The following is a 247,707-nucleotide window of genomic DNA, read 5'->3' on the forward strand; positions in this document are numbered from 1 at the left end:
CAGAAAGACTATCGACTTAAGAAAGATATAGGATATTAAAAAAAAAAAACGTTGAAGTCTGGCGAAGGTCTGGCGATGTCGGTCTTATACCGTAACCAAACAATAATCTTTCAAGCACTTCAGCTCGCCGACTTACTGGCGTTGTTACTTCCCGTCGTCTGCTTGCGCTTTTTCCCAGAGAGCGCTGCAGCTGTGTCGGCCACTTGACACGCTTGCTTTACAACCCCGTGACCCTCATCTCCTGGTAAACTCGGTCTATCGGCGCTGTCGCCTGGCGGCCAGCCTTTCCGGCGAAGAGCCCCGATTGGTGTGTCCATTCTTGTCGCGTCGGTCCATTCGTGGCCACTTGACGCCGGCCCCAGAGGCTCGCTTGAGCGCGATACGGGAGGACTTCGTACGGAGCGCCGTCTTTTATCGGTCCCAGAGGCAGGCGAAGTCTTGGGTAGCGGAAGGGGGGGGGGGGGGTGTCGAAATGAGAGTCAAGAGACTTGTTGCGCTACCGAGAATTCCGCCCCAGAAGACGCGGAGACAGAAGGGGCGCGTTCAGGGTCGGTTCTTGGGTTTCCTTCCGTCTTGCCCATAGTCGACGGCTTGGAGACAGACGAGAGAGAAGCCGATCAGCTCGTTGTCTGAGAAGTCGTTTCTCGTCATTCCGAGACTCAATAGCACTCGGCGAAACTTTTCATGGCGTGAAAGTTGCTGCGCCAGCACACATGGCACACCGGGAAGAAAAGACACAACACCCGCAATCGCTTTTGTGTGCCGTGCCTCTTTTTCAGGGGGTGTCTTGTGTGTTTTCGCTTTAAGTCTACCTCAGAAATGTCTTCAAACTAGGCCCATGTGTAGTTTTATTGCGACTTTCCGTGTGGGCAGCTAGATGAAAGCTTGTTGGCGCGAGGACCAGAATTCCTAACAAGCTTTCGTTTAGCAGCCCCACACGGAAAGTCGCAATAAAACTACAATTAATCAGCGGGAAAGTAGTTCGAAAGAGGCGAAGCTTTGAGGCTGCTACGCTTTCAAACTCTCATACACGTTAAAAAGGTATTCCAAAAATGTTGCTCAGTGTTTTCGAGAAACAGTTCAACAGTTTTTCGAGGCAGCAGAAACACTTCGATCAGCGTTGTCTTCAGTTGTGGTATACCACTCGTAAGATTTAAACGCGAGGCTTTCTTCGCGCCGTCTCCGGATCAATTTTGTGAGAGGGGATGGATTGAACCGAGCCCTTCAGGTCCTTGTTTACTCGGTGAACGAAACAGGTAACCAGGTGGCAGAGCATTCAAAATGTGTCTCGGCATATATGGGCGTCCATTAATATATGCTGACGCTTGGTCGTAGTATGATGTGATGACAGGTGTGAATGGTACTCGGACCAAGCCTCTAGAAAGATCCCCATCCACCCGTGATCTGTGGCAGTTGGCTGACGCAGCTTACCCGCGTATTCTGGAACATCCCTTCGCTCTAAGCTTCGCCTTCACTTGAGAAAGCCGATGGGAGCGCCATCTTTGTTCTTGCACACCAAGCAGAGTGGTCTGTGCGAATCTTTCCCAAGCACCGCACCCAGAAAAGCCGGACGCCTGGCCGGGGGGCTGCTTGTACCCTTCTTATAGACCGGTGGGTGTCCGGCGGTGGGGTTCGAACCACGCACCTCCCGCAGGCGAGCCGGACGTCCAACCCGTTAAGCCACGCCTGCGGTTTAGTCACTAGATCTCTAGGCACGGTAACTCACTACATACCAGCGATAGTCTCCTGCGATTCTTGAGTAGCGCAGCGTCATTTTCAGCCGAGTGGTGGCGCAGTGCTCAACTCTGTCAAGTGATGAGTGTTGAAAGGCGAGTCCAGGAGCGTTTGTGAATACGGGGGGGTTAGCTTCGTACAGGAGCTCCGGAGGTTTGTATTCGGGGGTAGCTCTCGGAACTGTTGAAATGGACCAGCTCTGCGAGTTCGGTCGCATCCGATGACGCGTTGGCGCTGTACGTTCGATGTTCGTGCCTTCGAGCTTTCCCGACACGGCGGCGCCTCGGTCACTCACTGGAACCGATACCCGAGCTGGCTGCAGACTCTCTCGCAACTGGAATGCAAGGCGATTCTGTCGTGTTCGCTAAGCGCCACTATAACCGAACAGCGCTGCTCGCATTCCTACTAGCAGCGCGCGGACGCGTTTATTTTCCCGCTCAGGGTCACCTGCTATCTTTCGTTGCGTGTGCTCGTTGACGAAAACCAGACCGCCGCGCCTTACTGGGAACCAGAAAAGCGTTGCCGATTTCGAGAAGGTCCTCAAAACCAATAACACTGGCTGGAAGTAAATAAACAGATTATGCTAGGGTTTCCCAGATCTTCAACTTGGCTGAAATTCTGCGAGTCCGCGCACCCCGATTGGAAGTGAGACGTGTGATACGCGTTACACCCGCAGTGTCCGTCGTGCCCATTGGTTATAAGATAAGTCTGACTGACAGGGTCGGGTCCGTCTGCCAGCAAGCTTTGCGCCGGCGGATAAAGCCTAGCGGACGCGAGTTTGGTGATAAATTAATCCGCACGTTCGCCTTCTGAGGAACTAGGGGGGCTGCTATTTTTCTTCTTATCCTTGAACTGCTAAGTCGGAGGGTGTGTTCTGTTACACGTTTGTTTTCCGAGAGCTGGACCCCTTAGGAAAGGCTTCCCAGAAGGAGTAGCTGATATCTTTCCGTTGACCGGAGTTGTTCACGCATTGCGCGCTTCCCAAAAGAAAGTGTAACATGACTGGGGCGATGTGGTTCAACTTTAGGAAAGCAGAGCAGAAGGATTTCTCCAAGGTTTCAATGTAGAGGGTATTTCGTAAAAGGTCGAGTGCGGCCCAGTCGAGTTGTACGCGGTTCACCGTTATGATATAGGCGTATGCGGTCACCTCGCCTTCTGTGCATACACTCTAAAAGCTGCGAGAGTGCTGGGCACTCTCTTCGGCGGAGTTCTATTCTGGCCCTTAAGTTCACCCTCTTTTCCAGAGTAAATCACCTCTCTTCGAGGCAGAGTATATCGATTCCCCCAGAAAGGGTCGAGGTACTTCCCCTCAACAGAGTAACATAACCCTACCAGAAGCAGAGTAGCATGACCACACCGAAGAGACTCGCCTCGCGAAAACATACGACACGTATGCACACCTCAAGAAAAAAACAAAAATAGTACTCGGGCGGGCAAAATACAGCTTTTTAATTATTTTTGATAGTTCATCGCGCGCAGACCTTAAGAATGACTAAATACGAGCACGACAAGAGAGAGAGAGAGAGAGAGAGAGAGAGAGAGAGAGAGAGAGATGACTGAGTGAGACTCGAACTTTTGACCTCTAGAGGTCGTACATCAGATTGCGAACCCGGCACGCTACCAGTACACCACGCTGGAACACGATACTTGAGCGTTCATTTCTTCATGTCATAAGTAATGTGTCTGATCTGTCTGCATTTGCTTTTTTTAGAAGCGCGGATTTGAGTGTCTCCGCGATTGTGACAACCAACCGGACTGTAGTTCATGCGTTAAATGTGTTTTCTGTACAGACGCTCCTAGGCCTCCCAATTCCATTGTAGCTCCAGGCTGTCCAGAACAGACTATGTATCTTGCCAAGTGCTGTAAGTGCTCATGGTTCCTAGACTTCAGCTACAGGGTCGTGGAAGAACTAAAACGACGGTGTGGATAGACGTGCAAGATGAGCAAAGAAACACAAGGTCGCTGGCAGAAGTGCTGCCGTAGCTCTCTGGTATATTCACGTCGAAGAGTTCTCAAAGCGTATCGGCACGCGAGGACAGGTTGTAACAGTAGCCAATTACGTGCGTGCATATTGATTTGAAGTCGGTTGAACATAAACGAACATCTCCGACACACCATCTTGGTGTACAGTTCATAAAATGAGGTCGTACATCAGCGTGTCGCCTGTTCACTACCAATACTACTTTATCCGTTGAACAATAGAAGCAAGGGTGATTCGGTCTACGTTTATGGTGAAGGTAATGTGCGCAGCAATCGTCTCAAAAGCCTGGATTTTATGTCGTGTTAGTACAGGATATTTGTGCTGAACCGCGGTCCCTGACCTGGTCTCTCCCCCAGTTTGCCCCATCCACTTTTATTTCCTCGGTATTTTCCACTTGGGATATCCAGCTGAGGTCTCGGCGTTCTTTATGGCGACGCCGGCGCCAGGGAGCGGTGGCAGCAGCTGTCTACACGCAGTCTTAGCAAACACTGCTCTATATGTTCTCGACCTCCGGGGGCGATGGCAGCGTCGTATGCTGAACGTTCGAACTGCCTTTGCTGATCGCAAGCCTGTAGGCTTGCGTGCTGGAGGGGGGGGGGGGTACAGGGAGAGCTCCAAGTCTGCCTTATACATTGACATAATAAGGGGGGGGGGAGGTGCTATGACTCGGGAGGGGGCGGGGGGCTAAGTCAGCCCCATGCATTGACACAATACGCAGTGGGGAAAGAAGGGGGTGCTGCCATGAACGCTGACTTGACTGAATGTATCGATCAAAGTAGCCCAAAAGATGCCGTTTTCGCATGCATCTGAAATTGCGTCGCCGTGGCTTGGATTGCAGTGTCTAAGCCAGCTGCTTTTTTAGGGACGAAGCTCCTTATGGCGTGGGTCTGTCGCTTCTCCTCCGTATGTATGTATGTATGTATGTATGTATGTATGTATGTATGTATGTATGTATGTATGTATGTATGTATGTATGCTGTGTTCGTGAGTTTCGGCTTCAGTGTTGTGCTCGAGTTTCGGTTTAGACATTACGAGATTCCACCGCCAGACGGCCGCACAGCAGCGCACGTGCCGAGGACGCGCTGCCCTCTCCCCCCAAAACAGAACCACTGTCTTCATGTACCAGCAGTGTGCTTCTAATAAACGAACCGAACAGACGCATGTATGTATGTATGTATGTATGTATGTATGTATGTATGTATGTATGTATGTATGTATGTATGTATGTATGTATGTATGTATGTATGTATGTATGTATATGTATGTATGTGTATGTATGTGTAGCCACCGGTGGCACATACCCGCTCTAGAGTAGGTATGTGCCGCAGGGGTTGCGAGAAGGGGGATTGCGGTACTTGGGAGTGTTCACTAGACGAACGAACGAACGAATAAACGAACGAACGCGCGGACAGGCTGACGGACGCTTCGCCCCTCTCATCATCATTCACTCCGTGGATATGCTGCGATTTTTTTTCTTCCTTCCAAGTGCTGTTCTCCTACGGGTTGCATGGCGAGAACAGCTAAGAAACATGCACGGTCCTGCTTAAAACGCGTACAGTAAGCTAGTTCCTCAGTAAAGGTAAACTCTTCCTTTCCACCGAACGTAATGTATTGTTTTCAAGGAATTTCCTGTGTATCCTCCGGTCCTTTTTCTCTGTATTTTTTTTCCAACCGTATACGTAGTTCCACCACGCGCTAATTTTCCTGGAAAGACCTGCACAGCCGGCTGGTTGCGCGCTGACGATCATGGGAACGCTCTTGGCTCCTGTACAGTTCTCCAAAAGCCGTGCTATAGAAGACAGAAGGCGATGCTGTTCGATTTGTTTAACCAAGTCCTCTTTCCCGTTCGCTGCTTCAAAAGCAACGCGCCGGACGTTTACGTTAGCGCAGCCCGCGGATCACGCGAGAAAACCGTCGTCCAAACCAGCCTTTGTTATTCCGCTTCCATCCCTTATACAAAGAGCAGAGGGGTTCTCTCGTGTTGTCTTTCCGTCGTCTTCCACGCAACCGCACCATGTCTTGGCGGCGGAGGCGTATAAGGCCACACTGTATGTTGTTTTAGCTTCCCCCTTCGTCTTCGAGCTCTTGTCTCTCCCTCCTACGCTGGCGTTCAAGACCTTTGGGATTTGAACCCCGACAGCGAGGCGGGTAAACGTCCGTCGAACCGATCACCATCCACCCCTCCGCCCTCTCTCTTACCCGCCGTTGTTTTAGCGCGGAGTCCGTTGCCTTCTTTCCACGGACCCTGGGCCGTAACCCGCCGGGAGCTGTGGGAGGCAGGGGGTTGTAAACCACGAGGGCATCTCCCTGTCATTCTCAGTCTTTCGCTCCCACGCGAATTCGCTGCGCACGTTCCACCAGCCTGCAAACGCTGCGCCGCTCGAGGCTTCCCATTCCAGGACGTCCCGTCTAGTGCTGCTCTTCTGGGATATGCGCCCGCCGTTCATCGCGATGCAACGAGGTGGTGCTTGCGTGGCCCTGAATAAAACAAGAAGAAAGTGAGAGAAAGAGAGTTGGGAAGGATGAGCGCCCTCCTAACCATAATAAACTGCCAGCCTCGCGTTCTGCGTTGTTTATCGCGTCACAGAAGAAGCGTCCGCCGCTTTCACGTCATCTTTGCTTCCTCAGCCTGTCTTTGTTATGGTTTCGCAGCGGCCAGCGGATGAACAGAGAGCATTCCTTCTTTCGGCGCTTGCGCCTCCAGCGTGTCGTCTTGCACTCGGGTGGATATTGCTCCGTGACGCGCGGAGCTTCTCCGAAGACGCCGATGGTGCAGAGTTAGCGCGTTGGAGAAAGATGCGCCGTGTTTGTTGTTTGGCGAAAAAAAAAAATGAAGTGTGGAGAGGAAATTGTTAACGTCGATCTGGCCCTTTGCTAGTCGCGGTTGTTTAGTTCGAGCGGTGCCCGCCTCCTCCTTGCGCGAGCAACGATCCCCGAGCTTCGCTCGATCGGTCTCGGGTTTCTTGGTTGGCCGGTTACCGTGGCTAGAACGTGTGCGTTCTTCACTCTCTCGCCAAGCGTTCTACGAAGAACGTGCCAACCGGCGTGCCATAAATGATCTTCGGTGGTTCCCACTGTTTCGTGAGCGTCCCCCTCTCTCTTTTGAGTCCTCTCATCGTGCATCCATAACCGAGCGACTGCCGATTGGTCTGAGCCTGAGCGTAGCTCTCGCCGTTCGCCCCCGCCGTGACTGTTACGTCCATCTCGGCGTCATCGGCGATTTCCTTTGCCGGTCCAATGCATCCTTCGTCGTGTACACACGCGCGTCAAACAACAGATGGACGCTAAGAACTGCGGTCTTGCATCGCCGGTCACGTCGACCGAACGCTGGCCCCCGCTGAGATTCGTGTGTTTACCACCATGGTTGGGAAGACCAGGCCTAGTTCGGCCCCGGGGTGCAAGTGGCTGTGGTCACGTGGCTTCTCGTTTTTCCTCTTAGCGAGAATCCCTTCGCTGGTTTCCCTTTCCTCAGCCCGTTTCCCCTAGGGTCTCCTTATTTCCACCCTCCTCATTTCGTCCTCCTCCCTACGCTGACCTTCTCGTCCGTGGTGTGGCTTGCCGGAAGAGTCGACAGCGCAATCTCCATCCTATAAAGAGGTTCGCCCTCAGGAGCAGCAGGCTACGATCCCTCCGGGCTGGTTCGTCGTCTCGCGCTGTTGTTCCGTTGGTGCGATACGTGTGGCGTCCGGTGGTGTTTCCTTGGAGTGCTGGTCACGAAGCCGGCGAGAGGTGCGCGTGGGGACAACCTACGCTGCTGTCCGGCTGTGCTTTCGTCGAGAGCTTCTGCTCCCTGCCCGTTCTTGGCTATCGCAGCGGGCCGGGGATTGTCGCTGCGCCGAGCACCGTAAGATTGTGGCGTGAGTTAAAGACCCCTGACTCTTTCACGCATGCTGCTATGGCATGGCCGTGGCGTTCTGCTGCATAGTAGAAGGCTGCACGGTAGACTTCCGAAGCGGCGGCAGTTTTCTCTCAATTGGGTTGTGCATGCTGCGTTGGAATGCATGTTAAAGAATCTCGGATTGCAAAAACTAATGCGTATCCCCCTGCTCTACCGCCTTCGTCTCTCATGACCCCAGTATCGATTTGGTACGATCGATCAGTTTAACAATAAGTCTGTTCATCGCTAGTTTCAATGACACATGCTGCTGTGTGGCTTTCGGATGAACGGGAAAATGGTAAAAGAAAGACCTCGAATAGGTCATGCAAAGCTTGCAGGGAAAAATCGTACTCACAAGGGCAGTGGACAGCGTAGAAAAGATATTTACACATCTACTAGATTACTCCATGTAAAACTTTTAGGCTAGTTGGTTCGATACATTCAATGAAGTCAGAGCGTTTAAAAGATGGAGCAAGGAAGAGTACAGAGTGTGCGCTTCTCCGTGTCTACGAAGTTCGACTTTGGGCGATATCCTCAGGAGTGTTTATCACCGGGTCCATTCCACTGTCACTATAATGCTTCTAATAATCACTTATTGAATTCCTTCTGATATTCTTACATTACCATCCCGATTCCAGCTATTCTAGCTCCCGGCACAAAGGGCGAACTCTCTTGCCGATTTGCCCCGCCGCGGTGGTCTAGTGGCTAAGGTACTCGGCTGCTGACCCGCAGGTCGCGGGTTCGAATCCCGGCTGCGGCGGCTGCATTTCCGATGGAGGCGGAAATGGTGTAGGCCCGTGTGCTCAGATTTGGGTGCACGTTAAAGAACCCCAGGTGGTCGAAATTTCCGGAGCCCTCTACTACGGCGTCTCTCATAATCATATGGTGGTTTTGGGACGTTAAACCCCACATATCAATCAATGAATCAATCTCTTGCCGATTTCAGAACCGTAGTTACGGCTCGCAGGAATGTGGTCAGTACGTTGCTGTGGCTTAGTAAACCGCGCCGAGATTAGCTATCTGCAGCTGCAGCGGAAAAAAAAAAGCTTTTACACACGCGATCGATGATTGGAAGAGTGAAATCGCGAGTGGCATTCAAAGTGTTGGCTTTGGTGGGGCCCATTTCCTTTTGGTGGGCATTTCCGCTTCGAAGGACGTGGATCGTGCCTGCCACACGTTATTTTCGCGCTCGAGACAACGCCTTCCATGAATGCTCAAGAACGGAAGCTCCGTGTGCCGTCATTTAGCCTTTCCGCTCATGGGTCAGTCGCGCTAACCCTTTCCCGCTGCAGCTGTGCAGTTACGGCGGCTATTCTCGTAGACTAGATACAGGCACTGCGCTGTGCTCCCGACTGGGTTGCAGAAATTAGGTGCCTTTTCTCATCTTCTAACCACTACCACCACCACTAGATAGCGCACATGTTTGTTTGTTCTACGTTTCCCTCGTCTTCAAAGGCGTCGCAGGCCACAACCGGCCGTCACACGCTCATCCGGGATACTCGTTTTCAACGCTGGGCACTCCGCGTCAAGGAGTGCGTGTCATGGCGCGCTCGCCCCTGAATCGTGTCCAGCGTGGCCTCCGAGACAGAGTGGCGCGCCTTATCTCGGAGGCAATGCGTCCACAGCCGGCATCCACCCTTTCTCGTCGTCATCCCCCTAGGGGCGCCTCTAAACGCCTCGCCGCCTGCCTGCCGAGTAGGTAGGTGTTCTGTGGGGGTGTAGAACGACGCCGTGGCAGGGATTGCCCGGGGTGGCTGCGCTTGAGGCGACGGGAAATGAACCGCCTAGCGCCCGCTGCGGATCCCCCGTGGTGCGTGTTGCCTCTCGGTGTAGTTGCGTGCAGTGATTGCGTGGCAGTGCGTTCCGCTTCCCCATGCTGTCGAGATGTACGGCTGGATGCTAATAAAACGGCCTCTTAGAAGTGTGTTGGTGGCCGTGTCCACCAAGCTGTTTTTGTCTTAATGTAACGGATGGATGGATGTATTAACTTTATTTGGTCCTTCGGAACGTGCTTTAACATGTTGCGGGCCGCTCCCACGTCGGAACAGAAAGACCAATTCTCTCTCTGCTGCGTCGCGGGCCCGGTGTTGTTCCAAGTCCGGAGCTTTGCAATAGCACCCTCCCATTCGGACGGTGTGATGACTTCCCCACAGCGTAATGTGGGGCACCGCCAAAGCAAATGTTGCAAAGTAGCTATATCGTAGCAGTAGGAACATGTATTAGTTGGCTGCATTTCGGGATAAGGTTTGTTCAATAGCGCGGGATTAGGGTACGCCCCGACCTGAAGAGGCGCGAGTGTCAGAGCCTGAGGTCGGCGTAGTTTTCTGTGCGGTGGAGAGTATTGCATCCGCGCCATGTTAAAATGTTTTGTCAATTCGTTATACGGGATAGGAGGGTCACGGTTCTCCCAAGACATCAGCGCCCCCCCCCCCCCCCCCCCGATAGCTACGCGGTTTACTAGTCCTCGCGCAGCTATGTGGGCTGACTCGTTGAGATTGGGTGGGGCTCCCTCAATGCGTCCCATATGAGCTGGGAGCCAAACGAGTGTGTGCGGCTCGATGTCTTTGTCCCGGAGAATTCGCGAAGCTAGTCCCGATATTGTTCCCTTGGCAAATGCTCGGACCGCTGATCTCGAGTCGCTGTAAATTGTGGACCTTCTGTTACCCGGCAAGGCCAACGCAATCGCCACTTGCTATTCTATTTCAAGCACCGTCGTCCGGACTGTTGTAGAGTTGGTGATACCCACCCTCGTGGTTGAGGCTCACTGCCGCGTACGCCTTTTCCCCTCGGGATATCGGGCCGCATCGACGAAGGAGCAGTCCCCGGCATGTTCTTGGGCCCTTTGTAGTAGAGCCTTTGCCCTGGTCCGACTTCTACCCTCGTTATGCTCGCGGTGGAAGACGTCATGGTGTCATGGAAGACGTTATGCTCGGGGTGCAGCGTCATGGCATCTCGCGGAATGGGGACAACGGTGATTTGTTCCTGTTGTTGACGAGGAATGCTGCAGAAGTGAGCCTTGATTCCCGCCGGTGGAATGCCTAGCTCCCGCAGGATGTTACTGTCTAATATCTTCTGGCACCTATACGATTTTGGCATTTTCTGTGGTGAATTGTCGCACGCGAAAAAATGGACTCGCCCTGTTTTATTTGCACCTCATAGTGTAAACGAAGACAGACGAGCATACCTATTAGCCTGCAGCTTTTGATACGTTGGGCCAAGAATAGCTTTCTGGGACCTTAGATTAAGTTCAGCTTGCGTAAGAAGCGGGAAAAATTGTACCCACAATTAGACGGTTCTAGTCGCAATCGATCATGAGTGGGTCGGTCGCCTCCTTCGCTAAATCTTGGAAGTCGAGAAAACACGGCTTGAATGTGATATTCCGAGATAGGGCTACAACACCGTCTTTTGTTATGGTCAACAAGGCCTACCTTGTAAGCACTGCCGCGTTCGGCACCCAAGTTGCCGATAACGCCTAGGGTGGCAGAAAAAGTAATGCCCATCTGTTCTCGTTTTCGATGGTGGCACCCGATATAAACTGGAACAAATTGGTCTGCACGGAACTGGCAAGGCGAAGATGAAGAAAGGGGGCGCCTTCTATGTCATTCTCTCTCGCCTTTGCAACCAGCTAGCGTCGGGCGAGGTGCCGGGAAGAGTGAGAGATGGGTAGGGGGAGATCAGGGGGGGGGGGGGGGGGGTAGCGTCATGGCTTCTTCGTTTCCGGACCCCTGGCCGAACCCCCCCGCCGTGATGGATGGTGACGCTGATAAGCAGACGGCGGCACACTTCACAGGCCGTCCTCTCTTCTAACCTTCTCGCCAGTTTGGCGCATGCCTCTTCTCGATCTAGCGAGGCTTTCGCTTTAGAGGCTTGGGCAAGTATTGGCTGTGGGAGAGAGGGGTCGTAGTGCTTTTTTGGCGGACGGGATTTTTACGCCCCCGCCCTCTGGTGGCCCTTCCGTCCTTCGTCGCGCACGCCCCTCGTCGTCTACTTTGCACCCCCCTTCCTCCCCACCTATCTCGCCTGCCTCTTCCACTCGCGCGTGTGTAGTATGCAGTATCAAGCGCCTAACTTTGCCCTTTTCTTTTTGAGTTGTAGCCTCTTTCCTGCTCAAGGTTCTGCATTTATCAGCCCTTCTGGAGCAAACGCAGATGCCTGAGGATGGCAGCTTCGAGAGGAGAGGGGAGACGTTGCTATCGGCTTCTCTCCGAGGGTGGGTTACTCGCGAGAAGTCGAGTGACGAGGGGCAAATTCGCACCCTTCATATATTGTTTTTCCTTGCTATTCATCTGGCCTGCTTTAGTGAAGACATTACAAGGGAATCACTATCCTGGGATTGCATATCAGGCAGTTTCTCATAACGATGCAAAATATTATATCAAATAGCGCGTGCTTATCAATTATACATTCTATAAATTACTTCAAAAAATGATTCAAGAATGCACTCCACGTGAAATTAGGGATGCGCTTTTCTTGTGAAAGTCTAGAAATGGCGGTTCAAACATTAATGAAACTGCGTAAATGCGTATTTATGTATGTATATAAATATATGTATGCATGCATTTGTATACAATTATTTATTTACGATCTTTATGCATAACGTTGTTATTACATATGTAGTATGTTGTAGTTCTGTCACATTTTGCATTGAACCTCCCAATTGGTGCGGTAAGAAACTACCTGCCTATATTAGTTTCTGTGCATATTATTACTGTAACTGCATCTTCTTTTTCTTTTGGACTGCATCAAACATTTGATAATATATGTTAATTTTCTGTGTTCATGGCCTATGTTCCATGCTCTGTTTACGCGTGTCCTCGTTGCTTGCCGTGTATTGGGGAGGCTCAGGCTCTCTCCTCAAGTGGCACACGCAACTTTTCTCCTGAGCCTGCCCTCCTCCTTGAGATGAAAATGAATTGAATATCAGAACAGCATTAACGCTTAGGCTGGGTAGGTAATCGCACTGCTACATTTCTGTCAAGCTCGGCAAAGGTCTCGAGAACTCAGGCAGTCTACTTACCCATGTATGTGCAAATGATTGGGCTGCATTCTGTGAAGATTGGCTTTCCAGTGGTCTTGCTTGCCAGCACACGATTGACCGATGCCATCGCCCAAACGCTTGGCATTGACTTCGCCAAATTGTTCGCTTACAAAATGAGCTCCATGGAAACCTAATTGTTAGAAAATATGGCCCTTGGATGTCAAATCAAGAAAGCATTTCGGGCACCCATTTGGCTCAAAACCACATCAAGAAATGAAGTGGCCACTTCTCGCCTGACAATTGGTTCGTAGTGACGCCCAGGGTTTAGACACACTTCTGTGTAAACGTGTAAATGCTTCATCTGTCGCACAATGTGCGGCTTTACGGCTCTCTTAAACAATCTATTAATTTGTTCCGTGGCTTTTGGTACTTCCTAAATATGTGCTGTCTTGTGCAACAAATCGTTCTTGTTTGTCATCATCGCTGCTGTAGCGTCGCGCCGGGATCAAATTATGCAAATAGGCATCCTGCATAACCAAAGGCTTTCAGCAGGCATCAGAGTGGTGTCCACTCGGCAACTCGAAACAGCGCCTGCTTCCTCTTGCTCAGATATGTGATGCTGGAGACTTCATGCTTCGCACAATGCTTTAAAGTTGGCAAGGGTGCACTTTTCTGTGATTGTTCATTTTTTTTTTCTTCTCATTTGCATTTTCGTTCTTACTCTGATAAATTGGTTAATGGTTTCATGTTGGCAGGACCAGCCTGCCTGCAGAGATGCAACATTTAGAACTCGGGGGCAGTGGAGTGAACAGAAATACCCCTGGGGAGATGTTTTCCTTGGCAATAACCAAAAGCACAGGCATCCACTCGCACGACAGAGATTTAGTACAGATGCACAACCTCTATGCAGCCAGTTCATGCAACGAGGCTGGGTCAAGTTATTCCAGGAAGATGGGCAGGTCATTGCATGGCGCACTATGCAAGGCGTGTTTGTTTGGTGCATCAGCTTGCCTGCTTCCATTGTGTGGCAAGCGAGGCCCGCTGTTTATTATTTAGGCTATCAGCCCAGGGTCCTCTCGCGGTGGCCCGTATTTACTTCGTAAGCATTCCTAAGGGCCCTGTCGCAGAAGCTCCTCCCCCGGGTAAGCATGCGAGTGAACCATCGCCGCCTCTTTGGGTCGGAGAGGGCTGAACTTATTTTGAGCTCATCAAGGCAGGCAGCAGGGCTGGCCCCTCATTCTCGCTCACACCCTCGCCTTTTGAACGCGGTGTTTGGCACCGGTTTTCGAAAGCCCCGTGGGTGTCAACAGGGTTGAATGTCCCCGTCCATGATGCTACTCACCACAAGGGAATTTCAAGTTGAAGGACTTTTCATTGTTCCAAATGCATCTATGGCTCGTAGTGAGGCTATGTGTGTACTTTGTATCACCGTGAGGAGAATCTGCAGTAGCTTGTTAATATGCGTACGTGAATCTTAAGGTGAGTACAAAACTGAGAAACAGCGTGGAGTGCAGCAAGAACTGTTGCCGCTGAACTATAAAATGCCATGAGGTGTGTAGGTGCCAAACGTAATCTCCTTCGCTTGCCTTCGAGATTCTCAGCTCCTGCATTGAGACCACCACCGCACATATGCTCTGGTTATTCGTTACTCAGTTACGCTAGTTGTGGTGTAAGTATGCTCCATCTTAGAAATGAATGCCTCTTCACACAAATTGAGACTATTAACTGTAGCCTCAGTGCTAAGTCTTTACCGTTAAGACTGCACAGTAATTAGAGTTGGGTGGTGTGTTATCGAGCCAACATTTTTTTGCTTTGTAGTCACTATATTGTGGTTAAATAGAGCGAATGTTAGTGTTGTTACAATGTGCTGACCACGCTACTGCAGGAAGCAGGACCAACTCTGTCTGGTCTTGTGCCCATGACCTGCACCTTCCCAAGGCTGTCATTTGCGTGCGCTGCATCTGCGAGGAAAAAATGGTTGGTTACAGAGTTGGTCAGGGCTACATTTTCCGGGTTGGTTACGCAATAGAAGGGGATCCGGCGGCGGGCCAGCTATCATTGCATAAATGCACTTCGGAGTCTGATTGCATGCAGTCACGGTTATGGAGAGAGGGAGGAAGAAAATGGTGGGAAAGGGAAATGCCATATGACGACCAGGAGCTACTACCTGTTCATCCTGGAGTTGCGTTGTGTTGCAGCGTCGGAAAGGGTGTAGAGCAAATGACCCTGCTACAGGAGAGGAAGGCTTGCTGCTGTTTGCATTTGTAGCCTAGCCAGGAGCGTTCGGTGGGCCATGGGCAGGTGGAACTGGTTTAGAGAGGAGGGTGTCATCATCAACGGAGGGGAGGGTGAGATGCGGAGAGCGGGGATGGGGCGTTTCTCCTTGGATTCGCAAGGCCACGGCCTTCCCCTTGGCAGGGCCCGGAGGGTGACGTTCGGGCGCGCGAAAGATGTCTCGGCTCTCTCTCTGCATTCCCTGCCATGTGGTTCACCCCCTGCTAGAGCAAATTGGCAGGTCCTGTTAGTCGACCTTGGCTTCGATGGAGTGCGGGCCACATGTGTTGGTGGATGTGTTGGGCACTGTACTCTCTTGGCAGCTGTTGTTTGTAAACAGGAAGCCACGGACTACACTTTTAAATTTTGGTCAATTATTTACTATTCCGAAATTGGTAAGTGTGAGTGTCTTATTTCCTGGACCTTTTTTTTTTTTTCAATGCCGCAATGGTTATGGGCTTTCTTTCTTGGAAGGTAACATTAGAACCACAGACTGATATTGAAAATACCTTTCACTTAGCTATTTGTTTTGGAATTCTGATTTGTATAGGTGACTTCTTGGCATGCGCCTTTTCCTTTTCTAAAGATTTTCCGTAACAACTTTTGTCAGCACTTGGTGCTTTATACACGGCAAAGTGTGAAATATTCTTTGAAATCTTGAATTATAGGCCTGGCTTAGCATTGCGTGTTAGTTTCATTTAGTCATAATTTTGCAGTGCTTTTAATAGGTTTGGTTGTGACCTACCGCACATGCAGACCTGGGATACCAAAAACAACAGAAATCAATACAAATTCTCTTTTTCTTGCAAAGCACTGAATGTGGGTTGCTGTTTTTTAACTCCTGGCTCTTTGAATTTTCTCGCAGAGCCCTGCGGAACAACCAAGTCTGCTGACTGAAAAGGGTAGTGCACAAGTTATTACGCCGGGTGCATGATTCGGCGGACTCCTCGATAGCACCACTTGTAACCAACGAAGGGGCAGCGTGTGCACCGCTTCTGTCATGGACGGGAGGCACTGGCGGCACCTGGCAAGTGGCGTCGGGCTTCTGCTCCTGCTGTACGTGTTTCCAGGCGCCCAGGCGTCCCTCTGCAAGTCTGTGTTCTCGCCCATTTCCGGAGGTAGGTTCTGCCCGTGTTTTCTCGCATTGTGCGTGTGGAGCCCGTTTCACGCTCGGACTACTGTGGGACGGCAAAGCTGTTAAGTGCATGCGTGTACGTAGTTGAATATCATTTTTTTTTATTAGCATACACAGATACTGCGACCACGCTGTGTCGCAAATCCGCTATTAGATTCGAAATATGCACGCTTACACATTTCAAGCATTATTATGAAACATGCTTATTTATTTTTCTGTGCACTCTCCCTTTTTGTCATATGACATGTGTGACTACCACCATCACTACTACTACTACTACTACTACTACTACTACTACTACTACTACTACTAATATTGTTAATAGGGCAGTGGCACTCAGTAGACCAAGATAGCTCTGCTATAAAAGCTTCTTGACATGACTGCCCACGTGTGTGTCAAGTGGCAAAGTAAAGCTTTCATTGGCAACAATCCTCAATGGCTGTCCTCCTTTGGCTGCTTATTAAACAGCTTTGGCTAAATCAATTACAAAACTGCGGAAGTTTTAGTGAACAAGGGCCATATGCTAAAAGATGGCATCTTCATCACCTGTGTTGATTTTGCACATGAAAGCTTTCTCTCCAGCTCCTAGTACTGTTGTAAACTTCAATAATCTCTTCGCAGGCATCCTGTAAACAGAGATGGGCAATGTAGAATCCTAAAGGAAAAAGCCCATTGCTGAACTTGACAGTCTGCTGCTCAAAGAGGCACACTAGTCCAAATGAGAAAAGTATAAAACTGTTGTGTCGCACTGACCTACCAGTGTTATGTTCTTGGTATGAATTTCAGAAAAGCAGAATTCTCCCCCCAATTTTCTCCTATGATAACTTACTAACATAAAATCTACAAACCCAGAGCTTTGTGATGGTACTAATCAGCTTAAGTGAGTGCAGTGAAGAATACATAACTAAAATCAGGGTGGCAGCAAAATATATTCAAAATAAAGGTTCTCATTGCTGTAGTTTTAATGCATATTTCTATTTTTCAGTGAAAATGGAACTTAAAAGTAAGTATAGGCACCACTATAAGGCTTGGATAAGTACTGGCTGTTAGCCAGTATTCTCGAGGACGAGTACCCAAAGTATGTCAATCAGCACTCAGGAGCAAGCCTAGATAATATTACAGATTGTAAAAGTGCAGATGTCCGCCCTGCAGCGAAAGTAATGGTGAACATAATTTTGAAAAGCATTGCATATTGCTCTGTCTGGGAACGTCATCCAGTCAAACATTCTTGCAGGCTATACAGTACCTCACTAAATTAGAAGCAACGAACAGAGCAGAAATTTCTTTACCGTGCAGCTCGCGACTGGTAAAGCTTTTCCGATGGCTGTCAGTGATAGTGGGCGTCTCAGTGTTAAACCTGACACACACCTTGTGTGCCAGTGTTAAACCTGACACACACACACACACATCTGTGTGTGTGTATTTAGAGATGTACTAATTGGGCACAAAAAAGTGGTTTCTCCTTGTAATGCGATGTTCATCAAGCTCCCAGCCTGTTGTCATGATGTAGTGATATGACAGACACATTCGCTATGCAATCGTTACTTGCAATCAAACGTACTACCTTCTGAGCTGCGCCCGCATTCCGATGGGGCAATAGTCAAGAACGTACACGGGCACACCTATCCATTTAGATTTGCATGCAGGTCCAAGATACCTCGGCGGTTTAAATTCATTAGGTGTCCGCCAGTACGGTGTCTGTCATAATCACACCTTGGTAGCTTTGTTAATCCTCTTATCAACAAAACGTCATTCAACTGTCTAAAGACTCTTAAACTGTTTTCTCTTTTGCATGCAGACATGCCCAAGGACTTCAGCTTGAAGGTGGGCGACCCGCTGGTGCTCAACTGCACGCTCGAGACTCCCGAGTTCACGATCTCGAGCAAGCGGTACTCGGTCAACGCCAGCCACCTGGAGATTAAGTTCAACGACACCAAGGTTCCCAGTGAGCTGCTGACAGCGGGCGACCTGTGGGTGGCGTTCCGCAAGGAGCGCTCGGAATATTCGGACACGGGCAACTACAACTGCAACATTCGCGCCCCCAGGGTGTTCCACGTCTGCGCCACGCAGGTCACCGTCGGAGGTGGGTGCTCCGTCCCCCCAGTGCATTTTTGTCTCTGTACTTTTGCTACAAGCAGACAATATCTCGACTTGGCAGCTCAGAACACCTAGAAGTCTTAATTTGAGCTACTCTTTTTCTTCAGTCTATAGGATGGGCACAGGCAGGATTTTGCCCACTTGCCTCTTTTGTGAGCCCCCACCCCTCCCGCTGATACCCATGGTCACTGGGTTATGGTGCCTAATCCGCTGTCATGAGAAGGATATGTAGACGAGTTGATAGCTTTGGTTTTGGCAGTGGTGGCTGCATTTCAATGGGTGAGATGTGCAAAGGCTGTTCTTGTGCCTAAATTTTGGGTGAACATTGTGAAGAAGATTTGGTGATATTGAGGAGTCCCCTAATGCAGTGCGCTTTGCGATCACATCTCCATTTTACAAGGTAAACGAGTGCGACTTGATTGATTCATTTAAGCACTATAGACATTAGCTGCATCTATATGGAATGGAGCCTTAGGATTTTGTTTTATTAGCGGACTATGAGAAGAAAAAAAAAAAACAAGGTTTGGGAAAATCTAGTGTTCACTAAATGTTGCTACAAATGAGTGTTATAACTGCCTTTTCAAATCGTAAATGTTGGGAAAACGCAAGGAACAGGAGGAGTACTAAGTCTACGAGATTTCACAGTGTGTTTCATGTGCTGGATAAGTGCGTTTCATGCTTTAAGGGGAGACGCTCCTCGAAAGCACTTTTTTTTTGTTATTCAACTTAGAGCTTCAGAAATTGGACCACTGATGCAGTTTTTCCTCCTGATTCCAAATCTGTAATCAGTTTTTACATAAGTGCAATAGTTTGGGAGTTGTGTTTCAAGTAATGGTGAAACTTGATAAGTTTTCCGGGAACTTTCGCGCATACTAAATGTTCATGCAGAGAGTTGTTCAATGGCTCCTTTTGCTCCCTATTAGCCATAGAGTGCCGATATCTAGCTAGAAATTGTGCTCCAACTTTGAAACTATGAAAAAAACATCTGTGTAGCAAACTACCCTTTTTTTTCCACTCGACCACCATTAAATTTATTAATAGATATTTACAGCTGATAGGTTGTGCTGATTCAAGTAGATATCGGCACCCTACGCACTCTCCTCAATGTGTGTGCCAAATTTCGTCGTCGTATGACCATTCTAAGTGCCCGAAACACTTCCCGCAAAAAATGCAAATTGGCCAAAATTGCGAAATGAGAAAAACGCGTTTGAAAGTTTGAAAGTCTGTATTTACAAAAATGAAAAACGCAGTAGCACGAAACTTGTGCTGAACACATACACACATGTCCAGAGGGAATATCAGTTGTCTAAAACTCTCCAGCACCGTAGGTTTTCCCTTCCCGGCTGGTGCGGCAGGACTCTTCCACCCGGGCCCTCTTGGCTGCACTGCGACGGTGTGCCCTCGCCTCAGCGGTCTGACGCACATTCATCTTGTGCATGCGCATGCTGTCTCGGCGGTCGCTGAGGGTAACCAGGGCCTCCGAAGGAAGCACCCCAAGCTCTTCCAGCACCTTTTCAAAGCTCGCGTGGCCCCGGTTGAACCACAGGACTGCAATGGCTGTGGCTGTTTCCACAGCAGTCCGGGAAGCAAACCGGGTCTTTGGACACAGCAGCCATATTTTGCTGTTCAGGGACTCGGCCGCGTTCTGTGTCTTGCCGTGGAGGCACCGGGCAAGCAGCTTCGCATCTGTGAGACGCTTGTAGATTGGGAGGACTGCCAAACCCTGGGCCTTGGTCAGGAGGGGGGTGTGGCACGGTGCAGGCTGGCCCTGCGCCTCAGCACGTCGGTGCTTGCACCACGAGTCTGGGCCTGCAGGACAGAACTTGTGACTTCCAGCACCGTCTGTTGAGCACGAGTGCAAACATGAGGCCCATATGGCAGTGTACATCTTGTGGACATTTCCCCGATTGTTCACAATGGCCACCTGAAAGTAAGTTTGAAGCTTCTGGATGGTGGTCTCCTTCAGCTTCTCCCCTCGTGGAAGTGGCGTTGGCAGCTTCCGCAGGCCGGTGCCCAGACGTTTCGCCACGTGGTTGGTGCACTCCTCTTTTTCAATTGGAGTGTCAGGGTACACGTTGGCATCACAGACCCCGTTGTAGGCCTTGCTGTCTCCATCGCTTAGGAAGATGGTGAACCGCAGGGGTGTCTCATAGTCCACAGTCCTCTGCCAAATGCGCACTGCAGCTTCGGCCTCCATGGCATGCGAAGAACAGTCGCAATTCTTCTCACAAACGGGATGATGAAACGCCTGCCATGTTTCTTCATCGCCTCCCATGTCGTTATGCAAACTGCACGCCAGGCAGATGTTGGAAAGCACTTCATAGTCCAGGCACAAACCAGTGTCCAAGGACACTACAGTTCCCACACCATTGTGGCTTTTGTGGCCTCTTTTTTGCCATGTGCCGTCAAACATGACTGGCACGTCACTGTTACCAGCCACCTCTTTGGTGACGCTGCGTGCCCTTTGCATGTTTTCACAGACAGCCTTCACTGCCGCACTGTGAATCTTTTTGCCGATAGCATGGAAGGTCTTATGGTGCATAGGGTTTGGCAATCCAACTACTGCACAAAATCGTGAAAGTTGCTCATGCCCGATACCGACGGCACGCGCTGCAAGCACCACTTTCAGGTTCACGGCAAAGGCGTCACGCGAACTCCCGCTGTCGTAGCTTCTGCTTGCACCGCGGCCGCCATCTGACGCGACCCGCTTCGACGAGTACGCGGACGAAAGGATGCTCTCCGAGCACTCCGCATTCTCGCAGTGTAGCTCCAGAAACGCCGAAAGGCCTTTCCGCTTTTTATTCGGTGCCCGAACTGCGAGTTTACTCTCGTGACAAACGGGGCATGCCGCGCCTGCGACGACGGCCGTCAATGCACCCAACTCGCACAGCACTACGCTTTCGGCACGATCGGCATTCGGCCTGACGTCGTTTTCGAATAACGCGATCTTTTTCTGCGATGCACTCACAAAATTCACTGCAGCGTTGATCTCGTCGTCGCAGTTGCCATGGTCGACGTTGCCGTGGTCGATGTTAGGCCTACCGGCCGCTGGCCCGTCGCGGACATTTTCGTTGGCGGTGGCTTTCTTGTACGTCCTCCGCCGCTTCCCTCTGAACTTGTTCTTACTTCTGTATTTCCGATGGTCGGCAACGGCCTTTTTCGGGCTTGCCATCGCACGAAAACAGCGAAAAATAACTCCGGAAAACAGTGAAGCGAACTACGGCAAGAAAACACGGGTGCTGTCAGCCAATGGCGGCCCTGCGTTAGTGGCGCGCGGTTTGAAACGGCGGGAAAAGACTGTTTTTGTTGCTTTTTTTTTAGATTTTTCGTGAACGTACGAGACTTCAAGAACCGGGATCGTGGAGAGTAAGGACAACTCTACACGAGCCAGCGGCCGCAATATGGCGGACAGCTCTCTTCGCGGCCCCGCGAGCACGCGAACAGCAGCCCGTTTTGTGTAAATTTCGTGATGCCGCGCGTCACTGCCGCTCACTCAGACGCGTTTTTCACTGACTTCTGATGCTTATTTCGCTGTGATATTTTCAGATGTCAAAATATAATGTATAAAGATGATAAAGCAACAAAAAACAGAAAAGGTGAAATTTGGAAAAAAAACGCGACTTTTCGACCCGCGTCTCCCCTTAAGTACTGGAAAAGCACCCGAAGCGTGTTGTTTACAGGGAATGAGAGGTTCGAGTTGTTACCCTATGCAGGTCGACACATGTTCAGTGCTTCATCAACGTTTTTATAGTTCATGGCTGTGGTTGCCTTGTGGTTATGGTGCCACACACAGGTCTTTGAATTGAATCCCACTGCATGTGATTAGGGCTCATAGTTTTGAAATATGATTCAAGTTGAAGCTGACTTTTTCTTCTTTTTGTTTGCAGATCCACCTCTTCCCGTTAAAAACTTCCAGTGCATCAGTTACTACTACAAGAACCTGACCTGCTATTGGGAACCACCGCCAAACAGTGTCAAGACCGAATACGCGCTCGGAGAGTGGTTTGCGATTTTACCGTGAGTATTGGCCATTACACGCATTTTTTTTTTTCTGTGCAGATACTAGGGAGTAGAGCACACGCAACGCTTTGCATTTGCCGTCGCTGCCACTACACATGCGTCGCAACGCTAACCGCAGTGTTTCGTTCCGCCCACGAAAAATCCAAAATAGCATGCAGCCCAAAAAGCTCCTTTGCGTCGCATTAGCATCTCAGGAGGACAAAAGCTGTTCTAAAACTCTCGGTGTCAGCTCTGCCAACTCCGCATGCATGCCAGACCTAGGCACCAAGTCGGCAATTGTCCTGGTAGTGAGATTCTTGGAAGCCTTTGTCCTGTTAATATCTGCATGCTTCTGAAGCTTTAGCTTTAACTGTTCATTGAAGCTTTAGCTTTAACTGTTGTTGGCATGAAATTCCCTGCTCGTCACAAAAAGAAACCTGCATCATATTCGTATTTGAGCCCAGAGGTTAGCATGCACACAGCACCATTCTTCAATGTGGTTGAACAGTGTTGCAGTCGCTTCCTCTAAAGATCCCTAAGCCACCCTATGTTCAAAGAAGACAGACGTTTCTTTCTCTGCTTCGCTAACCTTATTGCTAGCGCCATCTCCTCCTTGCCACTTATTTCTTCATAAAACGCATGGATTGTCGTCGCTAAGGGTTGAGCTAGTAAAGGTTCTGTGCTTTTAGACTACGTGCTGCTATGTCATCTTGCGCAGGCACGAATACGGAAAACAAGATAGAATAAGTTTATCATGCACAATATTATTGCGAGGCAAGGCCGAATGGGCATACGACTTCATGGTAAAGCAGTGTATGGGACAATTCACAAGAGAAATCTCTTCCACACCAACCAGTCGACGGCTTATTTCATCCCGTTGCCACTTGAACATACTACTCGCGTCCTTAACTGTGTCGCAGAGATGGGAAACCCAGACAGAATAATGCGCGTGTACTTCGTATTTGCAGAGGTTGTTCAAGGGCCCTTTAAGTGTTAAACTTAGTTTGTTGAGTCAGGCAGCTGCACTGCGGCAGAGGGATCATATGCCTGTCTACTTTTGACGCGGCATTCACCTGTGGGCATTTACGGTAGTATTTCTCTAAACTCCGCGATATTTGCTGGCCGGCACTCTCGTCATGAGAGCGGAAAAGTGAGAGATGGCTGTTCGGCTATTGTGGCTAAATCGGGCCAGTGTGAATGCCAAGATGAGTGACGTGCTTTCAAATTCCCCAAACAGGGCACACAAAGGCTGGTATCGGAGGTGCCCCATCGCAACCCACACAGGAAGTGAGTCGTCTTGTTCGTGGACTGTGGCATCCAAGCCGGCGCTTCGCAAGGAAACAAAGAAATTTCACCTAGTCATGAATGCAACGAATGCCCTGGGCTTCAAGAACTTTTCTTACTTTATAGAGCACATTAAAATAGGTGAGAATTGCCGAGAGCATTTCTGACTGTTTTACTATAGTTGACACAAATCTTAGTGTAAATCTTTGTATGCTATGCTTATCACTTGATGTGGTACTTTCTGGAACTCTTATAGGATTACTCACGTACGTTAAATGTATAATTTGTTGTTTTGCATAATCGTGCTGTAAATGTCATATGTGGCCAACGTAAGGGTCTATGGGGACCCAGTCAAGCTGCCTAGAGCAGCTTTTAGTCCTACAGTCCACCCAGATCTTGCTGAATAAATAAATATTTGTTTGTTTGATTGATTAATTGATCTAACTAGTAAAGTATTGTGGTGAAAGCTCGGTATAATGAATGTAGGGGCATAACAAGTTGCTGCACGTAGTTATATGCACTCAAAGCTTACTATAACAGTTGGTTGTTATGCAAAAGTGACTTCGTTATATCCGAAAATTTATTTTAAATGTTTATTCCTAGTATTATCTCTATTACAAGGCTATTCTTCATTCACTGTCTTCTAACCTATAGTTCGTTATTACCATGCTCGTTATATCGAGGTGTGATTGTATTCTATTTGCTCATTATGATTTTGCTGATGTGACTATGTATATATTTAAGGACCACCAAATATCACATAAACATTTTATTTGCTGGGTGACTTCACGAGAATATTTTAGTTTTAGAAATCTGGTGCTTGCAGCACTAATGCTATGGTTTGATTTTTCTTCTAGACAACAAGTAAGATGTGCTTTACATGAGCACCTTGTAAGCCTCAATCAGTCTAATGGGCATACATGTAATCATGTTCATCTGAAATACGTTGTCGATTTCAGTTGGCAATAAATGCATGAATATCGGAAAAATGTCTTTTTTGTTGAACCTGACATATAATCTCTTATAATCCTAATCTCATCTCAGTTTTCTATAAAAGTCACTACCACATGTATTAAGGAGAACCTGCTGGAATATTTTTGAAGTGAGATTCTTGTAAGACATACTGTATTAGAGAATAATATTTGGAACATTCTGTCTTGAGCATTATTTCCTGATTCTGCCTTGTATTGCTTGCAGTGAAAATTTCCGAGCCAACAGAGTTCAAGTGCAGTGCGGTATCGAAGAGGAGCATCACGCTTAGCTGGAACGCTAGCGTTGAGCAGACCGAGAACCCAAAACTGCTTATCGTCTATCAGATCCACTACCAGTCTCAGTATGAGGCCTCCTGGAAGGTACGTAAACTTTTTTTTTTCTCGTTATGCCGGGGTGCTACCATTGTGTCTGGATGCACTCGCCATAATTCATTGTTAATTTGAGCATTATTTTTTTTCGGTAAACTATCTTTAGCTTGCTACTTAAGACTCGACGAAAAGAGAAGTATTGAGGAGTCTGCCAGAGGACTTGCGTAGTAGAGGCTCCGTACCGCAAGTGTAGTAGCTTCCCTCGGCTTCCTCTCTTTTGACACTACTTATGAGCGTATCAACTGAAATCTTTTGAGAAGGTAGCAGCAAAAAAGAATTTTCCCAGTGTGAGACAAAAAACTCGCACGTATCGAAAAACAGCCGACTAGCAGAAAGTTCCTGAGACATGTATTTCTCGCAAACTAAAAATCGTTGCCGAACCAAACGAGCCAGCTGTAATGAAAAGTTGTTTGTGGCGCCCACACCCTATGAATTATTGTTTCCAACCCTAAGTCCTAACCCTAAGTGGAACCACATTGAAATGTCCCTGCACGTGTTGGAATTTCCGTTCGCAATACGGAGTTATGAATCGGAAATGATCATTTTCCAACAAAATGGTTGAGTGGTCTCTCAGGCCAAAAGGTGCACAATGCAACTTGACTCTGCCTGAAGACCCTCACATAGCAGCAGTAACGCTAAAACCATCATGCATACACATGCTCAACATGTATCCAAATATAATAGTACACAATTTCAGTGCAACTGAAAAAAAAATGAAACATGTTGAATAACACCTGCAAACACGTGGTATTTATAAAAAAAATTGTAATCTAACCTAAACCACGACAGATTGTCGTCCGATTTAGCACAGAGCAGTCTCTGGCGTGGTACAGGTGAATTCCTCCAGCACATCTCTCTATGCTGCGCTTAAGCGATGCAACACTGCCCCCTATGTTTCCCTCTGCAATTAACAAAAAAGTGCCTCTACCCATCTATGATATGCACTTCACTGTGTTTTGGGTCCCATGTTGCAGAGAACACAATTACAGTAAAACCTCGTTAATTCGAAGTCACTGGAGCCATGAGAGATCTTCGAAATTACGCGGGTTATCGAATTAACAGAACATATAAAAAAGTGGGATGCAAGGAGCTTGTAATTATTGGAAGTAACCAGGTCTGGTCATTTGTTGTGCCGGCGAGCTTGCAGCTCTAAGAGTTATGTTTGTCAACAATACATGGTTTGCCGCAAAGACACTGGAACAGCAGACCTCACTGCTAGGCGGGAGGGGGGGGGGCACTAGTGATCAGCTGAAATGTGCAGCTGTTTCACTGCAACACAGCAGTGTCACGCGGGCTGCACATGACCTGCTCCTGGCTGCGACAGCACGTTATGACAAGACCATTCGCCCCTTCTTGCTGGTAAAATAAAGAATTTTATAATGGCCAGTGAGACCAGATTCGCAATGTGTTATGGCTGGGAAACAGCATCATAGAAGCTTTCGAACTTAGTTTTCGAAGTAGGCGTTTCTGGCAAGGACCCGCCAATAGTACAAGTCCGCAAATTGCTAGGGGAACCGGCAATCGTAGGTTTGCATACATCGCGAATTCCACCAAACTGGTCTTTATTAATTTCTTCATAATGCCAGAAAGAAAGGGTAAATCATGACGCGCTGACATAGCGAGAAGCATGCATCATGTTGCCCCTCACATCAGTGCTGTGTTGCAGTGAAGCATATCTTTTGTGGGAGCAAATTTCAGTTGACCACAAGACTGTTTTTTTTTTTCTTCACTTTAAATAGCGAGGCTGGGATGCTTCAGCTGCCATTTATAAGCACTGTTACAGCACATTGCCCAGTGGCTCTTAAGGGTCGTCGTTTCCGCAGATTTGTGGCTAAATTGGGATTGGGAATTGCAGGCACATGGCACCCAATGTTTTCGAATTAACCAGACTGGTGCTGACCGCTGCGTGAACTTATCCGCTCAGACTTGCACTGCGAAATACGGGACTGCAGAAATATTTCGAATCAAGTGGGATTTCGAGATAAGAGTTCAAATTAATGATGTTCTACTGTATGTAAAATATATAAAGTAAACTCTGTAAAAAAACACAGCTGGAATCGCTTACAAGAAGGTAAGCTAAATGGTAAGCTAAATGCTCGATACATTGTGCACTCAAAAGGCAGATAAAAACCTGGAAGTTCTCTTTCGCCGTACTTGACGCTATCTTTCAAAGGTCAGCCTCCAAAGCAATACAGATTGCACTGCTAGCCTCACTTTTGCGCACAAGTACTACCTACCTTTCTATTCTCCGTCTAGAAAAAGCGCCAGAGATGCTCATGCCTTCTTGCGAGCCCATGCTGTGTAATTCAGCATATCATCGAATAGGAGTTAAACCTGGCCTTCCCAGTACTGCGTGTAATTAGTGGGAGAAAGCTCGCACCTTCTGCCTTAGAAGAGGCACATGGTGTTTTTCTTGTTTTCTACCGTTGCGGCTTTTTTTTTTTCCTTTTCAGCTACCTAGTCTTTATTGCCCTTTGTCCAGGCGCCCAGGGCAGAACAATGGTTGTTTGTCTCCATCAAAGTGGCGTCGGGAAGAGCTGTTTGAAGCAGCTAAATGTTTATCATTCTCAAACAGCCCTTGCTAACCTCCATACTTCCACAGCTGCTGGAAATGGTCTGGCTACGTCGAAGACTAGCCCGGTCCTCGAAGAAATGCAGCCTTCCTCACAGTGCCAATTTATTTGTTTAATGCACCATTTACGTATTAAGTGACCTCGACCTTTTCCTTCTTCGCTAGTCGGCAAGGTACTCTCATTCATAAGTGCATCTTAGGAATATAGAGTTATATATGTTTATGTAGGCTTGCGTAAGTACTGGCATTGAAACTTGATGTCGGAAAAAGTTTGTCCATGGTTTTTTATTCTAGTGTGCAGTTCTGATTTCTCGGACCCTCAAGGGGCTACGAAAATGTCCGGAAAACCAAATGCATGGGAAAATGTACCCTTTTTACAGGTATTTTTCGCGTAGGAAGAAGGTCGAGGCAGGAGTACAAGAGCCTTGTTGCAATCCTGCATTGTTTAGAAGGCTCAAAAAGAGCCGTTGATGTAAAAAAAAAAAATAAGACTAAAGAAAAAAACTCTGTGGCCGGTGCTACCTAATTGGTCATCAACTTGGCCCAAAAGTCCCTTATTTTCTTTTGCACGGCGTACCACTTGCCTGCGGTGATCTCTGCCTCAATTTCAGCTGAGGTCATGCTGCCGCTGTACAATGTTATCAGTGCTCGCGTCCACTCTGAGCTTGTTGGCGGTGCCAGCTCTACTTCTTCGATCCCGGTGTCGGAGTTGTCGGAATCTCCTGTAACTTAAATGATTTTGTCATCGGTCCATTCCCCACACAGCTTGAGGTCTTAGCCAGCATCGGCGAAGCCCTGAAAGGTTATTCTGGCTGGAATCAAAAGGCCGGCAGCTTGCAGATCGTTGAAGGCAACGTCCGCAGACAACTTTGTCACGCACTCAGTTCACTCCGGCTGAAACGACTGTCTCGGGGTGCATGCAGTGCCAAACAGCTAGAAACCCAGTGGTGTCTAATCGGGAAAGGCCAACGCTGAAGATAGCACGCAGCAGCACACCATTTACCGCAGTGCTTACAGAACGACACGTGAACGAACAAAGTGAGGATTGACCACAGTTTTGACTAAGCTACAGCTGGCAGTGAATAGTGTGCGCTAGATTGTGTCAATTGCAGTTTCCAGAGCATGGCAGCCGCGATGCACGCGTGGATGCAAGTATGGTAGGTTGCAGCGTACCAAAATAATGAAATGGCGTTGTTGATGGGGACTTAATCTGCAGTAAGCGGTAAAAGAATCCGGGAAATTGGGTGTCGAAGGCTATAAGTGTCTCGAATTTCGGATTTTTTAATACACTGACTGTTTGGGGAACTTGACGGTGCCGGAGATATGCCCAGAAAATTGGCATAACCAGAATTTTGGGCATCCTGGAAATTGGGTGTTGACTGTATGTATAAGCCTTTTAGAGACCAGCTGAATGCAGTTTTCTTTAACAGTATGTACCTCATGTTGTTAATCTAATTTAATATAACCTTTTTTGTGTCCTGTTGAAAAAAAATTCGCCTTGGAAACACGCTTTTCTTGATCATCCATGAATCGGAAATGATATTCTACGTTACTTACATGCTGTACCAGTTATGCTTGCGTTACATTTTTTCAGTTAACCTCCACAGCAATCAAGAGAAGAAAGAAATATCAGGATGTTTCAGTTTTTTGCATCTCTAGCTAATGAGGACCTTTTTATGCGCAGCTCTAAATAGGCGGCAGTCTTCTGTAAACTGGTCGCAAAATCTAAAGCGTCTAACTTTAAAATCTAGAACAAGGACGCAAAATCTAAAGCATAAAACTACCTTGTGGGTTACTAGCCAGCCCGAGTTGATGCATTGTTCAGTGTTCTGTGTTTTGTTCTGCTGGGTGTTAGCAATGCTGTGCACTATCTTAGTTATACCCTGTAAACTGTATTTTTCCCCTTGGTCAGTCATGAAAAATGTCAGCGAATTCACGCCCCGCCGCAGTGGTCTAGTGGCTAAGGTACTCGGCTGCTGACTCGCAGGTCGTGGGTTCAAATCCCGGCTGCGGCGGCTGCATTTCCGATGGAGGCGGAAATGTCGTAGGCCCGTGTGCTCAGATTTGCGTGCACGTTAAAGAACACCAGGTGGTCAAAATTTCCGGAGCCCTCCACTACGGCGTCTCTCATAATCATATGGTGGTTTTGGGACGTTAAACCCCACAAATCAAAATCAATCATCGTCAGCGAATTCACTACTCTGAAACGTCATTATAAAAAGTTGCTATTATTAATTTACTTCTTTGTAACAGATATTTCATTATTTCTAGGTTCGTTATGTTGAGGTCAGAGTGTGTTTTGTTGCACTTGCCTTGATTCTCAAATTGTCTTAGTTGTCTGACAGAGTGTTCTCTTGCCCTTTGGTTCCTTCTTTCGCCAGACTGTGGAGGTGTTCAACAAGACCTCGCACATGATACAGAACCTGAACCCGTACACTGCGTACACCTTTCGACTTCGTGGGAAGGCGTCCGAGACGGTGCAGGAATACTTCTGGACCGACGACGTGGTGCTTTCACAGACAACGCTGAAGGACGTGCCTGAAGGGCCGCCTCGAATATCGAGGAGCGGCTTCAAGGTGCAGAATTACCAGAGCCGGCGTACCGTCGTGCTCAACTTTGCGGTGAGTGCGACTCTCTTGTGCGTTGACACATTTGGCACTGGGTGCTTTCGTGTCACGTTCTCTTGAGTCTTGCGGTGATAGAAAATTGCGCAATGGTATTTGCGTGCGATACATGGTCTCCTTTACATGGAAACGTAATTCCAGCTGCAGTTGTTCCTATCAGGAGTTTTCATGTGACGTCACAGATGGCTTCTCTGCGCCTCAAGATGGTGGCAGATCTGACCTCTCTCTCTTTTTGTCTCATTGGAGAGTGTCGGTCAGGGGAGTACGCAGTCCTTCGGCTGCCGCATTTTTTTGTGCTCTCCCCGGGTTCTTCTACTTGCCTGTGTCGCCAAGGGGGGAGCACAAAGAAACTTAAGGGGGCACTGGCACTAATCTGATGGCACATTCTCATTCTCCGCGCTGCGTTGTAGCTGGTACCCTAAGATGATGGCCACAATGACGTCAATGCAAACTATACCAATGCATCTTGGGATAGCTAAATTCAAATAACAACAAAGGACACCTTTTGAAAACAAGAAACCAATCAAATGGTGCTGTGCTCGGACCTGATAATATGGATAGTATTACATATTATCGTTCATGACAAAGTTAATTAACCATTGTGTTGTCATAGATCCGGTAATACAAATATAAGCTTATAACTCTCTTTGGGATATAAATAATGGGAAGTTATTTTCTTGTCATTCGCAACTTTGCTGGAATGGCACTTAAATCTATTCATTTTCTCTGCAAACGAGACATAACGGTCACACTAAGCATAAAAGCTTAAGTTTTGTTATTGAAAGCATCGGCCAAAGCTGACATTGGGAATGCATCGTAGCTTTATGGTTTCAAATGTCTCCATTCGGGCCCGCATAACTCGGCCTTCAGTGGCACATTTCATTCGAAAGTATCTTGCGGATTAACGGCGAGCCGGAACCTGTGATGCTGTGTTCCGTTTGCCGGTTTTTATAAACCCTGTCTGCCAGCTCGCTTCTCGAGTGTGGATGAGTATTTCCTCATTACTGTATGGTTCACGATACGAACGCAGGCTCTCCCCGAAAAGAGGTGGGGCGGGGCCACGCTCCAGTACCTCATCACCTGCTGTGAGGAGGACGCACCCGAGGACAGCTGTGAGAACAAGACTGTCGAGATGCCCACCGCCGCGTTTGAAGACCTGCACCGTAACGCGCGTTACAACTTCCAGCTGTGGTCGGTGAACGAGATAGGGCCCTCTCGCGTTCACTCCAGCCTTCAAGTGGACAAGTACGATGAAAGTAAGTATATCTTACTTGTACTTGTGTTATGCGTGATGCTTAACACCTGCCCAAAGATAAAGATGTTGGAGGAATACTAAAGAGGGGAATAGATTTTTTTTTGTTTTTTTTTTTTTTCCCGCAGTCATCCCCTTAGTTGAGACACTGATGTAAGAGACAAATTGGCATAAGAGACACCGGTGTCCCTACATTAAAATACGGGTTAAGATGAGTGTGGTGCTCAGCTTATAAGAAACACCTCGTGTGAGAAACAAAAACTACTCCCATGTGCGTGTCTCTTATGAAGAGATTCAGCTGTATCAGCAACTTACTTTTTCATAATACCAAAAACACTTCGCTTACCAGAAAACACTTCGTGGCGGAAAAATTCGAATAAAAAAAAAAATGCGGGTGGCAGTGCCACTTCGAAGTTTCCGCACCAATTGCAATGTCATAGATTTCGACAGCACCTACGGAGGCCGACGTCGTTTCGTATCAGTACAAATTGTTCTTTGAGAGGGCCACGGAGAGAATACATCAAGTTTAAGAAAATATTTTGTTGGTCCAGTGTCGTCAAAATACGAAAAGTGCACTGTGAACTTCATTGCATTACGTGGGGAGATTTTGACGTGAAATCTGAAATTAACTTTGGCCTTGACTTTCGCTTCTATAATTTAACCCATTAATGTTAAAATAGTGCATTCAAGTTTTCAGGTTGAAATTTATCAATCTTAACCAATTCATTATTTTGCATCACTGTCCCTTTAAAGGGGCCCCGAAACACTTTTTTAAGTAACCATGAAATGGATTCACTAAATGAGATATAGCCTCACAAATTCAATGCCGCAAAAGTTTCAAGAAACCGTCCAGTGCAAACGAACTTCCGAAGATTTGTCGCCCGCTGCAACTGCATTCTCTCTTCTCTCGTCCCAACAAAAGTGCTGGAAGCTAAGCAGGGAAGGATGGCATGGGCAAAGAAAATATGTCACGTGCGCCTCGTGACCTTGAGAACTTCCTTCGACTCCCCCCCCCCCCCCTTTTTTTTCAAATGCTTTGCTCTCGCATGTCCTCAAGAGCCCTGACTACATTTTGTAGTCAGGGAAGCATTTTATGCCCATGGTCAGTGTTGCAGGACCCTTTCACGGGCCTGATGTTTGAAAAGAAGCCAGACTGGATTACGGTTTCCATAACTTGTACGGTAGAATCTCCAGCATGCATTTCTTTCTTGATACAGTGTGAGGTATCATTCTTTGTGTTTATTTTGTTGTAACATTCTACCATCTGTCAGCAATAAGACGAGTTGAATGTTCATCTTCGAGAGTGGCAATCGCTGCTCGAGAATCGCTCGTTTGCTTGCCACTTTTTTTTTCCACTGTGCCTGCATAAGTCTACGTTGATGTTGCATCCTCTTCATCCTTGAAAGTATCTTTCATCATTACGCATTGACCAACTGAAAAACTATAAACAAGCAGTGCATACTGTACATGATAGTGCAAGCATAGAATATCTGTTTGATATGGAATACTGGCTTGCTCCAAGAAAAAAACACAAAGAAATGGATAAACATTTCTTGTTTTCTTGCGTCATTACCGTTCAATCACGCTGGTGCGCCCAGGCGCTGCGATGAATGGTCGAAACTACGCACCAGGGCACTCCGGTTCGATGTAGACGCCATTAGTTTTTTTATATGGAGAGGGACTGGCTTGCTTTCGTGTTATTGATAAGCAAGTGATGATTTCGGGCTGTGCCACCCTTGCATTGTTTCTACCGGTATTCGCCGGTGCTCAGCGGCACTATTACGTTTAGTGCACTAGTTTTTGAACCCTGGCAGCGTAGCCTTCCAGTGATTCGGCAACTGCTAGGCTGTTCTCCTGGTGAAAACGGGTTGCACCGCATCTCGCAACATTACATTGCCTTGTCTTTTCCAGTGATAAACGCACCTCGGGACATAGAGGTCGTCGCCCACGGCTCCGGTAGTTACGTGGTTTCGTGGCACGCACCGTCCGCTCGCGTGCCCTACCAGGCCTCCTCATCTTCAATGTCAACTGAAGAGCAGGCGGCCAGCTTGGAACCGCTGGGACCCATGAGCTACACAGTGTTCTGGTGCCCACGGATGCTGCCGCGCTCTTACAGTTGCAACGAATCCGTCGAGTGGCGCAAGACGGAGATCAATGCATCTTCCATAGTGCTGAGCCTCGACCCAGACAACGTGTACCAGTTTGCAGTTGCGGCGCAGACTGTTGACAAGGCCTCGGAGAGTCACTGGACGACGTGCGTCCTTCCAGTGTCGAAAGGTGAGTGAAGCACCATAGATATTGTCGGTTGACATGAGTAAAGCACCAGCAAATTTTGTACTGGTTTTCCATTATCATTACTATTGTTGTTATGACTGTTTTATGAGCTTGGTAAAACTTCCGGGCTTTTGTGTCAGGTTGTATTCATGTGGATGTATGATCAAAGTTGTTTGGTTGAGTTCAAACATATTGAAAGAGATGCGGGTGCCTACACAAATAATTTTAATGTCATTTTGGTCATTGTATGGATAGATATAGAATGGATAGATAAGGTTACATGTGGGTTACCTGTGGGTGGGTGATATCTGATTAGAGGTAAAGATGAAGATAGAATTTGGCCAGTCACATAATGCTTTGAAAGGTGTATAAATAGTATAACAGGCCAGTGGGATTATTTTGAAAATGAGAGTTGTGGGGTACCATTTAAAGCATAGAGTTGAAACAATAGGGAGAGTAAGAAACTTGCAATCAGAGGAAAGTTGAATAGAGCATTAGTAATTGACATTCTCGCTAATTGTGCGTCTCTGCGACTGTAATAGTCATCATCACCAGCTGATATGCTGCATCAGGAAAGACAAGATGTTACATACTTATTGATGTCGTAATGCTCTTTCACGCTGGCGTCTCTTATTCCCGACAAGGGCTTGACGTTTTCCACTCCACAATTTTGCTACAGAATTGGAGAAGATCACGCAAGTGACGCTGGAGAAGAACGGTGGCCATTCCCTATTGATGCACTGGCAACTTGAGTGCAGCTCGCTGAAGTCTTATGTGAGCGGCTACCAGATCGAAGTTTGTGAGGTGTTGCCAAAGTACCAAAAGATGGCACTACACGACGCGACAGGTGAGACCCCTTTTCAGGCACTTGCCAGCACGAGCCGAAGGCAAGAAAGCTCGATATTTTCATAGTATTCTCAGGTAACATAGAAATGTGTTAAAATAGCTGCTCAAGTTGAACAACTGTCTATTATGTGATTGGCTTGCTCCTGAAATTTGGCGCCCTTGTTCATCTCTTGATAAATGGAACTTTCGTTAATGGATAGTGCTTAAAGCTTTCATGTACTGTACTTTTCTTTTTTTAATGACGATTGTGTTTCTTGGGGTACCTAGCATGGAAATTTTGGTCCGTCTTTGTGTCTGACACACGATTCAGCCGCCTGGCCAAATTTTAAGCACTTGCTGAACGCCCAGCCATCTTGAAGTGGTGGCTGCATTTATACTTGCGAACATTGTCAATGAAAAAGCAAATGTTATGCATATATCGGACAAAATCAATACGTGAGTACCGTATTTACTCGCGTAATCCTCACACTCGCATAATTCTCGCGCCCCCTACACCGCCCAACAAAAATACGATTTTTCTTTTTCCTCGAGTAATTATCGCACCAATGAAAACTGCCGTAATAGTGTCGTCTGCTAGTTTCAGCCACTGATGATAGCGCACACTATCTGGCGCCATCTCTTAAGCATCAAGCGTACTATTATTTCACGGAGATTCAATCCAATCTAAGCCAAAGTGGCAAGTGCGCGTTGCGGGGTGTTTTGTATGTTGTGTCGGTAATTTTGTCACGATATGGGGCGATACTGAAGCTACACGGCTGCTTTAAAGTTGAAAGTGATAGATCATGCACTAAACAATAGGGCTGCCAGTAGGCCCTTCAGAGTCTATGAGTTTTGCTTTGCTACTGGTGACAGCAGCTGAAAGCCACTAAAACGCGTTGCTCTGCCGTGGGCCTAAAACGGATTGATGGTAAAGTTTATTTGTTCAGAAGGAAACTGCAGACGATTCTGTTAAATAGCCATCAGCACAGTACTGACGTCCTAGGCTTACCTTATGAGGGCTCCTGTTGAGTGACAAACGCTACCACTAAGCCCGCAACGGCCACAAACTTTGCGTATGGTATTCAAATTCTCAACTATTTGCTTGCACTTTTTGTGTTTCAAATAAATTTTGCCTTGTGTTGAACCTGTGCTTTTATTGTTGAGGTATATTTTAAATAGTACTTCTCAAAGCTTGCTCGGCCACTCTCGTTTATTTTTCGCTTTTCGTGGAAAGTTTTCCCCGTGTGATTCTCGCACCCACCAACCTTGCATCAGTTTTCCGCCAAATGAAGTGCGAGGATTATGCGAGTAAATCGGCAGTACTCGTTTAGCACAGCCGACAGAAGATTGTGATCTTTCGACATTTGCAACGAAGCATGCAGATGTGTGGCCAGTTTGTTTTTTTTGCCTTTGTTTTAGACTGACGTAGGTTTCAATAATTTGCATATTTGCTTTTCTTTCATTGTCTCAGCATGTATGTACAGCAAGTATGATCCGAAGACTTGCAAGGTGTACAACGTTTCGGACCGGGATGCTGAGGAGGCCGAGCTGCGAGGGCTGTCGACCAAGGCAGTGTACCGGGCCGTAATAAGGGCCTCTTCCAATGGAAAGCTGACTGAAGACAGTCCGGCGCAGTGTGCCAGGACAGAACTGGGTACGTACGAGTCCTTCAAAAGTTTTTGAAATGGACGAAATATGTCTTCAATGCTCTTTGAAAGTCCTGGAACAGTTAGTTTGCCTTGAAATTTTCTTTAATATCTTGAACAACGCCTCATGAAAGCAGCGACAAGATTACGTAAAACCGCCTTCTGTAGTGAAACAGCGTGGGGCTCATCGGGCCGAAGTTGGGAAAGTTCGGGAACAATAACTCGATTGAGCCTGCACATGCATTCGCATGTGGGGATGATCACAATATAGTTTCATAGTCATTAGAGCTCTGCGAATATCAAAATTTTGGGTGTGAAACGAATTTGATTAATGAAGTTTGTGAATCGAGTAATCGTTGACAATTATTTGATTGGCAGACTGTAATTTTGAGAATGATTGCTGCTCAAGAGTTGCTTGTTTGCTTGCTTGCCACTTCCATTCCACTGTGCATATATCTCTCAAGATGTGTCGGGTACTTTAAAGCGAAATCACAGAAGAAAGGCTGGAGAGAATGGAAATTGGAAGTTCTGAAAATATCTGCCCTTGGGGAACGCATCGACTTTTCCAGACTGCTGTGGATGGAACCTGTAACTTTTTCTTGGAACACGAAAACGATCTAAAGTGTTTGTGTGAGAGAGAGGCATTACAACACGTCGCGCGCACGCACGCACGCACACATATCTCCATTTTACACCTTCGCCACGTCTGACATCTTGGTTCAGACAAGGTTTATTAGACAGCAGGTCTCGGCAACGAACCGGTAGTCCAAAGCAGAGTGCGCGCACACCTAAATTTAGTGATGAGAACCAGTGACAATGAGGACAGTGACAAACTGATCATGATAATGTACAGATGAGGTGGAAAAGCATTACAAATGTCCACAGTACCAACTCTGCCCGCATTGGCCTGTTCTCTTTTCTTTAAGGTGGGGCATGGTACCTGGAGCTATCTTTAACAAAATGCAATATAAGTGTGCGGGTGTATGTATTATTCTGCCAATCTCAACAATATAATTGTTTTTCTGTTACACATTTGGTTATCATATTAATTAGATGTTCATTATTAATTGGTGTGACAATAGGTAAAAATAAATCCATACATTGCTCCAACAGCAAGGCAGCACGGAACACAAGGGCATATATAAAGACCATACATTTACTTATTTATCTCTCCAGCATTGAAAAGGGTACGAGCAAGAAAAAAGGAACTTACAAATATCATAAATAGCCCTTTGTAGAAAAGGGGTAAGTCACGAGAAAAAAAAAAAAAAAAAGAATCGTACAATAAAAGAAGTACTTGGAGAAAGCTACACAGAATCTAAGGTGACACTGTGCGTTGAGATTTCAGCGATGAGTTCAAAAATGGAACCTTGAGTTTGGTTTTTTCCGCTGCTAGTAGACCTATGACTCTGAAGTCAACGACATCGCAGTGTGCAGGTTACAGTGTTCTTTAAAACGGCGCAACTTGCCTAAACAAGTCACCGCGGTATGCACATATACAGGCACAAAGAAGCTACAAAAGGACCTGACAAGTTTGTAATACTGCCTTGTAGAGATGTACAAGCACTTGAAGCCAAGGTAATTTAGTAGAAAGGAATGCGAAGATTTTGCAGTGTATCTTGCTCAAATCAGAACTTTTTAAATGTGATAAGGCTTTCATTATGTGAGAAATGCTGGTGGACTCTGGAGTGATATGAACGGTCAAGTAAAGGCAGGTCGAGGCTAGCTTTTATGAGTTATGCACTGCGTGAAGCTTGGCAAGTGGTTCTGCACGGCTTCGGGCTTTTTGGTGGTACATTTTTGCACTCTATGTTCGTTCGTATTATTGTAGCAAGAATGCTTTTTTCTGTCGCATTCTGTCGCTCGCGGCCACATTTGACCGGTCTCATCCGTCACTGCAGGGGTGGACGTCGGTCTCATCGTCGGATGTGCCGTGGGTGGAACCATCGTCATGTGTATCGTCGTCTGCGGAATCTACATGTTGGCACGATGGTGAGATATGCAGCCTGGTTCACTTTATTGAGTTCAGTCAGTAGAAAATCGCATGGTTGAAAAGAGCAATGCGAATTTATAAAAATGGCATTCCTGGGTAGCTTTGCACACCCGCAGACTGTAATTTCTTGATACGTATTTCCCCCTTTTTTTTTTTTTTTTTTTTCCTGTACGCTTACTTTTATGGGCACTGGACTCCATTACTCAAGCTCGAGGGGACCTCAGGACTTAAAATTTTTATTCTCAGTAGTTCTCATAATGTGCTGTTTATCATTTCTCAGTTCAGCAGCAGCGTCATGGACAGTTCTGCATGATTGGCAGTAATGTTTCTGTCAGCGATCTTACTGGTGCTAGCCATTGTTCTGTACATGCGTGCTTGTGTAATAAATATACAAAATCTGTTGTCCCATGACAGCTCGTAGCCCCTTCCTATTCTCGGGATGATTTTCCACATGGCAGCAGTGCGCTGCGGCGAAAGTGACATTGAAAAGCCTCGGGAAGTGTCAACTACTTCCAGTCTTTACTTCGTGTAAATCCTTTGCCGCGTTTAGTTCAGTTGGCCCCTCGATGTTCATGAATTCAAAAGGGGTATTCAGCAATATGAGTCGCCAGAAGAGTCACTATGATCGAAAAGAAACCAATCCTGTATGTTTGCTGCATCCAAAAGTGTTACTAGAGGATGTATGAATAGTTTCACACGCTATAGTCATAATGTAAATTGATATATGTGCTTTAGTCTTGCAACACTCTTATATCGCTAATTATCTGTTGTTTAGTGCCTTGCTATCTTTTTGTTTCTATTATTGTTTTGATTATAAGGTTCCTGTTAAGTGAAAATTGTATATTATTGCCACCGTCTTATGGTTTTTTCAGTACCTTAATTGCTTTTTGCTTGTAAACCACTTTCCTCCATAAATCTACCGAGAGTGTTCAGAATAAAACAATAATTAGTTAAGTAAGTAAGTAAACAAGATCACCATGAACTAATCAAGGTGGACGATTGGGCGAGTTGGTGATTCATGATCAACGTATGTAACTGCGCGGTAGTAAACACGGACGACAAGAAGATACAAGGACAAGCGCAGCAGTCCTTGTATCTCTGCGCTTGTCCTTGTATCTTCTTGTCGTCCGTGTTTACTACCGCGCAGTTACATACGTTGATCACCATGAAGTCACAGCTAGAGGTCACCGTTTTGATGAAGGCGACAAGAAGTAAAATTGCGGAAGAAATGTCATGTTATCGAATGCCAGCCTGTGCTCTCATGAGTGGTGCACACAGTTTTTGGTGAATGTGACGTAAAAAAGAAAAAACTAATAGGAGACAGAAAAAAAAAAGTTGCTTACAGAAAGATCGAAAAATGGTACTCTAGGTTCTGAAGTTCGGCCTTGCGTAGCTAAAGGCAGAGCGTTGGCACTAATTATCTTCCCTTATATCGTCTCTAGGGTCAAGAATAACGTGGACGACCTGAAAGAATTCAAGATTCAACTTCCCGATGGCTTGGATTCTTCAGATGCAGTGAGTTTGTAGTATTTCCGTCTGCTGATGTGTTGGTCGCATGAATTTTTTTCACCGAGACTCTCACAAAACATTGTTGTCTAGGATTCCCGTGATGAATGCGGGTTGAAACTGCGATACCAACGTGAATTTGTCGGTGATCAACTTCCGCTAGTGAATGGCTCTGCAGCTGTTGACCAAGTTAGATGGACAACAAAAATGACCATCTTGGGAGTAAAATAAGCTTCATCCCTGGCATGACATTCATGTTACAGCACAGAATATACTTGTGCTTTAATTATTGCGTAAATCTATTTTGGAGTAGTCTTTTTCCACATCACTCCCAGGTCTTCATGACTACTTTGTGTGTAAAGTCATTTTGTTTTGATGAGGCCAGTTATTTAGAGGTACAGAATGCAAGGGGTACAGAGTGAAAGTAGAGAACCAGTCACATTAAGGGGGGCGGTGGCTTTGAAAAAAAAACTTTTTTATTTGTTGACCTACAGCAATTAAATTTGGCATGCATACTCATAAGTGTCTAGAATAGGGAAATATGCAGTTTCATCATGATAGCTTCAGTAGTTCTCAAGTTACATAATGCTACACGATCCAATTACATGGTCTGCTCGTGGAAAGCCTAGCGCTGCAACAAAACATGCCAGGAAGCTGCGAATGATGTTGATCTTTACTCAAAAGAAAGCTACAGGGTATGACACTCTCGGAATTTTTTAATAAGTTCTCGTTTTTTTTTTAGAGATCATCATGGCTGCCGACACACATTGTCAGAAACAATGGCACGGACAAATCATCGTCTAGAAAAATAACAGGGCCACAAAACAGAAATTGAAGATTGCTGTACCCACAAGCAGTGTTCAGGGATTCAGGGAAAAAAAACAGAATCAAAATCGGTCCAGTCATTCTCGTGCTACTCTTTCCACGAGCAATGCACGATGTCCAAAACACACTTGTGAGAAAAAGCCTGTCGAAGTTTTCGACAGGCTATTTTTCAATGAACTTTTTTGTTTCTTGTTGGATATTGATGAAAATTGGCACAGACACTAAGAATAATTTCACAGTGCTTTCATAAAAATTTTGAAGCAATACCACAAATACTTTACGAGAAACAAATGATTTCTTCACTGAACCATGTGGAGGGGCTGAGCATAATGTCAAAAAAAAAAAAAACAGTATTGAGAAAGCTGCGTTTAAAGTTTCAACTTTTCTTTACGTCTCTAAGACACCTAAAAATTGTGATCTCAGGTTTGTCTTGTGATATTTGACTTCTTTTCATGATTTACTCCTTTTCATGAGTTACAAAGAACAAGTATCAATTTTAAACCAAGTTCTTTGTATGAAGGAGTGGTGTGATAAGTTATGACATAAAAGATTGTAATTGAATAAAACCATATACTGAAATTATTAAACATACTTTTTTGTGCTGAAGTTGTAATTAGTGTAATGAAGTACTTGATTACAAATATTCACTGAACTTTTTTTTATTTGGAGAGAAGTTTATTGCATCAGAAAAATGGATCACACCATGACGGCCTATGCCTTCTTTCCAAATAACAAAGTTATGGGCAGAAGACTGGTGGCACGGGAATTTCTAGCAGCATAATTAATGACATGAAACGGGCATATAAAAATTCGTGCCCCTGATTCACACAAGCTCTTTCGCCGCTCTAGCCGTGAAACGCATCATCATACAGCCGGTCGCGGAAATTCTAATCTACAGCAATTCATTAACCTCGGAACATTCATAGACGTTCGTGGAGATATCAAGCACGGCTCCAAGCACGTCTGAATCGCATCACAAAAGCTTACTGACGGCACTCCATATGACCGTGGGGTGCGCGGCCGCGTGGACAGTGCAGCCGGCGCGTAATGCACTTGCCGGCGGCGTTCGATGACGATCCGCGAAATGAGTAACTACGAAGACAAAAAATCGGCACGCACTGCACTTGGCATCGCTTTTTCGAATGACGACGCGCGAAACTGCTAGCCGCTGTTCCGAGCGATCCTTGGCAGTGAAGGGGGGGGGGGGGGGGTGACGAGCTTGACTGTGTTGTCCGCTGCCGATGCGTAAAATGCCCGTAGAATATTCGGAGGAGCTAGCGAGTGATGTGGTACATTCCTTGCGAAGAAGCACGTCACCAAGAGTGCGCTTGCGCGTCGTTCCTGCCTGCAGTCTCGCTGTCAGCGGAGTTAGGCCTAAAGCCGACTCCGATGACGCGCCGCACTCGTAGACCGCCATGCGCCCGCTCGTAGTAATCTGATCGTGCATCCGGTGCAGCCACTCGTAGTAATCAGATTGTGCCGCCGCTTACAGCTTCGTTGCTTGCGAAGAAACACGTCGCCACGAATGCGCTAGCGGGTCGTTCCTGCCCGCAGTCGGCGGAGTTAGGGCTAAAGACGACTTCAATGACGCGCAGCGCTCGTAGACCGCGCTGACGCTCGTAGTAACCTGATCGCGCATCCGCTTACTGCTCGTAACTAAAGCGTAGTTATATCTTAAGTGATTATCAAGCCGTGAACACGTCACGAAGTGGCGATTTTCGAGAGCCATGTCCTCGCGACGCACAAGCAGCAGACGATGATCTCCCGGAGCGAGCATCGGGCCATTGGTGAGGCGAGCTGAGGCAACATGGCGGCCACGGCCAATCAAGGGCCTCAAAACGACCTTCAAACATTTGCTTTTTGCTCGCTTGTTGTTGAAGGGAGGAGCCAGCTGAGGCGGGAAAGTTAAACACGGAAAAATGCTCTTTCCGATGAGCCCAAGAAGCCGGCTTCCGGCCCAAGCATAGCGAAGCTATTATTTTTTGAAAATCGCCGTTTTCTCGCCATTTCCAGAAATATTTTTGCTACCTAGGTGGGTGAAACGAATTTTCCGAAGCACTTCTGCGCGGTTTTCAGTGTAGATATTTTGGAACCAGATAGAAAAAGGGTTCCAGAAACTGAAAACTTGAGTTTCAAAAAATCGATTTTTTTGCCATTTTTCGCGATCCCAAAGCCGCGTCCCCCCTTAAGAGGCATTTGTCTCATTAAAGATGCAGTTTCGTTGATATTTTTGTTTACTGCGTGTTTTTTGGTGTGCATAGATTTGTTTACAATAAACCTATTCCTTCCTTCCATATTTTTACTTCGGAGATGAGAGTTCTAATCAACGAACGCCTCGCACAAGCACGCTTCTGTCTGTATATAGAAGCTTTGCGCTGCGTAACTACGCAATGTGTAGAGTGGCATCGATAGGTGCGAGACTATTCGTTGATTCAGAATTCAACCATACGTTCATTTTGCGTTTGCTTGCGTTGCAGAATCAGATGCACAGCTTCAAAAACGCCAAGAATGGTTCTGCTGGGAAGACGAGTGAAAGCAACCGGAGCCCGCACATCTCCTACGGCCGGATGGGCTGCTTCTCTGCCGCTGACAACGCTGGTCCTAAGAAACGCCACGACTCTGGGCGTTCTCAGGGCAGCAGCTCTTCGACAGAAGAGGTAAGCAATAGGTGTGCCTGAATAATGGAGTGCTTCAGATACTCGCACGTTTTAATGCATTTCAATGCAAATAAATGAAATCAAAGGAAAATTTATTGTGCTAAAACAGAAAAAATGCGGAAACAAATATTTATTCCCATTGCCTAAGCAGCTAGTGATGGGTCCAATAAGAAAAAAAAATGAAAGTTCTAGTGAAAATATCATAATAAGTGACAAATATTTACTGAGAGAACTATACTGAAAAAAAAAAAAACGAACACACTAAATATGACAGAGTTTAAGCAAAAATACAATAGTGAAGATATTATACATAAACAAATATCACACAGAACTTTAATTTGTTTCAGAACAAATGTGATAATTTCCAAAAAAATTTTGAAGTATTTGAAACAACAAATTGATGGATGTATTTTTTGCATACAACTTGCCTGAAAACTCAATATAATATTGTGGTGTGGGGCCACTGTGTTGTGAAAATGTCTGTCAGGGAAATCTACTCTCCTGTCAAGCCACACTTCAAGGTTGAGTGTGCAAATTACCTGCACCCTGATTGATATTTGTTTAAAGTTTCAAAACATATTATAGTGTTATCGAGCCCTACATAATGTAGAGGGTTAAATGGGCCCTATATGGCAATTTCTAAATTTTGCTTATTTTATCACTGATAATTTTCAGCCTAGTTTGTCTTCCCTGCTTATAATGTGTCCCCATTTTTTTGCATTCCTAATTGTTATTTAACATTGAATTTTCCAGCTTAGTGGTTTGCAGTTGTCATGAAAAGACTATGGGTTTACTGTAACAAGTTTTTCTCAAATTCCGGCGTGCCATGCTAAAATTTGCAAAAAATCAGAAAAACGATAGTTGGGGAAAATTTCATGGTTACTCAGTCAGTGAGAGCATTCCTTTTTTGACCATGCCTATTTGGAGCTACCAAGTTCAGGAGTGGGAGAAGCTCTGGAATTATTTCCGATATCTTTGTGCTAGGCATTGTGACAAATCACAGGGGGTTATGGCATCAGTTTATACCTGCGCTTTTTACAAGTTCCCTGCCAACCATTTCAGTTGCTGTACAAGAAGACACGGCGTGCAGACACCTTCGGCCGCAACCCCAGTGGTGACAGCAGCGGTGGCAGCACTAATGGCCAGGACAGTGTTGTGTCCACCAGCACGGCGCGCACGGGCGCCAATTCATCGTGCGACTCCGGTGCCGAGAGTGACCCCGCAGCACCCCCTTCCCCCGACTGTCTACTCCTCGCCGGAAACCACACCCCGCTCGCTCGTTGCCGGCCCAATCTTCCCAAGCTCGACGAAGACAGGGTCCGGGAGAGTCAAGACTCTGGGCTCGACACCGAAGTGACGCCCCCTATCGTGGTTCCCTCGTCAGACTCATCGCAACCGTCCTACAGCAAACTCGTGGTGACCCCAGACGTGCAGGCACCACTGCTTCACAGTCAGGCCCTGGCTACGAGCGAGCCATCGCTATTTGATGGAACAGAGAACGTTCCAGAACCCATCGAGCCCCTCGCACCGTACAGCAAGTTTGGTTTGGCAAGAAGCAGTGAGGACGTGTCCACGGCACCTTACACCATGTGCAGACTGTCTCCGGCCACGAGGAGGCTGGATGGGCCCCCGGCACTTCCCTACTCCCAGCTTGCACTTCGGCAACAGCCAGGCGTAAATGGCTTGCCGGCAAATGTGTTTCCAAACGCAGACGTCACTGTCGGGCTTGCGCTGGAACAGCCCAGGCTAATGCCGAACCTCAAGAACGAGCCCATGCCGTTGTTTTCAAAGCCGCAACCAAGCGCATATGTCACTGTGGGGCAAGCCATGAAGACCCAGCCGCCCATGACCGAGCCACAGTCGGGCCCAGCCTACTCCAAGTTTGGCATCCAGCCTTCGAAGCCACTTACCAGGCCGAACGTGGCGGCCTACGTGCCGCTTCAGGCCGTAGTCAATGTACGCCAAGCTGCCCTCCCAGCTACCAAAACCGTGCCTGCCGAAGAACCCGATCCCCGCGACAACCACATCCGCGACGCGGACTCCTCTTCAGATGACATGGCCATAGTTGGCGACGACAATAGTAACAATGCTTCGCTCGAGGACTTTTCATTTTCAAGTGCCTCTGGGCCTGGTGCGGACGAACTTGTGGAAACCTGTCAGTCGCCACAGAACATGTCGGAACAGACACCTGTGTCTGTTGACCCTGCAACAAAGCCACCCCCTCTAGATCTGACCAGGGAGCCACAGATTGCATCCAATGGCTACATGCGCCTGCCGTGCGAGTCTCCAAGTGAAACACAAAGTGTGACTCCCTACGTGACGCACGGGGCTGCCGTTCACTGGGGGCGTTCCGCACCCAGAGACAACGAGACAAATGTGGACAATAGTGCACTACCTCCGGCAACATCGGCACCGTATGTTGTGCTGCCCAATACAGCCGACCCCATCAATTCGAGGACTTCTGCGGTCAGCTTTGTGCCCGGCGTCAAGCCAGAGCGCGTGGACTGCTCGGTGTGACTCACGTGAGGGCCTATAGGAAGGTATGCTGTTTCTAACGCAGATACAGTGCCGCTGCTGGCAGCTTGCATATTTCGCGGCTGCTCTGTGCGAAGGGGTTTCTTGTTATGTGGCCGCAGCCGTCGAGATGTCTTGGGCGGGTCTGTAACTTGCCGTGTTGGATTATCACTTCTCTCTCTCTTGTTTTTACACCTGTCATATATTGTCCCCCCTTTGCGACAGTCTGGTAACCCTCTCAGGGGAAAACAAAAATAGTGGGGTGGTTTCTTTATATCTGACACTCTAGTCATGAGCGGGAGTGCTTTTTACCGTTGCAGGCTTGTCTCTCAGGACAGCAAAGACTTTCGGAAGGAACAGCCGCGAGCTGTAGTGTGGGAATAGATGCGAAGCATTTTTCGTTACTATTGTAGCTTATTCAGGGACAAGGACGTTTCCGTGAGGTGAGCGGAAGGACGAATCGCATCGAGGGCTCGTGCCTGCTCATTGTCATAGTCATTCACCCTCATAAACCAGCCTGGTGAGCTCATCTCAAGCACGTGTGAGTAGGTGTAAAAGGAGGCTTTTGTTCGCCTGTTTTGTTCAGGAGTCTGCGCCTGCCAATGTGTTGTGATGCAGCATTTTGCATTTCTGGAGGCAAACCCGGTAGTTGCTGAATCGTCTTCAAGCCTCTGCACTGCGGCTGACAGTTTCAAGCCTGTGCACTGCGGCTGACAGTTTGTTCAAAGTGTGCACCATGTGGCGTAGGCTTTAACGTTCTGGCAAAGAACAAGCATAACTTGGCAGTCATTCTTGTGGCTTGCCCAGTACAAGAGCATCTCTTTAGTTGTGCCAAATAAAAGCACGGCATATGTCCTTTCTTGTTTTTCGTTTTGCAGAGTTCGTTTTTATTTTATTCCATGCTGTCTGTGTAATGTCACAAGCTGTTGCAAATTGTAAAAAAGTTCTCTTCCCTGTTCTCTCTATTTTTTTTTTTTAATTTCACAAGAATTATGTACAGGCACGAAGCTTCTGAATCGTCTGTAGCATGTTTTCCGTTTTTGGCATAGTTTGAATTTTGTGCGATGTTCATTGTGATTGTGCAATATGTTTTGCTTCAGTGCATTTTCCAGCGATCCTTTCGGATTGTACAGTGTAGACCTCTTCAGATTTCAAAGGGGAAGCTTTCTGCACTCTTGCAGGGCAAATGCCTGTCTCTTTGCGTGAACTTGGAAAATTTTCACTGCGGCTAGATTTTGTCATCGTTCAGCAGGTGCAAGATTTCTTTTTTCTTTTTTGAAAGGTACGGCTTTTGTAGAATGAAGGCTTCTGCGATCGTGAAGGGTCATTTCAAACGATAGCTTTAGTGCACGAGCTGTCCTGGGACAAGCAAGAGCGACCGACCTCAAATTTGTTGGACTTATTCTTGACACAATAGCTATTTTCCAGTAAATGTGGAATGTTTGAACACTTGGTGTACTTAGGTGCAAGTGTTTATGAACAGGTCCATCTCCAATCGTTATGCTTTACCTTAACCTTTGAGGCCTTTGGGTGTACCTTCACTTCTTCCGTCAATCGTAAGTGATAACTGCGCTGTTCTAAATCGCGTATTCATGACCAGCGCCTTGGCCTACTGCATTGTTGTCATCACATCATTGCATTTCATCAAACAGGTCTCGGAGATGAGCATACCTTTTGATCAGACATTGAAGCACCCCTCTTCCATGATGTCTTGTTTCTGTCGTAACATTATTTGACAGTTTGTGCAATTCGCCATGGGAGCTCAACAAAATTGCCGTTTCAGTAATTAGGTGGCAAAATGATTGCATAATTGCTTGATATAAAAATTGAGGCAATCAATCAAATATATTCAAGATGGCATAGAAAGGCTGTCTAGAATGCGAACTACTAACGAGCTGTTTTGAAAACATTTTGGCTTAGTATGCATGCCCAAGCTAGTCGGGACAGTTGTGGTCACAGTAGATAAAATATCCTGGTAACCGGTCCTGTGGCCCAAGCAGCACATTATTCCCCACTCAATATTTCCATTGGTTTTTCAATTCATTGTGAAGCTGGTTAGACCTGTGCTTTATTCCCTTAAATATTTGCAGGTGATCCAAAATAATAGTACTGCACAGAAAATCGTTGCCAAGTAGAACTTGTTATCCAGTATACACAAAAATGCATTGGTTCAAGCGTTGTTCTTTCTACATTCTTTGTATTTATTGCACCCGTTACTATAATGCCTCAGTTCATGAATAGGCATTACAATGTAGACATGAAAGTGAATGTAATTAAGTGAATTTCACTGATGAGCAGTCCTATTGCTGATGACATGCAGAGTAATGTACAGTCCTGCTCAGCTTCACTTCTTTGTTGTATTTAACTCCTGTTTCTCGTACTATTGCGCAAGTGCTCCTCTATCGCCGTTCTCGTCTCATCAGTTCCATCTCGTACACATCTGTGAATAAACCCATTTGCATATCTGGTGCTCGGCTCATCAGCTGCGCTGCTGATCGCTGTAAAGAGGCATGCAGCGCCCACCTGCGTGTTTGGCCATTGGTGCTAAGTGTCACTGACGCCGGTGGCAGAATGGGGCACTCTTTGCAGAGTCCTTCGTGTGTTTGTGTGCTCTAGGCATTTGTGGTGAGGCATTGCGTCTTGCTGTACGCACAATCGTGGCCTTTTCACAGGCTAGAATAGTGGAAATGCTGTAGCATGGTGTCGCGCGTTGCATCCTCACTATTTTATTACATCACTTGCGGCAACCAGCTTTGAGGCCACGCGTCATGTTTGGCACTGCATGCAGGGGTGTCTCGTAATAGAGAAACAAAGAAATGAGAAAATTGACTCTAAATTTCTTTAACAGGAACTGTCTTGGCATGCAAAGCATGTCACGGAATGAGGCAGGAATGTATTATCTCATTACAGCCAGCTCTAACATCGGTCAGCGCTGTTGCTTTAGGTACTCGGGCCTCTCACTTTTCGCTTGAAAGTTTGTGACGGATTCTTGGTGGTTGCAAAGAGTTGACGCTTAGGCAAATTGGTAAGGATACATTTCTAAATGTTAACAGCTCATAGATGGTCGGGAAAGCCACAAGAGAAACGGAGGCAGAGAACGCTCCTTGCCTCCGTTTGTGGCATCACTTAAAGCACCTTCTACATGCTGCTAACATTTAGAAATAGTTTGCCTTGACATTTTTCTAAAACAAATTTTATAGTATTGTTTTTATTCTGACTAGTCTTTACATGGTTCATTACTGGAAACATTTCAGTGCGAACACAATAGAAGGCAAAACTCAAGGCGAGAAGACAAGCGAGCGCGAACTGGCAACTCTGTTTTCTCTGTTTATTAAAGGAAGTAAACGAAATATACACCGGGGTTGCTCAAGAGCGCATGTGCGCAAGAGCAAAAGAAACGAGCAAGAAATTGAAATGAAACAAGAACACAACATGAGTTATTTTTTACTCAAGCGGTATCTACAACGTACAACAGGTGGTAAAGGTCAAGTATGGCCTAATAGGGTGAACTTCTTGTCAGTGGAAACAATCTAAGGGCTGTTTACCAATTTATCTGCACACCTGATATTTTCGAAAGGCTTCTACTGTTTCCAGAGTTAGCTTGTGTTTGTGATAAAACAAAATGTTTGTGTCACGGCAAACAGGATAACATTGAAAACTGCTGCAATGCTCAGCCAGGTGGGAGTGACTGCTTTGGTTTAAAGATTTTATATGTCCATTTAGGCGAGTGTTAATGCACTAGCCAGTTAAGTGCAGTAAACCAACCACCTCTATCCTGCATCTCTCAAACTCTCCACTTTTTTTTTTTTTTTTTTTTGGTAGGCAAACATATTTTCGCCTAAATTCGTCAATTTTTTTTTTTTCGTCCACTGCACGTCCTTTGTTTTTTGTTTTTTCTTGCTTGTTTCTTTATTATACACATGCGCTCTTGAGCTACCCTGGGATACATATTTCGTGTACTTCCTTCAACGAACTGAGTTGCGTGTTTGCATACGTTTGTTTTCTTGCATTACGTTTTCACTACTATTATGTGCGCGCCGAAATGTTCCCAAGAATGTCCTCGAAACTGACTCGCCCAACTTCATACTGTTAGATTATTCATTAGTATCTACCTACTTCTGAGCCATGAAATTTTTTTTCTTTCATGGTTGAACCAAGAAACTGCTTCTGCTGCTCTAGTTTACTATCTGCTTAAGGATTTGAAAAGACAAATATCAATTGGTCAACCGCCACTGGAGAAGCACATATGCTACCAGCTCTAGTTGTAAATCCAACTCTTGGCCACGATGACTGCGTTGGGATGTAGGCGAAATGCTGTAACTGTTGCATGCTTAGATTTAGGTGCCAGTTAAAGAGAATCCCAGTTAGTCTGGTTTTATTCAGAGCCCCCTCCCAATCACTAAGCAGCACTTGACATGAGACGTGCGCTTCTAAAAAAAAATTGTGGCATCTGTTGTCGATCAACCATTTGGCATTTGCCAGCAAGCCAAGAGTTTCCATGTGGGCAACATTATATGTGTAAAAAATGGAATAACTGTTGACACATTTGTTTCTTTTTCCACTTTGGGAATGCCGTGGCTTTCATGCAGAGTGTGAGATATTTGCTATTGTGGCAGTGCAGTGTTAGGGCTTGTCCTCGCAGAGAGTCAGTTTCGTAGCCAGTACCTCTTACTGAAGCGAAAAAAAAAAAAAGTCTCGTGCAGTCACTTGTAACCTGGACCAAGCTTGCTTGTACTTGAGGCTGCCTTGAGAGAGATCCTTGAGACACAGGATCTGATTAACACTGCTACCACATTCATGGCACATTTTCCTGTTTTTTTTTTTTTATTTAGTCCGAGCATAGTTATCCTGCTTGGGCTGCGAAAATGGTATTACCACTTGCAGGCTAGTTTTGCTGCCTTTGTACTCGCAGCAAAGGTGCCATGCTCTGCAACGCGCTCGTTTTACTGCCCCACTTAGCGGTGGCGCGTGTTGAAACATCGTCAACGAAAGTACAAAACTACACGAGTCGAGGATGGCGGGGGTCTTCCCTTAGAGCTGTTATTGTTTTTTTTTTTCACCCTCAACCCCACACCCACCCCCTGTTCATTTTCTTCTATTATTCCCCAGAATCCTGTCTCACCATGCCAGATGATTTAACATATAACACTGGGCTTTTGTCGACGAGGGCCCACAAACATTTGAGGCGTCTTGTGTGTTTTGTTGTGTGTATGTAATATCATGTTGTGTATGCCATAATATAATGCTTGTGTGCCGATTGAGGCGGTTCACGGGAGCGCAAAAAAACGAGACAGGTGCCTGGTACATTTGCCTAGTGTTTGAGAAAAATTATAATAAAAGTCTGTTACATGCGTCCACATACCTGTTTTCTCTTGGGTTGGCCCATGGCTAGTTTTACCGAACACGTATCAGTCGACTTGCACATTGTGGTCTATTTTCAGCTGACTTCAATGTTCAAAGTGTGTTTCCGTGCTCATGCAGTTGGGCCCTCGGGCAGCCAGGCTGCTTTGCCGGACACTAAATATCTGCAATTTCTCTAATTTTGCATTCGCAGGGTTTTTAATCAACATACTTTGTGTCGAGGGTCACACTGGGCCTTGTTATGCACTAACCTTCAATGTACACTGAAACCTCTATATAATGAAATATACGAAAAATGGTCTTGCAATAGTGTTAGGAATAAACATAACAAATTGTTTGATATTACGAACTTATTTCGTGTAAGATGCACCTTTGTTATAATGAGGTTTGAGTGTACATGATGTTTTGCACGTGCCGTCATTGGTCTATCAATCACTCCTAGTGGGTATTAGTCACCGCCAAAGGAAATCGTCATCAAGAGTACAAGAAAATAACCAGGTAAGATTCGAGAACACTTCCTTCACATATAGGAGGCTGCTCACCACTTCTGCTGAACGGAGGGCCCTGGTACTACCTTGTGTGTACAGACAGGTCCACTGTTAAAGGGAACACAAATGTTTGGATTTCACTTTTTCGCAAATGCATCGGGGAATAGATTTGCATAGGACTGCAGGTGATTGAGAGTTCAGCCTCCTTTTGACAGACTGGTGTCATGGATAAACATCGTTTCCTTATCCACTTGCTGTTAGAATGCCGGTAATATGAACACTGATCATTATTGTGTTGCCTACAACAGTGGATCGTACTGTACATGGCATTATTACAAGTCATAATGAGGGCACAAGCCTCGTTCCTATGCTTAGACGTCTTATCTACTAAACACCCACATGTCTAAGCCTAGGTACTCCGCAGAACTTTGATGGCGTCTAACAGGCTGCACATCATATAAGAGACAGATGGAGAGTAGGGGTTCTTTCGCTTTAAAGGGCCCGTAAACCGCCCAGAGGTGTAAATTCAGTTGTGGAGGTGGAATGGTGCCCGAGTGTACGACAAACACTGAGCCGTGACAATTTTTCGAAACGGTGCAGTAATAGCGGAGTTAATTAGACGTGTTTGAGTTAAGAAACCGTGACGACCACACCTTTCGCTCTCTCCTGCGCTTTTTGCTGGTGTCCTCTACCACGCCGTCTTGCCCTCTCACCGAGCGCCCCTCCCAATCTCCTGTTCTCGGGTGCCATACGTCATCGCTGACGTGCTACTTGAAACACCGTCTATTTCCGGTTGCAGCGACCCCAACCGTCGACTCCGTCAGTTGCGTGCTTGTTGGCAAACCGTGGCTGCCGTAATCGTGCCGGTATGGAACCTGCGTGTCGCACATGCCTTCAAAGGATTCACAACGTGATGGACCCGTACGGGGAGACACCGTGCCCCGCACGTGTTACACGCACGCAGGCAACATGACGAACAACAAGCAGCGCGGACAGCTGCTTGCAGACTGGCCGCGAGTCGAGTCGTAGGCTCTTGCTCGACAGCATATATCGCATATTTGAGGCGGCGCGCCAGAGAGGTGGCACGGCGCGTCACGTGGAGGCCCGAAAGGCTCTAAAAGAAGGAGGGATTATTTCTTGGAATCGAAGGAGCGCCGGCTGGTTGTAGCACTGCCACGTGCAGAATCGTTAATCGCGACGGTATTCTGCACACAGTGCGCGCGGTTACTTGAAATGCTTGAAAAAATATCTGAGGTGGTTTACGGGTCCTTTAAGTCGATGTTGGTCTAGCCAAAGGAGCGCTTTGAAATACTTCTGTCGATTGCTTGTGTAGTGGTCTTGCAGCGGCATATATATATATATATATATATATATATATATATATATATATATATATATATATACACATGGAAGATGACAGGATAGGCATAAAATAATGAGCAGGATCAAATGAAACATCAAAACACTAGAAGAGATAGATCAGATAGCAAATGAAATACAAAAAATAACTTAGTGTCAGTCAACGTAGCCATGTACTTTAGAAGGCACAAGTACCGGTATTAGCGACGCATCATAAATACGTCTTGAAGCGCGTACCGAGTCCAACTTCGCGAGTGCGTAAACTACTTTTTATAAACACATGCATGGTTATTGGTTGTATTGCAGCAACACTCGGTATCTGTCTGTGCCGGGATGGCTACAGCTCTCTTATTAGTAGAGTACAATATACCCAAGGTAGTCAAACATTTTTAGGGGCGAAGCTCCTTATAGCGGCACCCGTTCGTCCCTTGAAGTTGCGTAAGTTTCACTTTATGCTCTAAAAGTGGCAAAAACGCTATCACCCAATTACGTGATCTTTGCCACAACCACGACCTACTGTAGTGCTGACCTGCCTAGATGGTGGGGCTCCTATGGGAGCGAGTGTCTCCATGTAGTTCTAGCACTCACCGTAGGTGGCGCTGGGTAGGGCCGCCAACTAGGTTGGTTGGATCGATGGATGTACCGGCAGCGACCTTAAGATCGGGTAGCGGCTGACGCCACCTAGCCACAATATTAAGTACTATCACTATGATATCAATGGCCGTTGTTGGCTGTAGGTGACGCCACCAACGTTGAGTGGTTCAACGAAGGCGGGGACACTCGCTCTTATCACAACCCTGCCTTATGGCTAGGTCAGCAGTACAGTAGGTCGTACTTATGGCAACGATTACGCACTTTGATGGACTCACTTTGCTAGAAAGAGAAGGAAAAATAGAACATAGATGTTTGTTTGCTTTAAGGTACTACGCTCGCTATGGCATTGATTAGCTACGCCAAGGCCGTTGAGGTACACCTTGTGTCTTTACTGGGTGAAACGTGAGTCCGCGAATGACCCCACCCGCACCGCTTGAAGGTCGCTTAGGCAGGGGTATATATAGGCGAGAGCTAGTATATTCTTTTTACTCATTTGTCCTGTGACGCTAAGCCTAACGCGTTTTTGCCACTTTCAGAGCATAAAGTGAAAAATGCTAAAAGGTGTATACATGTGATCGGCTATATATAACCCTCACAAAGCGACCTCCGAGTGGTGCTGGTTTAGGGACGTTGTAAGGGAAGATTGTGCAAAGAATATACAAGGTGTATGCTAATGTCCTCGCCGTAATTATTCTATATGGTTATGAGCACAGTACTTTTATGAAAGAAATCTCTACTTGCCTCTTATAATGATAAAGTTTTCTTTGTAAATCTCCGCAGAGCGGACATCGAAGCGGGACATTCAAACTTCACAACGCTCTCTTGTTCGTTTTTCGTCCAAAGGTGTGCCAAATGGGCCAAAAAAATTTCCCCACGGTCTGTATTGAGGGGAAGCCAACCACTTGCAGTGTGTTGCATTGTGGGTGCGGTGGCGGGAAATTTTTAAATACCTTACTATATATCCGCTATATATCGCACAAAGAAGCCGAACCAAGTGCGCAGTTAACTCCATCAATCCATGGTGTGCCGTCATACAAAACGCTGGTCTCGGCGGGACTCATAAAAGCATAAACTTTTTCGAGTTGTTTTCAACGTGCATTGCGGGGAAGCCAACCAACAAGTGGAATTTACACCTCAGTAACAGGGTGTTCATTGCCAAGACTTACTCCACTATTCACCTGGCCAGATGGCGATGTTTTTAATAGAGCGAGTAATTCCAGCTTTCGTTCAACTGCTCACTGTTCGTGGCGCTACCTATACCATGATTATGTGCTACTCTACGGCGGTTTGGACGGCGCCAGAGTAAGAACCACTGCATTTTGTGATGAACGGCCGGCTTACATGGGACAATTTCTTCCCTTTGGTGCCTGGTCAAGATGGCTGTTCAAAGCGGTTAAGTTTTTATTCCACACTTGTTGAAAAACGTGGTAACCCGTAGAATTACATAGTGTAGGTCCGCCTATGTGATGTCGCGTGTATTTCTCCGCAAAGAATTTTAAAATGACGTCAATGTACTTATATTCAACTTATTTTTTTATTCGTGCATATTAATTGCGCGATATAAGAGCTCCGTTGGCCGAAATATGCCCACGATCGCTGAATGAGACGTCAGCGAACAAGTGGTGTATATCCCCACGCTGCTGGTAGGTTGCGGCCCTAGCGGCAGAAGTTACAAACCAGATGTGGGCGCTTGGGAAGGGCTGGTTGGGCAGGTCAACAGTTGACTATAGGTCGTAGCCATGAACACCTGGCTTCCGCGCTGAAACATCTCCTGGTTTGTTACCTTCATCCCAATGGACGTTGAAAACAAGCCGAAAAAGTTTATGCTCTTATCAGCGCGATAAGCCGAAACTTTTGTCTTAGGGTACACCATGTGTAAATGGAGTTACCTGCGTACTTGTTTGGGCTTCTTGGTACGGTACGTACCTTAGAAGTGTAGGGTATTTTTCAAAATTCGCGCCCCGCACCATTAATTCATTGGAGTGCAAGTGGTTGGCTTCTCCTCAATACAGACCGTGGGAAAATTTTTTTGACCCTATTCGCACACCTTTGGACGAAAAACGAACAAGATAGGATCAGGCAGTTTAAATTTCGAGCTTACATGTCCGCTGTGAAAAGATTTACGCAGTTAAATTTAACAAATTAAGATACATGTAGAGGTTTGTGTGATTAAAGATACGGTGCTCATAATCAGATATAATAATTGCGGCTGGGTCATTAACATACACAATGTATATTTTTTGCGTAAGCTTCGTTTACAAGGGCTTAAAACCGGCACGACTCGGAGGTTGTTTTGTCCAGGCTATATATAGCCGAACGCAAGCATATGCCTTTTATCACTTTTCACTTTATGCTTAAAAAAGTGCCAAAAAAAACGCGTTATGCTTAACGTCGCAGGACAAACGAGTAAAAAGATAATTCTTGCTTTGCGGTATATATACTGCCGCCTGAGCAACCTCCAAGCGGCCCCGGCTGAGTCATTCGCTGACGGACACTTTACAAAGGAACGACACAAAGTATACGTCAACGGCTTCGGCGTAGCTACTCTATGCGACAACGAGCGTGGTACCTTAAATCAAACAAACCCCCATGTGTCCCGTTTTCTGTGTTTATATCAAATTGAGACTACCGAATTGCGTGATCTTTGCCGTAAAGACGACCTACTCTACTCCTGACCTGCCCAGATCGTGGGGCTCCCATGGGAGCGAGTGTCTCCGTTTAGTTCTATCTCTCACCGTTGGCGGCGCTAGGTAGGGCCGCCAACGTGGTGGGATGGATCGAAGGATGTATCGGCAGTGAGCTTAAGATCGGGCAGCGGCTAACGCCACCTAGCTCCAATATTAAGTACTATCACTAATAAATCAATGGCCGTTGGTGGCTGTAGGTGGCGCCTCCAACGGTGAGCGGTTGAACGAAGGCGGGGACACTCGCTCTTATCATAACCCTGCCTTATGGCTAGGTCAGCAGTACAGTAGGTCGTACTTATGGCACTGATTACGCACTTTGATGGACTCACTTTGCTAGAAAGACAAGGAAAAGTAGAACATAGAGGTTTGTTTGATTTAAGGTACTACGCTCGCTATGGCATTGATTAACTACGCCGAGGCCGTTGAGGTACACCTTGTGTCTTTACTGGGTGAAACGTGAGTCCGCGAATGACCCCACCCGCACCGCTTGAAGGTCGCTTAGGCAGGGGTATATATAGGCGAGAGCTAGTATATTCCTTTTACTCATTTGTCCTGTGACGCTAAGCCTAACGCGTTTTTGCCACTTTTAGAGCATAAATTGAAAAATGCTAAAAGGTGTATACATGCGATCGGCTATATATAACCCTCACAAAGCGACCTCCGAGTGGTGCTGGTTTAGGGACGTTGTAAGGGAAGATTTCACAAAGAATATACAAGGTGTATGCTAATGACCCCGCCGTAATTATTCTATATGGTTATGAGCACAGTACTTTTATGAAAGAAATCTCTACTTGCCTCTTATAATGATAAAGTTTTCTCTGTAAATCTCCGCAGAGCGGCCATCGAAGCGGGACAGTCAAACTTCACAACGCTCTCTTGTTCGTTTTTCGTCCAAAGGTGTGCAAAATGGGCCAAAAAAATTTTCCCACGGTCTGTATTGAGGGGAAGCCAACCACTTGCAGTGTTGTGATTATGGGTGCGGTGGCGGGAAATTTGAAATACTTTACAATTATCGGGTATACATCGCACAAAGAAGCCGAACCAAGTGCGCAGGTAACTCCATCAATCCATGGTGTGCCGTCATACAAAACGCTGGTCTCGGCGGGACTCATAAAAGCATAAAATTTTCGAGTTCTTTTCAACGTGAATTGTGGGGAAGCCAACCAACAAGTGGAATTTACACCTCAGTAACGGGGTGTTCATTGCCAAGACTTACTCCACTATTCACCTGGCCAGATGGCGAGGTTTTTAATAGAGCGAGTATTCCAGCTTTCGTTCAACTGCTCACTGTTCGTAGCGCTACCTATAACATGATTATGTGCTACTCTACGGCGGTTTGGACGGCGCCAGAGTAAGAACCGCTGCATTTTGTGATGAACGGCCGGCTTACATGGGACAATTACTTCCCTTAGATGCCTGGTCAAGTAGGCTGTTCAAAGCGGTTAATTTTTTATTCCACACTTGTTGAAAAACCTGGGAACAAGTAGAATTACATAGTGTAGGTCCGCCTAGGTGATGTCTCGTCTTTTTCTCCGCAAATAATTTTAAAATGACTTCAATATACTTATATTCAGCTTATTTTTCATTTGTGCATAATAATTACGCGAAATAAGAGCTCCATTGGCCGAAATATGCCCACGATCGCTGAATGAGACGTCAGCGAACAGGTGGTGTATATCCCCACGCTGCTGGTAGGTTGCGGCCCTAGCGGCAGAAGATACAAACTAGATGTGGGCGCTTGGGAAGGGCTGGTTGGGCAGGTCAACAGTTGACTATAGGTCGTAGCCATGAACACCTGGCTTCCGAGCTGAAACCTCTCCTGGTTTGTTTTGTTACTTTCATCCCAATGGACGTTGAAAACAAGCCGAAAAAGTTGATGCTCTTATCAGCGCGATAAGCCGAAACTTTTGTCTTAGGGTACACCATGTGTAAATAGAAATAACTGCGCACTTGTTTGGCTTCTTGGTACGGTACGTACCTTATAGGTGTAGGGTATTTTTCAAAATTCGCACCCCGCACCATTAATTCACTGGGGAGCAAGTGGTTGGCTTCTCCTCAATACCGACCGTGGGAAAATTTTTTTGACCCAATTCGCACACCTTTAGATGAAAAACGAACAAGATAGGATCAGGCAGTTTAAATTTCCCGCTTACATGTCCGCTGTGCGAAGATTTACGCAGTTAAATTTAACAAATTATGATCCCCGTAGAGGTTTGTGTGATTAAAGATACGGTGCTCTTAATCAGATATAATAATTACGGCTGGGTCATTAACATACACAATGTATATTTTTTGCGTAAGCTTCCTTTACAAGGGCTTAAAACCGGCACGACTCGGAGGTTGTTTTGTCCGGGCTATATATAGCCGAACGCAAGCATATGCATTTTATCAGTTTTCACTTTCTGCTTAAAAAAGTGCCAAAAAAACGCGTTATGCTTAACGTCGCAGGACAAACGAGTAAAAAGATAATTCTTGCTTTCCGGTATATATACTGCCGCCTGAGCGACCTCCAAGCGGCCCCGGCTGGGTTATTCGCTGACGGACACTTTACACAGGAACGACACAAAGTTAACGTCAACGGCTTCGGCGTAGCTATTCTATGCGACAACGAGCGTAGTACCTTGAATCAAACAAACCCCTATGTGTCCCGCTTTCTGTGTTTATATCAAATTGAGACTACCAAATTGCGTGATCTTTGCCATAAACACGACCTACTGTAGTCCTGACCTGCCCAGATGGTGGGGCTCCTATGGGAGCGAGTGTCTCCGTTTAGTTTTATCGCTCACCGTCGGTGGCGCTAGGTAGCGCCGCCAACGTGATTGGATGGATCGAAGGATGCACCGGCAGTGAGCTTAAGATCGGGCAGCGGCTAACGCCACCTAGCTCCAATATTAAGTACTATCATTATTAAATCAATGGCCGTTGGTGGCTGTAGGTGGCGCCTCCAACGGTGAGCGGTTGAACGAAGGCGGGGACACTCGCTCTTATCATAACCCTGCCTTATGGCTAGGTCAGCAGTACAGTAGGTCGATTGATTGATTGATTGATTGATTGATTGATTGATTGATTGATATGTGGGGTTTAACGTCCCAAAACCACTATGATTATGAGAGACGCCGTAGTGGAGGGCTCCAAAAATTTAGACCACTTGGGGTTCTTTAACGTGCACCCAAATCTGAGCACACGGGCCTACAACATTTCCGCCTCCATCGGAAATGCAGCCGCCGCAGCCGGGATTTGAACCCGCCCTGCGGGTCAGCAGCCGAGTACCTCAGCCACTAGACCACCGCGGCGGGGCAGCAGTACAGTAGGTCGTACTTATGGCACCGATTACGCACTTTGATGGACTCACTTTGCAAGAAAGACAAGGAAAAGTAGAACATAGAGGGTTGTTTGATTTAAGGTACTACGCTCGCTATGGCATTTATTAGCTACGCCGAAGCCGTTGAGGTACACCTTGTGTCTTTACTGGGTGAAACGTGAGTCCGCGAATGACCCCACCCGCACCGCTTGAAGGTCGCTTACGCAGGGGTATATATAGGCGAGATGATGATGATGATGAACAAACTTTATTTAATTAGCAGAAAGGTCCTCTTCCCCGTTCAGGTGCAAGAGGAGAAGGGAGGACCAAACCTAGACGACGGCCATGATCCCATGGGCCCTGGCGGCGTCTTCGGCCTGCCGTATTAAGTGGGCTTGTAATTGAGAGTTAGAGCTGAGGAGCGCGGCATCCCATCCACTCCGGTCTGGAAATTCGCCTCTCATGGGGGCCTGCGGGCATGCCCATAAAATGTGGCTCAAGTCCGCCCTGTTGTGGCAAAATTTACATTTGTCCGAATGAAGTTCCGGCACGCAGCGGTTCATTGTTACCGGACTAGGAAACGTGTGGGTCTGGAGTAGGCGCCACGCCACCGCCTGTCCTTTGTTCAATGACGAGTGTGCGGGAGGATAAATTTTCCTGCTTAGCCTGTAATACTGCGTAATATCTCTGTAAGTGGTCATCCGCTCAAATCTCTCATCGTCCTCTTCGTTCGACCAGGGCAATCCAGAGGCTCGGTCTGTAAGTCCTCGAGCTGTCTGGTGTGCAGCCTCATTGCCGGGCAAGGAGGAGTGAGCGGGTGCCCAGACTATTTCTATTGTTCGTTGGTCTTTGCATCCAACCAATATTCTTAAAGCTATTTGGGATATTCGCCCTCGTGCAAAGTTTCTTACAGCCGTCTGCGAGTCGCTAACAATGAGTGAAGTCGAGGTGGATGCTATGGCCATTGCAATAGCTGCTTCCTCCGCCTCTTCTGCAAAGCTCGTTCTCACCGAGCCGCTGACCTTATGATTTCCTTTGTAGTCCACTACTGCTATAGTCATGTTGTCATTTCCTTTGTATTTGGCCGCGTCTACATATGTTGTTTCCGGTAAATCTTTTACGTTGTTATGTATATTTTTCGCTCTTTCAGCTCTCCTTGCTTTGTGATGTTCGGGGTGCATGTTTTTTGGATTCGGTAAGATTACTAAACATTTCCTGATTTCATACGGGATATCTTTTTTGGCGCCAAATTGATTTGCGTAGTTTATACCCAGTTCCTCTAGTATGGCTCTACCTGTTTTACTCTGCGTTAGTCTTTCATATTGTGCGATTCTTTGAGCTTCTATAAGCTCTTCTGATGTGTTGTGAAGGCCTAATTGAAGTAATTTATCATTAGAGGTAGTAATTGGAAGTCCGATCGCCTGTTTGAAAACTCGTCTAATGATTCTGTCAATCTTTTCTCTCGGCCACTTGCAGTCTGAGGTACGGAATCACATATACAATACGACTGATGACAAAAGCCTGTACCAGTCTTATCATATTATTTTCCTTCATACCATAGTGCCGGTTTGCAATTCGTTTAAGTAGACGCATAGTTTGCTGCGCACTGGTTTCAAGTATTCTAATCGCCTCTCCGTAGTGCCCGTTTGAGCTGATTCGGAGTGCCAGAATTCTTATGCTTTCGACCGTAGGTATTTGCGTTTTTCCAACAAAGACTTTAATGTTAGGTTTTTCCTGGATGCTTTTCCGTCCCCTACATGTCGGGTTATAGAAGAGAAGTTCCGATTTTTCCGGTGAACATTGTAATCCTGTATGGATGGCATATTCTTCTACAACATTCACTGCTGTCTGTAAAGTTTCCTCTATGTATCCGTCACTACCCTCTGCTACCCATTAGGTAATGTCATCTGCATAGAGGCTATGGTGGACTCCTGGAATTTCTTTCAGTCTGGCAGGGAGACCTATCATGGACACGTTAAAAAGAAAGGGGGATAGGACTGAGCCTTGCGGCGTACCTCTGCTGCCCAGACTGAACTCTTGGGATTCTGCTTCGCCTAGTATTATTCTTGCAGTCCGGTCAGTTAAAAAGTCTTTTATATAATCGTATACTCTTTTTCCTACCCCTAACGCTTGAAGATTGGCAAATATAGCTTTATGGGATGTATTATCGAATGCCCTTTTAAGATCTAGGCCAACTATTGCCTTTGTGTCGTGTGTATTGAGACCCGAATAAATTATTTGGTGTTTAATCTTAAGCATAATGTCCTGTGTAGACAGTTTCGCTCTGAAGCCTACCATCGTATGAGGAAAGAGCTCATTGTCTTCCATATAATTTGACAGGCGAGTTAAGATGACATGCTCTAATAACTTTCCTATGCAGGACGTCTGGGAAATAGGCCTAAGATTATCAAGATCTAGTTTCTTGCCTGGCTAGGGAATCATTATGATTGTTGCCGTTTTCCATTGCTTGGGTATCTTACCCTTTTCCCAACACTTGTTCATATATTCGGTGAGGGCTGTGATAGATTTGTCGTCTAAGTTTCTGAGCGTTTTATTCGTGATCCCAACGGGGCCCGGGGCTGATGTTGTGCTCAGTTTCATTAGTTCCGATCGTACCTCGGCCTCTAATATGGGTCGGTCTAGGGAATCATTTTCTTTACCTTTGTACGAGCTTAATTGCTCTTTGGTTGTATCCCCAATGTATCTCTGTCTGATTTCTTCAATCAGTTCTTCCTCCGTGCCTTTGTATTTACGGACAAGTCTAATAAAGTTTTGTTGTTGTGCTGTCTTGCTCGCTTCCGAGTCTATCAGACATCTTAACAGGTTCCATGTTTTAGAGAGACTTATTTGTTTTTCCATCGCATCACACTTTTCCTCCCATTGTTGTCCGCCTAGTTGCTCCGCGTACTTCTCAATATCTTTACTGAGGGTGGCTATCCCTTTTCTAAGGCGTTTGTTGTGTTTTTTTGTTTTCCACCATTTTTCTAGGCTCTTTTTTGCCTCTCACATATGTAGGACCTTACTGTCTGTGCTTTCTAGTCCTTCTGTTTTTGGTATGGTCTTAGTTGCGATTTGAATATTTTGCTTAAGGTTCCCTAGCCATTCATCTAAGTCTTCGATGACATCGCATGCTTCCTTCTCTCTGATTTTTCTAAAGCTATCCCATTCAACCATCCTTAATTCTTTGCCTCCTCTTTTACGTGGACCTGCTTTAAATGTGGTCTCAATTATATAGTGGTCACTGCCCATATTTTCTTGTGTATTAAGCCAATAAGGTTCGATGATATTCTTAGTAAACGTGAGGTCAGGAGACGTGTCTTTGGATACGCTGTTTCCAATCCTAGTTGAGAAAAGGGGGTCGGTTATTAATGTAAGGCCCTCCTGATGGGCGTCGATCCAGAGATTTCTACCTTTGATGTTTTCTTTGTCATAACCCCATGCCGGATGCAACGCGTTGAAATCTCCTACTATAACCAATGCTTGATTTTTAGTAATGCTGATCGTTTTTCTCAAAAGTGATCTAAATTTGGTTTTTTGTCTAGGGTGGCTATAGACAATTAATATGAATAGACTTTCACCACTCTTCTGCGATGGAACTAACTCAACAAGAACATGATAGACATCGCAGATTTCTGTATCATGTTTTATCACCGTGAGATTTCTTCGCACGAGGGTTGTTACGGACGTTTTTTCATCAGTGGTACCATAAGATTTGTAATTCGACAATTTAGCCATTCCTCCAGTTTCCTGTAAGGCGATGATGTCTGGTGCTTCCTTTTCGTTTAGGAACTGTTGTAAGTTACCCCGTTTCCGGCGATACCCACGACAGTTCCACTGCCAAATTTTATACTGATTACGTCGTGCCATGTCTAGTCGTCCCCTGCGATTTAGATTACTTCGGTCGTAGTCGGCTGGTTGTAGGGTTTAGTAGTAGTTTTAACCGGGCCTGCTCCTATAGACCTCAAATCTGTTTGCGTGTTCTCCACCAGCGTTAGTCGATTTTTCCTATCTATTTTTTGTTTTATTTCTACGAGTTGCAGCTGCAATCCTGCGAATTGTTGTTGCATTACCTTAGTTAGTTCTCCGAGCATATTCTCGACTTTCTTTTCCAGGGGTTTTGAGAGGTATTCATTTTCTACAGGAGATATTTCCTCTGCTCTTCGTTTCGCTGCGTGCACTCCTGACACCCGTGCAGGCGCTGGAGATAAATTCGACTACACGATGCTATGGAGCTACTTGACTCGCGCAGCTGATTTTGCCTGAGTTTAGCGTTCTCTTCCTTTAGTTGTTTTATTTCGTCCCTCTGTTTTGCGTTTTCACGGGTGAGTTGCTCTAGCATTTTCTTAATATGGTTTAGCTCTTGACCTAGGGTGGACCCTTCTGCCACAACCTCAGACAAACTCCCAGACCGTAGAGACTCCCTTGATACCTCGCCCACCCAGCTCACCATTTGTTGACTGCCCCGACCGCCGCCAGGACCCTCGTGGGACTGTCCTTGAGGTGATGTCGTTGCCCTTGTCTTGGATTTGGCCCGTGACCTGGATCTGTGTTGACGAGTGGACCTTGATCTGGATGTGGATCTGAGTTCGTGTTGCGTCCCTTCTCTTCCCCCTTCGGCGAGTCGCGGGAAGGAGCTGGAACGATCTCTGCGTCGTCCCCCTCTGTCCTTGGTGGCGTTGCCATTCTCCTCCGTTGGATTTTCTGGTGAATACCCTTCCCTCCATACCTGTGTTGCTCTAGTGTTCGACAAAAATCTTCATTTCTCTTCGTTCATCGCCTTGTTGTTGTTCCTTTTCCCACCATCTTTTCTTCAAAAGGTACGGGGTCCTAAACCGTTCTTTGCATTTTTTGTCCCCTGTAAGATGACCTTTCCCGCAAAGGCTACACCTAGGGACGCACTGGTGGTTTTCAGTTGGATTGAGCACCCCACAACCACGGCATTTCTTGCTGTCAGGCTGTGGGCAGACATCCGCCCGATGTCCAATTCGACCACAAGTAGTGCATGTTTCATATCGCTTCTTGTATAGGAAGCACCTATATTCGGCACCATGGTAGTATACAAAATACGGCACAAACAACCCTTCGAAAACAATGACCACTGAGTCCGTAAGTCCCATACGTCGTGCATGTAGAATCGTCGGGTTCCTCTGATTAACCAAGCTTTTTTCTATGTCTTCTTGATTATCATACTTCGGTATTCCGTGGATAACCCCTTTGGATGTGTTTTCTGGTGCTGTTACATAAGCGGCTGTAGCATAGCTCTTGTCATTGATCATAATTTCCTTGATGTTGCTGTATTCCTTCGCATTGGCCAGTAGGTGTGCTCATGATCATGGTATTTTGTCGCATGTTGATTCTGAGAGTATCTTCCCCAGCGATGTCAGCCTGTACTTTTGCCGCTCGTAGAACACAGTCTCTTATGAGCGCTAGACTCTGTCGCGTCAAGTCCAGACCTCCTCCTGGGCGTATTACAACCTTGTAATCGTCTTCTGGTAGTTGTGGTTCTTTTGGCACTGGCCGGCGATGCAAAAAATCCTTCACTCTCCGAGACACCTCCATGGACGCACCTCCCGCGTTCCTGGCTGGTTCCGCGTTTCTCTTGTCTTTTGCCTTCTTGCGTTGTTCATGGGCCACAACCCATTCTTGAGTGTCGTTGTACTCTTCGGGAGACAGTGTCTCCCCCTCAATTTCCACAACATCCATTTCGCAGGCTTCGAACAAGCCGGGGGCCTGGCTTGTCGCCTAGTTGCCAGCGCGTCGATGGCACTGCGTCGGCACTGCGATGGCGTAGCTAGGGCCACGCCGATGTGGGAACTTAAAAGAAGTGTCATGGCTCAAAAAAAGTAGGCCCACCTGGTATATCCTGGCATCGGACGAATCGGGTGATCGTCTGGTGACAGCTGTGATGGTCTTGAATCCCGTGGTTGTCCTTATTCAGCCTCGAAAGAGAAAAACTGGCAGAGCCCATTCGAGAGGCGTCCGAGTGGCTCAGCCCCCTAGCGGCCAACCTAGGCGAGAGCTAGTATATTCTTTTTACTCATTTGTCTTGTGACGCTAAGCCTAACGCGTTTTTGCCACTTTTAGAGCATAAAGTGAAAAATGCTAAAAGGTGTATACATGCGATCGCCTATATATAACCCTCACAAAGCGACCTCCGAGTGGTGCTGGTTTAGGGACGTTGTAAGGGAAGATTTCACAAAGAATATACAAGGTGTATGCTAATGTCCTCGCTGTAATTATTTTATATGGTTATAAGCACAGTACTTTTTATGAAAAAAATCTCTATTTGCCTCTTATAATGATAAAGTTTTCTTTGTAAATCTCCGCAGAGCGGACATCGAAGCGGGACATTCAAACTTCACGAAGCTCTCTTGTTCGTTTTTCGTCCAAAGGTGTGCAAAATGGGCCAAAAAAATTTTCCCACGGTCTGTATTGAGGGGAAGCCAACCACTTGCAGTGTTGTCATTATGGGTGCGGTGGCGGGAAATTTTAAAATACTTTACAATTATCCGGTATACATCGCACAAAGAAGCCGAACCAAGTGCGCAGGTAACTCCATCAATCCATGGTGTGCCGTCATACAAAACGCTGGTCTCGGCGGGACTCATAAAAGCATAAACTTTTTCGAGTTGTTTTCAACGTGCATTGCGGGGAAGCCAACCAACAAGTGGAATTTACACCTCAGTAACGGGGTGCTCATTGCCAAGACTTACTCCACTCTTCACTTGGCCAGATGGCGAGGTTTTAATTAGAGCGAGTATTCCAGCTTTCGTTCAACTGCTCACTGTTCGTGGCGCTATCTATAACATGATCATGTGCTACTCTACGGCAGTTTGGACGGCGCCAGAGTAAGAAGCACTGCATTTTGTGATGAACGGCCGGCTTACATGGGACAATTACTTCCCTTTGGTGCCTGGTCAAGATGGCTGTTCAAAGCGGTTAAGTTTTTATTCCACACTTGTTGAAAAACGTGGTAACCCGTAGAATTACATAGTGTAGGTCTGCCTATGTGATGTCGCGTGTATTTCTCCGCAAAGAATTTTAAAATGACTTCAATGTACTTATATTCAACTTATTTTTAATTCGTGCATATCAATTGCGCGATATAGGAGCTCCGTTGTCCGAAATATGCCCACGATCGCTGAATGAGACGTCAGCAGAGAGGTGGTGTATATCCCCACGCTGCTGGTAGGTTGCGGCCCTAGCGGCAGAAGATACAAACTAGATGTGCGCGCTTGGGAAGGGCTGGTTGGGCAGGTCAACAGTTGACTATAGGTCGTAGCCATGAACACCTGGCTTCCGAGCTGCAACCTTTCCTGGTTTGTTACCTTCATCCCAATGGACGTTGAAAACAAGCCGAAAAAGTTTATGCTCTTATCAGCGTGATAAGCCGAAACTTTTGTCTCAGGGTACACCATGTGTAAATGGAGTTAACTGCGTACTTGTTTGGGCTTCTTGGTACGGTACGTACCTTATAAGTGTAAGGTATTTTTCAAAATTCGCGCCACACACCATTAATTCATTGGAGTGCAAGTGGTTGGCTTCTCCTCAATACAGACCGTGGAAAAGTTTTTTGACCCAATTCGCACACCTTTGGACGAAAAACGAACAAAATAGGATAAGGCAGTTTAAATGTCCCGCTTACATGTCCGCTGTGCGAAGATTTACGCAGTTAAATTCAACTAATTAAGATACATGTAGAGGTTTGTGTGATATAAATGCGGTGCTCTTAATCAGATAAAATAATTGCGGCTGGGTCATTAACATACACAATGTATATTTTTGGCGTAAGCTTCCTTTACAAGGGCTTAAAACCGGCACCAATCGGAGGTCGTTTTGTCCGGGCTCTATATAGCCGAACGCAAGCATATACCTTTTATCACTTTTCACTTTATGCTTCAAAATGTGCCAAAAAAACGCGTTATGCTTAACGTCGCAGGACAATCGAGTAAAAAGATAAATCTTGCTTTGCGGTATATATACTGCCGCCTGAGCGACCTCCAAGCGGCCCCGGCTGGGTCATTCACTGACGGACACTTTACACAGGAACGACACAAAGTATAGGTCAACGGCTTCAGCGTAGCTATTCTATGCGACAACGAGCGTAGTACCTTAAATCAAACAAACCCCTATGTATCCCGTTTTCTGTGTTTATATCAAATTGAGACCACCAAATTGCGTGATCTTTGCCATAAACACGACCTACTGTTGTCCTGAACTGCCGATATGATGGGGCTCCGATGTAAGCGAGTGTCTCCGTTTAGTTCTATGACTCCCCGTTGGTGGCGCTAGGTAGGGCTGCCAAAGTGGTTGGATGGATCGAAGGATGTACCGGGAGTGACCTTAAGATCGGGCAGCGGCTAACACCGCCTAGCTCCAATATTAGGTACTATCACTATTATATCAATAGCCGTTGGTGGATGTAGGTGGCGCCTCCAACGGTGAGCGGTTGAACGAAGGCGGGGACACTCGCTCTTATCATAACCCTGCCTTATGGCTAGGTCAGCAGTACAGTAGGTCGTATTATGGCACCGATTACGCACTTTGATGAACTCACCTTGCTAGAAAGAGAAGGAAAAGTAGAACATAGAGGGTTGTTTGATTTAAGGTACTACGCTCGCTATGGCATTGATTAGCTACGCCGAGGCCGTTGGGGTACACCTCGTGTCTTTACTAGCTGAAACGTCAGTCCGTGATTGACCCCACCCGCACCGCTTGAAGGTCGCTTAGGCGGGGGTATATATATAGGCGAGAGCTAGTATCTCCTTGTTACTCATTTGTCCTGTGACGCTAAGCCTAACGCGTTTTTGCCACATTAAGAGCGTAAAGTGAAAAATGCTAAAAGGTGTATACATGCGATCGGCTATATATAACACTCACAAAGCGACCTCCGAGTGGTGCTGGTATAGGGACGTTGCAAGGGAAGATTTCGCAAAAAATATACAAGGTGTATGCTAATGTCCTCGCCGTAATTATTCTATATGGTTATGAGCACAGTACTTTTATGAAAGAAATCTCTACTTGCCTCTTATTATGATAAAGTTTTCTTTGTAAATCTCCGCAGAGCGGACATCAAAGCGGGACATTCAAACTTCACGACGCTCTCTTGTTCGTTTTTCATCCAAAGGTGTGCAAAATTGGCCAAAAAAATTTTCCCACGGTCCGTATTGAGGGGAAGCGAACCACTTGCAGTGTTGTCATTATGGGTGCGGTGGCGGGAAATTTTAAAACACTTTACAATTATCCGGTATACATCGCACAAAGAAGCCGAACCAAGTGCGCAGGTAACTCCATCAATCCATGGTGTGCCGTCATACACAACGCTGGTCTCGGTGGGACTCATAAAAGAATAAACTTTTTCGAGTTGTTTTCAACGTGCGTTGCGGGGAAGCCAACCAACAAGTGGAATTTACACCTCAGTAACGCGGTGTTCATTGCCAAGACTTACTCCACTATTCACCTGGCCAGATGGCGAGGTTTTTAATAGAGCGAGTATTCCAGCTTTCGTTCAACTGCTCACTGTTCGTGGCGCTACCTATAACATGATCATGTGCTACTCTACGGCGGTTTGGACGGCGCCAGAGCGAGAACCACTGCATTTCGTGATGAACGGCCGGCTTACAGGGGACAATTACTTCCCTCAGGTGCCTGGTCAAGATGGCTGTTCAAAGCGGTTAAGTTTTTATTCCACACTTGTTGAAAAACGTGGTAACCCGTAGAATTACCTAGTGTTGGGCCGCCTACGTGATGTCGCGTGTATTTCTCCGCAAAGAATTTTGAAATGACTTCAATGTACTTATATTCAACTCATTTTTTTATTCGTGGATATTCATTGCGCGATGTAAAAGCTCCGTTGGCCGAAATATGCCCACGATCGTTGAATGAGACGTCAGCAGACAGGTGGTGTATATCCCCACGCTACTGGTAGGTTGTGGCCCTAGCGGCAGAAGATACAAACTAGATGTGGGCGCTTGGGAAGGGGTGGTTGGGCAGGTGAACAGTTGACTATAGGTCGTAGCCATGAACACCTGGCTTCCAAGCTGAAACCTCTCCTGGTTTATTACCTTCATCCCAATGGACGTTGAAAACAAGCCGAAAAAGTTGATGCTCTTATCAGCGCGATAAGCCGAAACTTTTGTCTTAGGGTACACCATGTGTAAATGGAGTTAACTGCGTACTTGTTTGGGCTTCTTGGTACGGTACGTACCTTATAAGTGTAGGGTATTTTTCAAAATTCGCGCCCCACACCATTAATTCATTGGAGTGCAAGTGGTTGGCTTCTCCTCAATACAGACCGTGGGAAAATTTTTTTGACCGAATTCGCACACCTCTGGACGAAAAACGAACAAGATAGGATCAGGCAGTTTAACTTTCCCGCTTACATGTCCGCTGTGAGAAGATTTACGCAGTTAAATTCAACAAATTAAGATACATGTAGAGGTTTGTGTGATAAAAATACGGTGCTCTTAATCAGATAGAATAATTGCGGCTGGGTCATTAACATACACAATGTATATTTTTGGCCTAAGCTTCCTTTACAAGGGCTTAAAACCGGCACCAATCGGAGGTCGTTTTGTCCGGGCTATATATAGCCGAACGCAAGCATATGCCTTTTATCACTTTTCACTTTATGCTTCAATATGTGCCAAAAAACACGCTATGCTTAACGTCGCAGGACAAACGAGTAAAAAGATAAATCTTGCTTTGCCGTATATATACTGCCGCCTGAGCGACCTCCAAGCGGCCCCGGCTGGGTCATTCACTGACGGACACTTCACACAGGAACGACACAAAGTATACGTCAACGGCTTCGGCTTAGCTATTCTATGCGACAACGAGCATAGTACCTTAAATCAAACAAACCCCTATGTATCCCGTTTTCTGTGTTTATATCAAATTGAGACCACCAAATTGCGTGATCTTTGCCATGACATACTGTTGTCCTGACCAGCCCAGATGAGGGGGCTCCTATGGGAGCGAGTGTCTCCGTTTAGTTCTATGACTCCTCGTTGGTGGCGCTAGGTAGGGCCGCCAAAGTGGTTGGATGGATCGAGGATGTACCGGGAGTGACCTTAAGATCGGGCAGCGGCTAACACCACCTAGCTCCAATATTAGGTACTATCACTATTATATCAATAGCCGTTGGTGGATGTAGGTGGCGCCTCCAACGGTGAGCGGTTGAACGAAGGCGGGGACACTCGCTTTTATCATAACCCTGCCTTATGGCTAGGTCAGCAGTACAGTAGGTCGTACTTATGGGACGATTGCGCACTTTGATGAACTCACTTTGCTAGAAAGAGAAGGAAAAGTAGAACATAGAGGGTTGTTTGATTTAAGGTACTACGCTCGCTATGGCATTTATTAGCTACGCCGAGGCCGTTGAGGTACACCTTGTGTCTTTACTGGCTGAAACGTGAGTCCGTGAATGACCCCACCTGCACCGCTTGAAGGTCGCTTAGGCAGGGGTATATATAGGCGAGAGCTAGTATAATCTTTTTTACTCATTTGTCTTTTGACGCTAAGCCTAACGCGTTTTTGCCACTTTTAGAGCATAAAGTGAAAAATGCTAAAAGGTGTATACATGCGATGGGCTATATATAACCCTCACAAAGCGACCTCCGAGTGGTGCTGGTTTAGGGACGTTGTAAGGGAAGATTTCGCAAAGAATATACAAGGTGTATGCTAATATCCTCGTCATAATTATTCTGTATGGTTACGAGCACAGTACTTTAATCAAAGAAATCTCTACTTGCCTCTTGTAATGATAAAGTTTTCTTTGTAAATCTCCGCAGAGCGGACATCGAAGCGGGACATTCAAACTTCACGAAGCTCTCTTGTTCGTTTTTCGCCCAAAGGTGTGCAAAATGGGCCAAAAAATTTTCCTACGGTCTGTATTGAGGGGAAGCCAACTACTTGCAGTGTTGTCATTATGGGTGCAGTGGCGGGAAATTTTAAAAAACTTTACAATTATCCGGTATACATCGCACAAAGAAGCCGTACCAAGTGCGCAGGTAACTCCATCAATCCATGGTGTGCCGTCATAGAAAACGCTGGTCTCGGTGGGACTCATAAAAGCATAAACTTTGTCGAGTTGTTTTCAACGTGCATTGCGGGGAAGCCAACCAACAAGTGGAATTTACACCTCAGTAACGGGGTGTTCATGGCCAAGACTTACTCCACTATTCACCTGGCCAGATGGCGTGGTTTTTAACAGAGCGAGTATTCCCGCTTTCGTTCAACTGCTCACTGTTCGTGGCGCTACCTATAACATGATTATGTGCTACTCTACGGCGGTTGGGACGGCGCCAGAATAAGAACCACTGCATTTTGTGATGAACGGCCGGCTTACATAGGACAATTATTTCCCTTAGATGCCTGGTCAAGATGGCTGTTCAGAGCGGTTAAGTTTTTATTCCACACTTGTTGAAAAATGTGGGAACCCGTAGAATTACATAGTGTAGGACCACCGATGTGACGGTCGCGTCGATTTCTTTGGAACGAAATTTTTAAATTACTTTCTTATAGTTATATTCGAATAATTTTATTTGTGCATAATATAAGCAATACGAGTGCCCTGTTGGCCGAAGTATGGCTACGAACGCTGAAAGAGACGTCAGCGAACAGGTGTTGACTAGCCGCACGCCACTAGTACACTATGTACTAGTGGCGTGGTGCTGTAGCACTTACGTCTCTAGCGCGCACGTCTAGTTCGTACCTTCTGCCTTAGCGGTAGAAGGTACAGACTAGACGTGAGCGCTAGAGAAAGGCTGTCTGGGCAGGTCAGCAGTTGACTATAGGTCGTAGCTATGAACCCCTCGCTTTCGAGCAGAGAATCTTCTTGGTGTTTTGGTTTCCCCGCAATGTACATTGAAAACAAGTGGAAAAAGTGATGCTTTTATGAGTGCCGACAAGAACACACTTTTGTCTGAAGGCACACCATGTGTTGATAGATTTAACTGGGTAATTAGTTCGGCATCTTGGTGCGGTATATACGAGATAACTGCACCCGTATAGCAACACACTGCAAATGGTTGGCTTTTCCTCATTACAGACCACAGAAAAATTTTTACCCGTTGCTAAGATGTTTAAGCGAAAAATGAACTAGATAAGTGTCGTGCAGTTTAAATAGCCTGCTTCCATGTTCCCTCTGCGGAGATCTACACAGAAATTTTCATCAATATAAGGGGTAATTAGAAGTCAGTTTAATAAAATGTACTGTGCTTATATCAGCATAAAATAATTACAGCTAGGCCATTAACATACACCTTGTAATTTTTTTTTGTGTAAGACTGCTGTACAATTGTTTAATATTGGCAGCCGGCCTTGATCAGAATTTTTGATGAAGGTTAATAATATATATATTCCTAGGTATATACGTAGGAATGTATGTACAGGGGTGGCACGAAGATTTTTGTATCGGGGGCATCCGCTAGAGTGCTCCTTCGGAGGGTTATTTATTCTGGAAACTTCGCTGTTTCAAATACGCACGTTTCCTCTTAGAGGGAACTAAAGAGGGCAGTAATGGGGCAGGGTGTCATACGGGGGCAACTAGTACGATGCTAGAGCCCCCGCCTCCCGTACTGCTAACGGCCAGTAACGGTAGACGGCGAAACTTACCTTTGTGAAAGCTTCCCCGTGAATTCCTTAATGTATTTGAGCGATTCCGTGCTTTCCAGGTACTGCTTACACCTGTAAATTGTCTTAATTAACATTACCCAAACCTTTTGTTATACCAGATCCTGCATCCACTCAACTCTCAAACCAAAGTTGCGCAGTTTGTCAATGATCAGAGCAGGTATGAAATAGCTGTACGAAACCAAACGTCACCTGCGAAATTGGATATTCAGGTACACCGAGTCCAAAAAGACAGTTGCTCTTTCACCGCTTACAAATGACCATGCATTGCGGCACACAAGACAGCATTGTGCAAAGCCTACTGTGAAACAGCAGAGATGTATATAGATAGTAGTGATGTCGCAACTGTAACTGCAGTTGTAGACTTACTCACGTAACATCAGTATCTGACAATTCACGGTTGGAACTTGAAGCAATAGGTAGAGAAATGGACACTTCCACATGAGGGGCTGCATAGGACAAGCAAAATGTTTTGCATAGGCCTCATGCATCTTTAAACACCAGCTTGCTTGCCAAATGGAACCAACCAGCATCCCGTTTTTAATATTGATCTCTTGAAGCCTTTACTTCCTGAAGTTTTGTTTGGATGTCAATGCCATTAATGTATTGTTTCATTGTGTAAGAAAGTATTGAATTACATTTATAAGGGGCGACACTGTTTATAAAGAGCCACACCATTATGGCAAGCCCCATTTTCAGAAAAGTGCTTCAACAGTTAAACAGCAGAGATCACTAATTTAGAAAAATGACAGTCTATATATTTTCCTTGAACAAATCTCGGCAACTACAATTTATTTTTGAACAATGAAACGATGAGAACCTTCACAACAGCAGGGGCCCTTTGAAAAGTGAGCTTGGCAAGCTGTAAGTATGGTCTGGAGAGAAATATGGTAGCTCTATTGGAATTCACACTTCACTGGGCAAAGAAGGCATAGGGAGCACTACGACTTAGAATGGACAAAAGGGCGATATTTGCATAATGATGCATACTCTCAATCGAACAGACTGTGAAGCGACAACAAGCATTAGCGAAAGGAAGGGTAAAAACACATAAGCAGTGGACTTAAGATACCTAATAAACCTGAAGCATTACTAAAAAGAAAAAAAAAATGTACAGTGCATATGTGCAGAGCACCAAATATAAGGCAATTTAACAGAAACATTTCTGCAGATTTTATTTACGTATGTCACACTAATAAAGTTCCAAATTAATCTCTGCACCCTACTAGATTGAAATATACAACTTCAGAAGACAGAAGCATTTCCTCCTCAAAGGCAGATACACACAAGCTTGCACCAATGTGTATGCACTATAGGAACACGTCAACAGATAAATGGCAGGTGACCTCACCTATTGGAGAACATTACCGAGTGCACGAACAAAACTATTTAATTATTCACTACGGCATAAATGCAGTTAAAAAAGACTAGGACAAGTAAGCGAACACCACACGCGTTTTGCTTCACTATTTCATTAGTCATCAATGCGACTTGCTGCTGTACTTCAGTTATCTTGGCAGACACTTGAAATTTCCCGATGTGAAACCTATTAACGTTTTAGAACTTAACGTCACAAAAAGCCTTCACCCTAAGAGCAAAAAAACCCAGCTTTTCTGCCTCACTGTACTTATTATTCCTTGGTCCCTGCATATATTTCCTACAAAATCATATAGATAAATATAGAAGGAACAGACAAAATAAAAGGTTACATTGTGAGTCAAACATTTGAAATGGGCTCCTATCAGACTGCAAGTTTTCGCCACAAATATGTCTCGCCCTTACATTCCCCTGCAGTCTCTGTGCGGCTTTTCCCATATTTGTGCTCTTACATGCTGAATGGCAGAGCGAATCATGCAGTTCTGATTGCCAAGTTATAAAGCATATACCAGCAGAAACATGAGGGAAATATGCAACGGGTAATTTGATGAAGTCGTAGACCATAAGCACGTGGCTAAGTGTTAACATTTGTCCATATACCAAAACTGCGGATGTCATCCAACCAGAATGCCCAAAACAATTGCACTATAAATAAGTGAAGTCTCTATAGCTCACATCCAACGACTGGCGATGGTTCAGCTGAACCACTTAATTGTAGAATAAACGCGCTAAGAGGTTCTGCGCAATAACCTCAAGACCACACCAAAGGAACATCGAGTAGAGCCTTGTATGGCTGGAATGCAAGAGTGGGTCCCAAGACACGCCAAATACACGTGTACACACAAAATGAAGCCCCCCTGCCTTACAGATGGATGAATTTGTATCAAGTTGCCAGGCTTTTCATGCAACGTTGATGTAAACCAGTATCGATATGTTACTACTTTGCACAGTGTGAATAGAAGCGTCTATCATATGATAGAAAAGTTTCGTATATGTCACAACAATAAATCTATACGTTACCATAAAGTTTTTACAAAGAACATTTGGATTCCATAAGCGAACAAAGGAAAATATTGGAATGGCTTATGAAAGATTAAGCTATATATAGGGCTTAATGGTGTTTCAATAGGGTTTAAGCCATATATTTGACTTGAAATGTGCACATGGTTCTATCAACCGCACTACGCAAATACGAACATGATGATGAAAAAACATTGTACAAGATGTTAAGCTTGTGTGATTAAATTCACAAGCTGTGTCACTTATATTTGACATAGTCGTTAAAAATTCTAGATTCACTGTACAGCCACTGAGCAGCATATCATTGTGAAGCACAATAGGTTCTGTAAACTTTGGGAGTATTCTTCAAACAGCTCTTTACAATAATAGGTTGTAGATCACCGATGTGGAGGTGTTGCACATCAGTTCAAAGGCAGCTCGTAGCCCAGGGTCGATTTAGAGATTGCTGGCATGTCTCAAGGAGGCAACATCAGATGCAGTCTGTCACTCAGTCTTCATCCACTGGTGGTCACAGCGGAGTGATGATTAACAGCAACCCTGAAGAGAGTCCTCACACGCAGTGAAGGCCAAAGGGAAGACCAAATCAGTGGGCTTTCTTTTACGATGCATTCACCAGAAGGCAAGCTCGAGGCAGGAACCAGGAGGCGAATCCTTGTGAACGCAGATACACCATGACCACAAAACAGGGCTACCTGGAGGACTGTTTTGCCCATTCAAGAGGCACAGGCCAAACATGGAAGACAATGCAGGTTTGGCAAGCAAGAGGTAGGAACCATGAGGGGAATCCTTGTGGACGCAGAAATGTCATGGCCGCAGTACAGGGGTATCTCGAGGATTGACTTACCCATCCAAGAGGCACTGGCCGGATGTGGAAGCCGACGCGCGTTTGGAACTAGCATCGATTGGATGGGATCGAAAGTAGAAAAGCTGCAAGAACAACAAGTTTTCATGATTAGATGTATTTCAGATATACAAGGTATGCATAGTAATGAAAGTTCATAATGGGACACACTATTTGACAACGCTGAATTATGGCTTGGTCTAAATATGGACAATAAAACGGGATTTCTTTTATCTGCAGTCACTAGACTATTGCCTGCAATATTTAAAAGTTGTGGGTTTTAATTGCACTGAAAGAAGTGGATTTTTCAGTCACTTTTATTTCATGTCAAAATTTACACTACAGGTAAACACTATGTTTCCTATGCTTTCCTTCGGCTAATTGATTTATTGGGTAGTGGCTAACAAGGAGATGACCCTCTGAAAAATTCCTTTCGCTCACAGTGAGGGCACCAGCTGGAAGAATTATTACCTTAGGCTAACATATGAGGATTTATTTCACAGCAGCAGCCTCACGCAAAGGTAACTGGCCACCCTCACTGGTGAGAAGTTTCCCACTCAACACTTTCACTACAAGTGGTGCCTGGCAATACTCCTAGAGACACAAGTACATAGACATTAAACATGGTGAACAGGGATGTGTCTATCATCACAGTTTTCAAGAAAAAACGCCAGAGGCGTAACTTGAAGGTTGCCGGTTCAGATCTCGCTGATGAAATGGTGTTTTTTGTCAACCACCTATTTTAATCTCATATTAAACTACAATTAGGAACATAATGTTTGAACTGAGAATATAATGTCCCCAAGTTACCACCTCAGAGTAACTTGGTGGAATGGGAACTATGGGCCTCAATGTCATAGGCCGCTGTAGTGTATGCCCCTATTTTTTGTTTCTTTTTAGACATTGTCCGTCCACTTGTTTCTTTCTTACCCTATATTTATAGAAACAAACCTTTTTCTTACGAAAAAAAAAAAACCTGGCCCGCCACAATTGAAGAAACTACAAGGCCTCCCGCAATGTTGTTGTCGTCATTACTTTTGTCTGGTTTCACAAAATATGTGACAGCACGCATGATCAAGTTTTGGTAGCAATCTCAGCTCCGTCATTCGAACCACCAACCTCTTGGTTATGACCGCCACCACCCCGTACGGAGTTCGTTCACATATGGAGTCCCACAGAAGAAAAAAAAAATTGGCAGCATAACCGCGGAGTGAATGATGGAGAGTGGGGCGAAGCATTCGTCCGTCCCTTCATTCTTGCTTCCGTCCGTCCATGCGTCCGTCTGTGTGACCGTCCATGCGCGCGTCTGTTCGTGCGTCCGTCCCTGCGTTCATCCATGCATCCGCCCCTGCGTCTGTTCATGTGTCCATCCATGCATCTGTCTGTGTGTCCATTCGTCCATCTATTCAACACTCCAAGTACCACAATCTCGCAACTTTTCATCATATATTACGAATATAGAAGCACCGCCATCCAGCGGACATTCCAAGGACTAAACGAGTGGTGGCACACGCACACTTTCTTACGGCTTGCGCTTCGTGTCTACTTCACACCTTTAAACACATCGAGTTCATGGTATATACTAGTTCACTGTATTGATGGCATTGTGGCCCAACGCTCGCTAAACAATTCTAAACTCAAGGAGGTTATGCCCAGCGAATATAACGTAGCAACATTTTATTGTGAGAGAGCTCAATGTACATGCCAATTGCTGCTAATGGGGAATGAGAGAAAGGAGAGTTCGGCTTTTATTTAACACGCACGCTGTGAATTATGATGGAGAGTGGGGCGAAGCATCCGTCCGTACATTCGTTCTTGCTTCCGTCCGTCCATGCGTCCGACTGCGTGACAGTCCGTGCGTCCATTCGCCCGTCCGTGCGTCTGTTCGTGCGCCCGCACGTCCATCCGTGCGTCCATTGCGTCCATCCCTGCGTTCGTCCATGCGTCCATCCATCCGCGCAGCCATCGGTGCGTCCGTCCATTTATCTGTCTGTGTGTCCGTTCGTCCATATAGTCAACGCTCCAAGTACTACCATCTCTCATCTTTTCGTCACATATTACGAATATAGAAGCACCGCCATCCAGCGGACATTCCAAGGACTAAACGAGTGGTGGCACACGCACACTTTCTTACGGCTTGCGCTTCGTGTCTACTTCCCACCTTTAACCACCTAGAGTTCATGGTATATACTGGTTCACTGTATTCATGGCACTGCGGCCCAACGCTCGCTAAACCTTTCTAAAACGAAGGAGGTTACGCCCAGCGAGTATAACGTAGCAACCTTTTCCTGTCAGATAGCGCTCAATGTACATGCCAATGGCTGCTATTGGGAAATAAGAGACAGGAGAATTCGGCCTTTAGTTAACCCGCACGCTGCGAATTTTTTATTGTTCAACAACGCACAGGAGAAATCTCCCACCAGCACCACCTTGCAGGTCAAAGTGTAAGACATGTTACGCACTACTACGAGGGACGAATCGGTTCCGCTTTAAGAAGCTTCGCCCCTAAAAACACGCGTTTCACTGATGCCGCGTGCTAATCGGACGAGCGGCGGTTTGCTATCGTTCTGATTAACACTGACAAAACGACCACGCACGCAGCTAGTATCAAGCCCGACACCTGCAGATAGCTGAATAAATGGCCATTGCTCTTGCCATAACTGACCCTGAAACTCGAACTGTGATCAGTGACTCACGCTCAGCAGTACGGAATTTCGCTAAGTGTCAGATTTTGATTGAAGCCCTTCACGTACTTGTGCATGCCAGCCAGATTTCCCAGGCTACCTTGATCTGGATCCCCGCCCATGTGGGCGAAGCCTGCCCGCCATTCCCCAACCTTAACGAGGTAGCGCTTTCCGCCGCACGCGACACAACAAACCGTGCAGGAGGCGATGGCCTTGTTGAAGAGTATGCGGACCGGGATCGACTTACGACATACAATGACCTCACCAAGGCGTTCTACTTGGCCCGCCAATGCTATCCTTTAACCTCATGACAATTTATGAAGAGCCTAAGCAGTTACCTCGCGACAGTTGCAAACGAGCACTTACCGCGATCGCCTGATATGTCACCGAATATACCCAGTGATCTATAGCACCAACATCTGTAAGGTCTGCCATACAGACACAGCTACGCTAACACACATGCTCTGGGAATGCGAGGCTAAAGCGAAGCGTATTATTCCCGATGTTCTTTCGCCGAGGTGCGAAGCCGCTCTGCGGAGCTCCAAGCTTGGCTGACCAACTCTGGGCAGTCCAGCAGGTCCGTGAAGCGGCGGAGAGGCAAGGCCTTGACGTCCCGACATAGGAGAGCTCAGCCCGGGCCACTACTTTGCCGGACAATAAATAAAGTTTTTTCACCAACACCATCGAGGAGCGTTGAGTATACAAGGTCGAGCAGCCGAGTAGGTACTTCTCCCAAGCCTCTCTAGTTGGTATCGGAAAAGGGGGCGAAAAAGGAAGGGGGTTGGTGGGAAACGAAGCGACGACGTGGCAGGTGCCGGCCAGGACTTGGCTGGTCAAGCAGGTGCCTCTGATATCCGGCAGAAATGCCTGGCGACTACCAGACTGATATAGGTGTTCGTCTGGAGACTGCGTGATATTCGCTCGTCCGCTTCCGCCAGACCACGGGTGGGGTGCGGGTAGAGGCGGCGCGAAGCCCAATAATAGGCAAGAATTTTGCGCGTCAGGTTCGTATTGCCAGATTCCCATTAGGGACATGGAGGGGGGACGGCTCGTATGAGAGAAGCACGGGCAGCGGCGTTCGCCGCCTCGTCACCGGGCAGGCCCAAGTTGGCTGGGGTCCATAGTATACAAAACGGCGAGCCCCGTCCTAAGTTTGTGTCCGTTTTGTCACTATTAGATACGAAGCAGCTCTTTGACTAGCCTGTGTGTCGCTGTCCCTCCATCCGCACAACTCCCTTCGCCGCAGATGTTAGAGCAGTGCCAAGTAGGTCACGCCCTCCTAGCAGTGCGCGGTGACGTCTCTCCCTCGCCTGCCACGCACTCGCCGCGTGTCAACTTTATTTCGCTTTACCCTCTCCACCGCTCGAGCCCACTCCTCACCGTGGGCATCATCTCACCCGCACCAACTGTCTCCATCTGTCGGCGAAAAGAAGTCGACAGCCTCGATAATCTCGCAGTGCCGACAATGTGTAACGCACCGCTGCTTGCCATGGGATCGCGCCGACAGGCGCGATCTCATGGCAAGCAGCGGTGCGTTATCCCGGTAGTGTGCTTGTACCTATCCCGGCTGTCGCTGACGTTGCGAGGGTTAGCGAAGCCGATAGCGTTCGCGCATGGCTACGTCAACACCGACGAGGCACGAGCCTTGGAAGCCGAACGCAAGCGTAGGCAGTGGAATACTAGCGACACCGACAATGTGCTAGTCAAGCACACCGATCGCACTCGAGAATACTGACGCTGCGGGGGTAACACCGGCGAGACGCGAGCCGAGGAAACCGAGCGCAAGCGTGTTCAATGCGTCCCGCCTCTCGTGTCTTTGCGTTGAAAACAAACGTTTACACTAGTAAGTGCTACACCAAGTTTTGCTTCAAATCACTCTTCCAGCACCCGCATCAACACCTGTATCAACTGGGTCAACGCCGTGCACACCGCTACTGCTTCGCATCCCATTAGGGTTCCCTTCGGGGATATGGTCATTAGCTTTAAGGGCGTAGTTCCTTACGCCGCGAGTCGTGCGTCCGTGATGTATGTAGTAGTAGTCGTCGTCATCGTCGTCGTCGTCGTCGTAGTAGTAGTAGTAGTAGTAGTAGTAGTAGTAGTAGTAGTAGTAGTAGTAGTAGTAGTAGTAGTAGTCAGTAGCCACCTCTCATTTAGTCCTTGGAATGTCCGCTTGATGGCGGTACTTTTATATGATGAATATATTGTTACACGACAATGTGATGAAAAGATGCGAGATAGCGGTACTTGGAGTGTTCACAGATGGACAGACGGACGGACGCATGGACGGACAAACAAGCAGGCGGACAGAGAGATAGATGGACGTGCGGGCGCCCGGATGGACAGACAGATGCGCGGACGGCCGCATGGACGGACAGACGCAAGGACGTGCGGATAGATGGAGAGACGCATGGACGGTAGCAAGAACGGACAGACGAATGGACAGAAGGGCGGACGAACCGACGGACGCTTCGCCCCACTCATCATCATTCAGTTCGTCGATATGCTGCGATTTTTTTTTTGCGCTGCAGTAGAATTTGATCTTGCAATTTTTTTTTTGCAGAGCAACGTAGCTCTCTGTTTAGTGGACGGTGCGTATGACTTCCGAACTGAGTTACGCCAATCAGTAGGCGTCACTAGAAATACTTGATTTCGCCATTGTTGAGGAGAGATCACTGTTCCTACAATACGACAGATGAGAAAGCGCGAATGTTTGGAAATGCTACTCGAGCGGGCGTCCACCATTCGCATGCAGTATGCGCGAATAATTTACAAGCTTTTACGCTTTTTTATCTGTCATATGGTAGCTATGGTACTGCAGCTTTACCGTGGCTAGAAATCTGTCCACAATCTAGCTGTCACATATTTATCCGCTCAAATCAGCTGTGGATGGCACGTACACCTATTTTTATCTATACCGACGGTGTAACACACTATACGTTCGTGACGTACGTGGCTACGACCGTGTACTCAAAAAGCTCATTCATGGCAAACGACGCCACGTAACGCAAGGCACTTGTGCGATGGGCACGTAGCACAATTTAGTAGCCTAATTTAGTAGCACTAGAACTCTCGAATATCAATAAAATTTCGTTTGGGTCTTGTTGGCACAAACCTCTGGATTAAAATTACCAGAGCAAACACAGAGCACGCCCCACAAAGAAGAGAAGATACGCACACGAGCGCTGACTATCGACTGCTCTATTCCTTCATATGCCAGTGCGTACTTATGTGCAAATCAGCCCTACCACGCATGCGTACACACCGAAAGTTTTGGACAAGTGAAACAGTGACGAAAAAGGTGGATCATACGCGACGACAAGAGACAGTGTTCAGCTGAATGCAGGAACACGAAAATATCACTGATAACGCGGACGATCTCAGGATAATGTGAATCGCTGCAAAGGACGTCGAAAGACGACAGTCTTCTGTTTGAAGGCGCTGCGTGAGATATGGCGCTATCGTGCACGACGATAGTTATAGCGCCAGAACAGAACGACGACAAAGGGACAAGAAGGACACGTCTCTTTGTGATCGTTCTGTTCTCGAGCTATAACTATCGTCATGTCATACCAATTAGCCCAAGCTGCCACACTTATATGCTATCATGCCGTATTGTGAAGAAACGATAATACGCAAAGCCACTAGTAGGTGGCAGCACCGTGTCACTTGAGCAAAGCGTAGAAAACATCCGATTTTTCGTTCCTAGCATCGATGTCAGCGCAGCGTGATAAACACTGTGGTCTTTAGAATTAGGTATCCACGTTTTTCTAAATAAAGGAACACATTACCTAATAATAATGTGTTGATGTCTCACCTCAAATATGCGTAACGCTTTTTTTTGAATTACAATGCTTACAAGTATGAACGCAACCATGAGATCAAGATGGGGGGGGGGGGGGGTTGAACAAAGGCCTAAACTTTTGCCGGTTGGCTGAATTGTTGAACAGACAGACAAATAGAAGAAAAGAAAGCAAGTAAGAAAAAGAAAGAAGGAAAGAAAGAACCAACATTTCATCGTTGAAGTATCCCAAGCAGGACTATATAGTCCTTGAAATTCACAGGGTCCTTTATGTAATGGCAAAAGACGACTGGAAGGAGAAATCCGCCTTTTAATTCTCAGTCAATGTATTGATCTCCCACCTCCTAAATTATTTTGCTCCTCATCAAGGTTCTTGCACTGCCTCTGTGATCGGTCCCCCTTTGACCAATCATCGATGTCGTGTGACGTGTTGCGGGTGCTCATATAAAGAGAAGGTGGCCTCTCCTTACCACTCCATTTCACGCTTTCTTCCCTCCTCGCTCACCACGACGACGCTGCGCCATCCGTCTTATGGGTTGCAGAAATAAGTCTAGCTTAACCTCAAACCATTTGAATGCTCCACCGAGTACTGGGTACTTTAACCGGATATGCCCGGTCGCGCACGCATTATCTCTATATAGATCAGCAGACGGCTCGTGTACCTTAGTACAAGCTGCGCTCTCATGGCTTCCGTTGAAGCGATAGGAAGAGCAATGGTCGTTTCGCTTGCTGCTGTGACCGCGTTTCCTTACGCCTGTGTTTAGTAGGTTTAAGCAAGATAAGACGCTAAAGAAGTTAGATGCTAGCCACTATATAGCATTCATATAGCATTACAGTTTGTTGATTTCGTATACCCTGCTTCGTCCATGACATGAAACTGACTTATTAGTTGCTAAGGCACAGTGACATTTTGTTACAGTTTGTTGGTTTCTTGGCCCAATTGATGCGTCATAATGCTCACTGTTATTTGGTTTTCGCAGAGACTCCGAAAACGCACTGTAGTCGCCTCCATGGGCTCGGTCTACAACGGCTGCGCCGAGCACTTCGCCACGCCCAAGACCCTGGACTCCGTCGCCACGAAGTGCTGCGTGCCCTCAACGTACGGCTAGAGACGTGGGTTAACTGGACCCTAGCCGGCTTGTTGCCTCGACTGGTTGAGTTCTCGCTTCTGTACAGGTTTAACTCCTTCTTTGCCCTGACTTTCAGTCCTCGCTCGACGTCATTGCATATGACCGTGGGAAAAGTGGTGCGCAACATATCGGTTGCCGTGTACAACCTGGACAAGTTCTATACTACTTCGAGACCATGCTGGCCCTATTCGACAAAGCCTCTGCAGATGCAGCCCACTACGAACATCTACGGAGCCTTGTAAAGCTCGACGGAGAGGTTCTCGATGTCACCAGGATAGCCACCGACGACGAAATTACATTGCCCCTGGAGCAACTTGACGTTGAAGAAATACCGCATGAAATGTTGGCGTCGCCCGTAAACCGCGCCCTGCCATTGGACAGCGAAGCATCTTCTGCAACTGAAATAGTTGTGAATGGTATAGACAGAGTTTGCAACGCCTTTTCTGTGGTGGCTCGAACGGATTCTTGGGTTTTGTCCATGTACCTCCCCGTCTTGGTGACGTCGCAAGCGATACGCTACGAATTCCACGAACGCTACGCCGAGGTGGAACAGAGGGTTGACTGGACGTACGTAGCTTGCAGAGAGATACTCAGTAGACTATTTCCCGGGCACTACTCGACGATGGAAGCGACTGCCTTGCGAGAGAACAAGCACAAGAAAGTTCCAGCCTCGGAACTATTAGAAGAGGCCAAGGCGCACCTAACGGTCAGTTTAAATGACAGTGTCTCAATAGATGACGCCGCAGAAGATGCAATGCGCCAACAACTTAGCGATATCGACATCATGTCTGTCAACGCGGTGAAAGCCAGTGACTTCCTCGCAGAGAGTGACGAGAAGTACACGCAAAGTTACACTAAAACATGCTCATCGCAACACGCCAGGGCGCAGTGGAATACGCCACGAACAAGTCCAGATGGACACCTGAGTGGCGCACGCTGGCCCGCGTCCAGTGGCGCGCCTCTTTCAGATACTTCGAGAGCCACCACGCCATTGTGATGGCCAGCCGGAGCTTCGTTTCTGTATCGAGATTTTCTTTAGATATATTCGGCAATGTCTTCAATGTCTTCAATGTCTGTCAACTACGCGGTTCTTCTCGCCCGCATCGTGCGGGAGCTACTCGTCGCTCCCGCACAGGTCCCTGCAGACACCCACGCTTGCTCACCGCTGACCCGCGACAGCGTGGATTCTGTTTCAAAGAGTCGAGCAGTCAAGATGTCGAGGCAGGCTAGGTCACTTCGTGTTGCCTACCAGGCTTACAAGAAACATCTTTGGGATGGCATCATGGAGTCGGGTGTGGACACGTTTGACCGGAAAGTTTTCCAGGCGTTCTGCGTTCAGCTACGCAGTCGTACCCTGCTAGAACCCACACCGTCCCTACCGCACATGCGTGAGAGGTGCGAGTTTTCGGTGCGGTCGACGCCAGAGTTTTGGGAAGCGTACAAGTGCCCGAAAGAGCCGATGAAGCAGTCGGCGATGCTGGATCCTCTGGTACCTCGTCAACGGCACTGATCATGTATAACAACAGAGATGTGAACTGAAAGACCGAATGAACTTCGGGATGGGAAACTGCTGCGTGTCGTGGCGTGTTACTCGCTGGCCTTGGTACTGCAAAGGAAAAGTCGTTATGGCTCAATCATAATAATCCTTGGTTGTTCTTCAATAGAGTTCTGGTTATGAAAACCATGAATTCGTTGAATCGGCATACTGCCAAAGCATACACGTGTAGTTGCCAGGGCCGACCCAGGAAAAGTTGATAAGGTCTCGCTCGTAATTGACCCTTTCGACATTGTGTGCACAAAGTATATATATACACACTGATAATTTTCTAGCACCGTTAGCCACAAAGTCCTGTGTGTCAGGAGGCGAATGGGCGTACACGCATATAGACGACTACTGGTTCACTGACTTCGGCTTTCATCCGCACTTCCTCCGCGCTAAGCGACCAGCTACACCATTGACCAGGACAGTGTCTCCATACGGGCACGTATGGAACAACCATTGACACCACCATTAGTCTGTCACACGGTAGAGAACTATAGCTTCCCGACAACACTTCTTTCACACAAATTCCACAGCTCTTCATTGTGCGGTTGTGTATGTGCCTGCGCCGTCGACGTCGGCGCAGCACAATTGTGTATATCGGTCAGAGAACGGATGCGGATCCGACGCGCGCGGATGGGCCGGCCAGCATCGCGCTGGACGTGCGGACGCGCCCAGCCGGATGTGACGTCCTGCCAGACGTCACGTCCTGGTGACGGTGCAAGTGCGGGCTGAGGGAGAAAGCTTTTAGCGGATGGTGGGGGGTAAATGCCGCGTCCTGACGCAAGAGCTCCACTTAATGTGAAACCCGTGGGGAAGGAATGCCATGACGGATCACCTCTCCACGAGTGTGGAATTCTGAGCCACGGGGGTTGCGAACGACAGCGTTCTGGACGCCGGCTGGTTTGCCTCTGGCACGCACACTGTTCTTCCTGCGAGTAGTCTCAGCTGCTGAGGTAAGTAGTGGAGTCTTTTTTTCTTTTTTTTTTCAGTCGGATCTAATAAAATCGGAGCAATGGGCAATCAATCGTACTGGAAAAGTCGCGCCTGTAGGAAAACGGCCGAGAGTGTACTGGTACATGTGGTCCACACATTGCCTTTCCTGTTCCAGAACACTTCAGTATACCGATCTTCGCACTTGAAGGCGCGTTAACGGCGACCTCCCGATATGTTCGCATTGGATTGGGAAATAGCTGCCGTACTTAAATAAAACGTGTGTGGTGCCCGTGTTTCAAAAAATAATTGGCATAAGAAAAACTGGATACAAAACGAGTTTCTTTGAATGACCATCGAACGTTAGTGGACCGCAGATATCTTCAAGAGTGCTTTTCACGAATCAATCACGAGCTGTCAAATTAGTGATGGCATAAAAAAATGGATGCTGCAGCTTGGTAAGCTTTCAAATAAAGTGTTCGCGTTTTCGCGGGGCCGTAAGTGAATGAAAGCAATAGTGTCTATGGGTTTAATTGTGATGCACGTCCACTCCCCATCATTCGTTGAGCCTGCAGAAGGAAACAAGCTTCGCAGTGGATGCAAAAATGAAAACTAAGCGATGACGTGCTTCTCACAACGACCTGCTATTGATTCATAAACTTTCTGTGATAAGGGTGCGAAGTTGGTTTTTCTTGAAATTCAAACATCAGCGGCCCTCAGCCATTACCGAAAAAGATTACGCGGTATCACCGCCATTCAGATTTAGCAACAGCGAGACAGACGCAACAGAGTGAACAGTATACGGCAGATTTCGCGCCTCTAATCGCACCTCCCCCCCCTCCCACCCTTCCTGAACCGCCCCTTCCCCTGACTTGCACATGCTGATATCGCCGCAAGTTCTCCCGTGGTGAACTCTCCGATGGCGCTTTGCTTTAGAAAAATGCGCGCGGACGCGCCGTCCTTTAATCTTGGCTTCCATTACCTCGCTACTCGCTACATAAAAGAAAGGAACACGACATGGACGTCAAGAGAAAGGTAGGCGATATGCGAAAGGTGTATCACCCAACTTTCTCTTCCCGTTTCGTCCTGTTTCTTTATTTTATGTGCCACGCTAGTACAAGCTAAGTCCATGGATCACCAGCTAGCCCAAGCTACAAGACTTCTGAACGTCCAGCAGGCTACCTCACTAGCGGTCGGCACCGCTCACGCAGCGGGAGACGCGACAACGCGATAGTCCGTGCCCCGGTATACGCGATGGTTCTCTTTCAAAAGTGGGTCACGCAGTTCACAGCCAAAAAAGCCCGGCTGTGCACTGCCCGGCGTGCCGCGAATCCCCCGCCCGTTTGAGCTCGAATAGAGAGCCTCGTCCTGCCGCAACGCTCGCGAGCGGTCACGCCGTCGACGCGACCATGGACGCGATGCGTGTGGTGGCGTGCGTGTCGATACAGTTCGGAAGCGTTCGAGGGGCACGCATTGTTGCGTGGCCAATGGAAATGTCGGCCGCCGTCGCGAACTGAGCATCGCTGCCATACACGTGTCACTCGTTACGCTCCTGCAGCTTCTTCAGCTGCCGCAAAAACATGCAGAGTGTATAGGCAAAGTGACATACAGGGTCGACCGCATTTAGGTGGAACACTTTATACTTCTTATTAAATATAATACATGAGGTTTTACGTCCCCAAACCGCCATGCGATTATAACAGAGGTCGTAGTGGATGGTTTCGAAGAATCTTGTGTTCTTTAACGCGCACTGAAATCGCACAGTACAGGAGCCCCTATCTCTTCGCCTCCATCGATATTCGACCGCATATGCCGGGATTCAACTCGAGAGCGTTGGGTTAGCAGCCAACCACTGTATATAGGTATATAGTTACTGTTCCACCGAGGCGGACTGATGTTCCTCATAGTCGATTACAACGGAAGCATGGATGAAAGCTGCGCCACTGGTATTTCAACGCGCCTGACGTTTACACGTGCCGAATACTCGTGCTCAGTGGCTTTCGTTCAAACCACACGTACTTTTTCGCCGTTAATGTATATACTACGCACAAGATGATTTAGCAGTTCATCATTCCTTGCTAAAATGTTGCGTTTGGCTGAACATTGATGTCGGAACTCGCTGATGTTTGCCAGGAAGCTCAAGTTTTTGACCGGGAAATAGCGACACGTAGATGCACAGTCGCGCTCAATACGTGTTTCAACGCACAGTCTGCACTCAAAATGGCGCTTACGCTGATAAGTAAGTGCCACGCACATAGAAAAAAAATATGGTGGATTAAAGTTTCTCAATTAGCGGTGCTTTCAAAAGCAATTTAACGCTGGTCAGTGTCATTGTTTATATTTGGGGTCAATCTAACCACAGTCGGCGTGTTTCAACTCATATTGATTGATACTGAACCCGAATGGAGAAACATCCTGATGCTTGACGTCACGTAATTAAGCTATTGCAATAGGATAGATTATGTATTCAAGTTCTCTCTGGTTGGGACAGCAATGGCTGTGGACAGAGTTAGCATTTGGTTTTCAGTTTCAACCGACCGTACTAATGCTTGAGTACAGCAATAAAGGACAAACTAATACTTCGACAGGGCATATGCGCGCTAAATCGCAGAGAAAATGATCGTGACACGGTATTTCCACTCATTGGGATTCTTATTTATTGATTGAAAATGACACGTTGAGGTTTTTGTTCATTCAATTATACCCGATGTGGTAACTTAACTGCGAAGCTTTAGGGCGTGGGCTCGATTCTTAGCCACGGCGGCCGCATTCCGATGGTGGAGAATGGAGTTGCTGATCACCAGCGGCATAAGTTTAGAAAAATGCCAGGGGAGGATACAAATCAGACAATGGTGGCCCAATTGTTTTTAAACATGGGCTGTATTTTTACCGACATGAGAAGTAAATGATGATTCGAAATAAAATGAAAAAAAAAAGCATCTGGTGCGAACTCGAGCGATTTCTTCGTTCTATTCAGTCTTTTCTGAACCGGTGGAGTGAATTTTGCGACTTCCATAGTCTCACACTGCTGAATAGTATTGAACATAGCTACACGTTAAAAGTAATCAATCTTTTAAAAAAAACTTGAACCAAGTTATTCGAATATATGTTGTTCTAAAGCTAAATCTGAAGAAGGGGCACCAGGAAGGAGTATTGCCCTTCGGCATGAACACAAGCGGGGTCCGGATCCATTGACTCTCCCACCCATGACTTAAGCCTACGTTGAACACAGTTAAGGATCAGTGCAGAATGCAAAAGACTCCTGTCTACACTGAATCGACACACTCCGAAAAAACCGAAGTGGTCAAAATGAATGTGCAACACTTTGGGCAATAAGGGTTGTTCTCAAATGCGAGCACTTTTAATTTTGGTGGCCGAGGTTTGTAATTACTTTTGTTATAGTAATGACGTTATATGAAGGAGCTGTTCTTGCTTAGATTGGTTAATAAGACATGAAAGAACAGTATAAAAGGACAGCTCTGGACAGTTTAGAATACCCCTTTTTTTATGCTTATTCACACTACACCATCTTTATATGGCATGCAAAGAAAAACCGCCTGGAAATGTACTTGGTGAAGTCTACAATACATTATTATTATACTTCATCAGTGCGCCTTTCTGCAGGTCTTAAAATTTTCTAAATATCTTTTTTTTTTTCGTTTAGCACACAGTGACGTCCTTTCTATTTTAAACCGCACACTACATATTTTAGTTTTCTCACTTGTCTTTAGAATAGCCTTCACTAGTTTCTACCAAATAAATAGTTCTGCTACATTCTATGAAATTCCTGCATTCGTGATAAACATATTCAAGTCCTAGAAGTGGAAAAGGTGCGCACAAATATGCGACGTGGACCATTGAAGTAAGTACTGAAGTAATTGATTGATATGTGGGGTTTAACGACCCAAAGCCACCATATGATTACGAGAGACGCCGTAGTGGAGGGCTCCGGAAATTTGAACCACCTGGGGTTCTTTAACGTGTACCCAAATCTGAGCACACGGGCCTACAACATTTTCGCCTCCATCGGAAATGCAGCCCTGCAGCCGGGATTCGATCCCGTGACCTGCGGGACAGCAGCCGAGTACCTTAGCCCCTAGATTACCACGGCGGGGTATATATACTGCGGTAATGAATTGCTCCGTAGCACCTCGTCACGACTACTCGGCTGTTGGCGCATCGACATTTGCCGGGTGCCGTTAACGGCAGACACATCGAATCTGCAACAAAAACTTCCGCAAGACGACGCGCGAAGTCGCATCGGGGCACCACCGAAGAAGAGCGATTGAAAATCAGTTACAAGAATTAACCAAACGAAATAACGACGGATTTAGATGCATTTGTACAATACGATGTCGAATTCACGTTCCAGAACACCAGTTCGTCAAAATTTCAAGAGCCTTCTAGATGCGACGCGCCCAAATCGTATCACAATTTCGGCACGTAAAACCTCAAATATGATTGCGATAGCAATTATATATCTTGGCTGATTTTTTGCCGCCGTCGCCATTTACGTATATGTATATATATGTATATATGTGTACGGGGAAGGCCGTGTGCTCAGATTTGGGTGCACGTTAAAGAACCCCAGGTGGTCTAAATGTCCGGAGCCCTCCACTACGGCGTCTCTCATAATCATATAGTGGTTTTGGGACGTTAAACCCCACATATCAATCAATCATGTGTACGGGGAAGGATGCGCTAGAGCCTCCGCTTTCTGTGGAGCGAACGTCTCCTTTCCGGCCGGCTTCGTCTGCGCGCGCGCGCTTATCTCGGGAGCGAACAAGGAAGGGGAGTGCTATTGGTTGCCACGCTATCTGGGCAACTATCAGCGCGCACCTTCTGCACCCACAGAAGGCAGGAGCTTCTACGGGCTGCGCTTTGAATACGGAAAAAGCGGTGGCAAGAGTGTACCTGGAGCGGCCGTGTTCTCTTACACCAGCATTTTGTAGGGTTACGTGAGACGGGATATAAATGAGTTGACTGACACCTTCAATTCGTATATCAATGCTGTCACTAAGCACAAGCTTTGATGTGGTCATCTGACGACGCCGCGGGAAACTGTTACTTAGCAAGCGCTTGTTTACTACAAATAATATTGCTCTTAACAATGCTAGCCTTGCTTTGTAAAACGTTCGAATATGTTGCTATTGCATTCATTGGTTCGCCCTTTTGACGAAACTGTGGCTTTTTTTTTTAATCTATGCTGAAGGACGATTAGACAAGAAGACTAAAGCATACTGGGCTGCTGTTGGCAATGCTGAATACGCCGAAAGAAATCTAGGTTTATTTAATAGCAAGCCAAATTGGATGTTGAGGACCACAAGGACCATTCAAATGTTCTGATTACCGCACACCAGGATAATGTTCAGAGTATTGCTGGAGAAAATACGCGGAGAAGGTGAAAACGTTCGACGAACTGTTGCCTGAACAACAGGGACGTAGCCAGGGGTGGCACACCGAGCCTGTGCCACCCTCCTCCCCCCCTTTCCGAAATGTTTCTGACCATTGCATAGAAAGCAAAAAATGCCCAATTAAAGGAAGCGGTCTCCCCATATTAAAAAGGAGCCCCCCCCCCACCCCCACTGAATAAATTTTCGGCTACAACCTTGCCGAACACGTGTCTCAAGGTTTGCTACAAATACAAACGATAGCGTGAAACGACAAATTAACTATAAGGTGCCATACCAGCAGCCGTTCTCATCTCATAAATCTTGAGAAACTTCGTTTTTACTCTGCGCGTGCAGGACTAAGCCTGAAAAAGTTTCATAAAAGAAACAGATATGGGAGGCGTATTCAGGCTTTATACTGATTTAAAGAAGGGCAATATATAGCATACGCGTCACCGATAACAGAAGTGTTAAGGTTGTAGTGGGACTCGAGTAGTTCTTGGATCTTATGCCTTTCAGGATAAATACATTTGAGCATGTCTTGCTACGCATTTAACAATGCGTACGCGTTCCGCATAGGAATGACTCACACTGCTGCATCATCCATTGCGGCAGTGACGAAACAGTATGGCACATTCTGTGTGAATGCCCACAATACTGCTCGCAGAGACAGTCACTGTGCAATGCAGTAGACAAACTGGACAACACGACTCTTTCGGAAGAATCCTGCGCTACCGACACGACTTCATGTCGCAGAAGAAGGCTGTGAAGGCGCTCCTTCGCTTCTTGCGTTCAACTGGCATGTTCAAACGACTGTGATCGGAACTCCCTCAATGTGTGCGCATGTGAATTTTTTTCTAATTTATTTTATATCTCCCTATACCTATCCTCTTTCTGACCCTTTTTTCCACCCCAACACAGTGTAGCAAACCAGTTATTCGTTAACCTCCCTGTCTCTTCCTTTTATTTATTTCTCTCTCTTGCTAAAGAGCGTTTGACATTCTGGAAATGTGCTGCGTAATAATTGCCGGGTTCTAAGAGTTCAAAACCACGAAAGGATTATCAAGCTCGCCGTATCTGGTGGGCGCCGTTAATTTTGACCACATTGGGCTCTTTAACGTGCACATAAAACAGACTACACGGGCTTTCAACCTTTTCGGCTCCGTCGAAAATGCGGCCGCCACGGGCGGGATTCGATCTCGCGACCTGCGGGTCAGCAGTAAAGAGCATCCTAAACACTAGACCAAAGTCATGGGTAGATATGTTGTGCAGTAAAGACTAATTGTTATAAAAGAAGCTAAAAGAAAGAAACAAAAAGATTAGGCAGCCAGACAGCTATACGGGTAGTCATTTATGTTATAAAGAAGCTAAAAGAAAGAAACAAAAAGATTAGGCAGTCAGCCAGCAATACGGGCAGTCATTTATTGGAAGTCGTTGCTTTAATTGTGGGAGCACCGTGACAGCACATGGGTGAAGTGAAAGGCTTCGATTCTGCAGTAATGGAAGAAGTCATCGAGAAACCTTCATATCTACTCCCTTCAAAATTAGGCTATGCTTTACTATTCGGAGTTTTACCTAAATGTATATCATATTTCCAAAAAGTTACTTCCTGTGAATACTATCCCAAGATTCTTGGCCCATCCTCAGTTTTGAACACGCGCCACGACTTAAAAAATAACATATTGTCGATATCACCATCTTATCAGCTCCGATTGGTGGAGAGCGTTGCTACTGCCTCTTCTAACTCTTCTAACTCTACACTTCTAACTCTTCTCACAATACGAAGTAATTCGACGACATCCAGAAAAGTGGGACCCTGGTACAAAACCGAAGAGGATGCAAGCATTTTAAAAGCTTTGTAAGAGATCTGGGCGACAGAAGCGCGCATGCTACGAGTGGGTTGAAATCATGTCATACCAAGCCCCAGGGATTCTCTCTCTCTCTCTCATATATATATATATATATATATATATATATATATATATATATATACTAGTGAAGCGAGAATCAGTGGCACACTGCCACTGATTCGAATACTAATTGAACTGGATACTGGCAGTTTTAAAATGCAGGTCTAAAACGAGGAGGGTAATAAAGCACCTGGAGAAGAAAATTGAGGATCACGGAGCCGAAAATACTCGCCGATCACTTTTTTTTTTTTTGCACTGAAGCGAAAGCTACAGGGCCAAATCACGTGCATTTTACCGGCAGGTGTTGTAGTTTCGTAATAGCGCCCGTATTTTGAACGTGAAATATAAAAGTTCCTCATTTATATTCTGCTTGAAGATGTTTGAGACAGGACGAAGCTCACACGGTAAAATATTTCTACTTTTTAAAAAAATGCATTTGTTGTGACATCACGTTCTGGAGCACGCAGGAAAGTCCCGCCTGTTTACGTGTACTTCAAACGCTAAGCGGCGTACACGTCTACATGAAATTCTGATGGTGCGCCCAGGTCACTTTCCGCAGCGTTACGAGACGCGCGCCAAATCGGACTACTTCGCGTAGGGCTACATGTGCAGACGCTCCGCCTTCTTAGCTTTCCCTTTAGTGCCAAGAAAAGTAGCCGCCGACTACAACATTATGAGATCGAAATCCCTGACCAATGTGTCACCTTCCGAATATTTCAGATGGGATCACGCGAAAGAGATGACTGGGTGACCACGTAGAGGGTAGGACATACGTAAGCGGACAGCAAGAGCAACATAGTATTTATCAAGGAATGGGGAAGGCAGGGAGTAGATAGAGCTAGAGAAATACGTTCGCAACGGACAAGCTCGCAGAGGATGGAGTGAACTGCATGGAGATCAACGGCAGATGACTTGACCGTGCAGTGCACTTAAGTCATCAGGCTGAGAATTATGATGATTGCGAGAGGAAATGCAGTCTGAAACGGCACAGAAAATTTATTCAGATTCTTTCCACTGCGTTGAACGTCGAATCTATACTCGGGGAGCAGAGCGCGCTGGAGGCGGGCGTTGGCGCACCGTTATCTAACGGGAGCAAAATCGTCACAAGCCGCATGGACGCGGAAGACGAAGAAGGCCAAACGGGACGAGTAATTCAAGGCTCCTGTCCAGTGTCCAAAGCCAAGCTCAACTCGCAAAATCAACGCCAGGGACATGCCCATAAGTGCCCCCCAAAAAATCACACTCTGCGCAAGTCACGTACACGTCCCAATTAGTGCGCCACCCTTCCAAGGTCATCATCTTGACGCACAACGGTCGACCACCCTTTGAGCACTAACCCTTCCGCCAGCGGAAGTTTGCTTTTTTTTTTTTAATTTTTGCGTTCGTGGCCAGTTCCACACATTTCAAAAGGGATCGCTTTTGTGTCGTGCGAATGATGTTCTCACGTGGACTTTCATATAGTGGCCGGTTTTTACAAAGAAGCGCGAGGTCATAGAGCTTTTTTACGTTTTTTTGGAGTCCACGTCTACAGGGCGGAGCCTCGAGCGCCGCGCAGGCGCAATGTATCCAGCCGTTCCTCAGAACAGCGAAGCGATGCGAGGGAGAGAAGTTTCGTACATGAATCCGCGGTGAAGGGGCCACGACTCTATGTGTTTTGTTGGGCGCTTGTTGGTCCGTTCTCTCCCGCTGCAGACGGTCGCAGCACGTTCCACAAGAGAAAGAGCTATGTGGGTCACCCGCGTTCTTCCATAATCAGGCGCTATCAAAACGCGCGCGCGAGAGAGAGCACGCTTATTCAAATGACCCCTTCGCGGCTCGTCAGCCTTGCGCGTTGAACACTGGCGGCGGCGCGGTTTTCACTTTGTGGCTACTGCTGCGCTTTGGCCGCGACTCTCTCTTTCTATATCGTCCGGTATCCCTCGCGTTCTTTCGTTGTCCCTAATGTGCGTTGCGCGGCAGCTAGCCTGGCAACCTTGTTTCGCACCGAAACGCGGCCCCTTCGTGACGGAAGTATGAAACGTTGACGCGTTAGCTCCGTCAAAAATGACTTTTTTTTTTTAAAGCGACCTAGTAACTAAACTATTCAACATGAATGAAGGACGTCTTTTTTCCCAGGGTTTTACTGAATTAAGTTACCCTTCACCAATTTCCGTCTATGGTGAAGGGCGGGCAAATTTCGTTTCAAAGGGGTGGGGGAGTATAGGTTAACAGATGCTGTTGCAACTGCCGTGACATATATAATGTAAATCTGAAGCGCTGCCCAGGACGGAAAGTAGTTACGTATAGCGTTAAAAGTATTAAAGCTATAGCGTTAACGAGCTCGTTTTGCATAAATTCCGACGTCGGCCTCGCCGTCGTTGATTGTGAGCGAAAAACCATAATATTGTGCGTGACCGAGAAATCAAACAAGATGCAAACACAATAAATTATAAAAAAAATTCTGGATTTAAGTGGTGATCGAGCCCGGGTATTTTGCGTGGCAAGTGGGTGTTCTACCCCACCGCCACGCCTCTTCTTGTGAACACAGTGGAAATAACTTCCTCTCCTTCGAAATATAGTGGAAGTAACTTTCATGCTTTCTAAACATACACGTCCTGTATGCATACTTCACAATAGTACATAGAATATCTTTTTTTCCGTTGCGCAACGCTCAGAAACGAAGAAAATTTCTAAGTTTTCTAATAGTGACTTGAGAGAAAGAATTTTTCATTACAAAAGTTGTAGCGCTTATCCAGAAGCGATAAGATTTTAAATATGCGGCAAGGTGACTATGCTGCCTTTTTTTTTCAGCCAAAGGTTGCTTGAACAGGATATCGGGGACTTCAATGGGCTTTAGGTGATGGTAGATGGTACCGTTAAAGAAAAAATGCAACAAAAAAGCAGCCGCCACGTGCGAATGCGATACGAGACAGGAGGCGGCATTCATTGAACGTAGTGCCGGCATATTTTTTGGTCTTTTATTTTCAAGGTAAATATAAACAGGATGTACGGAGACGGAGTGACAGGTTTATCGTTAGCACCCCTCCTCCCTAAAAAAAGAAAAAATACAACCTCATTTGATGCAAGTGCGTGCTCGGGGAAGGTTGGATTAAAATTGTGCTGTAGGATTACAATAATAGAGGGTAGCTACTTGAATGTACTCGTTATGAGATGTATGGAGTCACACCAGCAAGTTGTGTGTTCTTTCCCCCCTTCTTGAGGGGGCTATTAGCTCGATGCGATCACTTGCGGCCAGGAACTGTGCGAGGACCGGATGCTTACGCGATTCACTTGTCGGGCGACCTGTGAACCGATTTGATTGTACGAAGTCAACGTTCGATGTGTTCTTCTCGAGCCCTGATGCGAATGTGGGTGACTTGGAATTTTATCTCGAGTCTGTCGAAACGTGCTTGCCAATCTTCCGCCTTCGGATTGTTATGAGCCGGTACATTACCTTCGAGATCGCGCCCGCCATCTAGGAGGTTATGGCCGGTACCTTGCGTTTGTGTGCTGGTCCGCTGGAGGGTGCGACCCAAATGCTCTACCCAATTGATCCCAAATGTTCCTAGTAGTACATCAACAGGCTCAGATGGCATTCCAATTATGCTGATAAAGACAATCGGTCCGAAGTCTAAGCAGGGTTTGAGAGAGACAGTGAGCACAATAATAATCGATGGTGAAGTCCCCGATGGATGGAAACTTAGCAGGATGAGCATGATCTATAAAGGAAAGGGGGACAAAGCTGACATAAACAACTACCGTTCTATAACAGTGACATCGGTGGTCTATAGGCTGGCGATGCAGATTATAAAGGAAAGACTGCAGGCGTGGATAGAGGATGAGAGGGTGCTGGGGGAACTGCAGAATGGGTTTCGGAAACACAGGAGGTTGGAAGACAATCTGTTCTCACTGACGCAGTGCATCAAAATAGCAGAAAAGGAACACAGGCCCCTGTGGCTAGCATTTTTGGATATCAAGGGAGCGTACGATAGCGTGGTTCAAGAGGAATTGTGGGGAATATTGGACACACTAGGCGTGGAAGATGGATTCACTAATCTTTTAAAGGATATCTGTAAAGGTAGCAATGTTATAAAGTAGGAAAAACAGGTATCCAAGCCTGCATAGGTAAAACGGGGGCTTAGGCAGGGGTGTCCCCTGTCACCCTTATTACTCATGATGTACCTACAAGGATTATGAGGAGGAGGATTGAAAGAGGAAGGAAAGGGAGGTTATAGACCAAATTAGAGGGAAGTGGACTGGGCTTCAACCTTTTTCGTCAAACAAAGAAAACTCTGAACAGGCACTACCAGCATTGATGTACGCAGATGATATAGTGCTAATGGCCGACAACAAGGAAGATTTGCAGAGATTGGTGGACATCTGCGGTAATGAGGGAGATAGGTTAGATTTCAGACTCGTTAAGGAAAACTCAGCTGTCATGACTTTTAATGACAATGAAGGTAGGGAGCTTAGAATATAGGAGGTCACGCTAGAGATAACAGATAAATACAAATATCTGGGCGTATGGATAAGCAAAGGGGCCGAGTACCTAAGGGAACACGAAATATACGTGACGACTAAAGGTAACAGGAATGCAGCGGTGATGAAAAACAGGGCACTCTGGAATTACAATAGGTATGATGTTCTGAGAGGAATATGGAAAGTGGTCATGGTTCCTGGTCTTGCGTTCGGCAATGCGGTCTTGTGCATGAGATCAGAAGTTCAAGCAAGATTAGAAATTAAGCAACGTGGAATAGGCAGCTTTGCCTTAGGAGCTCATGGTAATACACCAAATCAGGGAGTACAAAATGATATGGGATGGACATCATTTGAGGGCAGGGAAGCTAGCAGCAAGATAAAATTTGAGAAGCGATTGAGAGAAATGGGGGAGGAGCGTTGGGCAAGGAAGGTTTTCAGCTACTTGTACATGAATAATGTCGATACAAAACGGAGGAAACGAACCAGAAAATTGACTGGTAAACACTTAAAAAAACACCAGAAGGCTAAACCAAAAAGAATTATCCGTTAAGAAGAAGGTGAAGGAAGCTGAGACCAACATGTGGAGAATTGGCATGATTAAGAAGTCCGCACTAGAGATCACTCAATCTTTTAAGCAGGAAATTGCCAAGGAAAGGATCTATGAGAATACTCGGGGTAGTTCTCTACTGTTTGAGGCCAGGACGGAGTATCGCGAAATAAGACATATCGGGTCAAATACGAAGGGGTAGACACGGTATGCAGTTCGTGTGGAGAGGAAGAGGAAAGTGGCGAACACTTGATAATGTTCTGTAAAGGGCTTCACCCTATAGTTCAGGATGATCGCGCAGAGTTTTTCAAAGCACTGGGGTTTACGGACAGGAAGTACAAAATAGACTAAGCGGGTAGAATTAACTAGAAGGAAGTTATCTGATCGGCGGCTAAAGTCAAGGCACGAGTGAAAATTTAACCCTTCACTGCAAAGTACGAATCCTCAACCTCACTACTTAAAGGAAAAAAAAATCTAGTTTTTGGTTCATTAAGTATGACAGCTTGGTGGCGCTAGCCACCACCCGATCTAAAGGGTACAGCCATATCCATCCATCCAACCATAGGTAGAGCATTTGGCTCCACTGCAGGAGTAGGCGGAGACGGGGTGCGTGGAGCTGTCCGATTTTCAGAGCCTCTATAGACGACAGCACACCTATCTCCCACCCAGGCGCCTTTGGCGGTATACCCTCGCTCCCAGAGACGCCGTAATTTGTTTGGAACGGCCAAGGCGTGCCTCGCTAGCATGGCATGCAGTGGCTCGGGGAGTTTGAAAAGCCAAAACGCACCTGTTCACGCTGCGCCCGCTGATAAAATGTCATCTGAGTACCACTGCGCTGTCATCTTATGCGACAACAACCAGCGCAAGACGAAGAGATTGCTGAGCACTGCCTGTGAAGTTCATAGCGCAGCGCGGAAATCGTTCCGGTGCGGTGTTTTGCGATTGCACAGATTTCCGTCCACAACAACAACAACAACAACAACAAGAAGAAAAAAAACTGAGCACGGTCGCCCTATAGGATATAATCGCAATCAGCAGGAAAACTACGAGCCCAGTAAACTGTACGAGTAAGTATACTTATTGCGTTTATTAAAGCGTGACCCCAGCTTTTCCACTTTACAGCAGCGATTTGCGTGCAGTATGCCTGCAGTGTACGGCACAAAACTATTTCCGTACTCTTTCGCAGGCCGCATGTCAATAATAAGATATACGTATTACAACCCACGCGTGCATGCACGCGCCACACATGTTTAGTACAACTGTAATGACCTAATATCGCGATGAAGAGAGATGTGAATGGCGCGGAAAGCATGATTTTCGATTCGGTCGAACTGCGACATGCCTCGACTGTCACTCGGCTAATCTACATGTGCTTTCGGCCGGCGTCACCATAGCATTTAAAAATCTTGTTCTGGCTGGCACTTTTCCACAGCGTGTGTGTTCCGAGCGCCCAGCAGGAGTGGCAATTGATACACATGTGGTGCATGAGCTAAAGTTGGAGCCATATTATAGCGCTACGTTTACGCCAGCTTACAGCACAAATTCTGCCTTGTCACAGCCAAGGCATGTAGCAGTTAACGCTGTTCGCGTTCCTTTCAGTCGGATAATACCCGATGAAGTTGTTTCCGCAACACAGTGATCTGTGTTTTGGAGGACCAAATAAAAGTTTATCCAATCCAATCCAAGTTGTTTCCGCAGTCTGAAGTGCACGTGCAGCAGACATTCCGGACTGTCGAGAAAGGTCTCCTCGGCGTTTCACACAGAATTAGCATAAAAATCCAGCACAGGAACAGCGCAAAACATTACAGTTGCACTCGGGTTGTGAAGTTTCGCGTTTGTTTTGCAGAGCGTCTGCTCGCGTGGCGGTTGAGGGTGTTGCTTCGCCGCGCTTGCAACAGATGGCGCCACGCGATTTTCGATATGGCAGCAAGCACTGGGCTCGCTGTGTTCAGGTGCGTACCCGGAGTATCAATTGCACGACTGCCGTCAGTTAAACAATCGCTGTCTGTATGTCTGGAGCAAGGAGGAATTAAAAAAAAAACATTGCTGGAGTGGAAATCTTTGCCTAGGAGTGAAGTCATGCCTCTGGCAAGATAGCGGCTGCGGCGGCCATCTTACTAGGGGCATGACATAGTATCACCGCAAAGCGATTAAGAACGGGGCGTATTCCTCTCACGCCCATCGAGTCAAATGTGTAAGCTTTTTCGGGTCACACAGTGCAGCAAGTGCGTTTTAGTGTTACTAGTTTTCCTTAATGAGCCTCTTATTGGAGGCAAAGTTCTTGGGAAGTTCAGTCACCCATACTCATTCCTGTGTGTTATTTCGTCGGAAACAACTATCTTTTAATATAGAACTAACGTATCATTTACACTAACATATCAAAGCCACTTGATCTCCAAGTGGGTACCATCAGAAAAGAGCATGTGTCCGCCATCTTAGCAGTGGCAAAAGCTGGCTTCGCTTCTGCTGGCAAGGCATTGCGGGAGCTTCCACTCCAGCAATTCTTTTTAATCCTCCTTGGTCTGGAGTACTGAGAGTCCCCCTCCTGCGTACTTACCATTCGTTGATGTTCTTGTTGGGCGGGCAAAGATGGCGGTGGCTCAGGATAATGCCACAGAGAAGAAGCTCTGGGTGTCCCCGCCGTGGTGGTCTAGTGGCCAAGGTACTCGGCTGCTGACCCGCAGGTCGCGGGTTCGAATCCCGGCTTCGGCGGCTGCATTTTCGATGGAGGCGGAAATGTTGTAGGTACGTGTGCTCAGATTTGGGTGCACGTTAAAGAACCCCAGGTGGTCAAAATTTCCGGAGCCCTCTAATACGGCGTCTCTCATAATCGAATGGTGGTTTTGGGACGTTAAACCCCACATATCTATCAAGAAGCTCGGGGTTGCTGGATACCTGCAAGTGACCCGTTTCTGTTCCGGCAGGAAGTCCCAGATCACCTCTTGTGGATTGTAGACTAGTGGTGGGAAGGAGATCGAGTGGTCCCGGTGCTGCTATAACGAACGGACGCTACCGAATGTACGGCCTGAACTGATTCATGTTAGACACTATAAACGGCGGCTTTCACTTATCTATTGCGTCAGTGTGCCTTATCAATAACTAAGATAAATCAGCTCTGCGTTTATTCCAAGCTTGAAACGAAATTGCTCGGAACATGGCGCGACAAGAACACACTGCGCATCAAGACTTGTTATCCCAACTGTATCCACAATTTGAATCAGGTGATTATCGCTCAATATCTACGCGATCCATCGCTCGTGTTCAGCTCACCAAGTAACATGCGATTCGCAGTACGGTGACCCTGTTATTACGACCACGTTGTCGGTGGCCCTGATAGTACGACCATATCGCCAACCGGTCATTGGCGATATGGAATCAGCCGCGAGATAGCAACCGCCTCCCCTTCAAGGCAATTGCCTGAGAGGTCATGCGTAATCGCCTTGAAGGGGGACGGGGCTGTGCACTTGCCGTCAGTTCCAAATCACCAATAACTGGTTCTTTTGGTCGCCACTAGATGACGGGACTAGAGGCGGTGGTTGCTATCGCTCGTGCTTGAACGCGCTACAAGCAGCCGCCGGAGCGCTCGGTCCCCACGTTCGCGTGTTCAATTTAATAAAAATTGACACTGTACCTTGTGCACATCGCTGGCTGCAATGTCGCCGCTGCGAGATTCAGCAGCACTCTTTTTTGCCGCTTCCATGGCAACCGCTCTCCACTGCTTTCTGAAACGTTAGCTTGCTATCCTCCGTGAAAAGAACTCGCTGATTGTCTTCTTGTAGGAGGCCACACACGACGCAGTCTCGATGGGACTCGTCAAGCACGTTTCCAAACTGGCATGTTTGCGACAAAGTCTACGAAGGTCGGCGTACGTTTTACATAAGGACTCTCCCTCCTTTTGTCACCTCTAGAGAAGCTTCGCCCGCTCTCCTATAAAGGGACGGCTTCGGGGACAGGCGGCCACTTGAAACTTTTTTGAGGACTTTGAAGCTTCTCGTAGACGGCAGTCCAGGAGCTGTTATTTACTTCAACAACACGTAAATATTGGAGACCGATGACCAAAAAAAGAATTGCACCTTGTCGCTGTCGGTCACACTGCGATAGTCAGGAACGATGTAAGCCACCCTTCGTACAAAGCCCAGTCGCTGGCGGACTCGTCGAAATGTTCCAGCTGGACTAGTCTACCAACGAAGTGTATGCCCGCAGCCTCGGCTTCAGTCATGACACAAAATCTTGTACACTGCAAAAAAAAAAAAAAAGACTTTCACTGAGCGAATTTCGCAAACTTTACCTGGCCAACTGACGACCGGCTTTAAATCCCATCGTCATCGCCAGTTGTGTCGGCGTGGGTTCTGTTGTGCCACAGACATGTTCCTCGTTCGGGAGCACGTCTCACGAGATCGAGCCCTGTTCCGACGAACTGTCTCCCCCCCTCCCAGCGCCGCCTTCCGTGCAGAAGAACCATGCAGTTCCGGGGATAACGTCGCTTCCTCCGCCGAACCACTTTGCAGTTCCGGGTATGGCTGCGTCTCCTCAGCCGAGCCACTGTGCCGTTCCGGGGAACTGGTCTCGCAGAAGAGTCCCAAAACGCTATTTAAGGTCGTGCCGGCCCCATGCTAGGTCGTGCCGGCCCCATGTTATTTAAGGTCGTGCCGGCCCCATGTTCAGCCGACGTTGTCGTGCTGGCCGGCTCTGTAAAAACGACAACCTGCTACAGTAAACGCTCCTTTTGTTGCTGTTTTCAAAACAGATTGCCTCGACGGCTCGCCGCTCTTCGCCACCGCTACCATCGCGACAGAGCAAATTCGTAACAGTTCACACGAAAAGGAGCAGACGAGTTGCCGAGGAGAGAGCGTCGTTTACTGTCACATGTTCATCGTTGCGTGGCCTGGTCCTGATAAGCCGCGGGCAGGATGCAGCACGCCCACTTTATCTGTTTCACTCACCTGCGCATTATCGACTTGTCGATCAACTGCGGTGCTCGGCCAGACACTACATTTGACGTATAGCATAAGAAGGTGCACACGCGCAATAAAACAAACAAACAAACAAAAAACAAAAGCCCTTGCCATATCGCCAAAATGGGGGGAGGGACGCAATAACCGAAGCTTGGCGTTTTTTTTTCTTTCTTTCTTGCGTTGCGCAGGGTACCTAACATTTTACTTCCTCCCTCCACGCCGAGAGCGGGACCTTCGTGCGAGTGCTTAATAGCACTACACTTCAGTTGATACAGGCCACAATGAAAAACGACACGCGTTTATATTTAGACCTCAATGAAATGCACGTGGCAACGTGAACACCCAACGATGCCAGGTTATAATACAGTATCTAGAAATATATAAAAGTATATTTCTAGACACTGTAGTAATACACTGCCGCATCAGATGCGGCTGATCGCCGACAAGCCCACAATCGAGAAATCCCCGATGAATTATTTGAAAACGGCGTCTACAATTGCGCATGCGGCTGATCGGCGCACTTTCGAGAGTAGCAATTGTGGGACGCGATTCTCGCGTCGTCCAGTTAGTGGGCATGTTCACATACCTGAGCGCATTCGGTTACGCAAAAAAAGATAAGAAAAACGGTGAGTCATGACGTCATGGCGCTCTCGACGCCGTCAGCACACCCAACCCGTCAGCACAACCCCAGCGTTAAAAAAAAAAGGGGGGGGGGGAGTGTACAGTAACAGGACTCTTAAACAAGCTTGGCAAATCTGAACGTGCGTATGAAGTTGTTGAGAAGTCGGAACATCGATGCAGAGAATGTGTAGCGACCTTCCAGATGCGTCAGGCCAACGCCTCCTCTAGAAAGATGCCTGCCGCATGAGAAGAAAAACAGCTGCCACACCCTTTCCCTCCTTCATTTTAAAATGTTCTTGGTCGCTAGCGTCACCTGTGGCGGACGGTGCAACAACGCAACACTTTGCATAGCCTACGAAACAGTGGTGCACAGTTGCAGGTCTCGAAGAACTCTCGACTGACGCGCCCCTATGAGCCGCAGATGAAAAACGCTTAGCTGGTACCGCCCCCCGCTGTGAGAATGGATGAATGGATGGATAGATATGGCTGTACCCTTTAGATCGGGCAGTGGCTAGCGCCACCAAGCCATAATACTTAATGAACCAAAAACTAGATTTCTTTTTTTTTTCCCTTTTAAAAAGTGAGGTTGAGGATTCGTACTTTGCAGTGAAGCGTTTAATTTTCACTCGTGCCTTGACTTTAGCCACCAATCATATAACCTTCGTCTAGTTAATTCTACCCGCTTAAAGTCTATTTTGCCCTTCCTGTCCGTAAACCCAACTGCTTTGAAAAACTCTGCGCCACTATCCTGAACTATAGGGCGAAGCCTTTTACAGAACATTATCAAGTGTTCGGCAGTTTCTTCTTCCTCTCCACACGCACTGCATACCGTGTATACCCCTTCGTATTTGGCCCGATAAGTCTTGGTTCGCAATACTCCCGTCCTGGCCTCAAACAGAAGAGAACTACCCCGACTATTATCATAGATCCTTTCCTTGGCAATTTCCTTCTTAAAAGTTCGATAGACCTCTAGTGCGGACTTCTTAATTATGCCAATTCTCCACATATCGGTCTCAGCTTCCTTCACCTTCTTCTTAACCGATAATTCTTTTTGGTTTGGCCCCCTGCTGTTTTCTAAGTATTTACCAGTCAATTTTCTGGTTCGCTCCTACATTTTGTACCGACAATCTTCATGTACAAGTAGCTGAATACCTTCCTAGCTCAACGCTCCTCCCCCATTTCTCTCAATCGCTTCTCAAAATTTATCTTGCTGCTAGCTTCCCTGCCCTCAAATGATGTCCATCCCATATCACCTTGTACTCCCTGATTTGGTGTACTCCCGTGAGCTCCCAAGGCAAGCCTACCTATTCCACGTTGCTTAATTTCTAATCCTGCTTGAACTTTTGATCTCATGCACAAGACCGCATTGCCGAACGTCAGACCAGGAACTATGACCCCTTTCCATATTCCTCTGACAAAATCATACCTATTGTAATTCTACAGTGCCTTGTTTTCCATTACCGCTGCATTCCTGTTACCTTTAGTCGTCACGTATATTTCGTGTTCCCTTAGGTACTCGGCCCCATTGCTTATCCATACGCCCAGATATTTGTATTTATCTGTTATCTCTAGCGTGACCTCCTGTATTCTAAGCTCACTACGTTCATTGTCATTAAAAATCATGACTGCTGATTTTTCCTTACTGAATCAGAAATCTAACCTATCTCCCTCATCACCGCAAATGTCCATCAATCTCTGCAAATCTTCCTTGTTGTTGGCCATCAGCACTATATCATCTGCGTACATTAATGCTGGTAGTGCCTGATCAATAAGTTTTCCTTGTTTGACTAAAGAAAGGTTGAAGCCCAGTCCACTTCCCTCTAATTTGGCCTCTAATCCTTGTAGGTACATCATGAATAATAAGGGTGACAGGGGACACCCCTGCCTAAGCCCCCGTTTGACCTCTGCAGGCTTGGATACCTGTTTTTACCACTTTATAACTACCTTGTTACCTTTATAGACATCCTTTAAAAGATTAGTGACTACATGTTTCACGCCTAGTGCGTCCAGTATTCCCCACAATTCCTCCCGAACCACGCTATCCTACGCTCCCTTGATATACAAAAATGCTAGCCACAGGGGCCTGTGTTCCTTTTCTGATATTTTTATGCACTGCGTCAGTGAGAACAGATTGTCTTACAACCTCCTGTGTTTCCGAAACCCATTCTGCAACTCCCCCAGCACCTCCTTATCCTCTATCCATGCCTGCAGTCTTTCCTTTATAATCTGCATCGCCAGCCTGTAGACCACTGATGTCACTGTTATAGGACGGTAGTTGTTTATGTCAGCTTTGTCCCCCTTTCCTTTATAGATCATGGTCATCCTGCAAAGTTTCCATCCATCGGGAACTTCACCATCGATTATTAGTTTGCTCACTGCCTCTCTCAAAGCCTGCTTAGACTTCGGACCTAATGTCTTTATCAGCATAATTGGAATGCCATCTGGGCCTGTTGATGCACTACTAGGAACCCTTTTCTCAGCCCTTTCCAACTCTCGTTGTGAAAATGGAGCCATTGCGCCACTTGATTCATCCTTGTCTATTGTGGTGCATAAAGCACATCTTTGTTGAAATTTTTCCGTCACCCTTGTTCTTATATATTCAATAGCTTCGTCCCCTTCTAGCCTAGCACCTTGGGCTGTAGCTATAAACCTCTGCTCTAGGCTCGTCTAATTTCTTAGGGAGTTTAGATGGTTCCAAAATTTCGCAGCTGCCTTTCTATCTTTCTTAGGTACTTCTGCCAGCCACTGAGCTCCCTTTCTTCTAATCTTTTGATATCAGACGGTATAATAGTGTTGGTCGCGAGCGCCACCGCGCGGAGCTTGTTTAAAACTGAAGGCAGGCCAACTCCGCTGGGAGCGCGAGCCATTCCTCAAGCATCTTTCTAGAGCCTCAGGTGGGCGGCCACGTTAAACCTAATTCAAGGGCTAACGTGATTATAGAGTTCATGTACGGCCTCAAAGAAGTGCATCCAAACGTGGATCTCTGGGGGCAGCATTCGTTGGGACAAAACGTACTCCGTATTTTTTTTTTTTGTCATATGTGTCGAGAGTTCTGAAAGTTGCGTGGCGTCAGAAAGACGTTGCGGAAGAAAGACAGGAAACAGGTGGTGCTCTGCTCTCCAGTTCCAGCCAACGAATGGAGGCTGAATAGGACATGCCCCATAAGTGGACACTTCGAGAATAGTTCCCTTGGGCACTGGTAGGCAGCGTGTTTTTCGCGCACAACGCCGCCACCTAAATATGCGACTCATAGCAAGCGTTGCTTGAAAAAAAAAAAAAATAACGCGCTACAGCCATGTACACAGTCGGCCACGTGTAGGGTGAACATGGCATTGGTATTGAAGCCTGTGAAACCTTAGAATGCCAATTATCTTCCATCAACTAAATGTCCGTTAAATGGCGCCTACGTCTGTTGTCGATAAACACAATATGCAATACCTTCAAATCAACTGTTTAACATCAGCTCCTTGAGGCCCATTCTAACGAGGTGTCCACTTTATATGTGGGTGATATAATGAAATGAAAAGGGGGGCAATGCTGAATTGAATACAAAAAGACGATATAACGACGAGACATCGCGTTGTAGTTACAACTGGAAACGTCCCTTACGTACGGCGAGCATCGTCCCACAAACGGTCAAAGAAGGTGCAAAGCGAACAAAATCAAGATAGCAGAGCGTACACAGCCTCTTGGAAACTTGATGTGATACGTCGCTATGCTATACACGTGGCGAGTAGGCAATCATTTTTTTTTTTTAGGTGAGAAGCTTATGTAGACCTGGCTGACACATTTGTTTTAATCTGGTGATGTGAAACGGTTCTATTTTGATTTATCTTGTTGCTATAGCATTATGTCGTGAAAGTATGGCTGTATCTATAAAATAGGAACTGCATCCACGAAATAATGGTTGGTCAGATGGTAGGAGGCGGGAGTAAATGTGAAGAAGGAGCGTCGGTACGACTGAATGCGTCGCAGAGGTCGCATCGAATCTGCGACCGCAACGCGACCAATCGTGGACGCGTCGACACGTTCGATATGGCCCACCATATGATTATGGGAGACACCGTGGGGGGGGGGGGGGGGGGGACTCCAGAAATTTCGTCCACCTTGGGTTCTTCAACGTGTACCCAAATCTGAGCACACGGGCCTACAAGTTTTTCGCCTCCATCGAAAATGGAGCCGCCACAGCCGGGATTTGATCCCGCGACCTGGACGGGTTTCCACGTTGTACACACACACAAAAAAAAAAAACGCAAAGGAGGAAGCACGGAGCTTGTTGCTGGCCGGCCTGACAACCGGACACCCGCCGCCGCTGTCGTTTTCACGTGGTAACTAGACGGAATGACGGACGTCGAGGAAAAGGGCTGCGCTGGAGAGGGGGCCTGCACATCGTGCAAGCGAGGCGTTGGTTTGAGTGTAGCGTTGGCGGTGCTACAGTTTGTGCTTCATACACAGACATGCAGGGGTGTGAGAACGTTGCTAACCGGAACCACCAGCGGCGTGCGCGCTTAATACGCGAGAGGATGAGTGAAATGAAAACGAATACGAGAAAAAAGGGAGGGCCTGCTGTTAAGGGATGGCCAGGGTGAGGGCAGAAATGAGAGGATTCTAGTCGTACGGAAAAAAAAACAAAGCGTACAAAAAAAAGGAAACAACGGTGAACTGGCATCGCCGTTGTCGCATGCGGTTACCGGCCAGCGACAGCGTGGACAGCTCTATTCTTATGCAGAGATGGACCCCGCCGGCGAATCACTGGACACAGCCAGCGCGCCCGGAGAGGACACAGTTCTTTTGCGGAGTGAAAGTACGTGTGCTGTGCGAGTGTACCTGTGCTCTGTCCGTTTGACATTTCGGTGTCTAAAAATGGCCCCCGTGACTTGGTCGTGAGCACGATAGCGATCACCGTACGACTTCCTACCCGTCGTTCCAAGCTCGTCATTTTTTTTTTATATCTGTGCTGCCGCAAAGGCAGTGTGTAAGTGGCTAAGTTAACGGCGGCTTAATAGCGCGTGCCAGAATAGAGCTGTGGTTGGAAAGAATGAAGCGGAGGGGGAGGGGAGCAGAGCCAGGAGTGCGTTTCATTCAAAAGTGTGCTTATAAGCATGGCAGCCGTGTCTGCTTACAATCATTCTTTTTCGTGTTCCTGTGCTGTCGTCTGCCGCTTTGATAGGGTTTTCGCAGAGGTTTGGAAAAACTGTATCGTCAGCAGGAAAGCCTCCAGTGATCAAAAGGCGTTTCGCGACTTTTCTGCTAAGCAAAGGGCGCATGCACCGTTGTGACGTGAAATAGGTGAATTAGAAAGCTATGAAAAGATATGAACGAAGAAAAGTGCTTCGTGTAACACGCTGGTTGAAGCGTGTGATTTGGAGCAGCAGGTATGCGTAATGATGAGGATGATGGATGGTAGAGAATAGCAGAACAAAATTGGAGAGGCCGATTATGTCCATAGTTAGCAGCGGGAGAAAATTAAAAAAAAGCAGATGAACCGTTCCTTATAGCTCGAGTCGTCGGCTCTGTCTTTTCCACCCTCCGCTCTCCTTTCTTCTTCGGGGGTACCGTGGTTACGACACTCGGCTGCCGACCCGAAGGTCACGGGTTCGATCCCAATCGTGGAAGTGTCATCTTCACAGAGGTGAAAAGGTAGACGCCCACGTACTGTGCGATGCCAGTCAACGTTAGAAGAACGCCACAAGGTCAAAACAACTTACGGAGCCCTGCACTACGATACGTCTCAAAATCATATCCTCGTTTTGGCCCGTAAAGTCCGGAGAATAATAATAATAATAATAATAATAATAATAATAATAATAATAATACTTGGTCTATTGTAACTATCGTTGCTGTAGTTTTGTCTCTTCGTTATTTCTCAACGGCTTCTCTTCGACTGTTGATAGTAAACGGAAAGATTAGTCGTGTTAACAGTATTCTATGAATAGTGATGGAAAAAATATGATAAAACTAATGAAGAAGTCGAGTACGAGAACAAACGCCAGAAATAGATTAATGAAGAAATAAGGTGACGAATAAATCGTGTTCTAACGTTATTCCTTCGCGTCTCTCATAATCATACAGTGGTTTTGGGACGTTAAACCCCACATATGTATCTAGGGTAATTCCTTCATCCGTTGTATTTTCCGGCCATCCTAGTTCGCCAGAAGGTGTTTCGAGAACGCTCAGCGCAATCAGGAAGGCTCAGCGCTAATTACGCCTCATTGTTCGGGAAAATTCGCGATCGTTGTAGATCGTTCTGTTAAGATTGCGCGCAATACGCGAACGCTCGAGATTGTTCCAGAGCTTATGCGACGACCAGTGATAAAGCTGGAATATTGGACATCACATGTATAAATGCCGAAGCGCTTCGCCGCTATCAGTGCTGCTGTGTTGCTGTTATCTGACTCTCCGTTGATTGATTGATATGTGGGGTTTAACGTCCCAAAACCACTGATGATTATGAGAAACGCCGTAGTGGAGGGCTCCGGAAATTTCGACCACCTGGGGTTCTTTAACGCGCACCCAAATCTGAGTACACGGGCCTACAACATTTTCGCCTCCATCGGAAATGCAGCCGCCGCAGCCGGGACTCGAACCCGCGACCTGCGGGTCAGCAGCCGAGTACCTTAGTCACTAGACCACCACGGCGGGGTTATCTGACTCTCCGTTTACAGGCCATAATATCAACCAAAATAAATAGTTTCTGGAACTATAGTCGAGACGAAACTATTGTATGCCACATGACGACGGTGTAAGGGCACTTGTCGAATCGTATGGCACCCACAACCCTATTGCATATCCAAACAAATAAGTAATTGAAATCTTAACGAGACTTGTACGCGAATTGAACAGCTTTGAATTTAAGAAAGGTACTCCTCGCGTAACACACATTTCGCTATAGGACATGCGTACTCTTTCTACACTAACATCTTCGCTGCGGTGCAGCCCTGCAAAGGGTGAAGCCAGTTCGAAGAGCAGCATTAGGGCGCTCGTTATGTGTTTTTACTTTTTCTTACGCCAAAAAAATCACCGAACATTTAGATATCCATTGTTTTTCTTAACTCATTTTGTATTTTTCATACTCTTTACACTCGGGAGCGCGGTTGCATGCGTCACTGGAATCCCGACAGACGGCGCCAGAAAGCAGTGACACCAGCGCCCACTCTGAAACCTTGAGGCAGGAAGTTTTTTGTGCGCGCATAATACAGAGGCGCTATTGCTTACGCTCTATCCGACTACCATTCTTTCGGCGAGAGCGTGCCAGCATGTTGCTCTTCTTCCTCTTGTGACGTCAGAGCACGACAAGCCGTGATTTCCGAGGTCAGTGGCGGCGCCTGGTGGCTCCAGGTCAACGCAGCCAGTACTGTGCCGCCACCTGTAGGAAAGTAGAGCAACCGTTATTATGGTGGCAGAACTAAAAACGAAGGAGTGGGTTGTAATCGGTGCATAATAGTGCGCCCACCTGTCCGGCGACTGGCGAAATGGACCCTTTTCATAATTAGCCAGTGCGCTTCTCTATGCTGCATATCTTAACAAGTAATGGCGGCATCTGATCATGCTGCAAGCGGAGACACGTCCCTAGTTGGACGTACTGGGGCTTGTCTAGTGTGAGTATTTTTATCTAAAGAGGCGATTCAACATTTTCCATGTCGTTGCGTAACTAAACCGCGCTTGAACAGGCTATTCGCGCTAAATAACAAACTGTCATTAGTTGTTCAAACTGCGTAGCAGTAAAGCTTACCTTACATTTGGAATCATGTACCGCACGAGGTGTGAAAATCTTGAAGATTAATGTGATGACTTTCAAACTCTATTGTTCGGCAGCGCTACCAGTTCAGCTGCATCTAGCCACATTGCTCGAGGTTATCAGCTTGCTTCAAGCACACCCAACTTCCGTAAAAGCCAGCCACGCAGTTCACGGCGGTGACTGATGGTTCTGGAAGCAGGTATAGAAATAATACTCCAATAAAGTAAAACTAGAACTACGACTTCAACAAAGTAAAGAAGGAACCTATACGTGTTTCATCTGTGAAATTATTTATTTTTCTTAGGGACCACACAATCTAGCAGGCCAAGGAAACTACTGAGAGACATGGTCTCTCGTTCGACTACTAGGCGGGAACACAGCTCGAGAACCTGCAGGAACTGAATGAAGTCACTCACTCACTGAATTACTTTGCATCATTAAACAAGTCACAGCTTTGCCGCAAAGGCGAAGCACTTAACACGATAACAACAAATTGGAAGGCCACGCACCGAATGGCAAGCAGATCGAAACGGGCCGCACGTTTCTCACGCACAAATAACGCACGAAACGTACTCACAGATACTGATGAACGCGAATAAGCGACTCAGTTGCTACGTCACTATGTCTGGAAAGCACGGTCTTTTCGCAAACGGCGACTGTGCAACGAATGCAGTGACCTTTGTGCGCCCGGTAACTGCAACAGAATCGTTCCGGCGAAAGCAAAAAGCCAACCGAGACGTACGATTTTTTTACAAAGGCTTTCAGAAAAGAAACAGTGCACTTGAAGTTCATTCCCTTAGAACAGGTAGTAACCGCGTAGGCGAACCACGAGACTGAAGTAATTAGAAGAATAAAAATGGGGTAGAGCACATTCGGCAAGCATTCTGAAATCATCACTGGTAGGCTGCCACTATCCCTCAAGAGGAATGTATATAACAGCTGCATCTTGCCGGTACTTAGCTACGGAGCAGACACCTGGAGACTTATAAAGAGGGTTCAGCTTAAGTTGAGGACGACGCAGCGAGCGACTGAAAGGAAAATGATAGGTGTAACCTTAAGAGACAAGAAGAGAACAGAGTGGGTCAGGATACAAACCTGGGTTAAGGAAATCGTAGTTGAAATCAAGAAAGAATGGACACGAGTACGTGGCGCGTACTGGTCATTAAGGGTAACAGGCTGGATTCCCAGAGGAGGCAAGCGGGTAGGGGGGGGGCAATGTTTGAGGTTTATTATTAACAAAGTAGCGATACATAAAATGAGGGAAACGTTTGAAAGCCAAGGTTTTACGGTTAAGTGGGCCGATGAGAATAGGAAGTCTGCAGGAATAAAGTGGCAGCAGCAACTACAGGAACGAGTTGACTGGCGGAACATGGGAGAAGCCGTTGTCCTGCAGTGGGCGTAGTCACGCTGCTGCTGCTGCTGATGATGATGACAAAGGCTAGAACCAGAATACCGTAGCGAGGTCACGGTCGCAGGGAAGCGTTGCCTGCCAACAGGTCTTGAAGGTCCAGTGCACCGACAATGGGCAACTTGCCTATGTAGCAGCTGAGAGTATTTGCATTTCGATAATCACGGCCAGTTCAGACGATGGCTGAGATACACTTCCTGCGAAATTATGGACAACGGTGATCCCGTATCAATGATAATTTTAAAATACACAACACCCTCCCCCAGCCCTCACAACGAATGACCCAATAACATCCCCGTAGCGGACGTTTGTCCCATGTCTCTTCCTCTGTGAAGATTATTGAAATGTCGCTTTCCTCAACTTCAGATGACACATTGTCATACTGAACAGTGTAAGCGGTGACATCATGCATTCGAGGAGTTTTGAATCTCGATTGAGAGCGGCATTTTCTTGCTAAATGACCCGTCTTACGGCAGCAAGAACATTGCCTTCGTTTGTGCGGACAATGAATTGCTTGGTGATGACAGCTTCCACAGCGGGTGCAATCAGTAAGACGTTGCTGCCCATCTTGGCAGGGGTCTGATATCGGCGAGATTCGCAAGCTAAACTGCACACCACTGCCTCATTATCAGGTTTGGTCATGACCCTAACTTCCTGTGCAGCGGCTTCTGCAGCCGTGGGAATTATTTCAGCTTCGGCCAGTGTAAGCTCTCTTTTTCAAGCACAGTGTGCTACACTACATGATTTCGGATGCCATAGACGATGAAGTCCTGCTACAAACGGTGAAGGCTGGTTCCAGAGTCACTTACTTGACAGCTTGCAGAGCACATCAACAGTCTCAGATATATTCAGTGGCCCTTTGGTCTTTATAGGGAATAATTTATCATTTGCGCCAACCTCATTACACTTCGGTGCATGCTGGGCCTTTAAAAAGGCAAGTGCTTCCTGGTGACTCAGCTGATTTACTTTACGGGGAGTGAAGTGTCCCGCGAAAACGCCTACCACCTTAACTGATAGCGTCAAAGTCAAAAGAACCCTTTTCTGATAATCTTAGTTAATATCATTCGCTTTAAAGGGTGCCTCTAGTTGGGTTAAGTAAATCTCCCACTAATCTTGATTTTCGTCCACACTTTAGAGGACCGAGTCTCGTAGCCATGGTCGTTACCATTGCCATTATGTGGCACTGGTCACATTCAGTGTCCAAAAATCGGAGTGCCAATCATTGTTGCCACCGTTTTTAGCGGGTGACAGAGCCGGGCCAAGAACAGATGCAGAATGGCTTTATTCGGCAGACAACGAAATATATATAGAGGCTGCTTGCCTCTGACGTAGCATAAGACAAAAGGCATATTTGACACGTATTGGCAGCGTACTTCTTTTCACCTACCTAATACAGCTACCTAATATACTCCCCCTTTCCATTCCCCCGGCGTAGGGTAGCAAACCGGGCATGTGCCTAGTTGACCTCCCTGCCTACTCTCTTGTTGTTCTTGTCCTCATCCTGTGTGGATAATCGCTTTACAACTGGCAAAATCAGTCTTTCTGCTTTGTATGTGTGTGTGTGCTGCGTGCATGTGTCACACACACACACACACACACACACACACACACACACACACACACACACACACACACACACACACACACACACAGTTGCTTCTTATAGCATAGCCTATAATCTGGTCACGTCGGTGAGTAGAAGTTTGAAACCACTAAGGGTTGACACTTCAGGTGATCATATATGTTAGGTGAATTAACGTTAGTGACAGATTAGGTGATGCTGTAAGTAGTGACGGTATTGAAACAATCAATTCTTAGGAAGTAGCTTCTGTGTGTTTGTATACGTGCGCCTTTTTTTTCAGCCACGTCTTTACGCTCTTTACGCTCTCCAAACTGAATCTCCAACATGTGCGAACTGTCGCATAGAAATGTGGACGCCGCAGAGGGGCTTCCACTCCATGACCGCCGCGTTCAACAGTCGAGTACACAATCACAAAACCACAGTGGCGTGTGGGTGTTTTACTCTGTCGAGGCAGGACGCCCGTGGTTCAGTGCACCCACGCCTGCAAGCGCACTTCTCCGTCGAGCTTTTCGCCACTAACGGAAAACCCTCCCCATCGCCGGCACTCTTCTTTGCCCTACTTCACTGCACTGTTGCCGGTGATCTTGTGGCGCCATCTGAGGTTATTTACATCAACAGCCGTGGCACGGAGGACTGGTCATCACTTCCGGCTTTCCCGGAGTCTGTAAAAGAGCGCTGCTGTTTTTAGACCACTCGTCAGAGGGCGCCACTTTTGCAAATGCATGGAGGGTTTTTTTCTTCTCCTCCAGGTACGAAGAATGACACAGAATAATGAAACAAGTTCACCCTGCCTTAAACGTAGACAGGCTGAATTTTTCGTGGTGCGTTTTCAGAATATATATATATATATATATATATATATATATATATATATATATATATATATATATATATATATATATATATATATATATATATATGTATATATATATATATATGTGTGTGTGTGTGTGTGTGTGTGTGTGTGTGTGTGTACTAAACGTTAATCATTAGCTGAACTGGAAGTTATGCTAAACTACTTACAGGCGACAGGTTTGTTACATGTTTATTTTTTATATGGCATACCTTACTGGGTCTAGTTAGAGCATAGGGTATGGCGTAGAAATGAACGTGAAAAGAACGAAAATAAAGACATTTCATTGAGAAAGTTAGATACTAACAACGACCATAGTAGTAACAGCAATAATAAAACATCGTATTTCCTCTGAAGACACGATTACCCAATAAATATACATCGGATTGTGAAAATGACGCTTGGTGTAGTGAAGGATTTATTGCAATGTATCGCTGTTAGGCACAGCAGCTATCTCGTAGGGAAGATCGTCCCACGGGGAGACGACGTGTGGCAAAGCACATAAACCTATTCAGTGTTTGTAAACAGCAGTAGGCGTCGTCGACATACTGGTGTACAGTATATTAGTACACTATAAGGGGGGGGGGGGTGGCTGGCAGCGAGCACCACCCCTTCGCGAGCGCCACCGCTTCATACGAGCTTCCCGATTTTGGTGTTCCAAAAATATCCATGTTGCTGTTGGCATCATTACGGAACTGGAAACAACTGGCTATATAAAACGCATTCGGCTCTTTAACGTGTGCCTGTGCGTCCATTTCTACAGATATTTATCACCACTTTCTAACGCTTGGCTCAATAAAACTATTACAACACAGTCGCTTTCCATCCGCACGCTTCACAAAACATCAATTCCCAAGATACGTGGGATCTGCCGAATTTTAACGAAAGAGCAGAATGTAGCTGTCTTTATGTGCGCGTACGCTTCAGCGCTGCTAAGCACGATAGTGCTTACAGAAAAAAAAGAGGAGGGGGTGGGGGTGAATTAGAGTACTCTAATGAATGTCCCTATAAACAGGAAGTGATCACGTTGATGGTGAACACACAACACGTTTACAGAAAACGATGTTGAGTTTACGGTGTTCGATATTAGGACCTATTGCATTCGAAAGCGATTCTCGATTTGAATGTTTACAAGAAAAAAAAATTATCAATTTAAAGTACTCGTAACATGACCATGTCAGAGCGGTAATGTGTCCCAAATCGTGCAAATATGCATTACCTTGTAGCGGGGGCCTTGGCATGATGCGCTAGAAATTGTGTTTACAAATGACTTAAAACTGTGCTACACTCTCAAGATCACTGTATACCTGTGGTTTTAGCGCACGAAGCAACACAAACGAACACAGGACAAGCGCTTACTCGCAGCTAAAAAAAATTGTTGAAAAGAGAATGTTATATATTTACGCAATAAAGATCAACGCATGCGTGTGAAGGCAGGAAGACAACCGTGGCAACTCGAGAACGGTCACGAGAAAAAAAGCAGAAATATTAACCAGAAACCTAATCTAGAAAGGCAATCTTCTTATCGTGAAGCGACATCAAAGGTTGACTGACGCACTGATCTGCTCTTTTTGTTTTATGAAAAGCTTCCGTCAACTCACGAGTTGATTGTTAGATCGAAAAACAACTTCAGTGTCGGGAAAAACGGGATAGCAGCTGCACTTTCTGCAATGTACCACCCCACCGCGGTGGTCTAGTGGCTAATGTACTCAACTGCTGACCCGCAGGTCGTGGGATCGAATCCCGGTTGCGGCGTCTGCATTTCCGATGGAGGCGGAAATGCTGTAGGCCCATGTGCTCAGATTTGGGCACACGGTAAAGAACCCCAGGTGGTCGAAATTTACGGAGTCCTACACTACGCCGACTCTCATAATCATATGGTGGTTTTGGGACGTTAAACCCCTTATATCAATCTATCAATACCACTGGTGATGGGCGTCTCGGAGGAGAACTATCGCATTTTAGGAATTGTCAGCAAGATGGCAGGCGTCCTTATCTACCACGTGTTCTTTGCCTCGCGGAGGGCAGTGGGTGGTCGTTAAGCCCCTGAATGCACACTCGCGCGCCCTAATCTCGTGGTTGGGAGCATCTTATGTCTTGGTTGTTCTTAAACTTTCACCGCAACGTTTCTGTTGTAGTTACCGGGCGAACAAAGGTCATTGCAATCGTGCACAATCTCCGTTTGCAAAAAAAGCGCGCTTTTTAGACGCTGCGAAGTAACAATTGAAACTCTTAGGCCCGTATTCCCAAACCAACGTCGGCCTTACCTCACGTTTTCCTCATTTTCCTGTACTCTCTACATGCGTTATAAAGGCACAAAAATGGTAACAGGGCGAAAGATAAGGACAAGACTGGTTTATGAATACTGGGCCAATTCGTTTGTCATGCGCCTTAAAAGTTTAAAACCGATAAGGAAAACTCGAGCAAAGGTTCAAAGTTGGTTTGTGAATACGGGCCTTATTCGCGTTCATCTGTACCTGTAAATACGTTTTTTCTTTAGTAAGCATCAAATTCAAGGGAAATTTCATTGGAGATGAAGTCACCGATACTCGTATTTGTAGGATATTTCATCAGAAAAGAAACTATGTTTTAATAATGATTAACGTACGCGGGTTTCCTCCTCAATTCAAAAACGTGTGTGCGTGCCGCTCTTTTAGTCCGGCCGCGGAGGTGGCTACCTACTACTGCTTCGACGACGACAACTGCTACTACTACTACATACATCACATACCCAGGACCCACGTTTTAAGGGACTTCACCCCTAAAAAGTTATAGAGTACTTGGTGCTCTACCATGGGAGAGCTGAAAGCCGTCCCTTGGGCCACACTAGAGAATACGGAGGTTATAAAAAAGTGGTTAACGATTTAGAGTACAGGGTACTCTACTATGGGAGAGCACAAATCCGTCCCCCGGGCCTCACAATTGATGAATGTTATGGCAATCGGAGCGGCTGATTGAGAAGGCAGGGGGGGGGGGGGGGTGTTAAAAAATGGCAGCAGATCCACGGAGTGAATGATGGAGAGTGGAGCGAAGCATCCGTCCGTCCATTCGTTCTTGCTTCCGTCCGTCCAGGCGTGCGTCTGTGTGGCCGTCCATGCGTCCATCCGCCCATCCGTGCGTGCGTCTGTTCGTGCGTCCGCACGTCCATCTGTGCGTCCGTCCCTGCGTTCGTCCATGCATCCGCTCCTACGTCCATCCATGAGTCCATCCGTCCGTGCAGCCATCCGTGCGTCCGCCCATGCATCTGTCTGTGTGTCCGTTCGTCCATCTATTCAACACTCCAAGTACCACCATCTCACATCTTTTCATCGTATATTCCTCATACAGAAGCGCCGCCATTCAGCGGACATTTTAAGGACTGAACGAGAGGAGGCACACGCACACTTTCTCATGGCTTGCGCTTCGTGTCTACTTCCCACCTTTAACCACCTCGAGTTCACGGTATATACCAGTTCACTGTATTCATGGCACTGTGGGCCAACGCTCGCTAAACCTTTTTAAAACCAAGGAGGTTACGCACAGCGAGTATAACGTAGCAACCTTTTCTTGTCAGACAGTGCTCAATGTACATGCCAATGGCTGCTAAGGGGGAATGAGAGACAGGACAATGCGGCTTTGAGTGAACGCGCATGCTGCGAATTTATGATTGTTCAACAACGCATGAGGACCGCCAGGTGGCGCCGAGGAGTGCACACGCGTTCACATCGGCTCCGTCAATCATCGTACCTAGCAGCGGTTAAAATCACGTGACTACCAGTGAAACTACGGGAATTGTGCAGGAAGACGTCAGGTACACGCTGCCACCACCATTTTGTACAAGCGATCCCGGTTTCCTCTGAGAAGTGAAGACCTTCGGCAGAGCATGCCAACCCGCCACGCTAAGCCTCGCGGCGAAGCGGAACGCGGAGTCCTGGCAGCCAGCTCTCGGCCCACGCGTCACGCTGCACCTGCCCGAACCCCAACGGACAACGACCCGGAACTAGCCCAGGCACTTATGGACATGGATGACCAAGACATCGAAACCCAAGTGAGCCCTGCGGTGGATGCCAACGAAGATTTCCTTTCACCTGACGAGGTGCTACAGGGGGAATCTACTAGCGACGCCGAAAACAAGGAAAAAGACTCTGCGGAGGAACGCGACGACGAAGCCAAGAATGGTCAGTGGCAGGTAGCAATGTCATCGCGACAGCGAAAACGCATCAGGAAACAAGAACGCGCAGCGAGTGATGACAGCGTTGCTCGAGGCGTAACTGAGAGCAACAGCTCCGGCGCTAGAACGCTTGCAGAAGAGCGACGCGGAAGAGCATCTGAAAGGGGCCGACGACGAACGCGCGCGGCGCCGCTGCCCAAAAACGATATGAAGATTATCATGCGGCCCAGACCAGGGTTAGTTGTGAAGGAACTTAAAGCATACCAGGTTGCGCGAGCGATAGAACATGCGAGTGGTGACTCGGATGCCTGTAACAGCCACAAATTTCTGCTTCGCCTTCGCAACGAATCAAATATAATTATTGCAAGCACTCCGTACGAAGATGTAGCAGAAAAGATCTTGAAGATAAAGACACTGGAGCTCAATGGCACCAACTATCCCGTAAACACCTATATACATATCCACTCCTGCTGGATACTTGAAAGGAGTGGTACACGGATTAGAACGCGAAACGCCAGAAGCTGAACACCTGAGCCATCTCCGAGTGCGCACTCAAGGAGTGACAATTGTTCAAGCCCGCATACTCGGACAGTCACAAACTGCAGTGATCACGTTCGACGGACCAATACTGCCGCGCTTCGTGCATTATTGCGGTGGCGAAATGCCGTGCTTGCCTTATCAACCCACACGGCAGTACTGTAAACTCTGCAAGAGCCAGGAACATAGGACGGATGTTTGTCCCACACCAATGACAAAGGCGTGCAGCAAATGTCGCCTAAGAGACCCACCTGAGGACCACACTTGCGATCCGGAATGTGCCCTGTGCGGCGGACGCCATCCCACGGCGGCATCGGAGTGCACCAAAAAACTCAAACGCGTCCCTCAAAAGGGCCGGTCGCTGCTGTCGTTTCAACACAGCACACCACAAACCGCTGGTATACTCAAGAGATGCTGGTTCAGCATGGGCTGCGAGGACTCTGCACCGCCAGACGGGGCCCGATCCAGGTCTCGATCTACATCCCGATCAAGGTCCAACTCTCGAGACTGCTCCAACTCCACGAATGGTGGCCACAAGCAGACCCAAGCAAAACAACAACAGCACAGGAGCAAGAAGGCGCAGAAAAAGGAAGCAAAGAACCAGGTCAGCTGGGCAGCAAAATCCTCCCTACACTCACACCAAACACCACAACTCACGCGCTTAGAACGTGAGTTAGAGATAATGCGGGTGAGAATAGGTGACCTAGAACGCGAAAATAGGGAACTAAAAAAGCAACAAACGCAGCACCCGCAACAAAACTCCATACCCGCCCAGAGTGGCCAGAAATTGCAGACGCAACCGAATGCAGGAGGCGACTCAATGATTACGTCGACGATGCTGAAAGAAACATTAAAGGAAGCTATACCGACAGTTATAAAGCAAGTATTGATAAATGTAGATAGAAAGCTCGAGATTCTGGACAAGAAAGTCCAGGCACAACACGTCGAATTCACGAAAGCCCTGCCAAAGCATGCCACAGGCATCAACATCAGAGAAAAAGCTGAGAAAATTTACAACAGGCCCGGATTGTCGGTCATGAACCAGGAGACGCATAATGGCTAATCATCAAACGCAGCGGTCAGAAAAGTGCGAAATATGGCCGTGGAGCTGCCGTGATTTTTGGCGGAAAAGAGGGCAACTGTTGCAGCTGGTGGCGTCTCAACAAAAGCCACCTGCTGTCATAGCAGTCCAGGAAGCCGGAACACAACCAAAATTACGGGGCTACGAAACTTATAGCACGGGGGACGCAGAATGGAAAGTTGCTACATTAGTCGATAACTCAATTACAGCAATATGTCATCAGCAAATTGAAAAGGTGGATGTCCCGCATATCATAACAGAAATAACCTACAAAGGGAGCCATGGAAAGAGCGCCTTCATACTTAATATTTATAGTCCTCCAAGACAAAAGAGAGCAACGTTCGACAAGATCTTTCAAGAGACAGCAAAACTGGCGAAAGGGAGTTCATTATTCATAGTTGGGGACTTCAATGCCAGGCATGCAAGCTGGGGATATAAGATGCAAGACACCAAAGGCAAGAATATCGCAAGACAAATAGAGAAACTGGAAATGACTCTGTTAACTGACCCTGCAATACCAACGAGGATAGGCAACAGCGTATCCATGGACACAAGTCCAGACTTGACGATAGTACAAAACTGCCACAGCGTGGACTGGTACAACACCCTTGAAAACCTGGGCAGTGATCATTACATAATAAGCACAACAATCCGCACCGGCCGAATCCGCAAACACATTGACACAGACAAAATTACAGACTGGCATGCATATAGAAAAGCGCTAAAAGCGCACGTGACCGCCATAGACGACTTGGACGAGTGGTGCAAAGTAATTCGAAATGAAAAACAAATGCACACCAAAACCGTCGCCAGAACAGATGATACCCCTGAAGTAGACGCTCACCTTCTCCACCTGTGGGAAGCAAGAAGAAACCTCACTAAATGATGGAAAAGGCAAAAGCGAAATAAGAAACTCAAAGCGAAAATTGAAGAAATAACGCAGCAAGCCGAACAGTACGCTAATCAACTTGCGACAGCCAACTGGGAACAATTTTGCGATTCACTAAATGGAACCCTAGGAACAGAAAAGACATGGAATATCCTAAGAGCCATGATTGACCCTCTGAAAACTAAACGCGAAGGACAAAAATCTCGAGAAAGATTATTGCACACATATCCAGGCACACGAGATGACCTCCTTCAGGACATCTATATTAAGTGTTTCGGCGCCCGAGCCATCACAGCCCCTTACCAGGCTAAATACACTGGGCTCCCAAACTCAAAACTGGATGCACCTTTCACGCATGCCGAGGTCAGAGCGGCAATGGTCAGCATGAAACGCAACACAGCGCCTGGGTCGGATCAAATCACCAATGTCATGATTCGCAACATGAATGACGAAGCCATTACAGCGCTTCTAAACTTCATTAACAAACACTGGGTGAATGGCACTATACCTCAGCAATGGAAGCATGCTGTAATAATTATGATACCCAAACCAGGAAAGAAATTGGCAATAGAAAACCTCAGGCCAATCTCTCTTACCTCGTGCTTAGGCAAAGTGTTTGAGAGATAATAAATACCAGACTTCAACAGCACCTTGAACAAAATAACTTGTTGCCAAACACCATGTTTGGTTTCCGCTCGAACCTTTTGGCACAGGACATCCTTATGCTTTTAAAGGAGGAAGTAATGACAAATGTTCCAAAAGCAGGAGAAAACATTGCCATGGCCATTGACATAAAAGGCGCTTTCGACAACGTAAGCCATAAGCCCATATTAGATGGGCTAGCAGCGACCAACTGCGGTCAAAGGACGTACAAATATGTACAGAACTTCCTTACTAAAAGAACCACTGTTATCAGATTAGGAGAAGACGAATCCAATGTCTTCCACCCACCGAGCAAAGGCACACCGCAATGCACTGTGATCTCGCCCACGCTTTTCAACATAGCCATGATGGGTCTAGCCAAAAAACTGGAAAGTATTCCCGACATCCGACACTGCTATGCAGATGACATCACTATATGAACAACCAAGGGTAGCTTGGCAGAAAAAGAAGAGCGGCTTCAACTGGCAGCTAAAACCATCGAATATTACACTAAAGAAAGGGGACTTCAATGCTCAGCAGACAAATCGGAACTCATTCGGTTCTCCAAGAGTAAAAAACAAAGGACAGACCCGAGCCTCCACCTTGAGGTCAAGCTAGACGGCAATATTATTCCAGAGAAAACAACCGTTCGAATCTTAGGGATGTGGTTACAGTCCAATCAGTGATGTCTCCACAAACTGAATATGCTTAAACGAACAGCTCAAGAAATTGTTCGTATGATAGTTAGAATGACGAACAATCGTGCTGGACTGAAAGAACAAAACGTGCTTCGTTTGGTAAAGAGCTTAGTCATCAGCAGACTAACATACTCGCTACCCTACCACAACATGAATAGAGAGGAGAAAGAAAAAGCAGACAAAATAATAAGAATGGCGTATAAAGCGGCTCTGCGACTACCACAAAGCACTTCAACTGCGAAGCTATTAGCGCTCGGACTTCACAATACATTTGATGAGTTGGCTGAAGCACAAGTAACCACCCAGATTAACCGCCTGCTACAGACGCCAACCGGCAGAAAACTTCTTCAGAGGATCGGCCTCGGTGAATGAGTACAGGCATATGGAAGAGCTAAGGAATTGTCGTGCTCAGTCAGAGCCTGGTACAAAATATGCCCCCTACCGAAGAACATGGACCCAGTTTTACATGCTGGAAGACGTAAAGCAAGAGCCGCTTACACAGATAAAAAGACAAAATATTTGAATACGGCGAGATTTACTGACGTTGCACCATATCAGGCAAATGCAAAGAACAAGGTGGCCGTGGTCACAGACTAAAAAGGAAACGTCACAAGTTGTGCCTCCATAGCGCAAGCCTCTATCACAGAAGCGGAGGAGATAGCGATCGCGCTGGCAATCAAGGAGGGCAGGGAGCGAAAAGCCCCAATGACAATAATCACAGATTCGAAGGCTGCATGTAGATATTACGAAAAAGGTAGAATATGTATGAAGGACTTCCGAATTCTAACCAAAGCTCGTAAGGACTTCCCAATTGAATACACCCAAACTATTATCTGGGCGCCAGGGCACGAGGGCGTCACCGGGAACCAGTTTGCGGATGAGGCGGCTCGAGGCTTCACAAATTACCGAGCTTCCTTGCACACTGCAATAGACGATCCAACACCCCTAGACCCTAACTTTGGTACAATTCTTCAGTATTACAGGGAAAATAGAAACGTGTATCCAGCACCGCATAAGAAACTAACAGCAATGGAATCGGTGGCATTACGCAGAATTCAAACAAACAAATACACGAACTTACACAGGCTGCATGTATTCTACCCCACAGCATACAAAGATATATGTCCGTGGTGTGGGGCCACACCAACTCTGTTTCACATCACGTGGGAGTGTACGCATCACAATGAAGAACACCACAACATGAACAACACAGAGTAACAATGGGAGGCGCTACTGTCCAGCTCGGCCATTGTTGATCAGTGCTGGCTAGTCCAACGGGTTGAGATGGTGGCTAGGGCCAGCGGAGCCCTGGAATAGGGTCCCGACCATTTGGAATGCTCCGCGTTACGCGCAAATAAAATTTTCTCTCTCTCAACAACGCACAGAAGAAATCTCCAACCAGCACCACCTTGGAGGTCAAAATGTAAGACTGGTTACACACTATACGACTCTTGCTACTACTACGAGGGACGAATGGGTGCCACTTATTTTATTTATTTACCTTTTATTTTATTTTTCATTTATTTTTATTGTATTTAGTAGATACTGCGAACCATAAATGGTCCAAGCAGGAAGAGCACATCACATAAAAACAGTAATAACATGCACCATACATAATGCAATTCACTCTACTTAATTCACAATGAATGGGGATCACATAATTTGTTCCAATCAGGCACTGTCCGTGGAAAGAAAGAATACATAAAGACATCAGTTCTCGTGAAATATGGGCAAGCAAATTGGGATGGTGATGTCGGGTTTGCCTAGTTGATAGGAAAGGTAGATACGGTGATGGATCAATGGCGAGTTCATTGTTAAGTAGCAAGAAAACGAAATCAAGCCATTGTCTGAGTCTGCGCGAAGCAAGTGGCTGAATGCCATTTGCAGTCATTAGTGCAGAGGGTGAATCAGATGGTAAGTATTTGTTGTATATAAAACGAACTGCCTTCCTTTGGACCCGCTCAATTTTATCAATAATAAACATAGTTTAAGGATCCCATACTGTGCTGGCGTATTCTAATTTGGGCCTTCGGAACTTCGTGCCTAAAAAGTGGTTAATGATTTAGAGAACTAGGTACATTACTATCACAATGGCTTACGAGGACAAATCACTAGACCACGTTTATTCAGGAAGATGGGGTGGGGGTGGGAGGTTAGAAAAAGTGGGTAACGATTAAGAGTGCAGGGTACTCTACTATGGGAGAGCACAAAGCCGTCCCCATAGGCCTCACATTTGATGAGAGTTATGGGGATCGGAGCCAAACATGTCTCTAAGCGGCTGATTGAGGAGGCGGGGGGGGGGGGAGTAGAGAAAGTGGTTAACGATTTAGACTACTAGGTACAGTACTATCACAATGGCTTACGAGGACTAACTGCTAGATCGCGTTATTCAGGAGGCTGGGGTGGGGGGTGGGTTTAGCAAAAGTGGGTAACGATTTAGAGTACATGGCACTCTACTATGGAGAGCTTAAAGCTATCCAGTGGGCCTTAATGTTTACTCATCAAATGCAAGATGTTTTAAAATTGTTTAAACAAATTTTATTGTCACAAACGTCAATAACACTCAACAGAACATTTCCTTCTTAGACGTACTCTAACGATGACGACACAACAGACATCATTTACATAAACATGGATATGTTGATTCAGTGCCACTCTTTCCATTGGACTGGATATCGGTTGGAGGCGTAGATATATCGGAGACACTAAACAAGACAGAAATGGTGCTCACAGAAAGCGCCAGTGCAGCGGTCTCTATTTGTAAGAATTAATATCCTCCTATTCTTTTTTTAGCTTTGTACTGTGCAGATCTTACATTGCTCTTCTTTAAACAGCAAACCTTAAATTCGGATTATAAAGCGATTGAAAAAATTATTACTTGTGCTGTGTGTTAACTTCTAGACGCACGAGACGCTTGAGTCGACGGCGGAGAGCCAGTGGCGGCACGCGGGCTCAGCCCGCCTGACGAAAGACTTACAGGGGCGGAAGTAGGAGAGGCAAAGAGAGAAAAGACTTCATTTCACGCAGTGGGCCCGTAGTTTGGTCTTGGTGGCTTCAGGTGGCGGCATCGAGTACATTTTCCCCTCTGAACTCAAGCTTGCACGCGTATGTCCTGTGCACAAAGGCGGTACTTTGAATGACATTTCAAATTATAGGCCAATCTCTGTTTTACCAGTGCTATCGAAGGTATTTGAGAGTGCCATAAATTGTAGACTAAGGAACGTTCTTTCAAAGTATCAAATAATATACACTACTCAGTATGGTTTCCAGAAAGGAAAGTCCACTGAATTAGCCCTATTAAACGTAAAAGAGGTGACACTAAACAATTTTGAAAAAAGACTATATACAGTTGGACTGTTCCTTGACCTGAGGAAGGCTTTCGATAGCATAAAACACGACATTATAGAAGGAAAATTATTTGACTACGGGTTGCGTGGCGCTGCTCCTAAACTAATTATGAATTACTTATCTGATAGAAAACAATATGTTAAACTCGGTAGCTTAGCGTCAGCAGCAACAGAACTTAAGCAAGGCGTTCCACAAGGTTCTATCTTAGGACCCTTGTTATTTATACTTTATGTAGGTGATATATGTGATATTCCTTACACAGAAAAACTAGTAGTGTACGCGGATGACACGAATGTCTTTTTCAGTGCTGATACAATGGCCGATCTTCAAGTTACTGTATCTAGTTATTTAAGACACGTGGAACTGTGGCTCCACGAAAACAAGCTTGACTTAAACGCAAGTAAAACAGATTGTTATATTTAGGCCTCCTAATAAGCCATGCATTAATCTGAAGTTCTCCTTTCAGGGCACTACGCTGGAATGTGTTAAAACGCAAAAAATTCTAGGAGTATGGTTTGAGGAAAACATGTCGTGGAATACGCATGTGTCATAACTGGTCTCTGAATTAGGCAAAACTGTAGGTTGCATGTATAAGCTATCAGACCTTGTACCATTATGGCTTAAAAAGGCTATATAATACGCCCATTGCTATTCTCGGTTATCTTACTGCGCCCTAGTATGGGCAAAAACGTCTGCTCAGAACCTCAACAAACTAGAGATGTTACAGAAAAAAGTTCTTAGAATATTCGAAAATTTTTATGGGCTTCCTAGTGAACTACGTACTCATCAGCTCTTTATAAATCATGATCTTATTTGAGCACGTGACCTTTACGCATATAAACTAATACTTTATACTCAGAAAAACAAACTTCATCGGCATTCAGATGACAGCTCATGCCGATACACTCTCCGAAATCAACTAAGACCAGTTCCCTTTTCTCGCACACGTTACGGAGAATGCCTTCTACACCACCAGATACCAACAGTATTGAACAAATTTTTAACTGGTATTGACTTCGAACTGCCTGAACGTAAATTCAAGAAACATGTGCGAAGTATGTTACTGCAGATATAGAAACTGCTCAAATAGCACTAGTTATCATATGTTATCATGTTTTTTCACGTGTTCTTCTTTTGTATAAAGATTGTTGATTTTGCGCATGTGCGTACAAGATTTGTGACCCATGTAAAATTGTGTGTTTATTTTGTTCACTAAAAGGAAAAAGAACTAAGCTTTTATTTCGCCTATGCATGTACAGTGAAATACGCGATATTTTTGTAAAATGCCTGCTGCTCTTGAAGGGTTCTTGGGCTCTCTCAAGATGTCTCCGACATCTTTTTGCCTAAGGACCTCCGACTTGATGTTGTTGGAAATAAACTTGACTTGACTGTTCACAAACATGGAATAGGCCTATAAGTTGAATGCGCGCGTTCTGCCGAAAATACGCATATAACTGTAAGGCTGTATAACTGTAAGGCATAAAACTGTAACAGTCCCGGCTGCGGCGGCTGCATTTCCGATGGAGGCGGAAATGCTGTAGGCCCGTGTGCTCAGATTTGGGTGCACGTTAAAGAACCCCAGGTGGTCGAAATTTCCGGAGTCCTCCACTACGGTGCCCCGCCACGGTGGTCTAGTGGCTAAGGTACTCGGCTGCTGACCCGCAGGTCGCGGGATCAAATCCCGGCTGTGGCGGCTGCATTTCCGATGGAGGCGGAAATGTTGTAGGCCCGTGTACTCAGATTTGGGTGCACGTTAAAGAACCCCAGGTGGTCAAAATTTCCGGAGCCCTCCACTACGGCGTCTCTCATAATCATATGGTGGTTTTGGGACGTTAAACACCACAAATCAATCAATCCTCCACTACGGTGTCTCTCGTAATCATATGGTGGTTTTACGACGTTAAACCCCACGTATCAATCTATCAATCTCTGCAATGTACCACGAGATGCGATGCCCCCTGAGGATTTCAAAAGTGAATCAGGCTCTCTAAGACAAACATTTATGCACTGTCCAGACTGATATATGCATACTTTACCACAGCTAAAAGGGATCAGGTGAACGACGCTCATTGCGCAGTCCACAAACCTCTTGCTGTGTTCTATACGACATTGCAGAAATTCTCTGCGCATGCGCGGGGAAATGAATTGCAGATTATTGTTTTTTTTTTTGCTGTGAAAAGCTAATCAACTTTGTACATATTACTGAGCTGTTCAAGCTCATGCGATGTCCTGTGAAAGTAAGGCAATAATGCTATCCTCTTACTTTTACTACCCCCACCACGAAATCCTAAGTGGTTCCCATGGGATTCTAGTTGCCTAATCATGTTGGTACAGACAGAAGTGATGACACTATTACGATACCCTCCTTTTTATAGTTTACTTACTTCATTGTCAAAACTCATTTTCATTCGGTGTTGGCAGTACTTTTTCTGAGCATTGATTGATATCTGGGGTTTAACGTCCCAAAACCACCCTATGATTATGAGAGACACCGTAGTGGAGAGCTGCGGAAGTTTCGACCACTTGGGGTTCTTTAACGTGCACGAAAATCTGAGCACACGGGTCTACAACATTTCCGCCTCCATCGGAAATGCAGCCGCCGCAGCCGGGAATCGATCCCGCGACCTGCGGGTCAGCAGCCGAGTACCTTAGCCACTAGTCCGCCGCGGCGGGGCACTTTTTCATAGCAAAACCCAAACTCGTGGTAAAGATACTGCTTTTCGCCAAGTTAGAGTGGCTAGACCTGCAATGAAGTATATGTTTTATCGATCTAGTACAATATTACTAGTAAATATGCTGGGATACGAAGACCATGTTACTACAATTGTAGTTTCTCACGAGCAATTACTCATAGAGACGGCCATCGTGCACGAAAAATTGCTCATAACAGTCGTTACACAAAATAAACACGTGCTGGTTATAACAATCCGTAAGTAACCGTACAACGAATTTCCCCTCTGCTCTTTGGCTTTCTGTATAGCGTTCACGCACCCACACCATCAAGCTACTGCCACATATAACCGAGAAAAAGAAAGGCCACTGCTATAAAGTCAGTGAGTGAGGGAAACAACTGGATTGGGTCAACAATAGGCGCGAATCAGTGGATATTCTTTCGAGTACACAATGTGCCGAGACAAGGTGGGGTTCAGATGAGTGCCATCGATAAGATGAGTGACAGATGAGTGACACCGACACAATAAGGAGGTGCACCTTAGTGGGGGGGGGGGGGGGGGGTTCCGGAAGTTTTTATGATCTGGCGTTCATCAACGTGCATCGCACAATACACGGACCTCTATACTAATTCGCCTCCATCGTAATGCCACCGCAGAGGCCGGGATCGAACACGTGACTTTCGGTCAGGCAGCCGAACACGCGCACGTCGAAGCGTCAGCGTTAGGCACAGAATGTTCGCGTCGGGTCCATCTCGGTGGACGAGTGGCTATATAGGGTGTTCGGCTGCTCACCCAAAGGTTGCGGCTTCAATTCTGGCCGCGTTTTGATGGAGGCGAAATGGTAGAGCTCCGTGTACTGCGCACTGTCAGTCCACGTCACCAGATGGCCTGAAGTTCTAAAGCCGTTCACTACGCCGTCTCTCATAATCTCATTTCGTCTGTTGGGACGTAAAACATCACATACTAATTGATTCGAAGTACACAATGATGCGCACTCTAAAGAGTTCGTCCGGCGGCCGTCAGGCAGAGATCACGCTCTTGCTCGAATAAACGTGCACTGGTTCAGGAACATGCGTTGTTAGTTTTTCTTTTTTAGGGGCGAAGCTCCGTACGCCGTAGGTCGTACGTCCCACGTCGCCGTCGTAGTAGTAGCCACCTCTCGTTTAGTCTTTAGAATGTCCACTGGATGGCGGTACTTGTAGATGATAAATATATGATGAAAAGATGCGAGATGGTGGTACTCGAGTGTTCACTAGATGGACGGACGGACGGACGGACAGACAGACAGACAGACAGACAGACAGACAGACAGACATACAGACAGACATACATACAGACAGACAGACAGACAGACAGACAGACAGACAGACAGACAGACAGAGACAGACAGACAGACAGACAGATACAGACAGAGACAGACAGAGACAGACAGACAGACAGACAGAGACAGACAGACAGACAGATACAGACAGACAGAGACAGACAGACACAGACAGACAGACAGATACAGGCAGACAGACAGAGACAGGCAGACAGACAGAGACAGACAGGCAGACAGATACAGACAGACAGAGACAGACAAACAGACAGACAGACATACAGACAGACAGACAGACAGACAGACAGACAGAGACAGACAGACAGAGACAGACAGACAGAGACAGACAGAGACAGAGACAGAGACAGACAGAGACAGAGACAGACAGACAGACAGACAGACAGACAGACAGACAGACAGACAGACAGACAGACAGACAGACAGACAGACAGACAGAGACAGACAGACCGAGACAGACAGCAGACAGAGACAGACAGACAGAGACAGACAGACAGACAGACAGGCAGGCAGAGACAAACAGAGACAGACAGAGACAGAGAGAGACAGACAGACAGACAGACAGAGACAGAAACGACAGACAGACAGAGACAGACAAACAGAGACAGACAGACAGACAGGCAGACAGAGACAGACAGACAGAGACAGACGGAGACAGAGACAGACAAACAGAGACAGACAGAAAGACAGACAGACAGACAGAGACAGACAGACAGACAGACATACAGACAGAGACAGACAGACAGAGACAGACAGACAGAGACAAACAGAGACAGACAGAGACAGACAGACAGACAGAGACAGAAACGACAGACAGACAGACAGACAGACAGACAGACAGACAGACAGACAGAGACAGACAAACAGAGACAGACAGACAGACAGACAGACAGACAGACAGAGACAGACAGACAGAGACAGACAGAGACAGACAGACAGACGCGCGGACGGAAGCACGGACTGACTGATGGACGCTTCGCCCCAGTCATCATCATTCACTCCGTGTATATGCTGTCATTTTTTGCATTTATTAGAGAGTAACGCAATTGTGTGGTGCCCACCTAGCTCAGGTAGTCGACTAATCTGGTTGCACTTACGACTTGACGCGAATTCTCATCAAGAGAACGACTGACTTATGGCGGTACGTTGAAGCTAGTGTGCTTAGAAAAAAGTGTTCAACAATATCGTAGTTGAGTAGCAAGTACTCAACTACGGGAGATCAGTAAGCCGTCCCTATGTATCTTCCTCCGTGAAAAGTGTGTTTAGAAATAAATCACAGCATATCCACGGAGTGCATGATGATGAGTGGGCGAAGCATCCGTCGGCCCGTCCGCGCTTCTGTCCGTTCGTTTGTTCTTGCTTCCATCCGTCCGTGAAAGCGTTCGTGCGTCCGTCCATCCGCGCGTGTATCTGTGCGTTCGTCCGTCCATCCATCCAAGCGTCCGTCCCTACGTTCATGCGTGCGTCCGTCCATTCATGCGTCCGTCCGTTTGTGCGTCTGTACATCCATCCGTCCATCTAGTGAACACTTCAAGTACCTCCATATTGCATCTTTTCATCATATTGTTACGTTTGAAAGAGACTGGTAGACGTTGAAAGGGGCCGTTTATTAGGTCGCAAGGGGCAGCTCACAAGCAGCCGACGGGTAAAGATCCTCCTGATCCTCTTCTTCCTTTCTCGCTCTGGGCGACAAATGCGTTCACCGTGTACGCTTCTTCGTCTTCGTGCATGTGCGCAACAATATATTCATCATATAGAAGTACCGTCATCCAGCGGACATTCCAAGGACCAAGCGAAAGGTGGCACGGCCGAAATAGAGGAGCGGCATGCGCACTCTCTCACGGCCTGCGCTTTGTGTCTTGTTCCCATATTTCACCGCCGCTAGCTCATGGCATGGCGGCCCGACCCTCGCTAAACTTTGCTAAAACGAAGGAGGTTACGCCCAGGGGGTTTAATGTGGCCACCTTTTGTGGTCAGATATATAGTGCTCAAAGTGCGTCCTTCTGTTACAATTTTCTATTGCGATAACAATTATGTGGACACTCTCGGCTGGATTTTGCCACTGGCGTCGGCGTCGATGTCATGCATCGCATATGCATACGTGTATATATATATATATATATATATATATATATATATATATATATATATATATATATATATATATATATATATATATATATATATATATATATTGTTACGACCTCAGTAGGCGTCTGGGGGTTTATTGATACACGGTTCGAGGGACGAGCCGTATCGGCGCAGGCAGATGATGATGATCTTCTTCTTCCACACCCCTTGCTTCTTTTTCCTTCTTCGTCCGGCACATACGTGGCGTAACATTTCCCCCCTCGCAGACAAAGCGCGCCGCGCGTTTCATGCAGTGTCGCGTTGACTGAAAGGCTTCAGGCGAGCGACATGCGTGACCTCTGTCTTTCTGGAACGTCTCCCGCTAGCTGTAAGACGTGCGATGCGGTAGTCGACTGCGCTCAGGCGGTCAAGGATAACAAAAGGTCCGATGTAGTGCGCGAGCAGTTTTTGGCACAAGCCACGTTTGCGTAAAGGCTTCCACACCAACACGAGATCTCCCGGAATATATGTGGCCTGCCGGTGCTTGCTGTCATAACGAACTTTCGATCTGTCTTGCGAGGCTATTGTACGTAAACGAGCAAGACGACGAGCTTCTTCGGCGAGACAAAGAGTTTCTGCTAGGGAGATTTCTGATTGGTCCCGATCAGAGAAGGAAAATATTGTATCCAGAGTATAACGGGGGGGTCGAACATAGAGGAGGAAGAACGGGCTGTAGCCGGTGGTCTCATGTTGGGAAGTATTAAACGCGTATGTGACGAACGGCAAGACATCGTCCCAGTTCTTGTGGTTCGAAGCAACGTACATAGAAAGCATATTCACCAGTGTTCGAATTGTTCGCTCGACGAGACCATTCGTCTGCGGGTGATAAGGCGTCGAGTGTCTGAGCTCTGAGCCACACATACGGAGAAGTTGTTCGACAACGTCTGCCGTGAATTGACGTCCACGGTCACTTATGATGACGCGAGGGGGCCCATGACGCAGTATGATAGAATGGAGAAGGAAGGACGACACTTGACCAGCAGTCGCGGATGGCAGGGCAGCAGTCTCGCAGTACCGAGTAAGATGGTCAGCACATACCACAATCCATCTGTTGCCTTTCGATGAACGCGGAAAAGGGCCCACCAGGTCAATGCCAATTTGTTCGAACGGAGAACTGGGAGGCGTCACAGGTTGTAGATGTCCGGCCGGAGCTGCTGAGAGAGATTTGTGCGCCTGGCATTGCGCACAACTGGCCACGTACAACTCAACTGACTGGCGCATACGTGGCCAGTAGAAGCGTTCCTGGGTACGATGAAGAGTGCGCGTCGTTCCGAGGTGACCTGAAGTGGCGTCATCATGCATGGCGTACAAAACAGATGACCGTAGTGCCTCTGGAACCACCAGCAGGAAGCGGGAACCGGTGCCGGAGATGGATTTCTTGTACAGTAGACCATCACGGACGCAAAAGCGGCTTTCCGGAGTGGATGCTTGTGCGATCACGAATAACGGATTCAAACTCACGTCCTTCCGCTGCTCAGTTTCAAAGGTGGCCTTATCCGGGAACGCTGGTGCTACGGACGCAATCAGATGATCGAAATCGTCAGCGTCGCAAACTGTAGCATCAACTGGCATCCTTGAAAGGCAGTCTGCGTCCGCGTGTTTCCTGCCGCTCTTGTACGATACCGTGAAGTTGTACTCTTGCAGCCGGAGGGCCCAGCGTGCTAGACGGCCTGACGGATCCCGAAGGTTGATAAGCCAGCACAAAGAATGATGATCCGTAACTACTTGGAAAGGACGACCGTATAGGTATGAGCGGAATCGCTGCACAGCGAAGACGAGTGCAAGGCATTCTTGTTCGGTCACAGTGTAATTGCGTTCCGGCTTACTTAAAGTACGACTGGCATATGCGATTACGTGTTCCACTTGATTACATCGCTGTATCAGGACTGCACCTATGCCAATGCCGCTTGCGTCGGTGTGAACTTCAGTCGCCGCAGAAGGATCGAAGTGCCGCAGGATAGGCTGCGACGTGAGCAAGAACTTCAGTTGGTTGAAAGAAGTTTCACAATCAGGAGTCCATTCAAAACTAGCACCTTGGCGGAGAAGACAGGTCAGTGGAAAGGCAACTTCTGCAAAGGCGGGAATAAATCGGCGAAAGTAAGAGCAGAGGCCCAAGAAGCTCCGAAGCTCCTTCACTGAGCCAGGTGGTTTAAAAGCTTTAACAGCCGCCGTCTTATTCGGGTCGGGCCTGATGCCATCCTTGTTGACGAGATGTCCCAGCACCAGTGTTTGTCGAGCTCCGAAATGACACTTCTTTGCATTAAGAACCAAGCCAGCATTTCGAATACATTTCAAAACCAGCTCTACCCTTTCGTTATGTTCACTGAATGTACGCCCGAAGATAACAACGTCGTCAAGATAACACATACAGATGTTCCACTTCAGGCCGCGCAGAATGGTGTCCATGAATCTTTCAAATGTAGCGGGCGCGTTACATAGACCAAAAGGCATCACGTTAAATTCATATAGTCCATCCGGAGTAACGAAAGCCGTCTTTTCTTTGTCCATTGAATGCACAGGTATTTGCCAATAGCCTGAGCGTAAGTCTATGGACGAAAAGTAGGATGCTGAATGGAGGCAGTCTAGAGCGTCATCAATGCGTGGGAGAGGGTAGACATCTCTCTTTGTGACGGAGTTTAGACGGCGATAGTCCACACAGAATCTCCAGGTACCATCCTTCTTTTTGACTAGAATCACGGGAGCCGCCCAAGGACTCGATGATTCTCGAATGACACCCTTCTGCAGCATATCACGCACTTGTTCATCAATTATCTTGCGCTCAGACGGCGACACTCGGTAGGGTTTCTGGCGGATGGGCTGTGCTGTTCCCGTGTTTATCCTGTGGAGAATCCGAGACGCGGGAATCGAGGGCGCATGGTCATGGGAAAAATCGAAAATCGCCACGTATTTCGACAAAACGTCCAGAAGCATGCGGCGTTTGTCAGTAGTAAGTGACTTGTCGATCATAGGTAAAAGTTTTGAATCGGCCGTAGAAGTATTGGCTGAGGCCCCACCTGGAGCATCACTGAGGGCAGCCACTGCCATCGGTGAGTATGTTTTGAACTTGGCAAGCTTCAGTCCTCCTGGTAGAACCACCGACTCAGCTGAACAGTTTACCGCCCATAGTCCTGTGCGTCCTTGAACGAGTGACACTATGCAATGCGGCACCAATGTGTTCTTCTTAATGCAACTGAGATGAAAGGGCTCCACTAATGCGTCGAACGCACTGTCACTGTTTTCAATGCGTGAAGAGTATACAGGAACACAGACTGCAGAGAATGCCGGCACAATGCTATCTTCACTGACCCGGAGCGCACCGTGCTCCCTGTCTGAATTCTCTAATAGTTCTCCAGGGGCAGCATCACATATGTACACCTCTCCATTTCTACAATCAACAGTGGCGCCACACATTCGAAGGAAGTCAATCCCCAGGATTATGTCGTGTGTGCTCCTTGGAAGAATCGTAAACTCTGTGACAAACACTTGATCACCCAAGCACACTTCTGCGGTACAGACACCAATGGGACACAGCGAGTTACCACCAACGCCACAGAATGTTGTTGCCTTCTCCCACAAAAACATCACCTTTTGTCCTAAACGGTGTTTAAAAGCAGCACTCATAATCGAAACTGTAGCACCAGTATCCACCAAAGCCATCGTACACACACCATCAACAAAAACTTCTACCTTGTTCTTGAACATCAACACAGACGGGGGTATTTCGTTTTGCAGCAAGTCACCAGCGACCTCACCCCCATCGGCCGCACTGTTTAGTTTTCCTGATGTGGTGACGATGGGCGGCGCCGTGGCGATGGAGACCGGTGGGATCGAGGCGCAGGAGGTGGCGTCACACTTCGATCAGAGGCAGGGGAGTTGTTGCGCCGGTGTCCGTGCCAGAAGCTGCTGCCGGGTCTTGAGTCGGTGGGCCAGTGTCCTTGAAAAGGTGGGACAGCAGGTTTATCGGTCAAGCTTGTCCACTGATCATAGCGTGGTATGCGCGAACGATCGCAATACCTCGATATGTGACCAGTCAGACCACAGTTGTAGCACACAGGCGCAGGACGAGGTCGTCGCCGTTCTTCGAAGTGTTCACGTCTGCGAGCGTTCGCGTAAGCCCGAGATTCAATGAAATCAGTTGTCGGTGGGTGGTATGGGCGTACGGAACGGAAACGTTGAGGGTACTGTGATCGCTCGTAAAAAACCGGACTTGACTGCTGAATACGCCGAGGCCCTGCAACCTCCGTTGCGTTGACGGATGGATGTTCATAAACTGTAAGCTGTGGGGCAGTGGTGTCCTGCGGGAAATAGGATGGAGACGTGGCAGCTGCCCGTTCACGTGTCATTTCGCCATGTCTGAGTAACTCTTCCCGAACAATTTGGCGGATGGTTGCCGAAAGGTCACCAGTTGAGGCCGCTTCTATGCTGGCTACTGAGGTGACGTTTGCCAGACGACCAAACTTAGGCGCTATTCTGCGCTGCTTCAGGGTTTCAAACGTGCGGCAGTGCCGTACAACGTCAGACACTGAAGTCAGGCTTTCCCTGCTAATAAGGAAGTTGTAAACATCTTCTGCAATTCCCTTCAGCAAATGCCCCACCTTGTCCTCTTCCGACATGCTGGAATCGACTTCCCTACACAGCCTCAAAATCTCTTCAGTATACACGGTGCAGGTCTCACCGGATAGCTGGGCCCTCTGTGCAAGACTCTGCTCGGCAAGCTTCTTTTTTGCAGCTGAGTTGCCGAAACACTTCTTGATTTCTTCAACAAAGCGTTCCCATGTTGTCAGAATATCTTCATGGTTCTCATACCAAACGAGGGCAACATCAGTGAGGTAGAAAACAACGCGTGACAGTTGGGAGGCAGCATCCCATTTGTTGCAGTTGCTTACTCGCTTGAAATGTTTGAGCCATGAGTCCACGTCGTCATTGGCCCTCCCGGAGAAGGTTCGTGGCTCTCTGTGATACGGCCAAGAACTGCTGGGGACTGGTTCCCGAGCTTCTGTTTCGTCAGGCATGATGGCCAAAGAAGGAGGCAGGCCGGCGAGGCGACGACTCCGGCGAAATCCGAGGGGTAGCGGTCCCGTCGTTGGTTCCTATACCCAGCACCTCCACCACTCTGTTACGACCTCAGTAGGCGTCTGGGGGTTTATTGATACACGGTTCGAGGGACGAGCCGTATCGGCGCAGGCAGATGATGATGATCTTCTTCTTCCACACCCCTTGCTTCTTTTTCCTTCTTCGTCCGGCACATACGTGGCGTAACAATATATATATATATATGTATATATATACATATATATATACATGTATATATATACATATATATATATATATATATATATATATATATATATATATATATATATATATATATATATATATGTATATATATAAATATATATATATATATATATATATATATATATATATATATATATATATATATATATATATATATATATATATATATATATATATATATATATATATATATATATATATATATATATATATATGAAAACGCAAGAAAGAAAAAAACAACACGAAAAAGACTCCGGCGCGTTGAATCGAACGTCGCGAACCTCCGAGTTGTGAATGCGAGGCGTTAACCACTGAGCTACGGAAAAGCACGTCCTTCAGTGCTCAAACGCCAAGCTATATACATCTACCACTTACTGCTGGTGATGCCCCGCCGCGGTGATCTAACGGTAAAGGTACTCGGCTGCTGACCTGCAGGTCGCGGGATTGAATCCCGGCTGCGGCGGCTGAATTTCCGAGGCGGAAATGTTGTGGGCCCATGTGCACAGATTTCGGTCCATGTTAAAGAACCCAAGGTGGTCGAAATTTCCGGAGTCCTCCACTACGACGTCTCTCATAATTATATGGTGGATTTGGGACGTTAAACCACACATATCAATCTATCAATACCGCTGGTAATGGGCGTCTCGGACGGGAACTATTGCGCTTTCAGAATTATCAGCAAGATTGCGCACGTCCTTATCTACAATGTGTGCTTTGTCTCGCGGAGGGCAGTGGGCTAGCCTTGTATTCACAAACCAACCTTGGCCTTACCTCACGTTTTCCTCAACTTTCTGTACTTTCTACATGCGTTATAAAAGCACCAAAATGGTAACAGGGCGAAAGATAAGGACAAGACTGGTTTATGAATACCGGTCCTATTTGTTTGTCATGTGCAATAAAAGTTTAAAACCGATAAGAAAAACTCGAAGAAAGGTTGATGTTGGTTTGTGAATACAGGCCTTATTCGCGTTTATCCGTACTTGTACCTTTTTTTTAGTAATCATCAGATTTAAGAAAATTTTCATTGGAGATGAAGTCACCGATACTCGTATTTGTAGGATATTTCATCAGAAACAACTGTGTTTTTATTTATGATTAACGCGCGCGGGTTTTCTCCTCAATTCAAGAACGCGTGTGCGTGCCGCTCCTTCAGTACAGCCGCGGAGGCGGCTATACCTACTAGTAATACGACGACGACAACTACTGCTACTACCACATACATCACGGACCCAGGACCCACGTTTTAAGGAACTTTACCACTAAAATGTTTTAGAGTACTTGGTATTCTACCATGGGAGAGCTGAAAGCCGTCGCGCGCGGGTTACACTAGAGAACAGGATTGAGAAAGGGAAGTTTATGTGTTTAGAAAAAAATGGTTAACGATTTAGAGTACTTGGTTCTCTTTTATGGGAGAGCAAAAAGCCGTCCCGTGGGCCTCACATTCAAAAGACGTGTGTGTTTAGAAAAAGTGGTTAACAATTTAGAGTACTAGGTACTCTACTATGTTGAAAAAAATGTGTGTGAGAAGAAGTGTTCATTTCGTCCGCCCAACTAGTTTGTCTCATGTGTGTCTAGAAAAAGTGTTTAACGATTTAGAGTACATCGTACTCTACTATGGGAGAGCACAATACCGTCCCAATTACCCAGCTCTCTTGTGACGCTGTCTCATACAACTCTTGCCATTGGACTGGATTGCGGTTAGAGGCGCAAATATATCGGCGACGCTACACAAGACAGAAGTGGCGCTCACAGAAAGCGCCAGTGCAGCCGTCTCTTTCTGCGAGTTTTATTCTCCTCTTACTCGTTTTTAGCCTTGTACTGTGCAGCTCATACGTTGCTCTTCTTTAAACAGCAAACCTTAAATTAATATTATAAGAAATTGAGAAAATTATTACTTGTGCTGTGTGTTTACTTCTAGACGCAACGGAAACTTGAGTCGACGGCGGAGAGCCAGTGGCGGCATGCGGGCTCGGCCCGCCTGACGAAAGACTTACAGGGGCGGAAGTAGGGGAGGCAAAGAGAGAAAAGACCATTTCACGCAGTGGGCCCGTAGTTTGGTCTTGGTGGCTTCAGGTGGCGGCATCGAGTCCCTGGTCTCGGGCGTCACCCTTTGCCTGCCGGACGGCCCAGAGCTGGGCGTTCAGCTCTGGGCATACCTGCAGCTCTGTCTGGGCCGACCGGCAGGCCGGTGATGAAGACGAAAATAAAGACACACTCTGACTGAACGCCATACGTCGGTCGGTTGTACATTTCTCGGTCTCCAAGAACACTGCATTAATGAAAAACCGCCATGTGATGAACTAGAATATGATCATATTCTAGTTCACTGTAGTCATGTTAGAAGGCTTGTGTTGAGCACGTAAGTGAGGACTGTACACTATAGTTAGAGCCGTCACAAAACCAAGCGTTTTACACGAAGAAAAACATGCAGGTCGTTTTGTCATAAGAGTAGGTATAACACGAAAGTGACATGTGCCTTCTAAGATAGTTTGTTGCACAGGCACGCACACGAATGGGCAGGGGGGAAGGGCGACCGCCTCCATTGTGCCCTAAAAAGTCAGCCCCACACGTTTGACGTAATAAACGGGGGGGGGGGGGGTGCATATACAGGCCCATACATTGTCACAGCGGGGAGGGAAGGGGGGGGGGGCGCTGAGACGGACCTTAACTCCTCCTGGAGGGAAAGCCTGCGCACGTCTATGGTTTGTTGTTTATTGTGCATTGAATCATGAACGATAATCCAATGTCTGTTGGCGCTTGGCAGAATTTAGCGCTGCTTGACGTGGACCCATCACGCTGGCACCTAAAGGCGCGTCTCCGTCTGTATACGACTAACGCCCATGACCATAATTTAAGCGGTCGCTCAAGTTGCCAAACCTGGACACCATAAATGGTGAATACCGAGCAAAAGCTGGTAGCAACAAGCGTATAGTAAACACTGGTGCTCGGTACGCACTCCTTCAAAAAAGGGTCGCGAAACACGAGGACAAACGCAACGCGCGTATCGTGTTCGCTCTGATGCGCGGCCGTAATTTCTCACAAGTCGAGTGCGGAAAGCGGTGCGACAGCCGGGCATAGACAAATGTTATGAGGAAGCGCTGAAGGCATCTGACTTTATCGAAGCTTCGGTTAAGAGGCGGCTCCTCGCGGTGTGTCAACAGGTTGACAAAATTGCACCTCGAATGTAATCGCGCCGGGTGGGATGGTTGTAGCACGGCTGCTGAACAACAACAACAACAACAACAACAACAACAACAACAACAACAACAACAACAAAGATGAAAAAGAAGATAAGAAAAAGAAGAAGATAAGAAGATATGAAGATAAGAAGAAGAAGAAGAAGAAGAAGATATGAAGAGAAGAAGAAGAAGATATGAAGATAAGAAGAAGAAGAAGAAGAAGAAGAAGAAGAAGAAGAAGAAGAAGAAGAAGAAGAAGAAGAAGAAGAAGAAGAAGAAGAAACACCATCTCTCGCTAAAGGGAATCATGTGTGGATACGAAACAGCGGGGAAATAGCGAACGGCACCCGCAGAAACTCGTGTACGTCGCCTCAAGCAGATGCACCAACGTTCAGAACCTCTACCTCATGCAGTTTCCTATTAATACACTAGGTGGAACTCGGGCGCTAGTGTCTATGGGAGCTGCAACGCACAGCGCTTCAGCGATTATGGGAATGATGGTTAGTACACGTGTTTGCCTAATTTTCATACTTTCGGCTCCGGTTGGCTTTGCGTGGCCTGAAGCTGCTTTAACACGAAATGACAATCGGCGAATGTTCAGCAGTTGCACTTGACTGCCCTAATCTTTTAGGCTCCCCGTTTGAAACAGGCTCACAAAGTTTACAACCGTCCGTTCTTTCATTCGAAACAAAACAAAAACACAGCAATAAAGAAAGCCAAAAGGGCATTCGAAGACTACAAGCACGATGACTAGGCAAATACATGTACAACACATCATTCCAATGGTCGCTAAACGATCGCAGCGCCAGATTTTCCTCTATAGGTAATTTTAGGAAACCCTATGCTTTAGTTAGGGTGCCTTCATGTGCGCACCACTTCCGTTTTTGGATGCGGCGCGCACATGAAGGCTCCCTATATATAGCTCCACCTGCCGATGATCATCTCATGATGGCGGTGACTAACACTGCCGGTGACCATGACTATAGCACTGCTAAGCAGCCGGTCTCTCAACGCACACACCAAAGATATCGAACGTGATCCCGTGCTAACCTAGGTGACGCGCTCTGTCTCACGGTATCGTAGAACGCCGCCACACCGATGGTAAACGGCTACGAAGTAGTCGTGTGTACTGAGGAAGTGTTCTGTTGCCTTCTCCGTCGACTAGGGAGAGGGAGGGAGAAGCGTAGGAGAGAACAAGGGGGCAGGCATGCGCAGGGTGGAGAGGGTTGACCACAAAATACTTCGCGCGCGCGCAGTGGGGGTTTGTTATTGATGTAAAAGCAGGGGCTGGGAGACGAGTTAGACTCCCCCCAAAAGTTTTGAAGAAACCCGGCGTTTCGAAACCGACTTGGTTCCTTCCTCAGGAGTGACTGCGGAGGCTACGTCGCAGCGGCGTCATCAAAGCACTCGCGGGGTGGATAATGACCCTCCCCCCCTCTCTTGTTTTGCCGTGGAGTGCAGGCCGTGTGTATACATTGGAGGAACGGTTCCGAGAGAGCGGTTGATCCACCCCGCGAGTGCTTTGAAGACGTCGCTGTGACTATAGCCTCCGCAGTCACCCCTGAGGAAGGAACCAAGTCGGTTTCGAAACGTCGGGTTTCTTCAAAACTTTTGGTTGGAGTCTAAATCATCTCCCAGTTTCATACCCAACCAGACAGACTTCTGTGGAATGTTTACATTCATAAGCAGGGACACACAGACTTTGATACACATTACGGTGTATACATTTTGGTCTTATTGTTTTGGTGTCATTATTCAATGTTTCCGTTAAGTCATGGGATAGCCAAACCTTAGTGAATTAGCACACATTAGTTCGGTACAGTTTTAAAAGCCAGCAGCATTTAATCTCCAGAGGCGGATGAATATGAGACTGCTATAATGGCGAGAACTTAAGGATGGCGTCATGAGTCGGATGGCCGGTGACTCCACCATTTGGCTCGTTGGCGGCACTAGACAGTTACAGTTTGGTGGGCTTAGCAGAGTTGCGGAATCAAAATGCGTATGCGCAGCACGCCAGACAACCCGTAGCGTTTAGCGTACGCTATGCTTCTGATATAGCGTTACTATCTTTCCAATGTTAACGTGGTCAATACGTAAAACAATGTGGCGGCTTTGGAAGGCCTTTTTGAACTGAATTTTGCATCGATGTGGACGGATCCACTCCTTTTGCAACAAACGACTGTGTGAAATGGTTCCGCTTGCCTTCAGGTAGCTTCGACGACCGAGTATTGCGGATAACTTGTACGCACCCAGGGCTGACTAGAAGATAGATGTAAAGATACTTGCAAGATAAAAATCGTTCCCTTGGTTTATGGTTAATATACACTTACTTCTATTGTTACAGAAAGTATTATTAGTGCTGCGTGTGTGCATACAGGCGAGCATCCTAAGCTTGTATATTTTTTTCAGTTTTTTGAGCATTCACCTTCTGCTAGATGACGCCACTGCCACATCTTGGGCACGTAAACGCTATCCCGCTAAACTAATGCGCGCTGGACCTAAAGAAAGTTTTCGGCACGGTAACGTTATTCTCCTAAACTCCGCTATGACAACTAACGCTGACCTACAACTGTCTACCATCTATTTAAACGCGGGTGCAAACGACGGTCACGTTTTGGTCACCTGAATGTGTGCTTCTACTCATAGGCGTGCGTTTTTTTTTTGGAGGGGGGGGGGGAGAAGACAAAGGTTTGTCGCAGCGCCCTCCTTCCCTATCATGTCAATCTACGAGACTTACTTTGCGCCCTTCCCCCTAGTTGCCCCAGTCCTTGCAGCCCTCTCTCTCTATATCAATGGTTGGGGCTGCCTGTGCATACTCTCCCTTCCCCAGCTCACTTGATGAAGGCAGCCATTCCTTATTCCCCATGTGCACACGTCTCAAAGCGATAGTAAAGAAAAAAAATTACACCATCTCCCACTACAGGGAACCATGTGGGGAAGCGAATCAGCGCTGGTGGTCACTTGTGTTTTCATTCGTCGTTTTCATATATATGTTTCCGTGTATGTTTCATTTGTGTGTGGAGTTGTGTTTATGTTGTGTACCGCTTATGTTACCCTCTCCCCTCCCATATGTTTAACGTGTATTAACGTGTGTATGCCGCAAAATGAACACCCAGCGCTGCTAGGAGAGTGCAATGCCGTGAGTGCGCGCAGCTGTAGCACAGAGATAAACGGGAGATAAGAAACAAAGCGAAGGCAGCCCTTTCCTATCTCTCACCTCCTCGTGCTCACGCGAGGAGGGGGAGAGTTGGCGCACGCGCAGTAGCGGAGTGGACGGTCGCTGAGGGACGGACGGAGCCCCGAGTAAAAGCTGACTCGCGCAAAAAAAAAAAAACGCTTTTATCGTATTAATAAATTAATCCTATGCAATACTAGAAGCACCACTCCTGCCGCGGGAGGATGCATAGTGAGCGAAAGAAAAAACAACAAACAACCGCATAAACAAAATGCTGCTGGCGACGCCATCTTATCCGGCACCAAGTCGCTGTGATTCCATAGACCTTAACGGTGTCCACCAGGGTATACATTGCTCTTAATCGGTAAAACATACCACACAGTGAAATATGAGGGGGCCATAGGCTTATCGTACAAAGTTTCAGGAAGCCTCATTGACCTAATATGGCCAAAATACGGAAAAATAATGCTGAAACTTTTGACGCACTTTGATGTCCTTGTGCGAAAATTTTTGTATGAAATAATAAGTAAACGAAGCTTTCAGTTTCTCTTCGAAAAATAGACCTATGGTGTCAGAAATAAAGATAGTGAAGTTTTTGAAAAAAAAAATTAAGTGCTGAAATTGAGTCTGTTTCAATTCCTTGTCCATGTAAGTTGTATCTATAGTGTCGTCGTCATTGAAACTACAAGTGACGTTTTCATTAATAAGCCAGCACTAGCATCAGCTTAGTCGCAATTAGGCCACTCCAACGAATGTTCAAACAGTAATTGACTTTAGCCACTATCAGGTTATGTTAGCCAGTGCTAAACGGTGGTGGTAGTGTGCCAGTAAATACGTAGCCCAAGAGATCCCCACTGACGTTTAAAAACACGCGATAGAGGGAGGGGGTATGTAAGCTGACATATTAGCTCGCATACAAAGTGGTTTTACTTTCACATTCAGAAGGGCATCATTGAAATTAGTGTAAGATGTCTTGCTATGCGTACGAACCATGTAATCATTAGGAACTCGAGCACAATCGCCTCTTCAGTGAGCAAGCGGGAGAGATAGAGACCCTGTATAGAGTACCGGAGAGTTCTTTGGCATGGCTAGCGCCATCATAGATCCATTTCATTCTTCATCCTAAAAATCATTGTATGATGAATGAAATATATGAAAGGTGGGCGACTAAAACAAGCGCAAAAGAATACCCTTCTCCATGGTGAGTCGAGCAATGAAGCAGCTACTCTCAAAGCTGCGTCATCTATGCACAGGTACGAGTCCCCCTCCTTCACCCTTTCTTTTTTAGACACGTAACAAGCATTGCATAGTTATTCAGGTCACTTGAAACGTCGCTGGCCTTCATTGTACAGCCATTGAACGTTGTCACATAGACTCATGACGTGTCACATATACCACAGGAATTCACTCCGATTGCTAAAGAATGACCCCTGCACAGCCAAGTTTCGACGCATTGCAAATTCTCTAGTAAAATGAAAATAAAATAGAATGAAAATTACGAAGCGAAGGGCACAAAAGCTTGAAACTCAGCGACCCGGTATGCGTGCAGTGGAACAATATATCGAACAGTAGATTGGCGTACGCGTACCACAATAGGCGTGCCGCGCCATGAAAAGAGCCGCGAGCCGCTGAACCGTGGCCGCAGGGACAGTCGGTCCATCGAAGCTTCCCGGAAAGATACGGGAAGAGCGGGGCGACCCGGCCGCCGGAAGTCCCACATTTGAATGCCGCCCGAGAGGACCACCATTGGCTCAGCGGGCAGCGTCCCGTGACGTCAGAGCGCGCGCTTTCTGCAACGGGCCAATGGCCAGACCGGAAGTGGTGATTGCGAGTAAGCCAACGCGCGCGCGCGCGCGTTGTCGTCTTCCTACAGCGGGCCTAGTGAGGACGGTGCATGTGAGCTGATGATCGCTGAGTACGTTTGGTTGTCGCGTTAAGGCCCCGACTCGACTTGTTTCGATGTCTGTGCCGTTGTTGGTGTGCCCCGCGGCGGGCTGATGTGAACAGCCCGGTGCCAGGGATGACGGACGCTTTTTGCTCGTAGACGGTGCTTCGGCCCAAGATGGTCTATAGCTGGTCCACCATGGTGCCCCTGGTCTCCTTTCTCGCGGCGCTAAGGATTTTGACCGAAGGTGAGTGGCATGCACATTCCACTTTCTCTTCTTAGCCCAACTGGTTGCCAGAGCTAGTTGGCGCATACTTCGAAAGAAACATAGTCACCTAAGCACCACCGTCAGAAAGAATAAGTACAAGGGCGTAATTTAGCTTCGCTTCCTCCTTTCCTGAGGAAGGAAAGGAGATACCTTCTTCATAACGCTATATGGTTAATGGCACTACTAAACTACAGCAAGCCCCTTGGACATTCTGGCTGGTATGTCTTCAAAGGAACGCACACGCTGGTAATGTTCAACAAACACCCGTTCGTTTGGATTAGCTTTTAGTTACGTACGATCATTCAAAATAATGTTCATTGTGTTCGCCAATGTAGTTTGTATACTATACCATAGTGGCAACCATTCTATGTTGACTGTTCCAAAGACTTCATAAAGTTTCTCTGTTGCTTATGTGCACAACGATGCAACCTGATGAAATGACTCGACTTGAAGAACTAACGATATCAGCGCTCAGTCTGTATCTGTTTGATAACGTAGCAGCTTAATATGAGGTTAAGTGAGCTCAGTGTACGGCGGACACATGCTACCTGCGGGTTGTTAAAGAGAGCATTAGCTACCGCTGTGGTAACTCAACAAGGGTTCGTGCAGAGCATTTAGGTGCTAGTGCAGGGGCGAAACAAGTTATGGCCTGGCGTTCCAGAACCAAAGCGTCGGTACTCGAACGTCCTTTGTTCAAGTGTGTACAGATCTCTATAACGTCGAGTTATTAGGTTTTGAGGTGAGGGAAAGAAATTATTTATGAGAAGGCAGAGATGTCGGCCTCAGCTGGTTCGCTCAAACCTGCTGCTTGTGCATGCAAGGAAAGGATAGCCAGGAAAAAAATAGAAGTGATGAAGGGTCACGGTGGGGAGAGAATGTTGAAAGAAAGACACTGCAGTGACATACGAGAAGATTTCAGACCATTGACGAACAATAGAACCGGCGAAAGAAATGAGAATGAAAACTTGCAGGAGATGGTTATTGCAATACGATGTAATTTAAAAATAACGGTGGCCAGGGTTGGTGCTGGTGGTGAAAAACATTAATTTACAAAAGAGAGGAGTATAACCTCTTTAGAAGTCCCTACAGACTAGGCGGAGTCTTTATTTCGGGACACCATTGGCTGAAGCCACCGTCCTGGCTCTCTGGACTGCTGGGCCCGAAGGTCTGAGCAGCCGAGTGGGGCCGCCTCCCATGCATGCCCTCGCCTAAAGGGTTTGGGTGAGGACTAACGACTGCGGTATTTTGGCAGGCCCACACCATGCGGTAGGTGTCTGCCAGATCGCCACAACACTGGTGCTGTCCTGTGTGTGGGGCCGATATGCTCAACAATGGCAGGACATAGCATTGTGTTGGTCTGAAGTCAAAGCAAAATGCGCTCGTCGGCTTTCTTCATCCCCCTTGCTGTAGAAAACGAGCGAACGTACTGTCGTCAACGTTCCGACAAGGGGACTTGCCTTCGTCAAGGCAGAGAAAACTTTTTGCCTTCACTTGACAAGATCGCTGTAGAAGACATGTCATGTATAGTCAGTTACAAATTTAGATGTCCGCGGTATTTCCTCCTCAAAGGCGGATGCACACAAGCCTGCGCCAATGGGTGCGCACTCCAGATTGACGTCATGAGCGGGGGGGGGGGGGGGGATGGTCGGTGCGCCTAAGTTCGGACAGCATTGCCGAGTGCATTAACGGGACTATTTCTTCAGTCGCGGAGCCGATCGGCTTCTGCGCTTCGGTCATTCTGGTAGGGCCTCTCCGGACTTCTAAAGTTGTATCTGGCTATGATCGAAGTGTCGCTGGCTGGCGGATACTCCCTAAGCTATCTGATAATAATTGTTGGAGTTTAACGAACCAAAACCACTTATGACAGACGCCGTATAGTCGAGGGCTCTGGCAATTTCGACCACCTGAGGTTCTTTGACGCGCACCTAAATCTAGGTACACGGGCCTCACGAGTTTTTGCCGCGACACCGAAAATCCGCCGACCAGAACAGGGATTTGATCCCGCGACCTTAGGATGAGTTGCCGAGCAGCACAACCAAGAGACCACCGCGGCGGCTAGGCCACAATCTTCGCGGGGCATTTTTTTTATTGTGCCTGTATGACAAAGGCACATAGCCTCGCAAGGCATCGCTTGTACAGTTGTAAGGTTTTGTAGGAATCGCAAAGCTGGCTTCTTCAACGCAACAACCACCTTAAGGAAAACAGTATGCCTCGTCAAAATGTTGGTTGAATGGGAGACCCCATGTTCGAGGATTTTTCATCTCTACAAAATCGGCATAGTATCAGTTTTGACGACGAAGGCTTTTCGGTACGGTCGGCCTATAACAGAGGCTTGCCGATTTGGCGTAGCTGGTACAGGCACAGGTATCCATCCTTTCCTTGCAAGTACTCTGTAAGAATACTAAACTCAGGTTAATCTATATCTAGCAGTAATGGTACAAAGAGGCAAAGTAAGCTCGGCACTTGAAGAACTTCGCGTTAACTTCATCGATATTTACACCATTCTTCATTTCGGAGAACTGCAGCAGATATTAAGACGCCTCGGCTCCACGAAGATTCGTGAGCGATACATGTTTCAACAAGACATCGTAAGCTACGCCTACAAAGCGTGTCGCGTAAACCAGTGAGCTTAGAGGTGCTGTTTTCTCTTGTTCTCTTTCTCGAACAGCTCACTACAGTTTAAAACAGGGATAGGATATAAAAGTGCAGCTTTGTTTTACTTCTCCGCTTATTCTTTGGCTTTTATCACGCCCTTTTTTGTACGTCGAAGAATAAATTAATTTTAGCCCTCCAACTGCTGGTGCATGCTTCAGACGATGCCCTAACGGCCAAAACAGATGTTTCGAGCGAATTCTAACAAGAGCGTAGATTACCGTCAAAAATGTACCATAAAAGCTGGTGCAGCATCTGCCCATCTTTTTTTTTTCTGCATTAACACCGTATGTCATGGCGCATATCTTGTCTACTGTTATTGTAGTAGTTGCTGTTGTTAATTATACGCTTGCCTAGCTCAACTTTGCGTTTCGCCTTTAAAAACTATCTTTATAGTAAAGAGATGTTTCTTACTTTTTGCAATACTTCTATGATGTCGCTGAAGTTTGCAGTTCTCTTTTTATTGATTTCATGACGCTAAGTTATGCAGGCTACTATACATGCTGAAAATTTACAACGAATGTTGCCTCTCGACAGCCAAAATAATCAATGCATAACAGCAGCCGCTCGTGATACTATTACGCAGGTGTTTTTTTTTTTTTGTCACTGTGGAGACTAGAGCACGCTACTAGCCATAGAAGAGGTTGAAGTGGCTCACGGATAAAACCGATGATGTCGCAATAACCTTAGTGCGTGAACGCTACCACTATTTCATGTTGTGAATATATTGAGAATACTGCGACTCTAAGCGCAACATTTTGGTGGAGGTCGGGGTACGTCTCTGTTGTGTTGGCGTGTATTTCAATTTCAGTTCTTCATGTTTCTCTAGTATCTGTGCAACAACTCTTTCCTTAAACCGACATTGGAATGAGTGGGCGATATTTTTTTAACGATATGCTCCAAGAGAGGTGTCTTTCCGTGTGGCAAAAGAGTAGCGAAAGTGATACTAGCGCACTCTGGGCATTCTCCACCTCGTATACGACGTTGTGTTTTCTTCCACCTGTATACTTTCAGTCTCCCTATCTTCAAAGCCGATTTCTAATGCCATTACCAGGCTGGCGATGGCCCGCTCTCAGTGGAATTTGTCAGTCTCTCCATTCTCCCTTCCCTTCTTTCTGCCTTCCCATCTTTCTTTCTTTCTTTCTTTCTGCCTTCCCATCTTTCTTTCTTTCTTTCTTTCTTTCTTTCTTTCTTTCTTTCTTTCTTTCTTTCTTTCTTTCTTTCTTTCTTTCTTTCTTTCTTTCTTCCCATCTTTCTTTCTTTCTTTCTTCCCATCTTTCTTTCTTTCTTTCTGCCTTCTGATCTTTCTTTCTTTCTGCCTTCTGATCTTTCTTTCTTTCTTTCTTTCTTTCTTTCTTTCTTTCTTTCTTTCTTTCTTTCTTTCTTTCTTTCTTTCTTTCTTTCTGTCTTTCTTTCTTTCTTTCTTTTCTTTCTTTGCACTGTGTCTGATTTTCATACGTGTACATTGAAGTACTCACTTCACTCGGTGTTTGCGCCAAACCTTCATTAGAGTATGCTTTCATTTGAAGTAATGTTACTAATCCTAATCTAAACATTTTCGTGCCGACGGCAGCGGCGGCCAGTCTGTTGCTTTATTTTTTCAACTTATCTTTCGTTATATTCTTGTTTTTTTATTGTAAGCTCCGAGATTAATGCATGACAGATGTGACTTATAGACAGGGCTGGGACAGGGCGGACGAGAAGTAGTTGCGCAGGTTAGCTATCTTGGGTTTTATGGCGCGAAAACAACAGTGTCTATGATGCATCCGCATTTTACAGGTGTCGATGCCATTCACATAGACACAGCATACTGGATCAGGGTTCGTGAACGCATCGACATGAGTGACCGATGAGTGATTGGCAAATATGGGCTGTCACGCGGCTATAGGACGTCACAAACAGCGCGTAATGGAGTGGGTATGGAATAAAACAACAGAAAGAGCGAGATATCCTGGAAGAGAGAGAGAGAGCGGGCACCGAGGAGCGTGTGACGGAACAATATCCGGCGCTCATGGTCACCATTTTCTGCTGCTGGTTTACAAATTGCTGTAGCTTGCCTATAAATTCTTGGCGAGTGTTACAGAAATGAGGCCTGGCAATTTTATTGCTTGTCTGCGCTGGCTGCCACTGCAATAGGGCCTCCCAGCACAATGTCAGTGGATGTAAGTTTTCTTTCAAAGTGAGACCCTAACTTACCTCCTCGACCGTCTGCGACGTCAACAGTAGGGACGCAAAAAATAATTATGATGTATTGGCGTCACGAGGTGACGCCACAATGACGTCACGAATCCCTAAACTTGTGGCGTCATCACGAAGTCCCTATGACGTCAGCATGGCGCCAAAGTCGTGACGTCACACGATGACGTTACCACTTGACATCGTCGCAATTGGGAAAAGCTCGGCCAGTCAGTGAGGTTTTGCACGACCAGGTGAGGTTCAAAAAGAGTTGCAATGCCTGCAATCCTGGAGAGAGTGAAAAATAAAGTGAGGTGCAGAAAGGAGGGGGAGAAGGAAGATGAGAAGGAAGAGGAGGAAGGACGGGGGTTAGCCAGTTCTCAGACTGGCTGGCTACCCTGTGCTGAGGAAGGAGGTAAGTGGAATAAAAGATGACAGAAAAGAGACGTTGAAAAAAGGAAGAAGGACAACAGTACAATCCACGACGCTGCTTACAGTCTGTCTCTAAGACCAATTTCCCGCAAGAAGCGCAACAACGCTCTCAATGCCTTGCGCGCCGAGGACGGTCTCGGCCAGTGTCCCAATACTCTTTCTTCCGACAATTGGTGATTGTAAAGTCTAGAACTTTCGACAGTTATTTTTTTTTTTTGGCGCACTAATGTGACTGTGCAGAAAGATTTCGCAAAAGGGCTTGGGAGCACCAATGCACCGACCCAGAAGAAAAAAATGGCCACCCTAAAGTTTCGGTTTTAAGAGTTGAACGCGACAGCGATATTGTGTTCCTAGTGCGTACTTCAAACATTTAGTGCATGAAACCTTTTTTGAATTTGCTATGCACCCACTATACGTGGCCTTAAGGGAGCAGGCGCAAAAGCGTCAGGCCACAGTGTCTTACCCAGCCCCTTACACGGGCAGGAACGTGCTATATAGAGCGCGATTTGGCAATGCTAGGGCCAGCCGTTACGCATGCGCAGCAAGGGTGGTGACGAACAGCGAATTGAGCTTCGCCATAAGCTGCTTCTATAGCGAATGTAGGTTCTAGTTCACTATAGCTGCTTCGCATCTAAAAACAAAAGATGGCTTTCGTCTTTCAGTCCCCTTAGTCTAATGCCCGAGAAACTTCATAGTTTCGCAGCAGAGCTGTCATGAACGACGTTTGCCTTGTGTCGCTGACAGCGAATCATCATCATCATGAGCCGGCACCTGCTGCACCACGATCCGAGCACTCTGTACTGGACGTCAACAAGAGAATCTCAGACGTGCAGTTCCGGTGTTTGTCGATGAGTTAATCCCCACTATTCGTTCAAAGCCCGCCTTCAAAACAGGAAAAAAGTATTCATCGGTGTTTTCCCTCCGTGTTTTCTGTTCCCTTCTTAATGTTCAGTGGACCAGCGTGGTGAGTATACTGGGATGTGGCCAATGTCTGTGACACGACAGCGATATGGGAGATTTAGTACAGTGTCTAGAAATATACTGCCTAGTGTGCTGAGCGCGGGCTAGGAGATGGCCCCGCAGCTGATGACTGCCGGCGGCGCCCGCATGGTGCGCTGCTGTGCGAGTGGGTGCATTTGCGTTCAATCCTTGCGCACCGCTAGCGCTGCGAATCTTACAGAAGGCCGAGCCGCGCGAGGCCAACTATTATTTTCCTGCATTTTCGGAGTGTTTTACATAATGTTTTATTGCATAAGAGCTACTCGATTGCTTTCACAGTACTAGTGCGTTGCAATACCAAGATTGATTGATTGATATGTGGGGTTTAACGTCCCAAAACCACTATATGATTATGAGAGACGCCGTAGTGGAGGGCTCCGGAAATTTAGACCACCTGGGGTTCTTTAACGTGCACCCAAATCTGAGCACACGGGCCTACAACATTTCCGCCTCCATCGGAAATGCAGCCGCCGCAGCCGGGATTCGAACCCGCGCCCTGCGGGTCAGCAGCCGAGTACCTTAGCCACTAGACCACCGCGGCGGGGCTGCAATACCAAGATCATTTCGTGGCACACATTTCGCCATCCACTACTGCTCGCAAAAAAAAGAGGCAGACCCCAAGTAACTTGGGAATCAATGCTATGCAAAGTGACTCTGTTGTAATTTTTTTAAGTGAAACGTTATGAAGTAGCGCTAAATATATGCGACGAATTGGATAGTCGACACTGGAACCAGCATTGGCGTTTCACGAACATTTGGCTTTTCTTGCAAAGTATTTCGAAGGCCTGGCGTGGCTCTGAAGTAGAACACTTGGTTTCCACGCAGACTACTTGGCTTCCATTCCTCTGCTAGGTCACAAACTTTTATTATTTGCATTCGTAGGGTCAACGTTGCCAATGCCAGCTCAACGTCCACGTGTAAGAAAGAAGATGTCACGAGAAGGGTTTGATGGCGTACGTGACGGTATTGTGAAAATATTCATGTCAGGACCAGCGAGTTATATTCATCAAACCACCTTATTCGCCCACACTAATTTTGGTTTACCCTCAGTTAAGGGGGAGATTGCGAGGGCACCCAGACGTAGGCGATTTGATAGATAGATAGATAGATAGATAGATAGATAGATAGATAGATAGATAGATAGATAGATAGATAGATAGATAGATAGATAGATAGATAGGCGGACAGATGGATGGACAGACAGATGGACGGATAGACGAACAGACAGATGGACGGATGGATGGATGCACAGATCGACAAACAGACGGATAGACGGACGTATAGACGGACGGATAGACGGACGGATGGATGGACGGATGGATGGACGGATGGATGGACGGATGGATGGACGGATAGATAGGTGCTCAAAGTGGTTGCAGTACGCAAAGAAATTCATTTTAAAAACTCTTGATAGTATAATCACCAGAATTATTTTTTAAAATGTGCTTTGTTCTTGAGAGCAAGAATTATCACAGAAGACCCAAAAAACCTTTACCTCTTAGCCTGCAGTCCATAAGGATTCGAGTGAAAACAAATAATGATAACATGCCAATGAACAATCTGACACTCGCCGCATATGATACTCAAAACTTTGTTGGAAAGAGAGTCCGACGTTGAAATGGGAGTAAAACTGTGTGAATGAAATTCGAAAGGGTATTTTCAATTTTTCAAGATAAATATTGATATTTGAAATTATGCCTAAACGGCGATTTCGTTCCCGACACCGTTCACCCTAATCCGAAAAAAATGGGTCGATGGAGTCACTCTCAGATGGCTTTTCTCACACGACCGTGCCTTCGGATTCAGCCTTCTGTCTGCCCTCTTGAGCCTACTTTTTCATTCAGGAAACCGTGCCGGATCCGTTAGTGCGGGGAACAAGACACCTTTTCCTTGTTCGACCGATAACTTCTTTGACACAGCGGCAAAATACACGTCCTTTCTTTGCATTGCCGCTTAGCTTTTAACATCTCATTGTGTTGCAGTGTACGAATGGCGCCGTCGAACTTCACAGTAAATCAGACGGCAGCTGTCGCACACTGATTTTAAGCGTGGCGATGCTCCGGCAGCAACAGGACGAGAGGAATTTCGGGCGTTCGTGCACCCTCTCGACATGCAGCGCCGCTTGTGGGAGCTGAGTGCAGTCATCGCATGCTGGGCCACCTTCTCTCGTACGGAATGCGCGTGCTCAGACACTGTTGTTTTAGAGCAGAGCGGTCATGCTTGAGGTTTAATGTGTGTCGTAGACATAAAATTACCAGCATCATTTGTTTGTTCGTTTTCCTACAATATCTGGCACGTACCCACTTTGGAGGATGTGCCAAGAATGCGACGTTGAGACTTTTAAATGTTATTTCAAGAATGGTAGGTTATTTAAAAAAACAAAGAAATGAAATGGCTATAGTACGTGATACATGAAATTTAAACTAATCAGCTCACTTCATCATCTTCTTCATCGCCTTCCTCTCATGCTTCGCTCCCAAATCACATGTGCCGATTTGTCTGGCGTGGATTGATTGATGGGTGATAGTACAAACAGAGAGAGAGAGAGAGAGAGGAGAGAAAGAGAGGAACGCCTTAAACTTTTTTTTTTTTGCGAGGCAGGGCTCGAGGCCGCTTATCCAGAAACAGAATGTGAGCACTGTAAGTACACGGCAACTCAGGAATGTTATCAGAGCACTATAGCTTAGCCTTATGTAGTGCAGCATAGCGAGAAATTGGAGATAAGAAAACGAGTGTGTGTGTGGATGAGGGAAAACATGAGGGAAAGCATGAGGGGAGAACGAGTACAGAGACAGAAAGAGAAAGATTGTAAAAAAAGCGAAAGATTTAAAGGCAAGAAAGGGGGAAAGGTAGAAGGCGAGAGAACGAATGCGGAGAGCAAGAGAGGCACATAAGCAAAAAATTAACGATAGAAGGAAAGGGGACAAAGACAGAAAAATAAAGGAAGAAAGAGAAACCAATTGATAGAGAAAAAGAAATAGTAAGACACACTAAAAAAAAAGGGGGGGGGGGGGGGGGACGCCAGGCATGCGCGGAACGTGCAGCACTGTCACAGCGAAAGCTAGAATCGCGGCATTTCAGTCCTCTCAAGCATTTCAAGCCCACTCGCAGGGTACCCACTGCTCCATTACCCATCATAATTTTTTTTTTTGTGTATAAAGGACGAATTCGTTTATTTGCAGCCAGGATATCACGGCTGCAAACAGCGCTTCAACTTTGGCGTAAAGATTACGTGGTTTAGGTTTATGATTAGAACCAGCTAATTTTCGTTGAACTGGAGGAATAAATTCGTCACCGAAACATATTTTACGTCATTTACAGCTTTGTTTTTATTGCCAGTACCTTAATCACTTGCAATCACAAAAAAATTGTAGAGCGTGTCCCATTTTTATATTGCAGCCCTCAAACAACCACGCGTCACCGATAGTCATGAAAAACCGAAGTGAGAAAAAAATTATCGCTGATAGAATCCCCACCTCGCCCAGTAAAACTGCCGGACTTTAAATAAAATCTATTCATTCAATATATACTGGGGTTTGAATCCGGGCCATCTGCGTTGCAATCGAGCATTCTACCACCAGGTCATGCTAGTGTTTAAAGTTATTTGCAAAAAAAAAAAAAAAAACAACCGATACAGGCGTCATGTCAGGCAAGAAATTGCGTCAACCCATCTAATATAGCGCGTCTTAAGACTAAAATAACAACCAGCCGTCACACAATACTAACTGCGCAATGCGTGAGTAGTGTAATACTTCCCATCCCCTGCAATGTGGTTAGCCACAATTCTTGATCGTCACCAGTCACATGCAGCATCAAGGCATTGTGCATAATGCCCAACACATGCGTAGTCAGTGCCTCGCACATCCGTAGAAACACTAACCAGGTCCAACACACGGTGCACTTTTAACGATATCGGTTTTAACAATATATCGGTTATAACAATGAGAAGCCACAGCACCATCCACTTTTGTATGTTTTCTGGGGTAAAATACAGCAAGGCACGCATACCGCGTTATCCGTTAGAACAGTAAACTCTGGCTGTTGGCTGTCAGTGCCGAAAGTAATCGAACGGGAAATCTTTGAAAAGAATGAACAAAACGAGAAATTTAGGCTGCCGGACCACTGTCCACAACGCCAACGTAACCCGGCACCCAATCGAATTCGTGGTATCCTTCACCACACAGTGGCAAAGCCGACTTTTAAAATCCACTATGACGCCAGGGCGGCGGGGGCTTCTGTTAAAAAAGAAAAAAATGCAACCTGGGTAACAATGTGACTTTGAAGAGTTTCAGCGTCCAAAACTTCGGACATCATACATTGGCTCAGTTCTGTGAAAGTATCCTTCTTTTAAGCATCTACAAAAAAATCGGCACCTTTGTCATCATTGTCACTGACCTGTGTTGGCATATCGCACCCAGTATTATAGTTTTCCCACAATACCCGGTATTCACCTATTTTCTCTCTTTTTTTTTTCGTGCAACCCGTTTATGGCAATTATCGGTTATAGCAATAAAATTATTGTGGCACTTGGTTATTGTTATGAGTGGGGTCGACTGCGATGGCTTAGTGACTGTTGCTCTATTTCACAATAAATTATGATTTATGGCATAGGCGATGCTTTGCTCAAAGTCAGAACTTCAAACACAGTTTACCTTGTTCCAGCACGAAGCCGCACTCAGACTTCAGATTAGGTGGCATGGTAATCGTCAGTTTATTTTCTTAAATTTTTTCTATATTAACTGCCAGGACGCGCCCAAGGTGTGCATGTAATTGCTACGAATAAATCTTTCATTTGATTCGATTTGGCGTACCATCCTCCACCTTTTTTTTTTTGCCTCAGGGTTCTCTATCGCCTAGACTTTTATTTTCCGTCATATTGACTTTATTTGCACCATAGCAGACAACCACATACATGGGCGTTGCAAATGTGAGAAATTGCGTACAAATAAATAAAGAAATCGACAATATACCAATGAAGAGAAATGGCATTACACCCATCTCTGATCACCTGGGCTTTTCTTCTTTATTTTTCTGCAAAGAGTAAATATTTTCATCGAGTCTTCGTAACGCCACGTCAAGTGTTACTAAAAGCTGAAAACGGAAGGAATGCTGTAAGCACTTCATTGTTCAGTGTGGCTTAAGCGTTTTCGTTCAAATTCAAAGCCATTTGAGAATAGCTTTTCTAAAAAAAAAAGAAAACACGCACGCGAACATTTGACATAAAGAAACTCAAGCATCGGCTTGCAGCAATGCTTTTACGTCAGTGCTTGTCTTCGTCAAGGACAGGACAAGCTGACGTAGATACGATGGCCTTTTCAGCGCCAGTGTCATAGCCAAAGAAAAACAACGTCCTCCCAAAACGTTGCTCAGGAACTCCTAAGGCGCATTTCGTGTCACCTTTATCGACAAAACAGATACGGATCGTCTTCGCCATGAATACGATGTGACCTTGACTTTTTCCTAGTGTCAGAGGTGGCTTCAGAGTTCAGATTGAGCCTGTTAGGCCGCTGTTACAGGGATTTAAAGGCTTCTTAATTGTGTCAAGTAGCACCCTGTTTCGTATGGATTTCACTTGTCCTCGCACTGTCGTAAGAACTTGCTTATGCACGCTTCCTCGGCACCCGATGGAACTGAGATAAGCTTGGCCTTCGCGAACTAGACAATTATTATCTGATGATACAGGGTAGCCAGCCGGTCTAAGAATTGACTGACCTCCCTGTCTTTCCGTTTAAACTTTCTTCCTCCTCCTATTATCTCATGCGAACACATTTTTATTCATCTCTGATGACGTCATCATGTCTTGAACTGCGACATTATCTCCGTATGCCATGCGAAACGAACGAGTCCACAGCCAGCCAACAACCCCATGGCTTAAGGGGACATTAATGAGCAAATTGATCTTTCGCTTGTTATCATCACCATGTCACAATTCCGAAAAGACCCCACTTAGCTCGACACGACGCTTAGCAAGCGAGAAAACGTTTGAAAGTAAAGTGCACGTGACGACGCCACCTTGAAAATCACGCAGAAAACACCATGACGTAAAAAATTTTCAAGGCGTCTGCTGGGTCCCACGTAGATGTCAATCGATAAAAATTAAGTGCATTGCAATCTGTGGTTGCCGTAGACTTGGCATACGCGGTTTCAGAAAATTTCATCGAACCAATGCCACGAAAGTACAGCAATTACATTATAAAATTTCCTACGTCACGTGCGGGGAATTCGGCGCGAAGTTTAAAAATGAAACTTCAACCTTGATTTTCTCCGCTAATAATGAACTTAAGATAGTGATTCACATGACATTATAGTTCTCAGAGTGCAGTTTGTCAATCTAAGCTAACTCAATGTTCCTTTTTAGGGTCTCTGTAAGCTCGGTATTAGCTTTTTAGGTATCCTGATGGCTTCCCAAGGGATTAGCAATGACTTGCGCATGATTGCGGATGCAATTTTCGAAACCACACGGCAGGGTGAGATCCCACATTTGGAATTTTACTCCCTCCTGCAACATGCAACATACATAAGACAGCGATCGCGAATCAACAGCGGGTTATTTGCGTGGCGCTAAGCTCGGATTATATTAGATTGGTAGCGAGACATATCAACCAATTAACGTAAAGTCAGAGGGAAAAATTAGGAAATCGAGATACAAAGATTGCACATGTTTTTGGTGGCCTGGCATGATGATATTTTACGACCTAAGTGGGATACACACTGCAGTATCACCAACACGCGGCATCTACGATGTAGAAACTTCCAGGCTATATACGCAGCGAACCATGGAAAGCAAAATGATAGGTGTAACCTTAAGGGACAACAAGAAAGCAAATGTGGATAGAGAACAAAAACTTGTTAAGGACATCTTTTAGTCTAAGTCAGGTAGAAGTTAATGTGGGCAGGACATGTGGTGTGAATGTATAGGATAACCTCGGGTCATTAAGAGTAACAGACTGGATACGAAGAGAAAGCAAGCACACGAGGCGTAGGGAGAAAGCTATATGGGAAAGTGAGGTTAAGAAGATTGTAAGGATAACATGACCTCAGCGAGCACAGGACTGAGTTAACTCGCGAAACATAAAGTAGGCCTTCGTCTAGCCCTGGACATTGTCAGATGAATGATGTAGAAATTAGGAATTTCCAGGCCTACATATCACGACGATCATCACTAAAAGCACGTCGCTTGTGGTACTTTCTGGGTATCTTCTGTATCGGCTGCCCAGTGTGTATATCGATTAATTTATCATTACACCCATACTGAGTAATAGCTACTCGTATTGCGAGGCAAGCCACTCCAGTGCTCATAATGACCTCCTCTCTCTCTTTCTTCCCCCCCACGAATTCATTCATGAAGTCTTAGCACGTGCACATGAGAAACACTAGGGTACTAGGATGTAGAATGCGTACAGTAGCTGTGGACGAATTGTTGGTCGAGCACTTGCCACGACCTCGCCACTCTTAATCGCTACCCTCGTTTCCCAACCCGGAGAAAGCTAGCTAGCGCTTAGCTCAACGTCCGTGCTCGGCATGTGAAGTCTCTGCTGTTTCGAGCCACGGCGGAAGCCAGCGAGGTCCTCCCGTCACACTTTGCTCTTGTTTCTCTCTTTACACCCTCCTTCCGCCTCGAACTTCATTCAATGGAGGGACAAGTTTTCAGGCATTTCATTCACGCGCACTTGCATTTCAAAAATAAATAAATAAATAAACACAAAATAAAAGTGTCGAAAGAGGTCCGCTTCAGAGACGGGAGCGAGCGGTGACAAAAAAAGGGCATTTTCTTTTATTTCCGCACCCGCGATCAAATAAACAGACAGAAAAGTATCAACGGGTTTTAAAAAAGATACCGGAGGCCAGTCGGGGCCGAAAGGACTGAAAAGACGCTAACACTGGGCACACACATGCACGCGAGCACTCGCTCGCGTAGAAAAAAAAAAAGAAGAATCTCGGTGACGTTGCAGGCTTCAATGCACTGGCGAAATGCCAGTGTCCACAGAGAGCCGCTAGAAAGAAGGGGTAACGTACTTCGCTGTGCGGTGAAAGGGGGAAAGGGTGGCTCCGCTGGCCGGACGTCCGGAGCGACGGGACGCTCTTTTCAGGAAGCACACCGGCCCGTCCACCGTCCGGAAGCGGCGGAGGGGCAATTAAGCGTGCACGGTTAACCGTTATGCGCGCTGCCCCCGAGTGGCACCAGGCGCGGCCTGACGCCATCGCCGTGGGGGAAGCGCAGATGCGATGGATGTTAAAATCACAGGTGAACGCATAATCATTAACAATTCACTAGTGTTGAATGCAATATCAGGGCGTGAACATAATTTTTTTTTTCAGAGGGGGTAGCACCTCTCCAATTTCGAGGGAGGGGGGACGGTCTTCAATAGGTTCATTTTTGCTTTGTACGCCATGGCGGAAAAAAAAATCTGGGGGAGGGGCGGGGTGACCGGCTTGCTACTCCCTGGCTACACCACTACGCATTACTAAAAATACAGCAGCCTGAACTTCACTGAACATGCTCCGTACAGGGCCGGCTATCCCAAACTGGCCACTCCAGATGAGATGCCATTAACAGAACAATCCGCATGCTCTATTGTGCATCTGCCTGAAGTAGCTTGAAGGCGAACGCCACGTTTTTTTTTCACTTGTGAGGCCACCCCCGCCACGCCTCTCACTCATCGGAACTTTCCTCAACCAAACGTGATTTCCCACTTCCTTCGGGATCGGAGGCATTGCAGGCTTCCTGCACCTAGGGTGGCTCTGTTTAAGAACAATCGCATTCACGAGCAGTTGTGAAAGAACCACAAGAGACCATGCTGTGTAGCCTCGAGCTGACTATTCATCCATCTCTTTTTTACTCTTCTTCTTTTATCTATCTTTCCTTTCTACTATTTCCCCTCCCCCCAAATGCAGGGTAGCCAACTAAGCCCAGCTTAGTTAACCTCCATGCTTTCCCTCTCCATTTCTCTCTCTATCTTTTTGCATCTAAGGTGTATTTGCAGAGCCTGTGGGACAGCCGCATCTTCAACTAAATGACGATGCGATGACGTCGTTATGTGTACGTTGTGGTAAGGTTATGTGACGTCATAAAGTGGCGTTATATTATCGTGTCGATGCCTTTCTAGCTGCGTCTGTACTCGTTCAGCCGTCCATGCGAGTTGCATCTCACGCCATGCATATCGGCTCAGCGGGTGAGTGCAAGCCGGCAGCATGTGTTTGGAAGGTGGTGGTGGTGGTGGGGGGGGGGGGGGCGAAGTTTAAAAGTAAGAAAAGAGCGCCCGCCAACATGATCAGAGTATTCGCGCTGGCGAATCTGGGGTTTGCCAAGGTCGAACAAGTGAGTTAAAAGAAAAGAAAAAAATGGCAGTGGCTTAGCTCAGCTATGCCAGGATATACGTAGCGTTAGCAAAGGTTCAGCTGATTATTCTTAGCTTTCCAGATATCATGCTTACAGCTGTTCCAATGACACACACACGGTATACGTATTATGTGGCACATGCATATTTATTTTGCCGGGCAACTACTTCGGGATCCGATGAGTTAAGCTTCCCCGCTCTACTGCACCATTGAGCAGCATTTGCACTCTCCTGCTCCATGGCTATACCACAGTGGCAAATGCCAGTCAGAGGCGCTATCAAGCGGCTCCAGCGCAGTGTCAGATGGTGACTGCACAGGGAAGGCGCGCGCGTCGGCGTCCATATGTCTACCAAGGCTATGACGGCACTCCTCTGGAAAGCGCACACCGGCGGCGGCGAGTCGCGCACGGCCGCGGCCGAGTGCGAGGGAGGTGCCGGCTCCGGCGCGTGACACCACTGATTGCGCAGTGCATCGAATTGCGCGCACACCGGCGGCGAGCCGCGCGCGGCGGCGGCGGAGTATCATTGCGCGTGCGCAGACCAGTGCCACGCGAAATTGGCTCAGCGAGGCCAGTGTAGCTAACGCTAGAACACAAAACAAAACTAGATGTTCATTTTCTTGTTGACTTGTATCGCACAGGTTGTCGCCACCAGTAAGCCTGTTTACAGATTTCCCCATTTCCCCTCCCCTCTATGAATAATAAAGTTTATTAGTCTTCCTTTCCGTGGGCAAAAGCACGTCTAGAAATAGTCTAAGCTCTACCAAATACGCGGATACTCGTTAGGCATTGGCACTAACTCAAATCAGAAGAAAAAAAAACGAAAATTGTTTCGTTCTTGTTTTCATTGTTGCGTGCCTCTCCTAGCGAGTGGGGAGTGTTGACATGGAATTCGGCTTATGGAATTGCCCGTGCGTAGATTAGATAAAGGTTGTAGAAATGAAACGTCGCTACACAGTCAGTAGTGTGGCAGCAGGTCACACAGAAAGTGTTTTCTAGCCTCAAAGACGCGTCTTATCAACCATGCAGCTTCACCTGCTTCGGTCACCTTGAACCAGGAAAAAAAAAAGAAAATGTACAAACACTGAAATGCGGAATCGTTTCATTTCCTCTGTGCGTACGAAAACGTGATTTGCATGTAAATAACCATACGAAGACAACAGCCACAAAAAAAAAAGTGCACACTGCAACAACGACTGCCTCGCTAGGCGCGAACTTTGTCTGGGCTACCGCGAGCCAAGGCACGGCGTACTTATCTGGCCGTCGCATCGGTCGTTAGTTGACCCTGAGTTGAATGATCCTGTCGCCGGGGGTGCTTTCTGTTCTCTTTTCCATGACAATTGTCGGCGGCTGGGAAAGAATGTGTGCGTTTGAGTGGGGTTGAACGGGGCGCGCTTGGGAAAGGGGGGTGGAAAGAGGCGTGGAAAGGGGCGTTTTCAACTTGTCGCCAGAGCAACAGAACGAACGCTCTGGGAAGGACGGGGAAAGTGCACGCTGATATAAAGTGGTTGGCTGCGACGCGTAAATGTGCAAAAAAAAGGGTAAACAAAAAAATCACTTCGTAGCATCAAAAGCACCGCCGTCCTTCCCGTCCTCCGTAAGAACCGTGACGAACCGCAGCAAATAGAAGTGAGACACAAACAAAGAAATAAACAACGTGATTAAGGTGGGATTGAAGAGCTTTTTGTACTGGTTGATACATGATGCCCCCCAACCAGCTACCTGTGGCATTATATGCGAGTGGGCACAAGATTCCTATAGTTGATTCAGTTAAGATACTAGGCCTGTTCATAGACGCAAGGGACTGTAATGCGAGAACAATTAGCCACGTTACAGCCAAAACGGAGAACATGCTGAGGTGAATCGCAATGGTGTCCAACCGAAAGAAGGGTTTAGGTGAGGACAACCTCCTGAGAATGTACCATGCGTTTCTCATGAGTCATATTAACTATGTGGCGTCTGCTCTAGTATGGACCAAAACATAAAAGATGAAGTTAAATACGCTCATGCGTAAGAGCATCAAGAAGGTGCTTGACTTGCCGATATGTACGAGCGATGACAAGCTAGATGAACTTGTTATAACATCGACGAGATCATAAAGGCGCAGGTCACGGCCCAGGTGGTTGCCCAGGTGGTTGCCCAGGTGGTAAATTGTTTGTTTTTTTATTCTGTATCGTTGACCTCGGCAGGCAGAAGAATCCTTGAAGAGGTCGGCATGTCTCCTAGGCTTACAGAGGAACGGCCAACAGCACTGAGTCGGGAAACAAGGGCGACCTACATGGTGGGGCTCTTCCAGCGAAACGTACATCCATAACATCAAGAGGGTAAGCGCAAAGCCCGTGCACGAGCCATCCCGAAGGCGACTCGCTCGCTGGATTTCGTGCCGACCGGTCATGCCCTCGCGATCTTCGACGACAGTGCAGCTCTAGCCGACTGGGCTGGTCGTACGCCATCTACTGACGACGATCCCCGATGATGACGACAGTGTAGCTCTGGCCGACTGGACTCGCCCTACGCCATCTCCTGACGCCGACAAGAACTCTCGTCGAGTGGTTCCCCGTCCTCGGACTTCTGCGACCGTGTCCATCTTTCCCATCTTTACTTCCGTCGCTCGCTGTCCCTGCGCCTCGCTCTCTCCTTCCTCTCTCTCTACATATACCTTTTAATCCTATCCTTTTAATCCCTCCTTACCCACATTCCTTGTGAGCTACTGTTGAGGCGTCGCACCTGATGCAGACAGTTACGCGGCTCACTTTTCTTTTCCCTTTAGGAACCACATAAGAATGCCATCCTGAAGAGAGTTAGGGATGACTGACTCCGCCGTGCTTGTCGACGCAGCGTAGTACGGTAACAGTAGAATATTCGTTTTGTCGGTTATGGACGCGAGGCGGGTGCTTCGCTCCTCCGCCTCAGTAAAGGCGGCCACCTCGGGTATAGCAGAGCAAATCGCGGTTGCGCTGGCCTTGTCCGACCCAGAGCGTTCCTACATTTACACCGACTCAAGAGACGCAATTAGGCCGCGTTCACACTGAGCATTCCGGCCGCCGAAAGTGCTCCGAATCCGGTTCGGCGGCGGCGAGATCCGCCGAAAGGGCCCTCTCCGCACCCATCTCTCTCGGACCGATTTTCGCGGCGTCTGCCGCCGAATCGGTCACCGCGGACCAATAGGAGGGCTAGTCAAGGAATTTTGAAAAATGGCGGCCAAGCCCTTCTCACTTGTTATGTCGCAGTGCACGTAACTGAATGTTGAAACCAACAGGAGTTTAACCTACTCTGTGCCTACTTCGCCTCCGTATTTCGTGAAAGAGGTGACCGAGCTTGGTGTTGGCGTAACCGAGCTTGTTGCGGTCTTGCAGAGCAAAACGAACCCACCAACGCCGCTGGCGTCGGTGGTTTTTCTGCTCTTCGTGCATTACAAGACAGCCACTTGCCAGCAAAGTAAGCAGTACTGTCTTTTCTTGCTTCTTGCGTACGAGAATCGTCGAAGTATACACCACTGGATAGCGTAGTAGCGTTTGCGAGCCGCGACAACAACCGGGTGACAGCGCATCCATCCTGTGTTCGCCCCGTAGTAGATGGCATATTCGGCGGCGCGGGGCGCGTCCAGTGCGAACGACGCTGCGTTTCGGCGGCAGGGGAATTTCGGTCGCTGTAGAAAGCGGATGATTCAGTGTGAACTAGGCATTAGAGCTTACCGATCGAACAACCTCGCTCGAGAGGCGGGCTTCATTCTAGAAAAGAGGGCTTGTCCAGGTTATCATGTCATCACTTGGTTCCCCGCACGCATGGGGAAGAACGTTCTTGAAGACTTCCCAAACCTCACCGAGCTGGCCCACGATCGTGCGCGAGAACTTGCGCGCCACGACAGTCTGGAGGCTATGGAGGGGCAGGAAGGGACTCGGCAGAACGATGCACTACTGTCATTCAATGAAATAACCACGCATTACGAACTTGTAAGAAGAATCTATCCTCTTCCTTACGCGAAGCTCAACAGAGCACAGTCAGCTACCTTGATAATGCTGCAGACGGGGTCTTTCCCGTCGCGCGGATTCATGAGTAAAATATACGCGGACGTTGACCCTAGCTGCCCTGACTGCAACGAAACCTTCTGCTCAATGGCTCGCATGCTCTGGCGATGCCCCGCGCTGCCTAACAAGCTTCTCTCAAGCGAAGACGAATGGGAGGAGGCCATAAGAAGTACGGAACACAGCAGGTAAATCCAGGCTGTCCAGAGGGCCCAGGAACGGGCGGAGCGTCACTGCGTTCTGTCCTCTACGTGGGCGCGACCAGCGGTTACAAGCCCCTCGTTAGAGGGTCCTGCAGTAACTCCTCCGGTTTTATTAAAGTTCGCTGTCCGTCTGCCTGTCTGTATAACAGCAAACGACCCTGGCGAACGGGCAGAAGTTCACTGCCATGGGCGTAGCCGGATTTTTTTTTCAAAAGTGGGGAAATGGTTGAACTACCCATCATGTATGTCCGTGAATGTGTTTGTATACGTTGTGTGCGTGGTCTACACACACGCGTGAAAAATTTACAAAATTCGGAAGGCGAGGGTTAACACCCCTCCCCCACTCCACCCCCTCCCCCCGTTACGCCAGTGCTCGTTTCCTCCACGAACCATGCAGTAGTATTCCCCGCTGTTAAACGCTGAAGTTTTATACTGAGAGTGATAAATACAAGGATGCGTTGGCTCAAAGAGTACAGCCGTAAAACAGTCTCTTGAAGCAACGTGTTTGATCATAGGCGTGCGCAAGGGGGCGGTTGGTTTTCTCCTTAAAGTCACCGAACTAAGAACGGGGGGGGGGGGAAACACTGCGACAAACCTTGTCCCCCCCCCTCTCTCTGAGGGGCGTAGCCAGGGCTGGCAAACCGGGCCCCCTCCCCCAAATGTTTCTCACCATGGCACAGGTGCGCAAAAGCTCCATTTCGCGGGGGTGCCCTCTCCGAAATAATAGAAGTGCCCCCCTCCCCCGCGGAAAAAAAAAACTCTAAGGCCCTGCCTCCCCCGCCCCCCACATAAAGGAAACCCTGCGCACGCTTGTGTGTTTGACACAGTGAGCGATTTTATAAGGGCAACACAACGTACATGGTGTTAAGTCCTACCTTTAAAATATTCTTCAACTAGACATTTCTTATTGTCATTCTGTTATTTATCCTCAGGTCAACCATAATTTCATAGCCCCGCCGCCGTGGTCTAGTGGCTAAAGTAGCCGGCTGCTGACCTGCAGGTCGCGGGATCGAATCCCGGCTGCAGCGGTTACATTTTGGAGGCGGAAATGCTGTATGCCCGTGTGCTCAGATTTGGGTGCACCCGAGGTGTTCGAAATTTCCGCAGCCATGCACTACAGCATCTCTCATAATCATAAGACAGTTTTGTGACGTTAAACCCCACCTATCTATCTAACCGTAATTTTATAGTTATATATTCTAGGCTCAATTGATTTAATACAACATTTGAAACAACGCCCGTGTCCTTTTTGCAAACCTCCAACGCAAATGGCCGTCTTCCAAGAATCTATTTCACTTAAAATGGTGTACGACCTACTCCGTTTGACGCAAAGTTTCAACATGATCACGAATGGTGTCACGCAATGGTGTCATGCATTGACAGATTCGGAGCACTTCCGGTAATACTTTCTTCTGCTCCATGCGGAGCAAGTCTATTCCATTGGCGGATTTAGAGTGCTCCCTGTATGCCCCAATGGCAGATCTGGAGCAGCTCCGTCGCAAGATCCACTCCACGGAGCAATTTTTTCTGCTCCGCGAAAATCGGCGGATTTTACCGGAAGTCGCAAGCGCCCCCGTGCCTTGAAACAGTGCCAACTTTGGGCGCGCCAACGGACGCCGGTCGCGTCGGTTGCGCCTCGCGTCGGAACTCAATTAAAAAGCTTTGCTAGAGTAGCGTCACTCTGCCCTGCTGCTGAAAAACATTTATTTACAGATCTTATTTACAGGGAGAGTGGGAACGGTCCTTAAGGGGCCGCCCCGTACAAACACTAGGTGAGCTCCCTCTTACGGGAGCCCATTGGCGTTGGCCGCGGCCCGGGCACGCTCGACCAGGGCCCGTTGGGCTGTCAGGTCAGAGCAGCCGAGCAGGGCTGCCTCCCAGTCCTCCCGCGAAGGGTTGGGTAGTGGGGTAAGGTTTGGGGTTTTTTGGCATGCCCACACCATGTGGAAAATGTCAGAGGAATTTTCCTCACAATGCGGGCACTTCCCCGTGCAAGCGGGGTCAAAGTGTTTTATGATTGCCGGGCACAATAGTGTTTTAGTATAAAGGCGAAGGAGGATTCGCTCCTCCGCCTTCGTGAGGCCCTTACAGGGTTTCGGATAGACGTTATGGCCGGATTGATAAAATTGTGTGACCTCCTTAAAGGTGTAGGCGGGATTGGGTTCGAGTTCCGGATCGGTAGGGGACGAGGATGGTGCCCGGAGAGTGAGCGCACGGGCGGCGGCATCGGCCGTCTCATTACCATCGAGGCCCGTGTGAGCCGGAGCCCATGTGATCGTTCGGTGCGCGGGGGCACCTAGGTAGCTGCTGTTCTGCAAAATTTTATAAGCCCGGTACGGAATGTATCCCTGTTCAATATTGCGACAGGCACCCCTTGAGTTGGTGATGATGACCCTCGAGTACTGATCTGCGGCGGCTAGTGCGATGGCGATCTCCTCCGCGTGCATAATGTTATGTGCACGGAATGTGAGTCCGTTTACAACGGTGTTTTGGTGGACGACCGCAGCCGTGTACCAACCACCGTGGTGCGGGCCGGAGGCGTCCACGTAGAATACTCCGAATTTGTGGCCGTAGTGTCGAGCCAAGGCTTCCGCCCGCGCGAGGCGTCGGCCACTGTAGTCGTCTCGGGTCATGTTAGCCGGAAGAGGGCGCACGTGCAAGGAGTATCGCCAAACTTCTGGAATCCGCACGCGCTCTTCCGTGTGTATTGAATGATTGATGTGTAGCCGGGCAAGGAGGCGGCGACCCGACGGTGTTTTATAGAGTCTAGTATATTGGTTTGTCAAGTGTGCCTCTCTCAGCTCCTTGAAGGAAGGAGGAAGCAACAAAAAGGGAGAAGGCAGGGAGGTTAACCAGAAAGACATCCGGTTGGCTACCCTACACTGGGGGATAAAGGAAGGGGACAAGAAAGACGAGAAAGAGGGAAGAGAGGGAAAAAAGGGGGTGGGGGAGAGACTGACAGTAATTTCACTGCAGCGTGTAGAACTCTACCGCATGTCAGAGGCGTTCACACAAGCCTGTCTTTCTCAGGAAACGCAGCAGGGCTTTCACTGCCTTGTGGGCTGTCGAGGCATGTGTACGTTGCTGTAATAGCACCTGCACAGAAAGAGGCCGATCATCCAGTCGCCGCATTGCGTTGGCAAGTACTTGTCTCTCTGAGGCAAATCGAGGACAATGACACAGTAGGTGTTCGATATTTTCGTCGGTGCCGCAAACATCGCACGCCGCACTGTCAGTAATTCTGATTAACGTGGTATAAGCTTTCGTGAAAGCAACTCCCAGCCAAAGGCGATAGAGAAGCGAAGCTTCACGTCGATGTAGGCCGGGTGGAGGCCGGAGTTGTAGTGAAGGGTCGAGCTCGTGCAGTCGTGTACGTCGTATGCTTGGTGTGTTCCACTCAGTCAGTGTGAGACTGCGGGCCAGTTGACGAATCTGCCTCGCCGCATCCGCTCTTGAAAGCGGTATCGGAACGCTGTTCGCTTCTTTATGTGACGTGCGAGCAGCATGATCTGCAGAATCATTGCCGCCTATACCACTATGCCCAGGTAACCACTGAAAGACGATGTCATGGCCTTTTTGTATTAACAGGTGGTGAAGTTTCACGGTTTGGTAGGTCAACTGGTCGTGGCATCCGCGTCGGAGAACTGATATCAGGCACTGTAACGCTGGTTTTGAGTCAGAAAACACAGCCCATTTACCTGGTCTTTCTTCTGAATTGATGTGTTCCAGTGCATTGCGCAGAGCCTCGAGTTCTGCCGTCGTTGAACTTGTCACATGTGAAGTCTTAAAACACCGAGTTATCCCTTGTGTTGGTATAACCACTGCTCCACCTGAACTAGACGGCGTAGTAGAGCCATCCGTGTAAATGTGCACGTGGTTACTGTAGTTTTCTTCCAGTAGGAATAGACTCAGTTGTTTCAGGGCATGTGTCGGTAAGTCCGATTTTCTCCTCATTCCTGGAATCATTAAGTGAACTCGCGGCCGGCTCAAGCTCCAAGGAGGAAGCAGTGGCTTTGATGCAGGTGCGTATGTCTCAGCAAACGATGAACGATGCTTGGAGACAATAGTGCCGTATGTCGTGCGGGGCCTTTCAGCAGCTAGGCTCGCCAGGTGGTGAGAAGGGGTCCTGGCATAATGCCTGAGGTGCATGCGCATTGTCTCGGTAATAATATGCGTATTTATTGAGTGATCTTGAGCGATGGCAATGGTTTCAGCCGTTGAAGCACTGCGGGGTATTCCAAGGCATATCTTAAGTGCTTGGGCTTGAATGCTCTGAATTGCGCGCAGGTTGGTCTTGCCGGTGTTAGACATTGCAGGTAAGCTGTACCGTAAGAATCCGATAAACAGCACTCTGTACAGTTGTAGCATGGATGGTATGGGCACTCCCCAATTTTTTCCTGCAAGGAATTTGAGCATGCGGCATGTTGCGATCAGCCGCTTCTTCACATAGTTCACGTGTGGAGTCCACGACAGGTTTCTATCTATTATGACTCCCAGCTCCTTGAAGGTGTTCACCATTCCCAAGCCCAAAAGGCGCTGGTTAGAGGTGCTCACAGGAAGGTCGAGGGCACGCTTGTAGATTTTGCGGAGAATGACTTCGAGTGCATTCTCGTCGGATTTGCGTAGGTGGAGGTATGGAGCCGAGTACAGGACTCGGCTGGTTACGAATGCATGCGCCAGCCGCAAGGCATCTTTGCATCGTAACCCCCCGCGCTTGTTGGAAACCCGGCGGACCATCCGGCCCACCTGGTCCCCCACCTTACGCAATTTGGCCAATGTTGTGTCTGCTCTGCGATTTTTGTGTATGAAAAGCCCCAGTACTCTAATCTCATCGCGTTCGGGTATTGGTCCGCTGTGAAGGGAGAGGTCGAGTTTTGTGGTGCACTTTGGTGAGGGGCGTATGTGCACGAATTCCGATTTGGACGGGGAGCACTGAAGGCCGCAGCGACGGGCATAGTCATCCACGATGTCCGCCGCTTGCTGCAGGCTTGCCTCCATGTCTCCTGCCGAGCCGTGTGACGCCCATATGGTGATGTCGTCGGCGTACAGCGCATGCTGTATGCCTTCGACTTTCGCCAGCTGAGCGGGAAGTCCCATCATTGCCACATTGAATAGGAGGGGCGAGAGGACCGCTCCCTGCGGAGTCCCTCTCGTGCCTAATCGGTAAGGGCCGTGTTCAATGTCCTGAATCCGAATGTATGATTGTCGGCCAGTGAGGAATTGTTTAATATAGTTGAAAGTATTTTGGCCGCAATCCACATGTGAGAGATGTGTTAGAATAATTTCGTGGGTCACGTTATCAAAGGCCCCCTTAAGATCCAAAGCGAGCACAACTTTGTCATTCAGGGGATACTCGACTGGATCGAGGATCTCATGGTCGAGCTGAAGCAAGACATCTTGCGCGGACCGGTGTGGGCGGAACCCAAACATGGTGTCTGCAAATGCATTTTTGGTCTCCAGGAACGCGGACAACCTGTCGCGCACCATCGTCTCCATTAATTTTCCCACACAAGAAGTAAGGGAGTTGGGGTGGAGGTTGTCCGTGTTAATGGCTTTGCCCGCTTTGGGTATGAAGGTGACCAGGGCGGTCTTCCACTCAATTGGTAGGCTTGTTTTCCCGATCCAAATGGAATTGATGTAGGCAAGGAGCATGGTGTAGGCCGAGTCAGGAAGATTGGCAAGTAATTTCACGGTAATTTTATCCCTTCCCGGCGCCGTTCCTCGCCTCATTTTTGCTAGGGCTGCCTTCAGGTCGTGTAACTGGAACAGTTGATCCAGCTCCGCGTTCTCGGTACCTGCATACGAGTACGCCGGCCCTCGGGAGTCCTGCTGTGTGCATAGATATTGGTCTCGGAGTTGACATGCCAATTTGGCTGTGTCTCCGTCGAAGCTGTGAAATGCTCGTTGCAGATGTTTTTGTGTCTCTGTTCGAGTTTGGGTCGGATTAATCAAGGCGCGGAAGAGGCGCCAGGTACTCCGGCTGGACATTTGTCGAGCGGCCGTGTTGCAACGGTCCACCCAGTTAGAGTCAGCGAGCTGGGCCGCGTACTCTGCTGCTCGCTGGGTGAGCTCAGCGATGCGAATTTTGAGCTTTCGGTTGTGTTTTTGCCGGCGCCATCGGCGGACGAGGCTGCGCCGGGCCTCCCAGAGGTGAAGGAGATGGTTATCCACCGCCGGAGTCGCCTCGGAGAGTTTAATTTGTGTTTCTGTGGAGCGTAATGAGGAAACCAGTTGCTGGGACCAAGCATGGTATCCTTGCTCCTCAATGGGTGTCGAATTGGCGTATATTTGCCGAAACTTCGTGTAATCGGGTAATTTTGCCTCTCCGTAGGGTCTTGCCAAAGGATAGGTGCGAATGGTGGTGTTGAGTATGCAGTGGTCGCTGCCGAGGGTCTCTTCAGTGTTGACCCAATCCGCATACTGGATGTTTTTTGTGAGGGTAAGGTCCGGACATGTGTCCCGGCTCACGGAGTTACCCACGCGAGTTGGGTAGGCAGGGTCGGTGTGAAGAGTTAGGCCCAGCGTGGACATAAGTTCCGCCAATTTACGTCCACGTTTCTCTTCACGTGCAGACCCCCAGAGTGTGCTGGGGGCATTAAAATCACCCACGATTACCAGAGGGTCCCTGCCTGCTGCCTTTGGGGCGCGGCTAAAAAGGTCTGCGAATGTAATGTTGCTTAGTTTCGGTGAGCAATAAATGTTTAGCACGTGCAGTGGCGGGTCCTGTTTACGCAGCGGAAGGAGTGTCATCATCACGTACGAGAAAGCTGGCTTAAGGTCGAGATCAACTAGGTTGGCCGTATAATTTTTGTGCACGCAGATACAAGATAAAGGGTCCTGCTGAAACGTAGCATGGTTTGTGAGTGTGGCAGCACTCCCTGGCTCCTGGAGGGCTACCACAGCAGGAAGGTTTTGAAATGCTGCGAGGAAACGCCGGAGGTTGGCGCGCTTAGTGTGAGCTTTAAAGCCCGACAGTTCCACTGGGTGATTTGGATGGGAGTGGCCGTATTGGATCGTGGGGACTTCCGAATTCTAAGGGTGCCCGTCATGGTCAGTGGAGTTAACGAGCGATTGCGGTGGCGGTGCTCCCGAGCCAGCACTCGCGGGGAGGGGGGTGTCCTCAATTCCGGAGGCGGAGCAGCTGTCATCATCCTCAAATTCAATCTGTCGTCGAAGCGTTTTAAGGTACCGGCCAGACACGTCCTTAATTGGGCCGGCTCGTTTGGTGAAACGCGCAACTTGTTGGGCTATCAGGGTAGGGATGGTTTCTGTCATTTTAGCAATGGCGGCATTTACAGCCGCTGAGATTTGGGTTTCGAGGACAGTTATACGGCTGTCCATACGGACCTCAAGGGTGTTCACACGAGCCTCGAGTGCGGCAACCGCGTCTGCCGCCGCCGCCCCGGTCTCACTCTCCATTACCTCTACTGCGGGGGGAGGAGGAGGGGAGACTCGTTGGGTCTGTTTGGCCTCGGCTGCCGCTAGTCTTTTCTGTAACGCTTCGATTTGTGCCTGAAGTTTGGCAATAATATTTTGGTCGGCGTTACGCGATGAAGAGGGGATGATAGGGGGGGATGAGCAGGCAGCTCTACCCGTACCACCCACCTGGTTTCTGTTTTTGACGGCGTTGGCCCATGGCCCGGCTTCGGCGCATGGTTGCGCCGTCGGCTGCTTTTCGGTTCCTCCAGTAGGGGAAGCAGGCTTCTCTGTCTTGGCGACTTCCCGGCGTGGTGGCTCACTGGGAGTCTGATCTTTGCGTCGTTTCTTGGACGCCTTTTTGGACTTTCCGCCCTGTTGTGCGGCCACCTTGGAATTACGGTACTTGGCCGTACATGCTGGAGAGTTTGTGGCGTGTGCTCCACCGCACACAGAACATACGGGTACACATTCATGAGGGGCCCGCACCCCCTCCTCCACAAGCGGAACCTGCTGTCCACACAGGCCACACGTATCCGGTCGTGGGTTGGGACAAGTGTCCATCCGATGGCCGACGACACCGCACTTGCCGCAGGCCGGGATCGTCCGGTAGTAGGGTTTGACGGGGATCGGCATTGTATGGTAGTGAACAAAGCGTGGCTTCTCCTTGCCGGCGAAGGTTACACGCGCCTTGTTCGATGTGCCAAATTTACGCACCTCGACGATGGTGCCTGACCTCCAGCGTACGCTCTCTCGGAGCGTCTCCGTCGTATCTGTGTTGCGGACTACGATGACTCCGTGGCAGAGATTGCTACCATCTTCTCGCAGGTACCCGTTGAGCAGAACCTGCCTGTGCTCGATGTTTACCGCGAAGTCCCCGATGATTTTGTCCGCCGTGTCAGGGTCCGGGGTGTAAATCACGATCAAATTTTGCTCTCTCGATGGAATAACTGTCAGCGTCTCAGCTCGCTTGGGCCCGAGGTATGCCTTAAACGCAGTCCCGTACCAGTTCTCTGAGGAAGCATCATGCAATGAGATGCACTCTCGTGGCTTTACGACTATTACATAGTCGTCCGGACTCAGTTTCGGAAACGGGCGAGGCTTTTATTTGGTGAGAAACTTGCCCTTGCGTCCCACAGCGCGCGAAGCGGGAGGCTGCGTCTTGTCAACTGGCGTGCCGGATGCCGAAGCAGCGGCGGACGCCGGCTTCTTGGCGTTGGCTTGCGAGCGGCGTTCCACCGCGTCGTTGAGAGCTTGGCTCCGAAACCTCGGTGAAGAAGCAGAGTTTGGCGTTTCGGAAATCGTAATCGTCTCCCACGTCATGGCATGCGGGTCGTATCCACGCTGCATGAGAGTAGCGTCCATGTTGCCTCGGAAAGCCGGTCCCACGCCGCCGGGCGTCGGCGTCGCCGTTTGGCTTAACGGCGTCGCCAACGTGGTCGGGTGATGATCGGCCGTAAAGTTGTCAAAAACCGATGACACTGGTATCCACGTGTTGCCTGTGAGTTGCCGAAACGATTGATGCTGGTCTTGACGGGGTACTGTGAAGTTGCCCGTGGTTCCAGCCGAAAATCAGCGGAGCCGAAGCGCAGCACGTCCTACATCATCGCGCGCTTGCAGCGCCCCCTCACTCTGCCCAGCGTGCCCAATCAAGCAAGAAGACAGAAGCGCGCGTCGCGTTTCATTCTGATTCTGCCATTTGCTCCAGAGGGAGCACGTGTGTTCCATTGATAGAATCTTTTCTGTTGCCCTCCGCCAGAGTGGAGCGCTCCGGCGCTGAGTTCGTGGGTCACTCCAAATCCGCCGATGGATGACGCCATAAGATGACAGAGGAGGTAATGAAAAGGACGGTGAAACGAAGCCAGGATAAAACCTAAATGGTAAATAAGACAGAGCATTAAGCAAGTGAGCATATATATATATAGCTACGTAGCTGACATATCAGCGGCACGCTGTACCGTCGTAGCCTCCGGCCAGATGGCCCTGAGCTCCTTCTTGTCGTGCCGAAAAATTTGCGTTCAACCGTGCTGCACGAGCTTCACGATGAACCAACTGCTGGTCATCTGGGTGTATCTCGGACGTACGACCGCGCGCGTCGCCGCTTCTTTTGGCGCGGTCTCGCCCGGTCCGTTCGCCGTTACGTGTCCTCCTGCGATAAATGCCAACGTAGGAAGCGACCTACTGCGCCCCCGGCTGGACTTCTTCAACCGATCTCCATCCCAACCGAACCTTTCTTCCGTGTTGGTATAGATCTTCTCGGTCCTTTTCCCGAGTCGAAATCGGGCAACAAGTGGGTCGCTGTTGCTATAGACTATGCGACTAGGTATGCCATCACTCGAGCGCTCCCCACCAGCACCGCTACTGACGTTGCGGACTTTTTGCTCCACGACGTCATCCTACACCATGGCGCTCCTTGCCAATTACTCACGGATCGCGGCCGCGCATTTTTGTCCCGTGTAATCAACGATCTTCTGCGCTCTTCCTCGACGCACCACAAGCTGACCACTTCCTACCATCCCCAAACAAATGGCCTCGCCGAACGGCTGAATCGGACCCTAATGGACATGCTCGCGATGTACGTGTCCTCCGACCACCATGACTGGGACCTGGCGCTACCTCACGTGACCTTCGCGTACAATTCTTCACGCCACGACACTACTGGTTATTCACCCTTTTATTTGCTTTATGGCCGTGATCCGAAGTTACCATTCGACACCCTGCTTCCAACCACTACAACGCCGTCAACCGAATATGCACGCGACGCTATTGCTCGTGCCGACCACGCACGTCAGATCGCCCGCTCTAGACTTTCGGCTTCGCAAGCCACCCAGAAAGCCATCTACGACAGCCGGCATGCTGACGTTCACTTCTCACCCGGTTCTCTTGTTCTCCTGTGGTGCCCAGTTCGTCGAGTTGGCTTATCAGAGAAGTTGTTGTCTCGCTACATGGGTCCTTACCCTATCATCCGCCAGGTAACCGACGTCACCTATGAGATCATTCCTGCATCTGAGACCACAAGCCCGCCTGCAACCACACCCAGTGATGTTGTGCACGTCAGCAGGCTAAAACCTTACCACCTGCCTACTGAAGACCGTAGTTAATGTGCACCGAGACGGCGCTTTTACCGCCGGGGGGGGGGTAATTTTATTTATTATTTATTTAAGACATACTGCAAGCCCATTGAAGGGCCCAAGCAGGAGGGGCATCACGAGAAAAAACAAAATTTAGGCACAATACACATGATACACTGATTAAAATAGTTTGAACAAATACAGGAATGCATCAAAGTTACGAAAAATCCGCAATACACGTGCTACGTAGCTGACGTATCAGCGGTCAGAAGACGACAACGAGGAAGTAGTCTGTCGGTTGTGCGTGCTGTCTTCCACCGTAGTCGACGCCATACGCATCAGTTTGAATATAGATTTTAAATAGACACGCCTCATGTCATTTTTACGTAACAATATATATATATATATATATATATATATATATATATATATATATATATATATATATATATATATATATATATTGTTACGTCCGAAGTAGGCGTCTGGGGGTTTATTGATACACGGTTCGAGGGACGAGCCGTATCGGCGCAGGCAGATGATGATGATCTTCTTCTTCCACACCCCTTGCTTCTTTTTCCTTCTTCGTCCGGCACATACGTGGCGTAACATTTCCCCCCTCGCAGACAAAGCGCGCCGCGCGTTTCATGCAGTGTCGCGTTGACTGAAAGGCTTCAGGCGAGCGACATGCGTGACCTCTGTCTTTCTGGAACGTCTCCCGCTAGCTGTAAGACGTGCGATGCGGTAGTCGACTGCGCTCAGGCGGTCAAGGATAACAAAAGGTCCGATGTAGTGCGCGAGCAGTTTTTGGCACAAGCCACGTTTGCGTAAAGGCTTCCACACCAACACGAGATCTCCCGGAATATATGTGGCCTGCCGGTGCTTGCTGTCATAACGAACTTCCGATCTGTCTTGCGAGGCTATTGTACGTAAACGAGCAAGACGACGAGCTTCTTCGGCGAGACAAAGAGTTTCTGCTAGGGAGATTTCTGATTGGTCCCGATCAGAGAAGGAAAATATTGTATCCAGAGTATAACGGGGGGGTCGAACATAGAGGAGGAAGAACGGGCTGTAGCCGGTGGTCTCATGTTGGGAAGTATTAAACGCGTATGTGACGAACGGCAAGACATCGTCCCAGTTCTTGTGGTTCGAAGCAACGTACATAGAAAGCATATTCACCAGTGTTCGAATTGTTCGCTCGACGAGACCATTCGTCTGCGGGTGATAAGGCGTCGAGTGTCTGAGCTCTGAGCCACACATACGGAGAAGTTGTTCGACAACGTCTGCCGTGAATTGACGTCCACGGTCACTTATGATGACGCGAGGGGGCCCATGACGCAGTATGATAGAATGGAGAAGGAAGGACGACACTTCACCAGCAGTCGCGGATGGCAGGGCAGCAGTCTCGCAGTACCGAGTAAGATGGTCAGCACATACCACAATCCATCTGTTGCCTTTCGATGAACGCGGAAAAGGGCCCACCAGGTCAATGCCAATTTGTTCGAACGGAGAACTGGGAGGCGTCACAGGTTGTAGATGTCCGGCCGGAGCTGCTGAGAGAGATTTGTGCGCCTGGCATTGCGCACAACTGGCCACGTACAACTCAACTGACTGGCGCATACGTGGCCAGTAGAAGCGTTCCTGGGTACGATGAAGAGTGCGCGTCGTTCCGAGGTGACCTGAAGTGGCGTCATCATGCATGGCGTACAAAACAGATGACCGTAGTGCCTCTGGAACCACCAGCAGGAAGCGGGAACCGGTGCCGGAGATGGATTTCTTGTACAGTAGACCATCACGGACGCAAAAGCGGCTTTCCGGAGTGGATGCTTGTGCGATCACGAATAACGGATTCAAACTCACGTCCTTCCGCTGCTCAGTTTCAAAGGTGGCCTTATCCGGGAACGCTGGTGCTACGGACGCAATCAGATGATCGAAATCGTCAGCGTCGCAAACTGTAGCATCAACTGGCATCCTTGAAAGGCAGTCTGCGTCCGCGTGTTTTCTGCCGCTCTTGTACGATACCGTGAAGTTGTACTCTTGCAGCCGGAGGGCCCAGCGTGCTAGACGGCCTGACGGATCCCGAAGGTTGATAAGCCAGCACAAAGAATGATGATCCGTAACTACTTGGAAAGGACGACCGTATAGGTATGAGCGGAATCGCTGCACAGCGAAGACGAGTGCAAGGCATTCTTGTTCGGTCACAGTGTAATTGCGTTCCGGCTTACTTAAAGTACGACTGGCATATGCGATTACGTGTTCCACTTGATTACATCGCTGTATCAGGACTGCACCTATGCCAATGCCGCTTGCGTCGGTGTGAACTTCAGTCGCCGCAGAAGGATCGAAGTGCCGCAGGATAGGCTGCGACGTGAGCAAGAACTTCAGTTGGTTGAAAGAAGTTTCACAATCAGGAGTCCATTCAAAACTAGCACCTTGGCGGAGAAGACAGGTCAGTGGAAAGGCAACTTCTGCAAAGGCGGGAATAAATCGGCGAAAGTAAGAGCAGAGGCCCAAGAAGCTCCGAAGCTCCTTCACTGAGCCAGGTGGTTTAAAAGCTCTAACAGCCGCCGTCTTATTCGGGTCGGGCCTGATGCCATCCTTGTTGACGAGATGTCCCAGCACCAGTGTTTGTCGAGCTCCGAAATGACACTTCTTTGCATTAAGAACCAAGCCAGCATTTCGAATACATTTCAAAACCAGCTCTACCCTTTCGTTATGTTCACTGAATGTACGCCCGAAGATAACAACGTCGTCAAGATAACACATACAGATGTTCCACTTCAGGCCGCGCAGAATGGTGTCCATGAATCTTTCAAATGTAGCGGGCGCGTTACATAGACCAAAAGGCATCACGTTAAATTCATATAGTCCATCCGGAGTAACGAAAGCCGTCTTTTCTTTGTCCATTGAATGCACAGGTATTTGCCAATAGCCTGAGCGTAAGTCTATGGACGAAAAGTAGGATGCTGAATGGAGGCAGTCTAGAGCGTCATCAATGCGTGGGAGAGGGTAGACATCTCTCTTTGTGACGGAGTTTAGACGGCGATAGTCCACACAGAATCTCCAGGTACCATCCTTCTTTTTGACTAGAATCACGGGAGCCGCCCAAGGACTCGATGATTCTCGAATGACACCCTTCTGCAGCATATCACGCACTTGTTCATCAATTATCTTGCGCTCAGACGGCGACACTCGGTAGGGTTTCTGGCGGATGGGCTGTGCTGTTCCCGTGTTTATCCTGTGGAGAATCCGAGACGCGGGAATCGAGGGCGCATGGTCATGGGAAAAATCGAAAATCGCCACGTATTTCGACAAAACGTCCAGAAGCATGCGGCGTTTGTCAGTAGTAAGTGACTTGTCGATCATAGGTAAAAGTTTTGAATCGGCCGTAGAAGTATTGGCTGAGGCCCCACCTGGAGCATCACTGAGGGCAGCCACTGCCATCGGTGAGTATGTTTTGAACTTGGCAAGCTTCAGTCCTCCTGGTAGAACCACCGACTCAGCTGAACAGTTTACCGCCCATAGTCCTGTGCGTCCTTGAACGAGTGACACTATGCAATGCGGCACCAATGTGTTCTTCTTAATGCAACTGAGATGAACGGGCTCCACTAATGCGTCGAACGCACTGTCACTGTTTTCAATGCGTGAAGAGTATACAGGAACACAGACTGCAGAGAATGCCGGCACAATGCTATCTTCACTGACCCGGAGCGCACCGTGCTCCCTGTCTGAATTCTCTAATAGTTCTCCAGGGGCAGCATCACATATGTACACCTCTCCATTTCTACAATCAACAGTGGCGCCACACATTCGAAGGAAGTCAATCCCCAGGATTATGTCGTGTGTGCTCCTTGGAAGAATCGTAAACTCTGTGACAAACACTTGATCACCCAAGCACACTTCTGCGGTACAGACACCAATGGGACACAGCGAGTTACCACCAACGCCACAGAATGTTGTTGCCTTCTCCCACAAAAACATCACCTTTTGTCCTAAACGGTGTTTAAAAGCAGCACTCATAATCGAAACTGTAGCACCAGTATCCACCAAAGCCATCGTACACACACCATCAACAAAAACTTCTACCTTGTTCTTGAACATCAACACAGACGGGGGTATTTCGTTTTGCAGCAAGTCACCAGCGACCTCACCCCCATCGGCCGCACTGTTTAGTTTTCCTGATGTGGTGACGATGGGCGGCGCCGTGGCGATGGAGACCGGTGGGATCGAGGCGCAGGAGGTGGCGTCACACTTCGATCAGAGGCAGGGGAGTTGTTGCGCCAGTGTCCGTGCCAGAAGCTGCTGCCGGGTCTTGAGTCGGTGGGCCAGTGTCCTTGAAAAGGTGGGACAGCAGGTTTATCGGTCAAGCTTGTCCACTGATCATAGCGTGGTATGCGCGAACGATCGCAATACCTCGATATGTGACCAGTCAGACCACAGTTGTAGCACACAGGCGCAGGACGAGGTCGTCGCCGTTCTTCGAAGTGTTCACGTCTGCGAGCGTTCGCGTAAGCCCGAGATTCAATGAAATCAGTTGTCGGTGGGTGGTATGGGCGTACGGAACGGAAACGTTGAGGGTACTGTGATCGCTCGTAAAAAACCGGACTTGACTGCTGAATACGCCGAGGCCCTGCAACCTCCGTTGCGTTGACGGATGGATGTTCATAAACTGTGAGCTGTGGGGCAGTGGTGTCCTGCGGGAAATAGGATGGAGACGTGGCAGCTGCCCGTTCACGTGTCATTTCGCCATGTCTGAGTAACTCTTCCCGAACAATTTGGCGGATGGTTGCCGAAAGGTCACCAGTTGAGGCCGCTTCTATGCTGGCTACTGAGGTGACATTTGCCAGACGACCAAACTTAGGCGCTATTCTGCGCTGCTTCAGGGTTTCAAACGTGCGGCAGTGCCGTACAACGTCAGACACTGAAGTCAGGCTTTCCCTGCTAATAAGGAAGTTGTAAACATCTTCTGCAATTCCCTTCAGCAAATGCCCCACCTTGTCCTCTTCCGACATGCTGGAATCGACTTCCCTACACAGCCTCAAAATCTCTTCAGTATACACGGTGCAGGTCTCACCGGATAGCTGGGCCCTCTGTGCAAGACTCTGCTCGGCAAGCTTCTTTTTTGCAGCTGAGTTGCCGAAACACTTCTTGATTTCTTCAACAAAGCGTTCCCATGTTGTCAGAATATCTTCATGGTTCTCATACCAAACGAGGGCAACATCAGTGAGGTAGAAAACAACGCGTGACAGTTGGGAGGCAGCATCCCATTTGTTGCAGTTGCTTACTCGCTTGAAATGTTTGAGCCATGAGTCCACGTCGTCATTGGTCCTCCCGGAGAAGGTTCGTGGCTCTCTGTGATACGGCCAAGAACTGCTGGGGACTGGTTCCCGAGCTTCTGTTTCGTCAGGCATGATGGCCAAAGAAGGAGGCAGGCCGGCGAGGCGACGACTCCGGCGAAATCCGAGGGGTAGCGGTCCCGTCGTTGGTTCCTATACCCAGCACCTTCCACCACTCTGTTACGTCCGAAGTAGGCGTCTGGGGGTTTATTGATACACGGTTCGAGGGACGAGCCGTATCGGCGCAGGCAGATGATGATGATCTTCTTCTTCCACACCCCTTGCTTCTTTTTCCTTCTTCGTCCGGCACATACGTGGCGTAACAATATATATATATATATATAAGATGGCAGGATAGGCAAATAACTTAGTGTCCGTCAACGTAGCCACGTACTTTAGAAGGCACAATTACCGGCATTAGCAACGCATCATAAATACGTCTTGAAGCGCCTACTGCAGTACAACTTCGCGAGTACTCTAAATAGTAAACCTGGTTTTCTAAACGCATGCACCGTTATTGGCTGTATTGTAGCAAAACTCGGTATCTGTCTTTGCCGGGAAGTCTACAGCTCTCCCATGGTAGAGTATAATGTACCCAAAATCGTTAAACATTTTTTGCTGAACATGGTTGAACCTGTGACGTAGTGTAGCAATGGCTGACTGGTCACGGCGCAATTTTCGTCCACAGCACCTCGTCTTGTGTGAGGCCGACGGGACGGCTTTATGCTATACCATAGTATAGTAAATAGTTATCCACTTTTTCTAATCAGGTCCTGCATTACCTTTGTCTGGAACAGCTATCTGCTCTCCCATAGTAGAGTACCAAGTACTGTAAATTATTAAATACTTGTTTTGAACACACATCGGGATGGCTCACTACTCTTCCACTCTTGAGAACGAACCAAGTTCTAAACGGTTAAATACCTTTTCTAGACACAGGTTTATTGCAGCTCCTCCTACATTTGACAAAAACAGGAAAAGTATATTGAACTCCCATAGCAAAGTATGTCGCACTTTAAATCACCGAACCTTTGTTCTAAAGATTCTTACCGAATTCGGCATGGTACTGCCCCAGCTGAATGCTCTCCCATAGTAGAGTTCTGCGGACTCTAAATCGTCGAACATTTGTTCTAAACACAACATGTACGAATAATTTGGGCCGTGGTATTCAGAGACGGCCTACTGCTCCCCCGCAGAGTACAGACAGAATCACACTTGCCTATAGAGCAGCGAAGCGTGTGGCTGTCGACACTGTTGTCGTCCGCGGCTTTTACCTCACGCTAGCTAGAAGCTTTCATTCATGCTTAAAATGTCATTAGGGGCTAACACGCAGTATGACCATGCTTGGTATCATGACGGCGTCGGGCTTTACACATTTTATCAAAGGGGGCAGCTGGAGCACTGGGCTGAGCATTCTAGACAAGTGCGACTGCATCTGTACATAAGGTGCTCTAAATCGTCAACAATTTTGTCAAACACGCATGCATGTCGTCTTACGCGGTTGCGGTAATGAGAACGATTATCATCGGTCCCCAATAAAATTCTCTCTGTATACTTTTTGGACCTGTATAGCTCTACCTAGCTTGCGCTATAACGTCCACCACTCTCTCAGTGAGATAAACTCGCAAGAATTAACAAATTTCCCGACGAAATTTCAAACTCCCATGTCATTCACTACTTTTTCTATCGCATACGTTTCGCATGCATTGTTAGGTATCTGCTAGCATGTTATGGGTGCACCTATAGTCCTACCTCGTTGCCGTTTTGTTTATGTGCTCAACTAGTCATTCTAGTGGTTGCTGGGTCCGTTATTTCTCCGCAGGTAATCTGTTGCGCAGCGTATTCTTTTCTAAGTGCCTTAAAAAGCTCAAATAGACATCACATCATTAAGTAGCCTAATTATTTAAATTTCGTTAACGTGAATGCTGGATCGTAGAGGAAATAAATGACGCTCTGTAGACGTGCCGTGTCCTAGACACAGCAAAGGAAGAGAACGCACTTGGTGTTCGGTGCTATTTCACCCATGTTATCTTTGATCGCAACGTATGGGGTGTGCTTGTAATAAAGTAAACAAATAATGAACTAACAATGCCCAGTGTGGTAGTATTTTGTGTCTGATTACGACGAAAGCGTGCGATGCAGTGCATCCAAACAACCTTCTGCCGTATCTTCTTTTCACGCCGCAGCTCAGAGTTGCAACAACGGTGTCGGGAAGCTAGTCTACGAGAAAATATCCGACTACAAGCTCAGCGCCGGATTCGGTGGAGGACGGCAACGCGTCGAACTGGTGAGTGCTACAACCTCGGACAAATCGCTGCTGGTATTCTCGGACGATGTTGTTCAAAAGGCATCATAACTTAACACATTTCCCAAGTAAAACACTCCTCACGCGCCCCATAAGAACTCGACAAGGCGTTATCGAATCTGGAGCGGGATTCCCGTTGATTTTTCATTCGGAAGTGCTCCTAGTCAAATGAGCGCGGACGGAGGGGAGAATCCACATAATCAATCGCCTAATGATGAACAAAAAACACGAAAAGGCTGCAGCTTCATCTCTTTGATAAAACGGCTAGTAAAGCTCGAAAATGGTATGTGGAAAATGATATGCATGTTTCAATTGCGGGCGCAGAAAATTTACGATGAAGCGCCCGTACACGCGCTGTACACACAGGCGCACCTCACGTGACCGGACACTTGCCGCACGCAAGCGGAGGGCTAAAGAGCATCGCCGATTCGCTGTTTCGCTCTCCGCTCGCGTGCGGCAGGTGTCCCAGCACGTGCGCCGGTGCGGCTGTGCGGATAGCGCGTGTACGGGCCCACAGAAAAGCTGTAAAAACCTGTCGTCGGTCGTATCATAAACGTCTGTCATAGGTGCGCGCACGCGGGTGGCAGGTGATGCAGACTCCCCCCTCACTCTCCCCCGTTAGGGGGGACGCTAAGTCAGCCCCAGCTGTCTGCTCTGTCGGATACGATCAACAATGCTAAGGTTTGTTGCCGCGAAGGTTCTTGAGCAGAACACCAGCTGAACATCCCCCATGTTGCATTCCAAGAACGGTATACTCATGTGTTTAATGCTGTAATGCCTGTGAGGAAAGGAAGACCATTGTGAGCCGCACGACATTGCATCATACTCAACTTACCGTCCATTCCGAAGTTTGCTTTAGAATAAGTTGTTCCTGGATGAGTTGGTGTGTTATGTTTGCCACGAATTTTATTCCTAGCGCAATGCTTGAAACATGTAGAAACCCGCTCCTCTGTCTCTTTTCTGTCCTTTGTTGGCGATTCTCTCGGCCTCTTCTGTGTCCCTCATGATCCAAGCATTCCGCCAAAAATAACACATTTAGCAAGTTTGCTTTCTGTCGGGCTCTTGCAGTCAGAGAAAAAGGGGGAGGAGGGGGCTGTTTTGAAACTTGCTCCCACCTTCCCCCGTAATAGAAAACCATTTACACTGCTACGCACACTAGTGAATTCTACCACAACGACATAAATGCATTTTTCTCGCTCAGATAACGCGCGCCGAGCAGCCTATCAAGGTGCTCGAGGAGTGCGTCAGGCGCTGCCAGGAAGACCGAACGACGGCCGTGGCTCAGTGCCTGTCCTTCGACTTCATGCCGGGACGCCGGAGACCACCGACTCCAGCGCAGGCCTCGGGTTCGGCACCCGTGGAGTTCGAGGAGTCGGTGTGCTACCTCTACTACGACAGGGCGTCGCCCGACGGGGGCGAGACGCTCGTGCGACAGAACAATGCCTGGCACTACAACGAAGTTTGCCTCTCATGTGAGCCCCTTTTTATCTCGATACTGCTTTCGCAACAGAAGTACCTGAAGTCAACAAATCTGAGCGACCGCCTGTAGACTGAGTGTGCCCCCCGAATGTGCTCGTGATTGTGTGTATCTTTCTTCTCTCTCCCCTATCCCCCCCCCCCTATTTATCTGTTCCTATAGTGCAGAGTAGCAAACCGGACGTGCGTATAGTTAACTTCCCTGCGTTTCCTCGCATGTCTCTCGCTCTCACTCTCTCGGAAGACGTCGTATCCTATTTATTAAGCACAAAACAAGCAGCGTCACAAGAGACACACAAGAGACAGTGGGATTGGGCGTGTTGGTATAACATCATAAAGGGTGCTTACCAGCGCAAACGACAGGGCAGGAGGGGACAGGAGAAGAGACGAGACAGAGCGCTGAACTGCCAACAATTTATTTCTATAAACAAGGATGGCTGTCCGTTCACTGCAGCACGTGTGGCTGCCGGCCAATATTTTCAGAGTGTTCTATTGTTGCTAGATGCAGGGATCGTACCACACGCGAGATCAGAGAGGCAGAAAAGATTTGCTCATTGAAAGATGCTTGTGTTAGCACACCTTCTGTCGCGCTCACCGATAAGGAAAAGTTGTTCCTTTGCTTGTCAATGTGATGTACTTATGCATTGTCATTGTGTTTCGCGCATGACTATAGTGCGACTGGTAACTGTATAAAAGCGAATACCTTCACAAGAAATAAATTGTTGGCAGTTCAGCGCTCTGTCTCGTCTCTTCTCCTGTCCCCTCCTGCCCTGTCGTTTGCGCTGGTAAGCACCCTTTATAACGTCACAAAGCCTTGCTTCGTTCTCTAAGAACATTGCCAACAAAGCTACGCCTTTGCGAATGACAAATCTCGCCGCAGCCCACATTCATTGAAGACTCCGAGTGTATACAGGCCTATAGCTAGGCCGACGTTATTGGTAGCGCCGTTCGCGTTCGAACGCGAGCTCGTGGATGCACACGCGGTGGGCGAATCGTCGCCGCATGCCATCGGAACCTGTTAAGACATTTGTTGGATGCGGCTGCTGGTACAAACAGCCGTACGGCAAATCGCATCCGAATTAGCACCACGTCTCGAGCACTTGATGCGCGCACCTATACATTGCTGCCCACATTGTTGATGTTCTTTCTCTCCCAAAAATGCCTGTTTGGTGGAATCCTCTAACCGCAGCGAGCAAAGTGATCACCGAGTGCTCGAGTCGACTGTACGTGTTCGACCGGAGTCCCGGTTACCGGATGGACGGCGTCGGCGACAAGGAGGTGTACTCGTCGAACCGCACCGAGTGCGAGGACAAGTGCCTCTCCGAGGCCAGCCTGGTGTGCCGCTCGGCCACTTACGACCGCGCCGCGCAGCTGTGTCGGCTCAGCCCCGAGACCCGCTACATGAACCCCAAGGGATTCAAGCCGGACTCGAACGCCGAGTACATGGAGAACCTCTGCTTGCCCAGTGAGTGCGCACCTCTGTCTTGGCTCGCAGTGCTCACGTTTTCGGGTGACGTCAGTGCGTTGCGGCTACCGATCCGTCCATTATCCTTGTCATTATCCATCCATCCATCTATCCCTCTATCCATCTTTCCACTTATCCGTCTGTCTATCTATCTATCTATCTATCTATCTATCTATCTATCTATCTATCTATCTATCTATCTATCTATCTATCTATCTATCTATCTATCTATCTATCTATCTATCTATCTATCTATCTATCTATCCCTCTATTTTTCCATCTATCCCTCTATTTTTCCATCTATCCCTCTATTTTCCATCTATCTATCTATCTATCTATCTATCTATCCATCTATCTATCTATCTATCTATCTATCTATCTATCTATCTATCTATCTATCTATCTATCTATCTATCTATCTATCTATCTATCTATCTATCTATCTATCTATCTATCTATCTATCTATCTATCTATCTATCTATCTATCTATCCACCTGCCTGCCTGCCATCACCGACTGTCAAACAAGTCACGACGTTTTTTTTTTCCTTTTTTTTGTTTTTACAGCAAACGCTGTTATGAGATCAGAACATGAGTCACGCAGGGCACCTTAGTTGTCCACCGCCGCCGCGGCCGGTAACCAGTATCGAAAGAAAAAGAAAAAAAAAACTCGGTAAATTGAAAAATAGTTTAATAACTGTGGCGCATACCGAGTTCAGGCATAATTATTCATCGTCGTCAGGCTATGCATAAAAATTACCCCAAATTCCTAACAAGTGTGCAGCGGATACCATGCTTCTCTAAAGAATGACGAAGGATAGCATAGTGAAGGCTGGCTTACTACACAAAAATTATTAATGTTTATGGCGTAGTGGGTACCCAGCAGTGTGCTTGTAGCAGTTATCCAAAGAGTGTTTACAAAAGGCTCTGAAGGCCGCTCTTCTAGCTTTTGCTGTGACTGCTGCGCGTTCCGCGCAGGCCTGGCGTGGTTATTTTCAGGTCGCTGTGACAGGCATGACATGGAATCGCAGACCTTCGAGTTAGCAAAATTTCCGCCACGATACATGCTACGCTTCATTTCTAATGTCAATTGAGTGCGCTTCTGTATATCATTATGCAGAAGCCTAGACAAAAAATATTAATGAGCGTCTCTGATATTTTGAGCTTGCTTATTACCATTCAGGTGACATTTTGAGCTTGTTTATAATCATTAAGTCGATGAATGTGTCTATCTGCCATGATGTTAACCGAAAGTGAAGAATAGTTGCCACGTGATATATGGTGCAACGCCGGGATACAGTACATGCTCTTTGCGTCACCGACGCAAATGTTGAAAAAACAGTGCAACAGCTGCTATTTTAATAGACGTTTCCCAGCCATTATATAAACTGTCACAGCGGTAGGGCCTGCTCTTTATCAACGGCGGCTTCACATAGGCCACGAAGAAGCTTGACATTTACGGCTGAACTGTTCAAGTCGAGCTTGCTCCTATGGTTGCAATGTTCGCAGCGTGGCTTAGTTGAAAGAAGGGGGCAAGTGTACAGCGAGAGGTAAAGCAAATCATAAACTAAGTGCAACAAGGGTGAGGAAGAGATAACAAAAAAGTGTGGGGGAAAGTGAAGATGAGGTTGTTGGTGAGAGAAAGGGTGAAGGTAAAGCACAGTATTGTTGTTGTTTCTGCTGATACAGCTTTCTTAAAGGCGTAAGACTTATGCCATGTTGACGAGAGTTTCAAATTACAAGCCTTGTAAAAAGAATGCTTTTAACGGCACATCTCCACCATATGTGACGAAACTGCCTATGTGACCTTCATTAGGCCCTAAAGCAAGCCATAAGATTGATATGCCACATGCAATGAGAGTTCCCAGAAGCAATGAAGAAGATTAAGAAAACCAGGTGGCGATCAACAAGTACAGACAACGAAGAAGGGCTGATGAATGCCCGCACTGTTTTCGTATACTAATGCAGAATTGTAGTTTCAAAAAAGGCACCACGAGTGTTTGAAGTCGTGGAGTCGAAAGTCAATTATTCTCATCTCAAAAGTCCCATAATATAACTGTTAATGCTTTAGGTGACTAAGTAGTGTGACAGCGATGAGCAACAAAAAGTGTTGATGAAATTCATTTAAACATTGTTTGACTTGTAGATAATCTCAGTAGAATTACATGAAAAAATCCTATTTTGACCATCAGGCGGAACTTAAAGGCATTAGTAAACGTGCCGACAAGCCAGTGCTTGCAAAGAGTAATATTTGTTGCGGTTTTACGTCACAAAACCACAATGTTGTTATGAAGGACGTGGTAGTGGAAGGCGCCGAACATTCCCATCGCCAGAAGTTCTTTGAACTGCACATAAATCTGATAAATACACGGTCTCCTAGCATTTCGCTTTTATCTAAATTCTGCCACTGAAGCCAGGATCGCATGCGGCCACCTTCGTGCAGGCAGTCGACCACCATGATAACCACAAGACCACCAAAGAGGGTCGCCTGCACAGCAGGACGTCTCTTCAGCGAACATTCAACGACAATCGAACGCATAAAGCTCCACCCACATGATGTAGTTGCGTAGTTTATAACACGCACACCACTTGCCTCTTTCGTCCGCAGGCTCTCAGCTTTGCACGACGACAGCGTTCATCCTGGAGGCCGGCAAGGAGCTAGACGGGGCCTTCGAGCGTGAGGTGGTGTCCACACGAGACCTCCAGGAGTGCTCCAACTACTGCACGCGCAGCTTGTCGGACCGGGGCTACTTCTGCCGCTCGTTCCTGTTCGACGACAAGGCGCGCACGTGCACTCTCTACGACGAGGACCCTCTGGGCTACGGCGAAGGCAGCGAGAGCCACAAGCCGCTCAAGAGCAGCACGGGAGACCTGTACCGGGTGCTTTGCGGAAGCTCCGAGCGCGGTAAGCCGAGGCCCGTCTTCGGAACGGGCCCTGTGTTTGAACGTCATCGCGAATGTGTTTTCCATAGGTTATCAGACATTCTGTGCCGATTCTAAGACGGTAGAGGAAGAAAGGTAGAGGGAACACAGCGAGGCTGACTAGAGTAAAACTCCGGTGAGCTGCTTCGTACTGGGCGAGAGAAAGGGGTTGCTAAAAATGAAAGAGAAAGAGAGAGAGTCTGTAACTGCACTACAAAGTCACAGAAATAGCACTGTCTTAAAATCAACACACGAACGTAGCCACTGAACTGTAAAAACATGTCAATCAGTTCAGTTTCTCTAAAAAAACCATAGCAACGCTCTTGGAAATGCTCGTTGAAGTCCCCGTATACCAGTGCCCCAAAATTTTGAATTATGCAGCTCACCTATTGCGAATGAGGGTGCTGCTCTTTGGGCGCTCTGCACACGGTAGAAGTCTGTAGGGTCCGGGAGATGTTTTCGTGCGAGAACGTGGGACCCTTCAGCATGTAGTTTTCAGGAAACTAGCCCAACAGTCCCTCCTTTTCAGCATACAGTATGCAGAGAATCTTCATTGAGACTGCGCGACCATTACCACACGAACAAGCCTAAGTAGGCAGCCGTGGCCAACTCGAACCTTCGACTATCAGCTGAAGCCCTAGCCGCACATATGCTATACAATGCGTCAGTGCATGGCGTGCACATCAGGCGTCGCGTCGCCTTCCTATGAAGGGAGAGGGTGCCCCACGCGCTGACGCGCCGTAACACGTGCGTCTGGTTTGGTTTAAAGGGCAGTACCGAAGGCCCAGGACGTGACTTGAGCTGTCCTGGACCAAGGACACCTTTTCTAAGGTATCTCCTCAAAGGAAGTTTATCCCCCCTCTCTCTCTCTCAAGAACAGGACGACGGATGGGAACTGACATAAGATAGATAGATAGATAGATAGATAGATAGATAGATAGATAGATAGATAGATAGATAGATAGATAGATAGATAGATAGATAGATAGACAAAGAAGTGATGGTTGTGTGGCACTATCGCTGTGGTCCCAATGTACATTACCAGCATGGCCTAGAAATAGTTTTTAGAAATAACCCATTAGGAGTTAAACAACAGTTTCAGCAATAATAAAGCATAGTTTAGGCTTACTCTGGTAGCTGACTATAATGAGGTAAAGATTAAATCAGAAGACAGTAACCGACGGAACAGAGACGCCTGGTGCAACAGATGCGTTGATAAAGATCGTCATGCAATGTTAACTTTGCTGAAGTGTACGCGACTGTAGTGGTAATAACAATAAAAAACAATGAATCAGTAGTGATTTCGTAATAATGTCACGAGAGCTACAACTATATGAACGGAGAAGGATTTCCGTTTGTTTCTAAGACAGTAGCACACAAAGAAAAGATCACAACAGTTTATGAGGGAATAGTGGGCTCCGTGAAACGCAGGAAATATACGGTGTCATTGTGTGGTTGCCTTCTCCAAGTTCTATTATTTTGAGCATTCGACGCCAAAACAATTTCTTGCTGGCGTTGAACTTGGCTTTACTTCCTGGAATCACACCTCTGTTTGTCACGCGGACAAGTGTCTTGCTGAGCGCATTACTTACAAAGCTTTCCCGCTGTGCCTTTTTGACCGTCCTGCGTTTGCTTCAAGGCCTGACAGTTCTTGGAAGAGTCGTTTATTTCACGGTGTGCTTCTTTCAGCTTTCTTCGCGAAGGGGCTTACCCTGAAAGACAGCGTAGCTGGCACGTCGAAACATCTGCCTTCGAGCCTTCAGGCTACTGAGCTTGAAGCGGGTGTCTGCTTATGCAGACGCACGGCTTCTACAGGAAGTAGCAGCAGCTCGTTTCGTTATGCAGACTAATTTCTTTCACTCTCCCCTTTAAGCTCTCTTCGAATGACTTTCTGTGGATGATAGTACCGCAAAACAAACAAGGATGTTCTTGGCATCCACCTTCTAGTTCGCTGTATGAGCTCGGAATGTACTTCTACAAGTCGTCTACTGATCTGCAATGGCTGCAAAGTGCGCGCCGGATGGAGGCATCTCTTAAGTATACGTTTACTATGCCATCAGCCAAAACTCCTCTGAGGTTCGAAGGCCCATTCCCGATTACTACGGTTTTCGCAGCGAAAGTGGGCTTCTGCGCTGGTGCTCTGCTTTCAACGGCTTGCCATGTTTCCAGCTCAGCCTGTTTCAAATTTTTTGCGCTCGCAACTCCTATCGTAAGCAGCGTAATTCCTTACTTCCTTAATTTTAATTCCACGCCCAGACCCCTCACCAAAAATTCATAACTTGCCTTCACTCCGCCTTGGATGCGTGTCTTCAACTTGACTCAACGGCAAACGCTTACGAGGCGTTGGCTTGAGAATAAAGGTAGATTTCTTCTCTATTAGTGCGTAATACTTATTACCTACGTGGCGACCGTTTGAACTGAAATACCAATAGCAGACTTGAACATTTGGAGGTTTTTGTTCGCATAAAAAACATGAATATGTATTTCTGGAGCATTTAGGATTCCGCAAACTATTGCTCTGGGGTGTACATGTACAGGGTCCGTAAAATGTTCTCAGGCCACTATCCCGTGTATTGCTCCGGCAACGGCCCCTGGCAAGTTTTGACGGAGCCTTTGCGAGCGCGTAACGATGGCGTGGCACCAATATCTGTTGTGTGTCATTGTGTAGTCGCACTACGCAGTTCTACTGTCCTCGTGCTACCAGTGCAGACTCGGAGCGGGCCCGCAAGCTTGTTCATTTCATCACTGCGGTTTTCTTTCACTGAAGGCGTACTCCTGCGCGTGCGCAGTGTTTCCAAATCGCTTGCGAAGTCTGCAGTTCACTCTGTCTCCCTTCTCTTCACGCTCGCAATTCGCATTCTTCGCTGCGTCTGTCCTGCCACTGACATTCTGTCGACGCCTCGCCGATGAACCCTCGCTGGCAACCAGCCTTTGCCTTCGCTACCCTTGTCAGTGCACGTACGTAACGAGTGTGTGGGCGCGCTAAAGGAAGTCACGTGGACTGCTCTTGCGTAGACGTGCTGCTGAACAACGCCACGTTCGAGTGCTACCGGCGCAAGCGGCTGGACGGCTCGCACCAGGTGGAGGTGAAGGCGTACTCGTTCCAGGAGTGCCTGGACGAGTGCATGCGACGCTACAGCCGGGACTGCCGCTCGGTCGAGTACTCGTCGCGCTACCAAATGTGCCGCTTCAGCTCCTACGACGGCCAGCCCAGGCCGAACCTGGTCGACGACGACTACTACGACTTTTACGAGTTCAAGTGGTGTAAGTACGGCGCATGGACGCAGGCTCACTGGATGGTTTTGCGCTCTTGAAACCCTGACTGTTTTTTTGCTCAATACCCATATGCTATAAATCCTGATTCATGTATAGCGTGCAAGGGGATTGTTCAGTCGGAATGACTAGCGTAACTTAGTTGATGAAGTTTTACATCCCAAAATTAAGATAATACCATGCGAGGCTTCGTAGAAGACAGCTGCAGAAATATCGATCCCCTAATATTCTCCAACTTTCAATTACAAACGTTAGATGCAAATCAAGAACATTGGAAAAATAAGCTCAAAGCGACTTTTTGGATGCGAATAAAAGAAACCAAGCAACCAAACTTTAGGTTGTCAAACCCACATAATAATTCGGCAGAAAATACTGCCAGGTAATACACACAGGAATTGAAAATTTCGGCACATGTGCAGAAAGTCTTGCCTAAGCGTAATAAATGTGGAAAAAAGACCAAGTATTGTCTTCCCACATCCTTTTTTGTTTGCAGACGCAGCCAACAAACACCAAGGTTCAATTTGAATTATGGAATGAAATCAAAATGTGAAAATTGAATGCCATTCGAAATATACGCTGTGTCAAGATGTACGCAGATATTTCTGCCAGCTTGTGTATAAGTGCATGCACGCTGTCCTATGAACGGAAAATCCCACGTCAGCTACTGCAAAAAACGTGAAGCTTAAGTTCAGCCTGCTAGAGTCCGCTGTTGGTCGGGAGACCTTGGTCCCTGCCTCCACTCCCTGACCCACACTTGTGTTTCTAGGTCGGGAGTGAGCAGTGTGGTGGCATCCCAATGTGTGTGTGGGGGGGGGGGGGGAGGTAGGGGGTAGGGATACGTTTAGCTCGGACATTATGAAGTGGTAATATTTCAGAGCAGCCACGAAGGTTATTTCCGGGCTCACTTTGGCAGAGTTTGCAGCAGATGGAATAAGCTCATGGCGAATTCCACTGGTAGATCCGGAGTGGCCGTCTAAATCTCGGAGCGAGCGCTCGGATTGTGCCAAGCCAAATCTGTGAGTGGACGGTATTGTGCGAGCACGGTATTGTGCGACCGACTTCATTATATACGCATACGACGTACTAGCGAATCAGCGAAAAAGTTGGTGGACCAGCATTACTCAACATCGTAGTAGAAATTAACACGGGTAAACATGGTCCCACTTTTTCTTAACGAGCTGTGAAAGCTTGCTGCAAAGGCGGGAGGCGTAGACAACAAAAAGAGGCGCTACATAATCGCCATTGCGTTCTACTAGTGTGCTCTCATTAAAAAAAAGAAATGTGGCCAACCACTCACAAACCAATCCCATCACAACCTCTTCTCCTCTGAGTGGTGACTATCAAGAAGAATCATCGTACCGATGCATTCAGTGTAAGAAAAAAAATATTGCCATCATGTTTGCTTCATTATTTCAACATACCACTGTTTGTTTAGCTTCTTATACAAGCATTAGTGTAAGTTTCGTTCACCGTTACCGCTATACTACTACGCACTGCAACTTACCATCTGCGCATTCATTCTGGCCACCGCCACATTCTCTGTACGCTATTTTCAATTCCTGTACTTGGCGGGAGCACGAACCTCGCAACTTGTTGCTTTTTCTGCCTGTTTTTACATACGCTTAGGCGCATGACTTCTTCGCCACTCCGTGGCACTTTTATGAACCATCCAGTGAGCCTGCGGCCTGCGCCGCACATCTTGAAGCCTGGTATCAAACTGTGTATACGCACTCTATATCCTTCCGTATACCACCCTGACTACTGCCTTCCCACACTTCTGCAGCTTCTGCTTTGGCTTCTCGAAAAAACACTTCTGCTGAACGGCTGTGACTCCTACAATGCGTGGATGTTCTCACCGACGCAAGCTCGGGAGTTAACGTACAGTTTGAACACGCATCCACGGGATACCATGAAAGGCCTCAAAAGTATCTTGTAACACTTAAAAACCAAAATGAATGAGGCAGCCACTGTGAGAATCTTTATTAAAAAGCACAGTAACCATTGAAGTCGTCCAGTAAGTTCAAAGACGCCCCTGCACTATGGACAAACACCGTTTCTGCATTTTATTCAATGAATATAGCTTTGAACGTTATTAAAGACACCGGCCGTAATTACGCACACTGCAGTGTGGCTTGTGCGTGACATGAATTTGTCCCGTCACTTCAACTCATTAATGGATACGTGCCATTCATGCACATGTTATTTGTGGTATGCCTTGCATGTGTACTCGTATAGTCTCAGCTAGAAGAGCGACCACGTCAGTGCAATATCAAGGCATCTGCCATTTGCTCTTTTTTACTCGCTGAAGTAGAATATTAAACGGCATCCACTGCGGCAAATTTTCTGCTAGACAGGTGAAATGGTTTCTCGCTCCTCTTTTTCAACTAAGCAAGAAACAGATAATCACGACACATCACACCCAAGGGGTAAACAGGCTGCTTGGATACTTCATATTACTTGTCGATTTTCCTTAAAATACTATAACTTCAGCAGGCCTTCATTCAAATTTTGTCACTTTCTTGAAACAGACAGTTCCGGAGGGAAGCTGCGTTTTCGGTGAACCAGCCGCAATCAGTTTCGATTTCGTCCTTGAAATTCGAGGACAATTATCCCACGCTACATTAAAACTTTGATTAATAATTTGAAAAACGCATGCCACAAATATGCACGCACAAGTTTTTGTTACAAAAAAGTGCCCTCAAGTCAATGATTGAAAATTTTAATTTGTAATTAACGATAAGTTGTTAATTATTATCGTCAATGTAATTTTAGGCATGACAATATATTTCCGCAATGAGCAGCATAGCCTACCGCTGTTTGGGCGTGGTCATCTTAAGTGTATATGATTGGTGCTGTGTTTGATTGCGTGTGTCGCAGCACAACACACCCAGATAATGTGGTCGAGGTAGGCGTGAGCCAACTCGCAATCTATGATTGATTGATTGATTGATTGATTGATTGAGTAACGTCCCAAAACCACCATATGATTATGAGAGACGCCGTTGTGGAGGGGCTCAGGAAATTTTGACCACCTGGGATTCTTTAACATGCAGAAAAGTCTGAGCACACGGGCCCACATCATTTCCGCCTCCATCAAAAATGCAGCCGCCGCAGCCGGGATTCGATTCCGCGACCTGCGGGTCAGCAACCGAGTACCTCAGCCACTAGACAACCACGGCGGGCTCTCGCAATCTTTTCATTGTGGTGTATAAACGTTTAGGTATAATAGTAATAATAGCGAAAGTTGGAATGGTTGATGGTTCATACTTGGGAAGTATACACAGTGCAAAAATATAGACAATTACAAGGTATATGCGACTGTACAAGATGAACGAGGGGAGGGGGGGTGTTCCTGTCTGCAATGATCGCGATATTGTCGATTCGTGCTTATTTGGCGACTTGTCAGGAAGTGGGTGCTTCAATCTTAGCCTATATGGTACGTACGAGAATTTCACAATACGTGACCATTCTGTCTTTTCCGTAGCCATACTAGGACCCGACTTCGTGTTCCTCAGCCTGCTTGGCTCGTCGGGAGGGTAACCGCTCTGGTGACGGATGACGCACGCGGTAGACGATTTCTCGGGCGTTGTCGTCGTCCACGGCTTCGTTCCCGGCAAGTCCCGAATGACCCGGAGCTCAGAATAAATGAACTTGGCGGCGACAAGATGGGAGTGTGCTCTAAAGTATGCGGTTCACTTGCGGTGAGATGACGCTTTTAGTGAAGTTCTGGATAGGTGTCTTGCCGTCTTTGACGAAGCAAGCAGAGGTAGTCGTCGCGTAGTTGTATATGTGGCAAGACAGTACTGACCGAAAAAACTCACGCGTACCTCTTTTTTCTTTTTCTTACAATGACTGAGCCTTTTCAGGTCGGGTCACGAGACCCGGGCACTGTAGAGATGTAAGCAGACTGCCCCGTTAACGGCTGTAGCGTTCACTCACGCGATACAAGTGTACGCTCGGCTATCGCTGGCAGCTGTTTGTTGGATTACTCCCATTTAATAGCAAAAGTGTTCCCAAAAGAGGCGAGCTAAAACCCCCTAGATTCCACCTATTTACTCCGAAATTAAAAAAAAAAAGACAAAGACAGCATAGTCAAGTGATTGAAATACACCTGTTTTGCCTCTTGAAAATGCCTTGAAGGGAGCAAAAAATCCCTCAATTACGCCAAAAATACTCCCAAATGAGAACCATAAAATTCCGGGTTCCTTTTCGCAGAATAACAAAGGGAGTAAAATGTGTGCCCAATCTACGCCCTTTGTATGTTCTGCCATGGGCGTTTTTCTTTACTCCCATTTTGAAGGCGTAAAAAGATTTACAGATGGGAATGATCTAGAGGACAAGCTAAGATCCCCTCTATAAAGTTAGAAATTCAGAAATATAAATTCAGAAATAAACGGACGATGACTTGTACGTTATCTTCTAATGATAAATGTGTACGATTATGATAATAAACTGTGTACGATTGTGATACTATTCAGGCCTCTCCATCACCAGTAATGCAATGTCGTTAACAAAACTTGGTTGCGAATAACCCGAAGCTATCTATCGCGCTCAGTTAGCTCAGAAACCGCATGATTATTTGTTAGGGTGAAACAATATTCACTCAATTTAAGAACACTTCGTTGAAATGCAACAGTACAGTTGCTTCTACTATTCATAAAGAAACAATAATACTGCTTGCTTAAATTACAGCCATTATCGTCATTGTCATTTAAGCACGTCACAATCCTCAACGTTATCTTTTTTCACAATGGTAATATTTAATGAATGAAGAAATGAGATAAGTCTGGTCTGTTCGGACCTTTCACACAGGTTATGTTTTACGGGTTGTTGGAGCCGCCAATGAGAGTGACACATAGTGTTGTCCTTTCCGTGTACTACTCCACAGAAACGCGACTAAGGAATTTTGAAAGAGTACCTCATCATTATAACCTGAGTCATAGCTTGCGTTTATCGTCTTTTCGCAAAACATTCCGCGCTAGCTTTTCTCCCCTGTGGGTGCCCCAGAGTTCTCGGAACCTACCCAAATGCCAGATGATCGCGAGTGAACTTACTGCGAGACAAGTGTAACCACTGCGCGCTTTTTCCGTCAACAAAACCACTTGCGCGACCTGTCATCGTCGTATAGTCGTGTCAGTCTCGGATAGAAAGGACAATGGCCCGCGCTAGCCGCACCATGTACGCTTGCCGTTCGTGCTGTGTACCGGTTCGATAGAAGCCACACAACTGCTACAGAAAAGAAACAATGACGATGTAGTAGCTGACAATACAAGAACCACTAAATTTAGCCACCACTAATTTTTTTGATATTACCTTGATAGTCGGGAGCAGTAAAAATTGCAGGTACTTAGCGAATAAAGGCGCAACAGGATTCACAGACTAATACGGCTTCAAGATTAGATAGACAGATAGATAGACACAAAGACAGACAGACAGACAGACAGACAGACAGACAGACAGACAGACAGACAGACAGACAGACAGACAGATAGATAGATAGATAGATAGATAGATAGATAGATAGATAGATAGATAGATAGATAGATAGATAGATAGATAGATAGATAGATAGATAGATAGATAGATAGATAGATAGATAGATAGATAGATAGATAGATAGACATTGTGGAGTGAAAGCTGAGTGGTCGGCCCTAATCAAGTTCTGGCCAGTCAAGTTCTGACGAACAGGTGTCAAGACAGAAAAGGTAATAATCACGAATATGAGGCAGTGGTGAATAAACTGGAATACTCAAGCACAATATTATCAGGCTCAGCCTACGTGAGATACGACGTGCTGGGAGAGGATCGCAGAAGGCGGGTCTACGAAGCAAGCACCGCCCGTACATGTGCACGAAGCGTAGTAGACTGATGGTTGATAACACGATCGTTCATTCTAGACGTCACTCGGTGAAGAAGTTTAGAAAAAAAAAGGCTCAGCTTGGGAGGAAGGTGACCATCAGACATCCGTAGCTCCGTGTGAATGAAGGAAAGAAGTGTAAGTTTAGCTGTTTCGTTACCGCGCGAAAATGATTATTTCTCATATGTCGTAAGAAAATAGTCTTATGCCAATCGGAAAAGCACTCTAGAACGCATTGCAACATACCAAATTTTTCATAATAAAATGCACTTTTCATAAAATATTTATGTCGTCGAGCAACAACTATATTTGGGAATTAATAATAATGCGATAAATATGAAATTTTAGGTTGCCAGCTGGTAAACAGTACAATAAAACACTATATATGCAAAAGTATTCAGAAGAAAAATTAGAATAGATATTTTCAAGTTAATACATCCAAGAAAAAAATATTTAAATTAGTACAAAAAGTGTGTATTCACATAGACAAAGCAAATCGAAACCGCGACGCTGCTTCATTGCTCGTGCCATGTGGTGAAACACTGCTCGGTTATTTCGTGAGACACAAGTGGTCGGCTGAAACAGCTTCGCTCTTAGAAACAAAGGTAGCATAGCCATGTGTAATATAAAGCAAGGAATGCGAAGGAAAGAGGGCAAAAGCCTAGCGGGGGGACAAGGACCAGCTAAGTGCTCATCAGCTCTGCTGTGAGCCAGCCTTGCGCGACTTAGTACAAGCTACGCTAATATTTTTGTTCGTGTAGAGGGTTGCGTGCTTGCGACCTCTACGGGTCGCAAGCGCTCTCTTTTGCTTTTAATACTGGGAACACACAAGAAAATGCAGCAACACTTTTAGAATACCATATTGCTACAAAATATAAAAGACTATGTCTACTTAGGGCAGGTAATAACCGCAGAGCCGAACCACGAGATTGAAGTAACTAGAAGAATAAGAATGGGGTGGAGCACATTCGGCAAGCACTCTCAAATTATGACAGGTAGATTGCCACTATCCCTCAAGAGGAAGGTATATAACAGCTGTATCTTGCCGGTACTTAGCTACGGAGCAGAAACCTGGAGACTTACAAAGAGGGTTCAGCTTAAATTGAGGACGACGCAGCGAGCAATGGGAAGAAAAATGGTAGATGTAACCTTAAGAGACAAGAAGAGAGCAGAGTGGATTAGGGAACAAACTGGGGTTAAGGATATCATAGCTGAAATCAAGAAGAAGAAATGGACATGGGCAGGGCATGTAGCGCGTAGACAGGATAACCACTGGTCATTAAGGGTAACTGACTGGATTCCCAGAGAAGGGAAGCGGGTTAGGGGGAGACAGAAGATTAGGTGGGCAGATGAGATTAAGAAGTTTGCGGGTATAAATTGGCAGCAGCAAGCACAGGACCGGGTTAACTGGCGGAACATGGGAGAGGCCTTTGTCCTGCAGTGGACGTAGTCAGGCTGATGATGATGATGATGATGATTGCTACAAAAAAGAGTTCTGGTTACTTATACATGCAAGAAGTCGTTTTGAATGATATGTATACGAGCGATTCTATGGTGTCAGTAACCACGTCTTCACGAATTAAAGATTCGCTTGGCTTCGTAATTTTGACGGCTTCGTCTTTGATGCTGCCGCCGTGGTATCTCATGAAATTTCTCCTAAGCTGCTCTAAGAATGGCTCCAGGAAAATAAAATAATAATCCATGGGAAGACCCTAATCTTTGATATAGGCGCATAGCCGTGGCGCTTGCACCTCGGCGTTCGTGTGCTTTGACATATTTTTGTAGCGTAAACTTCGCGTTTCATCGCACTTTAGAAGTGAATCTCAATATACGACGTACAAGCGCGGGCTCGAGTTATGCTCCGCCAGGTGACGCAACGACCCCTGCCACTCAGAAGAAAACATCCTACTTCTTGAATTAACTCAGTGAATTAATTTTCATTGTAGCTCCCGATATATAAATGGCCCTTTTCTTAAAGGTGCACTGACAGCAGTACCCGAAAAATCTTAGGTATGTGCTGCACAGGGTTTTTTTTAAACGAGAAACAGAAGCATCACTTGTTACTCGCGCCACCAAAACAAAACAAAAAAAACCAAAAAAAAAACTCGCGGCACGAAGGTATACGTCGTTGGTGCGAACCTGTTGCGCTCGGCACAGCTTTTTCCACATATGTGGCCTCATTGCGGTATTTAAAAAAAAAAGCCTGTTCTGCACTACGCTCACACATGCCACAGGAAAATACAGAGAGAGAAAGGAAAGGAAAAGAGAACACGCGGAAGGGAGTCATACCTTCGCTTTTTGCACATGTGGCCTACTATACAGGGTACGACGTGTTGCACATGTGCGATGTTCTGGTTCGTTTATTATTTTTTTGATTTTTAAAAACTTAGCAGCGGTGCAACAATCTACTACATCATCAACCACCTGCGACTTTGTCTTGGCACATATGTGATACTTTTTTTTTACTTCTATACTCGTGTGCATTGTTGTATGAGCGATTGCGCCATTTATATCTACACTTCACTTCTACAACTTCCCAGTGCGCAGCTGCCGCTCTGGCCTTACGACTGAAGATGCCGAGGATAACGGGATTTATCTATTGGCGTGTTGCTTGGTCCAAACGACATAGCAACACGCGTGCTGAGAGTGGTCGCGAAGTTTAATGTAGTATCTGGCACCAAATATACTGAAAAAGTTTCCAGCTGTAGCGTTCTAACTCGCATCTCGACATGTCGATTGGCATCTTCAGGGATAGGCGCCGAACGTGATATTGCTACCTACGGTGAAGGTGCTATGTGGTAGCTGTATGACTTCTTTGCAAGATAAACTGGTGTCTCTAAATTAAAGAGAAGGACACATAAAAGGTGGTTTCTCTTGAACATTGAAACAAGTCGCCCAGCTGTGAGTTTTACTTAACCACGTTTTAATGGCCACTTTGATTTGCATGATCCCCGTGACTAATGATGACATAATCAATAAGACTTGTGAAGTATTTACGTCTCGAAACAATGGTATGGTTAATTGATTGATTTGTGGGGTTTAACGTCCCAAAACCACCATATGATTATGAGAGACGCCGTAGTGGAGGGCTCCGGAAATTTCGACCACCTGGGGTTCTTTAACGTGCACCCAAATCTGAGCACACAATGGTATGGTTAAAAGTGCCGCTGTAATGTAGGAGTTCGGGAAATTCAAACACCTGAGGCTCTTTAAAGGGGTACTGACACAAAAACTTTAGCCTGGCGTTATTCTGCTGCAATGCGTGGCCGGGGGCCTGTTAGTCATGACGCGACACATCGCTTTTTGCAGTAGGATACAGATGATTAATGATATGCCCCTCATTATCCATCAGTTTCAGTTGAGGTATATACGAGAGCGCTCCAAAAAAAAAAAAAAATTGGTGCAACTATCACCACCTAGCGTGTGCAACTCTTGACCACGCCAGCACACAGAACTGTGACACACTTCCGCACGGTCCGCATCAAGAATTGCTTTCGAATAGGAAACGACACTGCGATGTCGCCAAACACAAAACTTTCTAAGCGTGTGCCACGGCCACGCACTCGCAACCAACCGCCGAGGAATATAGACTGCGGGAACAAACGTGGCAAAAGCAAAATGGCGGCTTTGACGTCATCATAACTTGTTTTGTTCACTAACAGAGTGGTGACGTGAGGGAAGTAGGGGGTCTTAAAAGGGCCGTCTTCGATGTTGTCAATGGCACGATGAAGTCGAGAGCTCACGTAAACTTCAACATACCTTTAAAATACCTTCCCAGCTATATTGGCTGTTGATATTTTGCAGATGATACACGAATGTTCCATAGACTATCTCGTCCGCTAAATTTTGTGTCAGTACCCCTTTAAGACGTGCCAAAATCTAAGCACACGGGCCGATACGCAACTTTAGGATCACCAGTCAAGTAATATAACCAGTAGACCAGTGGCGTAGCCAGAATTTTTTTTAGGGGGGGGGGGCGATTGTTTTACGATAGTTTATGAATGTTCGTGTGTGAGTTTGTATGTGGCCATGCATGTATACGCAAGAAAACTGAACATTCTAGGGGGAAAAAAAGAACACCCCTTCCCTCAGCGGCCATGTCTCTTGCTACGCCCTCGCGCTCAACCACTTAAGCAGGTCCATGACTACTGATGCCGCCTTTTGAGTCAAACTGGAATTAAGGTTGAACGACTATGTCACTGCTCTGATACGAAGATAATAAAGATCATCATGATCACCATCGTCACCATCAATGAAGCATGAAATAAGTGAAAGTGATTATCGTGGATAGGTACGAAATGAACCTGTGTTTGGAAGAGAGACGGATGAGTGGGACGTAAGGAATAATGGCGCTGCGTATAGTTATCGCTACTCAAGAATCCCTACAGAATACACCAGGTCACAGGTCTTCAGCGCATGGCGTGACACTACATTTAACGTTAAAGGTAATGACCGGGTATGTAGTCTAGACAGTCGCTCAGTGAATATACGCCGTTATGAAAGCTGGCGACCATCACCATAAAAGGTGCCAAGCGAGGAGAAAGCGCGACAAAGAATATGTACTAGAACGGAGCAATGCCATCGTCAGTTCGTAAAGATGTTACTGTCAGTCATTTAAATAGGTAACTCTAGCATCCCAGGGAGCTGACTGGAAAACTGGTGTACAATTCTAAGTAATAAGAGGGGATACAGTTCCTAGATTTTGTGGGAAATCGCGTATTAGAATAGTAATACGGGCAAAAGTAAGATTCAGTAGGCCTCTATTGAGATAGATAGATAGATAGATAGATAGATAGATAGATAGATAGATAGATAGATAGATAGATAGATAGATAGATAGATAGATAGATAGATAGATAGATAGATAGATAGATAGATAGATAGATAGATAGATAGATAGATAGATAGATAGATAGATAGATAGATGAAAAGACCACCATGCAGAGTGGGCATTCACAGCGCTTATATAGCAGTACGTAATAGCTATCTTTCTCCTTCGCGTAGTTCGGAGTCTCTCCGAAATGGAAACATAGTATAATGTACAAACAGGTATACACTCACAGAAAAAGCGACAACACTGCAAGTTTTCGGAATGTGGGGAATATGATGATGCAGCACCAGAACTTATTGCGATCGCATGCGCCACTACCTTCATACGTTTCACACAACCATTTATGAAAATACAGGTTTGGTATAGCGCAAAGCAGCATACGCAAGAATTAAGCGTTAGCGTTAGCGTTGCGTTCTCTAAACTGAGCATATGCCAAACGCTAACGCAGCCCAAACTCTTACGTACGAACGCCATTTCTGTCATATTTAGCGTTCAACGCTGACGCACGCAAGAGATCCCGTATGAGTGCAAGATGGCTGTGCCTATTGAAGCGAGAGCCGTTCACTTCAAATCTTTATTGTCGTCAGCCTGCCTTGTTAAACTCTTTCACTCCCAAATAATGATCGTATTTTATTTAGATTTAAGTAATGAGGCTTCGCCAGTTGTATACTGCCAATAGGAGAACTATGTTTTTGAGATACACACTCGATTTGGGGTGCAGAAGGCTTAAAAATATTGTCTACGAGGTTCGCTCATGTTTTCAATAGCAACGCAGAGACGGCAACGCTCTAGTCATTACCTTGTCTCCAAGATAAGGCAAATGCGGCCACAAGTCAAACTAAGCCAGGTAATAGGAGTCTTGAGCAATACTCGATTACAGCATATGTCGAAAGAAAACGATGATTTTCGGGCCGTCAGACGCAACATTGAACCAAACGCGACACGGAGACGTATCGATGGTGACTTCGGGTCAACTCGATTTAATGGCACAATGGTCAATCAATCAATCAATCAATTTTATTTGGCATTCATTACAGCAAGATAATGAACACGAGGACAAGAACAAAAAGCTGCTATACAGCAGCTTGACAAAGGTCCTTGCCCCAATTCTCGACAGCCAAAAACAACCTACCATGCATTTAAACATCTCTAATTTCACATTTCTATTAAACATTTTCGGTTATCACATCTAGCAGAAAAATCATGAAACAGTGCATAACGCAAGCGGAAATAATGTAGAATAATGGAATACACAGGTTATTTCGCACAAATGAGATGTACAAAATTTGTATGCGCAATAAAGACCATTATGCATCATGTATGTAAACATCTTAACAAACTGAGAAGCTTGTATAACAGGCAAATTTTTTGATAAAAAATAACTTAACGTAACGCGCACTACTACTTTGAAGATAAGTGCTCACCCACATACCGTTTTATTGCACTTCTTGAAGATCTTTGTATGCAAATGCCATTTCTTTCAAATTCGTTGAGCAAGCGTGGCACAAGGTATGACAGACTGCTCATCCCATATTTCGTTCGCGAAAAAGGTATGAGCCATCTGTCTCTCTCCCTTATGTTATATGAGATAGCTTTAGGTATAGTCAGCTTGCATAATAACAAAAAACTATGGTTGTTGCATCGGAAGTATTTTTGGCATTTTAAAGCGAGGTTAACGTTATAGAAATTTTCGAGGGGGCAGATCTTAAGGGTGGAAAATAGTTCTCCAGTATTGGCATCATACTGAACATTTGCTATGTGACGAACTGCTCTTTTCTGAAGCACACTCAACCTATGTAAATTGACTTTTGTAGTGTCACCCCATACTAACTGACAATACGTTAAGTGAGGGGAAAATAGGGCGTTATAAATCATGCGTTTAACGCTCCTCGGTAAAGTATAGCGCAGTCTACAGAGCACCCCACAGGCTTTCGCTAAACGGGTGGCAATGTGATCAACATGATCATTCCAAATGAGATGATTGTTAAAAACAACTCCCAAGGTTTTGACGTTTGATGCAAGTTCTATGCGAGCAGATCCAAGCTCCAATCTGAAATCTTTAAGATCATGTCGTTGCGGCGGGGTGAAAAGGACCGCCTTAGTTTTTGCTGTATTCAGTTTTAATGAATTAACGAAGCTCCATTCGGCTAAGCATTTTAGTGCACTGTTAGAGATGACCGAGAGAGTACTTATGTCACTTGATCTCAAGAAAATGCTGGTGTCATCTGCATAAACTATGAAGTCAGCGTCATTAGAAATATTTGTTATATCATTGATATAAATGTTGAATAGTATGGGCCCCAGTATGCTACCTTGCGGTACTCCTTGAGTTATTTTTTGTAGTGTAGATTGTTCTGACATGATGGCAACGCATTGCCTTCTGTGCTTTAGATACGAAATTATTAACTCAAGAGGAGTGCCACGAAATCCGTAATGTTCTAGTTTTGTAAATAAAGTGCGGTGATTCAGGCGGTCAAACGCCTTAGAATAGTCAACAAAGATACCCAACATAAATTGTTTATTTTCAAAACTGTTCAAGATTAACTCTTTTTGTGTTAGTAGGGCAAGTTCTGTTGACATTCCTTCACGGAAACCGTACTGTTGCGCTGTTATAATCGAGTGTTTATCGCAGAAAGCCGTTATTCTTTTGCAAATAATTTTTTCCAATCCTTTTGATATAACAGGGAGAACAGACACTGGCCGATAATTCGAGAATACATTTCTGTCACCAGATTTGAAAATGACGCTAACTTTCGCGCATTGCATTTCCTGAGGAAAGATTCCGGCACATATTGAAAGATTAAAAATGTGAGTAAGTGCAGGTGATAAGATGTCAGCCACAAACTTTATCGGTCTTATCTGTAACCCGTTTATGTCACGTGCTTTGCTATTTTTTAAGGACATAAAAGTTTGGAAGACTTCATCGGAAGTTGTGGGCGCAAAAAAAGCTGTGTATGCATTGCGCGGACCTAAAAATTCAGTCGCGGCAATATTAAAATCGCTTTTTTCCAGACTAGTAAAATAATCGTTAAACTGATCTGCAAGTTCTACGCCTTTTATGACCCTGTGATTATGTATTAGCTCAAGCTCAGCAATCTGGCGGTTGTTGCGGTTTAACAACTGGTTAATTTCGCGCCAAAGCAAGTCGCTCCGACTACTTATTTGACTGAAAAGGTTTTCAAAATAAACTTTTTTAGTATGTCTCAAGAACTTTGTTACCTGGTTGCGATATTTCTTGAATGCCGCAAACTCACATGGGTCCCTTGTTTTGACAAAATTATTATATAGTAAGTTCTTTTTGCGTATCATGACTGCGCACTCGTTATTAAGCCAAGGTTTGCGACCTTTCGCACATTTTTGTACGGTTCTAAACTTAAAACACTTCTCATAGATACCTTTCAAAATGTGTAGGAACGTGCTATATGCTCTATCAGGGTCATTACAGTGAAACACGGTTGTCCAATCTACGTTTCCAATTTCGTTACGGAACATGCTTAGCGTTTTATAGTTTATTTCCTGGACAAGAAAAGTCTTGGAGTGACGAGCACCCCCAGAAGATGCACTGAATGGACAGAACATATAGATTGGCAAATGATCACCCATGTCAGCTACGATAGTACCTGCTTTCGTGTCTTCGATAGTGCAGTTTGTTATAAAAAGGTCAAGGAGGCTATCGGAAGTGCTGCTAAGGCGCGTAGGTGTTGTTATCACATTTCTACAATGAAATGACTGAAAAATAAGTTGTAGATCACGCGCGCATTTGGTATTTTGCAAAAGGTTAACGTTGAAGTCACCACCTATCGCGAGGTACAGGTCGTTTAGGCAGATGAAACTTAGCAGCCTTTCGAGAAAAAGAAGGCATGCGTCGATATTTCCGTTTGGCGGGCGGTATAAAACAACGAAAACATATTTTTTACATTGCACGCTTAAAACTTCATAGTCTGGCGCTATAAGGCAGAATTCTGGTAGCATCGTGCATGACAGCTCATTCGATACCAGCTGCAGCACGCCTCCACCACGACGTGTAGGTCTGTTTAAGAAGAAAGTTTGATATCCGGGAACGCTAAGTACGTCGTCAGCATATTTGTACCAAGTTTCTGATAACATTATTACATCGAAGTTAAAAGAAAATGCATCAAAAAACAAAGTCAACTCGTCGTATTTATTCTTCGCGGACTGCGCATTTAAGTGTAAAAATTTCAGATAGTCGCCATGGTTCGAAATATCCAGTTTATAAAGCATAATTTATCACAACAACGAAGTAAAATGCAGAAAGTGGCACTCACAAGTGTGCAATTAGCTAGTAGGCGTTTGGTCGACCATTTTTTCTAGGTCAATTTCACATGCAATCCGCACAATGCGTGATGTTTCCGTTTGCCGCGCGAAAACTTTGCCACCTTTGGCCCACGCAAAGCGCCAGTTCAGTTCCCGTTTTTTTGCTATGGTCATCCCAAGCAGCTTCTTCAGCCGCGGGCAGAGGTGCTCATTAATATAGACCGGCTGCTTTTTCGTGTAGCCGATGTCTGCTGCAGTGAACCTACTTTTTCTGGCCCTTTCGACGATAGCATCTCGCTTAGCACGGTTGTTGAAAACGACTAAAATGTTAGGGTCAGAATCGGCACTCCGCGTAGGCAACCGGTGGCAAACTTCAATGTTATCTTTCCTTATTGGTTCACCTATCAGATCGCCCACTTTGCTGAGTATGCCTTCAAGGCTCTCGTTTGCTACCTGCGGAACCCCTTTGACTTCGATATTCTTATTTCTAGAGTATTGTTCCTGCGCTGTAATACTCAATGCATTTTCATGGGCTTTCTTCTTCAATGCTTCAACTTCTTGCAGGAGCGCTTCCTGCGTTGCTCTGAGAGTGGCATTTTCCTTTCTTAGTTCAGTGCATTCATTTTTCAGAGACTCAAACTCTTTGTTGATGAAATCCATACTAGTTTTCATCTCCCTCATTTCTTTACGAAAATCACGCTTCAGGGCATCAAGTTCTCCTGACATCGTCAATGTTGGTAAATAACACGCAACAACAGTTGTAGTGGCAGCAAGGGACAGCAAAATACAAATTGAAGGAGTGCACTAAAAATCGAGAAAGTTCCAACCTGAAGAAACAAGTGGAAGCGTTACGGATACGCTCGGTACGCTGCCCCAGCTGCCAAGTGTCCGTCGCAGTGGCCCGGCGTCCTTTTATCCGATACCAGGGTGTGACGTAAACGCCACGTGGTACTGTACAGGCTGGCCTTTTTCCAGAGCGGTGCAGCAACGCAGGAAAGATGCAGCGGTTACGTAGCTTGGCCACGAACTTTCAGGCAGACTGTCGCGCTTGCTCCGGAAGGCCCTGAAGAAACAAGTGGAAGCGTTACGGATACGCTCGGTACGCTGCCCCAGCTGCCAAGTGTCCGTCGCAGTGGCCCGGCGTCCTTTTATCCGATACCAGGGTGTGACGTAAACGCCACGTGGTACTGTACAGGCTGGCCTTTTTCCAGAGCGGTGCAGCAACGCAGGAAAGATGCAGCGGTTACGTAGCTTGGCCACGAACTTTCAGGCAGACTGTCGCGCTTGCTCCGGAAGGCCCTGAAGAAACAAGTGGAAGCGTTACGGATACGCTCGGTACGCTGCCCCAGCTGCCAAGTGTCCGTCGCAGTGGCCCGGCGTCCTTTTATCCGATACCAGGGTGTGACGTAAACGCCACGTGGTACTGTACAGGCTGGCCTTTTTCCAGAGCGGTGCAGCAACGCAGGAAAGATGCAGCGGTTACGTAGCTTGGCCACGAACTTTCAGGCAGACTGTCGCGCTTGCTCCGGAAGGCCCTGAAGAAACAAGTGGAAGCGTTACGGATACGCTCGGTACGCTGCCCCAGCTGCCAAGTTTCTAATGGTGCATATACTGTTTTTATAACTAGATGTCGTGGGCTTGCGTTTGCGTTTGCGGGAATGCTTTGCGCTGTACTAAAAGACGGCCAGGAAGTTGGCAGGTAGCGCGTATTGTTTTAGCGTTGGCGCGGAGACACACGCTAACGCTAACGTAAGCGTCTTCCGGAATACTAAATCTCCCTACCATCTGCCATACCAAGCAGCTAATCTTGCCATTCACATGCTTCAACGCTTTCAGTCGTCTGTTGCGTTCATTTTGCCAGCAGACCGGAGTGCCGGTCACGCCGGAGGCCACGGCTACGGACCTGGAATTGGCGGAGGAAGCAGTGGGGGTGGAGGAGTAGCCGCAGGAGCCGTTCCCGGTTTCGGCACAGGTCCAGGAGGTGGCGGTGGCTACGGTCCGCCACCCCCATCACCTGGCTTCGGTAGCCACGTCGGTGGCCACGTTGGTGGCCACATCGCTGGCCACATCGGCACCGGTGGCCACATCGGCACCGGTGGCTCTGGTGGCTATCACCATGGCTGGCACGGCATACACGCCACTCACCGGGGCTACCCATCTCCTGGTGTACCCAGTGGCGGCGGCTACGAGCCACCCAGTTACCCCCACGGACGCTGGCCCGCGACCAGCTACCACCCGCTCCCGGGACGTGGCTCTTCGATCGCTTCGGCGAGTGGTGGCTACGGGTCATCATCGGGAAGCTACGGTTCAGGAGTCTACTCGACGGGTAGCTACGGTGGTTACGGAAGCGGGTCCTGGAATAGCGGTAGCAGTGGCTACGGTGGCAGTTCCGTCGCTGCCGGAGGATTTTCGGGAGGCGGCTACGGGAGCGGGGGTTACGGCGGCAGTGCCTATGGCGGAGTGCCCGGTGGAGCTTCGGCAGGAGCGGGTGGCGTGGTGCCACCGATCCACGGAGGTGCAGGCGCGTTTCCCGCCCACCCTCCACCTCCCCCACCTCCGCACGTTCCCCACCAACCGCTGCCTCCCGTGGCGGGAGGCCCACCACCTGCGCCGTTCGCACCACCGCTACCCCCAGGTTTGGCGGAGAAGTGCAAGTTCTCGTCGGCCGTGTTCCGGCGCGTCGGCTATGGGACGAGGCTTAAGAGCTTCTACGTGAGGCGGGTGGTGCGCACCGAGCGGCTCGAAGAGTGCGAGCAGGCTTGTTCCGAAGCTCAAGACATTCACTGCAAGTCCTTCAACTTCAGGTGAGAATCGGCTCGGCATGTCTGGCACTTAACACCATTGAATCGACCACCAGTTTCCCAAGAGCATACTAGAACATTTTATAACATTTTCCCCGCGCCATTAGTCAGCGGGTCAAAGAGCTACCCATTCTACCCGTCCTATCGTGTAGCGTCAGTTCTCCGGCTCTGTTGTGTAGAATCAGCACACTACGATAACGTTTGCTCTCTTATCATCCATTATACGACACACTCAAACAATAAGCTTCTGTAAAAATGCACCAAACGTTTTAAATTTCGCAGATGCTATCACATTCTAGAGCAGAAAAGCCAGGCGATGGGGAAAGGGGATGACCATTGACTGTAGGGAATGGTGAACCTTGACTGCCCTTTGCAGCGGAAACCGATCCACCCACGTATCCGCAACGTTGACGTATACACCTCTGCGCGTACTGTGCCTCGCACAATAAAACGTATGCACAGAGGTGAGGTTACACAATATGCTCGGCGCTACGTGAACCCGTCTTCGGAGGGGTCAATACTCGAGTAGCATCACTATTGATGGGTACAACGCATAGGAAGGAAAAACTAGAAGACAGCGTCACGTCACAATTTTGAAACTTTGTAGCAAAATATTGAAGGGAGAAATAGGTCCTGATCACGTGACAGGTACGATTTATACTATTGGTCGGCTCGATTTGGTTGCGTGTGCTGCGAGCGCCGCTGGGCCTTTACCTAACCCAAGAGGTACAACGCACTCATTGGGCGAGGCGGCTTCTAAGCAGGTTGGCATGCCGAGGCTCGCAGAATCACGCGACGCTTCCTCCTAGTTTTCATTTTTGCATGGTATGACGTCGCATACACCTCCTGTGCTCCTTTTCCTGTCTTTTTGATCTGGTGTGTGAAAGCAGCGGTGGACTTCTAAGTACGATGCTGTATACGCTTCACTCTATTTGGCCATTACTTACCACAGTCGCCACTGTTCGCGTCTTCTAGGGCGTTCTTCCCGGACAATTGTGAGCTGAGCGACTACGACTCCCGACAGCTACAGCTCAGCAACCCGGCCCACTTCGATCAGAGCACGCAGTTTGACTACTACGAACGGGATGACCTCGGACACGGCCCTGGTGGTGCTGCAGGAGACTGCTTAGACGGCAAGTGCCTTCAAATACGCCGTTTGCAGGTTAAGGGTTTATCAGTGTAGTTTCCTGGGCCACCTAATACATCACGTGAAAGCGAAGTGTTCCAGAGTGTTTTGTACGAGAGAACAAGAAGCGAGGAGTTAAGTTGTAAGTCCAGGCTCTCCATGTGCGTTTCTTCTTGTGCTCTTGCCTGAAACTTTCTAGAACCCTAAACTTTTACACCTCTTAGGGGGACCTATGATGGACAAGTTCACCGTGGTTTCGTGGGGCGAACTTGCATTGAATTTCTAGGTTGTCACCGAGTGTAGTACAGTTCGATATGCCAACACTCAAAAGCTTTTTTTTCTTTTTGCGATTCTGGTAAGAAAGATTCAAAGAACGTAAGTTTCACCGCTTTCTGCGCTTGACCACCTCTTCCTTGCTTCACACGCATGAGCTGCGCCTGTGAGTGACGAGGCGCGTTTCGATTCGCAGTGAGCCAGACATGCACGCCAGACGGGATGGAGTTTACCCTGAGAACCGTGGACGGCTTCTACGGCCGGATCTACACGTACGGTTTCTACGACTCGTGCTTCTATGACGGAAACGGAGGAAGTGTCAACGTGTTGCGGATAAGCCGGGCCAACGGGTTTCCACGCTGTGGCACCCAGCAGGCAAGTCACCGACCACAAGAAATGACAAAATTACTCTTGAAATCCTATTCGATTCCGTTACCAATCACTTTTCTCATGTTTGTAAAAGGTGTCCGAATTTCGTTAGCGTTAGAAGGCTGAGAGTAATGACTTAATTCACCATCAGGTTGAAATCGCATGAATAAATATTCATAAGTCAAGCACAGCTCCTGTTCTGCATACTATATTTGCAGCACATATAAATTGAAATTTGCGATCTCTTTGTTGAACTTCTCACTCTTCAGGTATGGCGCTTAGGTTATACGCTGTTTTTCTTTGCTATTTTTGGTGAATTCTTTATGTCATAAGGGAGGCAAACATGCTGTAATTTTAGTAGAAAATACTTAGGCGAGCAATGAGCCATTTTACTGAAATTAGTCGCAAGGATATAATTCATCATATTAGCACTTTACCCACACAAAAAGTGGGTAATTCATTATATTACTCATTGCAGCAATCAAACGTAATTTTGTATTATAATTGCAGTACAGCAACTCGAAAACGGATCTCATCAAGCAGTTTTCTATGCACAGTTCAAAACACCATGAGCTAAAGCTTTTGAAGTTGGAGTTTTCGGCGCAACTGTTCTACATTTTACTGCAGCCCTTGGCAGGCCAGCGTCTTCATTTTGTTATCGCCGAACATAATAATAATAATAATAATAATAATAATAATAATAATAATAATAATAATAATAATAATAATAATAATAATAATAATAATAATAATACGTTTATTTCATCATCTCTGTGTACATGATGACAGGGGCCCGCAGTAAAAGCTGCAAAATCCGAGGATCGTTCCTATGAAAACTCAAAAAAAAAAAAACAGCTTGACTGAGCTGCTGACCCCTAACTTGGCGAACAGCAAGGATTCAAGAATAAAAAAAAAAACACACCCAAATGTGCATAACATAACAGTAAAAGAAAAATGAAAGACACAATACAAGGAAGTACACCTTTAAGGCACAGAAATCGCGAGCAAACAGATAACAGGAATTATGAAAGAAAAAATGATAGCAACTCTTTATTTGTCAATGTTTCAAGGGGTGCGTTTTTAGCTGCGAAGCTATTGAGCAGTCGCGGAAGCTGGTTTTCCAGGGTTTGCGAGCCGTAAGTTGTTCTGTATGTTTGAACGTGCCATATATCTGTATTTCTTGTTCTGCAAATATGTTTTCGCGGCTCTAGCCGAGCAATCTTACGAAGTAGAAATGTACTATACTTGATTTCATGCTTGAAGGAATGACAAATACGATACTCATATAATTTAGTTACTCGCACAATTTTGTGCTTGGTAAAAAGTTCGGTTGTTGTGTGCCAGCGAGGAAGGTTTTCCATTACGCGTAAGAAGCTCTTTTGTAGGACGTGTAATTTGCTTAGGTTTTTCTTGTGTCGTGGTGCCCCAGACTAAGTGACTGTAGTTTAGATGAGAATAAAATAAAGACTGATAGATTAGGATCATCACGTTCAGCGGCAGCATCTCACGTTTTCTGTAAACAATGCCTATTATCTGCGACAGCTTGCTACCAAGATAGGTTACATGGTCGTCCCAGGACAGTTTTTGATTTATCATAACTCCTAATGATTTAATCGATGGCACTATTTCTAGGGGAATACGCTAAAAACATATATCTGTTGTTAATGCGACTTTTTTGTTTTTTCCTCTAAAGATGACGACTTTAGTTTTTGAGCTGTTTATCTGTAATGCGTTGTTTCGTGTCCAGTTATTAAGTTTGTCTAGTGCGTCATTTGCTTGTTCTGTCAACTCGCCTATATTATCGCCGTAAGAGATGAACACATCGAAGCTGCAAGTAACAGCACAAGTATATTCTATTAAAAACTGCCTAAACTCGCTTCTTCAGTAAATACGATTTCATAGGAACTAACGAAAATCTGGCAACTTTTCCAATATTACTTCTCCTTAGGGTGTGGATCATTCCTTCCTCCGTACATATGCGGCAACCTCTAGTTTACGAATTCCTCACTAGATGTCATAGTAAGCATATGTACTTAGAAATATCACTAGATGTCGTTGTAAGTATATGGTCCTTAGAAATATCACTAGATGCCGTTAGTGGTTTTCGTATAGCACAATAAAGGATACACGGCGCTGTATTTTAAGAAAATCACAGCATATCCACGGAGTGAACGATGATGAGTGGGGCGAAGCGTCCGTCCATCCGTCCAATGCGTGCTCTATTGTGATAGTGGCGGACGGAAAAAGAGACAGACGGACGGGTGCTTCGCCCCACTCATCATCATTCAATCCATGAATATGCTGTGACTTTTTCATTAAGCGTGAATTATTAAACCTCTTGCAGTATGGCGACGTGATGACAAACATCGTCGTGGTCCAATTCAACGACTACGTGCAAACAAGCAGAGACAAGAAATACAACCTCACGTGCTACTTCTCCGGACCTGGTGAGGCCGTCGTAACTTCCAATTACCTGGACACTAGGACCGATGGGTAAGATCTTTGTTTTTCGATGCGTAACAGATTGGGAGGACTTGTCGTGGCAATGTTCGCAAATATTAAGCAGAGAAAAGACAGCCACAAACCTGAGACGCACAGGACCGAACAGCGCCTGTTCTGTGTACTTTTTTAGATGCGAAGAAGTTTTTTTTTACTAGTCTGTGTAACGCTGTCCCTTCGTGCGTCCATAAGAACGTGCTGCAACGCGCTCCCCTCGCCACAGGTGTCGGAGCGGTGCCAAGTAGGTCACGCCACAGATGCGTGTTGACGTCACACTCCTCTCGCAGTGCGCGCTGACGTCACTTTCTCCCTCACCTGCCGCACGCTCGCCGCAGCACCTCAGCTGCCACCTCGTCCATTCGTCTGCAGCACCTGCCACTACCACGGCTCGCGACACCGCCGACTCGTCAGTTGACGCGCAACAAACGCGACGCGCGCCTAACGTACACGTTGAAACATGTAGTACGTTTTAACTTCTTCTCACTTCACCTTCTCCCTCCCTCGCAACGCTCGAGCACACATCGAGTGGTAACACTATTTCGGCTCGTTTATATGCGATGGAGAGGACGGAAGACGACGCTTTTTCGCCCGACGAAACATCCGCCGAAGCGATAACGCCTAACCCAGCAGTCGCCGGCGTTGCGAGGGTTATGAAAGCTGATCGCGTTCGCGAATGGCGACGTCGTGCCTGCAACACCGACAAGGTGCGAAACAGGGAATCCTAATGGAAGCGTCGACAGCGGGAGGCCAATGAACCCGACGAGGCGCGAGTCAAGAACTCTGATTTCATCCGTGCGGAACCCTACTGCTTCGCATCCCATCAGGGTTTCTTTCAGGAAGATGGTGTGAATTGTTTTTTTTTTTTTGAGTGCCTCTTTTGTGCTCAATCGCCATACGCGGGGCAAGACAGCAGTTGTCCCGTCGATCTCTTCTTCGTGAGTGTCTATTATGCGCCTAATCTTTCCAATAAGCAGAACGTCCTACGAGTCAGCGGCGCGAGCCCAGCGTGGGGTGGGGCGTGCAAAGATTAAGCATCGACCACACGTAGGCGTCGGGACGCGCCAGCTCGCGATTATAAGCGTCAGTGTCAGTCGAAGAGGCCGGAGCATGTGTTGACATGGAACGCGAAGCGATGCCGAGTATACAGGCCATGCGATTCGGCACTATAACGCGTACGTGTGGTTAGTGCTCTTGGGCGTTTTAAGATTAGATAGAGAGAGTGGGAGTGAAATTGTGGTTTTTGAATGGTTAAAAAGGGCGTGGGATGCACCCTTAGTCCGGGGTTCCAAGAGTGATTACGACAAAAACTGAGCTGTTAGGCTAATGTCATGACGTGCTTTGTGCCACACTCACAACAACAGCAAAGGACACGATAGAGGCACAGACTGCTTCTATCGGGAGCCAAGGATTTCGGGCCCACACTCTCACGACTCAAAGGACCTCGGCCTGTTCATCGAATAGACCAACCAGCCCCTTGTTAAGGTGGCAGGTCGCAAAATTGAATCCCCACCACGGCGACCGAATTTTCAATGCAGGCGAAAATGCGTGAGTCCCGTGCACTTGGTGCACGTCAAAGAAGCCCAGGTAATCTAACTTTCTGGAGCCCTCCACTACGACGGTCCTCAAGATAACATCGTGGTTTTGGGACGCTAAACCCTATCAATTATTATCATGTTCCTTACGTGGCAGCATGACACGCCCCTCGGACTCTATATCAGTATCGCCAAGATCAGAGCGTTGAATATCGATTATTGACACATAAAATTACGTGCTTTTCGCGGGTTAAGAAATGGGTATGTCAAATCCCCATTACAAAAAAAAAAGACTAGTTTAAGAGAATGGTTATATAAAAAATGATGTACCACCTTACAGCTTTTCCGTATAAACAGATATCCTTGAGTTAATATTTAAAAGTTAAGTAACGACATTTATTAGTTAGTGACTGAATTATACCTTCAGGTGCGGCAAAGTATTTCGGCCTTTCCGTAGATTTCATGTGCGAAGATTGGAGGTGCGCAATTGTGACAGCATTTTTACGAAGAAAATATTGCATTGTATACAAAACAAAAAAAAACACTGTATATACGTCAGATAGTGTCTTCGAAATTCAAATATGAATGCCTTATAGGGCGCTTACATAAGCATACAAGTTAAATTGCACGAGTCCACCAATACGAACTCACTTCAGTCCATGGGATATAGCACTGACAGAGTTTTACAAGTACCCTGATGCTCTTTTTTTTCCATATGTTTACGTATTCATGTTTTTACTAGTAATCTAAATATCTTGCTGCTTTGCTTGTATGAATTCAATGTATTCTTCTTATTTTGTTGTTATAATCAATACAGTGCTTCATATGTGTTTACTCTAACTATTTTTTTTTTATTCACTTGTACCCACTCCTGTCTAAGGTCTGAAGATCCGACTGGCAGTACTGTAATAAATAAAAAATAAATAAATAAATAAATAAATAAATAAATAAATAAATCATAACTTCCACATCAGAAACATAAAAAGAGACCTGATGCGCCTCGCTACCCAGACGTTTCACCTGAGCGAGCTACTCTTTCCCAGCGGACGCTCTCCTTAGTCCCACCTTAGTACTTCTAACATGCATACGGCCATTAGATGGCCTATCGAATTGTACGTTGCAAGCCGACAGACATGATAACACTAGGGTGGGTACTAATTAGACGCGACTTTTGGTAGTAGCCAACTGGTGTCGTGTGGAGCTCCCGATTGTCGACGAGCTCCCTTCGAAGACCTTCGAGTATTCGCTCCGTGCCCAAACCCGGAAATTAAGACAGCGCCGAGCTAACATGGGCCACAACGGCCAGCGACAACAATGCCCAGGAACTGTTGCCTCCCATCACGAGAGCCGGACACTTTTGATGTCTCGTCTCTAAGCTGGTTGTGTATGTAAGGTTATTCGACACCTATATACTTATCGAAGCCGACACATAATGCAGAAGGTAATAGTTCTCTGAGGAGACGTTTCTGTACGCATGCCTCAGTGACTCGCCATTATTGTGGCCTGAGGGCAAGATAAGAGGCTCTAATTCCTTCAAGCGGATATGCATTCAGAGGAGACCTGCTGGAAAGCCACGAGAACCGCGGTTTCTTACATGCTGAAGGGAGAGAGGAAAGAAGAGGAAAAGTAGCTGGTGAAGGCACTTACTGCTTCAGGCGCTGCGCAGTTACAGTGGCTAGAATAGAGAAGTGTGATAAACGCGCCGGCTGGCGCGTAACGCCTTGGAAGGAAACCGCCAGGTGGCGCTGGCACGCAAATAGACGGAATTGCCGAAGGAAAGGATCTATGATAATACTCGAGGTAGTTCTCTACTGTTTGAGGCCAGGACGGGAGTACTGCGAACCAAGACATATCGGGCCAAATACGAAGGGGTAGACACAGTATCCAGTGCGTGTGGACAGGAAGAAGAAACTGCTGAACACTTGATGATGTTCTGTAAAGGGCTTCACCCTATAGTTCAGGATGATGGCGCAGAGTTTTTCAAAGCACTGGGGTATAGGGACAGGGAGGGCAAAATAGACTTTAAGCGGGTAGACTTAACTAGAAGGAGGTTATCTGATTGGTGGCTAAAGTCAAGGCACGAGTGAAAATTAAACCCTTCACTGCAAAGTACGAATCCTCAACCTTCTTCTATTTAAGGAAAAAAAAATAAATGTAGTTTTTGATTCATCAAGTATTACGGCTTGGTGGCGCTAGCCACCGTCCGATCTAAAGGGTACAGCCATATCCATCCATTCATCCATCTATCCATCCATCCAACGTTACCCAAGGCGGCGATGCGCTGCGCAAAGACGGGAGTAAACCACGCGCGCGGGCAATGTGAAACATTTAAAATATATTTTGTTGCTCGTACATGACCTCAAATAGTGACCGAGCCAATATGTTAATTACGTTCTGTAATTACAGGATGCCCGAGCGAGTGCGCGACTGAACTGAAATATTGACAGGGTGCCGAAAGTGAGCGCGTTACGGCACTGAAACATTTTATCGGCGTGAAGTGGTAGAAGAGTGCAACGATGAACTTAGTTGTGAGCCATATCGCTCGCAACACCTTCCACGGCGAACCATCATTTCTTCAAGCGCTAATGATCTGCAAATAAATCCCCATTATTCGTAACCTGCATGGCTTGTTATAGCTACTTCTGCTACGCATAATCGAACTTATAGAGACGAGAATCACGAGCGGTATCTGGGGGATATCACTTTATTATCCGCACACTGATCATACAACGCATTTCCGAGTAGTGACTCACTAGTTGTTTGCACTCTTAATAATTGGTCGCACGTCTTTTTTATCCACAAAAAAGGAAAAGACTTGTGCTTCACAAGCGATCCACAGGACATTGTTTGCTTTTCCTGGGTGACGTGTTTGAGAGTCAGGTACTTTCTTTTTTTCACGGGAAGATGCTCGCTCTTCGTGGAGTGCCTTTGTGTAAAAGCGAAAATGGGTGGGCAGAAAAAACTTGGTCACATAATTGGTGAGGCTCTGACTATGTTGTGCACAGCCCAGTGTGACGTTTTTTTTTTCTTTTTTGCAAGCAAAAAACGAGTTCTTTCAAGCTGTCACTGTGAAGCTCGTTGTAGCTAAGCCACTTTGAAAAAGTGATTTCAAGGGTGTCTACGAACGCGAAGAGCTCCACCGAAAGGCCTACCCAGAGGCACGAGGGGGGGGGGGGGTGATTCTGTTGCACCTGAAAGCGACTTTTGTGTTCTGTCCAGCAGAAGTCTCTCTGAACGTATGTTAATTCACGAAAATAAACTTAACATGATAAAACACAGTAGCACATGTCTGTATTGTAATGAGGTGCTGATCAGTACTCATCATGATCAGCGCAAAAAAAGAAAAATTCGCCTGATTGCAGACGTTCAATTCCGCATTGTTATTATATGCAATACGTGCGTTTTTTTTTAAGATTAAAAAAAAATGAATACGCAACAGATAGCACACCCTACAACTTTCCAGCCCCAAGAAATGCCCTGCAGTTTAGAATTAAAGCTGATTAACTGGTTTCATTAATTACGCATTTGAATGTAACCTTACGTGCGGCAAAGTACTTTCGCCTCGACGTAGAGTTCATGTGCGATACGACAGAGGAAAGCACATTTTTTTAAAAGAAAAACGACAAAACACACTTTCTGTGCCACCGTTTGGACTACAAACATCCGTGCCATTTAGGGTACTTACACCTGTATGCGTGTTCTCCTTTTCCTACCCCTCTTCCCTTTCCCAGTGCAGAGTTGCCTACCGGGGTTCAGCCCTGGTTAACCTCCCTCCCTTTCTATTTGTGTTCTCCCTATATAAGAGAAGTTGTACGAGTCCACCACTACGAACTCAAGAATAATTTCACCATGAGCGAGCTATGCTCCCAGCAGACCTTCTCGTTAATCCGACCTTAGTTCACGTTACATTCGCACGGCCATTAGATGGCCTATCGGATTGTACGTTGCAAGCCGACAGACATGATAACACTAGGGTTCGGTACTAATTAGACGCGACTTTCGGTAGTAGCCAACTGGTGTCATGTGGAGCCCCCGATTGTCGACGAGCTCCCTTCGAGAACCTTCGGGTATCCGCTCCGTGCACAAACCCGAAACCGTGACGGCGCCGAGCTAACATGGGCCACAACGTCCAGCGACAACGATGCCCAGGAATTGTTGCCTCCCATCACGAGAGCCGGACACCTTTGATGTCTCGTCTCTCAGCTGGTTGTGTATGTGAGGTTATTCGACACCTATATGCTTATCGAAACAGACACATAATACAGAAGGCAACAGACCTCGGAGGAGACGCACCATGCCAGAGTGGCTCGTTGTTCTTGCCTGAGGCCAGGGCTAGGGTGTTGAAAAAAATAGCCATTTCAAAGTCGCACAGTACTCGGGGCTCTACCACCGCTTTACTCGAAATTCCCCCACCCGCTATCTTGAAACCCGCTAACTTCGGGTGTGCACGTTAGGCAACACTGATCAACCGAAGATGACTGCCTAGGTTTACTTTTCATACAATGCAATTTGCGCTGTTTGACATCATGAATACACCTCAACGTTGCCAACGTTCTACCTTACAGTTGCGCTCACACAAAAATATTGCATCTTGTGTTTTCTGTTGTGTTGGGTAGCTGACGCCTACCACATCACGGCTTGAGAAATCATTTGCTCGAACACGCCACGGTTGATTATTTGTAGACGGTTTCATAGCGTCCAGTCGGCGTTTCGGTATTACGCGGCGCGACTAAGAGTGGTCTTCATGTAAACGTAGCCGGCTGGGTGGGCACACAAGACCATGTGCACATCAGCGCCACGGTCGGAACTCTTTTCAACGAAGGCACTACCCATGTGTGCTGCTAAATCCGTTCTGAAAGATTGTACATATATGTGCGGCTCTCAAACATGCATCTGGCGAGGCAAGGGCGTGCAAGTCTGCCCCCACCCTATCTACCTACTTACGTTGAAAAGGTTTTTAGAGAGAGAGAGAGAGAGAGCACTCGGTAGAACAGTATAGCATGCAACACAAGGCTCATGACCTCGGTGTACCTTACACTGTGCTCGTGACGCTGGTGGCGGTTGTGTTTACACGTAATCACAACCGCCTCTTGCATCGCAAGCACAACCTCCACCCGCGTTTTCGTGTGCGAAAAGCAAAGGAGAGTTTCACGTGCAATGGCGCGACACGCACTCTATTGTCGATTTTAGATATGCTCTAAGCTAGATTATTCATTGATATTTCGTAGATGATGCCCCTGTGTCAATTAAAATCTGTCCCTCAAGTTAGCTCGTCTTCGAAATTTAGTGCGACTCGGCACTCCTACGATGATAACTCCCGTCAAATCGGCCACAGCCGATACCCGACGCAGATCGAGCACCTGCCGGCGCAGAACATCCTGACCTCGAACGTGCAGCTGCGCATCCTGTACCGGGGCACTCCGACGACCACCATCGCCGTGGGGGACTTGCTGACATTCAGGCTAGAGGCAAGGGGAAAGTGTAAGTGCCGCTCCGAACTTGAGGCGGTCGACACGCCGTATAAGGCTAACACACCATCTCCTTCGCAGACCAATTCGATTTCTACAGCGACATCTTTGCCACCAACGTGATTGCCAAGGACCCCTACTCCGGACGGCAGGTTCACCTCATTGACTCCAGAGGGTAAGTTTCTTCCCTAAAATCTGCAGACTCCACGGTGCTTCCACCATTGTGAGCGCTAGTACAGATAAGTGCACATCTTGTTTGCAATATTATAGAAACATATTTATTTTGCGATATACCGATGAGAGTTCGCGGGCACAGGCATGCGCACGACAGCGGTGACAGGAAAGAGGGCCGGCCACCCCCCCCCCCCCTTTTTCATCAAAGAAAGGGACGAGAAGTCAGCCCTATACATTGACATGATAAGAACGGGAGGGGGGGGGGTGCTGTGATGAGTGAGTAACAACTTTACCATAAATCGAATGGGTGAGGACTAAGGGAATAGTAAGCCACGAAGGCTGCCAGGCCGTGCTTCTCGACGACACGTTCCGCTCGTTCCAGGACTCGTGTCAGAATGTCTCTACTGTGAGGGACTTTCACCTCCCCCCTCCCCCTGAAGGAGAATCCTGCGCACGCCTATGTTCGCGGGTTTCTCCCATTAAGGGGGGCAGTTTCACTTCAGACTTCTTAATCCTCCCCCTCCCCCCTTACTCCTGCTTTCATGGTTGATCGAGTTCGAGAGACATGCTTCACACAAATGAAAGAAAAAATGAAAGTGAGATGGTTATATGCTTTTCACAATGACCTGCCTTTGATCCCTGGATTCTTGGGAATCGAGGTGGGAGGTGTACACGCTTGTTGGAGAGCCGCATTAATCGCAGTCAACCTCCATTATTGTCGGAAAGCGGCATGACCATGCCTCTGTTCTCTGAGTAATGAACAGGGCAGACTTCAGCCCGCACCTCTTACTTATTAGGACAGGGTGGGGGACTTGGGGCTGCGTTTCTTTCCTCCTCTTAGCGCACGCACGCCTACGGATGTACCATTACATACACAGCTTTTGCTGCAAGTTTCGGAAAGAAGTAGCGTTTTATTATTTTGAGCTTCTAATGAAACGCTTGACAGCAGTTCTTGCTGACTTTTGAAAAAAAAAAGCAAAAAAAAGTTAGTGGGCAAACTCCATCTACTGGCACGACGCCGTCGACATCAACTTGCTTTGACGTCTTTCAGCCATCGCAATTCGACCATTCCTTCGACTATAGGCGGTGCAACGGTACGTCAAAATGGCGGACGACACGGTGATGTCGCGAGCGTGCACATCAACGTCGCAGAGTGTGAAGACGCGTTCATTGGTTCATTAGTACTGAGAGACCGAACTGCGCCACAGATTATCACCGTGTCACAGCTTCGGAGCGCGGCTATACATGGCGCCGCCTTCGTCGCTGGAATGACCGAATAGAGCGCGATCGCCTAAACCAACACCCCTCATTTCTTATTGCATTCTTTCTTCAAGGACGTGTATCCTATATGCTTATATCCTATATGTCCTATATCCTATATGTGCATCCTATATGCTTGCACACCTTGGTCGCAGTTGCCCCGTCGACTTGTACGTGTTTCCCGAGCTCCACAAGGCTCCGGACGGGGCACTGGAAGCAGAGTTCTACGCCTTCAAGATACCGGATTCCAACCTGCTCGTCTTCCAGGCGACAGTGAGGACGTGTCGCGGCCCTTGCGAGCCGGTAATATGCAATATTCGACGCAACTTATTTGTAATGCGTCATTCCGCGTAAAGATATGCAAGAAGGAAATGGTCCACCTTCCGTTTTTTACGGCGTAATCATTTTTATTCACTCATAGATCTAATACTATGTTGTTCTCAGTGATGTACATGTGTTGCTAACATTCTGAGGCTTAAACGCTTCATCAGACGCGAAAATTCACCATCGGCGCCGGAAAACTTGCAATGCCTCCGATCCTAGATGCAATGAAAATCACGTTATGTGCAGAAAGCTTTATGAGGCAGGCGGGGGAGGATCGATATACGCTTGACAAGAAAAGAGAATATAGATTTTGCATTTGAGTCGTAATACGTGAATATGTAAGAGATCCTTGAGTTTTTAATGAAACGATCAATCATTCAAGGCTAGCAATTATGTGCGTTGAAAGGGGGAGACATAACTGTTTTCAAGAATACGAGTGATCTAATATCTAAGAAAATCTTTTTCATGTGCTGCTTTATGTGTGATTGAAAAGATCCCTGGTCTATTTTACGTAAACACCGACGCTTCCACACAAACTATCGCATTAAGTGTGTGTGTGTGTGTGTGTGTGTGTGTTGTGTGTGTGTGTGTGTGTGTGTGTGTGTGTGTGTGTTGTGTGTGCGTGCGTGTGTGTGTGTGTGTAGAAAAATTTTTGTTGCATCTTGTGCGAAAACTTGGAGTGCTTGGACAGAGAGGTTAGAGCATGAGCGACTGTAGCACTGATCAAGTCTGGTCACGTGCTGTGAACAGCGATTGTGCGCATATACTCTCTGTCTCTCGTCCTCCTTTTTTATGTCTCTCTGGTCCGTACACCCTGTCTTCATTAAAGCGTTGCGAACCGGACAATTGATCATGTTACCCCACCTACTTCTTGTTACTCTCAGAGTCTAATAGAAAAAAAAATTGGGCCATAAACGTTTGTTTCAGGAGTTGAACACGACGGCAATGTCCTGTTTTAGCGCTTTTTGCGGACAACTGGCCTCAGAGACAGACTTTAGTGTCTTATACTCTTTGATGTTGCCTTTCCTCTGTCGCATTTTTTTAAAATTTCTCCCTCTCTTCGCAACATTTCTTTTTAACATCTGTCATTCCCCTCACCCCTCTCCCCAGCACAGGGTAGCCAGCCGGTCTAGGAACTGGCTAACCTCACTGTCTTTCCGCTTAAACTCTCTTCCTCCTCTTTAGTGCGCACTTCAAACATTTAGTGCACGAAACCTTTTCTGACTTGCTATGCACCCACTACGGGGTCTTAAAGGGCCAGTCAACAGGCTCCGAAACGCGTAGTAAAAGCTCGCGCATCTTTCGAACGCCTGACCAGCTTCTTTCCACGCGCAGTGACGTCAACTGGGCGAACGGCGACGTTGACTACATTACTGTTTGTTGAGACATGGTTGAGACCAATCGATGAGCTGCGTGCTGCGCCACGTCGCCGATTGCCGAGTTGATGCCACTGCGCGTACAAGGAGGTTAGTCAGGCGTTCGAAAGATGCGCGAGCTTTTACTGCGCGTTTCGGAGCCTGTTGACTGGCTCTAGGCGCAGTGGCACGTGCGCCCTTTTTGTAGCAGGTGACCGTTATTAAACCTTGAAGTCATTGAGATAGCCACGTACTCTGACGCCCGCTAGCAAAGGGCGCTTCTACCCCGCATTATCGCTACAATACTTCATGCTGTATTTTGAAGCATGAAAGTTACTTTCACTCCATTTCAAAGCAGATTAAGTTATTTTCACTGTACTCGCAAGCAGACGCGTGTTGTTGTGGTAGAACATCCACTTGCCATGCAAACCACCCTGGTTAGATCCCCACTGTGACCCAGGAACCACCCACACCCTAAGCTGCTTAGGGTGTGGGTGGTTCCCTCGTTGTATGTTGTTGGGCGAACCGTCCATCAAAGATGGACGGACGCTTCGCCCCTCTCGTCATAAAACATTACGTGGATGTGCTGTGAATTTTCTTACCATTTTATTGCATTTGCGTGGTTCTCAATTTTTCGGTCACGCATAAGATGAGGATTTCTCGATCCCAACCAACGCCACAAACGCAATATATTTGCGAAACGCGAGCTCTTCAACCTGATCCACGCATTTTTTAAGAAACATACTGCTAAACCCGTAGACAATACGGGGCGTCGATATATCCCTAACACGTTGATCCCTATAGGTCTTTTCACGTGTGATGGACGCCCGGAGGAGGGCGAAGTGGTCTAAAAGCGCTGCCGGCAGTGCCGTATAACATGGGGCAAACGTGAGTCGCACAATAAGTAACCACATGCGGTCAACACAACACGCTATGTGCCGCTGTAAATTTTGTGATATCCGACGACACAGTTTTACCGTGCTGGCTGCATACTTATGCATGCCGAACTGAATGACGCCACTAAGTAACGCGTACGCTTTCTCCCCCAGGTGATCTGCAGCGACCGCGGTCGGCCCGGCACCTTCCCGTCGTGGGGTCGCCGGAAGCGTGCCGTTCCCCAGCAGCAGCCCGACACTCCGGACGCCGTCTCGTTGCCCATCATGAAGATGAACGCCACCAAAGCGGCGGCGGCGACTGACCAGGCACCCAAGCCGGCGAAGAACGCCACCAAGGCAACCAACTCGAGCGAAGAGGAAGCCGAGGAAGTGCACGAACTTCTGCACGTCTACCTCTCCCGGGCAGACATCCCGCACGAGGGCCCGTCGGCATGTAAGTCGTCCTCGATCGCTGTACTGTAGTTGATCATTTCCGAGACTTACCCCCGTATTGACAAACGCTCCTTCACTCAAGGGCTCTCCTCGACTTGAAAAATTCGATGGAAGCGCCATCTCTTGGCAGACCAAGTCACTGCATATCGGCACTATTCTGCAGTGATTCTTGAGAAGCGCAGCGTCAATTTCGGTCGAGCGGCGGCGCAGGGCTCAGCTCAAGTAAAGTCAAGGACGGAATTTGAGTCGAGGAGCGTTTCTGAATACGGGGTTTAGATTTAGGACCACGTAAAAATAAACTCGGGTGGGCAACATTGATCTGGTGTATTGTTCCTGCTTTGATCGACTGTTGTCATTAGCCCCACCTTCCGAAAAAAAAAAGCAAAAGTTAACCCATCTTGACCAATGTAACATCACGAGGGCTGCCTAATCAGTGGGATGAGCGGTAATAAAAGGGGGAAGAAAAGAAGCAGTACACCCCACGAAAGGAAAGCAGTGCGAATGAAAAGAAATAGCAAAAAAATAGCCGACAAAGAAAATAAAGGGCCTAAAAATGACGCCACTAGCTCTGCTGTTTAATCAGTCACGCGACGTTAAACCAGAAAAGCGGGGTAATCCCCCCCCCCCCTCCCACCCCGTTTTTTTTTTTTTTTTTTCATGCTTCACCAGGCTTGCCAATGGTGGCTACTTCGCTCCGAATCGGCTATACCTTTCTACCCATGTTGCGACGAAAATGTTCAATTGGCACCACAGATATTTTCTGGCTACTTTTTAAACTTTAAACTTTTGTGTTTACTTATTCAAACTGGTTTTATTCATTCATCAGTAGTAAAGGCTGTTCATAATACCGCTCCGGCTCTACTTGGCTACAGGTTTAGCGATAATATTGCAGCGGGAGGGAGAGAACGACGAAGAGCACAAGGGTGAAGACGACGTTGAGAGTCTCTGGGAGCTGGGCGTCGTGTTGTCCGCCACCGAGTTTATTCTAAATCTAACGAGTCAACATATACTTCCCGTAACAATATTTAAATTGCATGGCTACTTTGCCAACTATTGGCTTCAGTTCTGGCACCTTTTCCAAGTCCACCTAACGGTAACCCTAATGGTTATCTTGTACGCGCTCTGAAAACTCACCTTCATGACACCGAGTGCTGGGAGGCAAAGTGTAGGGGCTCGAAGTCCCGGTGTAACAGACAGCAGGCGCTCTGCACGAGAAAAAAATGCCTGGCTGACGTACTCATTTGGGCCAGGCGGAGTACTGTTGTCCTTTATGCAATGGAAGACGCGAGCGCGTGGCGTGCGCTTAGCGGGGGCTACCCACACCACCATCAACCGAGAGCTTGAAGAACATCGCCCGTTGCGAGAACGGAGCGGGATCGTGATCTAAAAGCGCAGGTCCACCTGACTTGACTCATCATTACTTTAGGGGCGAAGCGTTTCACAGCAACGCCTGTTCGTCCCTCGTAGCCGTGTAGTAGTGTGTAGCAAGTATAACATTTTGACCTCCAAGCTGGTGCCGGTGAGAGATTTCTTCTGTGCGTTGTTCAACAATAAAAGATAGTGCTTAATGTACATGCCAATGGCTGCTAAGGGGAAATGAGAGACAGGAGAATTTGGCTTTTAGTTAACGCGCACGCTTCAAAATTTTTTATTGTTCAACAACGCACAGAATACAAGAAAGGGTTGCTACGTTGTACTCGCTGGGCATAACTTTTTTGGTTTTAGAAAGGTTTAGCGAGCGTTGGGCCGCAGTGCCATGAATACAGTGAACTAGTATATACCATGAACTCGAGGTGGTTAAAGGTGGGAAGTAGACACGAAGCGCAAGCCGTAAGGCCGCGTTCACACTGAGCATTCTGGCCGGCGAAAGTGCTCCGAATCCGGTTCGGCGGCGGCGAGATTCGCCGAAAGGGCCCTCTCCGCGCCGATCGCTCTCGGGACCGATTTTTGCGGCGTCTGCCGCCGAATCGTTCACCGCGGACCAATAGGAGCGCTAGTCAAGGAATTTTGAAAAATGGCGGCCAAGCCCTACTCACTTGTTATGCCACAGTGCACGTAACTGAATGTTGAAACCAACGGTAGTTTAACCTACTCTGTGCCTACTTCGCGTCCGTGTTTCGTGGAAGAGGTGACCGAGCTTGCTGTTGGCGTGACCGAGCTTGTTGCGGTGTTGCAGAGCAAAACTAACCCGCTAACGCCGCTGGCGTCGGTGGTTTTTTCTGCTCTTCGTGCATTACAAGACAGCCACTTGCCAGCAAAGTGAGCAGTACTGTCTTTTCTTGCTTCTTGCGTATGAGAATCGTCGAAGTATACACCACCGGATATCGTAATAGCGTTTGCGAGCCACGACAACAACCGGGTGACAGCGCATCCATTCCGCGTTCGCCCCGTAGTAGATGGCATATTCGGTGGCGCGGGGCGCGTCCAGTGCGAACAACGCTGCGTTTCGGCGGCAGGGGAATTTCGGTCGCGGTAGAAAGCGGATGTTTCAGTGTGGAGTAGGCATAAGAAAGTGTGCGTGTGCCTCCTCTCGTTCAGTCCATGGTATGTTTGCTGTATAGCGGTGCTTCTACATGAGGAATATGAGATGAAAATATGCGAGATGGTGGTACTTGGAGTGTTGAATAGGTGGACGATCAGACACACCGACAGATGCATGGATGGACGCATGGATGGCTGCATGGAGGAATGGACGCATGAACGGACGCAGAAGCAGATGCATGGACGAAAGCAGGTACGGACGCACAGGTGAACGTGCGGACGCAAGAACAGGCGCACGCATGGACGGGCGGATGGACGCACGGGCGGCCACACAGATGCACGCATCGATGGACGCAAGCAAGAACGACTGGACGGACGGATGCTTCGCCCCACTATCCATCATTCACTCCGTGGATACGCTGCCATTTTTTTAACCGATTGATAACGTCAAAAACGAACGTGCTTTCTTCAATCGCCGGTTTATGGTGCTGCAGGCAGCCGACGCAAAGCGAAAACTGCGTGTGAGCGTGTTCCTTTTCATAAAGGATGACAGTGTACAGTGGCGATCGAAATTTTGGAAACCACGGGAGCGCGTGGCCAACTTCACCGCGACACCTTCTAACGGCTACCAGAGAAGCTCGAAAGCACGCACTGCGCGAGCGCATCTTTTCCTATACCTACCAGCCTGTGCTTTCGCTGCCTTCAACTGCGCGCGCACCATGGAGAACGCCAGAAAAATCGCAAGGTGTCACTTTTGCAAGCACCGCGGAAGCACACCCCGCTACAAGTCAGATATTTTAACACGATATCGTTAGAGAGCTCGTGTCGAACAAAACCAACCGCTAGCGTCGGCCCTGTTGGTTGTGAGCGAAAACTCGTCTGTTCGTCTGTGACCAAAAAATCAAGTTACCGAGAGAGCCACAGGAGGCCGCTACTTGTCCACGCGATCACACCGAAAAAGCCGCACGTTCGAAGAAAAATAAAAAGTGCACAGGGTCACGAGGTGCGATAGTTTCTTCGCCCTGCCACCCCTCCCTGCTTATCTTCCAGCGCTTTCGCCGGGACGAGAAAAGAGATAATGCAATTGCAGCATGCGACAAACCTTTGTAACTCCACTCGCACTGGACGGATTCTTAAAATTTTTGCGGCGTTGAATTCGTGAGGCAATAAGCTCTTCTAGTGAATTCATTCCATGCTTACTTGAAAAAGTGTTTCAGGGCCCCTTCAACACAATTCGTTCGACAGGTGTCACGATGAAAACGAGTCCATTCGGCGATAATAGCGCACGCTAGTCCAATCTACTGTGTGCGTGTTTCTGTGCGTGCGTGTGTATTTAACAAAACATATGAATAAGTATGCACTTAGCGGTTGAAGGGTGCACTAGGGGCTGGATTTCGCTATCGCGTTCAACTCTTAAAGGCGAAGCTTAAGGATCCTCCAATTTTTTGTCACGATATCATCGCTGGGTGCTTCCGAGGCCCGTGCAAAAAGTGACACCTTGCTGTTTTTTCTGGCGTTCCGGTGCGCGCGCTGTTTAAGGCAGCCAAAGCGCAGGCTGGCAGGTATAGGAAAGGACGCGTTAGCGCAGTGAGCGCTCTCGAGCTTCTCTGGTAGCCGTGAGAAGGCGCCGTGGTGCTGCTGTTGGCCACGCGCTCCCATGGCTTCCAACAAATTTTTGATCGCCGCTGTACGTTTCACACGCTCACAGAAGATGAAAAACAGCGCGATAAGCAGGAAAAAGTCACAGAGGCGGAATCGAGCGCTTTCCAGACACGTAGCACTTGTTTACGGGCCGTTCGTCCTAGAGATGGCCTGGACTGCTGCCACGTACGCTAGTGGCTTCCCCAGTTACAATCTAATCGTAATATACGTAGTCATCGACGCATTGCCTTACATTTCATGTCGGCTGGTGTAGTATTTCTCTACGCTCAACAGGTAGCTCGCATGACCATGACCAAGATTTAAAAATAAATTTTATCTTCAAGACCATCGCTTCTGAGGCACTTTCAGGGTTAACTCCTTTCATGACAGTAACGTTCGTTCGTTTGTCTGTCCATGTAAATTTCCGAACTGTCTGCAAGTTCCGGGTTGTCTTATTAATATTATTTTTTTTTATTTTCGCGAGATCCGTGACTTGCACCCACGCATCACCATGAGAAAAACCAATCCGCTTACCAGATTAACGTAAATCTTCAGGCTGACAACTTCATCTGGTTTATATGGTTATTTATATTACTGACTTATTGGCTGCCTTGGTTGAGTTTAAATGTTTAGGCACAATTCCGTCATTTAATTATAGGAACAATTGTGTGTTATCTTTTCCTATTGTGTCGTATGGTGAGGTATGCTAAACATCGGCGCATAAAGAAATTCCGTTCCGAACACAATACAGCGGGATAGTGAGCAAGCTTTGACAATTCATTCTTCTGTTTATTTTATTATGTTGCAGTTTACCTTCGTTTATTTTACAATGGCTAATTTACTTGACAGCTTGAAAGAGTGGTGTATGCAATCACTAGTGCCTATGTAATTTCTATACCTAATTTTTCCCCAGCTATGTACGAAGATATGTGATCGAGTTCCCTCCATTATAGCATCATTCCGATGACGTGCATGTAGATATAGGTGCGCGTTTTTAAAGTCTTGACAGCTCAAAATTACTACGAAGTGCACCAGAAGTGCGTGTATCATTACCATGCCGGCATTTCGTATAGCAAAAGCCTCGGAAGTTACCCTTGTAACCTGCTTTTTTTTTTTAATCTTTCCTATCAGTGTACAAGAAGCCAACAGTATGCGTCGCCCAGTCCGGCTACTACGCCCTGGTGGTGGTCCTTGCTCTTCTCATCTGTGCCCTCGTTGGGGTTGCCATGGGAGGAATGTTCTACGTGCGGAGGATCAAGCTGCAGGTACGTAACAGGATAGCAGGGTGGGTTAGCCAGTACCGCATTTTGATATCAAAGGACTGCAAGAACACGACGCAGTACTGAGGTGGGAAACACACAGCGATTGGGTTGTGTGTTTCCCTTCTTCGTCCTGCATCGTTTCCTTGCGCTCAAGGTTTGATGGTTTGATATCAAAACTGCAGGTATGTGTTATCGTTGTCAGTCCGCCTGGATACGCACCTTGTACTCGGGTGGGAGCTTAGGGCTCTGTCTAAGCAAAGTATCGCAAGTGGACCTTTCAGACTTTCCGTTTCCTGCGGCGCTTGGAGGTCCCGTAGGCGAAGATGGAGCGCTGAAGTAGCTAACTGCCACGGCCGACGCTGGCTAACACACTCATTAAGACTGATGGTAGGCGGATACCTTTCAGAAGCCCTGGTTTCCAAATTAGACGAGTTTGTGAAATGGCCAGTGGTTGATACAAACAAAATACGTCTTAAATGTTGTCCGAAGACGGGAATGCGACTGACAGAACAGGAGCCGCTTCCGGCGTAATAGCTAGAGCACGTTAAAAAAAAAAACAGAAATGTGTATGAAAAAGAAAAAAAAGAGATACAGGCATCAACTCTGCTAGGCTGTACCAGATGAAATATTACATTATGGTGACGAACATGTTAGACGACTACCGGTCGCCTTCCCGTCTACTAGAGCTTTTGAATATAGCTATCGTCATCAAAATCATCATCCGGGTCGTGTCTGTTACGTGTATACGCGGTTACCAAAGATCATGATCGGGATAACAGCATTTGCCACACAGCTAAAATATGGCTGAGCATCGCACGCGTAATGTCTAAACCACCAAGCTTCAATGCGGCAATGCACCGCAAGTTCTATCCTTCTAAATGTCCACCCTATAGTTATTTTACACTATGATTTTCTACGTTTCATTGAAAACAAAATGCAAACGGAACAAGATGTGAGAACGTTGAAGCTATTCGATGAGTGCGTCGTAAGAACTAGCACTTTTGCTTGTGCTATCCATAGCGTTAGCTATAACGGGGCTGTCCGTTTATCGATTCTCTGTGCAGTCACAGCAAATTCTGTAATCTTCTTTCATTATTACTGCAATAGCAATAACATGGGCACTGTAGGCTCGTTTTTGCCGTCGCTGTCATGTTACGTAACCGTCCAAATAATAACATATCTCCCCGCGTGTCATGCAACGGCAGGATCTTGTAACGTTGGTGTCATGCGAGAGAGAGCTTGCGAAGGCTGCAGACGGGTGTGGCTGAAGCTGATATGAAGCGCGACGGTTGGGTCCGTCGGGTGAAGGAGCGTGGAGGGTGCCCGTGAAGGGGGCTGCGTAGCTCGGACGTCAACTGGGAACTTCGATCTAATGGCCGTGGTCATGCGCGCTATTTTGACAGACATTATTAGACGTTTCCTAAACTTGTACACCACATACTTCGCGTTGAGACACGAAGACCGCTTAGCTCGCGGGAGCGGTCGCATAGATTTACGCCAGCGTTTAAAAACGTTACGCGAGATCTGGGTCTAAGGGAGTTAGCAAATTTGTTGCTATATCACATGGATTACTTCACCCTTGTGGATAAACGATGGCCTTCTTTTTATTCATGCACTTTTTTTGTTCTTTAATCCTGGTCGGACCAAAGGTGAAGAACGTCCAGGCCGGACTGACCTCGCCCAGTCCCTGCAGCATGTACGTGTCCCAGTTACAACCCGCTCCTCCGGCCTCCAAGTTCGAGGACCCGAGCGAGCCAATCTACACGGACCCTTCGCTGTTCGAGAGGTCCAGGTCTCTGCGAAGTCTGACCGTGTCGCACGCCGGGAAGCTGAAGGGCTACTTCGACTGAACGCCGAGGACGGCTGAGAACGGTGTTTGAACGAGTGGCTAAAACTCGACCAGCCCGATCTGACCGAAACCCGAGTGACCGATCAACGGAGTCGAATACGAACAATGGGGAATTGTGTTGTCGGGAAACTGTTTTCTTCGGTGACAATGCAAAATGCTAAAGCAATAGGAACAACGCGTAGGCTGCACGCGCTATAGTCGCATTCTGCTTCGTGGTTTACCGGCGTGCTTATTTTTGTACAGAGTAATATATATGCACTAACACATACAAATTAACGAACTCAGTAATCATGCGTCGAGGATTGACGATGATATTAGCTGCACAAGTTCTACCATTGTTGCATTAAAGAACTTTCTTTTGCTTGTTTTTTTAAAAGTGCGGTACGAAAATAAAAATACGTTCAGTAGTCACAGCAAGTTAGAAAAATACTCTTAATTATTACCCACAGTTATTAATTATATGTGCAGACTCGGCGTCCACTTATTATGCATACTCAAGCTTTCACGACATATTCGAAGCGACCAACTTTGTCGTCACATAAACCTCACTTCATTTCGTTCTAGAACTCGCCAGTCTAAATTCGCTGAACTTGCCCGCGACAATCAGTTGAGCGGTGATGATGTGTACGCACGGTTTCGCAAGTCGCCTGTTTTATCTTTATCAACATTCCTTCGTGTTTATCTTTCTCACGAAAAAAAGTCAGCCTTGCGTTGGCGGATGTAAGACGCGCATGTGATGCTCATATGTGTAGGCTGACGCGGTCGGGGACGTTACGAGACCACATTTTCGCATTCTGGGCACAACATTGGCGCAGCTGCTTTCCAGCTTCCCGCTTACGCGTGCAAAGCTGAATTTATTTGCTTTTGTGTGTCGTTATTTTTCTCAGACGCCAAACGTACGCAACTGTTGCCAGAGAATGTATGAATGACAACCACTGCCTTGTAGCGCTAATGCGTTTGAATGTATCATGTCAAATGTGAATGTTAATATGCTTAGCAATGACCTTCGCCTTACCTTCTGCCTGACAATGTCAAGACTACTAAGTGAAATAACTCTGGGGTTACATTTCTGCGCTAGTGAGAGTTGTGAAACGGAAGGCATGAAGGATTTGGCATCACGTCCACGGTGAACTAGAGGTGACAGGGAAACCTTACAGAATTCCGAGTGCGCTTACGAGGTTAGGCTTGGCGCCAAAAGTGCACCCGAGATGTTGAAGCGTAACACAACCACTCCCGCGAGGACACGAAAAACGCAAGTGGCAGAATTGTAGCGCCCGCTGAAATTCTTCTGGTTCATAATGTTCGTATACTCCGTTCTGGCTTCTAAAAATCACGACGTCATGTGAACAAAACCATTGAAACGCCGTGCCCATCCACACAGTCCTCTTTGGCCAATGAGGTAACTACTGCCCCGTTCATGTTGGGGCTAGGGACAGAAAAGGGCAACGTAGGCAGGCCGAGATGGCCGCTGAACGCACCCGAAAACACTATAAATCGCTGAAGCTTGGACAGTTGCTTCCGAATGGCTCACAGCGGAACAGCGCGGGAAGTGGCGAAACGCCAGGCTGATAAGGTAGCACAAACAAACGCGTATTACTATCAGCTGAACTTTTATGCCTAAGAATAAATGAATTCAATAGTCATCAAGCATAAAAGAGAGCAGCAGGTGGAGTTACGACGGTGGTGAGGATGTGATTGGTGCATGATGAGCTTACATACCCTTATAGGGTGACAACGTCCTCTGAAATGGTGGTCGAGACGGTTGTACACATAAGATATAGCCAGTTGACATGCCACGTCAGTACTTCCGTCTTTGAGCATTATTCAGCCTGGCTCGCCGATCGCATGTAGCAATAGCTTCGCTGAGAACAGCACAGATAAGCCGTAATGACTGACCTGCCGATGGAATAGGGGAAACGTGACTGATAAAGCGATATCATACTACTCTCGCGTTTGAGTCTCATCTTCAGTTATTATTATCTTCTTCCCGATCCCGCACTCGACGCAAACTCTGCTTTCTTTTTCTTCCGGAATATCAATGAATTTCCCGACTGACTAAAAGCACCTTACGGAGTGATTTTCAGGGTTCCTCTGTTCTTTCGTAATTCGTTTTTTTCCTTCCCTTTTTTATTAGCGATAGCTTCTCGTTTAACTTTGTTTATTTTAGCCTGCATCATTTGTGATATCTTCAGTTGATCTGAAATGGACTTTCTTTTCAATACATCTCGCACGTTGTAAACACATAAAGAACGAAATGTGCTATGCGATACAAATCTAACCACGAAGACTGTATTTGCGGCCATCTTTCACCAAGCACTTAAGAAAACAGCACCGTCTCTCAATACGGTCATCGATGTCTTCTTCTTTTTCTACGTATTTTTAGCGTAAATATGGCTGGTCTGGATTTTTCAAGAGAAACTGACGGAAAAGTATGGGTGTTTTAGTATATATTTAAGAGGATAACGTGTTTTAGCATACATTTAAGAGGATAACAAGGGCATTAGATTTCGGTCCCGGCCCCATTTGGACACCGCGAATAATTCAGCAACAACGGTCGCTGCATTAAGTTTCTTTCACCTCATTTCCGGACAAACTCATAAGAGTTCGATGAACTTGAAGTGCTATAGAGGCCCGTGTACTTGATGAAGATGCCCAGTAAAGAACAGCAGACGGTTAAAAGTTCAGAAGCCCCCCACTACGGCAACCCTCATACTCATACGGTGATTTAAGGACGGAAAGCACCAACAAATGATGATAAACTACTGATAATAGTACCGATATTGGCAAAGTACGGTCATATCTGCGAATGAAATAAGAACTTGAATTCATTGACTCTTATCATTATGCAGTTAAGGGAAGATGTGTTGGGTTGCTTATTGTCAATTTGCAAACGTGTGCCTCTAGATGTAATGATTTTTGATATAGATCGGTAGCGGCAATGGACCTCAATACAAAGTTCTGTTCTTTTCGCATCGTCCACTAATCACATTAGGTAAGCCGCGATAGTCGCGTGATCGAATATCGACCCAGAGCCCTTTCGATGCTTGGCAAGACGAAAAAGGAATAGCACCGGAATAAAAATAGTTACGTTGTACCAGCCCAGATACAACGATGCTCCTGCAGGTATACGATGTTTTTCAACGAAATTTCACTGTGCCCTATAGATGAGGACTAGAATACTCGCCGGTTGAAGGCCATTATTATCGGTATCGAGATACTACACCCTTACGATGCATTATCTTCGATAAGTGCGGGATCAGGTTAAAGGTGACTGACGTCTGTAATCAATTCTGCACAGCAAGGTTTAGAGCTTTTTCACGTGCTTCGCTTTATCGCACTATCGCTCGCAGTTGCGAGCGGGCGATGCCCAGAGTGTGTCTAGAGATTATACTGCGGCGGCATGCTTCGTTTTGTAGCACCCAGTGCAATGTTCGATTCCACTGAAAGGTAATATATCTGTATGTGACTGATAGTTGTTTGTGGCTCGCCGAGCCTGAGGTCATGACTTACCCCCGTATTCACACAAACGCTCCTCGACTCGACTTTCCCCCTTCACTTGACAAAGTTGAGCACTGCGCCACCACTCAGCTGAAAATGACGCTGCGCTACTCAGGAATCGCAGCAGACTATTGCTGATATGCAGTCACTTGCCGTGCCTAGAGATGGCACTCCCATCGGCTTTCTCAAGTGAAGGCGAAGCGTTGAGTGAAGGCAAGTTCTAGAATACGGGGGTTAGCCCGTTTCCGAGTCTGCACTTTTATGCAAGCATATTATCATTTTGTTGGTGTAACCTAATAAATGCCATGAATAAAACTTTTGTTTCTGAGGCTCCTCCTTGCTGTCACATTTTTCTGTTCGCAGAAATACAGTGCATCACCGTGAATTTCGGCAAATCAAGTATGTATGCCTGCATATTTATGGTGTGAAAAAAAAAGGGGGGGGGGGGATTTATAAACCTTCTTGAAGTAAAAAAAGCACACAAAGCTACAACACACAGAAAGCTTAAGGATGCCGAACCCTATACAACTGCTGCAAGCATCGGGTAGCTATTCAATCTAAAAAGAAAACAGAATGTGATACTGTTATGAGCGAGTCCAGACGACGTGTATAAAACTTGCTTTAAATAGGCATGATGGTCCTCCTTTTGGGTGCCACGACTTTTCTAGAAGAGTGTCAGGATCACCAAATTGTAATCACGCGTCTGTTCAGAAGAACGCGACGAGTCAAGAGTTACAAACTAGAGCGAAATAAGGCCAGGTTCTGTGCTCACGATCGACCACAGTGCTTCTGAATTGCATAATAACTGTCCGAACTTCAGGCAGATCGCATTCTTCGGAGAGATTGTCTTTTTCGGGCCTTTTAAACAAATGAAAGCTCGAATGTCCAAGTGAGTAACCACCGGAATGTATAGGCGTATTGCCGCCGGCATGAAATACATGAATGTTCAATATGCTGCGCGAAACCTGGCTGAAGCAACGGAATATTGTTTTCAGCTCATCGAGTCAACCGCTATATATTTGAGAAATGCTTGCTTGCTTGCTTTTGACGCTCGAGGGAACAAACAGCGGCGCTGCAGCGACAGCTATCCGAAGAAGAGCTGGATGGATGGATGGATGCTATGAGCGTCCCCTTTATAACGGGGTGGTGACAAGTATGCCACCAGGCTCGACAAAAAAAAAAAACAACCTTTTTTCCTTTTTTTTTTATGTTGGCCTAATGCCTCTACTTCGATAAATTCTATCTTAATGGAAAAAAAGGTAAATTTTCAGCTTAAGTTCTCTGCCATTTACGGCACACTGTCCATATTTTATTTTTTCAATATTTATTTTTGTCCTTTCTCTCTAATTTTCTGCCACCAATACTCTAACCGTCTCTTACTACGTTAAAGAACCCCAGGTGGTCGAAATTTCCGGAGCCCTCCACTACAGCGTCTCTCATAATCATATGGTGGTTTTGGGACGTTAAACCCCACATATCAATCAATCAATTATTTCAATCGCGGGTGTGTTCAGCTTTCCATTGTTGTCCCTAAAACCCAAGGCTTCCTGTAGGCTCGTGCCCAAACGTACACCTGGGTGGATATCTCCACATTCAATCAGAACATGCTCCGCCGTTTCCTTATCTTTCCCGCAGCATGTGCATTGTTCTTCTTCTTTACTGAGCTGTCCGCCACAAGAGTGCAACCTAGCGACGAAAAATTGCGTCACTGCTTCATTTACCGTGACGCGGCCGGTGTTGAGACTGTCGGTCTCAGCGACCAGCGACGGCGCGTTTAGACCACGAACCATTGCCGGATCTTAATGCCGAGGCTGTGGCCAATACTCTCAACACCAGCCGCGTCACTGTAAGTGAAGCAGCGACGCAGTTTTTTGTCGCTAGGCCGCGCTTTTGCGGCGGACAGTCCTTATTTGTACGCCTGTCGCTGCAGCGCCTCTGTTCCCTCGAGCGTCAAAAGCAAGCAAGTTAGTATTTCCCAAAGATCTAGCGGCAGACTCGACAGGCTGAAAATATTATTCTTGCTTGCTTCGTCACAGCTCGCGAATGCGTCACTATTGCCCTGTATCTTACACCACGCCCTATATATTGTCGGACCCCTCACGTGTTCATAAAAATATTCGATAAAATATTAAGTGAAGGCGTTCGTCTGTGTTCTATATTGTAAAAGTTGTATATTTTATAGGTAAACATGTCGCTCGTGTGCGGACAACTCTTAACCCACATTTTATTTATTTATTTATTTATTTATTTATTTATTTATTTATTTATTTACATTTCACCTACATCGCCATGAGGCATTACGTAGGGGAGGTACACATAATAATTTAACTACATAGTTTTCAATCAAAGCAATAGATTCAACAAATAAAACAGCACTCAAAATATTTTAAGAGAAAAAAACACTCGAATATTGGTGAGTGAAAACAACGTCACAGTCATGCATTTGAAAACACGCACACGCTTTGAGACAGCAAAACATTTTTAGTGGCAGTGATATTGTGGGAGTTGTTACAATGAAGAAAAAAATGAATCATTATCAGTTTCATTGACGAGATCATCCGGTAGACGGTTCCATTCCTGTATTGTTTTTACGAAAAAGGAACTATCGAAAGAGTGGGTTTTGTAACGGTATTCTAATATTTTTCGTGAATGGTCCTGACGATTAGAGACGTACGTTGGTGTGAACAGATAATCAAGAGGGTTAATGGCATTTCCATTATAATATATACAATGAAGAAACTTAAGCCTGAGTTTCTGCCTCCTTACCATCAGTGTCTCCCATTTCAATGCTCTTTTCATTTCTGTGATGCTTGCAAAGGAATTATAGTTGTTGCTAACAAATCTGGCTGCTTGGTTTTGAACTTTTTCTAATGCGTCAATCAAGTATTGCTGATAACAGGTGTTATGTTCGAAAATTTGCTGTTATGGCGTCAGTCGTTGCCTCTCAGAATACTGTATTTAATTGATCGATTGTAAGACGACCACGATTATAATGAACGTGAGGGGCAACTTTTCATCGCGTGCGCGAAAAAAAAAGTTATTTCTTCCATCATTTCAGTCGACTGTCACGAGAGGAGCGACTTCAGGCAGCAAAAATATTGGAAGAAAACTCTGGTTTCGTTGGAGTAAACGATACAGTACTTTCATGACGACGATTACAATGACAACACACTTGATAAGACGACAATGCGCTCGTCTCACATGAGTTACTTGCGACAAGCGTCACCCGCAAGGTTGTCGCCTTGACGTTGAGTGGAAAACAATAACACAATGATGCAACTCGTGACGTCACGCAACACTGTACTTTGCGCAACTTGATCCCCTGGTTGCGTATCTTGTGTAGCAACTCATCTGTAGCCTAACAAAAATTATGTGGAGGAACCACCACCCATGGGGTGTGTACGCTATACAAACTCTTACACTGCATGCACTACACTATGCAGCTATAGTTCAGATTATTTTTATTGTTTCATCCTGATTCAGAGCTAGCATACATAATCTTGACCCCAGTCGTCATCTTCCCGTGAGGCCAGCGTAGTGGCTGCTGAATGGTCATGTCACAGCTGATGATGGGCGAACACTGGTGGTCATCGTGTGATAATACCAGGCATTTCAAAAAGTTAATTAGAGCGCGAAAACTTGACATGATCACTCACACACGCACACACCCATGCATCAAACACACAGCGCTCACTTTCAACTGATTTATTCATAGCTCGAAGGCTTGAATATATACAGGACACATTCTGCGCACACACACCAAAAAAGGCCAACAGCATACATTATCAAAACAAAAACTTTTCGAAATGATCTACCAACTAGCCCAACAACAAGTTCTCTTATAATACCAGGCAGGATGCAAGCGTAGTCGTTCGTTCCACGTAATCAGCCCCCCCCCCCAGCAAAGGTGGCTACACCCTCCGAGCGCTGAAAATTCTGACCAATAGCAGCGCGGACGTTACGCTGACAGTGGTTTATTGCTGTCACGTTAGTCTCGCTCCGCATGCTCTGAAGGTCATGCACCAAATTCACGAGGCTCTTCAACTGCGGAGCAGGTTAGTGGGCCAATTTGTTGTCCTCTCCTGTCTCGCGTCGGCGTCGGTCAGGTCCCACGTTTCGCAGACGTCCTACGCCGAACAGGCTGCAGGTTTGGAACGCCGATGCACGCTTTCGAACGAACGCTAGCATCCCCAACTGTCCAAGCCAGCGAAGCGACGGCGAAACGCGAACGCCGGGACATTGACTCACCGCACTCCGAGCAACAAAAAGTAGAACAGCAGTAAAAACGAGACCATATAGAATAGAAAAGAGATAATCGCAAAACGAATGAGATAGTTACAACAATTGAAAATAAAATGGAAGTCGCACAATCACCCGAAAAGAACAAAAGAGAGCCAATCAACAAGATAGAAGAGGACGAACGAGCAGGTAACACGAGACAAACACAACTGAAACACAAGCGAATCAGTGCAGCTTAACTTGGAGGTGGAACTTTTTATTAAAGCATCGCAGCTGCTAAAGCTTCTCATTATCTAACTGGGGCAGCTCAACGCTCTCCCATAGTTGAGTACGCCATACTCTTAATCGTCGAACATTTCTTCGGAACGAATTCTGCGTCTCACGTTCGCAAGAACTCGGCCTGTATGCGCCGTTGATAGTGGTTGCGTGCCAATCAGATCCTAGTACAGCCATCGACTCTTAGTTATAGCCAATCGACAACGAATCAATCGCTAATCAATCATTAATCAATACGTTCTAGAAAACGTTCAGATGTGCTTAGCGTGCTAAAAAATGCATGAGCGATGCGTTGTGATACCCAATGAACATGCAATGAATAATTACTCAATACTTCATCAGTTCTAAAAAAAAGTACTTAGTCAGCCATACATGCAATGTAGAGTGAGAGAACGGAATGATGAAAAAAAATGGAAAAGGTGGGAAGACGGAGATCGAAATGGACAGAGATAGGAAGGGACAGACAGAAACTGACGCAAAAAAATGAAAATAGAGCAGGCACAGGTATGTATAGCGTAGAATAGCAAGAAGCGGAAAAGGGCGGATTGTGAGAAGAAGTGCAAAGGCCATACCAGCTCTGCTGGAGCCAATACACGCACTATCCGCGCCACAGCATACGTACGTGGCGGGACACCTGCCACCCACAAGTCCCTCCGCGTGCGGTGCGGCTGCGCAGATATATAGCGCGTGTGCGGGCCATCTTAGTCGATCATACCTCTAGCGCGGATTGAATTGGATTGGATAAACTTTTATTTGGTCCTCCAAAACACAGATCACTGTGTTGCGGGCAGCTCCCACGTGGGGACTGAGATTCCAAGCTCCTCAGCCGCCTCGCGGGCTTGGTGGACAGCCCAGAGCTGATCTGCCAAGGACGAGCTGCGGATTGCCGCCTCCCATCTGGCAGAGGTTATGTGCGATAAATGAGCGAATTTGGTGCTCTGCCAGAGCATGTGTTCTGATGAAGCTATTTCCCCACAATGTGGACAAAGATTGCTTGGGTATAGGTCAGGGTACATGATGTGTAACATTTTCAAAGTAGGGTACATCCGCGTTTGCAAAAGCCTTAATGTAAGTGCTTGGGGCCGGGCTAGATTTTTGTGAGGTAAAGGGGAAATCCTTCTAGACAGGTAGAAATGTTTAGTGAGCTCGTTATATGTTGTAAGAATTTCCCGGTTATCCCCTTCACCTGTAGAACGCATCCCCGGGGAGGCGCGGTTGGAGAGTTCTCGCGCCGCCTCACCTCTTGCGCGGAGCTGCCCTGGTTCTTCACGAAAGCGTTGTTCTCCATCGCAAAGCTGAACCATTACAAAGACACCACCAGATAGACAACCGAAATTCTTGCGTTTACAGAGAGGGAGAGAGATAAAGATGCAAGGAAAGGCAGGGAGGTTGACCAGACGCGCTTTCGGTTTTGCTACCCTGCACTGGGGAAGGGATGAAGGGAAGAAAAGAATTTGCAGAGAGATAAGAAGGTACACACAATCACGAGCACACTCGGGGGAGCCCACACAGTCTACAGGCGGTCGCTCAGGTTTGTTGTCTTTTAAGTAAAGTAGGAGTGCTTTAGTCGCTTTCTGCGCAATTGAGGCAGATGCCCAAGGTCCCAGAATCTTCTGCACACAGAATGGTCTAGAGTCAAGTTGATTCAAAACCATCCGGAGCTGGCATCGCTGCGTGTCGTAGCAAGCGCAGCTGCACAGGGCGTGTTCAATGGTCTCTTCAGCTCCACTGGAGTCGCATGTAGGGGTGTCTGCCATACCAATGCGAAAAGAGTACACCTTCGTGAATGCAACACCCAAACAAAGGCGGCATAACAGTGTCGCATCGGAGCGGGAAAGTTGGTATTCCAAGAAAGACTGGCTCTGAAACAAGATTCACTGCAATGCCGATTCGCCTCGCCATTTCTGAATACACATTCAGGTGCCAGTTTTGTGAATTCCTAGGGCGTGCGGTATATGACTGTGGGCGTGCAATCTACTACCGCGAGAATGTTCGGAATGGGAAATACCCCGATGTTCAACGGACGACATGTGAAGAAGCAAGAAGTGTTCGTTGCCAGGCGTGGTCGGAACTGTTCTGACTGCGCGTGTACAGCTGCGTTCTGTTCAAACCAGCTGCAGCAAAAGCGCCTACCTGACTCGTCGTCATACGTAGCCTCACTACTTGCCTAAAATTTAGATCATTGAAACCCAGACGTTTCACTCGAGATAGACCATGCGCTTCGCGCGAGTTTGTTTTCGTGTTTGCAGGTATAGGTTACAAAAGGTGCCAGAAGTGGGGGGAAGGGGCACTCACGATCGATCAAGTGTGCCCGCTTCCTCACCCCTCTTGCGGGGGTCCCTAAGCACTGCCATAAGCAAGCCTAACAATAATATCTGAGGTTGCACGTCCCAAAACAACGATACGATCATGAGAGACGCCGTATGTAGTGGATGGATGGATGAAAAACTTTTATTGGGGTCCTGAAGGATTCGACCCCCTTTTTTGTAGGGCTAGGATCGCGGGCCGCTCCCACGTTGGGACGGGGAGGCCCAGGCTTAGACTCCGGAAATTTTGACCATCTGGTCTTCTTTAACGTGAACTTACATCGTGAAGTACACAGACCTCCACTATTTCACCTCCATCGAAATGTGATCGCCCCGACCGGAATCAAACCCGCGACCTCCGGTTCAGCAGCCTAGTTCCACCGAGGCGGACACCTAAGCGAGCCTGGGAAAAGGAATAGGGAAGGAAAGAAAAACACAGCGATGTCAAGCAGGTGAGCGCCAGGTTTGCTACTCTACGCAGAGGGAAGTGTATTCATGTATGAAAAGAAACATGTCGGCAGGGAGGCGAGGCGGTGACCTACGATCTACCACAATATAGATCTACGATCGTCATTAAGTATACCGGTGCCACCATTGTCAGACGGGCAGTTTTGATAACAATCAGGGCTGATACGGATCGGATTGTTCGATCGGCGTGAAGAATTGCCATTGCTTACCCGGTTAAAATTAATCCGAGTGAAGTTTGGTGCCGACGTCACCAAAGCGCAATCCGGCGGTGGTTCGAGATTGCGCTGGACAGATTCCGGTCGGGTCGGATTGGTAAGTGTGATAGTGTAGCAGCGCCTGACCCTGATTGAGCATAATCAGCGTCGGCCCTGATCGCGATTGAAGGCTCCGGACTGTCACTGGCGTTACGATTGATGATTGATTGATATGTGGGGTTTAACGTCCCAAAACCACCATACAATTATGAGAGACGCCGTAGTGGAGGGCTCCGGAAATTTCGACCACCTAGGGTTCTTTAACGTGCACCCAAATCTGAGCCCACGGGCCTACAACATTTCCGCCTCCATCGGAAATGCAGCGTTACAATTGAGGAGGTAGTAATGTTATAATAATCGTAGGTGCTTTACATCGCCAAACCACAACATGACTAGGAAAGACGTCGTAATTAACGGCTTCCGAAATTGCCCCCCCCCCCCGCCCGCCTTCATTGGGGTCCTCTACTATGTTGCACACCTAAGTCTTCTCCCGAAAACATTCATATTCGTTTTGTTTCCTTTTTTCTTTTTCAATGAATAAAGGATCGCCCAGTACACCGGCCTCTAGAATTGCATCCCCATCGAAAAGCGGCCGTCCAGGTCCTGATTACATAAGGCGACCTCCTAATCGAAAAATTCTGCTGCCAATTGGAGGAGTGTTTGAAACGTCAAGTAAAACAAATAAACTCCGGGTACTGTAAATAAGCACCGCGCGAGTTCGCAAGCTGGAGGAGACGTTTGTGTAAATAAAAATTATTTGTAACCAGTGATAACCAGTGATTTGTTTAACTCGTGTAACCAGTGATTCGTAACATTCGGTTGAGCGCAGTGAGCATGAATGCGCGGGCTTCGCTATTATAGGACGCGGCCACGTTGCACAGCGCGCCTCCTTTCTGCTTCCTCCCATTCGTTGCGTTCGACAGAATACGCGCTTCGGAATGAATACAAACACGAACAGGAAGCGATTCGATCGCTCACACAACACCTGCCGCGAGTTTCCGGCTTTACGGGAGTAAAGACGGGAAGTAAACAGCTCCTGCAATGCAACTTCCGGTGTCATCGGCCACCGTTATCGTCAAGACCATAGGCACGCGCAAGGGAAGGGATAAGAGGGACGCCCCCCCCCCCCCCCCATTCACCTTTCAGGGGCGGATGCAGTCAGCCACACACGTTTACATAATGGGGAGGGAGGGGCATTGCGATTGGGGGGGGGGGGCAATCAGCCACACACTAGCCTAATAGAGAGGTGGGGAGGAGGGAAGGGGGCAATGCGGCAAACCTTTGACCCCTGCCCCCCTGAAATGGAACCCTTAGCACGCCTATAGTAAAAAAAATCTTCATGGCCATAACCCAGAATATTAAGTACAGGTCCGACGGAATGAAGGTATGGGGCTTGCTTGGCGTCCCGTTGGATAACCAAGGGGCAGGGGTGTAGCCAGGGGGTGGCACACTGAGCTCGTGCTTCCTCCCACCTGAAAAAAAAATTTTTTTTGTATCCCGGCTGCGGCGGCTGCATTTCCGATGGAGGCGGAAATGTTGTAGGCCCGTGTGCTCAGATTTGGGTGCACGTTAAAGAACCCCAGGTGTTCGAAATTTCCGGAGCCCTCCACTACGGCGTCTCTCATAATCATATCGTGGTTTTGGGACGTTAAACCCCACATATCAATCAAATCAGAAAAAAAAATGGCATGGCGTAAAGAACGAAAAATCACCAAATCAAGGAGGTGCCCCTCCCCCTCTCACGAAATAATTTCTGGCTACGCCCCTACTAGAAAAGTAGCCCCCCCCCCCTTTCATGCATCCCCCGTGTGCACACCTGTGCTAGTGACACAGGTATCCCCAGCCGAAGCAGTGCGCTGCGTGCGAGCATGCACAGTAGCCTAATAAAAAATTTTGTTGGGCTAGTTGGTACGTGCGCGCGCATGATTGCTAAAATGTTATTATATGTCACTGATATTCTGAGAAGTG

The 247,707-nt window shown here is 47.1% G+C and overlaps 4 protein-coding genes across 5 annotated transcripts; 3 read left to right on the top strand and 1 right to left on the bottom strand.

Moving 5' to 3' along the window:
- Positions 1-15,712: 15,712 nt before the first annotated feature.
- Positions 15,713-45,887, top strand: LOC119180821 (uncharacterized). The gene is made up of 14 exons (XM_037431961.2): positions 15,713-15,962; positions 17,778-18,062; positions 21,964-22,093; positions 23,313-23,500; positions 24,557-24,711; positions 29,674-29,913; positions 30,947-31,172; positions 33,080-33,445; positions 34,122-34,289; positions 35,739-35,921; positions 37,815-37,905; positions 39,349-39,421; positions 42,715-42,894; positions 43,957-45,887. Exons 1-14 carry the CDS (start codon positions 15,845-15,847, stop codon positions 45,409-45,411), a joined length of 3,858 nt encoding a protein of 1,285 aa, XP_037287858.2. The 5' UTR covers positions 15,713-15,844; the 3' UTR covers positions 45,412-45,887.
- Positions 45,888-73,609: 27,722 nt separating this feature from the next.
- On the bottom strand, positions 73,610-111,401 carry LOC142774617 (uncharacterized). Of its 2 annotated transcripts, XM_075875194.1 has the most exons (3): positions 102,094-102,767; positions 101,020-101,175; positions 73,610-76,157 (listed from the first exon to the last, which is right to left on the bottom strand). In XM_075875194.1, exons 1-3 carry the CDS (start codon positions 102,102-102,104, stop codon positions 75,944-75,946), a joined length of 381 nt encoding a protein of 126 aa, XP_075731309.1. In that variant the 5' UTR covers positions 102,105-102,767; the 3' UTR covers positions 73,610-75,943. The 2 variants fall into 2 exon arrangements, 1 of the variants encoding a protein (XP_075731309.1); XR_012886472.1 differs by lacking the exons at positions 101,020-101,175; positions 102,094-102,767 and adding an exon at positions 111,254-111,401.
- Positions 83,755-85,365, top strand: LOC142774180 (uncharacterized). The gene has a single exon (XM_075874572.1). It carries the CDS (start codon positions 83,860-83,862, stop codon positions 84,679-84,681), a length of 822 nt encoding a protein of 273 aa, XP_075730687.1. The 5' UTR covers positions 83,755-83,859; the 3' UTR covers positions 84,682-85,365.
- Positions 85,984-238,529, top strand: nompA (no mechanoreceptor potential A). Its single transcript, XM_037433065.2, has 17 exons — positions 85,984-86,180; positions 146,799-146,886; positions 184,740-184,840; positions 186,060-186,330; positions 187,524-187,799; positions 190,407-190,703; positions 193,736-193,984; positions 210,821-211,760; positions 212,733-212,890; positions 213,353-213,531; positions 215,870-216,018; positions 222,892-223,037; positions 223,106-223,199; positions 224,614-224,761; positions 227,187-227,466; positions 232,719-232,852; positions 234,499-238,529. The coding sequence occupies exons 2-17, from the start codon at positions 146,817-146,819 to the stop codon at positions 234,697-234,699; spliced, it is 3,693 nt and encodes a 1,230-aa protein (XP_037288962.2). The 5' UTR covers positions 85,984-86,180; positions 146,799-146,816; the 3' UTR covers positions 234,700-238,529.
- Positions 238,530-247,707: the final 9,178 nt, after the last annotated feature.

Source organism: Rhipicephalus microplus, chromosome 10 (genome assembly GCF_043290135.1).
Source record: "Rhipicephalus microplus isolate Deutch F79 chromosome 10, USDA_Rmic, whole genome shotgun sequence".
Lineage (NCBI taxonomy): Eukaryota > Metazoa > Arthropoda > Arachnida > Ixodida > Ixodidae > Rhipicephalus > Rhipicephalus microplus.

Excerpts from the sequence above, each read along its gene's own strand:
- LOC119180821 (XM_037431961.2), top strand. The coding sequence starts at position 15,845 with ATGGACGGGAGGCACTGGCGGCACCTGGCAAGTGGCGTCGGGCTTCTG. Across the intron at positions 15,963-17,777 it reads GTTCTCGCCCATTTCCGGAG|ACATGCCCAAGGACTTCAGC; the intron begins GTAGGTTCTGCC and ends TTTTGCATGCAG. Across the intron at positions 37,906-39,348 it reads ATCTACATGTTGGCACGATG|GGTCAAGAATAACGTGGACG; the intron begins GTGAGATATGCA and ends TATCGTCTCTAG.
- LOC142774180 (XM_075874572.1), top strand. The coding sequence starts at position 83,860 with ATGCTGGCCCTATTCGACAAAGCCTCTGCAGATGCAGCCCACTACGAA.
- LOC142774617 (XM_075875194.1), bottom strand. Across the intron at positions 76,158-101,019 it reads AACAAGAACATCAACGAATG|CTTTTCTACTTTCGATCCCA; the intron begins GTAAGTACGCAG and ends TTGTTCTTGCAG.
- nompA (XM_037433065.2), top strand. The coding sequence starts at position 146,817 with ATGGTCTATAGCTGGTCCACCATGGTGCCCCTGGTCTCCTTTCTCGCG. Across the intron at positions 211,761-212,732 it reads TGCAAGTCCTTCAACTTCAG|GGCGTTCTTCCCGGACAATT; the intron begins GTGAGAATCGGC and ends CGCGTCTTCTAG. Across the intron at positions 232,853-234,498 it reads TGCGGAGGATCAAGCTGCAG|GTGAAGAACGTCCAGGCCGG; the intron begins GTACGTAACAGG and ends GTCGGACCAAAG.